Below are 288,358 nucleotides of genomic sequence, written 5' to 3'. Positions count from 1 at the left end.
CCGCCTAAACTGCGTTTACGGCATATATTAGGCCACAGGGATATTTTAAGAAACGTACAATAAAGACTATTGCGCAGGTAGTAAAGTGGTTTATTTCTTTCTCATTCCCTCCCTAGCCAGTGTTTGCTCTGATGCGTCCACCAAATGGAAGGGGAAGGCACTTGGAGACTGGCTCCGGCCATGGCACTGCTAGCAGCTGTCTGTTAGAGCTAACTGGAAGGGGCTGCGAAAGGCAGGAATTGTGCCTTCTGGCACTTTTTTAACGTGTCCCGAGGACCTAAAATATTTATTTTGCTTTATTAGGTGCTGTTCATTTTTAATGGAGGAATATAAGGAGGGCTGAGCCTCACCTCGTTTGTTGTGCTGGAGGCTTTTCTTCCACCGGGCAAGAGCCGTACCAGGGGCAAGAGCCCTTGAACAGCAGAGACTGCCTAGCAGCTGCATCTTCCAGCATTAACAAACGCAAAAAGTACTCTTAAACACACACACGCCTCAGACCTGAAGAATTTGGTCAAAATTACTTCCTGCTGAATTTAATGCCTCGTGTTTTGGCATGTGTAACACCATGAGCCTTGCAGGTCTCCACATGGCTGGGAGGCGGGGGGCTGGAGGAGGCAGTACCCTCAGGTATGAGGAGGTTACAGATTTTTTTTTGGAGCAACATTTCTTGTGTGTGTCCTCACCTAGCCTGAAGGGAATACCAGCATGAGAAACCTGGTGCCTATGAAGATCGGAACCACGCAGCACAGGGTGCAACTGGTCAGCAGCCCTCTTGATGATTCATGTCAACACAAGTGGCCCTTACATCTGCAGGGAGGAGAAGCCGTGCTGGGTTTGGGCTCAGTTCCCCAGCTAACGCTCTGGGGAAACAAAGCATCTAAGGGACTTACCGGTTTTCATGTTCCAGAGAAGCAGCACGTTGCCCGATGGTATTCTAACTCACACTGCATCAGTTTGGGGAGGCATGTGGTGAAATGAGAGTGCTGAGAAGTAGCAAGGGCAAAACCAAACCTTTCTGCTAGAAACAGTAACATGAAACCAGGAAGAAATATTACTAAAATATAGCAATGTGTCCTTATGTCCCAGGCAATCTCTGATGGAAAACTTAAACCAGAAATTAGGTCATAAAATAAGTTCCACTGCACTGTTAACGCCTCCAGTTTGGCAGAGGACATTGGTGCTAATAACCTGCTATGTTTCCACCCATTTAGTTTTATGGGTCTCTCAAAAACACAGTTGCAGATCACATCTACTATTATGCTCAGACACCAAAACAAACCCTTTCTTACCTCCTCGTTCTAAATCCCACAGCAAGGATAACCCGCTCGGCAGCCTCTGACACGAGGAAGTCAACACTTGCAAATGTAGCAGAACAGCTCTTCCAGAATAATGATGTTGTTACCAAATGCTGTGTGGGCATTTTAATTCCAGAAGAAGAGTCGCTACCCCAAGATTTCTTCCAGAATAACTATTTTGGTAAATTTCCAACTGTAGGCAAGCCCTAAGCTTTTCAGTCACGACTGGAATCAATCATATATTGCTTTAGGAGAATGCAACAATCCTGCATGTAGAGCATCTAAATCTTTTTGGCTCAAAAAGCTACACAGTCCAGAGCCAAAATGTGAGAAATTGCTGAAAATTATAGGTAAACTCTTCTTCCCTTGAGTGCTTCTCACTTTTGCAAATGGTTTCACTGAAGCTAAGGCAACTACTCAAAGTGCCTCTGAAGCCTGTGAAATGGAGACTAGCGAATTAGTAGCATCAATGAGTAAAATATCTGTGATGGAGGACACGGGCAGGAAGGTGAGTTATCTGCTCCTCAACAGAGAGGCAGATAGCAAAACTGCAGTTAGAAAACTGAACGGTTGCAGATCTGCAAAGAAGCAGGTGACAGAGATTTTGCCCACTCCCTTCTTCCCACAGCATGGCCTTGACCCGGTATGGTGCATGCTTTGGGACATGTCTGGGGTGACACCTGGCCTCTGCATGCTGCCCATCAGCACGGCACCTCCCTCTGGCCCTGGTCCTCACACAAGAGCTTTGTTTCAGCATCTGACGTTCTCACTGTGTTTCTGTCCATGGCACCCTGTGCAGTGATACAGCTCTGTCAGCTCCGGCACCACCTCCATGTCGCAGGTGGGATCCCAGGAGTGGAGACAGTGTCCTCAGTGCCTGTGGCTGCTGTGGCAGAGTACGCACTGTGTTGCCCAGCCAGAGTGGTGCGGTGTATGCTGGTTGGGTCATTTTGTTGGGGTCTTGGATGCTTTGAGGATACAGCATGCAACCACAGGCATGTGCCACGTTGCAAGAGCTGTCACATCATTTCTCAAACTGCAGCAGAACAGACCATGCTCCAGATCTGCTGCAGCACCTTTGGGGGACAAGGGTGGCTCCCATTTCTACTGTATTTGCAGGGAGAGAGTGGATCCCAACACAGATTATCCTGTCTTCCTCGCTGGGGTTTTCATTCCCATTGGGCACTGCTTTGTCAGCTCCAGTGCAAAGATGCTGTGCCAACTGACGTGGTGACTGGGAGACCAGGGGTCCAGTGCAAAGTACAAGACCCAGCCTGGTGGCATAGACATACCCAATGAGACTCAGGATCACACCTTAAAATGCAGTTTGTGGTCTACAAGCAAATCCCAGCAGGAACTGGAATGTTTCTTAGAGATTGCTGGAAGTTTATAACAGAGCAGGGAACACAACCTCCTTCTCCTAAGCCCTGTGCTGATACTGGAGCATCCCCTCACTCCATTCCTTTGTTATACAATGGGGTCCAGGACACAGACTTTTTTTTTTTTTTTTTTTTTTTTTTTACTTTTTAAGAAGCAAAAATCCCTTTGCTAATCTGGGTGCACAACTTGAAATACAGGCTGAGGAAAAGAGGCACCAAATTTGTTTAGGTGCTAGGAAGAAACACCCAGACTTGGCGCTTTACCAAACACCAGAGAACTGGGTGTTTCCACCTTATTGCACTCCTGCAACCACTCTAAACTCAGGAGGTCACAACCTGGCTTGTCCCTGCTGGCAGATCATGCTGTGGACTTATGTAGTTCATCAAAAAATGAGCTACAAAATTTACTGTCCCTGTGATAATGCTGGCAGTGGCTGGAGAGGTAATCAGCTTGCAGCATTCATTCAGCAAGAAGATTTGCTGGCTGCCACACAATGCAACGTCAGCAGCGTCACCTACAGATGAGCCACCTCAGAGGTGTTGAGAGAGCCAGGTCCCAGATCAGGGGGCTGTTTCCCAAAATATCCCCATTGAAAGAGAACTTAAAGCGCTCATAGCCTGTCTTCCCTTCAGGCTCTAAAAGCTTTGCAGTGCCTCACCCAAAGGGTTAGTGCTACGGTGCGCTTGCCCATCTGGGTTCAAACCTGCAGTGGGGCTGAGCTCTTGCAGCAAAGGCTGCCCTGGGTATGGCTCCTCCAGGAAAGGTCCAGTGCTGCACCCCGGGCTGCAGCAGGACAAATGCTGCACCCTGGGCTGAAGTGATGCAGGACTGGGGTGGATGTCGTCGCATAGGTGAGATGGCAACTCAGAACCCCTGCACAAGAGGCTTCCTCGCTAAGCTCAGCAAGTGGGCCACATGGTCCCCCTAGCAAGAAGGCGCTGGCCACTGAATTCCCAAGGTGAGCTGTGTTTTTCAGCTTGGCTTTAACTTCTTTGAGTGCTCCCTCTTCCTGTATTTAGGCTTGAGGACAGCTAAATAAGAACTCTCCTGTGTCTCCTCTCTCTTCTTTTCTCTTGTCATTATCTCCGTGCTGCGCCAAGTACTTTTGATGTTTTCAGTCTCTTTAGAAATCTGCCCATGCCCCTTCCTTTCCATCAGCCTTCTTGAACTCTCTTCTGTTTGCTACTACATTATATCCCAAGTACGATGACCACACACATAGACAGCATCTAAAGGCTGATCGTAGCACGTATTTATATCATCATATCAGCATTACCCAATAACACTTTCCACCCACAGTTTAGCATCTCTCCAGCTACCTTTTGGACTACGACTGTCCAGCCGCTTTCGTTTTGCTTCCCTCGGTGATACTGATACATTCTTTCCTCTGAGTGACTACAGTCAATTATTTCTTCTATTCTGCATTGCCTCCTGGAGTTTTTACACTCCATTTCGTGTGCCATAATGTTGCCTGGTTATCTTGCTGTGTCAAGGCTCTTCTGACGTTCCTTGCAATTCTCTCTAGTTTTGACATGCTGTGGTAACTGTACATTAAAATATGGCATTTTCCACTATTCTGTTACACTTACTTCATCTACACGATATCAGAACATGATCAGGCCTAGATGCAAGGAGGACCAAAAAAGGGGAAGAAACACCTGCCACACAGAGCTGTAAGCCCCTTTGATGTGAGCTCTCGGGCTTTTTATTTTTGGAAAAATCTAGGAAATAATATTGCGAGGTCTGTGCGGTAGTGCCTTACGTTATCAGTGTTGAGTTCCTTCTTCCTCGGTGGGTGTCCTTTCACATCACTTCTGATCTAATCATCAGAGGTTCTGTCTGAGAGCCATTTCGGCTTTTATCTTGCTGCTATAATTAAATTGCTTATCTTTTACAGGGGTTGCTGGTTTAGAGCATTCTGTTTTAGGGAAAAAAAATATACCACACTAAAGGATCCTAAACAGGAGCTTACTCAGAGTAGCTTGTGGGCATCTTTTAATCTGTACAGCTTTGGTCTGTCCCAGTAATGCAGGGCAAATACAGAGGAAACTGTGAGTAAGACTTACGCGACTCATTTTCACACTCCTCTCAGTCGTCCCCTAGAAGGAAGCAGCATGGTCTTAGAGGATTAAAAAAATATGGGAGAGGAATGAAAGAAATTTGGAGGAGAGACTGGGTACAGGAAAAAGCAAAACTACAGGCAAAATGGCAGAGAGTATGGGGAAACGGTGTTCTGCAATAAATTGCTGAAAAAATTACAATGCCAACTTAATGTTATTAGGATGTGGGATATCTTTTTACACACTTTTCACTGTAAACAGCCAAAACATGTTTAGATGGATACCTAAATAAATAAAATCTTCCCATTCCTCCTTAATCTCAAATTGTCTTATTAAGAGCTCAGATTCACAAAGAAGAAAATCCTATTAAGCTACATGTACCCCTAGCAGTAATGTTTGCTTTTAAAGATATCTCTCTCTCCTACGCACTCCCAAATCACTTAAGAGGCTTTTATTAAATTTCAAAGTTAGATAGCTTTCCTTTGCAGACAGCCCAGTAATAGGAAATGCTGGCTAGTTAAGAGCAAGGGAAGGCAGGCAGTATTGAATCAGGAAATCAAAAGAAAAGTAAAAGAACATAAGAAAAACATGGTAGAGTTCTCCCTCCTGAATCAGCTGACAATATGATTCAAAATGATACAAGGTCCCTCTTTCATACAACCCTGTTACGAGACAGCAGCGTGTGAAAGACCAGAAGACAACACCACCGAAGCAAGCAGCACTGTAGGAAATTAGCTGGCTCTAATCACCCAGCGATTTATGGTGACACAGCCAAGAGGACCGAGCCATGAGAATGGTCGTGCCGCTCCGATGATACGTATTCACCCAGCAGAGGTGGGCAGGTTTTGCTGCTCTTATACGGAGGCTATAAGGACTGATACATGATCATCAGATTTTTATTTGGTTTTTTCTCGGGACAAATAAAGATTCGCTTTGTTATATTGGGGTGAATCCCCCGTAACTCCATCGATCTTTTTAATTCATGGGTCGGCTCACTTAATTTGTTACATTATTTTCCTCATTAACGGCTTATTAAGGCAGGCTGCAAGAACAAATGGTGGCATATGGATTTCTCGTGGGCGGGCATCCCCTCCCAGACAGTGAGGTTGAAGCAGCGGCCACTGCGCTGCCCGGGCTGCACTCCAGCACACCTAGGGGCTTTGCACAGCGTCCTCCTTTCCTTACTGACTCAGATGGAGCTGGGCTGGAAAACAAGTCCCAGAGGAACTCGCTCCAATGTATCTCGTGGCGTATGAGGCATTGCGGCGAGGCAGATGATGTAATATCGATTGTTTCTTAGTGAGAGAGGAGGGGAACGTCAGCCAAAGAAATTACGCCTGTGAATAGCAGATGAGGAGGAAATAATGAGAGAACTGGTGGAGTAAATGAAGACATAAAAGCATGTAATACAAAGAAAGAAGCATTTGCTCTGACCCCCATGACCTGCTGTGGTATTAGTGTACAGTTTTAGTAGTGTAATGATCATTAAGGCTCTGATCCCCATTACTAGGAGCACGGACATTTCACTGCCTTGTACAAGACTCTGCGTTTCAGTCTGGTATTAATAAAAATTGGTTTCACCTATCATTACACTTTCCCAGCTTAATCATCTTCAAGCGTATCGTGTGTTCAAACGTTGCCATTTGTTGAGCAGTGAGCCAGTCATCTTAACAGGTTGTTTTTTCCAGCATCTCAGTACAACCCCTTTCAGCATACACAAGTGCCGTCACTTGGCCCATTTCGACAGACGAGGAGCGAGACGTATGGCTCCAACACAACCATGTGACAGTTTGCGTTGATGGGGTTTTTTTCCTCCCTTTGGATAAATAATACGATTTTTTTTAAAGTAGCAGCCATGGGAGTGACTGTGTAACATGCAAACCTATCAAGAAAGGCTAGTGACGAATTCTCCAGCAAAACAAACTTTCGCCCCAAAACCAGGAGGGATATAAAACCGACACCGGGCTGCGGAGGCAGGTCAGTTGAGGCAGGGTGGGTTCCCCGCCAGCCCGAGGTGATGCTGCTGAGAGGACAGTCTTTCTCCCGGCCCCAGCTGGGCTCAGCTCTGCTGCGGGAAGCCCAAAGCCACAGGAGCTCTAGCGCAGGCAGCGGCTCGCTGGGATTTGAGGCTGCTCGACTCGTGGATGAGGGGAACCTCAGGAGACAGAGGCAGCTGTTCTTCTGTTCTGCATTGCAGGGGGGGTGGGGGGGGGTGGGGGGGGGGGAGGGGAAGGGGAAGGTAGGTAGACTAGGAATGGTTTGATTTTCCAAAGCAGTTCTTTTTTTCTTTTCTTCTCTCCCCACAGAATTTCCTTTTCGGGGGGAAAATGACTCATTTTTCTGCCAAACCAAACTTTTGCAAATGCCAGGATTTCTTGCGGAATAGAAGTCCTGCATTTCAACCAGCTCTCAGCAGAGATATTTCAAACCAGGGCATCTGCAGCATTTAGTTTCCTTAGTTACGTGCCATATGCATCCAGGTAGAAAGGGCAAGGGTCTGACACAGCTACTACAGCTTTTTCAAAGTATCTGAGCCCTTCCTTGGCTTTTAGAGAAGTGAGGAGTGTATGTCTACAGCCAGGAAGACAGCAACAAGAGTATGTCTGACCTTGCCTCGCTTCCACTCCCCTTATCATATCAGCACGTTTCCAGTTTCTGCTTTCCATTGTTTGGAGAAAAACGGTGCTTCAAGAAAGGGGATGATTTACGGTGTACTTAGTTCACTAATTCAGGCTGTACACACAAGGCTAAAAGCATATATCCTTTTTCCCAGATACAGATAGGGGCTACCTGAGTTCGGTTTCCTCACTCTGGTCAGTCTAACCTTCTGCTTAAGCTAGAAAGTTCTCCCCCCTCCATCTTTCAGGTCAGCAAAGCTCTGGACAATAGTCCAAATGCAATGAGGACCCTTCTTCCTAGGATATTGCCTTTTCTTAAGTTGGTTCTTCTCTGCCTTGCGACGTCTAGGACTAGGTCACTGAGGACTGAGTTGCCTTCTCTGGAGAGTGGCTGCACGTTCCCCTCAAAACTAGTGGTATCAGTAATTCATAAACCCATAGGACAGCACCGTATCAGTTCTAGCTGGGCTTGGAGCAAGCCAGTGATCCCAACATCTTCTCCAAAGATGCTTTTCTGCTCCTAGAGGCTAATTTTTCTAGACGCCTGCCACATATATGAGAGTGGGTAAAGCCATGAAGCGTGGAACTAATGATACAATGATGTTTGCCTGGATCTGCAGAGTCTGAAGGTTTTCAGCAATCTCCTTTTTCTGTAGCACATGGGCAAAGTTTCGTTTTGGTGCTGTAAGCAGATAGACACTGCCTGCAGCTGGTGACGTAGCTTTTGCAATGCATTTGTCCACATTTTGCTGTGCATGTTATACTCTGTGCTGAAAGGAGCAGCTGGGTGGCAGAGCAGAAGGCTGCTTGTTTTGTTCTTCTGGTGGTTGTGGTTGAGGTCGGTAGGGGAAAAAATGGGCTTTTCTGAGACTGGCTCAGCTGGGGAAACACCGGGAGTGAAAGGTGAGGCAAGGCATACGGCAGAAAGCTGGCAGTAGGGGCTGTCAGTGACACCAGGGACCAAGTCCTGTGGAGGGTGGAGAGCACGGGTAGGCTCCAGTGCGGATGGAGGTAGGTAGGCAAAGACTTTGTCTGTAGGTGACAGATGCAGAGGCTCCTGAAAGTCACTGACTCTGAGCTTCCCTAGTTTGGGAGTTGCCATATTCTTGCTTAGATTCCCACAAGACCCCACTTTGGAGATCCATCCCCCACTGCTGGCGTGCTTGGTGTTCGCTTCAGGCAAGGGGGAAGGAGATGACCCCAAAACTCACATGCCTGTCACCCCAGTGAGATATTTCCCCCTGGTGCCAGGCGGGATGCCAGGTGTCAGTGGGCAGGACCAGGCTGGCAGCCCAGCAGCACGTCCCAGCGTTCAGCCCACCAAGCCACCCTTTCCCTGGGTCCTGGGAAAAAGATATCCTCTCTCGGAACAGAAAGCAGCCCCTTTCCCTGGAGAGGGAATCCCTGCACAGATCCCTGCTTGCAAAGGCATCCTGGCCCTTCCTTGCCTCCACAGGGTGCAGCCCCCCAGCAACCTCTCTCCTCCTGCACAGGGGAGGAAGGGGGTCCACAGACCCTCCCTCCCTTCCTCCACTGGCACAGCCTTGTACCCCAAAGCCTCAAAAGCCATCCACGAAAATGTTTCTGTTTAGGAAAGAGAAAAAGCAACAGTAGTACTGAAGCTGGGACGTGGAGGGTGTCCTTAAAGGACTAGCAGGCTTTATTTATGTCTGCAGGTACAGATGATCCATCACTGGGAAGAGGGAGACACTGGGTGAAACAAATAGTGGAGAAAAACAAAGGGAAATAATTATGTACACAGTATGCCTGTGGAGTGCATCTTAAAAAGAGTTATTTGGGACAAGTTGTCCTGATGCTGGATTATAAAAAGGACTAGATCATTTTATAAGCAATATAATGCTTCTGTAGTGTGTGACTGTATCTCAGGCTTCAGCAAATAAGGTACTTGGCTTACAAAAGTAAAATCTCCCACTTGTATCGTATGATTATAAAACTTGCTAGATCAATTATAGTCCATAATTTTTTAATTTTGCATTTCCTCAGGCCTTGGGTACTACTCAGCACTGGCGGTTGAATGTGAACTAATAATGGAGCAGTGGTGAACTTCCTAATGGAAAAGATCACATTACCAAAAAAACCCCAGCAGCATTGATTTATTGTGTGTTCATTGATTTAGCCCCTTCCCTGACAGAAGTGAGGCATGCTGTAATCCCACTGCTTGTCCTTCATCCGTCCATCAGTCCTTCTCCCAGCCTCCCAGCTGCCACACACACCTCAGGCCACAGCAGCCACAAGAGCTGCCAGGGGCCACCTCCTCCGTGAGAGTTGGTGTTTGGGCTGAGGGGAAAGGCCATTAGCTAGCCACACTAGCCTCTGCTTTTCTCCTGCCAGTGACCAAGGACCTCAGGGCTGCTGGTGGCATTCAAGGGGGCTGCCAAGGGCTGAGGGGTCCTGTGGCAGAGGCAAAGAAAAGATGGGGACTGTGACAGGTTTAAGAGACATGAGCAGAAAGGGACATTTAGTTACGGGAGGCTTGCAGGGAGCTAAAATTGAGGTATAGAAGCACAAGGGAAAAACTGCAAGAAAGGAGGCAAGGATGAACCTCTCAGGTATCCAACCATCCCAAAAAACAGATGTATTCTTTCATGAAATTGCCTCTTTTTTCTTGGCTGCAATGATTTCCAAGGTGTTCAGACAACCATATCCCATTTCTTCCCATAACCCAGTGGAAGAAGCACATTGCAGCTGCCCTGCTGAAGCTGTCAGCCCATCCTTGGCGGGGGGGGTGGGGGGGGTGGGGGGTGGGGGGGGTGGGACGGAGGGGGGGACGCAGAACTGCAACTACCTTCACTTCAAACTCAAAAAAAAGGGAAAGATGGGGGGAAATGGGGAAAAATCCTTAGCAAGGAAGAGAAATCCGGGGAGGACGTGACTAACAGCACAGAGCCAGCATGACAACTTCCTTCAAGCCCCTTGCAAATGGGACTGTGTTGGGGGCATGGCCGAGGAGAAGCAAATGTGACCAAAACATCACTGCCCCTGAGCACCACTGCCCTCCCAGTGATGAGGAGCTGCAAAGTCACCCAAGGTCATCTTCTTCCTGCGCTCAGCCAAAGCCACCGTGGAGTGCCAGGAGCATACCTGCAGTGGAGGGAAAGCTGCCTCCTGGGTTTTCAGGACTAATTTAATACGTGTTTTCGTGTTTGATGTGAAGCCATCATTGACTGAAAGTGGCAGTACTGCTGCAGCACTGGCAGCTAGGCACCTTTGTTAGCAGCTGCAATCACCGCACGAGTGTTGTCATCTGGGTGACTGCAAAGGGCTTTGGCACAAGTGGCACCTTTTGTGTATTTCTGCAAATAAACAGTGAGGACACTTGCAAAGCTGCTGCAGAGGGATGGGAAGGCAATGCGGGGTGAAAGAAAAGCAAAAGTTTTTATCTGTGAAGCGTGACTTGTCCAGCCTGTCTCCCTTACACACCTAAAACCACTTTTTGACTCGCTCTGACTGGACTTACAAATGTAGTTTCCTTGGTTGTATTAAATTTGGAGATATCCTACTGCAACATCAAAGCTGGATCCAACCCCCCATAGCTACTTATTTCCCAAGGCAGGTAGTTTTGAGGGCTCCTCATGAACAGTGGGGCTGGGTAGCACAAACAAAAAGAAACACTACTTGCACAAAAGATTTTTAATCCAGGAAAGCAAAGAGCACAGCAGATAAATGTGTTCAGATTATGGTCAGTCTTAAACACACATCAGGAGTCTGGTCTGAAGCTCTATGAAGTCAGTTTTTCTATCAGGTACAGTGGGCTTTTTTTGGATCAGGCTCCAAGTGCAATTTGTCTCCTTTTTTTTTTCTTGGCTGTTGGGCTTTTATCTGTTTTCGGTTGGTTTTTTTTTTCCAAATAATGAGTAAAGCCACATCAGCTGTAATGGATTGCTTCTCTCTGCTTTCAGGAGCCAGGAAGAGAATCATTGAGCCATATTCTCCTGCTCCTCTGCGGAAAGCAAATGGCTATCCTTGGATATCAATCACTGGGGTAAAAGCTAAGAAATGTTACCAAGGAAACGTTGTCAGGCCCATTGGCAGTCTCCTTTGTTTAGTAAGTTTACCCATGAGCAGCATTTTATTGTTTGGAAATCAAGAATGCTAAAATAAATACAACATCTTCAATGAACTCACTTGCTGGGCACCCTCCCTGATGTAACCAACACCCAAAGTATATTGCTTTACTTTGATTCATCAGGTAGTTAATTAATTCATCGGGTTTGGATTAATAATCTAAGCTGGCCTTCTGAATAAATATATAGTACATTTATTAGTAGGTAAAATCTGTTATTTCTCCAAGCAGGTAAACATTAAAAGTACTTGTAATCCAAAGCAAGAAAAATGAAGGACTGCAACATGTCACAGGTTGATCCAGCTGTGAGGCATGAATAATAGCGAAGTGGATACAAAAGACACAGAGCCGACTTTGATTGGTGGGATGCTACTTTTACATTGTGTGGGTGTATTTAGTACTCATGAAAGCAGGGGGCTAATAACACTGATTTCAGCCAGACCTTGTGAAACAGGTGCTATACCACACTTCCATCATCCAGCACTTACAATGCCCTCCAGCATGGACCAGCTCCGCCTCTGCTGCCTCAGCCTGGTTTTCCCGATGCTGTGCTACTCACCACCCAGCACCTCCCAGAAGGTGGCAAGTGCCCTCGGCTGCGAGTCACTTCAGTGCAAGCGGAGGGCACCCCGAACCTCGTAGGAGGCATTCGTGCTTTGGCAAAAATTTGCTATTTAAATAGGAAGCTGTGCTGCATGTTTCGTGATACATGCAAATAGAAACTCCGGTGTCACCGTCATCTCCTTCTACAGTCCAAGAGCTGTAGATCTCACTCCTCAAAGGTGGAGGGCTAGTGCTGTGTCGTAGTGTAGAAATATAGGTAAATGGGGACGCTGCCCAGCTCAGATGAGCCATTTAGGGTGCACACGAAGCCCCTCAGATTTCCCACCAGTTCACCTAAAATTATGCCCTTTCCTAGGCCCCAGAACCTTTGGAGAGCAACTTTTCCTGAGGCCACATTCAGCATCCCTGCATTCCCCCTAAAAAAGGAGCGGGGAGATGTTCAAACGCGTGGGAGAAGAGAGGCCATGTGCTCGTGGTGCAAGTGATGAGAGGACCATGTTTTATGTGAGCACCACAGCCAGGCCAGCCCTGCCCTCCCACCAACCCAGCCACAAGGTGCCAGGAGCCCAGGGCTGGCACTGGGTGGGAATGCATCCCCTGGGGGCACTGGGGCCCTAACCAGCATTGTGCCAAAGCGTCGCCTGAAAAGACATCAATAAAACCCATTTTCCTTACCCAGGTGCTTCCAAGCATTATAAACTTTTCCTCAGACTGAAAGGGCATAGTCGATGCCATAATTATTGCGAAATAAAAAGATTAAAATTGACTAATGCATTCAGGCACAAGCATCAAGTCACATATCTATCTAGTTTTATCGGCAATTTTTGGGGCAGTGCAGAGGGAGGCAAAGCAGGCAGTCCTGCTCACTAACTATAATATTCTCTGACTTTTATCATTATTTCTGTTTATTTTTTTCATTTTGCCTTTAAGGACAAAGTGTCTTGGGCTGCATGATCTCCTGTGAATAACAAAATTGGGGAGGGGAGGACTCTATTATTCTGGAAGGAATAAAGACAGAAAAAAAACAGTAAGAAGTAACGATCATTTCTTCTCCTGCTGACTCAAGATCATACAGTGTTATCAACCCTGCAGCCACAGGTGGGCTGTGGGGAAGGAGTCAATTGGAGGGGATGCTCAGCTGAACAGTGACACCCCAATGCTGGAGCAACCATCCGAAATCACGCTGCTCTCTCCTAGCCTAGGAGGAATCAGCAGCTCACAATCCTACTTGAGACTGGAGCGATGCTGTGCTTTCATTAGATTTCATTTGTGTGCCTCCTGCAGTCTGCTGGAGCCAGCTGGCATTTTGGGTGCCACTGAGAGGAAAGAGAGTTTAAATCCATGCTAAATGCTGAGGAAACCTTTACAGATAAGGACACGCATAAATGTCTGTCTGCTCAGTGGCCAAGCCTCCCTTTCTCCTTTTGCTGCCATTTGAGAGTCAAAATCTATTGTGATGCTTCCTGATCTCGACCCAGATTAAGTGACTTTCTCCAAAATTACAGGGGTCTTCATGAGAGCCTGCAACAAAGAGGAGATACTAAGGGCATTAATTTGAGATGTGGGCTCTGGTCTCCTTTCCACCAAGGACTTCCTCTGCAATAGATGTAAATCCATTCTGTTTTGTTCTTTGCCTCAGCTTCCCATCTAGAGGATGGGAAAGACATCACCTTTGTGCATCTGAAAGAAGACAACTACAGTGCAGATGCCCTCCTAGCCCTTTTCCCAGGGATGAGAGATCTCCCCCTCACAGCGGGAGCATTGTTCTTCCATCAGGGCTCTCACATGAGGCCATTGCTCTGGAAAGGCAGCCATCCTCCAGTAATCTGGCCCCTTCCCAGGCATCATTTTGAAAAGCAGCCACAGCATCAACCTATTGCTCCACTGAGACTCCCAAAAGTCACAGAGCATCTCTTCATAGAGCTTAAACTGGTCACAGGCAGCGAGGACTTCAGTTCCATAGAGGAATGATCTTCTTACAGAAGGACGCTGAGTCACGGAGGCAGGAGGAGAACCTCTCACAGCTGGGCAGGACACCCTAGCCATGGTTTGCTGGGGGATGGACAAGCAGCAAGAGGACTGTTCACTTCCACTTTCCTTCTTTCCTCCAGGCTGGATGAAAACCAATTACTTTAGCTGGTAAAGGAGAGCCAGTATGCTTCCAGGCTATCATCTCTCTGCTCTGCTTACCCAATTTTCTTTTTCCCTGCCCACCCACGTGCCTGCCCTTCTTGTCCCTGCAACAGCTGCGGGCAGGAGACAGCCACCACCTGCCGATGACTTGGTGGTGTGTGGTGAGTGATGAATGACAGGTAGCTGAAAGCAGATATACCTAATGATCACACCTCACACAAAGGAGGGAAGGTGGGCAACTGAGCATGGCTAATGGACAAGCAAACACAGCCCCAGCCTGGCTGCCAGCTCCATTTCCCTGCCTTTTGCCACTTGTGAAATGCTTGTGCCGATGCCTGAGCAACATGAAAGCTTGTCAGTGCCTCCCATATTATAAATACGGGGGCTCTCAGAGATGCTAAAGAGCATTCATAGCAATGCTGCTGCGTTCAGAACAAATGCTTTTCTGAATTAGTTGAGAATAGTATCATTTATCTTAGCACTGTTCCCACCTTTCCTGTCCCAACCCCTGCATTGTATAAATGAAACATCCTCAAAATAAGCTTCTTGTTAATTTGTATTGACATTCGTTAAGAGGAGATAAAATGCGTCTCCAGGTGCTCGTCACAGCTAGGTAGTCTCTGCTGTTCTCTGGTGCCTTACCCTGCCGGGAATGAGTAACTCCTCGGAGCAGCTCTCTGTTGCAATATTCACAGGCCCAGCTGCACGAGGTGGTGAGAGCTTGCTTTCCTGCAGGGGGAATTGCGGGCAGTGAGCAAAACTGAGATAGAAACATTACAAATATTTTCTTAATCACATTAAACAGAGGGAAGGGAGCCCATGAAATGCAGCAAGGGCTATAGATCAGGCAGGGACAAACCAGATGGGGGAGGAAAATGTGAGGAGTCTGGAAGGTGCTGAGATAAAGTGTTTCTGACTCCTGAAATCCCCCTCCTGGCTTTAGCCAGCTTGTGGGGCCAACTGCTGGCGAGCCAGCTGTCCTCAGCCCCCCCTGGGCAAAGGCAACAGCCTTTCCTACAGGAAAGGAAAGCGTTGAGCAGTGGAGCTGAGCAGGGCTGTGCCTGGGGACCTGCAGCCCTCCTGCCACATCAGCACCTGGGGGGACTGCGCAACTGAGTAACTGCGGCACAACCAGTGCCCAGCTGAGCGAGGCACAGCCAGGAGAAACTCCTAACTGTTGCCGGCACAGTATTTATGCACAAGGAATGATTTTGGGCAGCTGTCTGCCGAGAGGCTTTGCAGCTGCCATCACCCCTGCAGTCCCCTGTTCATGCCCTGCACGGCAAAGGCGAGGCTGCGCTGTGGTTTTTCATTAGCTGATTGCTTTTACAGCCTCTGAACTTTACTCCTTGACCCTTGGTCATCTGGACTTATATCTGTTAAAGGTGGCACGACATATAACCACTTTTCTAATGTACACTGTGTTGGTTTCACCTGCTTTTGCCCCAGTTCAAGGAGAACCCACCTAATTATCTACGTACAGTTTTGCCTTGTTTTTTTTCCACGGACCCGGTTCATTCATGTACGTCAGTGTTCATACGCCACCCAGTGGCTCCCGCGGCACTGGGTACTGGTCTCACCAGTGACAGTCCCTCCAGGTGCCCAAACCCACTTTCTCGTGGAGCATCTCCTCAGCAGCAAGGACACAGCAGCGCAAAGCTGTGCTCCCCAGGGGTCACAGGCAGCAGCGTCCTTTGCAGCTCTGCCCAGTCCTTGGTGCACGGAACCACATTGCTCACCCACCACGTTCTGCCGTCTCGGGGTGCAGCGCTGCGCTGTCAAGCTAGCATAAGCCAACAGGGCACTACGTGTACCCAGTTTCCAGTCGCTCAGGTCCATCATGCACACACAGATGCTTTCTGCCAGCTCACCTGGGCACCTGGCCACTTTCTTAATTTTCAGCCAGCCTTTAATTAAAATAAAGAAAGAAATCCCCTTGGGCCAAACTCAGGAGCATCTTTTTCCAATCATGTCTACCCATGAGTCCTTCGGTCAAGCATAACAATATTCTGCACCATGGCCCCTGGCCCCTTGCTGGGTCTCCCTGCCCACACTGCCTCACACTGCTGCTCTTGGGCTGAGCAGGCAGCTATGGAGGAAAGCCGAGGGGAAAAAAAAAGAAATGCCAGTGTACAACTGTAGCTAGCTCCATCCGCTCTTCCAGTCCACCTCCCCCTCCTTCTCCATCAGAAACCCCCACTTTCCTTGTCTCCAGCCCTTGGAGCTGAAGCCTAGGCCACAAAGAGATTTGGGTGGGACTTCAGTTTCACCTGAGCTGCCATCCCTGCCTTTCTGTTGGTTTTCCCTCTTCATTATTTTCCTGTAAAACAAAGTCTTACACTCATTACCTACCCCATCAAAAGCCAATAGCAACCGCAAAGAGCGTTCCAGCAAGATTTACATACCGTGACATCCTACGCAGCAATAAATTTTCTGGCTGACTCTCTGCTTCTTGCATTTACCAGCCCCTGCTAACTTCACACTTTAGGAGTATGCTCTTTGATTCGACATGTAGTTATTGGACATTACACATTCATCTCATTCATTTCACTGTTCCCCAAGGGCATGTTCTTCACCGTTTGTTGCCATAATGCTTGAGGGCAAGTAATTTTTCTTATTTAGCCTCTGCTTTATTATTTTGCCCTGTCGTTTGCTGTCAGATGCCAGAGATGAGATGCCCCTTTGGGCAGAGCAGGCACAATCAACCGTATTTGCTACGCAAATCACCCTGAGCAAGGCAGCAGCAGTGGCTGAATTGGGAGGGAAATCCTGGCCCTTGTAAAGTGATGCCCTAACGATAGGCCAGAGATTGATCACTACATGCATAGGTCCCCTTCTCTTGAGGGAAGGATGCTGGAGGTCTCAGAAAGCCCAAAAATGGAGTTTCAATGGAGTTGGTTGCTTAAACTGTGCACCAGCTGTACACCACCCTACATGCAGGACCAGGCAAGAGAGACCCTTATCTTTACCAGTGCAACAGGATCAGAGTTTCGTCCCAGGATGGCTTTTTGCTGGTTAGCATAGCCGAGGCGGAGCTTGAGCAAGTGCTGGGAGCTGGGCAGCAGCTCCTCCCTCCAGCCGTTGGGTGCCTTGTCTCCAGTGGGGTCCTTCAGGGGAGAGAGGGAGATAATGAGATGGAGAAGAACTTTCTGGCTGCTGGAAGAAAGCACACAAGGGCAGGCAGCTCTCTTCCAGGATGCCCTTTGTCAGAGACCGGACTAGCCAAGCATACACTTTGCTTTTATTATCCCAAACCGGGCAATGTCATTGCTCCATAACACTTGACCAACGTTGACCCCAAGCAGATTAGGCACAGATGAGCGCATCGTGCTCCAGCGGGGCTTGTGCCAGCTGTGACCGCTTCATGCTTCCTGGGGCCAGGCTCATTGTGGGACCAAAATACTGGCTCACAGGTTTTAGCCTTGCAGCGCCAGCTTCTGTAACCCTGTGCACCACACCTGAAGTGCAAGGTGGGCAAAAGGATGGTTCCCATCCAGAAAGGAGCACATGGCAGGGCTTCAAGTGAAACCCAGACCAACTGCAGTGAAAATCCACCCTTTTGCATAGGTATCGCATTCCCTTCCCAACTGTTTCTGAATCACCACATCCGTCTGCAAACACTAAACATAACAAAAGGCCATTGCAGGCTCCATCCAAGCCTGGCTATAATTAAATATATTGACTGATAAATTGAGTATAGTTATACCTCTCCATCTGGTCTCAGCAGAGGACCACTGACATTTTGTTCATATACCCTCATTTTTTCGTCTCTTTCAGAACGAGATTTGCATCATAGCTTTTTAATGAGCTAATAGTTAAAATAGCCTCCTATAATTACGCTAGAATAATCCAGCATTATTTCAGCTTAATTATAGGGGGATATCTTAACTATACATCATTTGCAGTTCTCAGTCACTCTAATGCACAGATGTCTGAAGAAATGACATAAAACACTAGCAAGTTATAAAATATCTAGAGTGGTGCTCATTGCGTCTGTGGAAAATGATCACATCTATTTTCCGTACCTCTGCTACGCAGTCTCCCCGTTCAGATTATTTCCTGCCAACCAAGAGATAATATTGAAAGCAATGGAAATAAAATACTTCACTATCTCATGTCTTGCTCTGGTATTGTTGACTCTTTCATTTTCATATCTGCTTGATCCTCTCATAAATCTTCACATCAACACACTATAGCTAATTTCTCCAAACCTTTAGCAACTCTGGAAGCAAACAAATTCGTAAAACTACTGCCTTCATAGCTGTGGCCAGACTACAGGGTTGCCTTTAACTTTGCTGTGGGTTTTGTTTATTTACATTAAATGACCTGGAAGAATTGCCCCAGGAGCACACAGCGCTGCTATTCACGGTTAATCTCCTCTCCCCCCCCTCGGAGACCGCCACATCCGACAAGGCAGCTTTGTTGGAAACATCAGCTTGCCGCTCTGGGTAGACATGTCTCTGCCACACCACGTGGCTCTTCCCTTTTGGGTACCTGCCGCTGTGGGATGCGGGATGCCTGCGAGAAGACAGGTGAGGACTTACTGGGAAGTGGGGAGGTTGGTTGGGAAGGTGTAGGTGTCACCTCTGTCCCCCCACGCTCAGCGTCCCACTGTGTATCGCCACCCTCAGGCTCACCTGATGCTGTTAGCAGTAGCTTAGCTGCATCCCCTCTGTCCAAGCCCGCATGCTTGGATCTCAGCCCCCAGGACTCCTTACAGCCATCACACCTGTCGCCTACCTCAGTCATCCCTTCTCATCTTACAAGTCAATTCAATCTGCAAAAAACTCTGGGGGGGCACAAAGAAAATACAGGCAGCTGCCTCAGTCTGCATGGTCAGTGCTACCAATAGTCATAGTAAGTATTCCCATTCATAGCTTGAGATGATGGTCAGAGAGAGTGAATGTGGCAGAGCAGCCTGAAAGCAGGCAGCGATACGGGCAGGAGCTTGTGCCAAGGTCCTTTTGCTGTTCCTGTAGCACTTGGCCAGCCAGCACTGACTGTGGGGACGGGAAAACACAGCAGTTCTTGGGTGCCCAGCAGAGGAGAAGGGCAGTTGCCTGAGAGGTCTGTGCAGCACCAGCCCCCAGGGTTCAGGGCTGTCTGGGTATGGAGGCACACCCCTGTCCCCACCAGCAGCTCACTGCAGACTGCCAGCCCCACTGGGCAAGCTCTTGTGGAGATGAACATGCTTGCCAGGGTCAGAAAAGCAGGGGGATGGTGAGGTGCCTGATGATGGTGATGCCTGAGGAACCTGCATGGCTGGGTGACAACGCCAGACACTGGTCCAGAAAGACCAATAAGGAAAAATCCTTCTGGACCCTGGAAGGTCAGGCTGGCTTTCTGCAATGAGAAGGGAAACTTCTGACCTAAGACCACTACAGACACTGGCAGCCCTTCCTCCACTCCTGAGCAACCAGCTCACTCTTTGCTTCTTCCACTGCCAGGGCCCCGGACCAGATGCTCACACAAAAGAGAACACCTTTTCCACCATTCCCTGAGTAGGGATAGAATAAAGACAAGGTGTCGAGATGCATATAGGGATTTTATGTGCTCCACAAATATCTTAAGATATTTCCAAACAACATGGCATATTCAATTGCACTTTCCATTTAAAAAACAAACAAACAAACAAACCAACCAAAAAACCAAAAACAACCACCAAACAAAAACAAATAATGGAATAAGTTACAATTTTGTAATATGAAATATTTTTCTACGAGAAGACAGCATGCTCTACAATTAGCACCCTCTGTAAGGAATGCAGGGGGAAAACAATGTGTGTCCCCAGGTATATACTTACACATTCACAGGTTTGCTTACTCCAGAGAAGGAGAGATTCACAGGAAAATTCCCCTAGGTCTAAGGACTATCGTAAAAGGAAAAGATTGGAGATTTTCTCAGTCAACACCATCCCTCATGGTGCCTTGTAGAGCAGGATTAGAAGGAAAAGCCTTGTTCCTTGGAATAGGTGAAGTTAAAAGGACGGTGGGAAAGCTGGTGGCGGTAGCCCGTGAGGACAGTAACAGCTGCATGCATGCACATGCAGGCGAAGCTCAGTGAGGAGGTGATGAAAGGAGGGCTAGCAAGGATGGGCTGGGGTCTACTTGTATGTCTCTGGCAGGGCATGGAGAGGACCATGAGGGATAGGCTGCAGCAACACGAGAACCCCTGCAAGGCTGCTCTGGAGGACGTTACTGTGGAAGGGCTCCCTGTAATGCAGTGAGGGACAGTGATTACTGAGCAGGCTGGGCAGATGGGCAGCACTGCTGCTTCCAGGGAGGCACTGAGCCCCACAGGAGAGGACTGCTAGCTCCCAGGCAGGTGTGGGCAGAGTTGCATTTCTGCACAGTCTGTGAATCAAATACTATTTTTAGCTTCACTTCTCTCTTTTAATACCTGTGGATCAGCCTAACAGGCAGAGAGAGTGTGTACAATAAATGTCATAACCTCCTTGGAAAATACCTCGTGGCTTTTAAACTAATCCCTTGATATTTTGAGAGGACTGCTGTGTGACATTGATTAAACCTCAGGGGTTGGTCATGCTGAGGTAACACTTAGTGCTTGTAGAATGCTGTTCCCTTGCCAGGCTGGTCTCTGCCTCTGCTCCTCCACACAACAGGGGCTCCACAGCCCCTCGAGACCACAATCCTGATGTTGATCCTCTGAGCTCACACCAGACACGTCCCTCCTTGAGGCATTAACTCACCTCCCCTTCAAAGATGTAACAGATGTTACAGAAGCCTTATCCCTATCCCACTGGTCTTACAACCCCACCAGCATCCCTCTTCCTCTACAGAGGTCCTGGTCTTGGGGAGGTGCCACTCTCTTAACTTGTTCTCCCTGTTCATTTGCCGGTATACCTGCTCACTGTTGTGAGTTCTTTTCAAATGCACTTGGTCATTTTTGTCTGCTTAACGCCAAATCTGACAAAGTCAAAGACCTTCAGCTGGGACCATACAGGAATAGGAGACAAGTTTGCTTTACATTTGATTTGGGACTTTCTGATGATCTGTTTGGAATTTTTACTTTTGATAAAAAAAGGTTTTAAAAATCTACTTTTTAATCTCACCAAGTAGAGAACTGCACTTGAGTACAGGCAGATGCTTACCAGGAAGATGACACCTGGCCAAGATGAGCCCAGAGCAATGGAGGTTGTACAGGCAAATGAAAAGGTTGACCTATCTAACAAGCAAAATACCATGAGGCACCACAAAGAGGACCAGCCATGAATGAGTAGTTTTAGGATAGGAAGTGTATGCACTGCAGTCATCCCACATCTTAGCAGATCCTTTTCCAGTGTATGACAATAGCCTGAAATTGGTAAAACACCAGAGGATCCACAGCTGGAACGTATGTGTGTGGAGGCATGCCTGCAAAAAATCTCAGCTCCCTCTCTGTGGTTTGCAGGTATGAGCAAGCCCTGGGTCTTTCTGGCCCTGACTGCATTATGAGATGGATAGCAGCCTTAAGGGTGGCTTGAGCACACAGCACCACAACCTGTACCCTCTCCCTCTCATCACAGTGCACCTGACTAAAGAGGAAGGAAGAATTATCCTTTGAGCATCTCACACTTACCCAAAGGGTCCACACTGGCCTTGGGAGAGTCACAAGCAGGACACTGATAGCACAGGGGGCTGCAGTAGTTGGTCTAGTCCATACCCTCTACTCACAGAAGCCCTTAACAGGCAGGTGATCTAGTGCTGATACACTGCGCCTGGAGAGAGCTGGTGTCCCTCTCACCTGTCAGCCCTGCAGCCTGGGCTAGGAAAGGCTCTTTGCATGACTGTGCGCAATATAAGAGTGGGGCTCGCTTAGCCTGAGCTGTCAGCAGAGATGTCCCACCAGTAGACAGAGTCTCCTTTAGATGTATGTACTGAGGAAATCTGTACTCTGGAAGCTTTGATATTGTGTAGCTATAATGCTATATACCCCTACTTTTGTATACTAAGGAAAAGAAGGAGAGGGAATTTGAGTGCTCGTTCATCATCTTGTAAAAATGATAGAGAGCAGTCTCATTAAAGTCCCGAGATTAGTAATCACTTCAGTATGCATTTTTTACTTACCCAGGGTTTTGGAAATACTGCCAGGCAGCACAGGATGAAGACCTAAAGGAAATCACCTTTTATGACCTAACAAACCCATTAGAATCAATTATATTGAGTTACATCGAGCTGAAAGCTGACCCCATCAGCAACTTTCTATAAGTCGCTTGTGAAAATGGTACAAATGAAATCCTGAAGAGTTACACAAGCCTCTAGTACCTGGAGGTTTGCTCTGCTCATCTATTTATATAAGCATGACTTCCTGCTACAGATCCTTGTTAATCTCCTTCATTTTGTAATTGAATCAGAAGTATCTTTCTCACCTCCCTTGCTGATGCTGAAAAGGCCTTCCTACAGGTGAACTGGAAATGTTTGTCTTACACTCAGAAAGCTCTCATCTCCTGGAGATGTCTGTAAAACCAGTCAATGCATCTTATCAGGGCAACTGATTCCTGTTCCCAGGGCCTGTCACTTGCCCAGAGATCAGTCCCCTCCAGACTCCTCAGAGTCACAGCATGGCCGGGGTTGGAAGGCACCTCTGGAGGTCATCTACTCCAGCCCCCTGCTAAAGCAGCTTCACACAGAGCAGGTTGCACAGTCACATCCAGGCAGGTTTTGAATGTCTCCAAAGGAGACCCCACAGCCTCTCTGGGCAGCCTGTCCCAGTGCTCTGTCACCATCAGGGTAAAGAAGTTCTTCCTCATATTCAGGTGGAACCTCTTGTGTTGCCGTTTGTGCCCGTTGCCCCTTGTCCTGTCCTGGGCACCACTGCAAGGAGCCTGGCCCCGTCCTCTGGACACTCACCCTTAAGGTATCTGTAGACATTGACCAGATCCCCTCCCAGTCTTCTCCAGGATACACAGCCCCAGCTCTCTCAGCCTTCCCTCGTACAGGAGATGCTCCAGTCCCCTCATCACCTTCATATCCCTCTGCTGGGCCCTCTCCAGCAGTTCCCTGTCTCTCTTGAACTGGGGGGCCCAGGACTGGACACAGCACTCCAGGTGTGGCCTCACCAGGGCAGAGCAGAGGGGGGAGGATCAGCTCCCCTGACCTGCTGGCCACACTGCTCCCAACGCCCCCCAGGGTCCCATGGGCCTTCTTGGCCACCAGGACACACAGCTGGCTCGTGGGCAGCTTGCTGTCCCCCAGAACCCCCAGGCCCTTCTCTGCAGAGCTGCCTTCCAGCAGGTCACCCCCAGCCTGTACTGGTGCATGGGGTTATTCCTCCCCAGGTGCAGGACCTTGCACTTGCCTTTGTTGAACTTCATCAGGTTCCTCTCCACCCAGCTCTCCAGCCTGTGCAGGTTTCTCTGGCAGCCCAACCTCCTGGTGTATCAGCCACTTCTCCCAGCTTTGTACCATCAGCAAACTTGCTGAGGGCACACTCTGTCCCTCCATCCAGGTCATTGATGACTAAGTTGAACAGGACTGGAGTCAGTACTGACCCCTGAGGAACACCACTAGCTACAGGCCTCCAGCTAGACTCTATACCACTGACCACAATCCTCTGAGCTCTGCCCTTCAGCCAGTTCTCTGTCCACCTCACTGCCCACTCATCCAGTCCACGCTTCCTGAGTTTACGTGTGAGGATGTTACCGTAGACAGTGTCAAAAGCCTTGCTGAGGTCAAGGGAGACAACATCCACTGCTCTCCCCTCGTCTACCCAGACAGTCATTCTATCGCAGAAGGCTATCAGGTTGGTCAGGCATGATTTCCCCTTGATGAATCCATGTTGACTACTCCTGATAACCTTGTTTTCCAGCATATGCTTAGACATGACCTCCATGATGAGCTGTTCCATCACCTATCCAGGGATGAAGGGGAGGCTGAACAGCCTGTAGTTTTCTGTGTCCTCCTTTTTGCCCTTTTTGGAGACTGGAGTGACATTGGCTTTCCTCCAGTCCTCCAGCACCTCTCCTTTCCTCCATAACCTTTCAAAGATGATGGAGAATGGCTTAGCAATAACATGTGCCAGCTCCCTCAGCACTTAGGGGTGCACCTCATCAGGGCCCATGGATTTGTGAGTGTCAGGTTTGCTTAAATGATGTCTAACATGGTCCTCCTTGACCAGGGCAGAGTCTTCCTTTCTCCAGACTTCCTCTCTTGCCTTCAGGGTCTGGGAAACTGGAGAGCTGGCCTTGGCAGGGAAGACTGAAGCAAAGAAGGAATTCAGTAGCTCCACCTTCTATGTGTCCTTCATCGCTAGGGCACCCACCTCATTCAGCAGCTGGGCCACATTTTCTGTAGTTACCCTTTTCCTACTGATCTACTTGAAAGAATCCCTTCTTGTTGTCCTTGACTTCCCTTGCCAGATTTAATTCCAAACAGACTTTCATCCTCCAAGGACTGTCCTGCACCATGTCTATAGAGACTCCTATATCATCCATTCATAGAAGTCATCCCATGTTACGGGTGGCCGGGCTATTCATTCCTTCACCCTACCTTTAAAGTGCACTTCAAATAGTGACAATGCAGCTGATAACGCTTGTTTTGGCCCTGAAACTTCTCAGCTAATTGCAGGCACAGGATGGGCTCTCCTAAGTGAGGAGACTGGGTATCAGGGTCCTCTCTATCAATTCAGGAGAGAAGGAAAGAGGGCATCTCTAGCAGCAGGGAAAGCTAGCTGTGTTCTCTGCCTCAGAGGGCAGCCACACCATGCTCCCAGCTGAAGTCCTTTAGCTGGGTCCCTTAAACTGCATGTGATGAGTCCTTAGGTGTGTGTTACATTGCCAAAGCTCATCTAACTGTTAAATAGTGATAAAACAAATCATTGGGACCCCTCTAACACCCCGTCTAATGGTTGTGCTGGAAGGATTAATGAGTCTGAGGGCTAGATGAGCTCTGCCAGAATGTTCCCAGGCACAGTCACTCACATATTTTAATGAATTTGGCCAGCAGCCTCTCTTGGTGCTTGCTTTCTTGCATATTTATATGAGAGGCTTTTATCAGCACAAAGCCTTGTAAAGGCAGCCTTTCCAGGCTGCACGCATGAGCATTCCCGAGAAGCAGAGTTTGAAACTGGGCCATGCAGGTGCTGGAGCTCGAAGTCTCTGTGTACCCATTCGTGTGGTGAGCGCCTGCAGTCTGGTCCCCCCACGCTGGGCAATGATGCTGGGGTGAGGAGCAGCAAGTTCTTCTCCAGAGGTCTTTGTGAGGAAGCCAGCAGCTTGGGAAACAAAACAAAACAGACCTGGAAATGGGCACGCTGAACTATTCTGGGTACCTGGGAGCTGCTGTTGATAGCACTGGCTGAGGATGCAGGAGTTTCCTCCTATATCGCTTACCACGTCTCAATGTGTGAAGTCAGATTGTTTCAGGGTCACCTCTGGCACATAGGCTCATGATGGTGAGCACAAGGCTGTGAAAGTTTGTTATTTAATCCTTTAGGCATCTGTGAGGAAAGAGCTAAAGGTCAGGTTGTGGAACGTGGTATGTCACACCAAGCAAAGAAAGGGAGATTCTAATTGTCTAATGAAGGTTCTCTGATGGACTTCCACTGGCTCTTATGTTTGTTCATTAGTGCCACTTTACTTCACATCACTGGTCCAAATATTAACCCAACAAAGCAAATTACCTCAGCCCTGTGACTTGCCTGATAATGCATAACTGTGCTAATTAGATCTTCTTTTAATTTAAATCCTTAAGTAAATCCTTAACTTAATGTGAGTCTTTGGAGGTGCACTGAACAAATAAAAGCACCAAGTCTGTTGAAGAAGAGTCAGGCTTACCACGCCCAGTCAAGTGACCTTAGAAGCTCATAATGGCCAACGGCCACGAGTGAGCTCCAGGGCTCCTGCAGGGTTTATGAAGCACCATGTGCTCCCTGTAGAGACCAATTGCTGCAACCCGCAGGCCCAGGTGGGACACACAAAATAGGGTCTTCTAGGGAAAAAGGACCAGCCGGCCTTGTGTGGGAAGGAAGGAAAGGACATTGGGTCTATTAGTTTTCTCAGTGCTGACTGAGAAGTCAGGCGTCATTAAAATGTGTGTTCAGTTTAAAAGTCCAGCAAAGCCAGATGCTCACTAAGTGGATACACTTCAGCAAGTGCCTGCGCATTAAAATACAAACTAAAAGGGAAAAAGCTAGTGCAACTGGGGCATTGAACAAACGCTGACAGGACATGCGTGAGCACACACAAGTCGTCGCGTTTACAGTGCAGGACGCGCAGAGTTCCCATTTGCATCTGGAGACATCTAATTGTTCAGATGCTGCAAACACACGGTCCCTTTCGCCTGCCTAGCCATGGTCTGTGGTAAATAGCTACATAAATAGGGGCAAATAGCTACAGAAATGGCCAGTTCACCTGGAGGCACATGCCCACATCTGGGAGTGTGGCAGCTCCTGATCTGCCACAGCCGTGAGACATCACCTCCCGGGAGCATCCAGCTGGTTGTGTGAGCCGTCTTTCCATGTCACGTTCTGGTTGCAGGTCCTGGATGTCCCCAAGAACTATAGCATCCCCAAATGCTGCCTATGAAATGCCAGCACTACGCCGGTGCCTGTGCACTGGCTGACACCTCCTGTCCTGCAAGCACAGAGGATAAACCACAAGCAGTTCTTTTAAAGCCAATAATTCAGCATTCGCACTGCAGCTGTCAAACCACAAAACTGCAGCAGATGTTACAGCAGGGCTCCAACTCCGCTGGTCCAAAATACAATGCAGTATCTGGTCAGCTCTCGCTCTGACCATGCACAAAAGCAGACGCTAACATCTATGTCTCCCACTAGTTTATGAGGCAGAAACTCCATCATCATTCTGAGCAAGTCAGCAAGATGGTCCATGAGGTCTCATAATGGTTAACGCTCCCTTACTGTGGAGAGGTTTTTAGCAGACTTAGTCTGTAGTATCCGTTGTTACCCCCTCAGTTTTGATCATCGATCTGAAGAGCGTATCGCCTTGGAGATTAACAAAGAAATTCTGGCTGCAAAGCTGCTGAAAAGGCCACTTCGGTTGATTTTTTTTCATATTGCTTTGTGTTTCTGCTTCACAGAACAGAAGGGCAATAAAAATTAATTTCATGATGTAATAAAATGTTTGCCTCTAAGGTTTCTGGAAGCTGAAGCACTGGTATTTTATTTGCATGCAGAACTTCATTATGGATATAAAAGTGTGAAGACGTGGTGTGGTTGTTAAACCTTAGGATATCACAGGCTGAGAATAATGTAACCGACCAAATGAAATAGCATTTTAAACCAAACAAGGTTACAAACATTATCATTAAAAATGGTAGTAAATAAATGAACTATTTTCAATCCGTAATTGTTTTAATCTTCATGTAGTGGGAGTACAAAAGTATCATTAACTGGCCCCAAATGTCTGAGGATTTGGTTCCTAATTTGGAAGGTCTGCCTTTCCTGAGGTTACCAGATGTTCAGAAACAGTTTTATGTCACTATATGTTATCTTTGTTTCCCAAGGTTGTGTTTCCTCTTCTCCCAAATTACATGTGCTCAATCAAAGAACCCATCTTGTTCCCTCCCTTGCTGCCTGTCTTTGTAACAGGATGGAACAGTAGCTCCAGAAATAAGCACAGTACCACAGCCGGATGACCCTCCTCTGAGGGTCAGAGCACTTAACTGGAGGATGGAAAGGGAAAATAGAGAGTGTGATTATTTAGTGTTACTTGTTTTTTTCTTTATTTGCCCAGATGCCACGTTCCTCTGTTCAGGTCGAGTTTGAGGTGTGCAAGGTGAGGCCGTGACACAAGTCACTTTGTGTTCTTAGTGAGTTAGAAAGATGCTAATAAAGTGATTTTTCTGAAAGGTTTCTTTCACTGGCAATAGGGGATGTTAGACTACAAAGCATTAAATTGCTGGCTGACGTTATGCAGTGTTTACTGAAGAAACTGCAGAAGATAAGCAACCCACTGCAAACGCTCTGAAGTGTGGGGAGCCATGGCCTCAGAGCCTCCCTTGGAGTTTTATCAAATACACACAACCAAGGTTTACATTTGCTATCAGCAGGGCAGTACTAATGAAAAGCAAAGCTATTGTTTTGCCAGAGGCTGGGTACAGCCCTGTTAAGCTGGTGGAGCAAGAGCCATGCTTTATTTGGGTGTTTTGTAGAGGCTGAAATATTCCAGTGTGAGCTAAAACAGCTGAAACTGTGGGAGCTGCTGCTCAAAACACCCAGCAAAGCAAACCTGGGCCTCAGCAGTGCAGGCAGGAGGTTCTCCATATGACCAAATGCAAACACCCAGCCAAGATCTTTGTTAGAGCAAAGGGGGAAGGTCCAGGAGCCTGTTCCTGCACCAAGGCAGGGAAAGCAGATGGAGGAGGCAAGAGAAAGCTGAGTAGATGCAGAGGACGGTTTGCAGCATGGTCCCTGGGCACCTTAAGTAGGTAGAGGTCATTCTGTCCATCACCTCCAAGCAAACCCCATCCCACTGGCACAGAAGAGGACAGAGATACATGAGAAGGGTGGGAAACATCATGGAAGCTGTCAGACAAAGGCAAGAACCCACCAGAGAAGGGTTTACAGAGTCACCATGACCAAGAAGGTTTTGGGATGAGGCAGGAATAGAGGTCATGAACTGTCAGCAAAGAAACCCTCTTCTCACCTTTACCCCTCCCAGCAGCGTTCAGAGTAACGGGGCTTTGTGCACATTTTGTAAAAAATCAGCCCAGGTCCAAAGCAGTGGCAACATTTTGTGTTTGACCTTCCCATCAGCCAAGTTAAAAGTTTGGATGAGCTCTCAGCCCAAAGTCCTGTATTAACCTGTATTAACCTGTATTAACCTTGTTCCTGCATCCTAGACCCTTCTGCACAGGGAAGGCTCATCAAACCTGATATGCATTAGTATTTTGTAATAATGTTTTTTATACCATGCTAGTCAAAAGCATTTTTTAAGCATGACTGTAAGTAGTTATTTTATAGCAATACTACTTATTTTCCCAGTGCTAGATTTCCTTATTTGCTGAAGACAGCAGCAAGGCCACAGCATGAGTACCAGAAAAGCTTTTTGCAAGCTGCAGTGAGCCTGGAGTATGTTGATATCACAGCACCCCGCATCCCGGAGAACCTCCAGTGACCCAGTGGCATTGCTGCTTATTTTGTGAAGGATCAACCAAGCTGTTTTTTCCTTCCTTTTCTAAATGTCTCCCTCCCAGCCAGGATGGATGCACAGGCTGGCATGACCAGCAAACACCAAAAAACATCCCTCCTCTCCTGTTTCACCCCATGAACATTTTAGGCTTAGCATTTTGGAGGGCAGCATAGTTGTCCAGCACTGTTCTTGCCATGGTGTCCAACACTGCCTTTTTATAGCCAGGCCTTGGTCACACTAACAGTTGCGGGTCTTTGAGGTTAAACATTCCTTTTCCATGTAGCTGGAGGACGTTCAGGAGACATGTGGGGAAAGGCACAAGCTCCTGTTCTGTGACCATTCAGCACTATACATCTATGGCACAATTGCCTGAAACTGCCAAGGATTGCACTCAGTGACCCACGTGGTCCTTTCCAGTCCACATTCCTGACTAATCAAGAGGAACAGAGTCACAGGCAGAATGCAATTATGCAGGGAGGATCAGTTGTGCATAATAAAAACATCCCAGCAGACGGAGCAGTCCATGAAGTGGCAGCAATACCAAGAGACCAAGCAGTGACAATGCTCACGGGATATTAATCTACAATGAAGTTTGGAGACAAATAGAGATTAATACCACTTTGGGCTTCTTCAGCAGAGACATTACACTGGAAGACAGGTTATTTTCTCTCTTTCATGGTAATAGGCTCACTCTCTCTCATACAACCTCTCCACACAGAAAATTACCATGTGTAATTGCTCTGGCAGAATGATGCTTTTAATGCAACCACTCTTTAGCTAAGATCACTCCTTCTCCGAAAAAAAAAAAAAAAAAAAAAAAAAGATTTTGATAAATAATCAGTAGTTTGAAGAGCTATGAAACCACTGAGAAATCCAATAAAAGCAGGCTAATTTTGTTACTTCCCAAGTTTAGTGAAGTTATATAGACAGTTGCCAGATGACAAAGACTAAAGAGGAATAAAGTATGCAATAGATATGACCTAGGAAGAAGACATCATAACTGTCAACTACTCTATGCAGAGAAAGAGTAGATCACCACAGCCTATGGAGTAATTCTACCCTCAGAGGAATGTGTTGGGAACATTATCATGAAAAACTATTGAATTGACCCTGGAGAAAATACTAACAAATAGATAGTACTATAGCAGCAGAAAGACGGACAAAATAATATAAAAAGGTCCTTCTTTTTTATAAACCTGGGATGCAAGAGTGATGCTACCTATTTTTGCTTTCATTTGAAAGGCTTGCCTAAGCAAGATTTTTCAAAGGAATTTCTCCTGACAGCGTGCTGAAAATGAAGACTTTTCTTTGATAGCAGCAAAGTGCATAAATGATTCACTGGAGAGAGAAATAAAATCAGAGCCAGGGTGACAAAGACACTAAGCGAATGTCAATGCGAAGAGGCATTTCAGAGAGCTGGTAAACAAGCTTCCACCCCTGGTACATGCCAGCTTGCGGATTAGGACCTCAGGGCCTGACTTTCAAGTGAGGTTTAATCAGGTCTCCATTTCTGCAAGTGCTGATGAGAAACCATGCCTGCGTTATTGCACCGCAAGTAAGTTTTGAGTGGAAATGTCAGTAGCAAGATACCTGAACTTCAAGTCTGTGGGGAAAATTGGAAAGATGATTAAGTAAAGGTACAACATGATCACTGAGTAGCTAGAGACTTTCTCTTCTAATTAAATTGGTTCTGGATGCTGGAACAGATGGCAAAGAAACCTGTCTGATTTCAGGGTGGAGTCTGACATCACTTACGGGATGTAGTTGCTTGTGATTGCAGATGACTGGATTTGGTAGTCTATGAAGTCACTTTCTGTCCTGTGATTGCATGTCACTATTTCTACTCCTTCTGAAGACAGTTATAAATGGTTCATTGACTTCCACGGGGGTATGATGGCATAAGTATGTGACGTTTCTAGGGAAGATGTGGCACCTACCTCCATGGTCCTCTTAGAGCACAATGACAGCACATGGGAAACACCAGTATTCACAGGATGGATAAAACTCAGTATGTTCACTGCTGAGCCGCAGTAAGAGCTGGCTGTACAATGGTGGCTCAGCTCAGTGCAGCTACACCATCACCACTCACTGGAGCAGGCGCTCCTGCCTTTCCCTGGAGCGACAGCAGCAAGAGGATTCCCACTGCACAGCGGGGAGATACATCAAGTCCCTCAGTGTGACTCCTGTTTTCTGGGCTCGGCAAGGTAGTCCACCAAAGTTTTGTCTGGGCTCTTTTCAAGATATAGGGATGTTTCAGGGATGCAGCTGAAAAAGATCCCAGAGGCATGCACAACATGAACGGCTGGCCTGGACCCAATAGATAGGAGGTATCAGTCATGTCTGCACTTGGGCTTGAAAACACTTTAATGTTTCGTTCTTGTCTTCAGACTTGTGCCCATTGCTATCTGGTCCTGCTCATGTTCTGGCCATGGCCTGATTCTAATTTGGTTGCAACCCCTGAAGCAAACAAGCTCTAACTGTGCACTGTGGTTGGCAGCGAAGGCCTGGCCCCGTTATTGTACACTGCCCCTCACCCCCTACCGCTGTGCAAAATGAGTTAAAGATGCTGACAGGTCAGGGTGTCTGGATATCAGCTGCAAATAGTTCTGTACAGCCAGTGAATTAAGGAATCATGCCTTCAGGCATGGCTGCAACAACCTGTAAGCATTTCAAGTTCAATCTGACCACTCCATCCCAGCTCTGCTGCACTCCCACATTTCTTCTTGAGCAGGTATTTGCAGGCCTACAGAGAAGGAGAATAGTCCTCTGCTCTTTTGTTTTGGCTTTTTTAGCCAGATCCATCTCTGTGTTTATTCCACACACAGTCAAATATTGCACACAGGCAAATGAAGGACTGCCTCAGGAGGCAATGAGCTCTCCTGAACCCCTGGCTAGAAGTAAAGTAAGCAGGAGCTGGTAACACCATTCCAGCCATTGGAAAATATATACCAGTTTGTAGCTGTCCCATTTCCTGTTACATTGATCCCAAAAGACATTTCCTTTATCTTTTGGACTTTCTGAGAGGGGAAGAGGAGCTAAGCTCACAGAAATTCTCCTTTCATGGGCAGGAGACAACTGGCTGGTTTTGGAGGCAGTGAATGAAGATGATTAATTATCACTCACTTTTTCACTCCATCAGATTAACAAGGGACATGCCTGTCATGCTGACAGTCTCCCTGCTCAACTCTCTGTATCCACAGCTTGAGTGGTGTGATTCAGTCTCACACGCCACCTTCTGAAGGGAAGAGACAGAGCTGTGAGTCAGTAGGACATGGCTCCAAGTGTCCTTAATGCAGTAGTGTCAGCCTTATCGAGCAGCGCTGAAATATTTATTAAACACAAACACAGAAGTAATTGTGCCTTCCTAATTTGGCAATGCTGTCTGAAGAGTTAGAAGGCACAGCGCAGATCAGCTTAATTAAAATGTTTCATTTCAGAAGCTAATGATCCTCATCTGGCTACAAGGAACTAGATGAAGAAAACAGAAAAAAATGAACAAACTATGACATTATAATGAACGGTGGGGCATAATAATAAGTGTGAATTTCCTTTTGTGATGCCCATTTCCCCTTTGTGTATGTACCACCCAGGAACCATGTACTAGATAAAACAGATGATAGCTACACCAGGGAAATCTGGGACCCTTTACCTGGGCTAATGGCTCAGCAAACGTTAATGCCCCATTAGTAACTACAATGGAAATGAATAATGACTGTAATAAAGAATGAACACTTGGCCCTTAGATAAGATGTATTATATTTCCCATTGTATGTGCCAGCAGTTAAGAATATTTATAAGCTGCAGTCACAAATGACTGGTTTGTGCTAAATGTAGCTCGGAGTAGGCAGACAAAATTTTCTTGGAAGTCTCTGGGCCAAATTCAGCAGCAACGTCAGTGATACCTTCAGCAGTACCATTTATCCCCCATCTGCGGGAGCAATATGCAATTCAGGGCTTAGAGTATTTGAAGGACATGGCTACAAATACGGTCGTAAAGTTTGGCCCTGTCCCTGAAGGTGCCTTGGCGCCGTCTATGAGAAACAAGTAGGGGAACCACAAGGGGTCTTGAGGAGGAAGTCTTTCCCAAAATCTGAATGGTCACAGCTCGCTTGGGTAGGGAAGGGTCAGGCACCTGGGGAAGGAATCAGAGGGCTGATGCTCTTTTCCCTTGGAGATCCTAAATGGGAAGGTGCCTTCCCACCCCCCATGCAGTGCTCCTCCTGCCTGCCCTACCCAGGGAATGTGTGACCAGCACGGGCGTGGGAAGAAGCCACCCTATGGAGGACTGCTATGGGCAGTGTTGGGCAGGAGTCACCGCCATTTACTCCGCCAAGGTGCTCAAGAGTTTGAGCAGACCAGCTCTGGAGTCACACAGAAATCACTGGTTGTTCAGTGGCACTTCAGGACTTGTAAATTCAGAATAAACCAGAGCAAGTGGATCCTTAAATCAGGCAGTCAGTGACCTCCCATCCTGCAAAGGGAGCAAGCTGGGCAGCACTGCCAGCCCCTGGAAAGTGTCTAGGTCTTCTGTTTCCACTTGAGAGAGTCCAAAATGACTTGGTGGATTTCGTTTTGCCTGCTCCCAGGGTTCACTTTTCACCCATGCACAAGGGAGGAAACATGTTGCTAATATACCGCAAAGTTGGAAACATTAAGTATTTTTAAAACCGGGGTGTGGGAATGTGGAGGGTGGGAAGCATTCTGCCTGCAAGCTTGCAGGGGCGAGGATTTCAGCCTGTGGTTTTATTCATTGCAGACCCCTATATGATTTCCAGGAAGGTGCATAAGCCCAGAAGATAGATGTAAGCCAACTTCTAATGGTAAGTCTCTTGTTTAGTTTTAACTTGAAGCACTCCACAGCCCCCCTGCCCCGGGATCTGTGACCATGAGCTGAAAAATACTGCTCTGGCACCGCAGCTATAGGAAGGGAGAGGACCTCACTTGAGAAGGCACCTTCACAGCTGCTGGAGCCATGGGGAGCTGCTCCAGGGGCACGCAGCAATGATCTGAATTTCATTGCCTAGGGAGAGCGAGACTGTCCGGTACCCTTGTGCTATGCTGCTGAAGAGACAGATGCTCGACTAGTACAAATTAGTGCCTATTGCCAAGAGAATTTGGACCTCACAGTCCATTTATTTAGCTGTTAAAGGCACTGCTGACGCTTTTAGCAAGCAGAAAGTTTTCACACAAAATTGGAGGCTTTCAGAAGACAGCTCTGCAGTTCCTGCGAGGACTACACCTATGAAGAAACCTCTTGGTAAACAGGAAAAGGGAGAAGGTCTGTTTGATTAGTGGCTGCAACAACATCCATTTCTAGTAAAGCCTAGAAGAGGGGCTACTCCATCTCAGGCAGCATTTGCTCTATTGGTGCTACCTGTTGTAAACCTGGTACAATGAACAAAATGTGAACAGAGACCTATAAAAATGTCAAGCTGCAAAACTCACAAGCAGCAGGGGGTGTAATTACCTGGAGAAGAAGTGCAAGGCTTTCCTGAAAGCCGATTTCTTTTCTTTGTACCCCTGTTCTCCTTGCATTTATGTGCGTGCTCTCTACCAAAAATATGTGGCTCAAAAGTATCATGCTCAGCCAGGGAGACTGGGATGTGGATGAGTGATAAGCAAAGCTGGGCAAAACATGGAGATAAACAGGAGCAAGAGCTTCTTAAACCTCAATGAAATTTTTAAATGCCAACAAAGAATATGAAGGAAAGCAGGTATATTCCTTATGAGAAACTGTTACAGGGAGATGAGGCAGCTGAGATGGGATATGAAAGAGTCCAAAGATGACAATGCCTAAAGGAAGCAGTGTCATGACATTTTGTCAGGCTGCCAAAGTCATTCAAAAGGTTAAACTGAATTTCTTTCATCAGATAGTATTCAAAATGGAATCTCTACAAGTAAAATCACACCACTGTATGACTGACCTTTCTTCTTATAAGGATTTAACATATGCATTTTCGGTCAGTCAGAAGGCATTAATTTTATGAAAGAAAAATCATCTTTTGAGACAAAACCATTTACGCAAGCAATATGGTTTATGGCAGGCCAGAGCTACCAGAAAGTGTACTTTCCATGACTTAAATTTAGCAAAATACACAAGCACAGCTTTTGTTTTCCAGAACAATTCTGTTTTCTAAAGGAAAAGCAATTAAAATATAATCTCTTTGTCTTTGTATTCTCATTAATGTATTTGGTTCTTTCCCCAATAAAAGAAGATACACATCAATGATCAATTTCTTCAAAAGAACTGATTTTTCAAGACAAGAGTTGTGAGTGTATAAAAGCATCCCCCAAGAAATCCAAACCTGCCAAGCTCTGTTTTATTTTGTATTTCTCTAAGTCAAAAATGTCTGCAGCAACTATTATCGTATTCAGTCTCTGCGAGAGATCTTCTGAGCCAGGTTTCAGCTCAGAAGAAATTGTTTTTCCTGTGAGGAGAGTGAGGAAGTCATTCTGAAAACAGAGCATGATAATGGCCCGGTCTCCTAAAGTTTAGGTATAATATTTCCAGTAGGCACCACCATAATGCACTTTATTGAGGGATTCAGTGGACACAATGGTAACCATGAGAACAAAGCTCAGGGGGTTTGTGTGGAAACTTGAGGTGTGGCAACCCTAACATGAAATATACATTAGCCATTAAAGTGGGTCATTATACATCATATCTCTGAAGGCTCTTCATGAAAATTCATGGCCGTTTTGGAGCAAGCCTGGTTTCAGAACAACAGAGCTGCCATATGTGAGCAACCCCAGCTGGAAATTCAGTGACGGAGAGGCAAAGCGCTGGGTGCCACATTTCCCCAGGGACTGGCGCAGCCTCAGGCAGGACAGGGATGGAGAGTGGTCCTTCCCATTGGGGCTGCAGGTGTTGTGGAGAAGCCCTGGGCAGGGTGGACAAGTGGGCAAAGATTCTCCAGCCTCCAGCCACTGCTCGCCTGTCCCTGTCCCACGGGCCCATGGAATGGGTGTAGGACAGGAGATGGCAGCAGAGAAATGTGGCTGCAATGAACCTGGTTGCAAGCAGCAGCCTGGGGGCTGACCAGGCCCCCCAGCATGCCAATAAGCATTTTATAACTGTATGAGATGCTCAGGGCCTTACCGACAAAAATTAAAACTGAAAGAGAGGTCACGCACCCTCTTGTTCTCCATCCCTTGACTGCAGGATTTCTCCCACCCGCTAATTTTGCTCAGAGTATAGCATGGGTGCTTTTTGCTCAGTTTCAGGCAAACAGGAGCTTTTCCTGTGACTGTTCTGTACAAATTACTCTGTAAAAAGAAAATGATCCAACTCAAGATTGAAACACTCAATATCTGGTAATGCCAAAATTGTGGCCAACGCACCAGCACCCGCTGAAGATGATGCAACTTTTAAGAGGGTGAAAAAAGCTAAGTTATTGCCCCTAATAATGCATTTGCATTTCTTGGACCCTTTTCATCTGTCTACAAAAATGCACTCCTTCCCAGGGTAATACAATCAGCCTTTGGATCTAAGAAGTCATTGAGGGGCCACAGGGAGAATAAAACACAGGCTTAAAATTCAGACCAGTTTGGGTCTGACTTATCTCACCTGGCATCACTCATCTACAAGTCAGTCTCTTGATCTTGGCAATGAAGAGAGGCACTTTCAGTTGTCCCCCCCTGAAAGAGATGAGTGAACCAGCTCTCTGAGAGGTGCCCATCTCTGCTTGGCTGGAGAGGAGTCTTAGACATTTATCTCAGATGAAATGCCTGGTGTTTTTTATATGAGAGGAAACGGTGGCCTTGGAAGCTGTCAAGGCTGTGATTTTTAAACATCTAATTCAAAACACTCCAGTGAAGAGTACGGAACTTGGATAAAATAGACTATAAACAGTCTCAGCTGGCCTCAGCTCCATGTCATAAAGTAGCCAAGGTGGCCAAAAGCTGCAAAGACATGCAAGAAGTCTCTGCCCTCCAAAAGCACACAGCTAAATCAGGGACCAGAGAGATGTGAGCAACCAGTAAATATTCTCTCTGTCTCATTTAATCAAGACAGCAAGATTTGCTCTGGGGTGAAATTAAATCAATTTTCTGATGAAAAACTGTTAGTCTTAAATTTCCATTAAATATTTCACCAGTGTCTGATTTCCACAGAGATTTTAATTTAGTGTTGCAAAAACCTATGAACAAGTACAGTATTCTTTCAGACGACGACTAAGGTGTTTTGATGCAGAAATGCTGTTATGGTGTTGTACATGGCCCAGTTTCCTCATGTTCCTGTGCTTCAGTATGAGCAAAGCCATCAGCCAGAAAACCTCATTTGTGAGGTGCCACAGCCAGGTGAGCCCCATGGAAACACAATGATCCATCCCAAAACACATGATCACACCACAGAGCCAAAGTGGGAACGCGACACATCTAAACTACCTCGCTCACTGGCTAGCTCTTCAGATCTGAAGTATTTCAAGGTTTTTTTTCTCAAAAACACAAGTGTTTTCTTCTGAACAGGTTTGCCCACCTCCCCTTCACTTTCTTTGGAAAACGTCATAGGGAAATACCCATTTGCTAGCAAGGTCTAATTTGTACCCAGGGCAGGTCTCAGTCTCATGACAAATGTGAGGATGGGAACCTGGACCAGTCTTTCACTGGACCCAACATCCAGAGCACTTTGCGCCTCCAGTTTCAATTAATGTCAGAGGGAACCGGGAATGTGCCACACTAACAGGGCTCAGGTCCCTCTAGGCACAGTTAGTTGCACAGTTAACTAAGGATGGAGTACTGGTAGAGATGAGGAGAGCTGGAAGTTCATCCATTGCACTGTCGGTGCTCTAGGAGAGCTGAATTACAAGCAAACCTATCTGCAACCACCCAAGAGCAAAGGTCCATGCTGGGCATTTGTAGGCCTATCAGTTTCATCCTCACTTTGCTATAGTTAAAATGCAGTTTCCATTATGCAGTTTTTAGGGGATTATAGGGAAATGACACGCCCAGGTTCTATGTAAAGTGCTAAAAATACCATCCTGCAACCTCTTCATAGTAGCTTTAACACTGTAGCTAGCAAAAGTCTATAAATAAGCTCCTGTGAGGAACTAACAGAGAAATTTTCCTTTGGACCACAGCTGGGAGAGTAAACCGTTCATTAATTTTACGCCTTTTTTAATTTTCTTTCTTCTGAGAGCTTAAGCTTTTTTACCCAGATAGTGAGAGCCGTTCAGCAACAAAACCAGAAATAATTTTTTGAAGAAAAACAGTTTCTTTAAAAAAATCTGGACTAAAGGTATTGTAGAGGTCTAAGAATGTTTCAAAGACAGAAGTAAAGGTGCAAATATAAATATATATATAAATATATATAAATAATAATAATAATTATATATATTATAATTATTATATATATATGTAAACTGTTCTGCAAAATTCATCTGTTTCTGGCTCTGGAGTGGTATCATAGAATCATAGAATACCAGGTTGGAAGGGATCTCAAGGATCGTCTGCTCCAACCTTTCTTGGCAAAAGCACAGTCTAGACAAGATGGCCCAGCGCCCTGTCCAGCCAAATCTCCAAAGTGCCCAATGTTTGGGAATCCACCACTTCCCTGGGGAGATTATGCATCATTCACTTGCAAGCTAAATAAAAGTGGGCATGAAGATTTGAAAAGTGAAAGGAAGAAAAAAGAACAAAGAGTGTTTCTGCAGCATGAATATTATCTGCAACCTGAAGGTAAAACCTGGGAAAATCTCCATGTCTCCATTTTAAGATCTGTTACAAGAGCGGTCATTTTCCAGCCTGCATGCACCAATTTCTTTGGCATGGTGACAAGCCCCGAGAACAATATGCAGTAGATCAGGGCAGATGGGATGGACCTTTTCTGGTCAATGGGTGGCCTTGCAGGTCACTCAGGCTCCTAGTCCCACAGGTTTCCTGTGCAAGAGGATGGCCCACGTCTTTTCATCACAGCACTGAAAAAGCAATCCAGTTCCTAAAGCCTCCCAACAGCTACAGCTCACGTAACTGTTCTGGACCCAGAACATCTCCCAAAGCCCAAACAAACTCAGATGCCTTGGAATATACCAAGATACCTATCTCAAGGAGCCGGTGATTTTCAAAGGCTTGATTTTCAAATGGTTGTTAACTGCGATTGACAATTAAATGGACTTCAGCACGTAGCTGCCATTTGCAATGGTTTGCCCAACAGGTGAAAACTTCGGGCCTGATCCGAGCTGAACTTCCTCAGCAGCGAAAGGAGCTAGCTGTGCATCCATCCCGGGGGTGCTGGTAAATCTACCCATATTCAAAGAGTATATGGGGGGGGTTGAAGAGCAGTTGCCCTCCAGGGGAAGGCACAGCTCAAATCTAAGATGGGGTAAACAAACCATGCCTCACTTGCCAGTTCTCGGGGCTGCCTCTGGACGATGCAGGTCTCAGGATTGCTGTCTGGACATAGGAGATGCTCGATCCAGACAGCAGCGGGAACTGAAACAGCACGAGGACTGGTGCAAGCCCAGCGCTGTGCACAGGCAGGTAGGCAAGTGAGGCATGTCGTGCCAAGACCATGGCCAAGCAAGCAGGAGCAGTGGGCTTGGAGGTAAGCCACAGAGAGCCAGAGAGGTGGTGGCAGGTATTTGGGGTTTTGTTTGGAGGTCTGTTATATCTGCATGGAGAAGAGAGAGGTTGGGGTGAAAAGATCAGCTTTGCCGGGGCTGCTGTGGTGGAAGTATGGTGGCGAGCTTAGCCAGGGCTGCGAGGTGAGGCTGGTCAGCATCAAGATGCTGGGCTGTGCACAGCAGGCTCGCAAACACCAGGATGAGTGCATGCATGAGTCTGCATGTATATCCCATGTGCACAGACATAGTGCTGTTGTCACTCAGCCCACGGCATGACTAGCAGAGCCTTTAAAAAGAAACCACACACGCACAAATATTTTATGTGCATGCCTTATACATAAGGCATGGGCCAAACGACTTGCCCACACAGTTCTGAAATGTACCCTTTTAATCTCTTTGGTGCCAAGGAAATGTTGTTGACTACAAATGGTGACAGGGAGAATTGCACAATCCAGTCCATACGTATAAAAACCAGCAGGCTGAGCATAAATGTCTATTTGAAGGAATACAGATGAATCAGTAATGATATTAGAGTGATTAGCCAACTGCCTTAATTGATATGTACAAAACCATATGTGCTTATAAGCTTACAAATGCTAACTCACGCTTGTCACCATCTGCACAGAAAAGCCACAGTAAATTTCCTTTTCCTAAATGCAGGTTCGTAGTTTTAAAAGAGGTGGGCTGGGGAGGGTGGTGGAAGGCTGTGCTATGACATGTCCATCACCGCTGACATGTGAGTCTCTCTCAGACCAGATCTGAGGTTGGTTGTCTAGGTCAGCCCAAAGACATGAGAGAAATTTAATAACCAGATTTTTAAGCCAAAAAATAAAAGCAAGTTGTTATGACAAATTATGAGGAAAGCCTATCGTACATTGGCTCCCCTTCCTCTCCAGCTTTCTCCTTGCTCTTTCCTTGATTTCTGTATGAACCCACAGGAGAAGGCTAAAGAGCAATCCAGAAGTACCTAAGCGACATACAAGTCCACAGGCAGGTCACTGGTCACCAAAACTTCTGGTGGAAAAGCAATGATGACAGGAAATAGTCATGTATTTTTTTTTCCCCAAAGTTACTCTGAAGGCCTTCGGCTGTACATACAAGTCCTTACCACCACAGCCAGGTAGAGCATGGGATCTTGCTGCATTGTTGCAGAACAGTTCATGACCATGGTCCCTCATCAACTCTGGGCAAAATCAACCCATTCTGTTTAAAATCAGGTGTGACGGTAGCTAAGCAAACTGCAAGAAATAGCCTAGAATAATGGTCCCATTCCCAGGGCAATGGTTTGGCCTGACCGGAGTGCTCTTGTGTCCATAAGCCAGCTCTGCCGGCTCTGCTGTGGGACCGCCATGCCAGGAGAAGAGCAGCCAATGAGTTTAAGAAACTACCTCTTCAATCAATCATCAGCACTATTTGCTAGATGAGACCAGGGCTAAGGAGAAGCAAAGGTGCATCTCACCTGACTTCAACAGCAGCAGTGTAGATGTAACCACGTGAGTCTGGTTCCTTCCAAGCTGCTGGGGAGCAGGCTCTTCTAAACTTTAAATCCTGTGCTCTGTTTTGACCTTAGGGTGATGCGAGTCACAGTGCAGACTCCATCAGCTACATCAAACAGATCTCATCTAACTACAGAGGAACCCCAAAGGAACCCCACCAGCTCTGGAGCATTTAGTGTCCCCCACATGGGATGTTTTCACTACTGGAAGTTATTATGCCCTCTGAAGCTGTTTAAATAACACTAGCCAAAGAAAATCGTTTTGCTGGGTTATCTTCACTGGCCATAGGAGGAATTTGCACATATGTTTATATCTGTAAAGTGTTTTATGTGTTAGCAAGGTCTATGTCCTATTTAAAAAGCGGTGGGAGCTTAAAGTTGAGGTGCTATACTCATTCATGCCAAATGTGTGTGTTTTCCCATCCCTTGGCAGTACAAATATGTTCCAGATCACTCACAGTCAAGGGCAATCAGTCATATTTCTGCTAACATAGCCAGAGCACACAATTGCAGTGTTGATGCCAGCTCCATGACTGACCCTGGGGAGACAGCTGACATCCCACCTGGCACAAAGCTCTCAGCATCGTTTGGTCCCTCTGATTCAGCAGACTGAGTATTGGTTTTGTCAAGTATCAGGTGCCCTGTAAGGTTATGGGACAAATACATGAAGATATTTGGGAGCTCAGATTCTGCTTAAAATCTGGAGATAAAGGAAAGAAAGTGCTTATACATCCCCGTGGCCTGAAGGCTAAGTCACTTGCTTAAGCAGCACAGCTGAAATTCTTATCCTGGCTGTCTCCACAAAAAGATCCATCAGGATTTCCTCTGCAGGAGCCTGCCATTTTTGACTTGGGCTTCATGGCAGGAGACTATTAAGAGAGAAAAATTGACAAGGATTCTCCTGACACTTCTGAAACACGGAGGACATGCATGTGTGACAGAGATAGGTGAATTACTCTCGCTTTAAAAATCCTGACAGCGCTGTACATTCATAGTGCCATAAATATTGTATCTGTGCTGCAAAGGAAACTGAGAAGTTGTTATAATTCAGTTGTCACCACTGTGCTGGCACTGTATTGTGTCTGGGTGACCTGCAGGCTCAGAATAATAACGAGGGCGATTCATCAGACCCCACCAGTGACAAAGTGGAGCGGGAGTATGTGATGAGTAAAGGCTTTGATCACATTAGACAATACCAGCTGAAGGAAGGACTGGATGGGAAGGTGCATGTGAAAAGTACAATTTTTAGACAGGTCCTGGTAGTTCTCAAATGACAGGGAATCCCTGGGTGCCAGCAATAAGTGTCAGTCACTGCCAATTTAACAGGCACACCTGAAACAACTCACTCCTGAGGAGCTGGCAAACATAGCAGGGGAGCAAATAAGTAAGAAACTGATCCAGCGCCCCCCCCAAAACACTCCCATCCTACCTGATGCTTCATGTTATTGCACCTGAGGAACAACAATGGCTGGTCAAGCACAGCTGGTATGGGAGCAGACTCCAGGCCACGGTCCAGCTTGGCTGTGGGCAAACTATGTCATAGGAACAGAGATGCCAAGGTCACGTTTTGTGGGCATCAGCACCTTGTGCACAGGGCCAAAGCAATACAGCTTCAGTGCTCCCTAAGCCAGGCGTTTGTAGAGCAAATGAGTCCCATTGGAACCAGCTGCTCTAGAAAGCCCAGGAAGCCACCTCAGATCTGAAATTCTCCAGGTGTTTTCTTCAACTGGGGTATCCCACTTTCCCCATCTCCCTGTGCCCGGCTGCCTCCAGTTATGGAAATTTGTACTCAGGCTTTCATAAGCCCCAGAATAATGTAGCAGGAGCAAGTCAGATGCAATTGCTACTTTGAGAAAGAAGCACACTCACAGGTGCCAAAGAAATCCATGTATCAGGGAGTTTGCCCTGAAAATACATCAAATTAAGAAAAAAAAAAAAAAAGAGCTAATAAAGTAGCTGAGGAAGTACTCAGGGTGTTTAGAGGTACAGGCATACATTAGCACCTTGCTCAATAGAAGCCTAGGGTCAATGCTAGAGCATGAGAAAAATGAAATGTATAAATCTAAAGTGCGCTGGCAGTGCTCCAAGGAAGTAGTATCAAAACCAAAGGAACTTTCTGTATTTCCACCCAACCATGGCATTTGGTGTAAAGTCAATATATATGTAAGTCAGCGTAGCACACATTAAACATACTGATGGATTTGAAAATCAATAGTAAATATAAAGCCAGAATCCAATGGCAATTTCTAAAAGCATTTAGCAAAGCTTGCCTGGGATTCCAAAGCTCAGTTTTATAGCAAATATGGCAAAATAGATCAACAATAGAGCTGTATGGCAATAGGTACACTATAGCAAAAGAGGACCAGAAGGAACTTGAGAGGTCATCCAAATCACCCTCATCTCAAGGAATAATCAATGATACATTTACTAGCCCCAAAAGTGCTTGTTTAACCTATATTTTAAAACCTCCAGTAGCCGCAATTTAAGCTGTGTACTTCTTGTCCTATGGACATGGCAAAGAGGTTGTTCCCAGTCCTTCATTCCTTACACTCTTCCGACCCAGTTAGTTTAGTCCTTTTGTGGAACCCATGTTTTTGAGATCTGTCGGTGCTGGTGTTCTCCTCTGCATTCCCTCCAGCTGATTCACATCTTCTTTGAAGTGCAGCATCTGAAACCAAGCTTAAGGCTGCAGCAGAGGTCCTTCTAGGGCTGACCAGAGCAGGAGGAATATTTCATTTATGTTGCAGGCTAAACAGCTGTCTATATCCCCCACTTTAACATTTACCTCTTTTTTTTTTTCATACAGATAGTTGACTCATGTTGAACCTGCAATCCATTGAAAACTCTCCTGCAGATTTGCTGAAAACCAAGTATTCACCATTAGATATTTCTGTAGGGGTGTTCCCAAGTGTGCTGCCTTGCATTTTTCCTTCTTAAAACTGATCCTCTTTATTTTCAGACAATACCTGCCTTTTGGGAAGACTGTTTCGAATTTCCAGTCCTTTCTTTCAGCATGTTTGCAGTCCCTCACAGGTTCGTATCAGCTACACAAGCACACATATTCTAGTCCATCATCCAAGTCATCAGCAGGAACACAGAACAGAATTATGGCATCATTAGAGCATCTCTTTATAGCATATAATAGTAGTTCATATTTTAATCTAGAAGAAAACCTAAAGCCATGACCAGTAACACTTACAGGTGATACAAATAGTGACGTACTAAATAATGACAAGTCAACTATACAAAGAGATCTAGATAATTTTGTAAACTGGATTCATCTGAAAAGCATGAATTTTATTATGCCAAAATGCAAATCACAAGCATCTTTGGAAATGAAGAATGCAGGTCACACCTGTAGGATGAGGAACTATGCTTTGGAAATTGTGACACTCAGACTTAACCCACTGAAAAGGGATCTTGAAGCAAAGCAGCAGCAGGGCATAACAACAACCCTTGTATAAGAAAGCAGTGAATCATGAAGCAGAAAAACATCCAAGGAAGGGATGTTTAAAGAGTCAGAATGTTTCCTACATAAATATTTCCCGAGTCAGAATTAAATTGATAATTCCTTTTTAAGAGGCTGGCAATGCACTTTTCAGATACTTTTCCACCTGTAAGATATCCTATGATAACATATGCGTATCAGCACCTAAGATCAGCAGTGTCAGCATGACTGCTTGCTCAGGGAAAGGAGTGGAGACATTTGTGCTGCCATCGAACACGAGGGCAGAACTCAGATTTGTGTATTTGAGGCACCAGTCAGATGCGTGGGACAAGGAACCAAATGCTGTGGTCCCCAGAGGAGTGTGCAATAATCCATTTCAAACTTTCAGAGTCTTAGCCTGTGGTGCAGAAACTGCACAGACCAGTGGTTTCCATTTCTGAAAGTTTTAAGTGGGAGTCTTCTGATGTAGTCCAGTTTGCCAGTATATCTGATCACAAAAAAGGCATGAATTAAGGACTAGTACGGCTTTACAGCTGTAGAGCCGAGGCTGCGCTCATTAATCATTAATATTGCAGAGCTGAGCAGAGACCACTGAGATAGAGTCACTTGCTCAGAAACAGGTAAAAACGGAAGAACTTATCGAAGTTCTTCAGCGCCTGAACCAAGAAGGTTCAGGACGACCCTACGGCTGAAGCTTTAACCCAGGCTTTATTTGTTCCGCTGCTGGAGCACCAGGAAAAAAACACTAACAGAACATGTCTTCTAAGGATTCGTCAAAGACCAGAACTCTTTTTTTAATTCCTTGCTAACAACTTTCCACAAACAGGAAAAAAGACTGCAGGGAAGAGGTGCAGTGTCAGACCCCATACGGCAGCATTCTCAACCAAAAGATGAAAGCACAGCAGGAGTCTGGTTTCTGCAGTAGCCTTACAGATAGGCAATGTCAGACCCTCAGTGGATACGAAGTGCCACCCATCTCACCCAGCCCATTAACCCAAGGATGGCCGCCTCAGATACTTCAGAGGCTGGTGTGAGGCCCTTCCTGTACCAATGGCCACAATTATGCAAGGTTATGCAAGGCTGCACTTGAAAAAAATCTGTTTGAAGATACCATCACAGAGAAGGCCATCTATCTAAAGCCTGCAAGCAGTTTCATCCAAGCGGACTTCAGGATTCAGTGCCCTGGAGCACCTAGGAGAAAGAATTTCAAAAAGCTGGGAGAAGAGTTCTTTTTGCTCCTCCGTGATACTGAGAAAGAAAAGAGCCAGTTTTCCCTAGCTGAGGTGCAGCTCTGAAATCTCCTTTATTTCTACATTTTTAATGTATAACTGCCTGAACTGGTCCCATACAGTACAGTACAGCTCTAACTACTTTCTAATGTATTTAAATGTATGCAATGTAAGTGAGGCTACAGTGCAATTAAAGTGCCATTTCTGTTCATTTTAAATGTCAGTGTAATTAAAGTTCATGGATAATAATATTCATAAATCTGTAGAATTTCCTATGGATTTTTTCAGTCTCCCCATTTAATATTTCTGGATATTTCCATATGTGAAAACTTCAGCTTCTGTTGTCACTGGCGCTTGGTTAGTTGCAGTGCTTCTCCGCTCGCTGTGTTTGACCTAAGGCTTGCCTACACTGAATATCTGTTGCAGGCTGATATGCAGTCTGTCATGTAAGACTTGTACCTGTTCATTTTTTATCAAAAATCACCTGCCATTTTACAGTTCTTTAATCTACAAACAACTTTATTGAGATACAGGGATAGTGCATCCCCATGCACGCTGGAAATGGATGAATATCCTTGAGAAACAGCTGCTGCACCTGCAACATTCTCCTTTTGCTTTCACACAGGGCTATGCCAGTGACAGACAACATACAGCCTGATTTTCAGTGTGCCATGCTGTTCTGGGGGTTTTTCTGGCTGCCTTGTACGCTCCCTCTGCCACAGCTAGAGCACAGCCAGCCCCTCACCATGGCTCCCGTCTGAGAAGCCGTGGGAACTCTTGCCTTCTTGCTTGCTTCCCTGATGAAAATCATGAGACTCTTCCCCTCTAGAGACAGCAAATTTTTTTACATGTACGAATTTTCAGGATTCCTCTGAATCCTGACCAGGGTACAAGTGGGTCTCTTGGAAAAGGAATGCCAAAGTTTACATTTGCAGGGCTAAGCCACTGAAGCAGTAAGATGTTCTGGTTGGGTTGTAAGCAGGTTATCACAGCTTTCTCATGACCATCCTACGACCTACAAGTGAGCCTTCCTGCCTTTGGTACTGCTGCAGCACTGGACATATTCTTCATAAAGAAAATCAAAAGTAAAGGTTCTTACAGACTGTGCATACCACAAGTAAAGGTTCTTACAGACTGTGCATACCACTGCAGAATAACCCCTTCAAAAAAACCAAGAAGCCACATTAACTCAGCCAACAGCATACATCAGGCAAGTGTAAAGCCAATCCTATCCCCAGCTTTGAGAGAGATCTTGAAAAGACAAGCACAGCAGGCTTTCTGTGCAAGCACAAACTTCCCTACACCACCTCAAATAGGTTTTTTGGCTCTGCCCAGCTCTGGGTTTGTCCAGTATTTTTAATTCTCACATATTCTAACTTTGCATATCTAGTTCTACATACCAAAAAATAACTGACATTGTCCACATAGTTCTGCTCATCGAACAATTAAGGATGCTTAAGTAAACCTACCACAATCTCCCACAAAGTATGAAGTGAGATTCACGTTATCGCAGTTATAGAGCTAGTTTATGGGAAGTTGTGATGATTCATGTCTAACATAACACCAGCCAAGCACCTAGCTGACATATGGCTTCTGACCAGGGACATGGTGCTCTTGGACCTGGAACTGTTTCCTAGAGACATTTTTTCTGCTATATGCCTTCTCCATGCTTTGGCAAAGGACCCTCACTCCTTCCTTTTAGACTGTAAAACACGCAGGAAGCTGCTGTGTTAGGCTGACAACCCTCATCAGCCTCCATCCACATTTCCTCCTTCTGGTCATTCTCTAGCTACTTACAGTAAGGTGAAAGAGATCCATCTTATCTCTCCAAATGGCCACTAAAAAGCTTCAATTAACCAGAAGAGTAACCAGGTTCCTCACAATGAACAAAGGAATGGGAAAGCACTGAAGTCCATGAGTACAGAAGTTGCATCACCCATTTCAGAAAGTAGCTGATAATACTACTGTGATTTTTCAATAATATTCAGTAATATTCACATTAGTTAATTCACCCCAACAAATATGCAGATCACCTTGCAGCACCGTTGTGAAACACTTTTCTTTTGAGAAAGTCCAGATCCTCCCAGGGGGACACAAAGAAGGGCCACCCTGGTCCCCCCCTTAAAAGAGTACAACCCAACTGCACAAACCGAAGCTTTTCATAACGGTGCCTTGTGCATCTCTTTTTTTAGCTCGTCCCAGGACACCATCGACACACATGGCAGCAAAGCAGCAGTACTGAGTCTCACACATCAGAACCCAAAACCAGTCCCTAGATGGGCTGCTGCAGTAACAAGTCTGGGAGAAGTGTCTGCTTGTCTTAGTCTCACTGTCTTCAGGAGTGTGGCTCTGAAGTCACTGCGTGAATATCAATGTGCTTGCAGCAGGCTGATGAGATTCAGCATCAGTGTGCTTCCTCACTGAAAGCACTTGGGAAATGGTTGTCATTGACTTGCAAAACAAAAAAAACCAGAGGGAAATGGGATAAAACAAAGAGAATTATGCGGATTATTTAACTGGACCACAATCCCCTTAATCCTGTTCCTTCATAGTGCATCAAAGTCCCAGAAATCTGAAGGTTTTATTCCAGAATAGCAGCGTGGTTGACACGATAGTAGTTTCATCACTGTGGGATGATTCATTTCCCCTAAATGTGGCTGTCTAAAATTCGGGTGTCTCACTGTCTCTGGCCCCTCTGCAAACAGCACACAGCTAGGTACTTCAACACAGCTGTGACAGGAATGAGGGGCTTGAGCCTGGAGGTTTGGATCCTCCTCTATAGATAACTGCCTCCCTCCACTGGCAACCGGATAGCCCATTTTTGGGTGGCAAAAGTGAGTTATGTGGGGTAAACCCCACCCAGCTTAATTGCACTGCCAAAGGTTTTCTGTGTTGCCCTGGCACCACTTCTCTCAGGCAGGAACATGCCAGAGCCAAAAAACCTTGAGTGGGATCTTCTCCTGTTCACGCGCCAACACTCCCACCGCAACGCCAGGGGGTTGTTGCCATGTGGGGGTTAAGCTGGGCAGGGAGATGGCTCCACTGCTCACTCTGGGACGATGCCCTGCTCCACCACCTGCCATCCCTCTGGCACCCTGGTACCTGCTGCAGACCAAGCACGCTGCAGTAGCATCTCTCTGAGCTGCAATGTCTGGAAAACACAGCAGAGAACAGAAAACTAATTTAGGAAGCTGGGCCAACACCACAAGGAAGGAAATGCTAGGGTTTATGCACTAAAGAGAAATCCTTCAGGGAGACAGCCCTTTGCATTGCAAATAATGAATATGCATCCTGCTACCAAAGCAGACACCTATGGAACAGCTCATATAGCCTTACAAAACAAAATATTTCTGTCAGCCTGCTTTGCCTTATAGTAATACCAAAAGGAAAGAAAACTGGTAGACAGACAAAATGACTTGAACATATTTCCGCTGAAGACTGCTGGATCCCAAGAGAATTTTTCTTTCTAATTTAATAAAGTCTGAATTCATAAACAGCTCCTTGAACTGGAATCTCTACCTTGCTGAACTTGCATTCAGCCTCGCTACCTATGTCTCTGATCTTGGCTTAGAATAACAGTTAATTCAGTTCTGTTCAAAAAGAGATAGCTCTGTAATTGCTTATGCAAAGAAAGCCTTATCTGTTTCAAGCATAAAGTCTGATGGAAGAGAAAACTTACAATTACAGAGGGTGAATTATACTTTGTCCTTATTTGGGCTGGTTTAAGCTCTGGGGAGTAAAACACAAGGGGGCTGTTTGTTTGTTTGTTTGTTTGTTTTGCTCTGGGAATGCAGCTCTTAAAACAATTAGTCATCTCAGAGAAATTAAACAGAAGAAGCAAATATGACTGTGAAAAAGGTATTATTCATGCCCACATTAATCAAAACATATTTTTTCTTAAAAAAAAAAAAAAAAAGAGCTGTTATTTGATTTGAAAGCTTATTGGGGCTGTGAAGTGCAAACAACTCAGGGATTTTCAGTGCTCATGTGTCCTTCATGGGCAGGGAAGGACAGCGCACATACCCAGTCAGGAAATCTGCCCACTCCATGTGGAAGCAATGCAGCCAGAAAATGGAATATTTGCAGTAGAAAATGGCACAGAAATGGCACTGCCTTTCAGTGTATTCATCATGAATTACAAGCAGCACACTTGCATAGCTGATAATATTAATATTCTAACCTTAACACTCACATTAATATTCTAAAGCGACCCAGCCAAAGTGAGTTTATAGCTTACGTTAACCTTCCCTCTTAAGCACCCAGCCCTTGTACAACACAAAATCAGAGGGCTGCCAACAGAGACACAGCGGGGATTCCCCAGCAGCAACAATCAGGGTGGGAGGAGAGCACACAGGGATCTCCCCTGGGAAGGGCTCTTCCCCTTTTAGGCACACTTCTTGCCTTCTTTGGGATGGAGCCACAGGGGCACAGGCTGGCTCTGCAGCAGGACCAGGAGAAGCATGAGCATGCAACATGGAGAGCTTTGCTGGCTCAGAGCTCCAAGTGCACCCCAAAATGTATCTGAGCCTCGCACACAGCATTTGGTGGTGTTGGATTCAGAGTTGGATTAGTACCAACTTGGGCTACCAGAAGGATGGTTGGGCTACCAGGGTCACTGAGGTTGCAAAATCCATCTCTGACATCATGCTCACCCAAGCATGAGCCTGGGGTCCCTCCCCCATACATCTCACGGGTCTGTTCCTTGGATGACAAAGCAGAAAAACACATCTAGAGATAAGAGAGGGAGATGCCTTTGCTGTTTCCATCACATCAGGAGCATGAAGAAGACGCAAGAGCTGGGGGTGGCCAAGAGCTTTCTCCCTGCCCTGTGCACATATGGGACCAATGGCAGAGCCAGGTGGGCCTGGTGGAGTCTGCCAAGGAGGACAGGTCCTCCTGTTCATCAGACGGGGACCCCCCAGTTGCCATCCAGCATGGAAAGGATGGACTCTGAGGCTGACCGAACAGCCTCCCTTTGCCTCTTACGAAGCTACCAGGAGAATTCCCATCAAACTCTGCCCAAGGGGGATGCCAGGCACTGCTGCAAGTCTCCATGCACAGGTGGAAACCACAAGAAAGGTCACTTTTTCCTTAGATGTTTATATTTTCCAGAGTTATTTAGGGTTAATATTGAAAAAGTTACCAGCTGGGAAGAAGGAAAAGTGTGGCGGAGAGGAACAAGACCACATTGTGTTTGCTAAGAGCAGAGATTATAAAACATTAATGGCCAGCTTTGGATTCCTCATCAGCAATCTTCTGGTCTGCGGTGGCCCACGAATCCTCATTAAACACTGTGTGTGTCACGCTGAGGTCATATTCCAGACAACGCTACTAAATCACACCCAGGTGCCATCCACTGCTGGCGAAACACCAGTGGTTCCCCCTCTATACCAGCTGATGCTCCAGGAATGCTTGGGGAAGCCCTGGCCTACCTGGGACACAGCAGCTTCTCTCCTTTTATTCAATATTCAATATTGAGTATTCAAAAGTTCAATATTACAGAACTTTTGCCTGAAAAGAAATGCCTGGCTACTTTTGGTCATTTTTAACTTCAGCAATTCAGTTGTGTTTTTCTTAAATTCAGGATAAAACATTTACAGTGCTTGCTTTGGATGGCAAAGAGAAAAATGCCTGTCTTTGAGAAAGGCAACAAGGTCACCCTTTTCCTGCTGTGTCTGAAGCTTCCAGGTGAAGAAAGGAAAACTCCTCTTGTGACAAGGGACTCTTCAGGAGATGGCAACTTGCCTCATCTGATCCTGGCAATCCTTTGGCAATACTGTTTGTGTCTGACATGCAACAATACAGAAATATCCAAGATCCTGTTAAAGAAAGCAGCTGGGGAAAGACAATGCAAAGCAACTCATTTTTGTAACAGCCATCTTCACATGCAGCTGTCCCTGGTGTCCAACAGCAGAGCATCACACACTAGTCTGAGGCTATTGGAGCACCCACCTTGAAGATGTGGGGTTACATTGTCCTGCAAGCACACTACCGGGAACGCTGCCTCCTTCTCCATCCATGTGGCTGATGGGGGTAAGCAGCAAGCAGGTGCTCATGCCTTGGATCACAAGGGAAAATTAACACCACGTTGTGGCCTGCCATTCCTCAGACATGTTGAACAATGGCAGTGGACAATCTGAATGAGTAATGGTCAGCAAAAAATAACAGCTTAAAAACGTGTCCTCTGATAACGAACAGAAACAAATGTTGTAAGGTGTGAATCAGAGAGCTTAACCGGTACTGTGGCTTCAGAAAATGGGTGTTGGGGTCAAAAGAGTTAAAAATTGAGATGCTTTACGGGACCAGGCACATCTGGAGACCAGAGCCAAGCAGAGACTGGGCCAATGTCTGGAGTTCCAAAGGAACACCGAGAGGATGGCAGGGCTATTGATGAAAAATAGCTAATTTCTCCAGAACCTAATTACATGGCATGTCCTGTACTACCTACCTGCTGCTGTTTATGATCAAGTGCCAAGTTGAAAAGAAGAGGGCTAGGAGCCCAGAAAGCATGAGGTGGGTCTGGGGTGCTGCCAACCCTCAGGGCCCACAAGGGGAGTCCAGCCCAGGGGCAAGCTTGGGTGCTCTGTCCCGCAACAGAAGCAAACCTACCCGAAAGTCTGCTGCATGCAAAGCTCAACCTAGCAACTTCCATGCATCAGGTCTGTCCCTGCTAGCAGCCCATGTTTCATGTACAGAGAAATGCAACGGTGGCTGGTCCTGGAGGGAAGGGTTTTTCTTGGCACCCTGTGGTGACAATTTTAGAAGCAAACCCCAAGATTTGAATGCCTTCTTTTAGCAAGTGAGACTGAAAGTATGTGATGACCCATTCCAGCAGTCCCTTTTCCAGTCCAGCCTGGTCTGGTGTCATTTCACTGGCTTGATGTCAGTCAGTGCCCCCACTGCCTTGAGGAGAGCTGTGACTTGCATCAGTGAGAGATTAGAGTCAGTTCTTCAGTAGTCCCTGGCAGACGTTGGGACTGGAGGGATATTTTTCATCCTTAATCAAGGCTACGGGATAGCAGGCAAGCAGTTACGAGACAGTCTCCTCCAGGGTCTAAAGGCACTTGAACTGCAAATGGTGTTTGTTCTGTTCTCCTTCAGCAGCCCTTCCATGTGTATGCACGTCTGCACCTGGGAGCAGAAGGCGGCGCCACATGCTTTATCAAAGATGAGTGAATTCAGACTTCATTTTAAAACATTAAAACTTCAGATGGCTTCCCAGAGGTGGCGTTTACGTGAAACAAGTACACTGCTACTGGATCTTCTTTTCTTATTCTTGCGTGACTTTCACTGGGGAAAAGCATATGGAAAGCAACAGCTGTTTTACAAATATTATAGTCCGGGCTCTGATTGTTTACCAAGGCTTTCCATTAAGTGCAGACTGTGTTGAGTAAAAATACTGTGTCAAGGCCAATACATACCAGGTAGAGCTTCATTAAATGCCTTGGCTTTTATTGCCCTGTTTAGCCAAAACCAAATGACACTACCTGTCCTTATCAGAAGATTTAACTTGCATGCAAGCCTGCTTCGATTTTTATTGTTGGTCCTTTTAGGAATCTCAGAGTAAATTTTCAAGCTATTTGTAGGCATAAACACCAGCAGAAGGACGAGTGAGGTGTGCAGGCTGCCTCACGCGCTGCCAGCCTGACAGAAGCAGCAGAGAGAAAGCAGCTCAGCTGCAGCTGAACCCAGGACATCCACATGCAATGGATGGAAAGGTGTTAAAGCTTTGGGACAGTTAGAGCAATCTTTTTGTTGTTGTTGTTTTTTGTTTCCCCTAATACCTTTCCTCCTAGTTCTCTTTCTTTTGATTCTAACCCTTGTTTTTTGGTGAAACCCTTCAACGATGATCTCACCTTGTGCATATCATGTCCTACAGGGACAGAAGCATCACCCCTATATGCCTTATTGTTAATACATGTTGTCCAGGTCAGACAGTAAGGAAAGAGTGTCTTGCCAGGGCTACCAAGGCATTTTTAATTGCTGCATTTAGATGTGAGAGCCCTGGGGCACTCTGCCAAACCATTTTTCCCATACTCATGTGGCTGAAAAATAGGCACAAGGCAACTGTGAGTGTGAGGGAGGAGGAGAGAAGGAAGGTTTGGCTTGAGATGTCCTGGTGCCTGGTCTCCTGCTACCACAGCAACAGCATCCTCCTGTCCATTTCAGAAATGTCACCATCTCCTGACTGGTGCTCCACCTTACCTTATGCAGCTGCACCTAGGGGATCAGCACTGGGGTTTTAGGTTATAGAAAAATTATGTCAACTTGAATGGGCAGGTACCACTTCTGCAAATGTCACCCAGTGAGTGTTGTAGCCTTTTTGGGGCTACAGTGTTGTAGCCTCATTTGGGCAGCCACAAGAGGGCAATAGGACCAAACCTTGTTTCTCCTGGCTGCGATGTCCCTTCCAGCAGGAAAGTACTGGCGGGCAGAGCTCACCCCAGCAAGATGCTGGACACTCAGCAAAGGACGTGTGTGCAGAGCTGCCTGGAGCCAAGAGGGTGCAGCCCTGGACCAGGAGCATCAATTTGGTCCTGTAGCCCCCAGCTAGGTCAGCCCCAATCAGGAGCCATGAGCCCGTCACAGGCAGAGAGCCTGTGCTGATCCACTCCCCTGGCCCTGTCTGGGGCCCGGCAAGGAGGGAACACCACCAGTTCTGGTGCAGGAAGCTTGGTGGGAACTGCTCGCCCACCTTGCTCGATGGGAAGCAATCCGAGTTTCACCACTGCTTTCAGGAGACAACATCTTCCATCTCTGCAACCTACAGCCAGCAAGCACATGGAGCGATAAATGTCAACATACGAAAAAAATCATGTCCTTTGCCCGTATTAAAAGCTGAAGTGGTGTATTCTCACAATAACAAACCCCAGTGGGAACTGGATGAATGTTCTCATCGTGAAAGTACACGCTGTAGCAGGGTTCATCAATTAGCTGCACCAGAATAACGAAGAAACCTGCTATTTGCATAGAACATCACTGCATTTTACTTCTGTGCCTTCCATTTAGCAACCTTCAAACAATTTTTAAAGAGACAAGTAGAGGCAAGGATAAGAGGGAAAGCTGTGTGTTTATATGCTATACACAGTGAGCCTTGAAAATAGCAAAAAAATCATATGACTGTTGAATCCAGGTCAGCTCTGTGTGAACAATCTTGCTAATAGGCCTCATTACCAAAGGGAAAATTAGTTCTTGCTGTTGGAATTGTTACAAACGAGGGCTGTTAAAAGCTGGGATTATTACTGTGAAGCTGGACTGTATTTAAAAATGTTATTGAAGATTTTCCAGTTGCCTAATAATTTTATTAGGAACCACTTAAAAGATCAGCTGAAAATGTGGTAATTTCTGCATAATACAAACAAGATTTATTCTTCAGCATGCAAAGCTACTGTGTTTTTATATTTGGGGTTTATGTAAAGCAGCCATGGAGGTTAGAGATGCTGGTGACCTCCACGTGAGAACTGACTGACAGAACTCAGCCCCACCACTGTACTTAACAAGTTTTGACAAGTTCCCCTCCAAAAAGCCTGTGGGGTGGACATCAACATCCAACAGGTTAAAAGGGACACTGGAGACTGGCAATTCAGGTCCAGACAACTGGCTCAAATCCAGACCTAATCATCACTAGATAAAATTAGTTCCAAGTAGCCTGTCTGCCCAGGCGTGATGGTCTATGGACATAAGCCCTCACCAGCAGTCTCAGCCAAAGCTGGAGGTTAAAGGGTGCACCTCAGCTGGCCAGGGTTGTAGAGCAGACACCTGCTAATGGTTCCAGATGTTACACCAACAGAGGACAGCACCCAGCTTCCTAGCTCACAAGTCGATGCCTGCTGGGCATATTTAATTCGGGTTTTAAAGTCAAATCACAAGGCGAAAGGCATGTCATCACTGCAGGATTAACGCTGCAAGCCATTGCCCCAGCTCAAAGACACACCTCCTTGCAAAACCCTTTCCTCTGAGGTGGTCCGTGAAGAAGCACAGACTGGAGCTCATACTAGCACAGTATTTTGGCTGTGGGGACTTGGCCAAGGGAATGGAGATGATTGTCACATCATGGCTGCTCATTCCCACAGAAACCCCTCCAGACCCAAGAGGGAGGGGTACAACACAAGTTTTCCCACTCTTCATGACATGGGAATTCAGGACAACCTTTTCATTGCAAAAACTGGGAAGCACACGATGGGCCTCGCACCATCGAGAGCCACGTTCGCATGGGCGCAACAGCACCGGGGTTCCTGTGCTGGGTGGACACCAGTTCAGCAGCTGGGGAGGCACTCGGCACCAGCAGCTTGGGTAACTCCACAGCAGCAACACAGCCTGCTGTAAGGGATACGGCAGGGACACCTGAGGAGGATTTTCTTTCTTCAGCTGGATGAAGGCAGGTCAAAGCAGGCCACCAGCCTCGTCAGCTGATCTCACAGGGAGAGCCCCCACGGTGCAGCCCGGCAGACACTGCACCCCCTCCCAACTGCCTCCACGGTTTCCTTGAGCCCAGAGTTATGCAAAAGGTTTTGCTCCATTTCCCTCCACGGCTATCATGTCAGTCCCTGGGTGAATTGCCATGACAATTAGGGAGATTAATGGGAAGATGTGACATATGTTTCTTTCCCTTCAGTGTTGCCTGCTGAAAACTGGAACTAAAAGGTACCAGGCAGCTACTTCCCTGCATCTGGAATTTCACAGAGGGTGACTGCGAAGTGTTAAACAGAAATAGTTCCACTTGCACAGACTAAATTAAAAACAATGAAAGTGTGTTATTTTCTTTATAGCAACCCTTGCTTGCAGCAGTTCTGTATGTTTCAGATAAATAGAATAGACGCTGTGAAACCTTTTGGAGGCTAAACAAAACCTCTAACACAACAATAAAATCTTCTCACAGCTGGAGCCAGAGAGCAGCGTTAATATTTACTAGCCGATGAGTATATTTACGTGAAAGAGAGGATTCTAAGAGTATCTTTGATATGCAATTAAGGAATACACATGGGCTGGCAGGAAAATAAAATAAATCTTTTTATTACACCTATGCTAACATCTCCAGTAAAGGACTAATAATTGCAAATTTACATGCAAGGTTCTTGCAGTAAGGAAGGTTTTGCTGCAAACCTTATTCTCATTTACGCACGTCTTGAAGTCAGTTGTGGCTTCTATATTCTGTAGGACACAGAGGAACAAAACCCAAAGGTCTAATTCGCCATCAAACTACTTCACCACACAGCTAGACAACTAGGATTTAGTGTGAGAACTATGGATATATTTCACAAATGCCCAGGTAACAATAAGCATTCAGTTGGTCTTCAAGGCCAGAGAATAATAGATTTGGAGAGCAAAATACATCCCTTTTAACTAGAAAACATGATGCTATATTCCTTTAGGTCTACCCTTGCCTTTGGTGTCAGAGCCCAGGTTGAGATCTGCAGCGATGATGGCCGAGAGCTGTGAGCGTGTACATCTCACAGCCCGTAGGAACAACAGAGCTTGTGAGGTCACCTGGGTTTGCAGCACAGGGCACTGAGATCCGCCAGTCACACCTCTGCCCTTCACAGGCAGCGTGTTTCCACTGCACTGTCTTTTACTGGCACATAACGACAACTCTGTATCAAACTGGAAGAATTAAATGTCCTTAATACATTAAACAATGGACAAAAGCATTTATGGAAAAGGAAGGAGGCCCTGTATATCTCTCCATCACAGCTCTCTCCACATCATCTGCACCTTTGTAAGGGTTTTCCCAATGCATGCTACAGGTCAACACAGTCGCCTTAGGGAGCCAGTTACATTTGTATTGCATTTTTATCATGTGGTCTAACACGCGTTAATGGGCTTGCTTGTACACACAGACCCTACTGATTTACCTGAAGGTCCAAGGTTGCACTAAACTAGGGATATTTTGCACAAGGACACTTCTCCATAAATATGAAAAACCTAGCTTACAGATCTTGTCATTCTACCAATGACAGATCAATCCATAAACATGTTTCCATACCAAATGGTTTAATTATAACAGTGCCGTACTGCATGAGGCTTGGGTACAGTATCTTACGGTGAAATGCTCTGTACATTCATTCCCATTTGTGCCAAGAAGCACCTAACTCCAGGGCTGTTCTGCTGAGAGTTGAATAAGGCTTTGCTGCATTAGGAACTCAGTTTAATCCTGACATTCTAGGCATGTTGTTTTTCATTATTATGTATTTGTTATTCATTTCAATTTCTGCTACAGGAATATCAATAAAATACCCTGTATATCCCAGACCATAACAGCTGAAAGATGGGAAAAGGAAATATTGTCGGTGTTCAAAGAATGAATGATTGCCTACATCATTTTGCCTTGAAATGTTTGAACTTGAAAAACTGAGCATCAGTCTTAACAAAAATTATTGGTTTGGGTCTATCTGTCATTAGTGGTTCCTTCTGCATCTTTCAAGGCTCTGTTATCAAAATGTTATCAAAAACGTATTGCTAATGAAGGTCTTGGGCTTTATCCCTCAGAAAGAGGTTATTAAAAGGGAAAAGGGAAACACATTTAAACATCCAATTTATTTACCTTTTTTTGATTGTTTCTCCCAGCTTAGCTAATGGAAAGTCACTAGCATCAGTTTCATGTTACTGGAATGAATCTCACTTTCAGGTTGTCAGAGCTGCCATATTACCGCTGCCAGCGCAGCAGGAGGATATTTATTGCTTGAAAAACAACATTTCCCACTGGATTTAGAAAACAATATAATTGCAGTATGTTATAGGGCATAAGTTTCATAAATGTGGAGGTGATTGGCCTCTCTCCCCCACACTCAGTGTCCGTTCCCTTCTCCCCCCTCCGTTACCCTCAGGCCAGGTCTGGGACCACTCCAAGCCAGAAATGTTCTCTGCATGACAAGCATGCTGACAAACTGAAAGGAGAACAGCATTAATTGCCAGCTTAAGCCTAAAACCACGCAAGGGAATTGCTAAGCAAGTCTTGGGGTGGGGTACAACCAGCCTTACCCCTCTGAAGACATCAAATGTCACCAGGCTACCCACACACAGAGCACCCTGCTGCAGACCCCAGAGGGACCTGAGCACATCAGAAGGCGGTGTCATGTTGGTTTTCATCTCCCCAAACCAGAGATGCTGATTTTCATTTCGGGGTGAGAAACAAAGGTGAGGCCTTGGAAAAGATTCACAGGTTTGGCTGAAGGACAAATAACTGAGCATTCCCATAATGTGAAGAGTAAAGAAAGCAAGACTGAGGTGAGTTTTTATTTTGTCCGATCTTTCTTTCCAGCATTAGTAAACATTCACTGCAAGCCACATTTTCCAGAAAGTAATCACAGGGGGTGGGCAGGGGGAAGGTAAGAAATGGAAAAGGATAGCACCGTAGAGCTGGCTAGAGATAAGGGAAGTGACTGTCTAATTTTAGGCAGAAAGACAGACAGAAAAGTTAAGAAAATCATCACATTTCTTGCCTGAAAGAAGGAAGGTAAAAAGAGTTCTTTAGAGTGAACAGATGCCAAGAATGAAATCCTGGTCCCTGAGCACAACCCAGCAATTGGTAGAATATTTTCCGTAAGATTTAGAAAGAAATGTCCTTAATTTTTCCATATGAAATGTTTCATACAAAGAATTTCCAAGCCAAAAAAGTCAAAGGACATAGACAGAAGTGCTTTAGTTCTGGGTCTTGAGTAGGGAAGACATAGTTTAAAGTCAACCAGAGAGTCCGCAGGAAGATGCACTCCCCAACACAGCGTAGCAGCATGGTCCTTTCCCCATGGTTCCAGACAACCATCTCCTCCCCATCCCTGCACACAAGTTCTTGCGCACGGAAGGCACAAAATGCAGGTGCCAGGGTGGTTCAGCACCAATGCAGGCTGCAGACGGGGACCTCAGCAACTGCAGTATGGTAATAGCAATGAAGTCTGTCCTAAATGGGATACAGAAAATACAAGCAGATACTCAAAAGCAAAGAGCATTTTTGAAAACGACCACTTATGAGGGGCATTTTCCAAAGCTGCCAAGCGAAATTGTGGAAGCGTCCCGTTCAGAGTTCATGAGATCTAATTTCAGAGATGTGAATGTTTGCAGAAAATAGGGTTTCAGACACAAACTATTTTTTAAAAAGAGAGTCAGAGAGAGATCCTTGGCCCTACAGGGAAGCTGCACAAGCACTCTTAAACGTACCCTACTGAACCTATAATGTACTTACTAATGAAGTAGGTGCTGATTGCCTAAACAGTCCCTATCCAGAAACCCCTTCTACAGAAAGTTCAAGGTGCTGGTTTTGCTCCTGCTTGTGGCCAATGTTTACAGCCAAAGAGGAGAGACAGCACTACTTAAGCTGATAATCAGCTTTTGCTTTTGACACAGGTTTAAAAGGTAGCTGGGCAGGTAAGAGTGTATGACAGGTTTGAATGTGCCCAGGGCTGAATTTATGCTGACACTGGACTGGGCTGTCATGCACAGAGCAAAGACATAAGCCAGGGGTCCTCAAACTAGAGCCTGCGGGCTGGATACGGCCCCCCAGGGTCCTCAGTCCGGCCCCCCAGGGTCCTCAATCTGGCCCCTGGTATTTACAGACCCCCCCGCCCACCCCCGCCGGGGCTTGCGGGGGGAAACCAAGCAGCCGCAGAAGGCTGCCTGCCACTGCATCCGCGCGCCGGCCCCCTGGTTAAAAAGTTTGAGGACCCCTGACATAAGCTATGCAGCTGCTGCAAATGAGCCCTAGGAGCTGGGGTTTTTTGTCCAGTGACTTTTTTTTATCTGACCATGCACCAAGTAGGAGCTTCTCCAGTAAAATGAGCTTGCCCAAAGCCACACTTCACAAAGGGTTATTAGTTATTTTCAGAGGAGACCAAAGCAGGCATTAGTAGAGGGTCAGAGGAGATGTCATATCTGCTCTGACAGCTGCTCAGCCAGGTCAATACTCAACTCTTTGTGGTGGTCTGGATGCCCAGCAGCATGAGATGCTCCAATCCTGTTTATGTCCTCACTTCTCAGCATTTGTACCTCTGTGATCTCTGTGAACTTACAATGAAGTTGTTCATATCCAAGGCCCTAAAGGCATGGCTCTTTGAGGTCATATCTCTAGCAAAGTTGCACCAAAAAGGGAGATGACGGGACCTCATTCTCCAAACTGACTCACTGATTCCCCAACACCTTGATGTTCCCAAGATAAAAGAGAAAGGATTTGATTACCTGCTGCCTGCATTTGTATAGCACTTACCCAAGCTGTGTTTGGTCTCAAGATCAGTGGCCTCACAGCAAAATATAAAAATCTACATTGCAACAGATTGACCTCGTGAGATTTGCCAACTGTGACTTTCATAGCTGCTCTGAGTGAGTCCAAAATCCTAAGGTCCTTCTTTGCTGGCAAAACATCTGGCTTGCAGTCTGTCACCACAGGCTTAGGAGTGCAACTAATTCATTTCATAGCCACTTCATCATGCCTAATGCAACACAAAGGTAATAAAGCAGTTTCACTCTAAAGCACCGGCTCCCAGGTTGGTACAATGGACTAAACTGATTAAATCTGGGCCACATCACCTTCACGGGGCAATTTATAAAGTCAATGGGACATTAACTGTAGGACCTGCCCTTTTGCAGTCAAACCCCATACCACCCACTGCCCGTTGGAGTGCCCTTCTGTAAAGCTCCAGGTCAGGCCATGGGCCCTAGTATCACGCCTGTGAGTCACCACAAAGGACCACCTCACAGAACATTAGGCAACATGCGTGTATCTACAGCTGGTCCCTTGGCCAGTTCACAAAGAAAGGCAAGGAGATAACGCACTGCGTACACAATGCTGACAACATGAACTATTTCACAAAATCCCCTTTCATCTTCCCAGGATGCTTTTGATCAGGTGCTAATGGGGTTTTCCAGATCTGGACTGAACCAGCATTTGCTTCACTTTTGCTCTGGGCCATTTGGAGGTGGTTTCCAGGAAGGTCAGTTCTGCTGCTGCTGCTACCTGGCTGGCAAGCCTGGAACATGCAGCACAGTCCCAGCCCATACCTGGGACTTGTCTCCTGTTAAACCACGTATCTCCCTGCCTGTCCCCACCGTCTCTGAGCTGCCTCTGCCACCACTATCGTGTTAGGAAGCTTCTCTGTGCACCTCAGCACCTCTGCAGGGTTTATTGCACCTAGATTTTGCTTAAAGGAAGCTTGCAGGCAGCCTTCACGTGTCCTTGTCAAGGACATATGGTGGTGGCATAGCAATTACTGGACTCTGCAGAGGCTGGGCTCACAGTCCTTGTAGCCCAGAAGTACCTTTTATGGACCTTTTCCTGAAGCAATGAAGTAAGTTAGTAAAATGCTATCGCCCTTTTATTACTGCTTTCAGATTCTTCACAATTATTCCCATCCACACATACAACCTTCGCTCTCCAAAAGAACAGGTGAGAAGAGCTCTTCTTCCCAACCCACCACACTGAAAGGGTCTCCTTCTCCTCCCACCCTTGGCCCTGCTCCGCCAGCACAGCTGCACCACAGGGCACCTCTGAGCTCTGAAAGACCAAGGGGCGAAGGAAAGCCCATGGCTGAAGGCTCATCCCTGAAAAGATCTGACTTCTCTAACCTGTTTGCATTACAATCTCAAGGGCGTTTAAACTATGTGGTATAAGGAGCCCAGCTGCTGCAGTGCTACTCCAGAAAGAAGCAGTCTCCAATATTAATGGGTATAATCCTGCTGGTTTGTAGATCTCCTCCTCTCTAACTCTCACACAGTCACAAACACAGCACTTATCCCAAGGCCTCCTTTTGAGATGCTCCTCACACAGCCTGCCAAATGTCAGGATGGACAATTACCTCTGGTGATTGACACAAATGAAAAGAGCTTCTGCAGTCATTAGCAGAGGCCTTCACTACAACAAAACGTGCTCATCTCTTCTTCTGCCTTCCTAAAACACAGCTTGTAAAGAGAAGGAAAAAGAAAGGGGGAAAGAAAGAGAGAAAGAGAGAGAGAGAAAGAAAGAAAGAAAGAAGGAAAGAAAGAAAGAAAGAAGGAAAGAAAGAAAGAAAGGAAGAAAGAAAGAAAGAAAGGAAGGAAGAAAAAAAGAAAAAAAGGAAAAGGAAAAGAGAGCAAGCAAGTAGGCTTCTTTTCCCTTCTGTAAACTGAAAGTTCTGTTTCCAGTTTTTATGGTTTTTAGCCTGAGGAACTGTGCAATTCTTTTTTAAAGAAATACATAAACAGCCATTTGATAAAAAGAAGAAGTTTGCTCTCTAGTGGCTGAATTTAAATAGCTCAAAAAAAACACAGGCTGCTGAAGAAAGGGAGAGTTTCATCCAAAATGTGTTCAGTTCCTAATATTTGTGCTACTAAATATTTGCTCTTTGCTAATATTTACTATTGGACAACTCCCCATGACCTGTGTGACTGCATTAAGGAAAACCAAAGTGCATGGTATTAAGAATTAGTCCCATGGAGATTCTAGTCAGAAAAGGAAATTACTTCTGTCCCTACACGCTTCCTGATGTGGGAAGGGGCTAGGGTGGGGTCTGAAGGGTCACTTAGCATGGGAAAGCATGCTGCAAAACCCAGATGTCACTGGCCACAGAACCCTTATGACCAGACCGCTGTGGCAGTGGGTGACTCCTGCTGGTGGCATGTGGCCCTTGACCACATCAGGCCAGCCCTGCACTACGGCACTTCCATCCGTTATCTTGTGCCACCAGCTGGGATGTCGTGGGATGGGAGAGCACAGGGCTGGGGGTAGACAAGGTCAGGAGGGAGCAGGGCTTTCCCCAAGCCAGGAGGAGGACCACAGACAGTGCCCAGGCTCCCACACCCATCCCTGACCCCAGGGCACCTTGCACCTGCACACTCTAGTCAGGGTACGGAAAATACTTCCACGTCTCTGCACATCAGTATTTCTGTCCCTGGTCTTTAGCCTCAGGGATTTCAGAGCAAGAAAACCCAGCCTGCTCCCCGCAGCCAGTCCCTACCCCCCTGTTCCCCATTGCAGAGACCCCCATCGCAACCCCTCCGACCAAATGTAGACCCCAGCGCTTGGGATCAGGAACGTGCTTCCGAGAAGTGCTTTTCCCAGGGTAGTCCCACTGCCCTTGGGAGAAGAAGGTCAGCGGCAGGTTGCCTGTGTGCCACCGCTATCTCATTTCTCTGCTTACAGCACGTCTGGCAGGCGGAGCCTGGTGCCACAGTGCGATGGGATTAGCCCAGCAATAGCAATGAATCAGGCATTTCTATTAACAACTAAGAGGGAGAGGGAAAGAGAAAAGAACTAAGAAACAAACTGAAGCTACAGCCTCACTGAAGGCCAACCCCATGCACTCCTTAAATTTTTTAGTACTACTATTTCACGGAAAAGCCTGCGAGGCCTTATGCTTCAGCAGCCAGATGGAGAAGGGGACGAGGCAGATGAAACCGACAGCCAGGTCTCGACAGCCCACCCACCTGCAAGGCCCATTCCCAGGCACAGTAATTGCCAATCAGAAGCAAACTACTTTATAATTAAAGCATTGTATGAGCAAGGGGATGTCTGGGGCTTTTGCTTAATTGCCAGATGTGGCAGGGAAGCACAGAAGCGCGGAGAGAGGGGCTCAGGCAACACTTGCTGAAATCAGGGAGGGTTTTGCCGTGGAGCTAATCCAGGGCAGGAGCAGAGTGAGGGCAGGCGTGGAGGCACTAGCAGTCCTCCAGCCAAACCCTGCTCTATCTTAGCCCAGGTGAGCACCTACACCACCTCCTCCTTCCATACACCTGGGACAGGCACGGCACGGCCAAGCCCTTAGGGATCTCATTCCCAAAAGAGGCGGCCCATGCATGTTGTCACCATGAGGCATGCAAGTTTGGGCCATGCCCCATCGCTTCTGCGCTCTTTCTTCTGAAAAAGAAGAGCATGGGCCCTGCAAGGTCCTCTGTTGGGGAGTCCTTCTCTTTTCCTCCCATCATTCCTTCCCAGAGGATGGGTCTAGGTTTTTGGCCATGATGCTGGACTACCTCTCCTAGCTGCCCTGCTCCTCATGCTCGGGAAATCCTCTTTTGCAGCTTAAAACCAGAGAGTGCTGTGGTTATCCGATCTGGTCTCCAGAACCTGGCTCACTGGGCCTCTCAGGACCAAGCCCTTCTTGAACCAAGGTGTATCTTTGAGAAATGGCTTTTGTGTAAGAATAAGAGCACGGTGATATGGAAAGCTCATCCCTGAGACAGAGCGCTGTGCATGGGAGAATCTCACCCCACAGAGCATAAATTCTATTACTGGATATGACTGTTGAATTTTGGTCTTGAAACAAATTATGCATACTCACAGAACAAAACCAATCACATCTCAGTCACATTTCATCATTACAGCATTGCACATTTTGGATATTTTTTTTTTAAGTTTGATGTTAGTAATATTGTAGATGGAAAATGCAGAACCACCTTGTGGAACCATTTCTGAGTTTAATCAGACCCCCGGAGATAAGGAAGTGACTACATTAGTTTCTAGGGCTGTATTTGGCTACAGCATCATTTCCTATTATGAGCTACTCCAGAATGGCACAACATCACAGCAGGAACCAGACTTAGGGTTTGGGGCTCTTTGCAAATCCCTAACGTCCCTGACCACTACCCTCTTCCAAGTTCCTCCAGCAGCAGCTTCCATGGTGTGCTTTCTGCACACCATCAGCTGGACCATACAGAGCTGCTTCAGGGAAAGATGCTATTAATCTGACCCAGAAGGGACCATAAACCCATTCTTCCAATACAAGGCAGCAATAATATTACTAAGCATGGAGTTAAGTAGATGTCAAAACCAAAAAAAACAGAGCTATGCCAATGAGACTGGTAAAACAAGACATTCTCCTTCTTGGGGGTCTTCATTTCAAACAAGCCTGAGGAAAATGTGTATCAGCACTCTCCTGCAAATATCAGAGCCCTTCCAGGATGTGAAAGCACCTTGTATTCCCCTTTCTTCCCATCAATCCTTCCAAAAGGTTACACCTACTAGCTTGGCCATAATATTGGACCACCTTCTCCAGCTGCTCTGGTCCTCATGTGATAGAGTCTAACACCAGAAAGGTACCACTCTGAGCATCTTTTCTGATCTCCTACATAACCTGGCTCAGTGGACGTCCTGGAAGGGATCAAAGGTCCACACCTTTAATAAAAACACCATGAATTTTAAGTTTCATGTGAGGAAGAAACCACTCCAATCTTGGTTTTCTGTCACTGAAGTCCAATGACTATTACAATACAATTACAGAAATAAAATACATCTTGGTTTTGTCTGTCTTTCAGCTTCCACCCACTTTTTTTCTGTTCGTCTGCTAGAACGAAGAGCATTCTGCTGTCAAATATCTGTCCTCATCCAGGTGATGGTAAGCAGTGACCAGCCCTCTTCTCAGCTTTCTTTCCAATGAGCCAGACAGAGGGAGGTCCTGGAGACTTTCTAATGTGCTGCCATTTCTGTTCCCAGATCTGTGGCTTCACATTAGACACGTGTCAAAGCCCACGTTGTTCATTTGCACCCAGCTGAACAACTGATCCGACCTGACCTGAAACATTCTGTTATCTGCAGATGTCATCAGCAATGGTTCCTCCTTCTGCAGCATCAATAACACGTTCAGTAGAAACACAGCTTTTGGGTAATGTTCTGTTGTTGCAGCCTACTAGTTTGTGCTTATGGCTTGGTCCCCAGCAGCCACCTGAAGACAAATCTAGTGCTGTTTAGGCAGATCAGAACCAAGACAGTAGGTCTTACATACAGGACAGAGGATCTTGTCTGGGAAGCAGTGATCCCAGAAAGGACATGAGAGAAGGCAGCAGGTTGAACACCAGGTCCTTGGGATGCTGTGACTTTTGCTGGCCAATCTGATACTTCTTTAATGAGGAGAGAGGGCAGATCTTGCCTGCCCTGGAGGTAGAAATCTGGCAGGGCTAAGCCTGAAACTGTGCTTCCCAAACAGCTTCCCCTCAGGAACAACCCCTTCTGCCTGCAGACTGTAGACCATCCTGGGTGAGGAGGACGTGCACATTGAGGTCTCCCCTGGCTTCTGAGACCAGACACACTGTTCCAGATGGAAGGTGCCATCATCCAAGTTGCTGAAATGTCTCTCCTGCACCTTACAGCGTGTGGGGAGGCTGGCAGGAATGGCAAGCAGATCGGGAAGGAGGGGGATGTGTTAGCACAACGTGACAGGAGTAGAAATTACATCGCACCAGGCTTTGATGTCTCCCCTAATAACCTCTCAGAAACAGTTTTTCTGATTTCCTTTCCAGCGCTGTCACACAACCAGATCAGATTTTGCTTACAGACGATCCGACCCAGGCTTCACCAAAACCTAAGGTTCTCTGAACAGGACATGCTGGAAGTTTGTTAGCGTAAGTTACACTTCAGCAAAGCTGAATGTTGCATAAAGCAGCTTTATTTTCACCAGCATTGAATCTGAATGAACTCCTCTTTTGACTCAGCTTTCATTCCCTGGAATCTAAGACCTTACGTCCCTGTTTTTTAAAGGGACTTAGTTCCCGTCTAACTGAAAGTGAAATCAGGGCTGATTAATTCTGTTGACTTGGGTGCTGTGCTGTGAACAGAAGCTGTCTTTTAATGTAGTTCAAACTTCTTTTAAAAGTGTATCTAAGGAATAAAAGTGAATGATGAGGTTGTTCTTATGTATTCTTAGTGTTGCCAGGGAAACCATTTCCTGCCTGTATTTATCCCAATTCATTTCTGTTTTTTCAGGGAGGGGAGGTAAACCTTCCAAAATAAACAGACAATACTCTGAAATGAAGGTACTTATTAATGAGACGGGGTACCCCCAAGATACACAGCATGGGATCTGGTACTTTTCCAGTCGAGGGCACTAGTTGAAATACATCCCAAATTAATAGCTTCTAAAAAAACCCCCACCATATAACAAATGGACAGTCTGTATTGCTGGTGGTCTGCGTCCAGTCCATCTTGGACGGGACTGTATCTTGGGGGGGAAAAAGGCAGTAATCAGTACTGTTGTGTGCACCTGGCTCTCAAAGCCTATTCCCACCTCGAGCTGGTTCTTCCAGACCAGACTTGACACACATCTGGAAAGCATTGCAGGGACTTGGCAATCCTGTGAGTAAGGAGAGGCACTTGAGATGGTCCCACAGAAGCCCTCATGGTGTTCACAGAGCACCTTGCAGAGGATCTGGACCCTATACAGGATCCACAGCACAACTGCCGGCCATGGATTGACATAAAGTGGCCAGGATCCTTGTTCCTCAGGGGTGAACATAATATATCCTTAGAAAAAAAAAAGACAAAGGTGGAATGAAATGTGTGCGGCTGCCGTTGGCTTGGTGGCATTGACTGCACTTAAAGGGTGCCCATCTCTTTCCCTCGTCCCAAGAAGGAGTCCAATACTGAAGAGGGATGGATAGACTCGTGTTTATGCCATTAACCTAGAGCTCAGTTTCTCACTTTTAATGTGCTCTATAACCTCACCTCATGAGAAGTGAGTAACAGCACTTCTCTGTCTCACATAGTGGTAAATACATAAAAGACTGAGACATGGAAATATCATCTTCTTGAGGACTAAAAACACACTTTCAGTGGCATATTGCCCTGTGCTACCAAAGATGACAGCACTGTAATTATCCTCCTGCCTTCTGTCCCCGACAGACAACACATCGCTCCCTTCGCACTTGGTAAAGTCCCTGGCAGCAAGCAGCTCTCTGGAATGGGATCCCCCTTTCTGGACATCTGGAGATCCACCTTGTTCTAGCGGGAAAAAATAGCCCTGGGGCCCTCAGCTGGTGATTTGCACACAAGCTGTGTGCAGACCTGATGAGCCGGTGTCCGACACGCAGCACATCACAAAGTACAACACGAAAGCACAAGTATGAGGACCAGGATGCTGCCACATGATTGCCACAGGTGTTCCCTTTAGGGTCACTGTGGAGTAACTCTGGAAGCCAAAACCCATGACGATGGGGCCAGCAGGAGGGAAAGCAGGGTGGAGAAAAAGGTAACCATGCTTGCTCTCCTCAACTCTGTTCAGGTGTTCGTGTCTCCCTGTGTGTTTTCCATTTTGGTGTCTTAAATATTCCTCGTCGTGTCAGAGCAAGAGTTTAGTGGGAAACCCTCATCAAGAAGATTATATGCAAATACATTAAAATCGGAGCATATTGCTGGAGACGTGCATGTTGTGGATCCTGTGGGTGTGTTTGGTCTGTAGCTTTTCAACTAGAGAGCTTTGGCTAGGCTGAAACCCTAACCCTGTGAAAGCCCAGGGCGTTCTTCCAGTGACTCCAGTGGGTCAGGGATGCAGCTCCTCACATTCAGTGGCCAAGCACTCCTGCTGATGCGTGAAGGAGGTGGCTGGCCTGGCAGGCATCGTGCCTGGCTGTTGGGCTTTGCAGGACCCCGGGATGGGCAACAACGAGGAGGGTGATGAAAGTCTGGGGAGGAAGTAGGCCCTCACATGAGCACCCAGAACATCCTGCTGTTTCTTCTCCTTTCCTAAAAGCATGACCCAGTGTGCAATCAGATCCCTCCTGGAAAGACAACTAAAGCGGTGTTTTGAAAGACAGGCTCTAAAAACGGTGCAAACTTCTGCAGGGACTTTTTCTGTTTCTGGGAGGGTTTACCTCATTTGTCCCGGTTGCCAGCAAACTTAAGACTACATCCCATTAAGCCAAAAGAAGAGTGGCAACAAAGGATTTAAAAGATCAGCTTTCAAATCAGCCTAAATGAAAAAGATAAAACAGCTTTATGGAGACAGGCCATCCACCTGCAGATGTCACAGGCTGGGTTCAATTAGGCAGTCCCACCACACCCCTGCATTTGAGATAGCTCTGAGAGATAGCTGAATGCATATTTAAACCCAAAACAAAAGCAAACACACGAAGCAGGCTCTAAATTCTGAGCAGAAAAGATGGGCCAAGGGTGGAGGCATTTTCTGGGAGGGTGAGACCCCCTTCCCGTGCCCTCTGCTGATGGTTGCCCCTGGGGTATCAGCCCGGGGCTCAGCTGGGGGAATGAGCTGCCAGGGGCAGGGGTGGTGGGGGAATTTCTGGTCCTGGCTGCCTATGAAAGGGAACATGCAGGGCGCTGCACCCTGCACATCGCCTTGAGCACAGGGTGTGTGTAAGGGGAAGGAGCAAGGAGGCAACACATGGAAGCAGACCTGCTGGATTCAGATCAGAAAATGTAACTGCTTGTATAGCTGTGCTGGCTCAGGATGAGAAAAAAATCGTGCTTCCCAGCCCATGGAGCCGTCTGGGGCAAATCAGGGTGAGCACACAGCAACTTCATCAGCAGAGACCTTTTGGCAGCTTATTTTCAGGGAGATTGTAGTGGATAGCTGTACCACAGACACCGACTGCTTTTGGAGCCCTTGGCTGCACCGCCACCATGCCAGCCTTGCTTAATGCGCGGTACTCAGGGCAGACCAGGAGTACTCAGCTCCTGGGATGTGGTTTACATCTTGGTCTTACATCCTGAGATGTAAGGGGGGAGTGAGGACAGAGCTCTGCCAGATCTGTGCTGCCCCTGTGCACAGCCAGCCCGGGCTGCCTCAGCACCACCTTACTGGAGCCCAGGAGAGCACCTCCACGGACGCCCAAGGGCTTAGGGACAGGCCGGGATCCTGAGCCTGGCCCAGCATCAAGCCACCATCAGATCAGCAGGGAGAAAGCAGCAGGGCTCCTGGGACTGAGTGAAGGGCAGCAAAAAGGGGGCAGGAGGAGGGATGGGGAACGGGGCAAGGAGCTGAACCTCCGCATGTACTGAGCATTGCCAGACAGAAAAAAAGCTGAGAATCATCGTGTGGGCAGTCCCTGGAGGGCACACATCCTGACACATCCTGAACCCTCACTGTATCTTAGGAAAAGCCAAGTATGTTCTTGTAAGTAAACACAAACCTAACTTTATCATACTTGCACCTCCTACCTACAACAACCTGCACGACAGTCAAGGCTCGTATTATCTGGATCCAAAAAATTGCTCAATAAGCTACATTTGACCCAGCTATAGCACTGATTTTGGTTCCAACTGTTTATACTAAAGAATTCGTACACATACAGCGTAAGTATTTTATGTTTATAATATTGAACTATTAAAACAGCTTTTGTTTTGTGGTATTCAGAGTAGTTCTTAATCAAGACCTAGTCTGTCTCTTGACAGTATTATCCTTGCAACTTTCTGCTGTTCCATCGATGGAAGGACAAAGTATCATTACGGCTTCTTGCCAACATGCAGTATGATGCAGTTAATTAAAGAAACATAAAGTTCACATGTGATGCTAAAGATCACATCTGTGCCTCTGAATGCACCGTGGCATTAAATCAGCTAGGTAATGATGGGATAATTTTGCTCGCCATTTTAAGCTGAGGTTTATACAGTCCATTTATAGGAAGGAAATGTCATCTTATGATTTAGCTGAAGGTGATGTCAGACTGTGTGCTCTATAATTTAGGCCAGATTTCCAATATTTTGATTTGATGACTCTGAACGGTCAGACTTCTGAGCAGCCTTAAGAATAGGGTGCTTCAATAGCCGGAGATGCCAGAGGAGAGGCTCACAGCCCCACTGCCCCTTTGCTGCCCTGTGTACCTTTGCCTAGCTGACAAAAGCTCTCCAGGGTGGTATTTGCTGTATTTGCACGGGCAACAGTTGGGTGCACACAACAGCCTCACCCAGACAAGAACTGAGCAGCAGATGATAGGAAGCCTGAGGGTAGGTTTGTCTCCTGCTCGCACCCATGTCGCTGACAGAAAACCGTCAGGGAAGCTGTGGCTTTTAAATCAGCAAAGGCCCGCTGTTAGGGTTACCTTTGGTAAACACACATCTGCAGAGAGACAGGTGACTATATCCAGGGCATCAAGTGGTTTAATACAAAGTGTTGTAAGAAAAACAAACAAAAAAATATTGCATTGCTTCAGTACCAAAAATTTGAAGTTCTCTTTGAATGAAAAAAAGACAACAAAACTCCTTTAGATTTCACATTTCCCAGACTGTGCATAATATTAGCACAAAGCAGAGGCTGTAATTATTTTTTAAAGAATAAAGATACATAAACGATGTGCCAGCCACAAAATCTCAGGGGATGGTATGTCACTTGCCCTCAGCCTCTGCAGCCTGTGCTTGAGAGAATATTGTGCCAGCATCCAGAACGCAACCGGCCCATCCCATGCTGCGAGGCAGGAAGAGCATTTCTAGGTCCTTCCACCGCCAGCTCCGTCATCCTCAGGGCAACACATGCCACATGCCTTGGGACTTTTCTGGGTTGAAAGCCCAGCTCCCAGCAGGGTTAACCTTTTCAGGCTTCAGTGCCCATTTACCTGCCCTGCCAGCCTTGCACATCCCAGCTCTCCAGTCTCTCAGGCTGTGAAGCCTGGAGTGTGAGCAAAACTCTGCATCGACAAGATGCTTGCACAAGGTCAGGGCAACAGGAAAGACAAAAACCTGGGCAAGCCAGGCCATGACTGGCTGCCATACACTGAAAGAATCACTGAAAATGGGAGTGTTTCCAGAAAGGGCACCAGCCACATAATTAATTCCTGACAGAGTTAGGCAGCTGTTACTTAAGCCAGTCCTTGTCATGCCACAGTTCCCTGATAGTACCAGGAACTACACGGACATTTGTCAAAACAGGATGACATCTAAAGATAGCATTGAACCTAAGGGAAAGGAATTTAAAAGAAAACAAATCACCATGGTTACAGTGTAGGTTGAGAAAAGTGTTCCCTCTGTGTGGAAACATGACTTGGGCGACCTTTGCTGAGACAGACTCCTGAGATGGCAATGAGCCGCACAGAGCCAGTGAAAGGAAAACAAGGGAGTCTGAGCAACAAGCAAAGATATTTTAATGTTCAAGGTTGCACAGCGCAGCTGCTGCAAGTCAGACACCCCTGCAGAGCCCAAGGGCTCAGCCCAGGAGACTTGGTGATTTGTAGCCACAGCAGCTGGAGCCACACTCTGCTGCAGCGCTGGCAGTGAAGGCGAACACACTGAAACCTCCACCCCATGGCCAAGCACCTCTGCCAACCCACCCAAACACCTTGGCCAAGCCACAGCTTAGAGCTGAGATCCAGCGATGCACTGAAGCCAGTTACAGAGCCTAGCGCCAAGCCAAATGCCACACGGTGCAAAGTTTGATAAGTTAGCTCTGGCTACTCACACTTGTTTAAAATTGTCGGTGGGTTAACCTTGCACGAGCGTGCTGGTTGCCAGACGAGGCACTGCTCACTCATGCCACTCTGCTTCTCTCTGCATGGCATCCTCCTACAAACAATGTAAGGGCAGCATAAAGTCAGAGGCTGGTCTGACAGTGGTCATGTGCCTGCTTTTGCCCAGGCCCTGCAGAATTACAGCGTGGGTTTATAAAAGCACTCAGGGCTTCCCAAGCCTTGGTATGAGAAACCGGCAAAGGCCAGAGCCTGCTTATCTGTATCAAGAAACAGGGGTAAATTGCCACCCCTCCGTGCCCCTTGAAACAGCAGCTGGGGTACCATCTCAACTCCTGTCACGCCCCATACGTTGACCAGTCTTTATTTTAAGAATGTCGAGCCTTTTGCTACAGCTCTGCAGCAGCTTCTCGCTCAGCCCCTGCCCTGGCTGGGAGAGGGGGGAATGGCAGGGGTGGATCACGCCTTTCCCAGTCACTGGGTTTCCTCCTGCTGCAGCCAGCGCCACAGCCCTGCTCTGGTTTGCAGGGTCCCTGGCCCTTTGGTGATCCCAGGTCTGACCCGGAGGAGGGTTCCCACTGTATGGCTCAGCCTGAGACAAGACATTACATCTCACTACAACCCTTTGACCATCACAGCTACCACCAAGCAAACAGCCCACACGTAAGGCTTCTGGCACAGATGTGAGCTGGTTGTGCTATCAGGGTAGCAAAAACAACAGAAACACTTGTCTACCCAGGCAAATCCAAAGGAAGTTCTTGCTCTTCTCTTCCCTGCCTCCTGCATGCCTCTGTTTTAAACATGACAAGCAGTCACGTACCTTGGTATCCATCTTTCACCACCATGCGAAATGACGAAACCCAAAACAGAAGGATGTTGGTGTGGGAACTACTGGTACTATACGTTCCTGAAACCCTTCTGAGCAACGTGGCCAAGAAAGTCCCGCTTTGGTGACTTCAAAGAGAAAATCTGCACAAATCTTCCACCTCCTGACTTTTTCCTTTGATAGTTTTATGTGGTGTGCCTTTTATTCCCAAGGCACCCTGTGGCAAGCTATGGCTGGATGGAGTTTCTGAAACTGTATGCAGTACTCTGGAGGGGACGGGACAAATTTTTCATAAAAGCATCACTTCCATGCTGAACTCAAAATAGTGTCACATAACCAAACTGTGATGAACTGACGAAAGTTTGTTCTGATGATGTAACCCCAGCTGTGTTAGGTAACACTGAAGGGTGGCATTGCCATGGACACAGAGATGTTGCAACCCTCCCTTTTCTAGCTTACTTGCGCGCTTTATATTTTCAGCAAAGTTTATATTTTGTGTTTCTGACTGGTCTCTATCCTCTTACTACTAAGCAACAGTATGTCCTTAAAGTTTTATTTTTACTGTACACCGGTAGCAGACACAAGCAACTGGATCAGCATACAGCAGCAGTTACTAATTACTATACAGTTACTAAAATTACTATAGAGAATAGCAAGTTTGCAATTACGACTTGCACTCCAGCCAGTGGTGTGCTTCTCTGTGGTGTGAAGGAAGATAGCAAAGGTGCTTTAGCCCTCTGAAAAGTACCTCTCCTAACACCAGCCAGTGCTGCGTCTGCTCTGGTGTCCCACATCCTTCCTCCCAAATGCCAACTCAGCATTTCACCTATGCATCAACCTTTTTTTTTCTAAATCAACAGTCTAAAGCATTTGACTAAAATTCCCTTCAGATTTCACTTCCTACTCTTCTGACATCAGCCTTTCAGTATCTCTCCGGCCATCACAGAGTCCACCCAGAGAGGAAGACTGAACAAATGCAGAAGCAGACAATGAACTTTCCCAGAATTTCTTCATCTGTTGCAAATAAGCCAGCCAGCAAAATGCAATGGGAAAGGACAAACTCTTTGCTGTGTTTTTAATTTGCTACACACCTCCAAGACGTGAGTTAAACCTACAAATGGTTATACTGTATACCTGAACCAAATGCATGACTGAGGTTACAAACACATTTTATTGTTTACATGTGGCCAGTGTATAACCTAAAGCACCTGACCATTTATTTCCCCAAGCCAGTTATATCAATACATCAGAAGGCGCTGGGTATTTTGCAGTTGGGTTTCTGCTGGGGTTTTTTGTTGGGTTTATTTTTGGGTTTGGTTGTTGTGTTTTTTCAGAACTATGTTGCAATATAGTTTTTAGCACGGAAATTTATCAAAAGTATTTACAGATGGTTGAAAGTTCAAAGGGGCAAGATAGGAATTCAGATTAACTGGAAATCTAAACAAATGTAAAGGAAAATGAGGATCGGATTCCAAAACCCTTCTAGTCTACATTGCAAGCCTAACAAATGCTCTTGATTTGTGTTGGTTGTTAAAGAAGTGTAAATTCCATGATAAATTGATGTAGCTCCTGGGATGAATAAAATCAATAATGTAATAACATTGAGTTAATGCCAAGCTGACATTGATTGAGAATGAGTACATAGAATTTGAGGTCTCCTTCCATGCACAAGGAGATATTAGTAAATGAGAGCCAGATTGCCAATTAAAACTTGTTATTTTAGTGTAGTTGGATAAAATAATGTGTGATGAAGAGAGCAGGCTGAGAGTAAAGCTATTCAGGTGGAAACTGAGTGTTCAGGGAGTCTATGATTCCTGACTGGGAGCATGTGAAGAAGTCAATGATGCCCTCAGAAGGCTTGCAGAACCTGATTGTTTGTGATGCCTTTTCCCATAGTTATTTCCATACAGGCAAAGCTAGTGGGGATCATTTCAAAGCAGAAGACCTTCACTCCAAGGAATGGGGTCCCAGTTCACAAATTAGTCTTTGCAGTTTGTCTCAGATTTAGATATATATTATTCCATTTCCTTAGCATATGGTGAAACTGGTTGATGAATGGACCTGTTCCATTCCATTGAAGACCCATTCCCTGGGCATGTTTAGCGTCCTTGCTGCTTATAGTCTACCCTTGCTAGGGGCAGAGGGTTAACACTGAGTGAGCTCTAGTCTTGTCTGGATACCTTGCTGAGAGCAACCAAGGGCCAACAGGAGGATTTTTTTTTTTGTTGCTAGTATACTGGCTTGCACTTCAAATCCTGAGCAAGATTTGGATAACTAGGAGTTACAAGAAAACAAACCAAAAACACAAAAGAAAATGAGTGTGTGCAACAGAATGAGCAAATGAGACCTTGTTTCTTATGTATTTTTATCTGTCCCTCTTTCCCCTTCCCCAATGGGATCCTCTGATATCTGGCAATACTCTCTCAGCAGAAGTGATATTTGAATTGTTCAGTCTCCCAGTTTTATGGAAATGTAACATAATTTTGACATTGCTGGGGCCTCTACACTTAGCTGGAGTTTGGCATCAGCGCAGAAGTCACTGGGAGGGATGAAGAGGCAGATGCACATATAGAGAGCATGAACTGTTTAAAAAAAATGTTTCCTTTATTATGATAAATGAAGTGGATTTGTTTTGAAGCAGGGAAGGGGAAATATCTGCAGAAACTCAGGGTGCTGCCAGGTCTCAGCAATTACCTTTCAGAGCAGACATGGGGAGAGTGCCGGAGTAGCGCAGCTTGCCCACAGGTATGCAGAAGGCCATCAAAGAGCCAGACCTTGGGTTTCTCACTTCCAGCCCTCAGCCTTGAGAAAATGCAAACAAAAGTCTCTCTTTTCCGATAGCTGTGGGACAGATGACTCCTCTGATGAAATATTTAGACACTTGTTCAGACAGATCACAACCTCACCCACCATCTAAAGAAAATCTCTCTGGGGCAAAGACCCCATCGCTACTGTGATGATTCCTTTGTGCCCAGGGTTTGTGGCAGCCTCGGACTCTCCACGAGGGCTGTGCTGGGATATGCGCTGTACTCACCACTGGTGATGAATAATTACTTGACCAGTTACCAAACTCTTCAGACTGATTCCTACGCATGTGCACCCCCCCGCCCCCGGATGTATTGGACTGGAGGATTTCACAGTATGACCACCTGCTCTTGCTTCCATTTGATCCCATGCAAGTTTGGTTACCAGCTTCAGTGGAAAGGGGAGATGAACCCCACTACATGCTCCCCCAGGTACTGTTGTCTTCTAATGGCAATTCACTGTTGTGTGTAACTATAGAGCCTGATAAGTAATGAGGGAGGGAAGATGTCAGACATGAATATCCTTGAAATAAGCTTTTCTAATGATACCACGTTGGGATCAAGAGAAGCACATTATCCTCAAGTCTGTGTGAATGAACTGGGACTATCTGGCAGCTCTGTAACTCATTCAGCATTTTTTCCTCCAAGTAAAATACCAAACTCATTCATTATAGTTGGTTTCAGGACTCCTGGGAGCCACCCTGAAAGCTCTCCATCTTCAGCACAGGCAGCTAATCTGTACAAATAATTTCAAACGGTTTAAGAAACATATTGACCCCCTAGGTAAAACAACCAAAGGTTAAAGGGACATCTTGGTGTGTATCTGTAGAGAATATAAATTGAGCTTTTTATTCCTTCTCTGGAGCCTGTGCAAGGTTCAAATTCAGTTTATAAGCTTATCACCAAAATTCATTTTATAGGGTACCTTAAACATAGACGCCCACTCAGTCTGATCAAAGCTTTTCCAGCATGAAGCAGCTGAGCTACAATTGGTTCCCTTGTTCAGTCAGCCAAGTCAATGTTCTTAATCAGTGTAAAAATATTAGAAGTCAATGGTGGTTTTTAATAAAACAGGTTTGATCAGCTTCCAAAGAAGTGGCAGAGGTCTATGGAAAGAACCATTCCTGCCTGCTCCTACAAAATGCATGTGAGCCCTGTAAAGTGCTGGGCTCGAGAGGACCCTGTGGCTTGCTAATGACTGACCTTGTTATCCTGGGAGGAGGGCACACCCCCTCACCCCTCACTCTATTCCACCTCCAGCCTGAACTCTTTGAGATCCCTACTCCTGAAAACTCATTTGTCGCAGCTCCTTCCACCGGATAATAATCAAGCCCTTGGGCTTTGCCAGAGATCAAAGTATGATTGCCCCAGTTGTCTCAAAATCTATTGCTTCTTCAGATCCTGTTGTTGCTTATTCAGATGAAGTGGCCTTATGCTGATAGGAAAATCCACAGCAGCTGTGGATTAGAGACAGGGCAATGTTTAGGAAGTGATTTATGCAGTGCAGCACCCGTCTGTCTTTCTGGGTGCTTGCTCAGTTGCTTAAGAGAGTGGATGTATGCCCAAGAGCATGGACACGGCTGTCCCCAAAAGCCACTTGTAGGTAGCAGTCCTACAAGTCTTTTGCAAACACAGGCCCATAGATGACAGCCTCTTCTCATGCCACATACGCCCAGACATGCCCCACAGATCAGCACATCTGGCTGGAAGTTAAGGTCCTCTTTTGAACTTACTGAATATAAAGTTGATTCTTCCAGTGGTAGAGAAGGAGGCTGCCTGAAGCCCACAGACCTGTAAAAGTTCAAACACAGAGAAAAGCCATGTCCTGGGCTGTCTGGTCCAGGACACTGATCACCCCGAGTCCACCAGGAAATCAGTTATACTGCTCGAGGCTTCAGTGTGATTTGTGGTTGTCAAACAGCTGGACCCCTCCACATTACAAAATGGAAGAATCAGGACAACATGTCTTGCAATCAGGTCCCTGATGGGCTCCCAACCTTCCTGATGTTTCTGTGCTAGAAATGATGTTGTTCCAAAAGTCTTCAAGCCCCAACTGACAGAAACCATCTTGCTACCCAAGGAATACCTCAGTTATGTGCCTCTACATGGCTGAAATAGAGATGATCAAGAAACATTAATGGCAGTAAGAGTAAGGCTGTTATGACATAAAGTTATTCTCTTGAATAGTTCTAGACTTTCAGCATTTAGGGCCAGAAAACTAATGTGAATCGAATTCTGATCCATGCAATTAAGTTACAGCAAGAAGACAGCAGGGCCATCTTAGATCCATGTGCTGGGAAAAATAAAAATATCCAACTAATGGGGATGCACTTCTGCATTCATGACATCCTCTCCTCCCTCCAAAAGGCTGTCAACGGAAGTGGGCAATAAGACCAATGTAACTGAGATTGTTTGAGGAAGATAGCTTATGGCAAGACCTATTCACACATGCAAGTCGTCAACAAACATTTAAACTGGGAAAACTAACCAAATTTGGCAGGAGGAGCCTTTTTTGCCCTTGGAACTATGCTTGAAACTAAGCATCACTTGCAGTCATCAGCCTTTTTGGGTACATCACTACCCTAAGGAGTTTAATCAGTGAAGCCACAATCACTCTTTAGGATAATTTGGGCAGGTTCTTCTCTCCCCAGGGAGCCACTGGGAGGCAGGAGTGATGTGTCCACGTGCTGGTTGGTGCAGGGAGCAGAAGTGATAGGAAGGAACCTCCAACCAGGAGGCTGGAGTAGAGAGGAAGAAGGTATTTAACAGAAAAAATTCTTTTCCATTTATTTATGTTTTGATGGCTTATGCCTCTGCAGAGATTTTATAATTTTAAAGAACTTCAAATAAAAGACAGGAAAAGTAGCCGACCCATCCTACCAGTTTGTTACACATGATACCAATTCAGGCAACTAGAACAACTCCCACAAAGTCTGAAAGACTGAGCCCTACTCCATTCACAAAATAAAAGCAGGAGGAAGAGAGCAGCTGAAGTTGTCAATGATTCCACACTTTTGAAAATAGGAGCAGTTCCTTGGGTTCCTAAAGACAGGCTTATGATGAAATTTTTACACCCACTTGTTAAAATTTTTATCTGATGCCCTAGCAATATCCTGTGAGTAACCCCTAGCTTCAGGAACTACGTGGATCATGTAGTTTTGTCCTGATGTCATTATCGCTTTCATAAATAGAGCACAGTCTGGTTTTTTTCCAAATCTACAGCACACTGGTGGACTTGAGGAGATGCCCATGGAAACACACAAATCTCAAGAACCCCTCCCCAGGCTGCTGGCTACCTGCTGATAATCCATCTTCTCTCCAACCATGTCACACAATGTCTGTAAATCTACAGAAGTCTGCACACTAAGTGCTGCAGCCACTGCTTTCTTAGGCAAAGTATTCAATCTAAAGGTAAAGGTAAGCAAATTACTAGTTAAACAAATAGAAAGGAAGCACTATTACCCCTCATTTTCCTCTTCCTAAGTGCTCATCAAGCTTATCATTCTCCTTGTGCATCCTCCTTTCTTACCACCACACAGTGACAGGCAACTCAGATTTTCCTCCTGCAAGCCTGATCGCCTTACACGTATCACCGATCTTACAACCCTGACCAGGTGCGATGACCCACCTTGGCACCCGCACAGACCATTTCCATCTGCCCAGCTTCTTCCTCTTTGCTAACAGAAGCATGTTTGTGCTCAGCTGCCATGCTATTGAATCACTGGCAGATACAGGACAGGAGTTGAGTCACAAGATTTCTAGGAATAGTACATCTTTCTTGGGCTGCTGAACTGTCTCTCTGAAATGCTTGTGAATTAGGGATTTGAAGAACCCATTCGTTATTGTATTCATCAAGCAAGATGTATCCTGATTCTGGGTAATGAGATCTCCTCATTCAAATTCCTAAAAGTGAAAAATAAGTGTCTTGTTCTTGCAGTTCTTCATAATATAATCAGTTATGTATCTGTGCATGTAAAATACTGTTCACTTGCATTTTTCACCTGTAGTATGCAATGACAGAAAATGATAATACAGAGGAGCTGCTGCATTGTCATTACAGAACGCAGCTGACAGCCTGGGTTTGGTTCACGTAAAGCCTGCCAACAAGACTTAGAGATGATCATTTTTGATGCACTGTTAACTCCTAGTCACGATATTTATTGTGCTGTATGTGAGATAATGACAGGTTTGATCCTGTACCTTTGATAACAATACAAGGTTTGTCATATATTTCAGAAGGAACGGGATAAGGAGGGTATCATTTATTCTTCATTTTCATTTCAGCTAAGTGAAAGGAATCATGCAGGACATCAACCAGAATAGTTCAGCGTAAAGCCTTCATCCTTCCCACCTCATGCTGGTCACTAACTGTTGACATGGTTAACTAGTGACCTAGATATCAGTGGGATGATGAGAAATGTTCATGTTGAGTGATTCTATCTTTGTTTTACTACACCATCTCTTGCATGTCCTCTAGCAGCCAGCTTTCATCATTGTCTGAAGCAGGATACCAGACTTAATCACTTGGCCTAGCACAGCAACTTCCATCTTCCTATAAATAAGTAGGGTGCATTTCTTCTTCTGCCTCCCAGACTGAATGCAGCATCTGTCTGAACACTCACCAGACTGCTCCTTCCTTGCAGCCTCCACAAATCTAAGTCCACGCTTCCCATACTTGCAGCATAGTGCCACAGTCTGCCTCTTGCTCGGTGACCCCAGGCAGCCAGCAGACCTACCTGGCTGGCCTTCAGCTGCAAAGTGAGTGGATTTGGGAAGGCAGAGTGGCAGAAAGGCAAAAAGGAGTCAAGGAGGTGTAGGAGTTGTCTCACCCACCACAGGCACAGCTGCAGGATTGCTGCCCATCCGTGCTCTGTCATCCAAGGGGCTGAGTGCGGTGTCCCTCCCATTCTGCATGAAGAAGGAGTTCTCTAATGCATCACAGCCAAAGAAACTTTGGGTGCCTGCATTTAACATGAACAAAGAGTGACAGTGTCACTTCTGATTGCAGGCTGAGAAATTTGAACACAGCAGCTTTCACGCAAGCCCAAATAATTATGCAAGGAGTGAGGGTCACAAGGCCTCTGGTGAAAAAAGGAAAAGGAGGCATAGTCTGATAAGATAAGGCTCAGATCCCAAGAAGATGATCAGGTTATGTTTACGTAGCTAGGAAGTTAGTGTGAAATGTGATTCAGATGTTTTTATGAGCCAGATCTGTATAACTACACACTGGAAAAAGCTGCCAGATTTCTATGCAGTTCCATTGTGCTTTAGGGAATTGTCACACCCCTGATGTTGTGCAGAAGAGGAAGAAGGTGACTTCTCCCCCCGGGGAAGCCTAGCTTGTCATGCAACAGCACCCATATTTTCCCAACCAAAGGCTGCACCAGCCACTTTGCCAGGAATGGGAGAGCCACACCCCATCTGCAGAAAATGGAGGAGATTGCAACAAACAGCCCTTGAAAAAATGTGCAGCTCATAATGGCTGCAGGCCACAGCAGGCCATTTTCTATCCTTCAATTACTGATCTTCTAAATGACTCACCAGTGAGCATTGCATCAAGAGACCTGCAGTCTGCAAGGGCCATATCTAAGTATTCATTGACAGGACTGGTAGCACCACTTTTCTGAAGATTGCCCAACTTCTCTTTATAAGGTCCCATTTTCAGTTTGCTTTACAGCTCTTCCAACCCTTTATCAGTTCCAGCTCACGTTTCAAGCTTAATGCCTGCCTACAGCTCACTGCCTGTTTGTTAGGTTTGTGGGTTTTCTTTGATTGAATTCGGGGCAGATATCTTGCTTTCTGATTAACCAGTTCAGCTGTGTCCAAGAGAGGTTTGTCAAAACAGCCACAAAGTTGTGGCTTTCTCCCTATAATTGCTCCCTGTGGCAGAGAACTGAAATTTGTCAGGCTGATGATCCTCAGGTCATGAATCTGCCGTGAAAGCCCATGCCAAAAGGACTCCTGGTGGCAATCAGATTGCAAACGAGCAGCTCGTCGTGTTTCAGCCCACACAGTAGGTGAATCTGGTCCTTCCTTACAGCAGTTACTCCCAGCTGCACCAACAGCATGGAAGCACTGTCATCTGCCTACAACTCAGAAAGCCCAGCAGCTAGGCTGGCCAAAAAAAGCCTTATGAGAGAAAGCCTGAGGAATCTCAGCCAAGCACTGGCGCAGAAGAGAAGTGCTTGGTCGCTTGGGGTTTCATGCAGGGACGGAGCAGGCTGGCCAGTCCCAGCCCCTCTAAACTGATCCCTGTTACTGCATGGCACCTACTGCCTATGTGTGCAGCACTACAACACCATCATGAGCAGCATGTGACCATCTCAGGAAGGGAGTGCTAAACTGAAGAGGGCACAGGCACTACGTGTGGTGAGCAGGCTTGCAGGCAAGAACCTACCCCGTCACTGTGCAGTTTGTAGTCACCAAGTGATCCACACATTCCCTGTGAGGGTGAAATCTGCCTAGACCAAAACCAAGTAAATGACCTATGAGTCTGTTGTTGCTATCACCCTCTGTCATCAGTTTTCTTTTAGTCCAAAGAAATTAATAAAAACTAATTCAGAAGACGCTCTAACTAATTTCTGGAGGTTAATATGTTCCGTATGCTCTGGGTAAATATGTGAGAATGATAGGCATGTGGCTGCTTCTTGGACCTGGGAGATTGTTATATTGATAAGCCACCATCAATCAATCAATTAGCATTGATTAATTAGAGGGGAGGTGAAGGACAGCAAAGATACTGTAATCCTGTTTTCTGAACAATGGATCTGAGCATGTAAACTCCAAGCATTCCTAAGCCATGGGCCCTGGAATATAAGGTGTCTGGAGCAGGATCAGAGACTGTGTGGTGGGAGTAGCGTCCTAGGTGAAGAGGAGTTGTATCCTGGAGGAAGAAGAAAGGCTTTCTGCGGAGAGACCAGGCAACTCTGTGAAGGCAGCAGTAATAAAAGGGTATGGATGGCAGAAGTTTGAAAGCTAAAGCTGGAGAAGGGCAGGGAATAAAGCAAGGGAGATTTATTTGGAGGGAGGACCACTGAAAGCCTGTCCACTTCCCACTCTTCCCCTTTAAGGACTGAAATAGGACTAGAGAAGCTAGGACTAGGTCTTCTTACCTACCTCCCAGGCCAGTCCCATCGGCTCCAAGGCGTATCAGAGGTCCCTTGCCACAGCCAGGCTGAAATAGGGAAAAAGCAGATACCAGTTTCATGAGTCCCCTGTTGGGGTACAGGCTGGTTCCCACAACTGCCTGAGGTTGTGATGGGATGTAGCTCAGTCCGGTACTTGCAGCACCAGAGGGCACCAGACAGCAAGGAGCAGGTGTCAACCAGGTCCTTGGAGCTACAGAGCTAAGGGGGTAGGAACAGGGGGCTGAACTGCAAAAGTAGGTAGGAAGAGCTATATAACATGAAAGTCAGGGTGGCAATGTCAACAGACATACCTATTTTCTTAATTTGCTCTTTGTAACCAACTTGGAATAAAACTCAAGATACATGGCTTCTGGGGTTTCTCTCTTTGCCCTGTCAAATCAAGAAAATGAGGCTACAATGTAAATTTAACCTACCTTCTCTACTACTTCTACCTTCCCTGACCTGGACCTGCCCATACCCAAACGTTTGCATATCCCAAACATGGCTTTGCAAAATGTCAAAGAAAAGGGAACTACCAGAGCTACTTTGCAAGTGTGGTGAAACTTGTGCTGTTAGTCTGTATGGCCAGCACTCATTTACAGCCCTAGAAGCAAGAAGACACAGGGTAAACCTTTCAGCCCTCACACTGCCCCTTGCAGCCCACCCAGCCTAATGCCAGAGATACCATCTGTACTCCCCTGGTGTCTGTCACCGAAGCCATTGGTCTCAGTTGTTTTTCTGCCTTCTGTTAACAATCCTGGTGGCAAGAAGGCCCAGAGGCACTCCCCGTGACACAAATCTCTGCATTGATGCGATCGTTTGAACACTGGAAAAATCAGGCTTCCTTTTCCCCTCTGCGTCCTTGTGCTCTTGAAATTAGATTTCGTTTAATGTAGGGTAATTAATGAGTCCTCTCTTCAAAAACAGCACACCAGCTAGGCTACAGACCTAACTCTTCAGCTGCATGACAGAGAGAAGTATTACCTCCTTCCTACACAGCCTGCTCAAAACCAGGTCTCGGGGCTCTAATGGGCTGTGGAAGAGAAGCAGCTGTGGCCAAAGCAGACACCCAGCCTGGGAAACACTTGGGGGAAGAGAAAATACCCTACCTGGCATGATGATTTATGGATGTGTTCAGGGCAAGAGTTTCAACTGTTCCCCAGCTACACAGCCCTCTTCCTCTTTCTACCCTACAAATTAGATCCTCTAAATCCCCTGTTTAGCTTCTTTTTCAGGTCGCTTCATTTTTTGTCACAGTAGCTGCTCGGAGCAGCAGAGGCCACCTTTTTGCTGAGGTCATCACAGGGCTTTTCAGCTAAATTAGCTGCTTTTGCTCTGGCAGCCCCTCATTTAAACTCACTCTCTTACTGCTCCTCTCGAGTTTCAAGCAGGCTGGGCCACCAAGAGTGAGAGGATGTGGTCTGCCAATCGCATTGGAGATTAGAAACACCTCAGCTTGGAATGGAAACTAAGAAAAATATGAGAGTGCAGCTGAATAGGAGTAAGTATTCAGAAAACCTTGATGTGTCATCTTAATCATCTTCCTATTCATGAACACACTTGAAACCTCTTACAAGGTTATGATAAGGAGTCGCTCACCAGAGCTACAAGAAGACAAAGCATTCTGTTTTTTTCCAAGCAGCAAGTTGCAACATGCAAGTGAACGCTGGGTGCAGAACACTTCTCACCCCCATGTTCCCATCCAGAACTGTATTTACCCTTACTAAATGATGAACTACATCCTACAGCTGTGCTACATATTTCAGACTAACAAGGGCAGGAGTAAGGTCATACCAATTCTAGAGTGCTGCCTATCGAGACAAAGGCACTCATGCTGTGTCATGCACTCTGTATTTCATGCAGCCTAGCCTTAGACTATTTCCCGAATCCCTTGTTTTCCTGGGGACATGGCAACAGTTCGTGTACACTGCTCTGAAGTTAAAGACCTGGCCAGCTTATGTGTTTTTCCCTTCCCCTACTAAACATTATCTTGTTCCTTTAAACCCTGTTTAACCTTAACTTTGGTTCCTGTTTCTCTGCAGGGCCCATACACCAACATGAGAAGTGAAAGCAGCTATTTCTGTTTCTTTCCACTGCTCTGAGCAGTGCCTGAATGCTTGAAAATGAGTAAGAGCCAGAGACATGTCCAAGAGGCAGAGTGAATCTCCAGTTCCAGCTCTAAACAAAAGAGATCCTTGAACAAACCCTCTGGTGCAGAATCTCTAGCCCTCATCTAGTAATGGGAGTTTGCTCTGCTGCCAACAACGCAGTCAGACTGCACAGGAGCGGAACACTACAGTTGGGATCCATCTTGCTGAACATGAGCTGTCCCAAAAATTCAGATGGTCACCTAGGCCTCTTCAGCACACAACAAAGATGGATAGAAAAAGAAAATTAAAATTAAAAAGAAAAAAAAAAGAGAGAAAGAGAAAGGAAAATAGGAAGAAAAAGAAGAAAAAATGAAAAGAAAAAAGATAAAAAGAAAAAAGGAAAAGAAAAAAAGAAAAAGAAAAAGAAAAAGAAAAAGGAAAAGGAAAAGAAATAGAAAAAGGAAAAGGAAAAGGAAAAGGAAAAGGAAAAGGAAAAGAAAAAGAAAAAGAAAAAGAAAAAGAAAAAGGAAAAGAAAAAGGAAAAGAAAAAGAAAAAGAAAAAGAAAAAGAAAAAGAAAAAGAAAAAGAAAAAGAAGAAGAAAAAGAAAGAAAAAGAAAAAGGAAAAGGAAAAGAAGAAAAGAAGGGTTCATCACAGCCATGTCACACCTATTTTGGGATGGAACAAATTGTTCCTGGAAGGTGCCTCTTTGTCTCCATAGGGAGTAAAAACTGGTGTGGGCTAGACATTATCAGATGGCTGGGCTCAGGTGAGAGATACCGAAACCATCTTGAACAAGTATGTTTATCCGGGTCTTTTGCCAGTCTGTGCATTTGTCTCTAGGATCTCCTGACACTGTTACTTCCCAGGCATCCAGAGGGCAGTTAGGTGGTGCCTCCAGTGACCCCATGTTTCTGTTGCTTTCTGGCTGGTTTTGTTCCCAGGAAGTTACTTCCCTTCAACCAGGAACACGATTCTAGAATTCCAAAGATGATAGGCTATATGGAGGAAAAGAAAATGAGATTACATCTCCCCCGCTCTTAATGGTTCTGAAAAATGCCCAAAAGCTGCCCTTAAATGAGTAGTTCTGTGAGCGGTGTAACCAGTGCCTCCTGATTTCCTATGGATTTCTGTTTATGGTTAAGTTCTCTGATGCTTAATAACATACAAATGCCAATTACAGCTTCTCCTGCACTCGGGGAGGTCATAATGATCCACTCCCACGTACCGTGTCTGGTGTCAGCCGTGCGTTCTGCCTGGGCCTTCCCTCCAGAGCACATCCAGGGTATGTCTTCTCCTAGAGAGCCAGCCGCTTTCCTGGTTGGAATTGGCCTACGACTTCAAAGGTCTGGGTGGGGTGGCAGAAACACATGGCTAGTCTTCCAGCAAATACAGCAAGCCTCTTAACAACACAAAAAGATTCCATTTTGTACTGTAAAGAGCTAAGAATGAAAATACTGTTTCCTCTGCATAACTTTCAATGAAAAGTTTTCTTCACCTCTGCCTTTTCTTCCCGTTACATCACACCTTTGAAGGCACAGGCCTGGCAGATGGTAAGAAGAGAGCAGTTGTTTTTGTTACTGTTTAGATACAGAGCACCTTAATGTATGTCAGTAACTGCTGAGTTGGGTGGAAAAAGGATTTCTGATGGAAAATTGTGCCTCTCTTCCCCCTCCCCCCCCCCCCAAAAAAAACCCCAAACAACAGAGGTACTTGAAAAGACAAAGGGTAATTCAGTCTTTTGAATTCTCGTATCGTAAAACTGAATATGAAATAATTACCGTAACTAGTTCCTACACCCTCTGCAACCTGGATGACATCCTTCTGTGTCATCAAAATAAATTTACTTGCAGAAAACACATTGCTTACTACCTTATCTCAGTAACCCAAGCTCACACATACAAAAGAAGACCAAAGCCTTCTAAATCACCTGTCTCTGCAAAGAAATGAACTACAAAGATTCTAACTCTATTTCTTTCTTTAAAACTACTGGCAGTAGGACAGGCATGTGATTTTATCCCTAAACAGGGTGTTCCTTAGGCTGTTTGCCAATTTAATTGACTTATTCATATCCTTCCCTTCCAGATTACCTCAGGGTGATTTACATGTTAGAGGCCTACAAACACTGATGATTCAGTGTGTGAAAACCAAAAACATTGTTCAGTGTCTGACGGGGTCCTCACTGGCTTTTGCCCCCAAATTAATTGTTCTTATTGGAACAGTCTAACTTATAATCAACCTCTGACATCATCCTAATATTATACAAACAAAAGAGCTTCTAAAATACAATGGGACTAATGTAATTTGTTTTTTACTGGTGTTTCCAGGTACTCCATAGGAGCAAGCAACAGGCGAGGTTTTCAAATGGGAAAATACGGATGCTCCCAGCCCAGCTTCTTCAGTTTGCTGGCCATTTTGAAGACTGTCTCCTTCTGATTTTCCATGAATACATCACTCGGACTGAGTGCTAAAGAAATGCAAATACAGAGACAATTTCATTTCCTCTCTCTGCAAAACACAACTTTTCTTACAGCAGTTCAACACCTACTTAATATGGTGTTATTTAGAACAAGCAGGAGGACTTGCAGTGAATTCAGAACAAATTTCTTCACATGTTGAAGCTGAACTCTCTACCTAGGAAATACTTTGCAGGCCAGTTAAGGACAACTCTACCAAATACAGAAACAAGCAAAGATTTATATTCATCAATAAAGAAAAGGCTGAAAGAGGTTCATTTTGCCTCTTTGTTGATTAAATTCTTGGGCTTGCATCTAACTGTTTCTTTCTGTGACATGAACAGTTTTGATAAAATGCACCAGAAAACTTTGCAGAGCATACTTCTTCTCTACATCTTTGTTACAACTTAGTATACTATTGTTTTAGTACTCTCACAAAAAGCAGTCACTCAGTCTCCCTTCAGGGGAAGATTACTAAACCCCGTATTCAAACAGATTCCATTTTCTCCTTACATTATGTGCCCCTACAGTGCCTTTACTAAGCAAGCTCCCTGCTTCTAGAGCAAACCTATTACTGGCCAAACAGCCACTCATGCAAATCCAGTACCCTCCCCGTAAGTTACCATTTGGCTTTCCAAAAGAAATCTCCATGCTTAACACCCATCTCCCTAAGACCATCAACCAGCACTTTTTAATCCATTTCACAGTAAGATTTCCGTAATGTCTTTAAAAGCCACAGGTTGCTTCGTAAGTCAGTCCTCACCATCCTGGTACTTGTTTTCACATGGACTTTGGCATATCAGCTGCTAATAAAGTTTGCGTTCTTTAATAACAGAGTTTATGCACTTAAATACATGCCGGAGGATGAACACATCTTCACCATTACGGCTGAAGTATGTTTCAAAGTCCACACTTTTAAACCAGCACAAACACCTTAAAACTAGTTTCCCTGTTTGCACTGACAGTTGTGGTTACAGGTGTTACGCACTTATAAGCTCTGCTTAGATATTAAAACTTGCACACAAAATCACTCGTATTTGCATTCACTGACTGTGCTTATCTACTAAAAATCTGCAATACAGTTGTCATGCCCACATTGACAACATGTTCATACAGAAGTTCTAAGCAACATCACAGAATTACTGCAGTCCACATATGTAAATGCAAGTGAGCCACTGCCTGAAGTTTTTAATATATAATACAGGGGAGCGAACATGTAATGAAATGGTGGGAAGAATGAGAGGTGAACTCCACACAATTAAAGCATATATGTACATAACTTTTATAAACAGCAAGAATGTTTCACTCCTACTGAATACCTTAAGAACACTTACACCACACACAAACCAGTAAATAAGATTCAGATCTCACAAGAAGTCCATTGTAGGACCTGATCATTTAGTGTATAAGAGAGGCATCGCCTAACCAAGAGAAACAAACCCAGCCTGCACTCCAGGCTCACTGCAGGAAAGTGGCTAGCTGGCAGCCCAGAGAATTCTTCCTTGTTTACCCACAATAAAAAAGGATAATAAGGGTGTATGCGCTCACCCTTGTCTAGTTTTCACTTTCTTCAAGGAAAAGAGTTACGCTGATTCAGGGCTCTGGTTGTGGCCCAGGAGAATTTTGTTCTTATACTCCCCACACTAAAAAGTTCTCAAGATTTTCTCTCCCTCTCCTTAATTCAATCAATTCTAGTAACAGACACTTCTTTGTGGCTTGTCACCGAAGTATTTTAAGCACTCTGAATCCTGTCTCATTTTAGACTTGTTTCTAAAGGAGTCAGTTCTGGCCTTCAGCTCTTTGTTTTCTTTCAAAACCTTATTGAACAAGTTGTGCTCCTTTGCATTCATTTGAAGGACACAATGTTTTCTTTTGTCATGATAACGCTCCCTCTGCAACGTCCCAAACTTACAATCAAATGCAAAAATAAAACTATCTTTTCCATTTATTCTTCTTAAGAGCATCCTGATGGCTGTGCATTTCAGATAACCACTGGAAAGGCCATGCTGGGGGTAACAAGGGAGATAACGGTGCTGAATCCTTGCTCAGTGTAGCTCAGGCAAGAAAAGCCCTTAGTGCATTTTATTCAGAAACATCCAGGTTACAGCTCTATATTTACAGCTGCAGTAGGTCTAGGGCCTCCCACCTGCACTGGGCCCACATTAGCAGCGCCTTTTCTAAAACATTAAAGGTAAGCATGTGTTGTGTGAGCGTGGGTATTGTGCAGAAAACCTGCTTCCACCCAAGTCAACAGGAAAACAAAACAGTCTAGGAGTCAGAGCTTTCCTTTCTTTTATTTAAATGCCAACCAGTGTTTTATGTGGTTGTTTATTAAATAATAATACTACAATAATGCCCAGGGGCTCCAATTAGGACTGGGAAGTCACTCCAGTGGGATTGTGCAAAGGCGGAGGAAGGGACGGCGGGCTGGGAATTGGACGGCTCCCCAGCAGCGAGGAGCACAGGCTCCCCTTGGCAGGCGGGGAGGGCTGCTCCCACTGCTCCCCGCCACCGGCAGCAGCTAAGCCTTTTGTTTGCGTGGGAGTTTGATGTTACTTTGGTTTTCAGTTTTATTCGTTTGGGGTTTTTTAATGTCAAGATATAGAATAACCAGGAAGACGTACAAAGAGGTTTTCTTCAAAGTAGCTGAGCCCGCAGAGGGAAAAAGAGAGTGTATGTAGATGTATATGCTAATTCTTATTAATTAAAACCAGAGTGCTGTGCTAGAGCTGTGCACAGGCTTTATTAGCTAATATTAAAACAAAGGGCTGATTCGCCTTCCACAGAAATTTCACCTTGGCAAAGCCCTGTTTGCTGCAGCAGAGTTACTCCTCGCTTCACACCAACGTGAGCGCACGATAAGGCTGGGAGCCCTCAGGAAGGACTCAAAAGCTGATAATAAAACAAAAGGACAAACAGGAGGCACATGGGGAGGACAATACTAAGGAGTGGGATAAGAAGCATGTTGCTCTTGGCAGAAAGCAACTGGCAAAAATTGTGTAGTCAGTCTCTTGCCCAGTTCTTTTTGTTTTGTTATGAAACAGGATTTGTTTTTATTATAGAGGAATGGGATATATTTCAGCAGAGGAATCTGAGCTGGATAGGCTTTATGGCAGAAGTACGTTTTATGGGGAGATTTGAATGAAGACAGCGTGGATATGATTCACAAGATGGGTGCAGTTGTTCCAGGCTTAAACAAAAAGGGCAGCATGAACGAAAGGCCTTGGAGGAAAGCAGGAAGAGGGAAGGAAGGAAGGAAGCAATCAGAGGAAAGCCGGGCTGGACCAGAACATGTGAGAGCAACAACACAAATCCCAAATTAATGCAGCAGCAGAACAATGACGAGCCCAAAAGGTGAGGTCTGAAACTGAAGAGAGGAACAACCCAAGAAGGGGCACAACAGTGACAAGATGCTGTCACTTGGTGAGGAACAAGGGGAAGGAGGGTAGTGAAAACTTTGTCTCCTGGAATGGGGAACAGAGAGACCCTGAACTGAGTGGAAAGAGGAAGCTAAAGCTTCCCTGGGAGAAACTTCTAGAAAGCTCGTAATTTATGAGCATCTGCAGGCTAAAGATGACCTAAGTCTGGGGAAGAATTTTGGAAACAGGGTCTGAGGTGGGGAATCAGGTCGTTGGAAATACTTCACAGAACAAAAAGCATGGCCTAAGACCAGCATTCGTATGGGAGAGAAAAGAGAAGAAATGAGCTCGGGAGATGACAGAATTACTGGTGCGGGTGGAGAAAGGATGAGGAAGGGATTTGCCTGCAGAAAATGGTCATCATCTCCTGTTTTATGAATGGAAAAAGCACGCTAAACTGAGAGATACCGCATGGGATTGGCAGAGGGGGGCAGAGATGGGGAAGCGGAGGAGTGGATCAGAGGTGGAGAAGCAAGTTAAGCAGTAGGTGTGTACAGATGGTACAATGCACACACATACCACCCGCATGCGAAACTGGGGAGCATCCCAGAGGTCAGCTGCAGAGGCAGGGAGGAGTTTTTGAGAACAAAATGTAGCCAGATACTATCTGAAAAAACCAGAAGGATGGAAAAGACAAGTAAGATAGTGACAGAGAAGTTGAACCCTTCATACATGATCTGGGAGAGTAAGAGTTTTAATTCAGGTCCTCAGTTCTTCATTGTAGAAGAACTGAGTTTAATAAAAATTTTCAGCTGGCTTCCACTGATTTTCCATGCAAAATTTCCAAAGAAGCAACAGGTTTGCATTGAAAAGTACATGCCCATTTCTTCAATGTGCACACCAGACTACAGAGCTACGTCTTGCGAGTGAACAGAATGGATGGTGTCACGAACCTCCTCCTAGACCTGAGGAAATTCATAGGAACTGGTTAATGTCTCAGTTGTCATTGTGTCCTATGCTGGTTTGTTCACTAACATACTGGCACAGAAGAAAAGCCTGACCTTCACTACATCTCAGCCTGACACAGTTGCATAAGCTCGTGGATGATCCAGGCTACGGTCCACCACAACAGTGCAGACAAGTTCACAACTCTAAATGTATCTGACTTCAATGTGATTAATTCACATGTTCAGTATGACTCACATGATTAACATTTGGCCTGTAATTTTTTTTCACCATTCCAGTTCAATGTATATTTAGTTACTTGATTCTACTCTCCAGTTAATATGTAATACTACGCTGCTCCTTTACCCGTATGAACACTTACGAAAAATTAATGGTCCTACAAAGATACAAAAGAAGATTTTGGAAAAAATCTTTGTATGAGAAATAAAGTTTTCCTTCCTGCTGAAGCACTGTGCCAGTTTTTTGAGATCAAGAGCAAACCAGAATTTAGTGTGGTGCAGTGTTTCTACAAAACTCAGGCAAGGAACGTTATATGTGAGTTTTAAAAATATGCATTCCTTACAATAGAAAAAGGAAGGAAGATAAGAGATAGGCATAATGTAAATGTTTGTGTATTAAAATGTTTGACAGTGGAGGGTAATGGTGTGCAGGATGTGGGGATGTAAGGCATTCTTTCTTTAGGCTGCAGTAACATTTCCAGTACCTCATGACACTGCCCTTCCTACACTCCATTACCATCTTGGTGAACCTACACAAGGTTGTGATTGACAATGGATGGAAAAGCGTGCTGATCCACGCTTTGCTATTGTTGACACTTCTCTGAAATTGTCAAGGTAATTGCAGTAGTCAGAGCTGCAAAATTTTTCTCACTGCTCCCTAATTATTCTATATCCAGGTCCATTAGCACAATTCATATGTATACACGAGTGAGTTCCCTTTATAGCCTCAATGAATTACTCTGAATATAGGTAAATTGACTCAAATGGGTTATTACTGCTTCACCTCCTTGCCAGTTGTCACAGTTTAACCCCCGCCAGCAACCGAGCCCCACGCAGCCGCTCGCTCCCTGCCCCCAGCGGGATGGGGGAGAGAACTGGAAGAGTGAAAGTGAGAAAACTCGTGGGTTGAGATAAAGACAGTTTAACAGGTAAAGCAGAAGCCACGCACGCAAGCAAAGCAGAACAAGGAATTCATTCACCACTTCCCCTGGCACCAGGTGTTCAGCCATCCCCAGGAAAGCCGGGCTCCGTCGTGTGTGACAGGTACTTGGGAAGACAAACGCCATCCCTCCGCACGTTCCCCCTTCCTCCTTCTCCCCCAGCTTTATATGCTGAGCGTGGCGCCATGTGGTATGGGACATCCCTTTGGTCAGCTGGGGTCAGCTGCCCCGGCGGTGCCCCCTCCCAGCTCCTTGTGCCCCCCCAGCCCGGTCGCGGCTGGGGCGCAGTGAGGAGCAGAAAAGGCCTCGGCTCTGTGCAAGCACCGCTCAGCCACAGCTAAAACATCCCGGAGTTATCAGCGCTGTTTCCGGCACGAATCCAAAACATAGCCCCGAATCCAAAACATAGCCCCGTACTAGCTACTGTGAAGAAATTTAACTCTACCCCAGCCAAAACCAGCACACAAGTAAAAAGTTTAGGTCCACTGTGACTTTGTTGTCACCCCCTTGTATTACAAAACAACTGCAAGGACTTCCTGGGTCATTCACGATGGTCTCATGCCACTGAGAGCAATCATACCATACAATCCCTTTTCTTAAAATATTAAGCCTTATCTAAAGACCACCTAAGCTTCATCTAAAGATTTGAGGTTGATTTTGTTTATTTTCACCCCTGCTACTGACAGAGTGCTTGGAAACTCATTCCTCTGGCAGTTACAAATCTTCCTCTTATTTCCAGTTTGGGTGAGATAACTGGCAGTTCCTGTATCGACTCCGCATCACTAAAATAGATCTTAAAAGATCTCCTGAATTCACCTCCTTGCACTTTTAGAGAAGAATCATTGACTTCAACAGTTACTTGGTTGGGCCGATAACCTTTAACTAACAATCCTTTTATTTCTTGCTATAAGTAAGTTTTCTATTTCTGTTTTCCTAATCAGCTCAGTCACCTTTTTCTGGACAAGTTCTGGTTTTAGTTAATCTTTCCTGCATACGTATGAGTGGAGTATATGCAGGATTTTAGAGGAAATAGATGGTTTGAATGTCTTTTATCAGCAAATATACTTCCGTACTTCTGCTGGAAATACCTTAGTACCTTAGGCCTAAGAAACGTATTTGTCCTGTTGAAGGTCACTGCACATTGCAGGTTCAGATCATAATTTCTGGTACAGTTTACCAGTGCAAGACAGCACCTAAAGAAGCAGAGCTGACCTTCACTGACCTCTGGCTTTCATTCATGGTCCTGTCTATCCTTTCCCTTTGCCAGCGCTGTGCCACTGTACAGCAAAGCATATGGAGAAATTAATTCTATTTTTCTTTTGGATGTTTTTCTCACCTTACAATTCCTACACTAATACCCATTTTTTCAACTTAACCAATGCTTTTTCACTCAGCACCACACAAACACTTCACCAAAGTCCTGACAAATAACCTCCACTGCATTTTGTCCTCAAAATCTGCAACCACAGCGTGTACCTGATACATCGGTAAGAAATCTTCAGTATGCATGGCCAAATTCAAGTGGAATGACACTGTTTAAAGTGACTTTTGCTCACTCAGCATGAGATGAAAGAAGCCCTAGAAAACAGCTCAGCTAACTGGTGGTCCCACATCAGCAAGCACAACCAGCTAATGAGAAATGAGCTACTGTGTGAAGTGGGAGGAATATGATGGTTAGACAGCATGAAAGGAAAGGCGAGGATTGTGATATGGACCCTGCATGAAATGAATAGGATGACTCAAGGAAAAGGAAGAGGAAGCAGAGTTAAGATGGTATATAAAGAGAATGAAAGGAAAACGAGGGGAAAAAAAAACAACCACCAAACAAAAAACAATGGGGGAATGGAGAAATGGCAGAAGGGAAAAGAAGACTGCATAAAGGCTAACACTGGTCAACTATGACATTTCCAGCTGAGTCCCAAAGCAATATATTGAAAGGGTTACCTTCCCACCCCATTCAGAGCTGTACAAAGGTCAAAATGTTGCCCTGCATCTGGACCCATCCTTTTAACAGGTGTCATGCTTGAAGTGCAGATCCAATAAAACCAGTACAACAGCAGTTATAAACAAGCTCCCCCATTCCCAGTATTAATAAAATGTGTGGGTACTATTTATTTTAAAAATATGCTTATAATATATAATTTTAAAGGCACACCATGTAGCACATAATGGGACACTGCAAATCGGTTATATAATAAGTAAGCAGAAGAACGAACAATATAAACAGTGGTTTGCAGCCTTGACCCTATGGTGTTTCCTGCCACAATGAAAGTAAAAACACATGTTCCCTGACAACCATCGAGCACTTTGTCACTGCTGTTGGACATTTTGCTGCCTTAGGGCTCATCTACATGCGAAGCTACATTGGTTTAGCTGGGTTTAATTTGCTGCAAAGGGCTCTGTGAATTCTTATTTTGACTTAAATCAGACTTACTTCAGTTTAGCTCAACAAATTAAAGGCCAGATAAAGCCTGAGTAACTGTTGATTAGAACAATCATGGTTCTAATCAATTGCTTAAAATTATAGCGCTCCCTGCGTTGGCAAAAGCTTGCTTTCTAGTAGCTTATCTTGATGAAGTTTTGCCTGATTCCTCAGACTGTTTTAATTGACTGAATGGCCTTTAGGATCTGGTGTCACTCGAGTTAATATAACCAGATCTTTTCTGCTGCTGAATGCAGAATATATATCTATATACAAAATATTAAGTTCAGTGGGACAAATACTAAATTCAGGGGGAAACTGCTGGTTACTCTAGAAATACTTTTTTTTCAATAGCACACCCAAACACAGGCACTTCTCAGCATACAGATGAAGGCAGAAGTGGCTGTCTTGGTCCTGTGTGCGTACAGGGCATTCCAAACTAAGCAAGTGAATCATACACATACTGAGAGACACTCAGGGTTTCCTTAATTCAGAGCCTGCAAGAACGATTTCCATCTTCCTGGGTGAAGTCTTGGTAAGAATACTTAAGACTGTTCACGAACACAGGGAAACTTATCTACTTAAGGAAATGAGGAATTAACTGAATGGAAAATCAGCCATCGTTATTCCAGCCATAAAGAAGAGTGTCCACAGAAGGAGTTATACCAGTATAGTAACAGTAGGGCAATTATAACACTGTAATAACATCAGTACATTTCCTGAGCCTTGTTATGGAGAACCAGAACTTACGTTAGTTCTAGAAAGGCTTGTCAACAACCTCCTTACCAAGGAAATACTCTTAAGTACTTCCTCTACAGAGGAAGAGGTAACAGCAGAGGAATCATTTTGATATTTTCTGTAATTAATATTTGGCCAAGGCAAACCTAGGGTGAATTTCACATAATTGTTCCAACATTGTCACAACCTGTCACAGAAAGCAAATCACGATTTCCATTTTTGCTGGGCAGAAAGGCTCTGCCAGGTCACCCCACCACCTGAAGCCTCAGTTACACCAAGATCTGCAAAACCATATTGCTGGCAGAGACATCAGGTTTGTGTTTAGACTGACTGGGTACTGTTATGGCATAATTAACAATATATGCCACACATCAAACATGTAAAGCAAAAACTGGCTTCCAAACGATAGCAAGGTTTGTTTGATTTTTTTTTAATAATGTCACACACGAAAAGCTAGTTTATATTTCACAAGATAATCAAACCCCACCAAAATGTTAAAACTTTATGAGGGCACATCCTCATTTTGTCTTCCAAAGACAATCTGCCTTTATGTTAATCATTAAATTAACAGGATTACATACAGAAAATCTGAAGATTACATATATTTTGGGTCCTAACAACCTCTGTTAGCTTTTCTACTGGGGTGAACTGCAACAGTTTATTTTCATTAGGAAGCTGAGCAGGAAAGAGCTTCGCTCTTCCCACAAGCAGCTATAGTTCTTGGAACCTCTTCCCTCACAGTCCTCCTTAAGCAAGAAAGCCCTTTACACAGCTGCAAGGAAACCAGTCAGTTACACAAAGACACAACTCCCGACACCATCAGGCCCTTACTAGCATGCCCTTAGCAGTCACCTCCACCTGCTTCGTGCCTGCCTCCTGCACGCTCCCTGCTCAGCCCTCATCATGGAGGCCACTGCACGCACTTTGCCCTTATCTGACGTACAGACAAACGCCCTGCAGAGATACGGCCGCTGTCGGGCCCGCTCAGCACCTGCGGGAACAGGAAGCCCCCAGCCGCAGCCGGCCAGGCCGCAGGGCCTAGCGCAGGCAGCGGGGCTCTTGCCCCCTTTGTGTCTCCGGCACCTGAGGGGAGCCCCCCTACCCCTCCTTTCCGCAGGGCCACGCTGTCTTTCCCCGCGGCGCCGAGGGCGCCTGGCAGCCAACTCCGGAGCTGAGCTCCGAGCCCGCCGCCGCCCCGAGCGCCACAACCCCGTCCCTTAACCCGCACCCTCACCACCGCCTCTGAGGGGGGATTTAAACCAGAACACGGAAGCCGGGGCCGCCGGCGCGGTGCGCGACGGGATTTGGAGTCCCGCCGCCCCAGAGCGCGACCTGCCGTTGAGCCGCGAGGCCGGGGCGGGAAAACCACGAGTCCCATGAGACTCCGCGGCCACCACCGCCCCGGGGCGCAGGCGCAGTGCGGGGGGTTGGTTTTTGAATCCGCGGCGTTGTTATTGACGCCATATTGTTGGTTTGGGAGTCGAAGGGGAGAGCTGCCGCCGCCGCCGCCGCCCGGGCCCTACCGCCATCGCTCGTCATCGGTCGCCGCGGCCTGGGTAGCCGGGCCCGGCCCCGCGCTCCTCGACCCAGCTCACGCCCGGCCACCGGACGCGGGCGGAATTGGCCCGGGCAGGGCAGGGCGGGCGGCGAGAGCAGGGATCTAGCCGGCCGAGCCGGAGCCGCTGGCGGGGCCGGGGCCGCTCCCCTGAGAGCGGCCGACAGGGAGGCGGCGGAGGCCCTGACGCAGCTGCCCCCTCCTTTCCCTGCCGCCCTCCCTTCCCTCCCCTCCAGCCCGCCCCAGACAGCGGGGAAAGCGCCTCTGGGCTGGGCCGGCTGCCGCCGCCGCCGTCGTTTCCCCTGCCCCTCGCTCTGAGCCCCCTTCCTCCGTCCCGCCGCCGCCCCGCGCCATGGCTTGCGGCGCCACTTTGAAAAGGACTCTGGATTTCGACCCGCTGCTGAGCCCGGCGTCCCCGAAGCGGAGGCGATGTGCGCCATTGTCAGCCCCGGCCTCAGCCGCCGCCGCCTCGTCCTCCTTCGCCGCCGCCTCCCCGCAGAAATACCTGCGCATGGAGCCCTCGCCCTTCGGAGAGGTTTCGTCCCGGCTCACCACAGGTGAGGGAGGCGGCCTCGCCGTGCCCGGCAGCCCCCCGGGACGGCGGCTGTGCCGGGTAGGGGGGTGGCGGTGGGTGTGGGGCTGCGGGGCGGCGGCGGGGGGACCTCGGCGGGGAGAGGGGCGGCGGGTGCGCGGGGCAGGGGCCGGGGAGGCGACCGGGAGGGGAGGAAGAAGAGGGGAGGGTTGGGTGGGTCTCGCGTTCCCCTCCAGCCATTTTCTGTTGGGCTGTGTGGCAGGCAGCGGCGGGGGCCGGGGCGATCCCTGCTCGGCTTGGCACCGCCGCGGCGGAGACACAATAGAAATGGCCGTTTGCAGCAGGAGAGGGGGAGGAGGGACGAGGAGGAAGGGGGGGGCGGGTTGAGCTGATGCGGGCGGGTGGCCATAGGAAAGGGGTCGGGGGGGGTGGGGGAGGAATGGAGAAAGGGACCAGAGCGGAGGAAGGGGGGCTGTTGGTGGGGGAGGCTTGATCCGGTAGCGAGGGAAGGGGGAGGCCGGCTTTCCTCGAGTCGGGGCCGGGCACGGAGGGTTTTTTCCCCCCTTCTTCCACGGGTGCCTGGCTATGGCAAGGAGAGCCGCAGGGGCGAGTCAAGCTGCGGAAACGCCGGGGGCGGCGGCGGGGGGGTGGGGGTGGCGGCCGTGGTGTCTCCGGGGGCGGGGATGGGGCTGGGGCCGGGGCCGGGGCTGCCTCCCAGCCTGCGCCCGCAGCCCCTCTCGGCGGGGCCCCCATCGATCCCTCGCAGCCATGATCGGTGGGTCGAGCGTTGCCCGAGCCGAGGCGGCGGCACCTCCTCCCGTTGCTCAGACATCGGGGGGGCGGGTGGGAGGGAGGGCGGGGAGCGCGGCCTGTCATCAATCACCGGCAAAACGCCAGTGGGAAAAGGCAAAAGCAGATAAAACAAAGGGGTAATTCCGCTTCCAGTCGCTTAATGCGGGCCACCGTCCCGGATGACCCATTCTTGGCATCCTTAAAGTTTCGCAGGAAAACCGAGCGATGAAAGCGATTGTGTGCAAGGGTGAGAGTTGCCTTTAGGGCAGATAAAATGGAATCGGGCACTTTCCTCGTCTCGGAAACACTGGGCGAGAACGAACCCCCCTTTCCATTCTTAACGTGTGAGAGATGAGTCAACCGGTGGCCCTAAAAGCTTCAGGTCTGCTTGTGTAATTGTCAAGTAAAAATAAACAGAGTTCGTTTTACCGGCGAGTAGGGAGAGAAGAAAGGAATGAATCTTGGCAGGGCACGTAGGATTGATTGGCCCTTGCTGCGGTTAGTCTAGTGGGTAGCTTCCAGTAATGCACTTAAGAACGGTTAAGCTCGCAGCCATGAGTGGCTGTAGCGCAGAGGTATGGATGTGTGTCCTTTGTGTGCAGGAAAAAAGCCCTCTGCAGTTGTTGCAGCTGAATTCCTTCTGCTGTTGCGTTCCGTACTCCCTTTTGTATGAAAGTTGCCCCCGGATTACTGCTAGTATTGCCAAGCAGTAAGTTTGCATGTGTTTTCAGATTCCCATCTCCTTCGTGTAGGACAGTGCTGCGTTTCGATATTCTTAGTTCTGAAGACTGTACAGTAGAATAAATTTTGTACTGATTTTAATCAACTAATAAAAAAATGCTGTGGTGGAAATATATAGAGGGCATACAGAGTACCTGATATTTTTTTGAACCTCTAGGAAAAGATCTTGAATGAGTCAGCGGTCTGGGATGGGAGTTGTGATGGATGGCACTCCCTGGTACAGTGAGGCTGAGGCATTACGTATACTTTGAGACAGATGTTTAAAATCAGAATTAATTTGATTCTTTGTAGAGGTTAAGTGTTGCTTCATTGCAAGGATTTCTTTTGGGTTGCTTCTTTGGGATTTGATTAAAGAATATTTAATACAGATATTGTCTGGCCAGTAAATGTGTGTTGCTGAAAGGAGACAAATCAATAAAGTTTTCAGCAGAGATAACCTACACCAGTAGTTGAGATAGTACCTGAACTCTTATCTTAATGATTTGGAAGGTCTTAAATAAAATGTTACTGAAACTGGTCACATACAGTTCTCATCTTCTTTTGAGAAAACCAGAGGTGCAGGTGGTAATCCGTGTCAAAAGGTGGTTCTGTACTGATGACAAGGGTGTATTTATGTAAGCCATTTCTATAGTATAATGAAAAGTGAAGGACAGTAAATCGGAATGTCTTGTACAGCATTTGAATGCTCCTGAGAAAACTTGGAGCATTTATAAATTGTTCAGTTTTACATGGGTTTTGCTTAAAAGCTCCCTCTATGGTTTCTGTTAAAAGAAAAAAACCCTTTATACAGTGCTAGTGCAACTGCGACTGTTAAGCAGCTTCCTTAGTTTTTAATTTCAATTGAATTTAGGGGTATTACGACATTGTGTATATTTTTCGACCATCAGCGAACAAATTAGAGCTTATCATTTTAAAGGGGCAACTTGAAAGGTGGCGTGAGATTCATCTCTAATTTTATAAATGTACATCTGACCTGATAATTTGTGGTTTTCTTGATAGTCAGTTGGAAGAAACAGATGGTACGTTCTAGAGCTCTGACTTAGGATGGGGCAAAGTGAGCTGTAGAAATGTGTATTGCTTTGCATTGACTGTACAATGAATTTGCATGACCATTTCTGATGTCTACATTTGGGTCAGATAAATCTTGCTCTCTGTGTGAAAAGAATTCCATTTGGATTTAAAAAATGTTTAGTAACAATAGCCAGAATTCAGTTGACTTCACTTAAGGTTTTCTCAGCATGTTACTGTAATGCTTAGGTTTCCAGCATGTAAAAAGTGTCTGTCTGAATTTTGTTTAATGAAGATCAATGTTCATATGAAATTAGAGCTCTGGATATAAAACCTGATGCTGATACTTCATTTTAAGTTCATACTTAAGCGTTTTTCTTCCACCTGATACTTTGTCCTGGTGTTTAACTTCACCAAATGGAGACTATATCAGCACCAGAACTTCTTACCACATGGTTAATAATGTAAAAAATGAATTAATCTGGAAGCAGAATATGGATTGATTGAGGGGAGTGCTTTGAAATAAGAATACATTGTGGTAGTCGGATGAGAAAACAGCTGTCTTTATAGAGTGATCATAGACAAATAAACGATATGTCTGTTTGAGAAGGGGTAGTCTTATTCAAGATGAAATTTATCTCTCGCAAGAGTGTTCTGATATTTTGTGGTTATTTGAACAGCTGTTAGGTCACTTCCAGTTTCTCAATGAATTTGGCAGCCAAACTGTACTTGTGGCTTTTACTGTCTATACTTTCTGCAGAACTGTGCTTACTGGCTTGAGCGTGCTCTTGAGTATATTTGCCTATTTTTGGGTACCATTGTTTGCATCTAGAAGTAAGCTTTTAAAATGGTGTTCATGGTAAGTGGTGCAAAATGTATCTGCCTGGCAATAAGACTTCGTTGAATTTTGACAGAGTGGCTCCTCTAAGGAGTTTTTCATCTAAGTTCTAGCTATAAATGAGGCTGTTCTGTATGATCAGAATAACTGTGCTTGGGTCTGGATGCCTGTGCGTAATGCATTGTACATGTTCGGTTTCCTCTGAAGTCCTGAGGGTGCTGTCCTGTTTTGAAGCTCTTTAATGAATTCTAGAGGGTGAAAGGAGGAAGCAGTGGCAGTGTTATTTTTCTCTTTGCTGAATGTTTTAGAACCATTATTTGCAGCTTTACCCTGCTGAAAGATCATGTTCAGGGTGCAGGGGAATCAAACTACACTTAAGTTGTTTTTTAAATTCAAAGGTAGGAGGACAGTATTAGCCTGCATGCCTGGATATTTCTGAGACTGAAGCTGTATGAGAAACAAGTCCAAAGAAACAGAGGCGGGGGAGAAGGGAAAGAGAATGTTGACTTTAAGGATTTAAATCCCCTAATTCATGGTAAGTGGTAACTAAGACAAACTGGGATCAGTAGCTTTCTTCCAAACTCCTCATCCAAAATCAGGTTAACTTGCAGCTAGAACTTTGTAAAATTGAAAAGAATGTTGTTTTTAAAAAGAGTTTGTGAAATCACTTTAAAATCTGCAGACTTACATCTGCACATGCAATTTTTTCCTCCATCTGAAACACTGATCTTCCTCAGCACTTCCCAGCAACTAATGTTGCAAACCAAAAATTGTAGTGGGTGGAGTTACTGAGAGCAGTCCTTCAACTCGGGTCACTGGTTGAAATCCAAGCAGAGAGAATGTCAAATGCTTGACAGAATATGGAAAGTATTGAATTTGTGCAGTATTTAGTAATGAGTATGCATAATTTGTATTTGCTGTTCTAATGGCAGTTGTATGGCAAATGGAGTTGGTTTAAGAGTGCCTCTTTCATGAGGGAGTCTTTACAAGCAGAAGGTAGTTGAATTTGTCTTTAGTGTATACCTTTTTCTTTTACAGAATAATCTGGAAAAAAATTGATCTAATAAACACAAATTTTCAAAGAGTGCAGGAAAATGACTTTGACCTTTTTGATTAGGAAGAACTGTTAAGTCTTCTCTGTAGGCTTGTCCTCCTGTGACCTTTCATTTGCCCTCTTGAGCAAACTGAACTACTTCTGTCTGAAACTTGGTCAGACAGGGGCCAAGCACAGGTTTGGCTTTTAAATGAACACATCTAGTGGCTTCGGAATGTGATGTATTGGTAGTGCTGCATCTCCTTCAGCTTCATTTCTGTTTTGTTAACATTTATCTGCATGTGTATTTATTGCTAAATTATCTTGGCATGATGCCAGATCTCTCATTGTGCTCCAGTACTGCAGAAATCATTAGGATTTTAAAAACCAAAACATTCCCACCCCTCAGGAAAAGAAAAAGGGGGGGGGGGGCGGAGAAAGAAAAAGCATGTAATGGCTGCATCTGGACTTGATAATTTAATTTATATGAGAAATTTCTATGTAGATGCCTGTGGTGACTGTAAATGTTAAATGTCCTTGGTTGTAGATGTCATAAATGTTGAAGCAATTTTTTGTTTCAGTGGGAAGTCTGATAAATGCAATGTGACGTTTTTTTATGTGAAGAGAAAGATCTAATTGCTATGCCTAATACATTTTGCATTGCTTGATTTATTTTTCATTCCTTAACCCCTTGATCAGGAGAACTGGGATTTCCTGAAATAATACATTTGCAGAATGGGCTAATACATATGTGAGCGTCGGGCTTTTTGTGGGAGATCCAGAACCTTTGTCAGCCTGAGACCTTGAGTACGTGGATCTCGTGAGGTGGCCAGCTCTGTGCTACAGAGTCCATTATGAGCTGCTTCTGTCCGTTTTGTAGCTATAGGCTCTGGCTGTGAAGTGTCAGCATGTACCCCGTTATCAGTGTTCTCTCTGGCTTAGAGTATGCTCCTCTGAGGTGAGCATGATTTCCAAAAGTATACATCCTATTACTGAAATCTTACAGACCATGACTAATAAAGAAACGTAATTGAAGGGAGTGATGTCTGTGACCAAAGCAAGAGAGTGAGAGGAATACCTGGATTATTTTAATTTTGTCTCTACCTGTGGATTCCCTGGTTAAGTAGATAGAAAAGGTGAAGAATAGTTACCCATTGCTCTTCTGCAGTGCTGCCCTTGGGGGTAGCTAGCTTCTTAAAATTAACATTGTATGTCAGTAGTCTGGTGGGGAGAGCAAAGCTAGGAATGTGGTAGCATCGACTGGATGTTGGATCAGGGTGACGGCCTGGTGGAAATGTTATAAATTCAAACTAGGACAGTGAAGCAGTTTTGCCTTAACAGGAGCTGAAATCCCTGAAGACATATATAGTTAACATCAGGATAGCATTTGATTGATTCACTTAGAAGAAATCTCAGGCATGGTTCAGGTTTGAATGCATATGTTGAATGGTGACACTGCAAACTGAAACTTGAGCTTCAGGTTCCATTTCAGGTCAGGAAAACTGCTACTCTGATTTCAGCCTATTGAGTCACCTTCCTATGTGTTTTGCCAAAGTTTCCTTCAGCTAAATGAGAGAAGCAAGGAACTGAGATGAGAGATTGCTAGTTTAAAAATGAAACAAAAGAAAAAAATCCTGCAGGGGAAACAATCAGCACCTTCATAAGCACCTTCATAGTTGATAAGCGGTTATTAAAATGGAGAAAATAATTGTTTGCCTTGTTACCTTTTCAAGTTGAACTGCTGTTTCCCTTGTACATAATTTCTAGGTAATTACAGGTCAGGATGAAGTAATTAGATGACAGAACTTTGAAAAAGAATAACTTGCCTTTTTATCATGAATTAAAGGAAGTAAGAAGACATCACTCCTTGGAAATGAGTACTTGACTTTGTAATCCATTAATGTGACAGATCATATTTCAGATGTCAAACTTGAATTCTGATTTGCCCCTTCACATTTCATCCTCTCTTCAAAGCAGCTGAAATGTGAAGTCTTGATTCCCTGCATCACATCTCAGATCCTGAAAGAACACTGGTGTGAATGCTGTCCTTTATCTTAATGCAGTATTTAATGAATCTATGTACTCAACTTTATGCTCTTTGTACACAGAGCTCGAGATTAAAAAAAAAAAAAAAAAAAAAAAAGAGTATCTATGCATTTCATTACATTCGGGTGTATTTGACTGAATCCCCTATGCCTTTAGTGGTCATGGTGAGACAGTAGCTGTCTTCATTTGGGCATAATACAGTCTTGTGTAACAGGCTAGGATTTGTAGTCATCTTCAATTTGAAATGTCATTTATGAAGTACTAACTCATTTCAGCATGTTAGCAGGGTGGCTTTTTCTTGCTACTACCCTAGATTCAGCAAGTCTGGTTTTCTCTTACAGTAGCTCTGCCTGGTGCTTCCTGTTAGCTAGCTGTGTGCCTTCAGAGGTACCGCTAACCAGCAGGGAACACTTGAGTGCAGAGGAGAAAGTGAAACAAAAAAGAAACTGAGGGTAGGCCACAGTGATGTATGTTTGATCTTACTAAATACATTCCTTTTGTCATCTCGTAAATTAAATTGTTGCTTGATGTACGATGTCTGATTTGAACTTAAGTACCTATAGGATGGATGCCAGTCTTTATTTAAAATATCTAATGGGTTCTAATATATGTTTCAAGTTCTCACTTCAGTTCTATAGTTTTAGAGAAGCTCACTTAGCTTAGATTTTCTTTAATGAATGTACTTTTCAGATTCTAGATCTGTATGTATAAAATAACTGTTAATTAAAATGTGTGTAATTGTGGAATAAGACAGTTTGGCCTTCCACATTGAGGAACACATTAAAAAAGGAAAACCTGTCCTGTGTTCGACGCCAGTCAACTGTAGAGAAAACAGAGCTAATTGGAAGTAAGAGAGGTTAAGAAAATGAACTTGAAAAGGGAGGAAGGCTTTCTGGAAGCAAAACTAGGTTGGAGAATGAGATCCTCTAACTAAGCTTTGTTTAACTGGGGCAGAATTTTAAAGAGCTTTACAGTTAGATGTCTGCCATGTAGGTGTTGTTCAAAAGTTGTCTGGTTTGCACTGCCCTAATATTGCATGGGGTCTTTCAAGTGCTGAGATCCTGTAAAAAAGAATAGAATCTGTTTGTTCATCAAACATATTTCCGTGGAGTTACTAAGCAAAACTGTAAATGCCAGAAGTAACTTGGTGCATTTAATCAATTCTTACTCTCCAAACTGTTAAAAAACCCCCCAAAACTAAATCCATTTGGCATTCAGATTTTCATTTTAAATCAGTCATAAATATTTGCAAGCTTACATTTCACTTCACAGTGAAATAGCTTTGTTTAAAGTCAAAGATTTCATGCCACTGCAGGTTAATAAAAATGTCAACTTGGTCTTTGCTGCTGCAAAAATGCCTGCTTGATTTGAAGCATTACCAGTCTGATCATTCATATGAGAAGTCATTGAACAGTTTGGTGCGGTGTTAAACTTGCGTTTCTTGACTGTTAATCTCCATTTTAGAAATGGTGGAAATCAGGAGGAATAAGATGAGTCGCTTTCAGAGTCATCTTCTTGCCTGCTAGCGGCATGGTACTGAGTAGAGCTTGTAGTCCAGTTCTCTGTGCTGGGTAATAGTGCCTTAAATCTTCTAAGTTAGACTCAATAGAGGGATAGCATTTACCGAACCAGGTTATGCACATGCTTAATGAGTCAGTCAGGGCTACAGATTTCAGGCATTTTCTCCTGGTGCCTGTTAGCAATGTAGAGTGTACCGTCATGTTGAAATAGCCCCCTCCTCCATCCTACTTCGCTGGTTTTTTACCTTTACCATAAGTGGATCTCCCAATGTATCTGTCAGTGGCATTTCTTGAGATTTTTTGCTTTTCAGAGCAGGATTTGAAGATGGCCAGTTAAAGTGTTGCCAGATCAGAAGTAGATTAAGTTACTGTAATATCACTCATACTTCTGTGTCCACAATTTAATATAATTTGGAATGGAATCATCTGTCCTTGGTGCGTACATCTTAATTTTCTGTTCGTGTTGTTACTGTTTCCCCAAAGTCAGTACGTGATTTCTCTGCTTCCCCTCCATGTCTCTCCCTGTCCCCGTGTTGCTTTTGCTCCATCTGTTCTGGCTGGTATTTTAACATTTTCACTGAATTATTCCCTGTTTAATTTGCAGGGGGTTTTAGGGCTGGAGGTAACCTGGATGATGATTGGTGGTTTTAACTCTTGCGGGTTTATCCGTTGACCAGAATCTAGTTAGTTTTGTTTTTTTTTTCTTAATGATGAGAACATTTCTGCAGAAAGATAATGGAGAGCTGCAGAGACAATTTTTATCAAAGTTGTTATACCTGAAATTTGGCTGATGTTTTTGCAGGTGGTACAGATTTTGGAAAGTATGCCCAGGACCATGTGCATGGTCTGTTACATTCTTCAGTTAATGTAAATACAGTGTGAATGTTTACAGTCACATTTCTCATAGTGTAGACATGCCTTAGGACAGATGTTATCTTACGAGCTAATTTGGTTACCATTCAAAATTATGCAGTATTGCTTTAGCTAGAACAGCACTCGAGTCTGAGGAAAAGTATTATTTTACCACCATAATGCTGTTGAGTAAAATGCAGGGCCATTCTCCAACTGATTCACTGTGTGTGCAAATGACAAATTCCACATGGGATTCTATTTAATTTTGGAAGCCTGACTGCATCTTGGTTTAACCTGATTTTGGGTGTTTCCGTACCATGCTGGAATATAGTATGTACCTTGTCCTACAAAAAGCATGAATCCTCCAGCCACCCTTGAGCACTTTTTTCCCCACTTTCTCGTAGTTTCCTTCTCTCATTTCCCTACTGTGTGTGTTTATTATGTCTTCTGCATTTGCTGCTTCTTCACAGAGTTGAAAATTGTACAAGCACTGTAGGCATGGTACTGAAAAGGTATAAACTACAAGGCCTCAATCAATGGACAGAATCCAAACAGGAAGCTCCTTTGCTGAAAATGTTGGTATTCCTGTTGACTGGAAACAAGTGTGCTGTCTTTTTATAAATTGGAAGCCCCCAGACTGACTTAGGAAATTGGAAGAACTACGACAGTAGTTAAACCTCTGAACTATGAATTGCCAAATGTTTGCTTGGTCTAGCATAGCCTTCAGCCACTGACTGAGTAAGCTGCTAGCTCAGATTACTTGCTTCACATGGTTGCTTAATAGAAAAATGTTCAAGTATGAATGCTGAATAGCATACTGTTTACAAGCCTGAAAATTAGTTGAGTTCTTACAGTATTGTATTGGCAAAATGCTGAACAGAAGTAGGAAGGTACTGAGTGGAGATCCTTTGCAGCTCTGGCATGATCACATGGATTTGTATGTGTTTTGAGTTTTGGAAAGCAGTCTTTGCCAGAAGTCTGGAAGTCTCAGTGAAGCTGATCCTGTAGGGAAGTACTTTTAAATGCATTTGAATATTTGAAAGTAAGAATTCTTCCAAAGAGAGTGTCTTCAGAAGTCTCTGTCTGTGAAGGTCTCCTGTAAAAACTAGAAAATGTTTTGGTTTTTTTTTTTTTAAAATACTTTACATTGCTAGAGGATATGTAGTTAGGGCACTGATGTACCCGAGAGCCTTTTGGTATGTGGAATTTCAGAGAAGGCACACAGGATTGATAGTTTTATTGCAAGGATTACTTTTCCCCTTGTTATTCTACAATGGCGATGAGATTATTAAAAGCAGCTGCTGTGTATTTTATTCAGTGCAATCAAATGCTGAACTACATATTGCTATACTCCTTTAAAAGAGACTATTGATCCCTCCATTGCATTTTTTTTTTGATAGATCTGAGGCTGTCAAAGATGTGTAAGGCTGTTGTATTTTGCCTGTTCATTTCCAACTCTTTGAGATTTTAAGCAGTAGTTGCATTATGCATACTCTTAAGTTGTGTTTTCCTCTCCACTTTGCTGCCTACATGCCAGTAACACTACAGAGAGGAATGGTATTTCATGTATGTGTTTTATTCTGGAGTCTTTTGTTACCCTTAACTGTATGAATGGTAAACGCTGTCTGCGGGAGAAAGGTGATTGCAAATTACGAAGGGATTTTGATGAATACTGGTAGAAGTTCAATAGCCTAGTTTTTATCCATGTGTGTTGTCTAGTTATAGTTCCAAAATTATAACCTTACGCTGTTTATTTTTGTTAGCAGCACCCTGGCACCAATACCTGACCTTATTTTGCTATTGTTGTCCTGGTGAAAACAGTCTGGAGTTACCTTTCTTTTAGTTAGTTAAATTGTTTGTGTCTTAGGTAAAACACAGTGGTTTTTGCAGGCCATGTTTTAAGAGGCTAAGCTTTCATCATCTGTTAATTTTGCTGTTTGGCAATAAAGTTAGGTGAAATGCTGAAATTTAATTATTTTAGGCTTAATTTTTTATTGTTTTTCTTTTAGAACAAATTCTGTACAACATAAAACAGGAGTACAAACGCATGCAGAAGAGGAGACACTTAGAAAATAGCTTCCAGCAGACAGATCCTTGTTGTTCTACTGATGCACAGCAACATGCATTTCTCCTTACTGGACCAGCTTTGCCAGGTATATAGAAAATTCTGTGTAATTCTGCTACATGTTTTTAGACTCCAGTTGCATAAGTGATTTTTCCCAGTTATCTGGTGGTTTATGGCATGTTCTCACCAGTTACTGTTGCTTTTTTTGGCAATACTAGCATTGATCTGGAAGATCGTAGCCTCTCATTTTAAGGATCAGTAGGACACAAAGCTTGCACTGTTTTCAAGAGACCATCCTGCATACCCTGCCACTAATATAGTAATAGGCTTTTGAAAAGCAGCTGTCTTTGCACAAATATACTGTACTGTAATCTTTACATAAAATAGAAGCTTAAATTTGTAAATAGCAGCTGCCGTGTAAGTGGCTTTCACAGTGTTTGTGTGACACTGTTGGTGTTTTGATACCTGTGCATGTTGTCCGTTGTCTTCCTTTTGAGTATCTAATTTTACTTTAATTAAAGTATTCAAATGGCAGAGAAAGACTTCCCCAAATCTTCTGTAAAGTCCCTTTAATGTAAAAGATGTGAAGAAAACTGACTAAAAATGGTTCTAAACGACTTGGAAGTGTAAATTGGTATGCCCAAATATTTAATCTTAGGTACTTCATCTGCAGCATCATCACCATTGAAAAAAGAACAGCCTCTGTTTACTCTCAGACAAGTTGGAATGATCTGTGAACGTTTGCTGAAAGAACGTGAAGAGAAAATCCGTGAAGAGTATGAAGAAATTTTGACCACAAAACTTGCAGGTATACTATAGTACATAGTAATGTGTTAGGATGAGTTTGAAAGCTTAAAACTTTTTCTCATTTTTGTGTTACGCTGTGGTTTTTTCCCCTGACCTAATCTGATTAAGGAATGAGATTGCATACAGGACAGAAAAAATTACGTGTAGTCTCTTTGATGGTTTTTTTTCTTCTGTGCTGCCCTGGATAGAAACTGTGACTCCTGGGTATTGCTAATCAGTGGAAACAGTGGTTTTATTTCAGATAGAACTTTCTCTTGCTATGTCTGAATTGATCCTTTCCTCCTTATTTTGTTTTTAGCCAGAAAGACTTTCTATTCTACTGGCTTAAGAGCTCTTTGTGAAAGACTTTTTTCCCCTGCTTGGGAACTGAGTTCCTTTTTCTGGAATTTGGCAAGATGGCAGTACCTAAAATTTCCCTTTTTCTTCCCAGTATTTACCATTACACTGCTGCCAGTGGTGTTTGGTATCTGCGTAAGCATCAGTAGTTCAGCTGCATTTTTGCTCTGTGTTGAACTGTTGTATTTCACACCATTCAGCTGATAGTTTTGGCACCTGATGCCAACATACCTTTCTTTAAGGATCACGTTAATGTCAGCATTGTAAACGTGACCTTTCTTTAGTTGTTGGAGTCCTCTACTTATAAGCATCTTGCTAGCATTTGAGCACCTGTATTCCGGTGCATTAGGGGTAGGTGCCTTCACATACGATTCTGTGTCTAATTCGGTATTTAGTGAGATGATAGTGAACATCTGAGTGCACTTTCGGCAGCAAGCCTGCTTTTGAACGGCCGTGGCTGCTGTGCTTCCCATCTGAAAAGACATCAGAATTAAAGTTTGCAGATCTCTTCAGGTGCGGGAATAAAACTTTACAGGCAGGCCCATGCAGAAAGTCACCAGACTTGTGTCAGGCTCGCGGGTTGCCTGTAACAGTATTGTCCCCGTACCTGTTCATGTTTTGTGCTTGCTCCTCTGCCATTGCTATGTAAGAAACTGCTGTGGTTGTAAGTCCCTCTTCAACCTGTGCCTGTTTACAACTATAACCCTAAATACTTCTGTTGCTTTGGGCCTGATGTTCCATTTCTGTGTTTTTCTTTTTAACTTGCTTCAGACTGATGAATTAGGACTCTGTAGAGCTCTTTTCTTCTCATTTTTTATGTATGTTAGGAATTGGGTCATTTCTTGTGTTCTCTTAAATGCATTTCAGTTAGCGGTGATCTTAATAACCATTTGAAGACCAGATGTATTTACATTTGTTCCATACACTTGATGAGTACAAACTTGTATTTCTTTACAAGCAGGAACCCCTCTAGCAAGTTCCTTACATGTGCTCCATCTGTCAGTCCCAGAAGGAACATTTTCTTTCTTGTTTTTGGGAAGGGCAGGGGATGGTTTCTGTTTGTGTGGTTGTGGTTTACAGTGAGGTGAGTTAGACTTGCTTGTTCTTACGATGGTGGTCACCAAAAGAAAGATAGTTACTGCATCCCATATATCAAGACAGGAATACATTTTCAGCATTATATGGGAATTCAGAAAGAGAGAATTAAGAGATCCCTTACATAGAAGGCCAGTTATGTTTTCTGCTGACAGAGTGATTATGTTCTTTTCTAAACTGTACAGTAAGGTGATGCTCTTTCTTACAAACTAGTGAAGTCAGTGGAAATGTTAACTGGAGATTCTGTAATAAATGTCAATTGAATAGCTTCTTTCAAGTGACTTAGCTGAATGTTTGGACCTCAGATATTTTCCTCATTCCTTTCTGAATCACTGTTCTCTTGTAGGTAGTTAGCCAAATACTGCCTTTTTCTTTCCTTCCTCTGTATTCTTTGTGAGCAGAATTGCCTTTCATGCAGAGTGAGTGTTTGATAAATGGAAAACTCAGATTACTGTAATGCCCTGATTTCTCCTCTTACCTCTGCTACCTGAAACTGCTGTGTTAGCATAAACTTGGGTTTGCAAGATCCTTTGCAGATTTTAAAAGCAGAGGAGGAGTATAGGGGCTAAGTGAAACTTCGGCTTGAAAGGTTTTCTAGAATCTGTTTGTGAAAAACAGCTTTTCTACACGAAAGGTCAAGTCGTAATCATATTTGTATTCATGTGATTTAGCCACCTTTTGACTTAACATAGATTTGACTTAAAAAACATACGGGATGTTAGTGATGTAAGTATCTTTACAAGCATTCACTTAGATTTTCAAATAGTTCATTGTAGGTTGCCCTTACTTTGGATAGGTTAGCTTTCTGAATGTGAATGCCACAAGATGGGACTTTTAGAAACGGTGGATTCTTTAAATTTCGAAAACCGTAGTTTTAACAAAGACGATGTTGTAAAGCAACTGTGTTATGTTGACTTAAACTTTTAAAGAAGAAAGCTTGCAAGTTGGTTTCTGGCCTTTAATACATACTTTTAGGAAAAGTTCTAGCTGCTGTTATTTTTGGAAATGGTTTCTGGGCAACAGATCCTTCAGTCTGCTCTTCGTGTTATTTTGTTGTTTGGCTAAGATCCTCAGATGGCTGCTGAAACGCCATCAGTCAGAACTGCAGTGAAACGGTGGTCCTGCCTGTGGGCAGAGGGGAACCTGCCATGAGCCTGGGCCCCGTCAGTCAGGGGTGAATGTCCGTAGATCTTTGGGTCAGGTCCGTACGTTGGGCTGGTGCTGCACTGCTTGCTGATTACTGATACCCTGTTTACTTCGAAGGTGAAGCTCATCCCTGCAAGAGGATGGGGACTTTAATGGGGCAAACCTGTGGGACTAGGAACCACTACAAATGTAACTGCATTTTTGGTTGAAGATTGCCTTCTTTGACCTTGCCCTTTTCTCAGAACACCCCACATTGCTGCACATGTATTTTTCCACAAGGGAGGAAGGGGAATGGAGAGGAGCGGCATCTGGTAGATATTACTCTCCTTGTTCAATTTGCTAATTCTGAAAGGTGATATCCTGCTGATGAGTGCAATATTAAAACTGAACAAAATATTGCGAATGTATTTGTATGTATGTGTGTATAGAAAGAATAATCTTTCTGGGAAATAATGCTTAGTTCAAAGCCAAGTCACTACGTTTGATACCTGAATTTCATTTCAGATTACATAGTAGCCGTTTTCATGAAATCCACAGTCAACTATTTGTCTCCTATTGTTGCTGCTTTTTGTCACTGGAATTAATAGTCGGGTATTAAGTCCCTTAGCATTTCATCCTTTTAGTTTGTTGTTTGCTTTTGATTTTTCTGGTGGTCACTGAAAAGAATTTCTAATTCCACAGCAAGTCCCTTTCCTGTCCTTCCGTGTTCCCATTTCATTAAATCCATTTTCTTACATCTGGTCGTGATAGCAGCAGAGAGAAGTTACATTTCCAACCCTAGCACTGACTTTATTGCCACGTTTGCTTAACTACTGTGCCCCCGTTACAGGTCTGTGAAATGGGCACGCTTGATTCCTTCACAGTACCGTGGCACTTAGCAGGTGTTGGGTATATTGAGCTCTTGGTGTATGTGCAGCATAATTCTCTTGGTGCATATTACTTTCTTTCCTGTTACAGAAGTTTGTAAAGGAAAGTCTTTTAATTAAGGACATGTGCTGCATTGTTGTTCTTGAGGGTGAAAAGGAAATGGCAGCTATGAGCTGTGTAAAACTACTGCTAGTGGATGCGTGATAAACTTACATGATTTGTATGTATAAAAAAGTAGCCTTGAATATTTTTCAGCTTAAGCTAAATTCAGTATACTCACACTTCTAATGCTTCATGCTTGCAGAACAATATGATGCATTTGTGAAGTTCACGCATGATCAGATCATGCGACGATATGGAGAACAGCCTGCCAGTTGTGAGTATCTATTTCTTCTGGTTCCTGTAGCAGCATTAAATTACTGAATGTTTAATAATTTAAACGGCCATTGTTTGTTGTTAAGCTTCAGTGAGGCCCCAAGTTAAAATACTTAAAATTGGTAATATGGAAGACTTGAGGTTGAAAGGAAGATGGCCGATAAAATGCAGTTTTTGTTTTAAAACATTTAGAACTGTCTCCCATAATGTGGTATTTTTTATTTTTGAAGCAGGTTTGTGATAGAGCTATTAACTCCTGGTTTTTTCTTCTCTTTCCAGATGTTTCATGAATCACACTTTCTGCATATGTGGGCTGCCCTATACACCCTGTTCTATTGTTGCAAGCTGTCCCAGTAAAGACTTGCAGCAATGCCATATTTTTTTCCCCCTGTGAACACAGGTTATTTCAAGCTTTTGTCAGTGGCAACCACTCTTATGCAGCAACTGGTTTTGGAGTGCTCCCTGATGTCAGTACCACCTGGATGTGGACCTTTGCTACCTGTAATAATACCAGTGGCCTCATTTGCTGTATCATTACAATTTGGCTTCTTATGTTAATAAGTTTGAAAAAGTTTAAGGATTAAAGCTGGTGTTCTAGAAGTTGCCCTTCACTGGTTGTGTAAATAAAAATGTAGAATGACACTTCTGACTGAAGTTAGTGTGGTTTTCATAACTGTGCACTACAACAAAACTGTAATCACAGTTAAGTTAGAATGTAATCCCAGGACAATTTTAAGCAAATAGCCCACAGTACTGCCTGTGAAATAGTGAAGGAGGGCATTTCTGTATTCCATGACTTTTTTGGGGGTTAAGAATGGGTTTATATGATTTCTCATTTTTGTAGTTTTTATTTATTCTATCAGTCTTTAACAAATGTTTATTGCTGCAATTTTTCAGTGTATCATTGTTTTACTGCCCTTGTAGTACTGGAATTTAGTTGGAAGAATAAAACATTTACTTCTAATCTGTTTGTTTTTAATATGCAGGTGGAACTTTTGCTGTGTATGAATAAACTTAAATCTGAGTGTTTAAATGAAAACTTCATTTACTAGCAGTAGTGGGTGGATCAGAATTTTAGATCAGGAGAAGAGGCTGGATGAAAACCTCATGTAATTCTTCAGAGGCAAAGAAATCTTCCTTAGACTGGCTGTATTGCTTCCTGTTGTGGAAGCACGTTCGGTACTGAACTGACAAGAAACAGTTGATTTAACTTGCCACAGGTGACTCAACAGCTGCACTTGTCTTGCTTCAGATTTAAATGACACATCAAAGGAAATCTGCTCGTAAGATAGAGCAGGCGCTTGCACCACAGGCTGGAACTAGATGGGTGTTGGAAGAGCTAAAGGTGTGTTCAGGGTTAGGAGTTTGTTGGGTGATGCATTCAGCTGTTCCCGACTGCTGTATCGGTGCTGGCTGCCGCCGCCTGGGCCATCCTGAGGCTTGCTGTGGGTTACGTGGCAAGTCGAGATCTGTGCGCTGTGGGGTAGAAGTGTTGCTGACCAAATGACCTGGGCCGCCTGCTTTGGGGACTTTAAAGCAGTTCCAAAGTAATTCTTTGATTATAAACTGTTGTCTTCTCTAACTTACTGTCAGCTTCTGGTCAAGTGGAAGTCTGTTGTGTATTAGATCTTTGTACCACGTCAGATTAATGGAAGAGTTTCAGTTGAAACGCAACCGAAACTTCAGTTGGTAGATAGATGCATTAACTGGCTCAGGCTGATGCTTACGATACCAGAGAAGCCACGCTGATCAGCTGTAGCTCTGGGTGAATTTTTACTGACTTCGTAGTGAGATTACAGGTTCAGAATTAGGCACATCACCACCAACCATGTAATTCCAGGGGTCCTCAAACTACAGCCTGTGGGCCAGATATGGCCCCCCAGGGTCCTCAATCTGACCCCCCAGGGTCCTCAGTCTGTCCCCCAGCATTTACAGACCCCCCCCTGCCGCCCCCCCCCCCCTCCCCCCGCAGCCGCAGATGACTGCCTGCCACTTCATCCGCACACCACCCCCCTGTTTTAAAAAGTTGGAGGACCCCTGTAATTCTTTCTTCTCCTTCCTGAAACCTGTCTTAGCTAAATATTTGGGTTCTTTTAACTGTATTTTCAGAACCTCCGAAATGGGAAAGCTCTGCTAGACTCCCCTCTTGGGTCTCATGTTACGGAAGATAAAACCAAAGCTACCGGGACTGCGATTTCTGTTGTCTGCCTCAGGGTTCTCAGTCCCTCTCCTTCCTGCTGCTCATTTTTTGATCTCTTTATTGTTAATTTGCCTTGGGTAGGAAAACCACTACTTACAGGTGGACCACTACCCAAATTCCAGCATCCCAAAATACATCATCACTGTTCTTACTATTTCCTTTGGGATGTTAGGAGTTACTATAAATAAGTGACATCATGTTAGCTCCCAGCCACTCCTGTGCTGCTCCAAATTAATGCATAATGCGCAGTCTCCTGGCAGATTAAATGTAATGCCACCGTGGGTGCTATGCATCACAGGTGTGGTATTCTGCACACTTAATTTGTGCCTGTTTTGAAAACAAAGATTCATTCTTTAAAATTTTTAATTTTTTAACCTGCTGCTTGTTCTGTCTTTAGACTTGACTTTAAACTGGCTCCTTTTCCTCATCTCTGTGCCAATACCTTATGTCATGAATTTCACATGAATGGCTTGTTCCAACAGGTGACTTAATCTTCAGTGGGAAAATGGTTGGCTGCTTGGCTGCTGTTGAAAAAAATGGGGTGCTGTGAGGAGCAGGCCAGTACTTAAAAACAAACCTGCTTTGGAGGGCCTTTTCAAAGGCTTTCAGGTAGAAATGGGTAAGAATGAGTAACTGCTCGATTCTTGCTGCTACATTTTGTGGTGGACACATAAGAGAATATTTTTGCCATCTGTATGTAACTGCAGTCTATCCAAAAGCCAAGCAAGCTGAGGGCAGTTAATTGCAAATTCAGAGTGATACCAAAGATCTCGGTTAACCTGTTTCTAAGGCAGTGATGTGTAAATTCTTTTCAAGCAGATCTCAGTTACTGTGTACTTACAAAGCAGCATGTACGTCCCGATTGCGTGTTTGGTTTTTTGTCTAGATGTGAAAGCATATAACCATTAAGATTATTCAGCACTTTTCAAGGGGGAAAAGGAAGGAGGTTGAAGCAATCTTGTGAGCTGATGCTTGAGAACTGCCTGCGTACTCCTGAACAGCAAGACCATTAGCAGATTCTGGTTAGAAACTTGTGAAAGCTCTCTCCGTTCCCGAGTTGGGAATTGGGAAGGAGTTTGCTCTGTGATTCCACAGTGGGGACGAAAAAAACGAGGCTGGTAAAGTATTACAGAGTTTATGCTCTTGTTGTTAACCAGTCTTGTGACCTTTGCCTTGGAAGCCATTCTCTGAGATGAAAAATGTGAGGATGAGCGTTTGGCTTTTAGAGGCACCTGGATTATTCTCGTATTTTACTGCTGTTGTAGTACCAAGATAAATGAAAAGTTGGTGTTTGAAACCAGTAGTGCGGCAGTGTAAAGAGGTGTTGTTGGAGAACATTATCTGCAAAACGGTAAACTATTCAAACAAGTTACCTTACTTCAGGTCTGATTTTGGCAGTAGTTTGTTGAAAGATGGTAGCTGTTGAAGAATACAAACCAGTAACCAGTTCAGAGATGGGAGACTCTGTTCAAGGTTTCAGAGCTAGTACCGTGATGCAAACACGGGCTTTTTTCCCTCCCAGTTGCTTTCAGTGAACACTGCAGACAGAGGTTTCCTGGAGTATCTGCAGAACATGTTATTACTGTGCAGACAGTTCTCGAAACCAACATTGTAAAATTACGTAATATTTGCAGTTGAAATCTCCCGTGCGTATTTCAGCTAAGGTATGTGAGGGTGAGCTTGGAATATTTACAACAAAAAGTATTAAAATAAATTGTATGAGAGGTGCCAAATGTAAAATTCCTACTATATAGCCAGATTATCTGCTAAGAGAAAGCCTGGTGTTACTAGACCCCTAGCAACAGAATTTCATTGGAGGAGGAAAAAGCACAAGGTCCTTTCTGATAGCTGTAGGATCTCTGCTGTTGCCGATGTTGGTTCAGAATTTAGTGATGTTAAGCTCCTTCCAAGCACCTAGGACTCCCAACTGCAAAGTCCAGCCTCTGAAAAAAACTGCAAACTAAATTAAATTTCTGACCAATTCAGTTTGTTTTTAACTGTCCAACCTTCCTGCCCTCCTTGCTGAAGAAAATGAAATTACACAGTACTTTCTATATAATTTCAGTCAAGGATTTTTCCTCCATACATCTTAGTCTGAAGTGCCAAATACTGAATTAAAAATTTGATCCTGAGAAACTGTGTATAGCGTAACAAACATGATTTTAAGCTTCAAAATTTATGTTACTAAGGGAAGAAACAGCCATTATGAATTTTTCTGGTTTTTAATGTCATGTTGCCTGCACTTCAGGGGATTAAAAACCACGCACTGTTGAGGCTTGCTTCTCTTTATTCCCAAGTATTTTTCCCCTCCAAAGATGTGGAAGGTGGATGGTGTGGGCCTGCCGTGCCTTGGGTGAGGGGAGGGGAGGCGAGGTGGGCAGAGGACAGCTGTGCGGAGTGCCTGGCTCTGTGTCCTCTTGCACATCAGCCAGACAGGTGGCTGTGCGGTTGCTCCCTTTCATCAAGGTTTTGTGAGATAAATGGGTGAGTCTCGGGGCAGGACAGAGGAGGCCTGTTCGGCATCCCCCCTCGCCCCCCAGATTCCTCAATTTCCTCTCGCTACTTGAAAGCCTTACTTATAAAGGGCACTGTGATACCGGGCCCCTAGCTTGGTCTCAGGAGTGAAGAACAGTGGATCCCGTTTACCACTGCGTCTTGGTGGAAAAGAGGAACTTGGGCAGTTGCTCTGCTGAGATCCTAAAAATTCTTGCACCGAATTTTCATTTGTTACGTTTCCCAAGTTGCATGTTTGGTATAAAGGCCGATAAACTACTCATTTGCCTGGCAGCATTGGCAGCCGGGCCCACCTTCAGGTGCAGCAGGAAGCGTTCTGTGTCTCTGCAACAGAGCAAGTGGAGAACGCGTGACTCCTGCCCTCTCTGAGGGCATCTAAACCAAGCCTGACCTCCCTGGTGTACATTCCTCAGCAAACAGCCCGGTAACTTGTAGTAGGACTTCCCCACTGCTGGTACAGACCCGGCTTATGCAAGTGATTCAGTCGTCAGCGCTCCCGGCTATTGTTTTCAGTTGGTTTGAGTAGGCTGAAGTGCCAGTGCAGCTGAGTGGGAGCATTTGGATTCCAGTGACAGCTGAACTCATGCACCAAGAGCAGCACTCAACTGCCTCAAAAGCGAAGTGTGTAATCCTCTTGGTCCACCGAGGAAGTCTGGGAGTTTTTTTGGCAGTAAATACAGTCTTTAAGTAATCACCATTCAACTCCTAAGCAGGCTGGGAGGGATGAAGTCTATATCCTTTTCTCTGAACTCCAGCCCTTTCCTAGGTGCTAAGACTGACCTGAAGTCTCCGCTTATACTGCTGAAATGCATGTCATGGTCCTCGGGCCAGGGCAGCCGTGCGTGCTGTTCTGGAGGGAAACGGTTTTTCCCCCATTGATTTCTAAGGCTTTTTCCATGGTTGGAAAACATGGGACGCTGACGTCAGCATAAAGCCTTTTGCTCCCTAAACCAGGTCTGAGGGAAGTTGAAGCTTAGTGCAGCAAGATCTGCAGCGTGGCCTTCTGAGTGCTAAAGACGACAGACCGGGCCGGTTAGGACATGCCGATGTTACTCTGATACCTGGAGTCAGGCGTAGGTTTTTTCTCGCTTCCCTGGGGCCCAGAACCCCAGCAGTGACCATGGTTTTCCAGTGCTTCTGCACAGCTCGTTAGCGTCAGGCACTGATGTACGACTGACTCTAGGTGGGGAACAGCAGCCTTCGGGTCTAGCCTCACCAAATCAGCAGCAGCTGTGAGCTGTTCCAGTCCAGTGCCCACAAAGAGGACAGCACTGGTGACCTGCAGGCAGGTGTCAACACTGCTCTGTGCTGGCAGAAGAGCGAGAGTGCACGCTGGGCTTGCTTACTGCACAGGGCCAAAGGGCTGAGAAGGTTCTTGGACTAAAGATCTGTCAGATGAGCAGTGGTTTAATGCTCGCCAGTAGCTGTTATTTTTCACACAGCTGTTTCCTTTGCTGGTGTACAGTACAAATCCTCAGCAAAAAGAAAAAAGCTACTGTGTGTACTTTAGGTGTGGGTTTTACTACCTTTCTCCAGCATGAGTGAGTGCCATGTTCGCATTTAGTCTGTGCTGACACAAATCTCCCTGACAGCAAGAGTCAGCAAGTACTAATCAACTTCACTAGAAAAATACAAGGATTTAAACAGTTTGCTTTTGCTGTTCTCAAAGAGCAAAGATTCTAACTTGAAAATTATCCCGTTCCTTTCTCCTCCTCAAGGAGTTCTCAGAGTTACAACCAGTTTGGGTTTGAAACATACGCAGCAGAGGCTGAACATGGAAGCTTGTTGTCTTTTTTAGCATACTGGTTTTATTTATTTTTAAATCTGTAGCTCAAGGATGTGGAAGGCATTTTATAATGATGACTCAAACCCTATCAGCTTATAAGCAAGTTAATAATACTGCTTCATCACTCCTGTAGCTTACACAGCCTCTGTTGTCCTTTTGGCTTGCTAGCCTGAATTCTATCAGTACAGTGTTAAATATCACACATAAAAGATGACTAAAACTGGCACAACATTACAGTATTTGGAACATGAGCATTAACAGAGCAGTACATTACACAGGGAGGATGCGTATTAAAAACCAACACTGCTATTCAAGCCTATCCAGGCACTCGGAATGTATTTCACAACATTCAGTCATCGTTGACTTTGACTCGGTGTGCAAAGTTAGCCACAACTAGTTTAGTGGGAACACAGCCACTGCACAATGTTAGAAAGAACAGGTTTATTAAGGCCCAAGTGGCACATTAACAGCCTCCCCATGTCAACCTTGCCACGTGGTCAGTTTTCTGCTTGCTAGGCTTGATGAAACCTAAGAATATCAGTTCAGAAACAGCTTGAATAAAACGAGCACTGAACATTTCAGTAAAGGAAATTGAGTACACTTTTTATTGCGCATACTGATGGAGACACCGATCTCTCCAGGAGGGGAAGACTTCTAAGTTATGATAAGCACAGATTACACAAAATGTCCTATTGCACACTGAAATCGTTGGAAATAAGGGCAGAGCATGATTTGCCTACAGAAGCAGAAACCTTCAGTCAAACCCGTATTTCTTTTGCTACACACAAACAATGTGCCAATGAAGGATGCGCTCCTTTTTCCACTGCCAAGAGAAGCTGAAAACCTACAAAGATGCTTATACTAAAGGAAAGATATTAAAGCATATACTCTTCCTGTAGTTAAAGCCTCCTTTTGTACCACCATTCATCTTTTCTCTATGGCAGCACTGCTGTTTGTAGCCATGAGTTTTGGTTTCAGTGCTCATCCTTTAAATATCTACTGTCCCTACTTCTCCATCTGCTCTCTAGGTCACAGCTATCCTCTCGTCTGTTCCCCAGTAATGCTCTCCCCCAATACAGCAGCTGTACCAACTCTCAAATGATTTAACCAAGCAGAATAATTTCAGCTTGTTATACAGCCTGTTGGTTCCATTTCAGACCCAAACAGCTCCTATGGAGAAAAGCTGCTGTCACCTCACCAGCCCCAGCCCCACTGCTTTAGCTGATCTATTTCTGTGATATTGTCAGTACATTAAAGCTGTCTATAGACTAGTCATCTTGTTTTTCTGGAATTAGGTATCAGCGCATGAAGCTGTACTTTAAAAGTCCTGGTTCATTAATCCTGTAAGCATTTGAATGTCAAACTTTAAGAGGAATGAGAAAGGATACTAGATAATATGGTCCACCTGGTCTGAGGAAGCTGTATCTGCCTTTGGTCCCTCAACTGCCATCACCACAGTTGAGAAAGCCTAGAAAGGGAAAAGCAGCCCAGATTTAACAAATTTCATAGACACCCAGCTGCATATAAAATAATGAGCTGTGAGCTGATGACTATCACTTGGGAGGAATGAGATCTTGTAATGATCTGGACATCCATGAGAATGTCAGTTCATCGGCAATCAAAAGAGCGAGCAAGGTCACATACTACCACGGCAGTAATCCAGGATGAAAGACATCACTATGAACTTGTGGGCCTGCATTTTAAATCCCAATACAGTTCTGATCCCTGACCCATTCTCAGAAAAAACACAGAACTGAAAAACATTCTCAAAGTGAGACTGCTTAAACGTTCCAGAAAAAAAGGAGGAGGTAAGCTGGCTTTCAAGAAATCCATAAAATTGAGGGACAGCAAGAGGCAGGGTAGGAATCTTCTGTCCACGCTCATTTCCAATACAGAAACAAGCCAAGAGCAAACAGAACAAGTCAATGGAGCAGCCTCTGCGCTGCATGTAGTGAAGCTACAGAATTTCTTGCCAGAGGATGCTGTGGTTGCTAGGAGTTATACTGGTAATGTAATCCAGGTAGGTTTACAAAATACAGAGGAGCCATTCCAGTTTAAAAAACTTCAGGACTAGAACGTGATTGTTCGGTAGGGAGTATTTGGAGACTGTATCATTATTAATACAAGTTCTGCTTTTGGTCACAGTATGAAACAGGGTACCAAGCTAAAGGACCTCTGCTCTTCCCTAGCACAAGCATTCTCTCCCGAAGCCCCACACTTGCCAAGCAGCAGCACTTGCTTGTTTCCTTAAAAGTGTCACAGAATACCTAAAGACAAAGCTGGGGGGGGGGGGGGCGGGGGAGTGGAGGTAACTTTGTGAAGCATAGAATCTGATCTGTGCCAAGCATAAAACAAAAGCAGATGCGAAAGATTTTCATCACAGAGGAATAATGCTGGAAAGAAATGATTCACAGTAGTCAGAGGAAGACTCTGGGATGGTAATTGGAGTTACCTTGCGTTCTCACACAGGAAGGACTGAGGTATGCAGCGATTTAAGCTGTCAAAAGGGGCACTAAAGAAAAGCAGACACACAGCAAAAAGATAAAATCAGAATACTGAAAGCAGGTAAAGGCACTGTTTGCATTGTCACATACCTCTAACCAATCAACGAGATTAATCAATCTGCCACACTCCAAATGAAGCTTATATGCTACGCATATGTCAGGGGCTTTATTAGAAATGCTTCCTCCATCACTTTTCAAAGCTTGATTCTGATGAAAAAAAAACCAAACACCAAAGGTTTTTAATCTTCAACAGTTTTAAGGGCTAGATAAAACATTCTCTCAGGAAGTTCACATGGTAGGTATTGTAACCAAATGTTTACTGTTTGTGTGTAATGCAAGTTGACAGTACAAAGAAAAAAAACCCCAGAAAAGTAAGAAAACATACCATTAAAAAACCCCAACAAAAAAACCACCCAGCTACTTCACACCTGATGTTCCTTCTAAAACTTTGTGTACTTACGCAGTCTCTAATGAGTGATTATCTGATTAGGCTTCCCCCCAGTTCTTTTGCTAGTTCTATTTACATATCAGAGAGAAATTATCTGGATTCAAGAAAAGAAACTGGTCCCGATTTGCCTCAGACTGCACTAGGTAGAAAAGTGTCCAGTCCCCTGCCACCTCCATGAAAGGAAAGAGGAAGTCTCAGTATCTATTCAGATGTACTAAGAAGCAAAATTGCTTCTCTCATCTCAGTTTTATCTTTGAAATAATCATTTCTCTCTGGCTTGACACTCAGCACCTATGAAGGCAAAAGTCTGATTTCTCAAACTATTCTGTCAGGAAATTCAGTTCATCAGCACTGAACCATTTACTTGAGAAGTAAAAAAGCCACTTGAGCCAGAAGCAAAAGTCTCTGTAGAGCTGCAGAAATTTACAACATTTTGTATCAGTTCATGATTTTTTTTTCTGTTTTCAGTTTTCTGCACTCCAAGAACCAGGTCTTTTAACATGAAAACAGCCACTGATTGATCATTTCAGGTCACGGGAACTTTTGCTAAAAATGCTTTTATATGCTAGTAAAATACACAAGTTACTTTTGGAAAGCCTATAAAGTCCTAGCAAGGTTACCTTCATAAATAAATGCTTTTAAAGATAGGAAAGAAGGTTGGGCAAATAATTTTGCTCAAGAATCTCCAGCTTACCTTTCATGGACCTCCATCCCTGTAATTTGTGAGACTCAGATTCAGTCTGGACAGCAGCACTTACGAGACATTTCACAATTTCCAGAAAGCCTAACAATTTTCAAGTGTGTTTATTCTGTACATGGAACACACAAGCTGCAGACATTAGGTTCAGTCCAGATGGTGTCCAGAAACGGCTAAATGTTACAATCCAGACGTTAATTTACCAGACTATAACTCAGGAGCATACCACAATGGTTTCAAACACTACAGTGTTACTAACCAGCATAGGTGAAGTTACACCTTCTGGCTGATCGACTGGCTCACCACTGCCCAGAGGGATAACCCTACAGCTTTCTCTTTTCCCTTCTGCTACTTCATCTAACTATGGCTTCCTACCTCTCACCCATGTGCCAACTCTGGCATTGCTGGATACTCTGCATTGATTTCCTAACTGTAAGGCCAGAAGAATAACCACAGCCAAGAGGGGATGCAACTTCTAGAGCAACTGCACTCTCCTGCAACAGGTTCACCTCTAGAAATGAAGAGCTGGACCACACACAAGCGCCGAGAATGGGTCAAGAAAGATATTACTGACTGGCACTGCAGGGTCTCTGCCAGCATCTGAAGGAATTCAGTCTCACTTGTGATAACTAGGCCACCAAGTCTTTACAGCAGAGTGGGAGGGAGCTGCAGCTGCGTGCAGAGAAACCTCAGTTTCCTGAGGCGGCAGCACACGTGCTGTCCGCAAGAGGAAATAACTAGGCTGACTAGCAGGAAGCTGCCCTAGAACGAGCAGCCAGTTGTGAAACCACCTGTACAGCACTGAGGTGCTGTTTCAGAAAGGGAGGAGTATGGGAGCGGGAACCACCCAGAACACTGTGGATGGGGTTTCTCTGGCTTGACCCTGCCCCAGAGGCCAGACTCATACCTTGCTCTAGAATCAATGTTGCTATCTTTCCCAAGGACCAAACGCTACTATCCCCTTTCCCTGATACAGGAGCTCAATTGCAGCTCAAGGGGTTTTGTTTCTGAGCAATCAAAGTATCTTCATGGGTAACAGGGCTCATTCCTTAGGATCTACATGAAAAACCACCCTTCTTACCTAAGGTCAAGAACAAAACTTGCATGACTCTCTAAACCCCAGGAAGATCCATGTTCAGATTTCCTTGTGCTGACACAATAGTAAGCAGTGCCTTGCTGGTATTCAAAGTTACAACTTGTTGAATTTTCAAGGGATCAGTGAAAATAGAACTACACTTTTTTTTTGTGGACTTTTTTCCCCCCAGGACATATAATCCTTGGTTCACATTTTGCTAAATAAATAACAGGACTGGATTCTGTAAGAAATGCATCACGTATCATTTGCTGGAACTCCACAGAAGCAGATCCTGTTCTAGCCTTCTGGAAGGAACAGCTCTAGAGAACTTTGCTCTGGTCATGGCCCAGGAAAGTACAAGCCATGCAGAAGTCATGGACACAATCAAGAAAGAAATATCTCTTAGACTCACACGGATTAGAATGCTAAGCAAGGTACCCAGCCAGCACTGAGTTAAGAAACTACTGTTGTTAGAAACTATGCCAAACCTTCACAATCTACTTAGAAAACATCGGCAATATGTTAAAAGTATCTCAAAGACCAAAGTACAGGATGACAGAGGGCTCTAAATCCTGTCAACTCATCAAAAGAATACTTATTAAACAAATCAGTAGGTAGATTTTGCTAGCTCTGCATTTTTACAGGTTTTCTAAAAACATAAATTACTGACGTTCATATTAGGTCTCTTTAATGGTAACCCACTTGCTAACTACTGTTTTTACAAATAAGCTCTTAAAGTGGTTTTAGAAGTAACTCCTGCACACAGCAAAACTGACAACCCTCATTCAAATACAAGCACAGTGCCAACAAGCCCAATACAACTGCGATGTGGATTTCAAAGACTGATCATTATCAGGCATGATTTCTGATAAGTGCTGGTTTTGACTCAAGTAACATATAATCACTCCGACACAGCTACACCCAATGTTTTCTTAAAAACTGTATTCACATTTTTAAGGGAAATGTTAGTCCATGAGTGTAACTCCAAGTAGCATCTATAATCAAGACAAAATAAAGAAATGTATGTTCACGTGTTCTTTCTTCTGATCATGCTGTCCATTTGATTTATGAAAGAAGTGGAAAAGGGGCTGGGTTAACCAACAGAATCAATGACAATCCTTTTTTTCGACTTGGAAAAGACAGGATGTCAATACACAATACCGATAATAAAATAAATGTAAAAAGAAAAACAAAGGACTTCTTTAAATATGCTGTATTTAAGCTATTGTTAATGTCATCACTCTACCTGAACAGAGCCTTCACTTTATACAGCAAATACAGTGAGGATTAGGCACCAGCCCTGTAAAGAAAGTGTCTGGAAAGAGCCACAGAAACTGTGTTTTTCCCCATGGACAGTCATCCCATTTGTAACGGAGGACACAATGATTTTTCTGCTACATCTACAGGAGAAAGTAAAGATCGTGACTAAAACAGGCTCTCGAAAAGGGATTCCCTATCTAGAATTCTTTCCGTAATTAGCCTCTTCCTTTCAGCCAGACAGCTTCCCTAGCTCTTTGCAAAGTCCCCAGGTTGCTTATCAACACTTAACTTGTTGGTCCTCTGCAAAACAACTGTATGCGTGCCAAGCTTCATGAAACAGCAAAACTAAGCTTTACACATCATCCTTATGTGTAGCCTCCAGAAACTACTCCAGCACCACAAACAACTTGCTTGTTTCTTACCTTCAGGTAGCAGTACGGGTTATTTAAGGCTGTATGAAGTGCAGTCCTTGGGGCAGCATTCAAGTGCCCACGGAGAACACTGGCTGTGTTGAAATACACTACCTCATACAGAGTCTTGTGGTCTGCAGGAACAAGGTAATTTCTGAAAAAAAAACACAACATGAGGTATGGGGGAAGGAGGGGAGATACAAGCTTTATCTTAAGGGAAAAAACAGAAATCTACTGCAGTCAAAGACTACAAGGAGGTATATTTCCCAACCAGTCCTGACAAATCTCTGAAAAAATCAGCAGTGCTGAAACCAACTTTTTAAACAGGGAAGTCAGTTATTATCACCTTGACGCCTAATGGATTTAATGTAGATTTAGCTGGGCCAAGACAACTTCAAAAATAAGGGCAGCAGCTGAAATGCTAACACCAGTCACGTACTCCACAGATCTTGCTTATCCACCTCAAGGTCTCGTGACGGGTCTCTGCTCATATTTGTCTTCATATTTGAAGCTTTTCTCTTGGCACAGTCATATTTTTGTTAACTTCTCTGCCTCCCCCTACCTCCAAGGCTCTATAATTAACAAGTACCTTCATCTCTTCCCCACTTCAAGCCTTTCACGTTTTCTGCTAGAGCTGCCTACAAAATCCTATCTGCTATGCCTTGGCTCACCAAAACAGTTAACAAAATGCACAGGATATCACACTTGACATCTATACAGTTTCATAAGTAGAACAGATCAGCAAAGATTAGGGTAAAAACTCTTTATTTTGCCACATATACCCAGTCTTCCCTCAGCTTTTCCTGTAGCCAAAATAAGTTAGTCAATTCATATGCCAATTACTTCTACTAATCTATGGAAAAGAGATTTTATTTTTTAAATTATTTTTAGAGCCCTCATCAAAGAAGGAATAGGAAGGAAAAAAAAGTGTACTTCATACCACAGGGACCAAGACACAACTTCAACAAGATTAACACGTTAGCAAAATTTCTGTTGCAACTTACGGTGTAAACTAATGCAGGAATATAAAACAGGAAAGCTCACCTTACAAGACTGTCTATATAGTCAACAACTTCAAAACGAAGCATTTCAAACTTTGTCAGTTTCTTAGACCGCCTTGATTCCTTCAACTCCAACAAAGTCTTTAAAAAAAAGTGGTGCATAAAACTACATGGGAGGTAGTTACTCTCTGGAGAACACAATCTATATGTTTAACATGTATAATTAATTTTTGCTGGCATGTATTCACTGATGATGTTTGAAAGTTTGACCGTGCAGTTATTTTTATTTAGGCCAGTGTATTCAGCTCTCAAACTGGTAGGAGTTTGGGAAATTCCCAAGAAATATGTTTTAGGCAGAATGTGTAATTTACAAGTTAAATAAGAAGAAAACCTCTAATTTGCATTTAAAAATTTTAGTTTATGGTAGATATTTTCTATGTGTCAGGTGGGCCTGACATACATAGTTGGTACTTATTTCATTCACATTTAAGAAAAGTTACTTATACACAACCTTTACTCAGAGCTCCAGCAAGCTGGGAAGAACCAACCATGGACAATTACATCTTAAAAGATTCAGTTCAGGAACTAGTCAGTAAAGCCTACACAGGCCTAACCTTCTGAAGATGGTAAAGGTCCGTCTTCTTCTGAAGCTCCTTTTCTGATGATACAGACACATCTTCTTCGAAAGCTTCTGCTACTAGAACAAAACTAGTGTTTGGTATGTGGAGTAAACTCTTCCTGACTACCTATATAAACCCCCTAACCCAAGCAAACTTGTTCAACACAAAGTGTTCAGTTACTTATTCACATACATGCAAACACCGACAGCTTTTGACACGCTTGCACCTTGCAAAAGATTGTTAACAAAGGTGTCTGCAGTGCAGCTTAACCAACGGTAATTAAGTAAACAAAACAATTCAGCCCTGAGCAAAGATTCAGCACAAGCCTTGCAAATCACCTGAATTCTGCTTATGTCATCCTAGGTCATCTTCTCAACATTTGTAAATTGGACAGATCAGTACTAGATAATACTCATGCTACAGGAGTGTTCAGAAAGTTACACGTTGCCTATTTTTTTTTCTCATATAAAAAAAAATACTAAGAAAGAAACGAATACTCCCTACTTAATCCAGAAACTGCAATCACAGCAGCAAACCAAAAGCATGGTAAAGTATTTCGTTATCCAGTTTTATTCTCATCTTAATTTTCCACAATTTTTTTTCATAGCCATTTAGTTTGTTGATCAATTGCACCAGTAATTAGTAATTTTTAAGTTAAAGCAAAGCAGCAAAGCCTCCCAAAGCACTATCAGTGCCAGGATAAGTGATAATCAAAATCAAAACAGAAGGTAACTAGACTTCTTGCCTTACTTATGAAGATGGTAATAAGAGGAGATTCCACCTACAGATCACAGGTAAAGCACCTATCAGCAGTAACAATCATGATACACAAAAGTTTTTTGGTGACCTACATAGAATGAGTTGGTCTTTTCCAGTGCCATGGAGACATCTGTATTTTTGTTGAAAGCTTCAAAACAGAGAGAACTTCCTCTCTCCACTATTAGCTGATGTATTTTGAGCTATTTTTTATTAAACCCTTCAGCTCAAAATAGACAGAACCATAAGGGTATTTTATTCCTCAAGTTTAATGGTTTTATTTTTTCCAGTTCATTAGACATTCGGGAAGATGAACTTTTTTGTTGTTAAGAGGAAAAAAAAAAACCAAACCAGGGTAAAAAATGTGGGGCTATCCTTTCACTCTAAGGGCTCTGTGGGAGATGCAGGTACATAACATTTTTGGCAGACTTCTGAAAACTCCTGCTAAAGATGAACACAATCACAGAAACTTATGGGAAGGAATCACCTAAATTTGCAACCTATTAATGTAAAATTTATCTTAACTTTCCCTTCTCACTTTTTCATTGTAGCTTAAATCCAATTTGAAAACAAACCAAGATCATTCATGGGTTCATTAGACTTTCTCTGCTTTAAAAACATCTTCACATCATAAGTGAAAATAAATAATGCCTTTTTTGTTTTGCAGTTCTGCATGTTCCTGAATGCACAGAGTTGTTGTTTTTTATTTATTTCTTCTCTCTGCGTAAAAATCCAACTGCTTAAAAGCCTTTTGCTTCAGTTTTTTTTTTCCAAACTAGATGAACCTTCAGGTTTTCCATCGTAGTTCAGATTCTTCAGCGCTGCTACCTTCAGTGACATTTACAGCTTTTTCTAAGTGATCACCTACTCCTATTCCAGAATAAGGAATACCAAGAGTTTCTGTTAACCTGAAAGATGGAAGGCTGCTACTCACTTGCCTTACTAAACTTTCAAGTAAGTCTTCTACCATGAACAATCAATATATGGGCCTGAGAAGTTACAGCATGTCAGCAGAGCCCTGACAACTGGTGCCTGGTGTCCTAGCTCTTACACAAATTTAACTGAATGTGCAGGTGAAATAACTTTATATACATTTGGATTAAATACCATGTTATAAGGAAGTCTGCTCCTATTTTTATTTCAATATCTGCTTTTATTTGTTACATGTTTTTAATGATTGCAACATCTGGTAAACTGCTCAAAATATATGTATGACAGATCTAGTAAGCAATGTTTGCTGCTCTGTCCAATTTCTTATCTTACATCACTCTTCCGTACTATAAAAAGCATGAACCACATACCAATAAAGAATATAAACATTTCCTAATTCTGTGCATGTATTTAAAAAAAGAATCCTGAAAAGTCTGATTGTTTGATACAATGACAGGATATCACCGGGGAAAATTATACCCATTGGTCAGATTATAGAACAGCTTTCACATAATCTGCAACGGAATGTATGATGGTACACACCCACCTTCTAGTTCCTGAAACTGGGTCAAGAACTCCTTCAACTTCTCTACTGTCTTATCAAACTCCTTTCCAGAAGATGACACAAAAATTTCCACACATTGTTGAAGCATGGTTACCAAATCAGACTTATTCAACATCCTAAAAGACAATTGTTGGCTGAAGTTGAAATGCAGAATGAAGAAACAGCTTTCAACATTCTTAGTTGAAAAAAGTTGAATACTAATTTTAAAAACTTCTTTTAAAAGAGAAAACCTCCAAGATTTCAAGCATTCAATCCTGCAGTAAAGTCAAATCTTTTCCTTGCTGTCATTTACAGAAAGAAATAAATTAATTTGGATAGATGTCCTTCACATTTACCTGCAGAAGTGATAATGAAAGTTTTTCTGATATTCTACTCAAACACACCTGCTGGATAGAGTTACAATTTTTTAACCTGTGAGTCATTAAAAATAGCAAAAACCCCCTATAGTAGTGTTCATAACTCATTCCCAAGAATGGTAAATGAAATGGTAAAAAAAATATCATATTAGTATGTATTCACACACCCACAAAATCTATTACTCTCTATGATTCAGAATGATTCTCAAAACAAGATCTGAATTGCTGGTTTTTGTATTTAATTGCTATAAACCTAACCACCACTAGAATCCCAGAATAATTTAGGCTGGAAGGGACCTCTTGAGATCATCTAGCCCAACATCCAGTCTAGCATTTACTTACTTTTAATTATATATTAGGGCATTTTATAAATGTCACCAAGCACCGCTCAAAATCTTTATTATAAAGATATCAAAGCAAGTTCTTGCAAATATCCATACATGAAATCCAGAATTACAGTCAATGCATCAAGCCAATATCATTACACATGCATGTAACTTTTTTCATGCAGTGCGAGAGGTTCCCATTGCTAAACACTCTGGTTCTGAACAATCACAGATTTGTAATAACCATGTTACTAGAATCCCCACCCCGCCTATTCTTGGCGTTTTGCTTTGTCTTCTACAAAAAAAAAAAAAAAAAAAAAGAAAAGAAAAAAAAAAGGTGCAAATACAAAAATACAAAGCAAAAGTGCTAATGGTTTAAGGATTTTAGAAGACACAAAAAACACAGCCAAAAAGAAAAGGGAACATGACAAAAGAATCAAATGATAACGATCAGTGTGTCAGGCACAGTGTCTCCATATCAGTACCTAAACACTGATTAATAAGAGATTCAAGGAGGAATTTAAAAGAGGCTGGGAAAGCTTTATGGATGTCTGGAGGGGCAATTGCAATTCGAGCTCTGGTTTCCAACTGGCAGTTGACATTAAATCACAGAATTACAGAATCATTTAGGTTGGAAAAGACCTTTAAGATCATCAAGTCCAATGCTTGTAAAGGCTAGAATTTGAAACTTTGGTTTATCTGACTCAGGGTTATAGATTTTTTCCAAGTCAGGTGTTGCCTCGAGATACACTTATTTTGTACAGAAAAGCATCAGGAGTTAACAGAAATGGTGACCTAGACCACACAGAAGGGTAGAAAACATTTTGAAACTGTCTTACAGAATATAATGCGTAAACAAGATAGCCTTTTTGCAGGCCAGACAAAACACTGCAATAATGAAACACCTAAGATGGAGAGAGGATAACCAGGTCTGGAGATCTGTGAATGTGAAAGAACAGTTTATTTAATAATATTATTCAAAAAGAAACTGCAAGTTCTAGAAAAATTTATTTAGGAAAACAATAAGATTACAGGGTCCAAAGAACAGCCCAGAGGATGGTTATCACATGTCAGGAAACAGTAAAGGATCCTTTTCAACCTTTTGGTCTTGAGATTACTACAAGGTATGCCTGGTATCAAAGAGTGGGGTTAAGATTTTAATTTGGTTAAAAGAAAGGTTTACAGCAGAAAGCAAGCTCTCAGATCATCCAAAAAACAGTAAATAAATCTGTCTGTCTCTGATTATTCAGAGACAAGTTATGAAAGAGAAGGAAGGACGCCAGGATGAAGTCCATAAAAAAACTTCTGAATGCTCTTCAGAATCCTTCTGAAAGTGGGGAACATCTGAAGAAGTGATAACAGTCATTGGTCAACAACAAAATGACAAGTCAGGGAAGAGCCGGACTGACAAGCAGTATGTGACAAATGGCATCAGTGATTAGCAGACAAAACCATAGTACAGTATTTAGACAGAAGACAATAGGCCAGACAGCTCTCAGAGATTTGCCCAGTAAAAGCTTGACCAGATATCCCAGCCAGTTAGCTCCCCATAACCAACCAAGTGATACACTCTCCAACATCTCTTAATCTTATCTGTCTTCTGATTGAATTAGTCCAATATGAACTAAAGCTCACATACTCTCCCTGTCTCCCCAAGATATTTTTTTGGACTTTAGACAACTAGATTAACGTAGAATAACTATTGTCTAGATTACTAAAGTTAAATCATCTGAAACACCACCTTTGGCAAGCGCACTTTTAGCAGAAAGGATAAAAGCCAGTCCAAGCAAAGGCTGAACCAGAGAAACAACCAAGCAACCACAAAAGGAACTTAATGCAACAGCTGACACCCCCCCCCATCCAAACATAATTCATGAAAGGCAAAAGAGAGACTTTGTTAGAAATTGAGAAAAACTGATCAAAAGCTTTTCTACTTTTCACTTTCTAAATACAATGAAAAAAAAGATGGACTCCAGAAAAACACTGAAAAGAAGGATAAGGGATGGGAAAGCATGAACTTAAGGATATACAATGGTGATGTGGCCCCTGGGAAGGCAGAGATATTAAGGAATGGTGAGTAACTTCCACATCTCAGCAAAGGGGGAAAAAAACAGAAGATTGTGAGTAGAAGGGGAAAGATCACATTTTATCATTTTCTTCTAAAAGACAGCAGCAAGATTCTATGCAGAAAAAGCAGAGACAAGAGGAAGTATGTGTAAAATGGAAAAGAGAGTTAAAGCTAAAAACTGAAAAAATAATCATCACAGCTAGAATCCCAAGTATCTGAAGGAATAGTGTTGAAGGACTTTTGTTAGAAAAAAATGACAGAATTCTTGGATGGAAAAAAAAAAATTAGCTATGAAAGTAACGACTATGATCACTGTATTTCTATCAGAAGGTCCTAGAGTGGGAACCAGGACCAGAGGAAAAAGAGGAGGGAGATAAACAGATAAAAATAACAGGGGAGCAAGCAATAATCTGATGGCAGCATCAATTTTGAGATAGAAGAAGAGGCAGATGAATACAGAGTGGAAGAAAGACAATTAAACATTGGAGGAGAAAAAGTAGAGAAAAAAATGGTCAAAGTTATTAGAAATTAAAGAATAGACAGTATAGGAAAGCAAAACGACGCATTTGTGGGCAAGGGTTGGTATGTGATTGAGTGCTGTCAAGATTCAGAAGTCAGAGAAGGATTAAGGAAAGACTAGAAATGACAAATCAAGCATGTAATCCTTTCAAAGGGACGAGGGTAAAGAACATAGCGCAGTGGCGATGCATAAGAGCCACTCAGTGTGGCAAAGATACAGCTTGAAGAGTATGTCTCCTTGTGTATATGAGCCTAGGTTATCCTCCACCTACCACTATCATGTTTTTTCTACACAATTTTACTGTCACACGTATCAAACCTCACAACCTCATAGACTCCTGAAGAGGCGGTTACAGTAACAGGGTTGCATCAGCTCCTTGTGTGGCAGAACCAAGGTATTATCTGAATGAATGCAGCTATCAGGAAACAGCCACCTGCCATGACAAAGTGCGTTTAAAAATCTGTAGCTGCAACACTGCAATTAAAACCGTTGTCTGTTAAGAAAATTGCTTTAGATGACTTTTCCATTTAAAACACTGACAGACAACGCCAAGTGTAGGCTCTCCTAAAGTCCTAAGCTCACAGTAACACAAAAAATAAACTCAGTCCCTGTACAAACTGTTAAGACAAAGGAGACAGGGGGAAAGTGGTAAAATAAAAAAACCAAGAAAGGCCTCAGCTACTCATTTGGAACAGATTCTAATTTCCACAACAGATTAAAATTTAGGCCAACTAAAACTAATAATTTGGTTGATAATATCTAACACAATCATAGTTTAAAAGACAAAATCCAACTGATGTTCTCATTCACACACAGTAATCTCAGTGCTTTCAGCACAATTACTCAGGGCATAAGAGATATTAGAACCTGGTTGAGTTTCATGGAAAACAGAAGAAAGACAAAATGAAAAGAGCAGTCATTTACACTTGCAAATAACCCCACAACTAGCTGTCAACAGGTAATATCCTCAGCTTTAAGTTCCAGAATAACTGATGACTGATATTCTCCATGTATACAGTGGTATTAAAACAAAATGGAAAAAAGTTACCTTGCTAGCTGAAGAGATGACTCATACTCCTCTGTCTCCCACACTTGGTTTTCCAAACATGCACAATGCAGCTCCCTGATCTGTTACACAGAAGGCGAAGAAAGGATAAAGTGTTTTACAAAGTCATGCAGAACTCTTACAACAAGCTTTTCAAAGTTACATGTGAAACAGAACAAGGTCTTAAAAAAAATATAAAAAATTAGTCAGTATGAGTTTGGTACAATGCTCTCGGTGGTGCTCTGTTTGTGAACTCTGAATAATTAGAAAAGATAAGGTGGGCACCTGAAGGAGATAAGGAGACCATCAAGTCAGGAAATCGTTGAACAAAGAAAATTGAAAGGTCTATTCCACCTAGATCCCACCTATTGTGAATGGAATGATTGGGTGTCAAAATCAAATGAATATGTATGTTAAGATGTTGTGTAACCTCTCACAAAAACTGTATAAAATACCCAACTTTTCACTGAAAACTTTGGAGCTAGTTTGCCTAGTGCGAATCAGCTAGCTCCCCAGCGTTGCATGAAATAAATACCTTTGCTGCTTAAAGACAAAATTCGTCTCTGAGCAGTTACTCTGTGCCGTTTTGGCATCACATGTAATTCCTTTGGAGCTTGTTTTCCACAGATGCAGAATGATTGCAAAAGAAACAGCATTAGAACTAAACTAGTGTTGCTGGAGTCTGCATGTTGCTCTGCACCCGCTTTCAAACAACTAACACGCAGATGAAGGTAACTGCAGAGAACAGAGAGTAACTCCAGTCAAATGCCCCAGCTAAAACATCTTTTCATTCTCAAATACTGGGGCAGTTCATGCTGGTTCTGTAGTTGGTGATAAATTATTTAACATTGTGGAATACATTGAGAACTGACAGACAAGAGGACATGCACAGAATAGATTGCTCTTCTAGTGAAAGGAGAAATTGCTTAGCATGAGAAAGTGGATTTAATGACTTTAGAGCAACATGGCTACTACAAACAACTATCACTGTTCCCTTACTATCATTTTATTCTGCACAGACGGCTGTTAAAACTCAGCCTCTTCACCTGAATTTGCCTAGCACGCTAACAGGTGGCAAAAGAGTATACACTGCCTGCAATACATATAGATAATCCCAGACATGGGAAAGTCAACGTGTGGATTCTTTTGCTATTCTGTGCATCTGCCCCTTCCTGGAAACTCCTTCCTGTTGACTGACAAAGTATCATCCACGACACTAAAGAAACCACATACTGTTGCCCTCTGCCCATAGCAAGAAAGCATCTTTTTCCATTTTAAGAAGCAGGGGGCAAAGCAGCAGAATAATAAACAAAACCCCCTCATGTTTCACTGAAATGGAATAACTGTACATCACCTGCTTGCCCAAAGGATACTTTGGAAGTGAAGACGTGAAAACATGAAGACATCTCAGAACTGAAACATAATTTTCATGGTAAAGTTGCAAGTCCTCCAGCAACTTCTGCGTTACTTCCTGCAGTGACAGAATAATTGTTTTGTAAGTTGTTCTGACTTCCATTTATTTAAAGCTCTCATAAAGTACTTACAATTACTCTGAAGTTTTGACATTGTGTTGTGTGCTATGTTAAATCACCAGTATTAAATTAAAATTAAGACCACTGTGCGAAAAACCTTTATTTCAACAGTTCACTGCAATCACATTGCATATCATTAACTTCTGTTTTCTTACTTCATCTCACTGGAGATTTGTTATTAACATTATTATTTTACCATTTTCAACTATACTTTGACATGTCATCTCACAAAACCAAGACTATACACTGTACCTTTAATAGGCAATGAGAAATTATATAGCTACTTTTACTCAAATCCTCATTATTTGCATTTTTGTTTTACAAATGCATTTAAGAATTTATTTCTTATATTGTGGGTGGCTACTGTTTCTATTCTTTAGGTACGCATAAAAAGACTAGTTCACAGAAAAGAAATACGCAGTTACTGCTCCTATGTGCTTTGACTTGTTTATTCATAGATTGAGAGCTGCAGAAAAAAAAAATATTATGTATTAGGAAAAAACTAACTGCTGCTACTGAATTTACTGGATGGCATCTCATTATCACCAGCCTCCCATGGAAGCATATGTAACAATTCTGGAAAATGGCACTCAAAATTTCTGGTAGCTGTATTAAAGCACTTTGGGCTGACTACTTTTAAGTTTGTGAATCACATTTTCACTCAACTGTTTTTAGTCAGACAAAGAGGAAAGAAACCCACAGGATCTTCTATGTATTTTACTGCCACTCTGCTCAACTCTGAGCAAACTATTCCAAATGGAAAGAGAAAAATAAAACAAGCCACTGAAGTTCTCTAAAGTTAAACTGAAACAAAGGACATCAAAGATTTTTTAAAAAGGAAAACCTTAACTGCAGGAAATATAAGGAAGTACTGAACATGGAAATTTAAGTATCACAATGCAAAGACTGAAAGTAACAAAGACACTTAGTGCTGCAGAGAGCTATCTGATGTTAAAGTTCAACATAATTAAAAACATTAAAGACATCTGTCCCTGTAGCGTTTTTTATCTATTAAAATGGAAGGGTCACTAATGTAACAATTGTTTAAATTACTTCCAAGACCTTAGGGTGGACACTCGTAAGTTTGTATCTTAATTCTAACCAGGATCATTAAAAAAAACCAACTGTCCCCACCACAAAAAAAGCTGAGAGAAGAAAACAAGATCTCTTTAATGCTGCTACTACATCGATCTTGTTCCTCTAAACCCAAAGCATTATATCATCTCTATTTCCCTCATGTCATTTCCAAGCTGAAGACTGATGTAGTTAATATACATAAACAGCAATACAGTAGGACTATGTATTTTACCAAATAACAGAGTTAAAGGGCATATTGTTTTAGAAGAGTTTGAAAACATTATTAGAAAGATTATGCAACATTATTTCCATAAATATAGATTGCCACATTTACATAATTTCAAATCAAATTTGCCATGAAAGCTTTCAGACAAAGCTGTAAGTAATTAGGATGTAAAATTGGTTTTAAAACTGATTATTCTAAATAGGTGGAACTCTTCCCATGGTTATTAAAACCCATGGTAACAACACGGAATATAAATTGCAGCTCACAAAGGGTATCGCAGGTTTACGTACTAAGCTTGAACAGCGAATTTACCTGGTCCAGAACATGAACAGTAAATTTATATGAACTGGTATGAATAGTGACTTTGAAAGTGTTTCCAAACTTAATAATGATACTGTAGATTAGTACCACATATGGAACAAACAGCACCTCATTAATGCAGCAGTAGGTCCTTTTCTCCCCGAGTAAGCTACACTGCCAGCTTGGTAAAGCAATAATAGTCCTACTCCTACTGCAGAGGTGAGAACAAACATCTTCAATTAAAATTTGTCAGAAGCATCACATGCACCTAAGCACAAGAATTCCAGCTTCTTTCCCAAAGTTACAGGATGAGGCTTGTGAAATAAGGGGCACACTATTAAACATATAAAGTTTAAGATGATGAGTATTCAACTCTCAAAACAGCAGCCCATTACATGGTCTTTCAACAAAACAAAACAAAACAAAACAACAACAAAAAAAGTCTCAGCTGCTCATTCCCACTCCTTCCCTCCTCTTGTTGTTTCAATAGAAGCATTTATGTACCTCCAGAGTGAAGTGCATTGGGGAAATCATTCTGTAGAAACAACCCAGCAAAAAAACCTCCCATGTCTTGTCTTTTTTTGTCCAGGTTACTTTAATTTGATTGATACGTTCATTGTACAGCCACACAAGCAGTTGTGCTGGCACATCTGCTGAGCTGTGAATAAACAGCCAGGGAACAGCACCAGCTTAAGCTATGTTTGCCACTGAACACTATGGATCATAAAATCACATATAAATCATGTCTCACCTTGACTACTGTAACTGCACTGCACTTGCAAACTTGCCTGCTACCAACCTCTCTTCCAGCCATTACCATTGTTCTTCACACTTGAAAAGTTCTTACAGACCAGGAAGATCTACTAGGATAAATTAATTGCTTTATCTGTAGTAGTACCCTTTGTCTGACAAGTTAGCTGTACTTGAGATGATGAGTTAGGAGAAAACCTCTACCCTGAGCAAGGCTTCTACTGGGAGTGGTTCAGCTGGTGAAAATAACCAACAGATCTTTGTTGGTCAGTTCCTGAAGAGCTCACAATAGTAGTAGCCTCACTTTTATCACTTGACAAACCTTCAGATAAATATGTAACATAAATACTGCCCTACTGAGTCCAATCAGAAATTACACAGAGGGTATGGAGGTTTTCCAAGATTACTTACAGATTCTTCAAACACTTCACTAACTTTCCAAGAAAGTCAGTCTGAGTAAGCATTAAAAGACCAGGTCATATATAAAGCTTGCAACCTTCTTTTTAAGCAGTTATATTTCTAGACATAGCTAAAAGCTGATGCAAGATAAATTGCGCAGCTTTGCATAAAGGTGTATCAGGCAACCCTAGAGATTTGGAATTTTGACCTGCTGATCCTAATTCTCCGTTACTGGACATGAAGCACAGTATGTACTGCATGAAAGATGTTATACAGAACAATACATCTTAGTCTTGTATTTTGCAATGCTCCACAAATGAATATATTGGGAAAGTTATTTTTGCTTTCCAAAGACATTTTTAAAATTTTACCTTTAAGAAGCTGTCTGATGTTAGCAGTGCAATCTGTTTCTCTGAAACTTGACTTTCCACGTATCTGGTGGCAAGAAAAAAGAACATAAAACTTTTATAATATAAAGTATGATTAAAGATTATAGGGTTAAAAACCCTAAAGTTTAAGCACTATAAGGATTTCTTTGGAAAGATTTGAACAGAGACAGCCAAATTCAGCAAGTTGAAAAGCCACTCCAAAACCCCAGAGATTGTGCTCCAAGTCAGCTTAACAAGTTTCAAAGTGCTTTATGGTTATCTTTCATAATTGTTTCTTTCTGTATTAAGAACAAGAGAAAAAAGTACAAGTCATTACACACCATGGAAGCTGTACTCTCTCTCCTTTTGATTGATTTGAAGTACACAGCAGTGATCTATAGTTTTCACAGAGCTACATATACAGATTCCTTTTATCTTTTTTAAAGCTGACTAAATACAAGACTGTCCAAAAATTTATTTCCCCTTTTACCTTCTAAAAGAGGGCAGTCTTCGAATGTTTTCACACTGGTCATGCGATAAAGTATTTACTCTCTTCTTAGCATCTACCAGCTGGCAACACAGTATACTAAGAGGCTGGGAATAGAAGTGCTCCACAACACAGAGCTGAAAAACAAAGCAAGAACCAGTGATGTTAATAAAATCCATCCTCTCTGCTCTATCTGCCTTTTAATGCTTTCTTATTACTACAGTGCAAGTACCACAATGGCAATAATGGTATTCCTTTAAAAAAATATCATTACAGCTCATAAATATTCCATAAGTCTCTACAGGACACTGAGTATTCAGTTTGAAACACAGTCACATAATTACCTTTTTTTCTGCATGCGCTATTCATCTTCAGTACTTCCTCTTTCCCACCTTTTACATAAGGATAACTACAGCTTGTCAAATATTTTTTATTCACTTACATTGATTACCAGATTCTTTAGATTACATATTCAGCTCCAATGCTCACAAATAACAAAGAATGTGTTTAAAGATATGAAAAACAACTACTGTACACAAGCACGCTTAGTCCTAATTTCAATTTCTGTTTCATGCACACAAAAATACACTGCTAAGTTTTTACCATATAGATGTGCAAACAAGCTTTATCACTGATTTCAGCTGCACTAAATGTTTGTAGCATCAGAGCCTTGCAGAATAGCATCATATACTTATGTCTATTCTTAAAAACAAAACAAAAACCTGATCAAACTACCTCACTAAAAACTTTTAAAACATAAAAACTGTCAAAGAGGAAAGACACTCTGTGTCAGAAGAGTTAATATCACTCCTAGGCATAATGAGATGATGGTGTTCCCTTGTATCTATCACTTAGGAAAGCTGATCTGAAATTGCTTTATCCTTGAATACTTTTAATGCACAAGGACACAGCCATATATGCTCTCAGGGACAGGACTTGTATCTCTTTATCAGGCTAATGGGGAATCATTAAATCCTGATGACTCTTTCAGATAAGGAGCTGAAACTTTCATGTGTAAGTCTATGTAGGTCCATCTGCAGGCAGAGGTACTACTGCCAGGACATTTCTCCTGGACGCATGTAATCATGAGTCTTAGATATCAAAGAATCTGAGATGCTCTAAATGTATATGAGACTAAAAGGGCATATTTTACTAACAGGTTCAAGCATGGAACCAGGCAAGAAATAACTTCACAATCCTGCATTAAACCAGATTTCAGGGACTACAAATTCTTTGGACAACTCTTGTCCACAATCCACAAAAGCTACAAGGAGACTCAGACACAGAAATACGTCTAGATATGAAGATCTATATAAGCCAACAAAAATATAATTAGCATGCTCCATATAGAATATTTTTGGAAATCCTGAAGTCTTCCACTTTGTCTCCTGCATTGCCACACAGCTTGCTTGGAACAAGCACTTCCCTCTTCTCTAGGGAAGAGACACTGCTGCAGCCTACTCACAGCATGACAAATCAGAATACAAGGACCTGGTACAGCAGGTCAGAGCTGGAGAGTTCTGCCAGGGGTGTTAGAAGCTACATATTAATCTATAACAAAACAGAGGTCTTCCAACCCACTAAGGCAGGTCACCCTTTTAAATGTAACCTTTAAATATAGTTTTTTTATGGCAGAGTAAGCTTTTACATGCTTCTTCATATCTGTCCCACAAGTTTTCCCCTTAAAACCTTAGCAGTTCAGGTTTTAAAACACCCACCTGTTCAAGATCCAAACTATTCCCAAAGGACATTTTTCCATCCAATTCAGTGACAACATTAGGACCCAAGAAATCTTTCAGTGCCCAGTAACTACCCTTCTTTTTCACAACCATAATTTGTTACCATTGCCTACCTGAAATCCTTTGATAAAATTCTGGACAGAAAAATCATGGTACAAGAATATGTTGATGAGAACCTTCAGAACTTTCTCACCCAGTTTAAATGGACACCGGGCTGTCAGAAGCAGCTAAAGGAGACAAAAAGGAAAAGTACCCATAGCAGAAATTTTTTCCTAAATTCATCTCAGCAAAATTTCTATATACAATTTGATACAACTCTCAGCATGCGTTAGCATTCAACTGAGATACTAAATACCTGCCAACTTCTAAAACCAGTATTTCTACTAAAATATACATGCAAAGATTGAATTGATTTTCAGTTTAATATTTCACTACATTTTTTTAAGTACCTTTTACTTATATGGAACATTTGAAGTTAGCTTTGCTGAACATGATTTTTGTGTTTATTCTTAAAGTTACAAACAGAACAGAGACTGATGTAACAGCCAGGGATACCACTACTTCCAGCATGTGTAACTGATTTTGGAAATCCTGCACGAAGTGGTGTACCAAGAATTGCACAGGCACAGCGTCTATATGGCCTGAACATTTGGATAACTACTAATTTTTGACAGGTGGCAAAATTCAGGCTGAACTGTATTTTTCTATGTTTAAAGCTATCTTTTCTGGAACAAAGTAAAACTCAAATTAAAGTACTACCTTAATGAAGAGGTAGGAATGTCAAAGTGCAAGTGCCCAAGGATGTTTGCACAGATGCCAATGTAAACGAAAGATGAAAGCAGGTATGTGAGCGTGTCTCAGTGTGAGAAGGAAGCTCCTAGTATTAAGCTACTCTGTAGCTGTGAGTAGCAATATCCAAACTCCACAGCTCTCAGGAACAGATTCCATTTCAAAAGTTTCAGACAAACCTAGTTTTAAGTCCCTACATGTACACTGTGCTTGAATACACACACACTCCTATACAGAAAGGGAATTACCTTGTCAATTATAGTAGACAGGTGCTCCTTACAGGAAAGGGACTGGAAAAGCTCTATGCACAGCAGAGAGGAAACAGAGTGAGGAAGTAAGCTGTGGATAATCATTGGAGATGTAGCAATTCCAAAAATCAGCGCTAGAGGTAATTCACGGATATGATGACTAGATCATGGGGGAAGGGAGAAAAAAACATGATAGTTACTTATAGAAAATCATGAAACAAATGCATTATGTTCCTACTACAGTACTGAGCTCAGAAGCAGAAAGGGGTAAATTAAAAGATTTGTTGCCAGTAAACCAGAAGAGTTTTGATGTGGAGTAAAAAGAAAAAGAAAGGAAGCTACTTAAAGCTATGAAGTAGAAAAGCAAATTAAAGTTTATTTTAGGATTCAATTTGCAGGAAGTGGCACCAAAAGCACCTTTTCAGTTACAGTATTATACTGGTTCTATCTTCCCAAAAATGTTGAATTCAGAGAACTGAATCTTGTAATAGGAATTATTTTTTTCAATGAAATACAGAAAAAATAAGAAGGGACATTAAACAGCTAACAGTCTCAAGAAAATTTACAAATCTTACACCATTTAATAAAACTAAAATAAATATGAAAACCCTCTAATGTTGGAATTTATTTTTTTTTAAGTATAATGGAAACACAGAACTTCTCCAGGGTCAATCTTTCTTTTCAGATAATTTTTTAGTTTATGCTTTGAGAACTCATAACGAGGACAGAATGCTGTATTCCTTGTGAACAGCCTACAAGTTACCCAAAATACAGTGCTTTCAATATTTTTTCATCATTATTTTCCAGTTTTTATTAATTTCAAGGAGATACAAATTCTTCTATATTAAATATCTTCTAGGTTAAAATTGACAATTTATTCCTCTCCTCTTGTTTTCACCACAGCAACTTTTTGACCTTGGTGTTTTAGGTGTTAACCCGCAATGATTTAATTTCTCTAATTCCTCAAGTCCTTTGCTAGAGACTTAAACATAAAGCCTACAAACTTCATATATTATTGTCAACTGTTCGTAACCTAAAAGAGTATCAAAGAGAAATTGAAACTTGTGATTAACAAAATCAGAAGAATCTCTCACATATACCTACTTCAACACTATTACTAAACATGTTTAAGAATAAAACGGAGAGAATAAACCCCATCTCTATAATAATCACAAAGATATTTTACAAAGTATTACGCAACTCTGTCGAGCTTCCATTTCACCCATCTTCTACTTGACATTAATCAAGACAATCTTTAGTTATAAGGTCATTTGAATCCTCTAAACCTTTTTTCTGAAGCATATTAAAAAAGCGTATTTGCAAATAGCAGACTGACAGACTTGAACTGCACTTCACCTACATTCCATATAATCATAAATAGGTACTTATGCTTCCTAAAAAAAGCAAAATAAACCACAACACTTAAACAACCAAAACCTCATACTCCCCTGCCTTACATCCTAATTATTTCCAGATAACATTTCTGATTTTACTTCTTGAAATGTTTCCTAGAGAACCCACGTGCCAGATCTGAAGCAGAAAAATATTTGTGGGTGTCTCAGCAAGTGAAATTGCTTAGCATTGTTTAGAGGGAACATCAGGTGCACACGCTGCAACTAAATTAATTGTACAACTGGGGCCCCAATTTTGCTGCTGCTGTAGTTTCAACCTGGGGGCTAAGTGTGAGATGCTCTTTTTTGGAGAACAGCATGTGGTTTTGATTAGAATGCATGAGATGATATCAAGGAAGACAGGTTAAGGAAGGACAGAAGCACAGGAGAACCTGAAGTAGTCAGCTGCTAATTACAGATCCGGCCAAGACTGAGAAATTTTCTGGCTAAGTTTTATATACTCCTACTAGCAAGCTAATGACCTTTAAGCAGCATTACATCAGTAATCACACAAAAAATATACTCTGAAAACAATTTTAAGAGTCTACAGAAGAAATCTAGGCATCTTAAAAAATCAGTTTCACAATCACGAATTCTCTAACAACTAGTCACCAGTAAATCCTCTTATGTAAAGAATTAAATCAGTCACCCAGCAGCTCAACCCAGCCCTTAGGCACTTTGATTCAGAGTCCCAAGCTAGCTTTAGGATAATTTATCCCCAAAACCTAGCAAATAGTTTTTTGTTCAATCACTGCTGCAAAGAAGCAGCATCAGGATTTCATTCCAACTCTCCGCTGGTCTCATTGTTACACTTCAAAACAGCGGCAAACAGAAAACGGGTAAAGGAGTGGAAGACTTAAACTTCAGGTCACATTACCTGCTGATGACTATGAAGTCTTGAAGTACTTTTGTGGTGAAACTTTCCATGTCTTTGAATATAACTACAACTGGAGGAGATTGCCAGTGTCTAGAAGAGGAATTTCTTTTTTTTCTCGTAGTTTCAGAATCTGTTTTCTTTAAAGCCATTCATTAACAAACAGAAGACAGTAAAACAAAAAGACTGAATCACATCTATGATATTATAATGCTCTAAAGCTACATGACTGACTTTTTGCTACAGTTGTATTTATTATTAACACCTATAATTCCAATTTCTTTTCCTTCTGTTTGGCATAGCATGAAGTATAAAGAATAAACACATTTAAAAAACCCACATTCCAAGAAAGACATGAATAGCTCTGTGGGACAGAACTAGTGAAATCGTTGGGATTGAGGGAGAAGACTGGAGTTGTGTACATGGAAATTGCCCATTTCTTGTATTTTTACCCAGTAATAAAAAGAGCATGTACTCATTTAACTTTGGTTTAACACACTGCTCTGACAAAGTCATCAGAAAATGAGTTCTTCATGAGATAAAACTTAAAGTTTCATTAGCTTTAGTAAATACAAATGATACAAAAACATTTTGAAAAGTTATTTTCTCACTGCTTGTCCATTTAGTGTGGGCTGCAGATGACATAATGATGCATTAGCACTAATACAGTGCCTTTCCCCTGGATCACTGTTCTGTCTTACTCAGTACTCCTGGGAGGAAAGCTTCTGGCACAGAGTTGATGCTGCATTTTAAGCTTCTAGTTCCAAATAAAATATAGGATAAAATAGTACTTTTTGCTTGTTTTTCAGAATTCCAATATTCATACCGCATCAGAAACTAACTCCACTTTTGTTATCTATGTTCGAGATTTATATTCAAATCACCTCAATCTCAGTTATTTCTTAGTGTTAAACTAAAAGCTAACCTTTGGCACTTTTTCACTATGGCACAGAAATGTATTTAATTCTTTTTAAAAAAGCATCTAAACACCAGGCATTTCTATAAACTGGTGATAAAAACAAAATATTAAAAAAATCATACCTTCGTTACACTCTTATACCAGTTGATAAGAGAAGTCATTGAACAACGTATTTTATTCTGGGGAACCTGCACATGGCTGTCATCTTCGAATGAGTCCTCATCTATATCTATACAGCAGTTCATAAGCTGCCCCATCAGCTTCTGCATCAGATTTTTTATACCTTCACAAAACATTTGTAGACACACAGGAAAGACATTTGGTTATTTGGTTACACTTTCTCCAACTCACACTCTAAAAAATTACCCCAAATTACCCCTTATTATTTGTCACTTTTCTAACTATCCTCCTCTCTCCAGAATGCACACCTCATGCTCCAGAAAGCTTTAAAGTATTCATGATATGCATGTTGTTAATGCATTAAAAATTATCCTATCATTTTGCCTAGATAGCAACCATTCAGGTTAAGGAATTGGCCCTGTGCCTTTCCTGAATTCTGCCACATGCACTTAGAGCAACCTAAAAATAAGTAAGGCACCCAATCCATAGATCTGGGGATGCTGCCCTATTTTACTTAAAAAATACAAAGGAGCAAGGAGAGTGGGACAAAATTTTATTTGACCCATTCCCACACTGTAATAATGTGACTGTAAGCATACATACATACCAATTCAAACAAAAGGAAAGCCAACCTACAGTATCAACATGCAATACACGAAGCAGCATGCTCTTGACATTTAAGCTACAACTAAGTAGTATTTCAATCTTCATTGTTTTCAAGAGAACTGAATACCTCTTAAAATACAGTAGGCATGATTGCTATGTTAACATGGAATTGAGCAAATCTTTAGAGAGTCTTCAAGATCCCTCCATCCCATTATTCTTACATTTGGGGGCAAAAGCTAAAACTTCTAGTTAATTGATAGCTTATTCAGAAGCAGTAGCAAAGCTATTGCAGTACTCACCTGGGCAATCTTTGGCTTCCAGCAAGGCTACATAAGGAGTAATGTCATCCTGAAGGACTTCCGAAAGACTTTTAAAAGTCATGTCATGATCTGTAACATTTACACCTAGAAAAAACCCAAACATTTCAAGGGCATTTTTCCCGTGATTCGTAACCACAATGACTGAATAATAAACTGAACAGCAGACAAAAGCCAGAAGACCAGAAGATCTCTCAAATAGTCTAGGAAGGAATGAAAAGCATCACACCACCTATGAGGAAAGATGAAAAACTAGCATCAAGATTAGACATACATGTTAATACTAGCTGATTAAAAGGAGGAGGGAATCATTGCAAAGACCCTTCATATAGTTTGTTTTTTTTTTAAAAAACAAAGATTTCTCAAGGGTGCAAACCTGCAAGGAATAGCATTGGTTTTCTAACCTCCCTGCTATTCATACCCTCAGAAGTCATCCACAGTCATCTAAGGCCTGCAGACAAGATTATGAAATTCAACTCCTCTACAAGAGGAGCAGTGCATACACCTGAGACCTGGATCCTCACATAGCTTATGTAAGGAGGAAAATTACTATGAGTTAGTATGAACTATAGTCTGAATTTACCATGAACTGCTCACTATTTGCTGCCTTTGATAACATCCTTAATCAAAAACCAAAAAGAACCAGGCCCTCCAGAAGGCAGTTCACAGCTTCTTCCACAGAAATATTCAGAGTAGGAACTTCTCATTTCCTACTACCTACAAAACAGACCACCTTCCAGGCTTCGTTAGTGCTCACATGGTAAATGTGAATGCAGGCCTGATTTTAAGTTCCCCAAAATGATCCAATGAAAATGCAATCAGGTTGCCTTGAAGCAGGTTTAGGATTACAGTTACAACCCTTTGAAAGAAAGGAGGGGGGGGAAAACCCCCCCACAAACCAACCAAAAAAAAGAGACTTCAGAACTTCACTAACTTCAGTAATATGATCTTCAACTATCTTCTTCACTCTACTTCTTTTCCAAGACAAAGACACTGCTTTCCTACATGTAAAGATGCACTGCAAGAACACGTATCAGAAATACAGAAGCTGTGTAACCGTGTAATTATGTCCACAGTTAGTCATAGAAACCACCAAGCACGTTGGTGGCAGAAGCAGGGACAATCAAAGCATCTCCAGTGCCTAAGGGGCCAAAAAAATAAATAAAAATAAAATATCCCTACTGGCTGCTTAAGACAGACCTTTAAGGAAGGCGTTAACTCACTGGACTATTATGCATACCAAGGGAGAGAAGGCCTTGCCCTGCTTCCTTCTCCCAGCCCAATCCCTCTTGTTAACATTTCTGAAACTGATACTGATCGCAGTAATGGCTGGAAGTCAGCAATGTATTTTTCTTTGATCTCTGTGTCAGTTTTAAGCAGATGTAAGTAACAAAATATATCTTTAAAAAGTTACCTAAGACAAGAGCTGCGGTAGGGATTTCTCTGAACTTCATCTGACAACTCCATTCTGTTGTCTTCTCTTGGAACTCAGAATGAGACCGTCTCAAAAAACTTACTAGATTATCAAGTAACTGCTTATTCAAGTCTTCCTGTATTTGCTGCAAACAGAGAGATTTTATTTATAAAAATGTGGAAACACCAGAGTCTTTTCCTTTTCCTACCTCTTTCCTGCATAGTTTTTAATCCTTCAAACTCCAGAGTAAAATTTTAAGTAACACCAAGTTTTCCTGTGAACTATAAACATGCTAATTTATTCACTGTGGCAAACACAGACATTTCCTATCTTGGAACTTCTGGTCAAAAGCCTCAACAATTACTTGGAAAGCAAATGAGCTTAACTATGTTGTCACACCACAGGCTTTAACAGAGAAAAAACCCCATACTGAAAAAGTATAAACGACATAGGAGGAATAAAACAATACAATTAGTTTCTGGAAGAATGTTCATGAAAATTCCTATTATTCTCCCTTGGATTACGAAACACCTGTAAACATTTTTCCCAGTGATTTAAATGAGAGTAAACCTTCAGCTCCTCCAAATCCAATTCAGGATGAAAGAAAAAACCAAACAAACAAAAAAAAAAAACCAAAACAAAAAAACAACCAAAAAAAGGAAAGCATTAAGTATGTTTTACAGGAAAAAATGCTAAAACACACGACTACCACATTTGCTATACTGTCTTTTGCCCTTCAGAATGATTTACATACAAGACTATGTACACTCAGGAATATATAGGAAGGCGAGAGAAAACGGGGAGATAAAACTTTTAAAGGCAAATATATAGTGGCAGCATTTTGTATTTTGTTATGCATATGCCTTTGAAAAAACTGCCTCTAATTTAAGATATGCCTTCTGCTAGAACAGATTAAAAAAAAATGTACTCTCAAGTTCAGGATATCAATATATACTCTAGAACATAGATGTTAGAAACAAGATTATATCCCTGCCCTCAATAAAATCATCACCAAGATTTATTAGCAACAAGAAGTGACACACACAGCAGTGGCCTTGATTTTAAACAAAGTGGCAAAGGCCAACTACAGCAGCATTGATGAGGCTGCTGCCAAGAGTTAAGATCGCATCTCCAGGAGACTGCACATGATGCCTGCTCAAAAACCTGAGCTCCATTTCCATTAGAACGAAGAGTTCCTGTTGCTCTCCTGAACAACTGATAAAACTGTACACAAAGTAACTTTACTTTTTTAACCCTCTACGTATTAAAAAATATTATTCTGACCTTTCTGATGTCGATTGTGCACCTCTGAGCTTCCACCTGATAAATTCTATGGCAACTCAGAAGAAACTGTAACATGGCATTTTAAAAAGAAGAATTTACGCCATCAGATTCATAATAGCATCATAACAGCTCCTGTATTCCCTATGTCCTGTAACAGTCTAGGCTTCTGCTTCAGAATCCATCAAACCTTCAGCTTCTTCTGATTGTTACTGTACATTTTCACTAAGCTAACAAGAACCTGAATCCTTAACTTTGCACAGTTACAGTATGTATTATTTCTTCCAAAGCGCACTTGTGAAGACAGAATTCAGTCTGCCACAGCACTACACATTTATTTAACTTCTTTAAAATCTATCAGCATCTTCTTGTCAAAACAACTTTGTTACTGGCACTGTTCTGGTAGTGTTCGGGAAAACACACTAGGCTGCTCTGCATTTCAAGTGACCAGCTTTCTCACTTACATGAAACTGCTTACTCTGGAAAAGTTATATGAACTGGAAGTTCAGTCCCTGCAGTGACACTAGGTTTGGCCATGATTATCTATTGAGTGGTCTGAAAACCATTATCTGCACATTAGAGCTAAAATTACCATATTATAGCCCTGCATTTAGGCTTTTTGTTTCTAACCTGGACCCTGGTAGTGCAACTGGAACTCCTCACCTTACAGGAAGGGAATGTGTCTGAAAGCTCTTGATGAGATGGTAAGAACATTTGCAAGGCCACTGCTGACAGCAGGGATCAAAACTGCTTGCAATACTGAAAGAAAAAAGGTCCAGAAATGAAGGACAGTTCCTGGAGTACTTTTGCCAGCTTTTAAGGATGTTATCGTCAGGTGACAGATGATGCTGCCACAATGGCAGCACATTTTTTGATGGACATACAAAGGCCAAGAGTACTCAGCAACAAAGTACTTGGAAGTCAAATCCTCTTCACTCTTCAACACCTAAAGCAGATACCAGAGAACTGGAAAAACACCAGCACAAGCACATGGCCTGCCAACAAACTGTCAGGTAGCAGTATCCTGGCAAAAACTTTGTGGAGAACATCCTGCTAGGCTCCCTTGGCACACTACCGGAACCCCTAGAATGAAAGTCCAAACCAGCAAGCTACACACTCCCCAGGTATTGTGCCATGGATCAGGTTTACTACAACAGGATCTGAAACTATGTAAGAAATAAAATCCTGACTGGATAAATCCCTCACCTACCTGAACTGACCTCACGGATGCTGCTGCTTCAAGCAGGAGTTCAGACTAGAGACTTTCTAAGGTCCCTTCCAACATTAATTATCACACAATTTTATATGTAAGAACAATCATCACCTTCAAGTTTGCCAATGGTGTGACAAAAGGATGGTAATTCAAAGCTCAGTGGAAAAAAATATCAGAGATACTCCACAAGCTGGATAAAAGAATTTCTATGTATAGTAGCAAAAGTAACTGCAGGTAATCTGCCCTTCAGCAAATCAAACTCTAAGGCAAGGTCTACATCAATTTGTCAATGTAGATTGAACTGACTTCCATCAGGAGAAGAACAGAAGAAAGTACTTGACAAACTCCTAGCAACCTCAAAGAAAACAAGGCTAGGAGATTTAGAACAGGAAAGAATGATGATTTTCCAGATGGCAATGGCTCTATGCTTCTGAGTGGTTAAGAAAGGCGTTGGCTATTATGGGCTCTGCCCGCTGCTCTGGGAGAAATCCTTGCAAAGCACTAGGAAAAAAAATCAACACCACTTCTTCAGCCTGAAAATCCTGCAGCCACTGTTGGCAACACAGAAGCACTGTCTCAAAAGCCTTAGCAACACTGTGCCAATGAAAGAAGATCCAAGAAAAGGTCTTCCAGAAGTAGCTACAGAATGTCATCTTCCCTATAGTCCACTGTGTAGCTGACAAGGCAGTTTCTGGTGCAGCTGCTAACATTACTGCCGACGCTGGCAGCTAACCCATCAAGCTGCAGCAGTTGGCAGGATGATACCAAACGTACCTTCACAAACTTCTGTGTTCTCTATAATCAGCACCATGGTATAGTGCACTGCTTTGCACTGGCGAGTTATGGTTTGAAAAGAGTGTTGACTAGTAAAAGTGAGCTGGATCATGGAATAGTAGGGAACTATAATTGGAGGAATTTGTAAGTTTGGCCCAAGGGTCCAGGTTGTAAGCTACAACCAACTGGCTTCTACTGTACATTCCAAAACAAACTTTGGAAAAAAAAATTCTCATAATGTCTAGAACTCAACAGCAGGCAGAGGAATATAGAATACTTGCCCAGAATTCTTGACACTGAATAGAGGAGGAAATCCCTGCTGTATGGAAGCAATTATTCATGCTATAATGCAAGCCAGTTGGCTATAGGGACACGACAACAGCATGCCACCTAACACATAACAATTAAGAGGCCATAGTTCAGTATAAAATTAACTCCAGTCCCCAACAGACAACCCCACTGATACTGCCCATACTAATTCCATAGACCATGCTTGCAGCTGTGTCATTCGGTATCTGACATCCATGCAGTTGTATTCACATAAATCTACAGTGAATCCTGGGCTGCAATGAACTCTTTAACACTGAGGTTAAGGCCAGCCTAAAATCTTCAAGACAGCTGGCAAGCACATAACTGAATTGAAGGTAGAAAACAGCAGTATGCCAGGAATTAATAAAAAGGACAATTAGTACGAAGAGAAGCTTAGAAGCAGCAGCCTGAATCATGAAAAACATGTTAAAAAGTTCTGTCATTAAAAGTAATGTGTAATTGATGGATTTATTATTACCATTTTATATTCTGGACAGGGATTTCAGTCTCTGACAGTATTTCTGGCCCTTTTACTGCTTTAACTAATTGCTTTTTAAGTGTGTAAAAAAGATCTCCAGAAACAAAGAAGCAAACAGCATTGTTATAAATGCAAAAAACTGCTTTAATACAAGGTACAAGACTCACCTCTGTTTCCAATTTGATCTGATCCCATAAAGACTGACAAGAAGCAAACCGCAACTCAGTATCCTCTGAATCATTTTTTCTTTCTGTGGAATTGCTAGCTAGAAAGACGGAAAGGCAAAGGCAAGCACAAATAAGATTATTACAACAAAGCATTTTTTGTCGAGATGAAAAAGTACTACTGAAACAAGAACATCTTAATATACATATATATCTGAAGAAGGTGACTTTTAACCAATTAATTGACTGCTGGTTTCTGGTACAGTAAGTGAGGGAACAACAGAATCTATTACCCAAGTATGCAGGCAAAAGGTAAAGAACTGGCTTCCATCTCCAGTCCCAGATAAGCTAAAGGCTAAATCAGAGGAAACAGCCTTTATTATTAAAATTAAATTCAATTAAAAAAAAATAAATCTTTCCCTTCACAAAGTTTTGTGGGTCTCTCTCACCCATTAAATATTCAATCCTCCTTAACTATTATAGTCAGATATGAACCATCGAGCCTTGTAAAAGACACATGAAAAACCTTTCTGTTCCCCAACGGATTTCTGGAAAATAATAAAGTATACTGGGACGGGACTGTCAGGTTACATGAAATACAGATTTATTTATGTTTTAAAAATACATTTAACTGACACAACTATGTCGGCAAAATTTTTAAGTACAAACCAGACCTACATTTCTGGCTCATCTCTAAATTGCCTCTCACTTCTATACATGTTCTTTATGAATAAGAAAAGGAGAATCAGATCCTTTTTGGTAAAACAATGTATTGGTATATTTTCTGAATACATCTGGATTCCAGATGCTTATCTGCCTCACAGATTCACAGTACAGAAACTTTCCACCGTCTTCCAACTAAGAAGGAAAGACAGAGGTGGGAGTAAAATGGGAGACTGAATAGAAATTAGTATAACTGAGTGAGATCTTTCTCATTGCTTTTCCTCCCACACTCATAGTGTCTGTATTTCCCTTAGAAAAAAAATAAGGTGTGTGTGGGTGGCAGAAAAAGCACAGCCTTGGAACCATCCTTCTACTCCCAGTATAGGCTTAGCAGGCCTGCTATAGCTTTAAGGCTTTACTAACACCACCTGGAAGAACACAAAGACAAACAAAACAAAGTAAACAGCCTGTTAACTGTTGCTACTAGACAACATTAAACATAACAATTGATTTTTTTCTACATGTATGTATATAAAAAGAAGTAATTTGCTAGCCATTAATGTCTATTTGGTGGCCATTCAATGTAGCAGCAGCAGTGGTCTGACTTCTAGAAAAGAATTAGTTGATGAGCACATTCAATCTTCCAAAGCATCAAAACAACTCAAAACAGCTCTGTAAATGAGGAACCAGAGGCATCCCTCATTGTCTCCCCTAAACACCTATTTGCATCCTTAAGAAAAATCAATTAAAACACTTAACATATTCTGATTACACAGGGTCTTAGGCTTTCAGTTGAAGAAAATCCAGCCATCACATGGTAATATACCAAGTAATATACCAATAATACTCTTTTTATACCATCAAAAATCAAACTATAGATGCAAATGCACACAGAAGGCCTTTTGTGAGGTGCAACAGTATTATCAACTATCCATCCTGTGAAGTTTCACAACTTCACACTTGACAAGCTTGGGATTCCAGACTGGATGGATGCACATCAAGGTACTGATTATTTAGAACATTCTAACCAACTAACTGATTGTGAGCAGAAAACTAGCTCACCTCCACCTCTCTTTTAGGGGTAGTTCAGTCAAATTTATTTTTCTGTCTTAAAGCACCTGCTAACTAGAACAACGTGTTTAGCAAGATTTGTCCAAGCATTACTAATCTTGCAGAAATGAAAACATAATATACAGTAAAGGGTAAAATTTCAATGTGGTTTAAATGCATAGGTCTTGATTGTTGATTTATTTAGAAATAGAATGACAGACTGGATTCTATTTCCCTGTCTCTCATTCCCTAAGCTACAGATTTGCCAAGTCTCATAGAAAAAGTAAGTTGGGATTAATTTTAAAGCAGGTTTTACAGGAAGTAATGAATGAGCCTGTGGTGATTTTCACAAAAAGCTGGCCTCATTACTTTCCCCTCCACTTTTGTAATACCAACTGGCCTACCTTTTGACAGTTCTGGTGATGCCAAAAAAGTTTAACCTGGGAATAAGAACAGTAAGTTTCCTAACTGAGTCTCAAACATCAATTATTCAAGCAGCATTATCTGTGGCTCCAATGATTCAGTCCTGTTCAGTCTTCTTCAAATGACAAGAGACATGTATACACAGCATATACGACTGGGGAAAATATATACAACAAATACTAGTGGACAGAAGCCATGGCATCTTCACAAATGGCTTTTTTTTTTTTTCCTTCTTTTCCTCAAGAAACTTAGGCAAACTATCCAGAATATGAGACTTACGAATGGGATTTAATTTCTGGTACTCAATGTCTCATTCAGAGTCTTCAAGTAAATAGTTTTGTCAGTCAGTACACAATTTACAGTAGCATGGAAAGGAGTACTCTCATAGAAAAATTGTTCAAAGACAAATCTTTTTTGCTGGAGATGAAAAAAATAAAACATTTACACTAGCCAACCATTTTCTAGGGTCCCTCTGAAGAAATGAGTTTTCAGCAATATCAGCGCCAAGGAAGAACAGAAATCCTCACGCAGCTATGACAGAACTCAACCAGATATGGTAAACCTTCCAGGATTAACCCTTCTCAAGCATAGAAACATGTATCAAAATGCACTAACCTGTTTCCTGACGCACCCTTCTCTTCTTGGAAGGTGGTTTAAAAACAAAGCAGCCCTAGACAATAGTAAAAAAACAAAAACAACCAAACACTTCAATATGAGAACCAATCTGACTGGCTCCTGAGGCCACTTTATTCTGCTTTTATTTCAGTGAATTACCAGCACCTTAAGGATATCAATTTGCATGTTGTCCCTTTATATTCCTGTTTCAAGCTGGAAAACAGTGGAAGCGTTATCCCAGCATATTTGGGATGAACTTTTTCGTATTTCCCTTATGTTCAAGTCAACCATCAACTAGAACAGCTGCAGATTCTTTAAACTTCTCATAACCTCCAACATGTTTAGAATTAAGAGGAAATGATTCCCTGAGGATGTATCAATAGAGTTTTCTTCAGTAGAGTTTTAGTTAAAAAACAATACAAGAAAAGCACAAGAGGCTAGGATGCATGGAAAAGGTAATCCAGAATAATGCAATGCATATTAAGTCACTTACAAAAGCCAATCAGATGCCCTAGCTACAGAGGACAAGTTCATCCCAACTCGAAAAAGCAAAAATGGATAGAAGTGTAATGACAAATAGCTTGGAAAAGGTTCAGATAAAGAAAAACCCTGCCTCCAGTAAGTCCTGCACATAGAAGTCATCTCCCAGTTAGATCCATTTCATCACACAAAGGAGGAGGAAATAAAGCACAAGCATTAAGCTTTGAATTCTGGAAGATTTTTCCCATTTTCCTCCAGAAAATCTGAAATTTCTTCCCACATTCACTCAAATAAAACCTCATCTCTTTAAAAGAGTTATTATAATGATTTCCTATATATCAGAAATCATATGCATTCCCCAACTCTAACTGTGAGGCTTTTGTGCTACAGCAAAGGGAAAGGAAACAGGCAAGTGTTGAAGACACACTGATTCAATCCTTTATTTCTCAATGGAGATGCTCTTCCAAGCAAATATTACTGATCTCAACCTAGGGCAGTTCAGCCACTAGCATAAGAATGATACACTGAAAATAAAACTCCAGAGGTATGTTCAGTTTTGATCCCAGCCACTAGTCTGCTGGGTGACTGCGGACATGTTACTTCCTTTCTTATACAAGTAAGAGATGCCAGTAAAATACTGATAACAATACTGGCCTCCTCTAAAAAACAGCCTTATGAATTGGAGATGCCCTCAGATACCTTCCATTTTACCATGTAAATTAACAACCACCTAAAGCTGGCTCAACAAAAGTTGTGGTTATTCTACAGATCCTAAACACTCTGGAATAATTCCACTACCAAAAGCTATGTTACAGTTGTATTTATGCTACAGTACCCACAATGCGTCAGAACAGTAATTCATGACAGCATAACTGGAATTGGCCAAAGTAACTACAAACCATATATATAAAAGAAGAAACAATGTATGCTTAATCAAAGGAAACACAAATACTATTTAATGCTTTACAAGCACTGGACTTCCCTACCTCACTGCAATATAGCAGAGACCTGAATATAAAAATGGCAAAGTACTAGCAGTACATGGAAGACACAGGAGGCAGGGTGGGGGGACGTTTCACCATCTACTTAAAGGCCACAGCCATTTTTGAAAGGGAAATCCACCTGTTTCGGGTTGAGTTTTAACTTTGTTTGGAACTATTTACTTTTACTCCTGAAAGTAATAACCTGTGCAGCGACTTCCATACCAAAGGATCCACCTGCACGTCACAATTCAGTGAAAAACAATATAAGAGACAGGAGTCTTCCAAAGATAAAACGCACCCCTTCTTGCTGTGAACCGCTGGTGTTGTTCACTACATGATAAAGCAAGAGAGGAAGTTAAACGCTTGACACCACAATTTCAGTCTTGCTACATACAACTCATAGCCTGTTGAATGCACAGCCCGCACTGCCAACCCTGACTACAGGCCAGATAAAAGCTTTCAGCTCAAAAATATCACAGCCACAATAGATATTTAAGATTACGCGTGAGTGACAGCACTTTTTTTTTATTTCTCTATTCAATTACTTTGGGGGGGAAAGACACAGTAAGTGTTTCAAAGTGGCAGCCAGCGATGCCACCAGACTTCAGCTGGAATTGACAAAACCTGCAGCTGCAACACCACTGCCCAATTCTAGCAGAGTTTACCTCAAGTACAAGCGCTTTTCGTGTGCTAACAGGCCAAAAGAGCAAGGCACGAGGGCTGTTTGCCAGGAAAAAAAAGAGAAAGCGCCTTGGGCAAAACGGGACCCCTGAGGGTCTGGGCACGGACAAAGAGCCGCCAAGACTGGACACAGCAAGGGAAGGGGCTGACAGCAGGGCAGGAGGGAGCTGGGCACAGGGGACGAGGGAAACGGCAGCGGGTGAGGACAGGATGAGGAGCAGGCGCAGGGGGAGCCCCGACAACTCTGCGGGCCGGCTCCCTCAGCGCCCGCACAACCGCGCTGCTCTCCTCACGGCGCCCGGCAGGCTCCGCTCCGGCGGAGCCGCTCGGGCGGGCGAAGCCCCCATCCCGCCTCGGCGAGGGCGCAGCCAGCGCTCCGGGCACGCCGGCCCCGCCCGCCCGGCCGCCGCCGCGGCATCAGACCCGGAGCCGCCTCGCCGAGGCGGGTGGGGAAACCCGGTGGCCGTCCGGCGCGCCCAGAGCAGCGGTCGGAGGGCGTCGTTACCCGCTCCCCCCCCCCTTCACCTTGGAGATGGAGTGCGTGCTCATGTCGCCCCTACCGCCCCGCCGCCGACAGAGACGGAGGGGCAGAGGCCGCGCAGGCCGGCTCCCGCTTCTCCGCGAAACGCTCCGGCCTGCCGCGCTCGCTCCGCCGCTCTACCCCCGCCCCTGCGCAGTGGAACAGCCCTCTCTGCCTCTGCGCACCTCCTCCGCGCAACTGGGGCCAACAGACTCTTCCTTCCCTTCCCACCCCCATCTCCAGAATGGTACGACCCAGCCCGCCCCTGGGCGGGCGGAAAGGAGACGTGGGGGGCCAGGGACGGCTGCGACCTTCCGCCTGGCGGTGCAGGCATGGCAGCCTGTTCCTTTCGGAGGAGCATCGCTTCCCAGGTACGCCGCTCCCTCCCGCAGCTTGCGTGGGGGCAGGGTGCGCCACAACCGAGACGTCCCCTTCTTGCCCTCGTTCAGATCTCCCCCTCTCTGGGCGTCTGACAGTGGGCCCGACGTTCGCCCAGGGGCTCGGCGCGGGCTTCCTTGCCCCGCCCCTCCTTGGGGGGGAGCACTCGAGCGTCTCCCGCGGCCCCCCCGCTCCTACGCGCGGGCGCGGTGGCTGAGGGGTGCCGTCCCCTCGGCCGGTCCTTGGCGGGCGGCCTGAGGGGACCCCCGTCGCTGCTGTCCCCGCGGTTCGCTCACGTCGCCCTCACGCCACCAGCTCCGCAGCAGGCGTGCAGGTTCCCCCTCCCCGCGGGCTTAGGCCCGTGAGCGGTTAGCCGGGGCGCCCCCCGGGCGGGCCGGTAGCGCGTCGGCGGAGCCCTGGGGGGAGGGGCCGCCCCGGCCCCCGCTCGGTGCGGGGGAGCCACGAGACAAGCCGCTGAAAGCGGGCGAGGGTTCCGTGGTGTGCTTCGGGGCGCGGGGTGTGTGTGTGTCTTGCTTTTTCTGAGGCTCCTTCAACGTTTCTTGGGTTTATGTTACATATTTTTTGGTAACAGTATGACGTGCGGAATTAGACTCTATAACTCGAAAGTTACAAAGTAGGTATGTTTATTGCGCGCAGATGCACGGGGGATCGCTCCTCCACAAGCGTGCATACCCGAAGTGACGAACCATCTCACATTTATACAATGAACAAATGAATATTCAATTAACGCCTATACATATTCGTTACCTAAACCCCGCTTCGTATGTTAATTAGCTTATCAGTCCGTTTCCTGGAACGTGGTCGTCTTGCAGGTTTGTAGGTGATTCATGTTCTTGTGATCATCCAATCTTCTTCAGGTGATTGTGACCACCCAATCTTTCCAGCTAGGAGACTTAGCACTCCCTCCCTCTAGATAGCATTTGAATGTCTCTCATCTTTTCTTATTCTCTTTTAAATAGCCCCTTTGTTAGAGGAAGAGGGGCAGGCGTCTCCTCAAAACTGTAGTTGTCGCCGCACCCATGACTAGTCACCATACCCACATTCCTTAAGCAGACACATACAATCACAATCCATGTCCATTATCCCCATTTCACATTATTTCTCCATATCAAGTAAGTATTTGCTCTTTTTACTTGGGTTGAAATTTGAGTTCAAACATAAATGATTTATCCCCCACGAGTATTGAAACAGGGAGCGCTGATTTTCCTGGACCTTTTTTTGCTTAAGCCACTTGGGTTTTTTGTTTCAAATTTAGCTTTCAAAAGTTCTGGATCTGCCACCAGAAAGTTTAATAAAGTCCATATCTGCAGTTCCTGTCTCCAAAAAAAGGTACTGTTTGCATTTTATCTTACAGTGTTACATTTTGTTATTTTCTGTTGTGCCTATTATTGCATGAGCTTAACAGCAATTCAGGGAAGTAGTACAGAAAAAACATACCTAAACTGATAACCAATACAGTTATAAGAAGATACCTAAATCTAATTAAGTCACTATTTTTTTTCAAGCAAGCTTGAAACAAACATAACTGCTTAAAAAGCTGTACAAATTATAGGCAGTGCTTGAATGGCAAGTGTTTCAGCATTAATGATCTGAATGTGAAACGGCTTAGAACCTAAGTGAAGTTATATTTTTTTCAGTGTCCGCCTTAAGAGTTGTAATGGTGTTAGCAGGTAGATTACACTTAATGCATAAGCTTAATTTTTGTTTTCTGAAATAGTATTCTCACCATGTCTACTTTCTGATTGTATCAGAAAAAAGGTAATATCTGGCCTCCTGTTGCAGCTTTCTGAACATAGTGAACTTTCAGGTACCAAGTTTATGCTTGGCAGTTAGACTTACTATATGCAGAGTCAACTTGGATCTGCCAAATCTCCCCATTGTTTCAACAGATTTTTTTCCTGATTTTCCTGTGTTCTTTTTTTCAGGCATGTTGCTGATTTCCAGCTTTCCATTGCTTCTGTAACAGATAACAGTTCTAGTGGTTGCTTAGCCCGAGACCTTCATCTTCAAGCTGAGAAGCTAGCTGAAAGGGTATGCTAAGACATTAATCATGTATTTATGCAATAATAAACTCACAGACCAGAGCTGTAACAGGCATCATAAGATAAATAGTATTATTTCTCCAAACATCTGCTTGGATCAGTCTAGTTTAATGACTGCACCTATTGTAACCATACACAGAATCTTCACAGGGAATTGGAGAAGCAGTTTTAGTTAAGATTCTTGTAAAATTTTCAAATAGTTTGAGAATTGAATGGTGAATGCTATACCACTTGTCTAAAGGATGACGCGCCTATGTTTAGTTAGGGTCGGGAGATGTCCAGGGATCCTTACTGCAGCATGACGATGCACAGACTGCTAAGTCCTTGGGTTGGTTATCTTTAAAAAGGGACATTTTGTCTTAGATTCCTGTTGTACATGCAACGTGGCGAAGATGGAGACTTTAAACATGACCGCTAAGGAATAGAGTCTGCATAGAGACAATTCCTCAAGGACACTGTCCAGGCACAAGATACGTTAATGTTAACTTGAAGATGTGCTGGGTCCTTGAATGGAATGTGCTGGTTGTCCAGATGTGGGATATGTTAATGAGTTCCTGCAAACTTGATGAATAGGCATGAGTGACTGGTATAAGGAGGGGGCTGAGGGGTTCCCTCGGTGTGCATGACTTCGGTGGAGCGATCCCTCATGCACCCAGCGCTGCCAATAAAGGATACTTAGTCACTAAGAAATTTTGACTAAGTTCTTTAAATCAATCTGGCCACCCAGATGGGACACCTCTCTGCTGGGCTGTAGGACCCGCTGGGGATAGGACTCCCTAGGGTACCCCCGGGATTTCCCGGAGGGACTCCTTGACTCAACAGATCACTGCGGCGGCAGACAAGGACCCCATCACTGTAAGTGACGGTATTCTTTATTTTGGTTTGTTTGTTTGGTAGACCGGTCACTTGGAACAGCCCGTAAGTCAGAAGGCAAAAGTTAACTTCTGCAGGGTGGTGTATACTTTTGTGGCTAGCACCTTAAGTATACATTTGGTTTTGTTGGCATTCAGTTGCCGTTTGGAGCCTGGCAGGTTTGCCTATAGGGCTCGTTCCACATCTGACTTACTGGATGTGGAAATTTGACTCTGATTATCATTATTGTGATTTTGGCTATATTCTTGGTAATAATAGTGGGTTCTTGGTGTTGCTGTAGAAAGGTACCTGCATGTTGCATTTTGTAAGTGTTAAGTGTATTCTGTTAGTGTGAAGTGGGAAAATGGGAGGAAAACAAAGTGGTGGGAGTTTAAAGAAAAGCCCTTTAGGATGTGTTTTGAGTCATTGGAAGGATATTCGAGGATCTGCTGGTGGAAATGCGAATAGGAAAACATTGATAAAATATTGTAATCAATGGTGGCCGCTTTATAAGCTGTAATGTGGAGAAAAGTGGCCTTTTAATTAATAATTACATGGTTATTAATAATTGTTATACTCATGCTGGAAATGTGAGAACATTTTTGTATTAAGTATATTATAAATGTTGGTATGTGGTTATTGTCTTGAACATCCGCGGGGTGAATGTGAACCTCTATATTTTTTAAAGTGTATATGGTGTAAAGAATTATTATATGTATGGGGGGGACAAGAAATTGGAACGCCCTAACTGTAAGGTTTGGACGCCTTGGGACAAGAGAGAGAGCTGTAAGTGAAATTAGAGTCGTCTGTGGCTGGGATAGCGATTGAGATAAAGTGGTGGAATAGTAAGAAAGAGTCTGTTGGGATGTGTTTTAAGTCACTGGAAGGAAATGGGGGGGGGGCAGCCTGGGGGAAGCATGAATAAGAGAACTTTGGTTAATTACTGTAATCAGTGGTGGCCCCTGTATAAGTTAGGGGACAGAGAGACATGGCCCTTAAATGGAACACTGAATTACAATGTTTTATTACAGTTAACGTAAATGGGATGAAGTAATGTGTGCAGATATGTTTGTGTGACGGAGTGTGGGATTAACACCACTGGATCTTTGATTATGGCTCTAGAAAAGGATAGGAGAAAAAACCCACAAAAAAAACCAAACAAAAAAGAAAACCTGAGACCTAAACTAGAAAGATGTTCTTGTTGAAATATTTGTGTAAAAAAAAAAATATAGCTCAGGTTGTGGTTCCTTCTGTGGAGCAACCAGAATGAAACGCGTTGTAAGATAAAAACTTGTACTAATGTATGTAAGATCTGAAGCGGGGGGGTGGGGTGGAGAATCAAAGACCCTGTGAAAGTGTTAAAGTATTGGGGTGAGTTTGTACAAACCCCTGTAGCCCCTCGAATGTGCGACTGAGTCATGCTGTGGACGCATGGCAGGGTGTTTTCTGCTTGCCTGCGCAGGCATGATATGTAAGAACACAGATTTAAAGCAACAAGTAGCAGTTTTGCATTCAGGGTAAGAAAGAGTTAAAACAGAAGTGCTGTTGCAGAGGCAGGCTTGTGTAACCTGCAGAGCAGGAAGAGCATCTCCTGCTCCAATCCTTCCGATGGTGAGGAGGAGGGGGTTGCCGTTGCTGACGATTGAGCAGAAGGACCTGACAATGTCACCCCAATTGCTGCAGCATTTGCAGTACAGCAGGACCGGTTACCTGCCCCTTTAGGGCAGGCAGTGGGTCTGAGGAGTATAAAGGTGAATCTTTGATGGGGAAATGTAGATGTTTGAAAGTTGGTTGTGATGAATAGGACTGGACTCGAACGAGTTGATTTTTACTAGGTAATCCTGATGTAGAAAAGTTGATAGAAGGAATAGGGGACGTGTACAGAAGGTAAGGGAAGAAGAGCTGGGTCGTGCTAAACTGGTACAGGAGACGAAGCAGAGACAGAGGAAGAATATCAGGCAGAAGTGAATGAGCATATTGTAGGGAAAGTGGACACTGGAAGCGAGATTGCCCTAAGCTAAAGAACCAACAAGGGGCTCTGGTGAACTAGGGACTAGGAAAAATGAGGTGGAATTTTTAGTGAATACAAAACCAACTTATTTGGTGTTAAACTTCAGTGAAAAGAATTTGTTACAGTTGTGGGAGCTACTGGCCACCAGGAAAACATCCTGAAACCTTTAAAGTACAAACTAAGAAAACAATTGCCAAATTCACCAAAATCTTTACGTGGAAAAGAGGACCTCCCTGAAGTGAAAGAAATCTTTAACCAGGTATGTCTGGAAATAAATTCCAGGTAAGGCAAAAAAAAAAAAAAAAGCTTTACCTGTTACAGTAAAAATGATAAGGGGAGGGCCTGCCTAGTTCAGGTAAAACAATATCCCTTGGTCAGCAGGGCTGTGAGGGATATTGGCACAAAACCTGAGATAAAATACACTCTGTAGTAGTTCTACTAATATAAATCTGTGTTTTACCATGACAGTGACTTGTTATGGGATGCGCAGGTGAAACTCTGCATTGGCAACGAAGTACAAGGAATAAGGTTGGTCAGGTGCTTCCTACCACAATCAAGGGCAAGACTGGGTTGGCCTCTGTGTTTGCCACCAAGAAGAATCTTGAGCTCTGCTGCTGGCTGCAACCCAGTAGGCGCTGAGCGGTGGGAACATAGGCCATGCCAGACCTTGATGTGAGGAATGGCCCCCTCCATTATAAGAGAGTCATCCAGGAAGGAAGAACATAAGATGGCCCATTGAGGCACTGATTTGGAAATTGGAAACTGCCTGGCTGACCATGAGGCCAGATGAGTAGCAGAGGAGGTAGGAAAGGAGGAATTATCCTTAATACCAGACAGTAAAATCCAAACTATAAGTACAGGTCAGGAGCCAAACTATTCTAAAGAAAACTTAAAGCTAATTCAGGACATGAATGATAAAATAAGTAAGTGGGCTTATTTGAGGGATGGTCGTATAGTGGTACCATCCAATTTAATATGACCACAGCCCTAACAGAACATAATAAGACGCATTGGGAGCTGGTAATTTATATAAAAGTCTAAATCAGAAATTGATAGGGTGGAACTTGTATACTGTAACAAAACAGGTGACTCAGTAATGTGAAATGTGTTTGAAAATTAGCCAGGGCAACAGTGGCAAGTTGTTTTTTCCAAACTCCCAAGAAAAGGGGGGTACCGATATTTATTAAATGAATGGACACCCCAACGTGTCATACAGTATTATGGACCTGCAACTTGGAATCCTAATGAACTCCTTAGCGGTGCTTGAGAACCTATCTACAATCTGAATCGTATCATTCGTCTACAGGCTGTTTTGGAAATTATTACTAATCAAACAGCTAAAGCTCTTGACTTATTGGCAGACCAAGCAACTCAAATGTGAAATGCAATTTATCAACACAGGATGGTTCTCAATTACCGGCTAGCCGAAGAAGGAGGTGTTTGTGGTAAATTAAATGTTTCCAATTGTTGTTTGAAAATTGATGACAATGGTGAGGTAGTTAAACAAATCACATCAGAGATAGGGAAGTTAGCCCATGTTCCCATCCGAACTTGGAAAGACTGGAATATTGAGTTGTTTTCCTGGCTTCTCAGGAGCCCCTGGGTAAAACAAATCCTATTTTATTTGTTATGTGGATTAGCCATCTTACTGGTTTTGCCATGTGCTGTTCCATGTTTTATAAGATTAATTCAACACGTTATAACTAACATGCAATTTGCTACTATAGTTTCACCCGATTAAACAAATTAAACAAATTTGATTAAACAAGTTAAACAAATTCGAGTAGTATGCCGAAATGTACACACAATAACAATTTAATAGCCAACAAGAATTTGGGAACAATTGACTCTTAACAATTCAGATAACAATGTAGGCCGAGTAAGAATAAAAATAGAATAGCAGCAAAAACAACCTTCAGGAATGCATAGACGAGGATATGGTAACGCCTTTTATACTTTTCCACCTCCGTCATAAGTTCTTGACGTGTGACAACAGAAAAACGCACCCTCTGCCTAAACAACAACAGGAAGAAGAAAAAAAAAAGTTTTGATCCCCTTTCTAATGAACCATATAGGTTAAACGTTTTGAGAACACTCATGTTACAGAATGTTCAGAGGGGGAAATGTGCACTCTAGACCCTTCTTCCCTGGCAGGTGACGTGGCGGTCTGGTGGTGAGAAAGCATTACGTTGAAAACAGGGACCTATCGTTTGACCATAGTGCCATAAATGTTACCATTAACAGACTTACCGGAGTGGTAAGCTCGGGAAATGGGTCTGGGACTTCATCTGGACACTCAGCAGCCATCTTTTATCACATGAATGATCCGTGTATGCCTTTGAACATGCGCATGTGCAATTTTAAAGCCCCATGGAATGTGTTGGAAAAATCTGGAAAGACCACGCATGTGAAATCTCTATAGTCTAGCCATGATAGTGACGCATGTAAAAAAAAAAAAAAGGGAATGTGTTAAGAAACTATAGTGTTTATAGTTCATTTAAATAATATTGATTTTTATTATTACTTAAGTGAAACATACAGCTATAAGTGTTGGTTTTAGGTTTTGTTTTTGTAGGTTATTATTATATGCATTACTGAACCCTTTGGATTTATTTTGAAAACCGTGTGTTTGACGCAAAGTAACTTCAATGAACCACTTGACAACCAGTAAACAACAAATAACAATTTATTAACAAACATGAACTAGAAATTGAATAACAGAATAACAGTCCAGCAAAGTCTCATGTAACGTGAAAACAGACTTCTTCACTCGTGAATCCAGCACAGTCCTGAATAATGTTGGGGTGGTAACTCCATCTGTTCCCTCCATGATAGTCTGTGCCTGGTCCTTGGTATTTCTCTTCACGAAGTGACGAAGATGAACAGAAATAAATAACAAGTCACATGGTAACTTTGCTGGAGATCAACATTTTCGTTTTGTTTATAGAACAGTCTCTTGCACTCTCCTTTGATATCCCACAAGTTCCACTATTTGGGACGAATTGCGAGGAGGAGATCACACTCTTCTATACCGGCGTGACCAAAAGCACTCACAGAAACACATACTGATGGTTACTGTAGTCACGATAATGCAAAGGCTGAACAGCAAAACCGTGCAGAGTGTCATCTCCTGCTCCCATCTTTTCAAATGGTAAAGATTGTTTGTGGTGAGACAAATTGGTCGATGACCTTCCTGGTCGAGGTTCAGGCTAACACCCTGACCAAAACTGCACAATGAAAAACGCATGCACAGCCACAAATTGGGCCCAACCTTAAAGGGGCATAAAAATTTAAATGCCCACCTCCTGGCTCTTGATTCTTAGCGACAATTAAACAAGTATTGGAAACAAGGGCCAGAGGGTTAGATCAACCAGTCCACTCCTTTAAACCTGGTAGCAGGACAACCCCTAGAGGGAAAATGGAATGGACCGTATCAAGTGTTGCTGACAACTCATACTGCTATCAAGATTAAAGAACAACCAGCCTGGATTCACTTATTTGCGGATAAAGAAAGCTCCTGAGAAATCATGGGCCATCACCTCAGCAGGACCCATGAACCTGCTATTAGATCTTAATTGTAGTAGTAATAATTTCTGTAGTTGTAATAACTTCTAGAAACATAATGGACTGTCAAAAGGATCAGGGATATTTGTGTAGGGTTATTCTGATCTTAATTGTAATAACTGTAGAGATTTTAGAAACTGAAGCATGGATAAACAATACCGGTCTTCAAACACTCCAAAGAATTGTTAATGCCACGAAAGCTAAGGAATGTTGGATATGTACCTCTCTTCCTAAGGGAGGCCTGATAACACCCCTGTATGGCGTGGCCTCCCAAAACTGGAATTATCTAGATGGCAAATGGCCTACATGGCCAGACTTTTGGAAAAAGCCAGGCAATGGTAAAGGATACTGTCTATATGATAACAAAACTTATAAGTTGGGTCCTAGATTTGATTTACAAATATTAAATCTAACCACCACGGTATTTATGAAAAGTGATAATAACTGCCATTGGAAAGCTTGAAGTAAAACAGGAGGACCATGACCTGGTAATCCAGGACAAAACACTTGTTTCCAATCAGATGGATGGAATGATTATTGGATAAATTCTTATTTACCATTTATTTATTATTGGATAAATTCTTACCTACCGTCTATGTAGGAAATTGGAATGTGGATCAAATTGGAAACATAACAGTAATAGATTTTTGTAATAATACCCAATTACAAGGTTACAATCCATCAGGACAAGATGCTAATTGGGCCTGTGGTTGGTATAAAGCAGGGAGATTCTTAGGAGCAAATTTAACTGCAAGACATGGACCTTGCAAACTTCCCCAAGGATATTGGTGGTTATGTGGGGATGGATTTAGCAGAGAACAACTTCCCCCAGGATGGTCAGGTATGTGTACCAGAGGATACTTAACCACCCAAGATCGAATTTATAACCAAACATCTCCACCTCCACAAACCTTATCATAATGTCTGGAGACGTGTAAAGAGAAGTGAAAACCCCATTGTTGTGAGACATACTGCATACCACAGTTTTGTTAGGTGGTTTATTCCGTGGTGGAGCTAGTGAATTAGAAAAGACTGTGGTAAATATGTCGGCAGAAATTGAACCGATGTTTAATTTAACAACAGATGCAATCAGCCGATTAAACCAGGAAGTAAAATCTTTGAGTAAGGTAGTACTTCAAGACAGAATGGCCCTAGACTTAATTACCTTAAAGGAAGGGGGAGTATGTATGATAATAAACCAAAGTTGTTGTGTATACATAGACCAAAGTAATCAAATTGAAACAGACATCCTTAAGATACAGAACAAGGTTCAGGTTTTGCATGAAATTACTAGAGACAATTTCTCATGGAGTTTTGAAGCTATATGGATCAAACTGACTTCATGGTTACCTAATTTAGAATGGTTAAAGCATGCTTTTGTTATAATACTTATCGTAGTAGTTTTAGGAATATTAATATGTATATTACTTCAGTGTTCTATTTGGTGTTGTCGAAGAATGATCATAAAATACGATGATTTTCTGTATTTGTAAAAGAATTTACAATAGCTGTTAGAAAAAGGGGGAATGAATGGTGAATGCTGTACCACTTGTCTAAAGGATTGACGCGCCTATGTTTAGTTAGGGTCGGGAGATGTCCAGGGATCCTTACTGCAACATGATGATGCACAGACTGCTAAGTCCTTGGGTTGGTTATCTTTAAAAAGGGACATTTTGTCTTAGATTCCTGTTGTACATGCAACGTGGCGAAGATGGAGACTTTAAACATGACCGCTAAGGAATAGAGTCTGCGCAGAGACAATTCCTCAAGGACATTGTCCAGGCACAAGATATGTTAATGTTAACTTGAAGATGTGCTGGGTCCTTGAACGGAATGTGCTGATTGTCCAGGTGTGAGATATGTTAATGAGTTCCTGCAAACTTGATGAATAGGCATGAGTGACTGGTATAAGGAGGGGGCTGAGGGGTTCCCTCGGTGTGCATGACTTCGGTGGAGCGATCCCTCATGCACCCAGCGCTGCCAATAAAGGATACTTAGTTTCTAAGAAATTTTAACTTCGTTCTTTAAATTAGAATAAACAACATTTGTGAAGTTAGGAAGGTATCTGAAGGGTATGCTGTGGTCTGTACTGTTGCCTAGCACTTTAGGAAGAAATTGAGTATGCAGTGGATTGGAAAACCAAAGACTGCAAAATCCAGCACTAGAATGGCAATGGGTGAATTTAGCCTGTGGGACAAACAGGCCAGACTTCCAAATCCCTAACTGCTTAAGACTGAGGTTTCTTAGAACAGCAATTTTTTCATATATTTTAGGCTGAGAAATGACAGTAGCTGAGGTGTTAAGACTAGCTATAGCATAAAAAAGGAGCATGCAAAACAAGGTCTACAGAAGTGACACAAACCGTGAAGAAATGGAAGGAAATAAAAATTTGGAGAAGTTGGCATGTGTGGTGGACAAAAGTGGGATCAGAAAGGTGATGTTGGGGTTTGAGGGATCATTTGTGCTAAAAAATCCAACTACCTTACAATCTAAAAATGTGTTGCTGATGCCAATGCAGAGGAATATAAACTAGAAAATTGTGGCAAAGTTAGTTGGAAAGCGGAGCTAGATTGAATAATGAAAGTGCAAGTGATTCTTCATCAGCCTCAGAAAGAGCAAGCTTGAGAATGAATCAGTTGGGTTGCTATAGCATGATCAGGATTTAAAAAGAAGAAATAAAAACAGTTGCCATATGCTTAGAAGCTAATCTATTTCTCCACGTCATTCTTTAGTGCTGAGATGTTGAAGAGGTTCATATCTTGGACCCGTTCTTGAAGCAGATTAATATTCTGATTCAGGTGAAAGAACAACAGATGATGCACAGGTGTACAACAAAAAGTTCTGAAACAACTTAAAGATGATCTAGAACCATAAAATAATTAAAGTTGGAAAGGACCTCAAGATGTTATCTGTTCCCATCTCTGCAGCGCAGGTTGTTGAGGGTTTTTCGATGAGGTTGCTGAGGTCTGTTGAAATCTTAACGGGTGCTGAAAGCCTTCAGGGATTTGACAGTCTCCCTGAGCAATCTGTTCCAATGATTGTAACATCACAGTAAAAAGGTTTTTTTCCTTGTATCTACCCTGTCACTTTAAAAATAGCTGCAGTTCCCAGTGTTCAGAAAGCTGGACATTGTCCCTCTCCTTTGTTGTTTGTGACTCATTAAATAAACCTGGGACGCTTAGCCCTACATCTTTACATGGAAGAGCAATTTTAACAGTAAAGAAGATGAGACCATCAATATAAGCCCCAAAACTGAACAGAGCGTGCTGATCAGACAAAAGAAAAAATATTCCATTAATCTCTTGGGAATGTTTTTTCTTGGGTAGTGAATAAAGGAGATGCAATTAGTATTTGTTTAGACTGGTTATTGCATCCACAAAGAAGGTAGGCAATGTAGAAATTAACAAAATATGACCGCATATCAAAAACAAGACAGAAAAACATAGGCAGTTACGAGTTTTTGTCATGATAGAGAGTTGGTGGAGTGCCTCAAGGTTCGACAGTATGTTCTTAGTCACCTCTGAGTAAATAGGTCACTATTTGAAATACAGATATTTAGGTTAGGCAGAAGAGAGAGAAATTTTTCTTGTTGGCTAAAATAGACTAAATAATAAGGCAACATGACACTGAATGAAATGTAACATGCTCTGGTGTGCTGAGAATTGTCTGTCAGAAAGGTCAGAACTGTCTTGTCTCCATGAGCTTTTGATTTCATCTGGCTGGTGCTTCTTGTTTCATCTTTGGACTGTTAGTTCTTTGTGGAGGGGACATTGTTTTGTGGGGGTTTTATGTCTCTCTACAGTGTAGGGGCACTCTGGTCCAAGCCTTAGGCACCGGGAGATATGGTTACTAAAGAACCACAAGGCACTTAGAGGAGAGGTTGTTAAAGCTATGAAGAGGCCAGATAAGCACTCATTAAAGAGAGATAAAAACCACTGAGATGACAAATGACAGATTACGTAGAAAACGTTTAGCAGAACAAATGGTATGGAGAAAGTCCAATGGGAATTTCTGTTTTCTCTCTGCTCCATACACAAAAAGGACCTTTCATAAAAGGATAAGGTGGGAAATCCAGAGTCAGTACGAGAAATATTTTTTTATGTAGCTTGTGAATAAACATTGGAGTTTGTTGTTATTGGAGCTTGTGAATGTTAAATAACTTCAAGGCTAACTGTGATTTTAACTCCTGGTTAAGTTAGTGTCTAAGCTGGAGATGTAGCACAGGGGTAGAACTTCTTCATCCTGATGAGCTTCAGTAGGAACGTAGAGCTTGCCTCTCTCAAAGATGTTAATCAATTGATAAAGTGAGTGTGTCATCTTTTATACGCTTTTCACCCCCTTCCCTTTTTTTTCTACAAGACAATTTCTTGGCTATTAAAACCAGCTAGTTCCTTATTAAACTTTCGTACCTGACAGGTTGAGATCCAAAACTCCCAGCCTGTGAAGAGATGAAAACTTGTGTAAAGAGGAGGTTGAAATTAGGGGTTGGGTGCCCAAATATTCATTATGGGTTCAGAATTTTCAAAACATGTCTCTTACGGAAACTGTAAATGAAATTTTTAATAAATTGGCCTTTAACATCTTTATTTTATATCACTGGATACTGCAGAACGTTGCGTTAAAGTCAGAAACTTCAAGAAACAGCAGTCCAAAACTTCTGTCTCAGGTTTTCTTTCAAGACATTGATCTTGATTTTTTTCTTTTTGTTTTTCAAGTGCTGTCAGGTACTGTGTAAGTTGTCAAATGTGCCTCAGGTTTTGTGTATACAAAGAGATCAACCACTACACAGGCTGTACACATGCAGGGGCTGAGCTAAAATAGACGTGTGACATTTCAGGCTGAGCTATGTTCAGAGCTGTTAAGTATGAATTTGAAATAATAAAATCATCCCTTTTGCAACAGGATTGATTAAATGATCTATTTGTGGTTGCTTCAAACTGATAAATAACATTTAGCATTTGTAGTGGATTAAATTAATACTTATAGTGCATTGAATTACAGTTTTCCAGTTCATATATTTTCATGTAGAGTTTCTGTTTCTTTTTGGTTTTTTAGCTAAAATGTGATGCTGTAGTCAGTGAAATCAGCGCTGGTCCAGGAACAGTGAACTTCATGATAAACAGGGAATTGTTAGCAAAGGTGAGTACTATATTTCAGGTGCGTTAAGGTAAAAGTAAATTCCTCAGTGTAAAACTATAGAACATTTACTGTTTTAAACAGTTGTTTTCTGTGTGAAACTCTTTTGCTAAGTTCTCTTCAAGGATCCCTGTTACTGATTTGTTATGTAGGCCTAATACTTGGAATAAGGCTCACAAAAGTTTATCCTTATGAGGCAACAGTGTACCTACTGTTTGCTGTTGATCATAACTCCTCTCTAAGCTTGGCATCTGCTTTTAGTTTCTACAATATACAACTCAAAAGTTTTGGTCTTACATGTAAAGATTTTTGTTTAAATTAGAAAAAGATATGCAAAATAAAAGTATTTGATAGCAAAGCTATCATTACATACGTTGCTAAAACAAAATAAATAAATACATAAATAAAAAGGGAAGATGTATTCCTCAAAGTCAAATGCCTGACTGAAATTGAACGCTGTGTTTGTTAAAGCAGTAATTTAATGAAAGGAAGATACCACTCAGTCTGTAAGAGTAGTGTCTCAGTTGTACTTTGGATTATTTGCAGGAGCTTCATAAAGGGGAGTGGATGGTTGGTGCTGTTAGTCTGGGGACTGACTGAAAACTTTGCTAAGCCAGTTCAACTAACTTGTGGAGCAAGCTACATTGTGATGTTTTTCATGGCCTTAATCCATAGGCTTAGCAACTCTTGTGGAAAATGATACTGTAGTCTTAGAAAATTAACCACATGTGAATTAGGGGTAAGCTATTATCTAATAGACTCTTTTGTCTCTGTCATTTAAACCACTGGTTGATGTTTAAATATGCTGTTAGTTATGTATGACCAAACCTTCCATGAGCTGTTGTTGCAGTCTACCTGCAGTGAACTGATGGAGAGGATTCTTTAGTAGTTGTTTTGTCTCATAAATTGCCTTTAGTGAAAATCATGAAGACTAGAACTCCCGTACATTTTTGTGAGATTTCCTGAAGCGAAAGAGATGTGTTTGTGTGCTATTCAGGTGACCTGCATATGTGTGGTAATGCTCATTGGATTTCTTGTAGGCCCTCAGTCACGAGGAATATGTGGGAGGTCTGATGCGTCCCAAAGGGTTGGAGCTGCATGATCTGTTGTGCTGTGCACATCTGGTATCCCCTATGTATTACACTTTGACAAAATGCTTGGATATTCCTAGGAATTTCAAAGAAATGGCCAAACACCTCGAAGTGTGCCTAGATAAGATGTATTCATGGGAAGATGTTGCTTTTGAGGAAGCTTAGAAATCTGCTGTGTAGGGTTGTTTTTTTTTTAATTAATTAATAATAATAACAACAAAAACTCGCTGAGAACATTTGGCTGCACAATGAGGTAGATTCTCTAGTGAAGTCTACTGCTCATAAGCTCTCCTACTTTTTCACCCAAACCTATGGTCTAGTTCTACAAGGTACTTTTTATTTTAAAATGTGTTACCTGAGTTTAGGATAGATGAGGGTCCTGGTTAGCATAAGGTAACACTCATATTTACGTGAGAACTCCTTTTTATGTGAGGTCACTGTTCTACCCATGTGCTTAGACTTGCATTTTCTTTTCTGTCCACCAGTTACCCTGAGGTTACTCTCTTGCCCTTTCATTTTATGTAACTAAACAATGATTTTAGTGAAAACTAGGCTTTCCAATTCCTTTTAAGTTTTTACCAGATTCAGCCTTGATTTTCACCAAAACTCTGCCTATAAGTTCTCTAACTTTTTAAATTGATCAGATACAGCTTTCAAAAGTTAATGGCATTTTCATCTGGGTATGAGATCTTGGTTGCTTGGCAGACCAGCCATCTAACTGCTAATGTGAATAAAGGCTGTGGGATCAGTCTCTTGTGTGATTGGTTTTGTTTTGCTGATCGCACTTTCTGCTGTTGAAACACATTTTCTTTTTTAATCTTCCTTATGGTTTAGACTGTGTTGCATCAGGTGTTGAAAGATGGCTTAGAGTATGGACTGAAGAGTGAACTTTTCTCTGCAGTGCCTAGACAAAAGGCAGTGATTGAGTTCAGGTAAGCACGTGATGAGTCCTTTGAGAAAATTGCCTTGTCTGCTTGTTGATATTTTGCTGATTGATATTCATTGCTGTAATGTATGATGCCTGTGAAGTTAAATCATATTTACGGTATTATATTCAGCTGTATTTGATACTCCAATATATTTGCCAAGTAGCGTATAAGTTATATTTAGGGAATTGAGGCTTTTTAGCAGAATGTATTTCTGATATTTAAACAGTTCATGCCTCACACTACCCTCCATTGAGAATATTCTCATTTAGTGCATAATAGCATTCAGATTTTAAGTAGGCTCCTTTTATTTTGTTATCAAGAAACATGATCTGAATTTTCAGCCACTAACCTGTTTCTTTTTTCACCTTAAAACCTTCCTCCCTGACTTGCTGAAGCAGACAGGCATTTGTCTTGCTAAATCTTCTTGGTTGCTGGCCCCAAAATTTCTATCCAGTGCAATTTTGTTCATCGTCACCTACTCATGAAATGAAAAGTGGCTGACTTGGATCTCTTTATGTATAAATATTTTTATTCACTTATACTCCCTCAGCAGGCTTCCATAGTCACAGAAAGTAAGCACTTGGCATGAATTTGGAGGGTGAATTTTCATAGTTGAACTTCCGTTTTATTATCAGGAGACAAACAATTATGGGTATGGGGGGTTTTTTGGAGGGGCATTGTTGGCAGAAGATGATGTGATTTTAGTTACTTTTTAGATTGTACACAAGGTCACCTGTCCTGGTATCAGATTTATTTCTAATAAAGGTATGAGGAGAGTGATCCACATGTCCAAGATATGTCAAAACTGAGAAGGCAGTGTAAGTCCTTTGTTGCTAGTATGGTTGGGTTCTGGGGGCTTCTTTGTTGTGAGTGAGGTTGTTTGTGGTTTCTTTTTCCCTAAAACACTGGCTGTTAGCTGATACTGGAGGTAAAGCTGGTTGAATAGGAAAATTTGCTGTCTAGAACAGAAGCTAATCAGGGAATTTTAAGGGAGAATTGAAAATGGTGGGTTTATTTCAGTTCTTTTGCAATGTTCGTGAGCTGAATTCTTTTGACTTGGTGATCTGGCAGTCTTGTACATTAAACAAACATTATTTGTGAAAATTTGTTACAGCTCCCCTAATATTGCCAAAAGGTTTCACATAGGACATTTGCGTTCCACAATAGTAGGTAAGTACACATTTAACTGCCTCTTAAAAGGGCTTCTTTGTCTTCCTCTTTAACTTGACAGGGGAACACTGGTAACCTTTCACTCTTCTAGTGGTGTGGCTGTGTCAGGCTCAACTTGCTAATTAAAACCCTTTTGCTCATTATCCGGTGAAGAAAGGAGTGCGGCGTGGTGCTGGCAGATTTATTAAGTTGCACGTAATACAGTTTTATGACTGTGAACATTAAATGAAGTAGTTTAAAATTGTTCTACAAAGACACCCAGGGCAGTTTTCATTGAGGTGTCATGAGAGTCCTTTGAATTTTAAATTTCCAATTTGCACTGGACTGCAGAGCAGTCAGGTAGTTATGTTTTGGTGACTGTCTTGCAAAAAGCTTGCTTTTATATGTTAATTACTTTATACCAGTATTACTAACACAGCATCTGTACAGCTAATAATGTATTAGGTTTTAATTATACTTAATGTATTTATGTATAATTATTCATTACATAAAGTTAATAATTATGCCTCTTCATGGACTGATAGATGAGTGAAGTCAGGTATTTTGGGCTCTTTATGTTCTGTTTCTGGACCCTTTGCTGTAGAAAAAAATCACTTTTAAAATTTTTTCTGTAGATCAATGTTTGTCCAATAATAAGAGAACGAATTGACTATAGAGAATGGAATCAAAAGTCATTGCAAACTGTAATACAGTTTTACATAAGAGAAGAAAAGAAAGCTTTCTGCATCCTTTTACATCAGTATTTTAATTCAAAGGTATCCTTGAAGCACAAGAAAATAAAGGAAAGGATGTGGGTATTTCTTCTTTGTAATTCTGTGATTGTAGCTAAGCTCAGGTGAAAAATGAAGGTTTTTTGTTGTAATAACAGTTAGAACCAAGATGTGCTTATCTGGTATGGTAAGTTTGGAGCATATCAGAGACATAGTGTGTTAAGTGCAGAGCTCAGTACTGCTCCAGCAGTATATAGAGATTCAGGACTTGATGTTCTCTATTTAATGTCACAGTTAACAGTAGTTTGTGTATTTTGAGTACTTGCTTAACCTCCTAGTATGAGGTTGCCTGACTGTGACAGGAGTTACGTATTCTGCCGCATATCTGTGAGCATACAAGAAGACTTTAAAAAGTGTGTTTCATATTAATGTACTTTGTAGTGTGTGCATGCACATACATGTGTATGTTTTTACTGTTGTGTGAGAAACTTCATGGCACCTTTCAAATGCATGGCCTGTTGCTTTTAGTTGTGAAGTATTTTAGAAAATTTTGTGGAGTAGTTCATCTGACTGCAAAACCAGAAAAACTTTTGTTGACATGAGAGACTATCTACAACTGAATAATAATGCCAATTTTGTTTCCTTACCAGGGAATTTTATAGCAAATCTCAAAGTTGCACTGGGACATGAAGTAATAAGAATAAATTACCTTGGTGACTGGGGCATGCAGTTTGGTATGTTTTAATATTTGTTTCTCCTGTTCCCTTTTCTACTGTATAATATGGTCTAGGTTTCCAATTCAGTTTTTGCAGGCCCATTGGATTCACTCTGGGCTCATGAAGAGTAGTAATATTATGTTTCCATGTATGTAGTGTGTAGTTAATCTCCTTAAAACATGAACAAAACAATCCAGACTGATTCATCAGCAGTATGACCTATATTACTGTACAAGAAATAACAGGAGGAAGTTTACCCAACAGTCCCTCTGTCCCTCAGTAGCTCCTTTCTCAGATTACGTATGTGTAATTTGGGGTTTATTTTTAAAGGGCAGTAAAAATATTTCCTGAGTGTGCTGGTTATACCTTTGGAGCTATCACAGCTGAACAGATTTCTGTTGCTGCCTCCAGATTAAATGTGTACATATTACTATAGCTGTTGCATGTCTACTGTGATGCTGTCCTGCTTGTGCAGATTTTGTATGTGTAACAGTCTGGAAGAGTAAGCTTGCTAATTTACCTATAGAATCCTTTAGGTTGGAAAATACTTCTGAGATCATAAAGTCCAACCATTAACCCAGGACTGCCAAGTCCACCACTAAACCATGACCCTAAGCACCATATCTACATATTTTTTAAATACTTCCAGGGATGGTGAATCCACCACTTCCCTGGGCAGCCTGTTCCAATGCTTGATAAACCATTAGGGAAACAAATTTTTCCTAATATCCAGTTTAAACCTCCCTTGGTATAGCTTGAGGAAATTTCTTCTTGTCCTGTCACTTGTTATCTGGGAAGAGAGACCGACCCCCACCTGCCTACAGCCTCCTTTCAGGTAGTTGTAGAGAGCGATAAGGTCTCCCCTCAGCCTCCTTCCCTCCAGGCTAAACAGCCCCAGTTCCCTCAGCTGCTGCTCATCAGACTTGTGCTCCAGCCCCTTCCCCAGCTCCGCTGCCCTGCTCTGGGCACGCTCCAGCACCTCAGTGTCTGTCTGGCAGTGAGGGGCCCAAACCTGCACCCAGGGTTCGAGGGGCGGCCTCACCAGTGCCCAGTACAGGGGGACAGTCACTGCCCTGGTCCCGCTGGCCACACTGTGTCTGACACAAGCCAGGATGCTGTCGGCCCCCTCGGCCACCTGGGCACACTGCTGGCTCATGTTCAGCCGGCTGTTGACCAGCACCCCCAGGTCCTTTCCCCCAGGCAGTTCCCAGCCACCCTTCCCCAGGCCTGTAGCGCTGCCTGGGGCTGGTGTGACCCAAGGGCAGCACCTGGCACTTCGCTTCATTGAATTTCATACAGCTGGCCTCGGCCTGTCTGTCCAGCCTGTCCAGAGCCCCCTGCAGAGCCCCCCTGCCCGCAAGCAGATCAACACTGCCCCCCAGCCAGGTGTCATCTGCAAACTTACTGAGGGTGCACTCGATCCCCTTATTCAGATCATCGATAAAGACATGAAACAGGACTGGCCCCAGTGCTGAGCCCTGGGGAACACCACTTGTGACCAGTCACCAACCGGAGTTAACTCCATTCACCACCACTCTTTGGCCTCGGCCATCAGCCAGTTTTTTACCGGGTGTAGAGTGCACCATCCAAGCCATGAGCAGCCAGTTTCCCCAGGAGAATGCTGTGGGAAACGGTGTCAAAGGCTTTGCTAAGGCCCAGGTAGAGAAAACATCCACAGCCTTTCCCTCCTCCGCTAGGCAGGTCACCTTGTCATAGGAGATCAGGTCAGTCAGGCAGGACCTGCCTTTCATAACCCCTGCTGGCGCGGCCCGATCCCCAGTTGTCCTGCACATGCTGTGTGATGGCCTCAGGGTGACCTGCTCCACAACCTTCCCCGGCGCTGAGGTCAGGCTGACAGCCTGCAGGTTCCCGGATCCTCCTTCCAGCCCGTTCTGGGGCATCATATCGGCTAACGTCCAGCCTTCTGGGACCTCTCCAGTTAGCCAGTACTGTTGATAAATGGTGGCTCCCCCACCAGCTCCCTGAATACCCTTGGGTGGATCCCATCCAGCCCCACAGACTTGTATGAATCCAAGTGGAGCAGCACGTCATTAACTTTTTCCTTCTGGGCTGTGGGGACTTCATTCTGCTTCTTGTCCCTGTCTTCCAGCTCAGGAGTCTGAGGGTAACTGGTCTTGCTATTAAAGACTGAGGCAAAGAAGGCATTAAGTACCTCAGCCTTTTCCTCATCTTTTGGTGCTATATTCCCTGCCCCATCTGCCACAGCTGTACACATATCAATAGAACAATTGTAACAAAATGTGTATTTTATATTTGGTTGTCTTTGTGTGTGTTTGTGTGTTTTCTTTATCTGTTTGTTGTTCCCTGTCAAAACTAGTTTATTTTTCATGGAGAATAATTACCTTCCACAGCAACTGCATTTTGGCAAGTTGAGGCCTGGAGAGTTTGTAACTAAAGATATCACAGTGCTTCCCCCAAAATACTCAGTTTCCCTTAAAAACGTAGCGAAAGAGAGATGTGTAGGTGGAGAATGTGCAGTAGGCCCTGAAGGCCATCACTCTTGCATGCATGTGAGTTTGCCTGCACGCACATACACACTCCTGCCTCTTCTGGAGTGTCCATCCGTCTTCACCCAGCCCTGTAAAAACTGGATCCCCTGGCCTCCTCCCAGTGTAGACTGCACTTTGTCCCAGTACAAACTGGATCCCTTGGCCCCTTACCAGTACAGACCAGGTCCAGTCCCAGTACAAACTAGAACACCTGGCCTTGTCTCAGTACAGACTGGGACCTGTTGCAATACAAACTGGAATTCCTAGCTCTGTTTATGGTACAGTCTTTGCTTAGTCCCCGTAAAAACTGGATCTCCCTGGCCTTCTCCCAGTACAAACAGGGCTTCATCCCAGTAAAAATGGGATCCCCTGGCCTTATCTCAGTAGGAACTGGGCCCCTTCCCATTACAAACTGTATCCTCTGACTCCCTCTCAGTACAGTCTGGGCCCAGTCCAATACAAGCTGGACCTCCTGGCCTCTTCCCAATACAGACTCAAACCCCTTTAACCCTGTCCCAGTACAAACTGCGGCTGTAGCCTAAAGCAGCTGAGCTTGAGAACAGCTGGGAGTGGGTTGATGTTTGGTTTTAGTGTTGGGGAGCCCTGCAAGGAGCAGAGGTTTGGACTCTGTGATTCTTACGGGTCCCCTTCCAACTCAAGATCTATGGTATCAGTTAAGTGAGGACTGAAAAATTCTTTCATGTGCAGCCTAGCAAGGCTTGATATTTATTACCTGACCAGAGATCATTCATGTCCAATTGCTGGATCTGTAAATATCCCTCTAACGTGCCAGTTGACCCATCCATAGGATTCAAAACTTTGTTGATTTCTGTCGTTAATCTTGCATTTTAAATTCATCCGTATTCTCCTCTGTTTTTCGAATGTCCTCCCAAAAGCTGTTTTTAAAAAAAGGTAATCATGCCCCCTTCCTCATTCCTGAAAGCTGGTACACCTGTGAAGACTGTAGAACTCCCCCACACCTTTTCCAGTAAGTTCTGGAAACAACGTCCATGTATTTATTTTTACATGGCAAACACAAAGTGCAGTGTCTGTTAAGCAGTCACTTTTGCTCATTCCAGCCCTTATGCTGCCTCCTCCTGTTTCACTGGCGCCACTGTTTATGGGAAAATCAATGTTATGAATGGAGCTGGGTAGAAAATGTACTGTAAATACCCTACTTCTGTTCCATTTATATATTCAGATTCAGCAGTGTAGGTAACATAACTATCATATATTCAGTTCTACCTGTTCTCCCTCTAGAGAAAATTCCTGCCTTTTAGACAGTTGAGTGTAACGTTCTTATGACTGTGAGAGCAGTAATAGAGTATTTTTTCCTTTGTTAAATTATTTCCTCCACAGCTGATTTTCCTGATCCTGTTTCTGATCAAACAGCAGTTTATAACAGAGTTTTGCTTCACTTAGAATTTTTTTTTTTCTTTGGAATTGAATACAGAATGAGTTCACCTAAAGTTCAGTAAATTTCATCATTGCATATTTCATTCATTTTTGCCCCTTAGCATAGTGATAAAACTGTCTATTGTATAATGAGTGTGGCAATGACAATTAAGCAATGAAATGCAATGTGGGTAAAGGGCTTCTCAGCCAGCCTCTTTCACTCCGTCTTTGAATATACTAAATTGTACTTTCTAAGTCTATCATGAATTTTCTGTATTTTAATACAAAATTTCCTGAAAGTGTAAAGATCACAATGCCTGTTACTTACTTATGTACCTGTTGTCCAGCCCACAACTGTTAGAATCATGCTTTTAACGTAGCAGTTCCAACTATTTCTTTCAAAAATGGCTGCTCTCTTTATTTGGGCTGGCTCAGCTCAAATGTATGCCAAGTTTTATAACAAATAATATAGTCATGCTTCACAAAATTATAGCATAGGAATATTATGATAATGGTCCTTTCCCAGAAGCAGTGCTATAATTAACAATCTGTCGGCATATCTATTACAGCTGCTATTGTCAGAGGTTTTAAAACGTAATAATTGAAAAAATATTTTGCTGAAACATGGCAGAGAAGTCCTCAACCTTTAGACAGTTTTGGGGCAGGTTTCTTAAGGTAACAAAGCTTATGCAGTCACACTTGTCTTTCCCTCTGTCTTCCTGTCGTTCTGCTCCTAATAAATTTTGAACCCATTGGCCAGCTTCAGCCAGATCTGACAAAGAAAAATGTCTCCAAGAGAACAAATTTCTTTTGGTATTGTGACAGTTGGCAGCTGAGTAGGGGTAGAAATACAATGTAATGCCCTCTGGGAGAGAAAGTTAACTTCTGTGTTTAGCCTCCTGGCTAACCAGTCAGCACATGTAAATCGGAATCAGTCCCAACACATGCTGCATCTTGCCAGTAATTGGCAAGTACAACAAGGGTTGGGGATAGTTCGGGGAAGACAGAAATGTGTGGAAGGATGCGTTTAGGTTGAATAAAAACTGGCAGTCTTGCTGGAGGTTGGAGTGTGAAGCCAGCATTGAGAAGTGGAATATGTAGATACACTAATATCTCAAGAGAGATCATTAGGAAATCAAGCTGATTGCTTATAGAACAAGCTGTCCTGAAAGAAACTCCCTTTGAATAGGATTAGACTGATTTTATTTCCTAGATGCTAACTTGTTTTTCTTACCTTCTGCCACAGCTTCTGCTGTATCCGGCGTTTCAAAGAGGGAATTTCTTGAGACAGTACTATTTGTTCAGATACAGAGGGCTTTTCAAAGGGATACCTGCATACCTATTCCTCAGATGCTGGCTTCACATCAGTCCTGGTCCTTGTCAGCTCAGAGAAATGAGGCAGTCTTAAAAGCAGCCTCAGATAATCTGAGAGGTTGCAGGGTTAATATTGCTAGATTACTGAAGCAGTTAATGGGCTTTTTTGATTTAAACAAAAAGATTGGGATTTGGATTTCTTGCCCTTTCAGATGGCTTTTGGAAAGTGCTAAAGCCAAACTGGATACTTGAAAAAAGCTGCATATTCTCAGCATGCAGCAAAAAGTTTCTTTGAAAATATTGCATGAGCGGTATGTGGAATACCATATTGTGGCCCATTTTCTATTGTCCTTGAAATGGTAATACTGCTGGGGGAGGAAGCAAAACAAGGAGTTTTGAGCATGTTTTGTTGCGGTACGGTTTCCACTGTGTGGCTTTTCATGTACTGCTGCTTACTGTGTAAAAGAGAATTTTCTCTACAAGTCCAGAAACAAATTCTATTTATGAGGAATTGGAAAATAATCAGTATTTCTTACTAGTTTCTAGCTATTATAGTTTTGGGGGTTTTGTAATGCAGTGGAATAACAGGTTATGCTTTTGATTCGTTTTTGTAGCATACACCATTATTTTTTAAAAATGTAAGGCATTGGTTTTATTACAATGTTAAGACTAGACTTGCTTATGAAAACAACAAAACAATACACTCTACGCTGTTGTCTAACTCTGCGTTTAATTGTTATTCAAGGCTTATTGGGTGTTGGTTTTCAATGCTTTGGCAACAAAGAAAAGCTAAAATCCAGTCCTTTACAACACCTTTTTGAGGTAAGTTCAGAGAAGACCAACTAGGAATTTCAAAGGACAGTCCATTTAACTTAGCTGTCAATTTTGCATAGAATGGTGTGTCTGCAGGGTCATGATGAGACTCATGGTGTGTTTAAATGACCTTACTTGAAGGATCAGTGCTAGCTTGGGCCATGGCAGCAGAGACATTTTTCACTAGGCTGTGGCAGCAGAGACAGGTTTCATTAGGCTGAAAAATATGCCCCATAAGGGAGGTGATTATATGGATACTTACGTTGCATTGATTGCTGCTACCACCACAGCTGGCATGACTGATAATCAACTATCTTAACTGGACATAGGTGACCACTGAGCTCCCTGTGATAACTGTAGTGGAAATGGGAGTCTTGCATCTGATGCTGTAGTATGTTGGTTACCAAAGTTGTGAAAAGAAGCGGCATGTACAGTGTAAAATTCCTCTTGTTGCTAGTATTTTTAGAATAAGTAATATTTAATTTCCATTGCTCAATACACAAACCACTGTGGTTGGGGGAAAAGGATCTTTAAAGTGTTTTGTATCTAATATGGAGCCTTAGCATAATAGGTAAGGAGGAGTGACAGTCACTTTCCAGAATACTGTTCTGACTGCAGAATGCTCTTTTTTCTTCCATGAGTATGAAAGAGCCAGCAGTGTAAGAAATACTAAAGGCTGTTTGTTGGGAGGTTGCCCTCTTGGTTGCCCACCAGGTGCACCAGCATGGTGTGAGTGCTGTCAATGGCAGTTCTGTGTGTCAGGGACAAAACTGACTCAGTGGACTCTCCAGGTTAGCAATAAAGGTAGTTTAACAAGCTTTGCTTTTCCACGTCTTAATGTTTTTGGTTGTTGGTTTGTGCCACTCAACATGCCTAATACCATCTGAGGTAGTGTTTATTTCTTCCTCTTTACCAGTTCCTGTCACTTCCTGTTTCATACAGTGCAATGAGCAAAAAAGAGTTTTGTCAGTCTTTTGATACTTATCAGTGGTCTCTGGTTGATAACTGTGCTGGGTGTAACATGTATCTAATACACGAGAGAATATGACTTACGTACTTACCTGCACAAAGCCAATAACCATGAGGATATGTGGACAAATTTTTCTGAATGGCTCATGTTCAAGCCCTCATCCTTTAAAAGATCTCACATGTTACTGGGGCTTTGTCAGGGTTTTGTGTGGCGTTGTCAAGTGCTCTCTTATTACAAAGCTGAGCTGTGCTTCACCCTCTGACCTAGATATGGGAACTATTGCTGATGCTGGTGTTCAGGTAGTATGTCATAGGATAACTGTTTCCCTATGCTGGCAAAACTGTGTTTGAATACCACGATACTCTACAGCTGAATGCATATTAGGCAGTTTGTTTATGTGGCAGAGTAACTCCTTCTGAGTTTGCCAGCTTCTTTGACATAGATACATTTTCTTTGCTTGTTCCCTCATCCCTGAGGCCTGCTCAATAAACCTTATTTCTTAACATTCTTAACATGGAGATGTTTTAGAGCTTGTAGGATTGATTTAAAGAGACAACAAGAAGTAGTCATATTCTTGTGGTTGTGTATTGCTGCATATTGTTTCATTTTATTTTATAATTTCAGTCCATTCTTAGGATTTAAATTCTGAATACATGAATTTGGCACTAAAGCTTTAAAATACCATCTATTGCAGGAGCATGTAGACTTTATGACCTTAAAAAAACCTACCTTCAAGTGCAGAGAACAGTGTTCAGTCAAGCTGCAAAATATTCTAAAACAGTAGTTGTTCGAGACCAAATTAGTTTCTCAAATATGCCAAATTTTTACCTGTTTGTCAGCAGTATTCCTAGTTTATGTCAGAAACTGACATGAAATTAACCTTTCCTATGGTTATTAAAAAAGAAAATTTCCATAGTGCTGGTTCTATATAAATAAATGTGTAGACAAATGTACTTTTCCAAACATTTTTGTACCTTTCATTTTGGAAGAGTCAGATGCAGATATGCCTTTTGCATTATTTTTGCTTTTAAACATCACAAATTGAGGGCAGGGGAGTGCTAGAATGTGTGAAGCTATTGATGTGAGAGGGGGAGCATTGTTCTTGGAAAGGGTTGAATTTTCCCTCTACTTTAAATTTCTCTGTGGCAGAACTAAGCAAACATTAATCTTTGAGGCTTGTCAGCAGTGCTGTCTGTTCAAATTTCTAAAAATCTTGGGACATAAAAGGAAGGGGAAAAGTTGAAGAGTTTTGCTGTGGAAGCTTTTTTTTCTTAATAGGCAGAACCCATTTGAGCAAGGTATTGTTGCCAAACTTACTGTCTGAACGTTGCAGGAGCGAAGTTTTTATAATTAGTTATTTTTTATCAAATTTTTATCAAAATTGCAATGATTTGGGGATTAAAACTCTTACAAAGACTTAAAAGTTAAGCAGCATTGAACTATTTGGGTCTAAATACATAGTGTAACCACTAGTTAATTTGATTATTTTTATGTAGTACTTCAACTTTTTAAAAACTCTTCCACATGCTTTCAAGATGCTGTGTGTGGAAAGCAAGGAATCATTGTCTGGGTGAATATTTGACCTTTAGATATAGAGAAATATGGTAATGAATGGGAGAACCAAATTTGCTGTACATAGGTTAAGTTGGCCAATACAAGAGTTTGTAATGCTTTTAACGAACTGACAGTGCGTATGTGTGTCTAATCAGATGCTGACATTCATATACTTGACTTCAGCCACAGAGAGGCAGCATGTATTAATACGAGTGCAGAGTACTATAAGTAGCTTCTGGGTCAGAAGTGGAATTGGTTTTTATGAGCTTGTAAAACATTGAGTCTATCTAGGATTTTGCTGCTTCAACTGCCATCTGAAGAAAAGTCTCTGGTTTAAAAGTCTGTGATGGTTTCCCTTTCATGTGTAAATCATAAATTCTTCCATATTCTGCTGCCACAGTTGTTTCAAGATTATGAGGAAGATGATAGTGACAGCAGTAAGGAATTATGGCATTAGTCTTGTTTCAAGATAGGCTGCACATTTTCCTATTGGAATTTGGACTGCTCATTCATCCTTTTTAAATGGGAAATGTATTCGTTTATCATGTCTTTAAAATTTTGATGTTCTAAATGTCATCTTTAAATGCATTTGTATTGTTCTTGTAGAACTTTGCTTATTTTTATTGGAGGAGAGGATTACACAGCTTCAACATTTTCAGTGTCATATTTTAGGTATATGTGCAGATTAACAAAGCAGCAGAAGATGAAAACACAAAAAAGCTGGCTAAGGATTTCTTTAGAAAACTGGAGGAACATGATGAGCAGACGTTGTCACTTTGGAAACAATTTAGAGACTTCAGTATTGAGGAATATGTCCGAATTTATAAGGTACAAACCATCCACTACTTTTTCTGTGTTGTTGGTAAAATAGTCTCTATTTATTGCTCCATCAATCTAATTGCACAGCACATTTTTATCTAAGAGACTGCCAAACAGTGAACGGATGTAGGAACAGAGATTGCTTGTAATGTTGTCAATTCATTGCCTTTCCAGTAAACTTTACAGTGTTGCAGGAAAGCTGTTCCTCAGTATGCCAGATTATGCCCTGTTTTGTTTGGAAAAAGCACAGTAATTTATTTAACATCCAAGCAGACCATCGCTTTAGTTGCTGACACTCTAGATAAATTTTATTTAATGTAGTCCATGTAATTGAGCCTTAGATTAATTCTCCCTTCTCAGGCCCTGAAGCTAGGAGTATGATGCTAAGCAACAAAGCAAATGAGTGTTAGATAAATATTGTTTAGTTTTGCTTTACCTTTGAAGTTGGCAACAACCTGCTAAATTTAACAGTTTCCATGTAATAAATTTTATTAGGAGATAACTCTGTTTTCACATTTCTGATCTAATGTTATAATGAAGAGCTGTATATGTTGCAAATTAAATTGAGCGTACAAATTACAGCAGCAGGAGTTTACAGTAGTAATCCGTGCATAAGTTACCTGCAGGTTGAGTTGAGCTAATACACAGCCATGTGTTGCATACTGTAATCTCAAGAATGGAGCCATTGTCCACTGTTTCATGGGAGATGTTTGTGCCGCTGGCCACAAAATGAATATTCTGAATTTGGGAAACAGGAGTCAGATACACCTTCTGTGAATGAATCCAGTCTCATGGTATTAATACTAAGTAATCTTACTCAAGAACCAGCAAAGTCCATCTGAAAAGCAGCTAATGTTTTCCTTTCCCACATCCTTGCAATGAAATTCTGGAATGAGTGCCCAGTTTTGATGGGCTTAGATATTTTTTTTCTAACTTGCAGCTCCAAAGAGTTTGTGACTCATTTTGTGCCAGTTCCTTCTTCTAGTATTATTCTTTACTTAAAATTGCACTTTTCCATCTGCTTCCTCAGAAATTGTTCCCATCTTCTTTCATCCTTGATTGCAAAGTTAGTGACCTGCCCCTTCCTCAATAATCCAGTACCCTGGCTGTGCTTTACCAGATTCATGCCAAGTACTCGAAGTTAAGAGCTCCTAAGTGAAAGACGGACTTGATGATTCTAGTGGGAAGCTGACCCCTTAGGGTGAGTGGGTATTGGGCGGCGTATACAGCTGCATCGTGATGGTCCCTCATCATCGATCCCATGATGACTGGTACAGCTAGATATTTCTCTCCCAACTCCATTCAAACTAAGAAGTATTGAGCTGATGGACTGACAGATTTGTTGCCCTCAGCTGAAACCCTTGTCTTTTCTACGGTTACATTTGACCCAGTTTTGATAGTTAAGGTCATCCTTTCTCTCCTAGGTATACCCTCAGCCTTCCTAGTAATGGTGATTTCTGTATGCTCAGCAATGTTTGTGAGCAGCTCCTTTTTTAAATTTCTTTTAGTATCCTTTTAAAACAGGATTGATTTCACACCCAAGTAACTTCTCTGCAGTCCACTGGTTTTGCCTCCATCCAGCACAGCAAGTTAGAGACCTATCTCAGAATTGTACTAATTGCTCTATCCAGTTTCCACCTGATTTCTCATGAACTTTATATCCAACGCTGTATTCAACTCAGGGAGATTAATTCTAATGCAGAAATCAATTCAATCAAAATCCAAACATTCTTTACTTTTAACAACGAAGTGACATTTCCTGGAATAAAATTAATCTTTGCACTCTGTCTGGTCTGTGACACAGACCTATCGTCTCACTTAATTTGAAGAAATAATTAGCCTCAATCTTAACAATGTTACCGTTCTTTGATATTTTTGGAACTTTTCAGCGTCTAGGAGTGCACTTTGATGAATATTCTGGAGAATCTTTTTACCAAGAGAAGTCCCAGGAAGTTCTAAAGATGTTGGAGGATAAAGGACTCCTTCAGAAAACAATGTATGAACTTGTTATTCAATCTATTGGTTAATACTTAGCATCTATTGTCAATACTTAATATTCAGTTGCATTTCAAATGAGCTATGATGACTGAGGTTTGTCATAATCTAAGGGGAAGTGTTTTCTTTAGATGGTTTTGGTAGCTGTTCTAGTAGAAGACCGACAGGATTTGTGCAGTCACAGCTAAAAATTAAGGTTGCCTTTCCTGTGGCTAGCACAGAAGCTTGGCCATGACAAATTAGGTACAATGACTGTTCAACTTCTAATGGCCTTTTAGGCTGTTAATTGGTTTGGTATCTGATGTGCCATTTAATGAGCAGAATTAGATGAGATCCTTGCCTTGATGAAGGAGCTGCCTGTCTGAGCTGGGATGGAAGCTGTAGTTGTGGAATGCCCCAGAATGTGGGCAGACAGCTCCCTGGCATCAGCAGTGGTGACAACAAACTTAGAGGAACAGTCTTCAAAAATACTTAAAGGAGACAGTCATTCAAAGGAAAAAATGAGATTGTCCGGAGTGAGGGGGGTTCCATGGCAAGGCACCTTTGTTTTGGTTCTGACCTCTGTCTTCTCTCAACTTACCTGTGTTCAGGTCTGGTTGCAGTTACTTCAGTGTTTTCTTTCAACTTACAGAAAGGGGACAGGAATTGTGGATCTTTCGGAAAAGAAAGACCTCTCATCGTTTTCCACCGTCATGCGTAGTGATGGGACATCTCTTTATATAACAAGGCAAGTAAGCTCATCTGTTTGTTGCCATTTATTTTGCCAGTGAACTTTTACACATGGGTACATTTGTAACTGATAGTACAGATTTTGAAGATTTTTATTTCTGACGTGGGACACGTTTGCTAGTAACTTATCATAACTAGAAGTAGCAATGTAACTACGATGGGATGAATATGGCTCAGGAAAAACAACTGCTTTTAAATACTTTTCCTCCCCTTAAGCAGTCTGTTTGTAAATCTCCTCTTTCCATAAATCATGCTTTCTCCAGCTACTGACTTTGAAAATAAAGCTGAGAGATCTCTTCATCTAATAACTACTTGCCATATAATGAAGGTTTTAGGAAGACCGTCGCTTAAAATACTTATTGACAGTGTGATGCAGACAAAACCCGGCTTGTTCAGCCATGTCTTCATTGACTCAGTGGACCACCAGCACTGCAACGTCAATTTTATCACTGTTTTCCTACCTTCTCATCAGTATCCTAAAATTCCCCTTGGGTATTTTCACATGGAAGCCTTAATAGTTTCTTTGTGCCTAGTAACGTAAATAAATTAGATGTCTAGCCCTCAGGGTAAACTGTGTACAGCTTTTCAGGACAAGGGTATTAGATGCTGCAGTCAATCCAATTAGGGAGCTGCTGAATCCTGTAGCCACTTAGAGGCAAGGCTGCCACAGCTCCATGCCCACAGGTCCAACCAGTAGGAAGGCTGAGCCTGTTGTTCCCAGTAGGCACACAAACACAGAGGCAAGAGATATATATATACACACCCCTACATACACACACAGCCAACCAAACAGGGCAACACAGACAAAACCAGTCAGCACTCAGGATGAACAGCCTTATTTTGTTCCCCTCTGGCTGATTATGTTGAAGATCTATTGGTGTGAAATATACGTATGTATGTGTGTGTATATATACACATGTATGTATGTGATATCATTTATCTACATAAGTAATATACATATGTATTGTATGTACACACAACATGTATCCCTCCAGTAGCTGAGCTTCAACGCTCAGGCTGCCCGTTAGCTGGCCCCTGTATTCCCAGGTCTCCCCAGCTGCTGGCACGTGGGGATGTGAGCCCCCATGGCCTGCAGCTCCAGTCCAGTTGCTGGTTACAGGCACAGTGGATCCCTCCAGTAACTGAGCTTAGGTGTGCAGTCCATCCAGCAGCTGGCCCTGGATCCTCACTCTCCCCTGTTGCCTCCTACAACAGAGACACACGGTACACAGGCAGGTTCGGTCAACACCCAGGGCCATGGTCTCTCGGCAGTTGGCCGGGACCCCCTGATGCCAGCAGTACAGACTCATCCTGGAAGGCACACACTTGGCTCCTAGAGAACTTTACCTACGTGCTGGCTACTTCAGCTTGATATTTCCCGTCAGTCATACGTGGGTGTGCATGCCCTCACTCCAGCTGTTGACAGCAGAGATGCCTCTGCCCCAGTGACCCATGGTCAGACTCCAGGTGCTGTCAGTTTCACTTACCTCCAGTCCCTTTGGTTGCTGGCACCACAGATGCATGGCCTATCTGAGCTTTAGTCACCAACTCCAGTTGCTGATACTTAGACCTCCAAACACATATGCACACAGAAGACAGACCTCCTCACCCAGGAAAAGTTTGAAATGGTGTTTAATGGGAAGACAGGGAAGACTCAATAGGTGCAGGGCACAACCAGACAAACATACTAACTAGCAACCGGTTTACAAGCCACCTGTTTCTTCTATCATCTTCTCCCTGTCTTTTCCCATCTTTGGTTCCTCCTCTGAGCATCCCATAATAAGGCTTGGGAAGCTGCAAGCATCCCATAATAAGGCTTGGGCAGCTGCAAAATGCTTTTCCTTTGCATCCCATGTATCCTATGTCCCTTAGGCAGTAACCTCCCTCAGTCAGAAGGCAGTCTGGAGAGCTGCTCCTGGGGACCCCTGAGGTGGGTTTCAGACTGGGACATGGGGCTGGTGGCTCTTCTGTGACAGCCCTGGGAGGGTCTCAAGCAACTTGTTTCTCTGTGCTACTTCATCTGTGTGAAGATGAGCTTTTTATCATACAACCTGACACTGGGGGCTGGGTTAGTTTTCCAGGAGAGGGTTGTTTCTCTCAAGTCCCAGCTGATTGATTGCCCCAGCAGGCAAACAGAGACCAGGCTTCCTCTGTGCGCAAGAACTGTTTCCTCAGTAATTTTCATAGCTAGTGGTTTAAAAAAACATTTCAAACATGTCATGAACAAAGTATACATTTCCTCTTTTTTGGTAAGACATACATGGATCCTTCTAATCAGGCAGTCCTCTCCCCTGCATGATTAGGTTATTTTGCTAAGAGGCAATTAATGAGGTATGTTTCAGGGAAAGTCCAAATAGTTTCTCGTTGTCTCTTTCAGAGATCTTGCTGCTGCTATAGACCGAATGAATAAGTATAGCTGTGATACTATGATTTATGTGGTAAGTAATTCTAGATTCACTGAACACTTTTGAGCCTGACTCTCTCAAATAATCCAGGGGGCCTCTTGCTCGCAGTATGACTTTGGCATATGGTATTTTTGGCAGTTAAATAGATGTCCTTACTGCCCAGCAGCTGTGCCTGAATGTGGCAGTGTTTCTTGGTTCCGTTTCAGTTCGTGACCCACAGAATGGCTGAAAAATCAGCTCTGGAGTTACTCTCCGTTATAAAAATTAATTGCAGTTAATTTTAAAGGAACTTTTACTCAATTAACATTGTAATTGCTTTATAAATGTTGTAATTAATATTTAAACAAATCAGGAAAAGTTGTTAGTGTTGTAAAGGGTTGTAAAATGTTAATTTAGAAATGGAGGAATTAATGGTCTAAAATGAATCCAAGAGTACTCTAAAGTCCTGATATCTTATCTGAAATGTAAATTTTTATGGCTTTGAACAATGCCTCAGTTCCATTATGTAGAAATTGCACATAAAGTCCTGCTTAATCAATCTGGATGAAGCAGTTATAGGCAGGGATCTTTTTGTATTTTTTGGTTTGATTATTTTGCTTTTTAACAATTCCAGCAGTATTAGTAACGAATGGCAGGATCATCTCCTCACTTGTGAGAAACTCTTTTTTGCTGTACTGTTACCAAGGTTATATCACATAATGCTCCTAAATCTTCTGTTTCCCAGATTTAGAAAAAAAAATGTTTGAAAACCATGCTCTTTTATGTGAAGTCAATTAATAAGCGGAAAAAAATCTGCATGTTGTTTGTGATGTGTTTGGTAATGCCCATATGTCTTTTCTGGTACAGCTTCTTCAAAAGTGAATGTAATGTTACAAATACCATGATTCAGGGGAGGGGGAGAGATCAGTAAGCATAAAATTAAATATACAGATATTGTAAAGTGGGACTTAGTTAAGTCACATGCCTCCTTTTATCTTTGGTCTTCAGGAAGTTTCCAGTAGCATGCCATTCCCACATGTGGTCATAGAACAGGGATTTTTTTAGTTGTGGTTTTTGGGGAGAATTGCTGGGAGATTTTTTTTGCCTCTACTGACTGGGACATAGTAGGTTCACTGGCATCGAAGAGCAGTGTGGTTGTGAAAGGGCAATACGCAAGGAGTTAAGGAATGCCTCTGTGTATTTCATGTGGGCGGGTAATTATTTATATTTGTTATACTATGAGATAGTAGGGACCAAGGGAGAAGGAACAAGTAGAAAGAAAGAAAATAGTTGGGTGGGTATTTGCACAAATTAGGATGTGGGCTGAATGTTAAACTCATGGAGTGAACACGTGTGGAAGCAATAGTCCTGAGTGGACTGGCTGCTGATAGCTCAACTCCAGGAACTGTTTACTTCCTTGCCTGGGCCTCTTTGATCTGCTCCTACTCCAGATACGCAGCAAAACTGGCCTGTGATGCCATCAGTGTGTCCGTTACAGTCCGTTACAGTCAGTGTCTCGTTCAAGTTGGAGATGACAGATTAGCCTGTCTAGGCCTTGCTAAGGCTGCATATTTTCTGGGTGACATGTTTAGTATTTTTATCACTTCTGACTTTCTGAGGGCTGAGAAACTGGGTCATAAAATGAGAGGGCAATAACATAAACTGTTAGGAGAGTCTGTGGGACAGACAGCCTAATGAGGGAGCTGCCAGCCTTGCTGAGCTTTGCTGCTGTTTTGTGGCAGTACTTTGTAGTGGATTAGGACTTTAGTCAGTGTTACCAGCAGTAGGAAGACTTAATGGATTTAAGTGAGAACACTGATGATTTTAGTCTTTAATTATTAAATACAAATGTGTTTCAGAATCCTGATCTTGTTACAATAAAATTATTTAGAGGCTCCTGAGTCTTACTTCGTACGATCATCTTATTTTCATCAGATCAACTTGTTTAAACGAACATTAAATTGGTTTATTAGTTGTAATGCTGTAAAGCAGTGCATTCACCAATTTATATTTTTAAAAAATCATAGTTATTTCATAAAAATGCAGTGATAAGAGCAAAATACTCCAAACATTTCAAAATGTGGAATGAGTATTAAAGAGATACTAAGATTCAGTTGGATGTTGCACTCCAAACAGGAGATGAAAATGCTTTAATACATGAAGAATTAAATATAATCCACACTGTCAGACTGCAGACTTCCCCCTTAAAGCCTTTAACCACTTAGACATGTTTAATTTGGGGGCCTGTAAGGAAAAAATTGCCATTCTTCATAGTATGTATCTTCTTTTTGAGCATTTGTGTTATTTTTGCCATCCTATGAAGCTATGACAAAAAAGTAGTTTTGTGAAATGGTAATGTCTGCAGGTTCATCTTTTTTAACCTACTTACACATCCATGTTTTGAGTATTACTTTCCAGCAAAGATGAAGTTGTGTGGTACTCCTAATATTTATTTCCATCCTTTTTAAAAAATTTGGTTTTCATGCCATTTTAGTTATGTGGATTGTTCAAGCATAATAAATGCTCATTGTTATGCTTCTTGCAGTATCACACCACATCCAAAACCACAGGAGTTGATGTTTAATTTTCAGGTGGCCAGCTGAAACCTGGAATTCAGCTTGTACTGCCTGATAGATACTCTTATCTTGGCTTTTCATGTTCTTATTTCTGTGGGAGTCTAAAGGATTATTTAAAAAAGCTATTAGATTATTATTAGATTATTTTCTGTTAATGATTTTAAATATTATTCTGTATATTTCTATATATGTTGGTCGAGACAAGTAGTTAGAAACTTAAGTTGGCATTTGGTTTAGTTTTAGCTGAAAATTCTGTTCCCTGAACAGTCATGAAGAAGCAATTAGGTTCAGAAGGATTGGGGTCTTTTGTCAGTGAGTATTGTCATGATTTGTCACAGTATCTACTCACAAAAGACTGCAGTCCTTTAAAGAGGCTTTTAAATGCTGTTTCATGGTCCAGGTGGTGAGGGACAGCGGTTGTGCACACAAAACCAAACCAAACCAGTTTCTGTCATGGAATGTATAATCTCTTGTAAAACAGATCAGAGACAAATTCCGACCTAGGGAGAAGCAGAGGAAACAGCAAGGCAGCATTGGCTGGTACAATGAGCTGGCCTTAGCCTAAACATTGTAAAGTTTATTGTGAGATATTTTAGCAAGAGAGATCTGGCTTTGTTACAGATACAGAGAGCTTCTCTTCTATGTAAGGTGGAAAAGAGCTTGCAAGGCCTTATTTGAAATGCTGACCGCCACTATCCATTTATCAGCCTTGCTTGTGAATTGGCACAGACAGAGGTGATGTAAAGGAGTGAAGCAGTTTATGAGGAATGGTGCAAGAGGAGGCTTCGTGCAATGGGGGAGCTGAGAAAACACACAGATAAGCACTTCACTCACTGCTCACTCCCTGTCTTGGAATGCCAAACAAATAAGGAAATAGTGGTTATTTGGTTATCACTGCGGTGTTTTTTAAGGAGGGATAAAGTAGTCTTGAGTGATGTAGTCAAAGCAACTAGGTAGGAAAGTGAACTTCATGCAACAGCTTTAGCTAGAAACACATCTAAAGATCATTGTTAGCTATAAACTGCTGTCAGAAACTGCTTTAAGTCATAGGAAAGGTGAAAGAGAGCACAAAATGCATCATTAATATGAAAATGTGATTGTACCTTTTTCTTTAATCATGCATGATGTAAAACTTTACAAATCACACTGGAGACAATAGAAACTAGTGGATTCTGAAGACAGAAATCTTAGAGGCGTTGTTTCTAAGCCAAAGGAACCTTAAAGTTTGGTGATGTAAAACATGGGAATATAACAAGAGCATCAAGTTTCTGAAGTGAAAATGGAGGTATTTTGTTTGATGGGCAGTTTGTAGGTTATGTGAAACTAAAGAATGTCGAGGTTTCATTTCACTTCATGGCTTTGTCTTCATGACCTAGGTAGGAATAATCATTTTTGAAAAGGTAGATTACTTTTTCTACCAAGATGCAAAATCCCACTGTCATAGATTCCAGCTCTTACCTGGACAGTCTTACCTGTCTCTATAGGTCTTAATTCTGTTTGCAACGAGTTACTGGTACAGTATCTGTGGTGGTGTGTGTTTGTGTGTTAAAAGCTAGTCTTTATCAAACTTGGAATGTTTTCTGATACACACCAATTCTATTCCTTAGACAGATAAAAGTCAAAGTAATCACTTTCAACATTTATTCCAAATACTGAAGCTCATGGGTTATGACTGGGCAGAAAGGTATGTATTTATGAGTCTTAAATACTTATTTAAAAGAATGGGTAATATGTACATTGGAATTTCAGTAGAGTGCTCTTTTGAAGAGAAACTCCTGATTGTGCCCACCTACGCATCATGTACGCATTTTAGACAAAGCTAAGCTAGAAGGTGTGGTGCTGGTGTGCAACTAGTGAATTCCAGACATTTGGCCTGTAAGATCCAACTAATGTTAGTTCAATAAGGAGGAAAAAATAAGAAAACAAACTTCCAGAATTCTGTGCAAATGTGGGCCTCAGGTCCTCGGCACCAACCTTTTCATTCTATCTGTCCGCCTCTGCTGGTCTGCTTTATTTGCAAGTAGAGACATCGCCATGTGTGTCGGATGTGAAAAACAGCCATGTCTCTCATTTAACAGGTTTTTCATAACTGCTTGATATGGAAAAGGGGAGAGACTTTATGGCATAGCTTCTGGGATATGGTGTGGTCATATGTTAAACGATTACTTCTTGAAGTATGATCTTTAAGGAGAGATCTGAATCTGAGTTTAAATCATGCCTCAGGTTTGAAATATCTGTTGCAGGGAAATGTATCCCTGCTGTTATTCATTGTAATTACCAATCTTGTTAGCAGTCTCAGCAAAGGTCAATAATGGATCTGCAGACTAAATTATATTCCTCTCTGATAGACTGCCTGTCTTTTGTGGTTAAATACAGGATTTTAGCCTTCAGGAATTTTAGTCTGCCTCCTTTCACAGTGCCGAAAGTTGCACTAAAATTAACTTGGGTTATGGATCCAGAATAATGTTTAGGATTATTGTGAGCAGAAGCAATGAATGTTTTATTATTAGCAATGATTAATTACACTTTTAGTTTAATGTGGCCACAACAGAATTATTATGACGCCCTTTCTAATCTTATTAACAGATCTGTGTTGCCACTGTAATTTGATCTGTCTACCTCTTGCCTCTCCTCAATTTATTGCAATTTACTGCATTGAGTCCTCTGAACTAAAGCTAGTAGCGAGAGAGGTTCCCAAGAGCACTCAAATGACCAGGTTATCATAATTCTGATCATAATTTTCCCATTATATAAGTATGGAGCTTTGGTTGCTGAAATGAGAGTTTCTGATTATATCACCAAGCTTCCCACGTTGGAGCACTATTTATTCAGCTGTTACTGCTGTTTCCTGGTAGAGAATCCAGCTCTGAACAAACACTGCAAACATTTCTCTTGATTAAAATGTAATCTTAGGTCCTGCTGCTTTTCAACACAGGTGCCAGCATGTGTCTTTTGGTCTAGTTCAAGGGATGAAGACTCGGAGAGGAGAAGTAATTTTCCTGGAAGACGTTTTAAATGAAGTTCGCTCAAGGATGTTACAAAACATGGCTTCCGCAAAAAGTTAGCTTTTTCAGGTCTTATTAATTTCTTTTGATGCTCTGTGTTGATCAAAATTTTGTCATCTTTTCTACCCTTCACTTTTCCCTGGATCAGTGATATCACAGTGATATGCTCTGATCTGTGCATTTTCTGTATCTCCCATAACATAAACAATGTTAAAATAATCCTTTGCAACTCTGTGAACTTCCCTGAATTACAGATTTGCAAATTTTAACATTGAGTGAAACTAATTCATCATGCTTTTGCACTGGGAAGGAAGTACCTGCCTTTGGGGGACAGCAGCTGTTTTTTCTGGAGGAAGGAACTAGTCAATAGTGGGGCTGCGGCCAGAGTTCAGGGAACAGTCAGATTTCATCCAAAGGATTTGTAACTCTTACAGTTTTGTCTGGCAAAATTGACTGTAGGTTGTGTGCAACTGCCCTGTCATTCTCCCAGCCTCGTACCTGTTTCCAGAGCCCCCGGGTCACTGCTCTGCTGCAGGTCTGCTGAGAGGGGGGGACCTTTGCCTGCACCTCGGGCTGGGGCTGGAGAGCTGGTTCCTCTCGATGCAGTGAAGATCCAAGCAGTTCCCAGTGAGATGCTGCCCCCTCTTGTGCTTTCTGGTTACTTGCTGAATCGAATCAATGAACTGAGCCGGTTAAGTAAAGTGCACCTTCCTTGCTCTGCCTCAGTTCTTTTTTTAATCCAGATAATTTTGCTTGTAGAGTGGACAAGGCAAAGGGGGTGGGGGGTGGCAGGCAGAATGATAGAAGGGTGACACTCAATTCAGACTAGTTCTACTGCAGAGAGGAACGGACCTTAGAGCTTCAGTTTAAAGTTAGTATTAGCTGACTGCAAAGGAAACTTTTATGCTGGACTGGACTGACACAGCAGAAGCACAGACCCATGTTCCATTGCACAAGCAGCAGGCAGAACAGCTAAAAGTAGTAATGTATTGCTGGCAGTGCAGCATTACCCAGAGTTCATTCATTAGATGCTAAATCCTACCTGAGCTTCTAGAAATTTCCCCCCTTATATTTGAATTCGTCCCTCACTTCCCCTTTCCTAAATTAGAACTCTTAAATCCCTGACTCATAGCAATGTCTTCAATGTTTGAAAAGTGTTTGGATACACAGTGAAAGGTATTACAAACTTTTGTGTGGCATCAAAATGCCTCACTGTCATTGAAAGTATTTTGGGAGCTGGGCATCTTAAGAACCAGTGCTAGTTTTAAAAATCGTGCCTGTGTGGAGCTTGGAGCTGGTTAGTTAAATGCCTTTGTATAAACTCTTTCATTTCTATTAGCTGTACACAGTTCTTCCACTATTTACGTTTCCGTTATTGGCATCTTTTTTCTTTCTGTTCGTCTCCATGAATCCTGCTGTCCAGGTAAATCTTCTGTATGATGCCTATTTCTTTTGCCACTTTATTTTCTTTTAGATAGCTTTGTCTGTGTCTCAACAAGCATTTAAACAAAAGCCTGAATTCTGAGGCAGTTGTTCTGTTTTGAAACAAATTTCAGATATGAAATGTAATAATATAATCTAAACATATTTGTCTTTGAATGAATAGCCAGTCAGAGACTTCTCAACTATCCCCACACTTTTCAAGCTTAGTCCTTTCTGAATTTTGTAAATAGCAAAGGTATGAGTAGGATGTACTACTCAAAGTTGTCTCAGTTGGCTTTGCTGACCCTGGCACAAAGAAATAGCAAAGCAAAAGACAGAAATTAAATGTACTAAAACTGTACTGCAGAACTGGTGCACCTTAAGTGGTGCCTTAAAAGAACAGCTGCATTCTCCGTATTCTTCTGTTAGTGGGAGATCATCTGGGACATGAAATCTTAAGCTGAATTCTGCAAATTTAATAGATTATATATTCCATGAAAAAAAATTGCACTCGGCCCTTGCTAAAGTGGAACATATTTGCCTTGTAAAAGACTATGATAACAATCCTTCTTTCTTTCCGGTAGAGACAGACAGAAAGAGGAGACCCTGATAGAGCGCACTGTGATCTGAGTTTAAAAATAGAAAGCGTTAGGTATGTCAAAAGCATCACCTTCTTACTAGGCAAGGTTCTGGGTCCAAACGTAAGTAATTGATTTCCCAGAAGATCCAGAATCTAGAGTGCTGTTATGTAGGCAGTTTACTGTACTTCTGATGCACTGGAGCACCAGCTTGGCCCTGTGAACTTCCCTGTGAGACGGGGAATGAAAGAGGCCCTTTGCTGAATTTCTGTACAGAACAGCATGCTGCTTATCTGCTGAAGAATTATTAGTTGAGTTGTGAGAAAGCTGGAAATAGCTTTGCAGACACGTCTCTGCAGCTGTTGTGAGTGCCTTCTCTCTTCGACTCCTCCAGCTTAATTAGGTTTCGTAAGGATAGACTTAAGTTCAGTATTTAGTTAGAGGAGCTTTGGAGAGGTTCTTGTCATGTCTACCCAGGGAGAAGGGCAAATCGTGCCTGACTAATCTAGTGTCCTTCTCTGATGGAGTGACTGCATCAGCGGGCAAGGGAAGAACTACAGATGTCATCTGCCTGGACTTTGTAAGGCCTTTGATACGGTCCCCTACAACATTCTTACCTCTAAATTGGAAAGAGATGGATTTAATGGATGGACTGTTAGATGGATAAAGAATTGGCTGGATGGCCACGTCCAAAGAATTGTATGTCAGTGGCTCAGTGTCCAGGGTGGAAACCAGTAACAAGTGGTGTCCTTCAAGGGTCCATACTGGGACCAATACTATTTAATATCTTCATCAGTGACATAGACAGTGGGATTGAGCACACCCTCAGCAGGTCTGCAGGCGACACCAAGCTGAGTGGTGCAGTTGATTTGCCAGAGGGACCTGGACAGGCTTGAGGAGTGGGCCCGTGCAAACCTCGTGAAGTTCAACAGGGCCAAGCGCAAGGTCCTGCACCTGGGTCAGGGCAATCACTGGTATCGGTACAAACTGGGGGATGAATGGATTCAGAGCAGCCCTCCAGACAGCGACTTGGGGTGCTGGTGGATGAAAAATTGGACGTGAGCTGGCAAAGTGCGCTTGCAGCTCTGAAAGCCAACTGTATCCTAGGCTGGATAAAAGGAAGTGTGGCCAGCAGGTCAAGGGAGGTGATTCTGCTCCTCTACTCTGCTCTCCAGGAGTACTGCATCCAACTCTGGGGTCCCCAGGACAAGAAAGACATGGACCTGTTAGAGTGGGTCCAGAGGAGGGCCACAAAAATTCTCAGAGGGCTGGAACACCTCTCCCGTGAAGAAAGGCTGAGAGAGTTGGGGTTGCTTATGCTGAGGAAGGCTCCGGGGAGGTGGTGTTGTAGCCTTTCATTCTATAAAGAGAGCTTGTAAGAAAGACAGAGAAAAACTTTCTACCAGGGCCTGTAGCGACTGGACAAGGGACAGCGGGTTTAAACTGAAAGAGAATAGGTTTAGATTGGAAGGAAGACATTTTTTACACTGGGAAGGGTGAGACAGTGGCACAGGTTGCCCAGAGAAGCTGTGGATGCCCCATCCCTGGAGGTGTTCAAGGCCAGGTTAGATGGGGTTTGAGTAACTTGATCTAGTTGAAGATGTCTCTGCCAGTGGCAGGGGAGTTGGACTGGATGATCTTTAAAGGTCCCTCTTCCAACCCAAATCGTTCTGTGATTCTCTCAGTTCAGATTCTCTTCCAAATGCCTCATTAGCCCTCAGAACAAATTTTCTTTGACTCTTTATGCCTCCATATCACTTGGAGGTTTTTTTACCAGTTTTTAAACAAAATCTGAATTGTTCTGTCATTCTCTTCCTGATCTCTAGATTGGCTGTCTGAATTGTGAAGAGCAATTTAGCGTAGTCTATCTAGCGTGTTGTAATAAACTACTCTGACCTTAAAATCTGTGTTATACAGGGTAGCAGGGGAGGTGGAAAAAAGACCATCTGAAACAGCTGTAGCTCAACTTTTAAGAAAAATTTCTATCCTGGACTTCTTGCTGCATGCGTCCTGACAGTTTCCATATTGCTAGTTCACAGTTAATGAATATCTGCTGTTTTATTGGCATGTCCAGGTCTGAGCAAGGGAGCTGTCACACTACTGTGGACTTATGATTTCATTTTTTCTGTTTCTCTTCAGCAACCAAAGAGACAGAAAACCCTACGGAAACAGCAGAGAAAGTTGGTCTTGCGGCACTAATAATTCAGGTGAGTCTGAGCTACCTCTTGAGGTGTCTGCATCTTCTGTGAAAAGTTACAAATTGAGATGGAGAGCCATATCTACGTGACATTAATTTATTGTTCCAGGACTTCCGAGGCCTTCTGTCATCTGACTATCAGTTTAGCTGGGATCGAGCTCTTCAAAGTCGTGGAGATACAGGCGTGTTCTTGCAGTACACTCATGCCAGACTCCATAGGTAAGAGGAGCATTTGAATGCAGAAGTACAGTTTGACATGTATTTTAACTTTATTAACTTAACTGCTTTGTTAAGTAGTAGTGTTAACTCCTTCCTTAAATATGACACACATTCACTTTTTTAGCAGAGGTATGAGTTCACGATAGGAATCACTGAGACTTCCCAGAGGAGCAAGACAATTAAAATGAAATTTTCACCTCATTTCCACAGGGCTGCCTAACTGTTCCTGTACTTCCTCAGGTCTAGGAACAGCCTCTCTGTGGTTGTGTCGGTGATGAAGAACAGTGGCCCTAGGATTAAGGAAACTGATGTAAAACCCAAAATGCCCATACTTGTAAAATATACCAAATCACAGAACTTAAGACTTTTTTGCTGCTGCTGTAGTTAGCGGGGCTTTTTTAACATTCTGTTATTTGCCACTGTTGGTAACCAAGGTTAAAAGCAGACCCCTTCCTGTTGACTCAGGTCAAATACCTGACATGTTTAATTATTTTTTTAAAAGAGCTTCAGAATGGTCCAGTTTGAATAGTTCTGTCAATTATAGTGATTTGTCAGAACACTTCCAATGCAGACATCGATACCTGTTTTCATAAATGCATGTAAGATACCTTCCTGGATTGGGCCAAAGTTCGGTACCAGCCTGGTGTTCTGTCTGAGGCAGCGGTGATAGGAGATGGTATTCAGGGGGAGTGTGCAAGCCTGATCCCTTTCTGTAGTCTGTTTCTCTTGTACTCCCTTGTCATCTAGGTATTGATGGTACTAGGGTACCTTTACTAGGATATTTACTACCTCACTCATCCTTTTAGCATCAGCTTCTGGACCTGTTGTCCATACATATCTCTAATCCTGTTGATACTGAATCGATAGCACAGATTTTAATTTTTTTGTCTTGGTTAAAGTCAGGTAGTCTGTCTCAGTTTCCATTCAGCTTGAGAAGAATAGACATACCCTTTTTTCTTGAAAATACAAATTACTTTTTTTTTTTTTCTCCCCTTCAGCTTTGCTAACAAGAGTTTTTCATCCGACATTTGTTTTTCATGCTTATGTTTTAGTTTAGAACAGATGCATGGGAAAGTGCAGCTAACTGACATTAATGTGGCGTGCTTGCAAGAGCCAGATGCCATCTCTGTTCTTCAGCATCTTCTCAGGTTTGTCTAGTTTTCTTTCCAAATACCAGTTCTCTTAAAATAAGCTTTGGATTTGCTTGGCAACCTGTTGAGCAGGCACAGGCTGCATGATCATAGAAGAATAATGGCTATTTCAGGCAATGGCTTGTCTGTTGGGTTGTACAGATTGCAACAGTACCCCTCACTTGAAATTTTCATGGACTTCAGAAGCCATATGAGGGGAAAAGCAGTATTTGGAACATACTCTGTGTACGTGAGCCCCTTAATTATTTCTTGTCTTCACAAAAATAGGCTAGGCTCTATATAAATATTAGCTGCAGATTTGCTTGGCCTCTCTTGTTCTATTTTTGTCATGTGGGAAAGGGGAGAGGAACTGCTCCTGGGTAAGGTGAAATGGAGGCTCAGCATCTTTCAGAGCTACTGAACGTGCACAACTAATACCTGTTAATAGCAGTAATGCTCTTCATTAGTTCAGTCATAAAGTTAAGCAGTTTCACTATTTCATAGCCGTGTAATTAAAATACAGAGACAAGGGAGTTGTCCATGTTGCACAGCCAATGATGGAGCTGGAAGTAATACAGGCTTTCAGAATTCCTAGTGAGAGGTCCTATGTACTGCATTGCGCACTGCACAGTGCCAGAGAGTTAATGCCCTGGGCCACACTAAGGTCTTCCTGAGGGCATCTGTTTAAAATTTGGACTTCCAAAAGTCATGCCAGAGTCCCAGTGGCTCCTTACAGCCCTGCAGCTGTAAGCTGCAGAGTCCTGCTGTTAACTGGAACAGCCTCAAGAGGTCTGCCTGCAGTGTATCACATGCTGCATGCTCTCTTGAGTAACACCGAGATCAGCCAGCACTCTAAATAAGACCAGTAGTGTTTTTATTTATCCAGTGCAATTGTATTTCACAAAAAACTTGGGGGTTGTTTCTTGGTTTTTATCAGATTAGTGTATAGCTGCCTGTCTTATGTGTGAAAACTGGCAGGGTTAATGTATTTCAGGTTGATCAGCAGGGATCACTCGATCCTCAGCTTGTGTCCCATTTTCAAACAGAGGTGGTTGCTCCACTGCAGGGCTCTTGCTTTTACAGAGCTTCAGGTCTGTTTGTTGCAAAGACCTTCGAATCTGGCCAGGCACCATATGGAATCCGTATGAGACATCGCTTGGGGCCTTTACTTCCATCAGAAAGCAGTATTTACATCATCCATTAGACCAAGCACTCAGTGGCTAACAAACTCATGTTTAAACATGCCATAATTTCAGGAATAACAATTACTGTTCAGTCCTCCTTGTGAGTTGCCATGAGTAGATTCTTCTTGGAAAGCTGCCGTAATAAACACTCCTGAGCTGTCATAAGCTCACTTCCCATGGCTCTGCTTCTGCTGTTTGAAAAGCTACCAAACATTTGCCCTTAAAATTAGCTGACCAGTTCCAAATACCATTAACTTTCAGCCTAATGAATAGTAAAGTAGCATGTATATCCCTGAAAAAGTGGACTTAATTAACTGATAAAATAATCTGACAAGTTGTAGGCCAACACTGAAATGGAGCTTCATGAAGCAACAAAGTTGTTATCAAAAGAAGGCAGCTTCATTTGATACCAACTTTCTTGCTTCATGAAGCTTTATCAGTGGCTGTTTAATGGTGCTTGTTAAATTATTAGTGGTTTTTCTGTACCTACCGACGCTGCTGTCTCGAGGGGCCAATATCTGCTGGTATCTGTGTTGTCCTCGAGACAAGGCAGAGGTTCCCCAGGTTTCGTCTCTCTCACAGCTGTTGCGCAGTGGTATAAAGCCAGCGACCTTCCCTCCCTGAGCAGCAGCTGCCTGGGGCGTGCCGGCTGGGATGGGCTGCTGAACGTGTGGAAGAGATGCTTTTGTAGCTTACGCACCAAGGGAATCGGGAGCACCTCCCTCCCTGGTGCTACAGCTTTACGTGACCACTGAGCCCTCATTATCAGAGCTCACTCCCCAGTTCTCCTGCAGCTTGCTTTGAAAGGAGGGAGATCCCCGGGAAGTTGGGCTTGGGCATACTGGGGAGGATGGGCCTGGTTGATGTGCCAAGACCGGGAGGTCCACTTTGAAATCTGTTCAGCTGCAGAGGTGTTGGTAGCTTGTTGCAGGCTGTGAAAAAGAGGTTGTGCACAAGTGAAGAGCAGAACACATGAATTAAAAATACGGATCTCTCTGACTCTGCCTGTATTATCCAGTTTAATACTGTCTTACTTAAGTCAGTTTTATTCCAGGATTATGTAAACCCACTTTGTTTTTGTCTTTTCGAAAGTTACAAGATTCCCTTTAGCAGCTTAACATTCTGAGCTGCATTTACTAAAGGCAACATCCTCTAAAGGACTGTTTTGACTGCCTTGGTTATTTAGTATGTGTTGTTTGCTCCTAGGAACTTACAATTAGTGTTGAAATGTAAAACCAGACCTAATGTTCTGGGAGCAAATATAGCTCTTGTGTTCTCTTTGGTAGAGCCTCTCAGAGCTCTGCCATCTACAGTGTGTGCATGATGAGGAGCAGAAGCAATCATCTCCTTCAATAAGTGAACGGGGAAGAAATAGTCAATTGTGTGCTAATCACACAGCTTAGGTCTGGTTCAGAAGACTATTTTTGTTAATTTTGCAGTTGTGGTTGTGTGTGTGTTCTGATGTAAGAAGGTCTGATGAGCCTTATATCTTAAGTATACCTTCCTACTACTTTTAACACCAGACAGTCCTTTTCTTTCTTCACAGGTATGATGAGGTGCTGTATAGATCTTCTCAGGATCTGCAACCCAAGCACATTGTCAGCTACCTCCTCACGCTTAGGTAAGATGATTGCTGATACTGGTGTCCGTCTCTGGTAAGGACAGGCCTTCCTGAGCTGGCTTTTGCAGCCCTCGCATCTGCACTGCTTTGAAGAGTAAAAATAGTGGGAAGATGTAAATTTCTGGGAGAGTTTCTCTGGAGCAGGAAAGGTATAAAGTAGGATAGTAAATAATATAATAAATAGTAGAGATTGATGTTGGAACCAGGAGCAAAGGAGCCAGAAGCCTCCTCAGAAACTAACTGCTTTTAAGAAAAAACAATCACTTGGCTGTAATGCAGTGCCTGAGCCCAAAATCACACTAGACTTACATAAGAGAAGATTTGACCTGATAATATGCCCTCAAAATTTCAACTAGGAAATTTTGTCCAGACCCCTTTTAACCACTGATCTCAGCCTCTGCATTGAGATGGACAAAGCATGTTATTACTGCAAGTCGTAGTGTGTAATGGGTCCTCCACAGGGACGTGTTGAGTTTAACCGCACAGTGACAGTGGAGTACGTCTGCTGGAGGAAGCTGTGGAGCCTGTGTAGAGGGAGGGCTTGAACAAGTTAGGGAAAATTGTATAAGGAATCATGCACCTTGGGAATGACAGGGCAGTCTGGAGGATCTTTCCAGACCAATTCCGGGTTTTATTTTTTTGGGGGGGAGTGGAGATTGTTTTGGGGCTATTTTACAAGCATGAAGTTGTTGATGGCATGCCCTGACAACATGCAGGCTACAGAAAACCGTGTCCTCCCTCAGCCGGGTGAAAGAGGCTCACGGAAATAAGTCTCTGGCATGCTGCAGTTGTGGCTCTTCCAGTTCTGCTGCTTTCTGTGGCCCAGAGCGCTGCTCTTGATAAAAGACCTGCTTATTCTCGCCATTCTCACCATGTTTTCCATTTCAGCCATCTTGCGGCCGTGGCACATAAAACCCTCCCTGTGAAAGCCAGCGCCCCTGAACTAGCGCAGGTAGGGCACAGCGCTGGGACGAGCCTGCGCGGGGCGGCCCGGGGGGGATGATCCATGAGGGCTTTGCCAGCCCAGCTGCGGAACCACTGGGGTGAATGTGCACCCGCGGGCAGGCTGTCCCACTGGTGGCACCGCCTTGAGAAGGCAGGGATGGCTGTTTGCGGCTGTGCCTTCTGGAAGGCTCTGCCTGAGCTTCCCAAAAAAGAACGCTCTATAAGGACAGCGGCTCCAAATCCAGTCAGACCCCTTTTCTTCTCATGGCCTTTCTCTCTGAAATTTTTAAAAGCAAACATTTGAGCGTTTAACTTGCTCATTAATTTCTGATGGATTCTTTTAGTGGTTACGTGGGAAAACAGAGAATTAGGAGGTAACCGAATCTGTCTCCTCACTCTTGCCACCTACATATCCCAGGTTGTCTGTTGCCTTTCTAGCTAAAGCACGGAGGCTGACAGCTGTTAATGTGCAGTTCCAAACACATGAACATTATTTTCTGCTGATCTCCCAGGCAATGTTTGACCCCTTAACTTCTCAGGAAATTATATACTAATTACACTGCCTTTCTTATTTTCTCTTTCATCTGTTTCAAAAGAAATTACATATCTGACTGTTGTGGGAAATCACATTTAAGTGTTGAGGGGGAAAAAAAATGTGGTGGAATTGATGGAGCTGCACTCAGTATTGGAGCTTAGATGCTGCAAGTATTCCTGCCTTCGAAAATGGACTAAGGCAGTCCAAGCTACAAAGAAAATTTCAGTTCTTCACCCTGTAAAAAAATATTTCTAAATATCTTATCATCTAACAGCTTTCAGGAACTAATTTTTTGGAGCAAGGCTGATGGAGCCCTTTCCAAACAGCCAGCTGTGTAGTAGCTAAGACATCTACATCTTACAGAAGAAAGAGCAGAATTTTCAAAGCAGCCTGTAGTTGCTTGACAGCCTGTAACCGAGGCACAGTGAGCAGAGGGATACTCAGGTTGTAACAGCCTGTGGTACCAGAAAGATTTTCACTTTTTAGTCATCGCTAGCTGTTTTGCAGGCATCATCTCCTCTGGTTCTGTGCCCTGAGGGTGCTTGACTGGGCTGGGCACCCCTTTCCAGGTTTCCCTTTGTTGACAGAAGTGTCCCCCTGTTGACACTGCAATGGGCTGTCAACAGCTGGTGTGAATCCTGCCAGCATCGCTGTGTTACTCACTGCTCGGGTTACGTGTGGGTCCAAATCCCAGCGCTCTGCATGGGGACAGCAGGCGCGCGGTGTTCTCCCCTCCAATGGGCTACTCCTGACTGCTGTCCTAAGAACACACGCTATTCCGTAGCAGTACCGTAAGCTGACAGCTGTTCTTGTTTTCCAGGCGAGGCTCTGTCTCTTTCGAGCTGCACGCTTGGTTCTAGCCAGCGGAATGAAACTTCTTGGCATTACACCCGTAACTCAAATGTAATGAGGCTGTATGCAACGTAAAGTCACATCTCTTAGTAAAAGGATTTTTTTCAAGAGAATATAAATACTCTCCTGTGTGTCATTGCTAATGCCATCTGGAAACTCAGCCTGCTCTTGGAGGTTTGCACACTCCCCCATACCCCCTGCAGAAGACCATGCATGATGGCACGCCCAGCTGGAGGCCAGGGCTGTCACAATCGCTTTCTCCCAGGCACTTGGTAGGAGTCATGTACTCAAGACACTAACCTACCTGGTATTTCCCATAAAAGAGAACTGCTCTGTATTTGCCATGTAAATATAACACCCTTTTGGTGGAGGAAGTGGTACAAACTGTACTGCCCTAAGCAATCAAAGTTCTCCCCTTCCGCAGTCGCTATTGTGTACTTAGACCTAATGGTACAACAGCTACAGGTGCGCCATATATTGTAACAAACTGGGTTACACCACGCCAGAGAATTTTTTCCTGTGTTTTACCGCAGTCCCCTTCAGTAACGTTAGCCAAGCCCAACTGCCACATCCCGTTCCTCACCCATTCCTCTGTCACGCTGATGTGATGACCAGGGAGAAGAGGGTTCGCTGCCCGGCTGGTGGAACAGGAACCGCCGCGCTCCCTCAGCACCACACGGGCGGTCAGACAGGGCCGGTGCCGTTTGACGCTGAACCGTCTCACTGCTGAAGAGATGTGGAGCATCACAGGGAAGGAAGGTAGCGCAGGTGGCTGCTTCAGCCTCTGGAATATCTGACCGTGCCCACCATCACCAAAGCCTGCGCTCACCAGCGTGGCACTTTGCCTTTTGCCAGCTGTTCTGTCCATCTAGAACAGCGTGCCGCCAAAGAGAAGCATCCTCTCCCGCTGGAACAGAATTTAAGCGTGTTTGTGACTGCTGTGTTGAGTACGCCCCACTTCGCTTTCAAGTAAAATGCAGCTGGTTGACTCATGTCTGAAGGAATCTAACCAGGATACAAACTTAGTCACATTTTTTACTTCACTTTGAATGCAACTAAGTTGCACCGAAGTCAGTTTTTCCCTCAGTTCTGGAAAGGTTGAACTGAGTGAGGCCTCAGAAAATGATCGAGTTGGTTGAAATTATACAGTTGTCGCTCATAAATTAAATCAAAGCCTAACATGCACAACGGGGACTCTCTTCAAGCATCACTCTGTATGCACAAAATGGTTTAGAGAGAAAATGTACAGATAAAAATTTCCTAGTCTGACACTAACTCATTCGTACTTCAGTCAGGGACACAGGAACACGTACGAACCTTTCCCTGTACAACTAGAGTTTGACAAAACACAATTGAACAGAAGATTCCTTTGCCAGCTACAGCAGGTATAAAAAAACATTTGAAAAGTGAAAGAATATCTGCAACCTAAGAGAACCACCAGTCTTTCTGACTTTGTACAACGAAGAGCAAGCACTATGTCTAAGCACTTCTAGGTAAATGGTGCCCAAAGCACAGTTATTCCTGGTAGAATTGTGTCGTGATCTGCATATCATCTAGAAGAGAAATTTTTCATTTATCAAACTGCAATTGCCAACTAGTTTAAGAGTAGTTGTAGTAGTAATTAAGGCAGTAATTGCTCTTTTTAATAGATTTTTATGAAGCGTTTGGGCTTTTCTGCCCTCAAAGGGCAAGACAGTTTATCAAATACACAAAGACCTGATTTCCCTCCCATTTATGTACATTATATACAACTGAGTGTTCAGTTCCTTCATTCTGCTCTCCTTGTCAATGGGACTCTTCAGTGTTCGATGTGAGTGACAAACACCTCCAATAAAAGACCCATCCAGCTCCTCAGCCATACCACAGCCTCTGCATCAGCCACTGGAAACTCCACGTGTAAAACAGAACTAACTTCTGCTTTTAGTCTATCCCACTTAAATCATTTCATGACTAACTAGCTTAAGGCTATTTTTTTAAAAATGCAGTTCATTTTAAAGTCCATTTTGTCTGTCTGTCCATTTTTATGCACAGTGTCACACAGTAGCAAGTCTTTCTTTTGAGCTCTTAGTCTCTGATGGCTGGATTTTTGTGGTGTCTTGTCGAGGTAATCCATAGAGGTAAATAGAAACACACACCAGGAGAGCACCCAGGGAGAAGGTAACAGCTGAAAGGAGACAAAACAGCTTAAATAAACACCTCTGTAGAAGAAGAAACCTGCAGAAGACTAAGCTATATAATACACAGCCATTCAGATACCATCATAATTTAAAATCACTCAAAACCAAACAGGACCGAGAAGCTGTTAATAATTCACGCAATCTAGACTCATCCTCTGTCACTGAGAACACTTGAGTATTTACAACCCCCACACCATTTCAGTTAGTCTCATATCACCGAGAACACGGTGATGGTCAGGAAAGCAAGTGTGAAACATCTGCAGTTCTACATGCCATCTACAGGCCTGAGTTACAATAAACTTAATGGTAAAGACTGTGTCTATGATAGAGTAGCCTGTAATAAGACATTTTGTTTGCCTTTCCATATCTAGACAGGGTTAGGAAACACTATTCATAAAGCTTTCACGGAAAGATCACCAGTCCAGGTCCGATTTGTGTCAACCATCAAGAACATATCTTGCTCAAGTGAGTTTTTAAAACTAGCTGTGTTTTTCATCACTTGCTTTAAGGTGCTTTTTTTCAGCCAGACACTGATGATTTTCTTCTTATGCAAACTCTCCTGAAGTTCCATCTCTCTAGTTTCATCAGAAAGCTAGTTTTTCCACCATTACACCATACCATCTTTGGATTATGATAAGAAAGTAAAAAAATACCCAAAACTAAACAGTGAAGGACTGAGCAGGAGCAACTGAGTACAGTATCAGACACAGACTTGATCAGGGAGAATATCCTTTGTAGTTGCAGAACAGCCCAAAGCAATCTGCTGTTTCCTCTCAAAAACTTCCACCACATCAGTTACGCATGACCCCAGCTGCTATCTGACTCACTCTCACGTGGTGGTGTCCCCCGCAACTGGGGAAGGTAAAAGTTAACACAGAAGGAGGTGTAACTTCACAGGGATGTGTAAAGCCCTTGCAGAAATAGCCGAGGAATTAATTCGGCACTGGCTATACTGAAACCAACAAGAAATGATAACTTATCAACAGCAGTCTCAGATAAACAGCTATATCACCCACTAAACCACATCAGAAAGTGATCGATGAATGAAGCTGTATAAAGTCGTAAGCTGTTTAAAATGGGAAGAACCTTTCTGTCGGAGGCTGTAGGATGCATCTGAAGACCAAACCATGCATGCCTGTGAAAGCACAGGGTCATCAGGCACCCTACATTACGCAACAGGGACAATGCATTGGTGCGTAGGCATCGTGGAGAAGACGAAGTTAAAACCAGAAGAAGGCATAAATGATCGCTCTGGTACAAACTGCACACAGCCTACTAGCCAGGAAGGAAGCGCACGTGTACAGTCAAATCAACGGCAGAAAGGCACTTACTTATCTGGAGGCCAAAGAGGATGACTGATGCCACAGTAGAAAGAACAATGGCCGCTGCTGCAGAAAAGCCTTTCATAATGTTATCTGTGTACTTAACAACCACCGAAGTGTAGAGGCCACCAACGCTAGCGAGAACTGGAAAGCAGATAACATGCTTCTGTTAGTAAAGGTGGAGTAAGTTACTCTTGAAATGATGCATTGTACTTCACTGCTGTACTCCTTGTCTGGTCATCCTAATGGGCAATTTAACACAATGCTTAGCAAAATGGGATGTCCACGTGGCATCTAGTGGATAAGACTCATTTAAAGATGATCTACTCATTGCTCTCTTATTTAGACTGTTGTTTCAGCACAATTTTAAATTGAAAAGTGAATAATTTCCAAGAAAAGTAATCTTTTAAATAAAATCCCTCAAAACACAGTAAAAAAATGGTGTCGGACTGAATTTGTAGCTTCCTGCAATCAGTTATATCATAGTTAAAAAAGCAAAACAATGTGACAAGACCCTAAAACCACAAGATACTTACAGATGACAAACCAGACGTAGTATGTATAGCCGTAGAAAAACCCTTTCTCAAGAACTTGGGCTCCATCTGACACGTACACACCAAGTAAAGTCAACACAATCCCAGATAAGTACATTTGAATATTTCTCACCCACAAGGAAGTGTCTGAACTCTTTAAGACCTTCTCAAAATAAACTCCTAAAAAAAAAAAAAAAAAAAAGGAAAAGGTTTCAGTGAGATGAAGTGTTGGAAGTGTTGTCCTTAATGATTCATGGTTCATAGTGTTTTAAAGGCAGACAACACTACTGCAACCAGCTTGTCCTACAAAGTTTCGCAGAAGTTCCCAATGCCGAGGACGCAATGACACACTCTGCTAAACGTGTCCTCCAGAACAGGATCACTCTAATGGGTACATAACATCAAAAATGAATTCTATTTATCTTCACAGTTGTAACAATGAACCTCATCAACAGCTGAAACTACTTCTCATTTCTGTTTGATTTGCCAGGCTTCTGTCCAGCAGTTTCTACTGCACAAAGAAAAAAAAAAACCAAACCCTACACCACAAAAAAAAGCGTTTCACCTTGGCACCTGGTATTTCATCCCTGGGACAGTATTTATGTATTTCAGTATGACGGGGAACTTCCTCCCCCCACCCCCCTCCACTGGGATACTTAGCAGTAAAAAATTAAAAACAGGGGCGGGACTGTATTACCTCAGTACTGAGACTGAAAATTCCTCAGAAGCCTCCTGCTTGTGAAGTACTTGGCAAAGTGGCGACATTCTGAAACCACAGCTTCAGTGGATTACAAAAGCAAATCAAAACTGATGCCTTCTGTTAATTGAAACTACAGACTGGTTTTGAGGAAATGGAATTCACTTTAATCTAAAGCTCTTGTTCCCCGTGCCAGTGCCACGCTGATGAGCATTACTTTTATGCTCTGCATTACTGAAATACCTTTTCATTATTCTGCTTGGGAGGTGTACATCAGGCTAAAAGGCCAGCATTTGACAAGGTCGTCACTACCTGCCTTTTTAACCACTGCTCCCACACCAGGGCTCTGCTAGTCTCTGGAATCTCCTCCACATTTCAAAACAGAGAGAGCAATTTGCAGGACTCAGATCTGCTCAGCCACTTCCATGACCTTCTGGTGTGAGCCCTCCTGACTTAAAAGTTCACTGCTGAGTAACGTCACCCAAGATCTTTCATATGATACGAGAAAAGTACTTGGAACTGACAAAGATGGCACAGAGAAAAGACCTGTAGGTTAGAAGCCCTAAGCACACGCTGCTCCTGAAAATCCTGAGTTAACTTCAAGGAAAGTCTTGCTACACTTTTATTCATGAAAAATGCAATTTAAAGTTTAATATAGTATATTGAATATTTATGGTGAATAAATTAGAGAACAGATTTATATTTCAGGGGTTTAAATAATAAAAATCCCCAAGGAAATACAGTATTATCTCATATGAATATACATTCTTGAAGTCTAAACAACAATATCAACAAAACCCCCTAGTATTGTTAACAACTGCAGCACTTAAAAGAACCCACAGTCAGCTACCTTGAGATTTCTGCCCACCGAGAAGCCCCACAGAACACAGCCAGATGTAATCACTGCACCAGAAATTTGGCTTGAGTATGAACCGTATTTGTAAATTTTATAAACTAAGAAAACAGTAAGCAAACCAATGAAACTGCTTTCACATTTTGGAAAATGCATAAAAATTACTCCACTAACAAGGTGAAGGAAAGAATGGGTGCCGTTTAGGAAAAATTACTCTTCAGTACTGTTTATAGTCGCAAAGGATCTGCCATTACATACTTGTCCAATGCTTTTATAAGCATTATTGAGGCCTCGGATACTTAGAAGTTATCACAGGATCTGCAGTTTGAGGAAAACTTTGTTTCCGTCTCTGAGAGACAAAAACGTTTAATTTCTTTGACTTTGCTGGAATAATATAAAACACTTAACATGGTCAGTCCAGAAGCTGAAGGTGTAATGCCAAAACAACTCCTTCATGTGGGTGTGGGAAGGAGGAAGAGGAAAGGAGTTTGAATAGGATGTATGTTTTCAACATGTAAAGCCCCAAGGGCACAAGGAGCTCCACGGATGAAACACTGTCCTCCCAGCTGCCTCAAAGCTACAGCTGTCAGTGAAGAAACACCCAAGCTGCAATCCTTTTGCAGGAGAAGAAAGCCGTATGTGTCCAAATCCCCTAAAGCTGCCTGCATCAGCCCTTTCAATGGTCTGAATTTGCAGACCTTTACAAGTACAGCTGCCTACCCACATACCAGCCAGAGAGCTTTAGGAGACCCCAAAGGCTTCACTGTGAATGTTGTGTTTTGTCTCATGGCTTGGAAGCATCTATTGAAATGAGTAAATTTATAACCTTCCAGGAAAAGCTGGTTGAGCTCTACACAGCCTTACTTAGTACTTCTGCTTCAGAGTGCCCGTTTCACTGAAAAGACACCGAGCAAGAACGCCACCCTCCTTTCCTCCCCCGCTGACCAGAATGTTTTCCATGAGTAATGAGCATGTATGCGCAGCACAAGATTATTCTTGCAGGACTGTATGGTACTAGAAGTGTGTGACAGTACCTTGTTTTCTTACAGAGGGTAAGAAGAATCCAGTTTATAGCCAGGGAAATACATCCCTGTGAGCCAAATTTCGAATTAAGTAGTAATTTGCATTTCCTTATTTCTCAGCACCAACTCACTTGTCCTCAAGTTCTGGTCTCCTTCTGCAGAAGCCAGAGAAAAACTACTCTGAGGGGAAACACTAGCTGTAGAACAGAACAAAATCAAACAAAACCAAAATTCCTTCATGCCGTTTATCTAGGCTTCCTGTTACTCATCTTCCTCTCTGCCTTATTCCTGCTCCCTCTGCATCTCAGTTAGATTTACCACTTACAGCACTATGGCAATGTGTATTTCAGGGCCGAGCAAGTGCAAGAACTGAGCGAGGAGCTCAGTTCCCCTTATTAAAAAAAAAAAAAAAAAAGGGAAAAGAAAAAAAGAGGCAAGTATCTCACGTGATCGCCATAAGGGAGCTATTCACTGTAAAGCCAACTTTATAAAACTGATGTACATTTATTAATTGTACTGAGTGAGTCACTATGGATGTTCCCTACAGTATTATTCTAAATATTTGAAAGACGCTTCGATTTGCAAACCAGCCTTCTAAGCTGCCTCATGTAAAACCAATAGTACATGCTCCTAGTTATTCGCTTGACAATGGCAGTAATCATGTCATGAAGCTGCCATAATTACCACAAGTAGAAGGTAATTATGGGCAGAGGGGATACAGTCCTTTTTTTGTCTTCTAATCAGCGATGACAGTTAACTAATGTAGAATGCTGTTTTAAACATCCTGAGCTCTCCAGTTCCTTTGATGTGACCTGCATACAGAAATAATACTATACCTGCAAATCCTGAACACAGTACAGCAACAGCAATTGCTCCAAACCCTAGCCATGGATTCTGCTCCACCTGCAACATCAACCGTTATTTTAAAAAGGAGGCAACAGTGCAGTAATTTACAATAATCAAATCCAGAGCTACTTCGTCGAGTACAGAAAAATTATTAGCATTTCGTTACAGTATAAATTGTACTTGCTTAGCTAGAGCTGCCCTTCAGATTAGCCTGGTGTAGCTGTGTGGCGTTTTGTTTTCCACGTGTACTCCCACCAATCCTTGCAGTGCTCAAAGGCACCATCTGCTTGGCCGTGCCAGTCTCCCCAGCTGCACGACCTGCCCTTCCCAACTAACGCCGCTGAGCAGCAGCTACCACCTAAGAAACAGAAGACACTTGTTTCTTCCTAGAACAGGATTAGGTCAGTGCCTCTCAAGGGTGTGTTTAAATGACATACCCACACCCACAAGGCATTGGAACTTCCTTCCTAATTCTGCCAAGTGTTTCCATTCCAAGCTCTCTGCTCCAACAATTACAATGATACCAGGGCCAACTGCTGGAAACAATGTATTACTCAGATATTCCTATGATGGTGCATTAGACTGATTGTGGTGACTCTGGTAATTTATACTAATTGTAGCAATTAGTTGCCATTCCAACAAATGAGACTGGAGCAATACCACAAGCCTGCCTGAACTGGTATACAATAAACGTGAAAGTGAATGATCAAACTAGTGACTATATTGTACCCGAAATGGCTGGAAATAGGAAACAGATGCTACTGCGTGGAATGTAGAGACCCTACCTTGACCTCAGCTGCTGGGAAGCGAAACACAAAGTATAAGGCAGTTTATCCTGCGTTGTGAAGAGGCAGACAGTAAACTCTTACCTGTACTTTTGTAGCCTGAGCAGGCTTCCACTGAACAAGGGTAACCCCACCGCACAGCATGAAGACAGAGAACCACTGCAACTTACTAAGGGTACGGTTTAGCATTAGGACTGTACACAAGGCTGTGCAAGGGATCTTCAACTGGTATGTCACCTAAAGAAGAGGGGAATGTAGCACAGAGGATGTGGTTTGATAAACTCCTCCAAAACAAGAAAATAAAACAGAGAATTCAACTACAGAACGACAAATAAAATGTTACATGTATTGATCTACAGAACCTTGGGGTTTTGTACCGCTGCCAATTACAACAAAGTGAATTTGAAGTTACTCTAGCAGTGAGCAGGTTAGCTCAAGAAAACCAGAGCTCTGCAACAACGTGTATACTGCGAATGTAACAAAGCACCACTTGGCTTTTAGCACTGAGGCTAAAGAGAGTACTCTGTGCTAGGCAGACAGGTACCTAGCATGCATGCCTCACGACACAGTAGAGGAAGGTATTTACCGATCAGTTACTGACAAAAACATTTATTACCTGGTAGACTGCCGCATCCAAGTTGCTAAGAGCCACAAATGCCATATTGTTTTGGAAAGCATACACCAAAGAGGGAACACTTAATTTTAGCAATTCTTTAGGACTGCCGAATACATTTTCTTTTAAAGATGTTATTAACCTTGCCAGACTTCCAGTTTCTCTGCAAAATAAAATACATTACTATAACTGAGGGCTCTCTTAAATGGATATTTGAAAACAGAAATAAAATCAATTAATCCTTTGGGAAGACTGTTCTCAACGATCAGTTGTAGCTTCTGCTCATTAAAGAAAAATTAACTGGGAAAAACCAGTGAGGTTATCAACAAATAGAAACCCCTGAAGGTGAAGATGATGTTCTGGAATCAGGAGGTTAGATGCATTAATGTTTGATAAGGTAAACAACTATGAACACTGTAAACGGTGGAATAAGTCACTAAGTACACAGGCAGTGGGACGACAGAAGGCTGTTGCTCCCCTCCCTCCACCCCCCCTTTTTTTTGTGTTAATATTTGTCTGTGATGGCAAATGCCTGTGATTTTCCAGATCCCCTTTAAACTGGGCCACACAGTACAGCCAAAAAAAAGTGTACCCTTGCACACTACTGAGCTGGAAACACCTCTCATTCCTCAGCCAGCCCTGCATCCCTCTTCTCACTTATGCTGCGAGAGATGCTGGACTGGCACCAGCACACAAGAGGTCTGGCAGGGCTTGTGGTGGCTCCCTTTCACCTCGCATCTCCTTCACGGACTTACAGCATGAAAGAGCAGGCAATGGGGAAGAATGTGTTGCTTCTCGCTGCTCTCCCCTTTTGCAGCTTGCTGCTCTGCATTGCTAGTTTTCCCTTACAATTTGTACGTCAACGACATTTCTTGCTTACTTGTTGCTGCTGCTCAGGTTCCACCAGTTCCCTTCCCAGCTCTCCCCAAGTCTCATGTTTCCCCCTTTCCATTCTTCTCTTGCTTGGCCACTGACAAACACCAACATCCAAAATCACTCCTGTCCCCTCCCCTGTACCTTTCAACTTGGAACCTGTATTGCTCTTGAATTCAACACTCCTTTCCCTTCCATTACACATGCATATGAACAAAAGGCTCACATCTTCCTCAGTGCTCCAGAAGCCCAGTTCCCCACATGTCAACCGTATCCCAACTTCTCTCTTTTTCACAAATGTATGTCCAGCTACCTGCCCGAAACTCTTATTAGCAATTACCAAAATCAGCAATCTCTCTGTGCCCCAAGCGTATTCATTAACAACCTTGTTCCAGCGTATTTTCCCTTCCTGATCAACCTCTGACTCTGTGCTTCAGGTTCTTACGCTTTTCCTCTCCAAAGGTTTATGGACTCTACCCACTTCCTCTCACGATCCTTCTGTCCAAGTTTCTCTCCTCCCTTGCCTTCCTCCCTGCCTAAGCACATACCTATATACCTCCTCCTCTCTCTGGTAGCGAGAGCGGTCTTTATACAGGCAGCCGCAAGGGATTTTTTTTGTCATTTTCCAGTACCAGAAAACACACACAAAAACCCCAGAGTCAGGGGCAGTACAGTGACCTAACAGAGGTGAATATGGTTTCCCACGCTCTTCTTGTACAAGTGAGGTCACAAGCAAATCTCTTTCCTAACTTAAGGGGATACTTTGCCTGGGACGGACTTGGTGACACCGAGCATGTCACATAGGTGTCTTGTAAAAGACATGTCTGGCCGCAAGGGTCAGACACTGATGTGAAAAATCTATAGGCAAGTAGCACTTAAAGCAAAGTTTGCAATACAAGGAAGGGGAAGAGTTCATGCTACAGTTCATTGTGGTTAATCGCACTAGGCACAGAACTGCATAAAATGTTAGGAGTCATTGACATTATAGGCAAAATTGTTGGTTTACTTACTCCTCAATGTATTTACTATGTTGCCCAGCATTGCGAGATAAGTTATACAAGAAAACCTAGACATCCTGGTAATACCCAAGTGTAGCTGGACTAAGGTGCTTCTATCTCAAATGTCTAACTGCAAATAAAATATCATTAGCACAGATACAGTTCTACTCTGTGAGAATAAGAAGTCAAATAATACCACATAGTAACGGCTTCTTCCATTCATCAATACTAAGGTGTGCTGTCAAACAAGAAAACAATATTTAAATTATACCTGCTTCTGTTCCAGACCATGCTCAGTGAATTAGCTGATCACACGTTTAAAGTCAAATCACGGCAGTAATAGTAGTTTGTTTACTTTGACTTCTAGCACGGAATTTCAGGAATGAAGAGTAACAGATGTCCAGTAAGCACCATTTTCACTTTAGTTTTTGAGAACAAGAACATGAACTATCTAATAGTCCATCTTTGCAATGGGTGTGCTTTCTAAACATGCACTTATCAAGAATCTCCAGCTGTAAGCTGAATTCAGTACAGAGATCATGTGAAGACAGATTTAAATCTACACAAAAAAGAATTTAAACCAAGCCCCTGAGTACAGCTGATAATGCAAAATAAGGTACCCAAAGATGTACCCTGCAAAATCAAGTAAGAAAATAAAAAATATTCCAGCTTGAATTCAGTGTTCTTGATGTCGATCTAGATTTGACTTAAAAACCATTCTGTTTACTTCATAGGTGTGAATAGGTGAGAGATACTAAAAACAATCAGTTCTGCAACAGAAACATGCATTTGTTAGAGAAGCTGAAGTTAAAACTAGAGTCTGCAAATCAGCTCTATTTTTCTCTATCCGTTGCTAAGTAATTATGCACCATCTACAAATGCAGATAACGTAATTACCAGATGGTAAACTGGACTTTAAATGAATACGGAATTTGAGAGTACAGTTGAGTAAACAATTAACACAGCTTAAACTATCATAAGCTTCCCTTTTGAAAGACAGTCTTCTGGCATTCATCCATTCAATGTGCCTTCCAGGAGAAATCTTAAAAGTAAACACAGCGGAGGCAAAGCGTAAGAATGTGTAAGAAAAATTCTGCAGCCTAGAACTATGTGAGAATCGTAGTCCAGTATCCTGTACACTGCAGTAATCAATGCTGGCTGTTTCAGGAAGAAAAAGGTACCCACCCAAATGTACAGAAAAAACAGATTGCATTCTATCTTCTAGCTGGTTGTCACACAACAAAGGTACCTTGTCTTGGGTGAGACAGATGGGTTAGGACCTTAAAACTGGAGGAAGTTATAAAGGAGACGCTGAAGGAAACTATGCTGGAATTTATGCTGTTCAGCTATTTGTAAGTAATCTAAAACTTGAGATTACTAGGAAATTGACAAATGTTGCTGATTATACTCAATTATATGTCACATCCAAAAGGAAACTTTCAATAGTTGCTGAAGGGTCTCTCACTACACCAAGCACAATTCATCAGATCTTTCGCCATCTGAGAAACAGCTCAGTTACCTGGACAGCAAAGGAAGGCAACCGGACCCACCAGTGAGCGAGACATCCCTCCAAGAAGAGGCGAGCACGGCCTGATGAGGAGCGTCTGCTGGTGCCCATCCCTCTCAACTACAGAGAAAACCACCCCACTAGCTGACCAGATCAGAATACATATCATAACCTCCAAACAGCTCAATGAATGAGATTCACCCCATTTTAACTGGCATATAAAAACTCAAGTTGTCAATAAATGAGAAAGAATCATAGGAAATGACAACCCCAAAACAGAGCCACCATCTCCAAACCAGTTACAGGCCTTTGGGAAAAAATGCGAGTAGCCCTCTGACAGCACCAGCTCAAGGCTCAGCTGTGCTCAGAAATGAGCAGAATGTTACAAATCTTTAGGAAAAGAAACAAGACCAAGACAGAAAGCACCTTCATCCCTCTGCCTAATGACACTGCATGTTCACATCCTGAATGGTGCGCACAGCTCTGCATCCAGTTTCAAAAAGGATGTAATAGTACTGGAAGTGCTGTGGAGATGGATAATAGGATGATCACAGAAGAAATAGGCTAGGAGTCCCGGCTTAGAAAATAAATGAGTGATGAAAACACAATACAGATCTGTAGACGTATGAAAATAAAAATGAAGGGTGAAAGATTATTCATGATGTCTGTCAACACAAGACGCAGAATACAGTGAAACTGCTGAAGTGTTTATGAGAAAGGACTTTTTCATAGTGTGCAATTACATTGCACAAGTAATTTCACAGATACACTAGGGACTAACATTTCAAAGAGAAACTGGACAATATCACAGAGGGCAGGATTGTTAGGGGCTACAGCTACAGCGTGCACACAGCATCCAGGCTGGGAAATCCATAAGCTTCTGTCACCAGCTAAGGGAAGTTCAGCCCATGCTTGCGCTATTGCCTGTACTTCTGTTCTAAGCATCCTCTGCTGACTGTCAAAGGGAGGATGATAGGCTATCATGGATTTTTGACTGTGCAGGGCTGTTCTAAAAACATAATAGACTCCTGAATTAAAAGTAATTGCCTTTTACTTATTTCAAGCAGAAGGACCATTCGTACATTTAATGAACGCAGTATTACTGAACCTTAACAAAAGGCAGATTGCTTACCCTGCTGAACTAGGCCTCTCTGGTATACTATAAACAGCCTGGGTTCCAGGTGCACAAGAACAGATTTGAAAAATTATACACACAGGTGGGGCTACCAAATGCCACCCACAGGTTTCTGACTGTTGAGACACGCTGGCTGCTATGGTCTCCAGAAAGCAGGCTGGATCAGGATCCACACTGGCCACAACACTGAGAACCACAGCACAACCACTCGTCAGCAGAGACACTTCTGTCAACATTCTGTGCTGGCAGAGTGAGAAGCTCAGAGTGCCTAAAAATAAAAATTTGCCACTGGTCACACATGTGTTTTCTAATGCATTACATCTAATGAAAGGTTAAACAAAAGGCAGTTTGCCACAGCTGCCTTACCAAATTCAACTATTGCCTCATTTCTAAAGCAAGTAAAATGCCATTTTGATGTTAAGTAGAAAAGATCTGATAATAATCTGAAGTACGCCATGTGACTTCATGATCCTCTAGCACAAACCAGTATCCTTCTGATGTACCAAAAGTCATGAAGACATAGGCAGAGACCCTAGAAGAACAAATTCTACCACAACGGCAAGAACGGGGCTTTGGAAAAGTCCAGAATATAAAGATTCTTCCAAGGAGGGATGTGGCACAGGGAAGCTGAGAGGAAACACAGACTGATGGCCTCCCCACTTCCGACACTTACGTGTGGACTAAAGTTCTAGTTCTTAGTGGCAGTCTAGGATTACAGAAACTCTAATATTTTCTGACCACAACATTGACTCCCCAGTTTAACAGAGACAACAACGTACCTGTCTCTAACACTGTTTGGGCAAATTTATCAGTAGGAACATTATAGTTTTCTATAACTCAGCAGGTGTTGTCTCACAGTCCAGCTTTCATCTACACCAATATTTTAAAGACCAAAACTTTGTAGATAATCCATGCTGACGTTTTGAACCGACTCCAAAGCATACAAAAATAGAAAATATGCAGAAAGGACACACCTGAATATTGTGCTGTTTACAAAGCAGTTTCAGTTGAGGAGGACTCACAGGCTCTAACCCGCTCTAAAATGACTCTTCCACAGCATGACTATCCAGCCATGTTCTCAAATGTATCTGTACTTCGGTATCTGAGAATCTGAGGTTAGAAGCAAGGACTCGTTTTCAAAACGCTGATTAGCATTCCCGTACTTACTTAGCCAAGATGCCCACACTCAAGAACAACTTGATAACTTCAGTGATGCACACAGCTGTTGTTGAAAAGTAGAGTTTTGTCTCCACGGTCCTAGTGTACCGCAATGCGACCGTGTATGATGCAGCAACCAGGGTCATCACTGTGAGACAGTACAACTTGAACAGTAAGCTGACATTTTCTGAAAGAAAACAAAGGTGATGACTCAGCATGCCCTTCAAGTTAATTTAAGAACTGAAACAGGGCATCCTCCAGCTGGAGGACTGTACCAAATACTACTGTGGCAGCATACAATAATTACAACATTGCGAAATACTTCCTGTAAAAGTTTAAGTTAAATCTTAAAGTCTCTTCTCAAAGACCTTGCATAGGAACTCCAGGCGTTTGAAAATAAGATGTCTCATAATCATCCTTCATTCTAGAAAAACTAACGTTTATCTAATAGTAACCAAAAAGTATTTCTGTGCTTTCCTGCTCTTTAGCTGACAGCAAGTGCTCACTGGAACAGCAGCTGATCCTCTCCACGTAGTATACTGCAGTCTGACAGAAAGAGCGTTGGCAGACTAGTGAAAGTAAAAAGAGAGGAAAAGTCCATTATCAGCAAAGAAGGGAATCAGTCTAGCAAATCTGAATAAATAAGGTAGCATCTCCTTCAGCCTTATTTTCCACTTAAGTTAATAAAAGAAGAGAGTTTTGCTCAGAATGGTGATGGGACTTACACAAAGGGCCTTCCTGAAAAACTATTCACTGGAGAAAACGCTAAGGTTACGGCTAATCAAGTAAATTAAACCATGCAGGACTGAGTATCCTCTGCTATTCCCTCTATCTTCCCCCACTGCTATACTCTTCCAACAGTAGCAATTCTTGTAACAGTTTTACCTGGACCAATTACTATCCTGCATAACTTGGGAGTTTGCCTATCCCAGGTCTACTGGTGAAAGGCAGTTTTTCACTCAGCCACCCTCCTCTAAGGCCTGAGAGTTTCATCGGGTGGACGTGGCCAGGCCACACCCGTTCACTTCCATCAGAGAATGGCTAAGGCTGCATCCGCACCAGTAAAGAGAAGGCACACGACTCCAAAAGGAGTTCTCTGCATGAAGGCATGACCCTCAACATGAGACATCAGCAAACCTGCAAGTGGTGTCTACAGAGCCATTTTTCAAACTGGTAAATTATTCTTTGTTACATGTGGCACCTGACAGGTAGATGTTAGTCATTCTGCAGCATCTTTCAGGCCCTTCCTTATCTGTCGTGTTCTGAATGTCCTAAAGAAACATCCTTTAATTGGTATAAGTTTATGTTCTTCTGCTGATTAGGGAATAAGCGAACAGATAAGCTCCGGGCAGCTCTGTAATAACTTCGTTCATTTAATACGGAAATGAATTGCTGAATCCAATGCAATCGGTGTTTTGGTTCATTTTTCTTTCAAGCCAGCGATGTCTTCTATTGCATAACATTTCTGCAAGGTACAGTTAATACCTCCTGCTGCTGCAATCATTTAAATTAGCTACTTCCTTACAGATAAAAATCTTACCCACGTCAGTAACCACTTTTAAAAGCTAGAGCCAATTAGTTTTTGGACTAACAAGAGACTTACAAGCTGTAATCCATTTTAAAATTAAGTTTGGACTGCAGGGAGGGGCAGTGGGATTCCAAGGACATAACAATCAGGAAATAAAATTAACCTGCTACAGTTTTACAAAATGTATTTTCTAACGGTGTTTTAGCGCTGACAGAAATGACATTAACAACGTGGGGTTTACACATTAAGATTTTAAGTCTATGCACTACTGAACTAAAAGTAAATCTAATCCATAACTATTTTAAAAAAAAAAATGCCCCATTTGGCAACAGTTTGCAAACTTTGGTAAACCAAGCAAATGCAGCAGGACATAACGAATTTAGTAACTACACTAGGTAGTTCCAGCATTATGTAAAAAGCTCTTCGTAGTTAGCTTTCAGCCTGAACATTTCTCCAGCCTGGCTCACGTCTGCATCAGTCCCAGTGCAACACCGAGGGCAGAAGGGAAGCGGAGCTGGGGTGCCCACATCTTCTGGTGGCAAGTCTGGACCAGCTTAGAGTTGTTTTTTTTTAAATGAGCTGAACGAAGCCGCTCTTTCTTTCCCACAGTTTCTCACATTAGCTTCAGTAAATCCCACGCGAATGAAACAATTTCTAGCAAAAGGGGCTAGACAGGCCGAAAGTCTCAGGATGTAAACGCGTGCCTCCCACGCATCTCCACAGCCTCCTCTAACTGCTCTGCCAGACTCTCTTAAATGGCAGCCCAAGGCCAAGCCTGGCGCACGAAGCACGCCCTGCAGCCCGCCGAAGGCAGCGGGGGCGGCGGGCACCTCCTCACACCCAGCCCGGCACAGCTGCGGGCCACCCCTGCGCCTGGCCCTGCTCCTGCCAGGGCTCCCCCTCCCACCGCCACCAGGCCCGCTGCCCGCGCCGGACCCTCTGCGGGGAGCTGGCGGCGCGCGGGCACCGCCGTCCGGGGGGGTTAAGCCCACCTGGCCGGCCCGAGGGCTCTGGCACCGTCACACGCCCCAGGGGACACCCAGGGCCCGGCGGTGCTTCGGCGAGCGCTGCGGCGCCGCAGGGGGGGTGCCGAGGGGCGGGGGCGGCCCTGCGCGCCGACCTGGGCCGCACGGCTTCGGGCTGCGCCCCCGGAGCGCTGCGCCACGCTCCAGCGCTCCCAGAGCGGGAACCGGCGACGGCGGCGCCGCCGCTCCGGAGGCGGCCGCGGGCGGCCCTAAAGGCGGAGGCGCCGCGGGTGGCCCGGCGAGCCCCGGCCCGGGAGCACCCGCCGGCCCGGGGGACGGCCAGCGCGGACGGCGCCTCCCACACGCCGGAGCGGCGGCGCTCCCGGACGAGGCCCCCGCCGGCCCGGCCCGGCCCCGGCCCGCCACAGGCGGCGGGTGGAAAGCGGGAGCGCGGGGAGAGCCTCTCTCCGGCGCGGCCCCGCGCCCCCTCGCAGCCCCCTCCCCCCGCGCCCGCCGTGGTAGCGCCCGGCGCCGCAGCCCCCGGCCTGGGGGACAGTCCCACTCCCTCCAGGGCGGGGGAGGCAGGGGCGAGCCGCGGCGCGTGGGTCGCGCTTCGTCTGGGGGAGTGTGGGGGGGCGGGACCGGCCCCTTCTCCGGCCGTGCCGCCCCCCGAGAGCCGCGGTGCCCCCCCAGCGGCCCGGCGCCGCCTCGCGCCGCGCCGCCGCCCTCACCTTTCGGAGGCGACATCGTGCCCGCGGAACGCGCCGAGACCGCCGGGCCGGAGCCGCCCGCCGTGCCCCGCCGCTCCTCCCATTACACCATAGAGTACGGCGCGCCCGCCTAGAGCGCCCCGCCTCCCTCGTTTCACCATAGAGTCGGAGGTCCGTCTGGCCGCCCCCCGGGAGGCGGAGGGCCGCGGCTGGGCCCGGGCGCAGGCTGCCGCCCGGCGGGCCCGCGCGGTGCCGCTTGTGCTGCGGGTCACGGCGGGTGACTGCCCGCGGCGCCAGCCCGACCGCCGTCCGAGGGCAGCGGTGCGCGCCGGCGGCGGCCGGGCCCCGGGGGGGAGCGGTGGGCACGGCTCGGCGCGGGGCTGAGCGGGGCCGCGCCCCGGGCGGGAGGGCAGCGGCAGGGCCGGGCGGCCCCCGCGGTGCTACCGCCACGGCTGCCGAGCCGGCGCGCCCCCGCCGCCGTTGCCCGCCCTCTTGCGCCCCCGCGGCGCGGCGCTGTGCCCGCCCGTAGCCCCGGCCCCGGCGCAGGGCCGCCGCGGGGGGCCGGGAGCGCGGCGGGGCTGCAGCCTGTGCGGCGGCAGTGACAGTCCCCAGAGCGCCCCGTGGCTGCAGCGAGGGTGCTGCTGCGTGCCAGGAGCGGAGGGAAGCTGGAGGAAAGCTTCGGGAGCTCGAGTGAGGTACGCGGCAGCCTGCGCGCCGCCTGCTGCCTGTGTATCTGCCTTGTGCTCCCCGAGCAGCAGCACCTGGAAAGAAGAAAATGCCGAACCCAGCCGTGAAGGCGAAGGGGGCCAGTGGCCGTGCCGAGCGGCCCGTTGAACGGCCCCGAAGCCGGGTAGCCGCAGCGCGCAGCGCCGCGGGAGAGCCAGGCTCGAAGGAAAACCAGCTCGAGTTCAACCGGGCGCGGCCTGAACGTTGCCTCCCCTTTCACATCAGTAAAGCCATTTTGAAAAGTAACCTCTCCTTTTTTTCTGAACTATTTGATTGGTAGTAAACACGCAGGAATCTCACACACATCTTTCACATTGCCAGGAGTAAGCTCGTAGGTACCGACATGTTTCTACCCTGCTGAAACTAAGATTTAATTACAATTGTATTGCCCAGTATTTCACAATACTGCAGCACCTTCTCTAGTGGAAAACAACAGAGTAAGTAGGATAAAATGCATTTTTTGCTCATCAGTTTCCTCTTAAATAAATGTACTTACAGATTCTTGAAATACTGGTTTATTGGTTCAAAATAAGAACTTTAACATAAAAGGTTCAAAGCAAATGATGATAAAAATACAGAGATCAATCACAGCAAACGTATTTAATAAAGCAGCAATGGGGTATTCTTCTTTGAAAAAAAAAGCTGCAGCTGGTAAAAGCATTCATATTTTTTTTAATAAATCTGAAAAATGGTGCCAGCTCATAATTTAAAAACATGAAGGAGCAGCACATCTGGCTGCTACTGATTAGTTTGTTTTTGCAAAAGAAAATCACCTAGTGGAAAACCATTTAGCTAAATTCTCTCCATGCTCCCTTCCTGCTTTTTTTTTTTTTTTTTTTTTTTTTTAAATAATGCCTTGAAAATTTGTCCCAGCTGTGTAACTTTAAAAAACGAAGCCAGATACCTTGGAGACAGTTAAAGAGAATGCTGTCCTGCACAATGCCACAGAAAAATCACCCAGCAGCTTGAATCTTCGATCTCTATTGTCACGAGCTTGTGTAACAATGACCTGGGAAACCATGCTGCACCATGCTGCACCTGACCAAAAAAGATTTAGAAACCTCAGCACACCCTATGCAATCACAGTTGCACACCTGGACATTTTGCAGATAATAACTTGTGGAGCTCTTTGCTGTTGCGAAAAGTATCCCTGTTTTAAAGTACCCCCTACTTTCATTTGAGAAGATGTTTCATCTTAAAGCTCAAATGGTGCAGGTTTTCACAAACAAATGCTAGCTGCAGTTGTGTTGGTTAGACCTAGCACATATTTCCTTGCCACAATGAAATAAAGCTGAAAACCTTTTCCTGCTGTGCTTTGGTTTTTCAAACACAAGTGAAACACAGCTTTCGAGAAGGTCCCTGAAGTTCCCATGGTTTTCAGTGTTTAGCTAATGAACACAGAAATTAGGAGAGACGTAAAAGGCTGCCAGAGCTGTCTGAGATAGATTCCCTCTTCTCCACCTCCCTGCCTCAGCCTACACTCGTAACGCCTGTTACCATGCAAGGGCACGTGTGTTAACAGCACAAATGGACAAGCCCAAGGACCTAGCGTGACTGCAGTTTGCTGGTTTTACCTTCCTGATGATTCTGCTCTAAGGGTGGAGTGGTGACATGTGGGTGACTCTTGGGATCAGTTTTATTTCACACCAATGGGAATTATGTCCCTGCAGGAGCTGCAGCATTGGCCCCATATCTTATAAAACCTATTTGTCTTACATTATACTTTTCATGTACCAAAGGCATCGCTCTTAATGGCAGTATTTCTGCAAGCAATCATTGTATTCAAACTTCAAGAAAATCCTAGAACACACACTACATATTTAAATGTTAGTTTAAGTTAACGTCTTTGGGAATATCTGGATTCTAAATTGCTGTTTAAAACCTGGGTGCTTTAGGCTTATCATTTCTACCACTTCACGCCAGCCAGCAGCCCCAACAGATAAGATAAATGAAATAAATCAACTGCTCCTGGAATCAACAGACACAATAAAATCCTTTGTATCTGAAATCAGATATATGCGGAGAGTTTTATATATACATCAATACAAATCTGTATCTTCAGGTTACTCATTTTCACTTAGGTTTCATCTGCTGCTCTTGTTAAGTCTACTTTGACCATATGAGTAGTAGGAGTGGATCCTCCTCGGAGACCTTTCAGGAAAATCTGTGGTCTGGGTACATTGCTTGAGTTGTCACGCTTAGTCTGAGTGCTAACATCTTTTGGCAAGTACACTTGGGTGGAGTTCTCTCTTCTCATATGGCTGAGATCAGTCTGCATGGCATGAGTTATTTTGCGTCGCAAATTGGCCTAAAGACACAAAAAGAATCAGATTAAGCAAAATTTTGTTTAAACATTTTAGCACTAGTGCATACTTAGGTGCATTTTTACATTCTACATCTATGTGCTTCACAGACCTGGAACATGGCCCAATTCACCCTACTGTCATTACACGGTTGCAACTGTGATTTGATAACTCCTGTACGAACAGGATGTGTGAACAGCACTGTACATAGCCCACACAATTTTATGTCAGCCTCTTACAGCTTTTATATTCTCCTTTGGTCATTGTGCTTCAAATTTTGTTAAATGCTGAAGCCTTTGTTTTGTTAGAATAAACAGTTGTTTTCATGGTAAGCTCTTCCAGTGCTTCCAATTAATTTCTATCAATCTGAAAGCACACTGAATATGATAGCAGGCTTGGATAAATCTCTTTGGGCATCTGCAACCTAAATCAAGTTTCAAGATCCTGAATATTGTGGATAACCCAGCTACAGGATCAAATCTTTGCCTGGTTTCTGCCAAATGTGATGAATTGTGGGGGCTGGTGTCACAAAGTATCAGATAAAAGGGAAAAAATGCCTGCCTTCAAGGCATTTCTCATTAACCCCTTTTTGCAAGGGGCAAAAGTTAGGGTAATTTATGACTAAAGCTCTGTTAGTCATAGAAACTGCTGTAGATAGAACAAAATCTCTTCTCACAAAGTGTTAATATCAACAAAATGTTCCTTATTCCACTGAGCCTTCTATGTCAGCAACGACGTAAACCACTTTAAATCATATGACATAATGTTGTCACCAAAATATACAAAATACAGTCCCATGTCATGGGATCCAGACCCTTACATGTAAACGAGAATGTCCCTGGAGTCCAGTCCAGTCAGTGAAGACTGGAGTCAGTGGAAGATGGAGACCCATTAAGTTGGCCAGATTTGGTGTTTGTATCAGGGTGAGTCAAAATATTCTCCAGACTCAACTAGCTAGGTCTCTTTCAACTGAAACTGAAATTAAAGCATCTACATGTAGACACATTTTGCTATCTTAATCTACAACTGAATCTTATGTACAGTGTCATCAAGGAAAATACAGAAAAGAATGAGAAGGAACTTAGAGAAGAGACAGCAAAAGAAGAAAGACAATATTTTAGTCTTTTCCTTCTGAGTGTTTTAATGGCAATCAAAACAAGAGCAGGCATGAGATACTGTTTCTCTGTTAAGTTTATCCCTCTTGAAAACTGAATGTATGCTATTGCAAGGAACTATCCTTGCACAGAGAAACAATTGTGAGCTGAAAATTTTACTTCTAACATCAACTAGGTGTCATATTTTAACACTTCATATCACTACAAGTTTTCTGGCTAAGTATGAACAACAGGAAAAACCCAAGGCATCTGAGCTCATCTAACAAAACCCGCAGATATGTCCGATGCTCCTGTAACGTATCAAATTCACAGATGCGTTTTGGTAAGCTATTTCCGTTATTTTACCACTTTGCTTCTAAATGTTATATCACCTCCATATACAAATTCAGCATAGTCACTGTAGACAAAAGATTTCTGCACGCATCTGGGATTTTTTGTTTCAACTCAGCATCACTAATGTCCCATATGGACAGTTGAGGCTAAAACACCCTCAGTACTTTCAAGTACTTTCTTTAAATATTTCAAACTAATGAGCTACAAATTTGCTTGTGAATGGTCTTCATGCTCAGCTACTGGAAAACATCCACATTTGCTTACGCTAAGGACAAACCACTGACCACATCTTACATTTATTTATGTACTTTTGTCCATTACAGAAGCAAAGGAGGCTTTTAGCTAGGCCTCTTGTAACCCTAATTAGCTTCTTTATATACCTCAGTAACAGCTATTACTTAGAATTCTTTATAAGCCAGTTAACACTGGCAAGACTTCTCTGTCCAGAATTTTGGTTTTCTTTTGTAATGTTGGAGATTTCATGGCAAAAAGAAAAACAGAAAGGAAATGGGCTGCACAGCAGATCACAGGCCTCCTTAGTGCATCTGTTCACAGAAAAAACAATCCTGCAGTATTCTGTGTCCAGTTGATATTCGTAACTGCAATATTCCCTGTACTCACAAGTTCATTTTGATTGAATTGTGAAAAATCGATGCTATACTCTCACAACTGGCATGTGCTGGCAAGCTCTAGAAAGAAGCTTTAAAATATATTCTGTTACTTGAAAAGCTTTTATGTATGTGGCCAGCCTTCTGTGCACAGACTGTGATTTCCAATCCATCAGAAAATCATCATGATAGTATAAAAAACATTTCCTCTAGCTTTGATAGTATAAAAACATTTCCTCTAGCTTATATATACTAAAGAAAACCTACTTACTCTGTTTCTTACCTCTCCAATCCTACATAAGAGGATTTATTTAATTTTTTTTCCCCAAAAAAAGCAGAATTGGTTTTAGCAAATATGAAGAATCAGAATAAAAAGAAAAGTATTTCATTACACACACACACACACACACACAAAAAAGCCTCATGCTTTGATACCTTTCAAAGATGGGTAAGTTAGCTCTAAGAAAGCTTCTGCAGGGTCAAACACCAAACCATCCAAAGGTATTCCTAACCATTCTCTCTGCCAGTTACTACAGTTTTCCTCCTCTCATTTGATGGTGATGAATATTAATATAAATTGCTCAACTGGCAATAAAGTTTTGCCTGACCCAAACCTTTCTGCAACCTTTTTTTTTTTTAACAGAGAAAGTATATAGCAATATCTTCAACCTGTTCTATTTATTTGAGCGTAAACAACTTTAAAATTCAATGCTAATCAACAACTTTATTACTTAAAGAAGGCAATGGAAAAAATTTGGAATGAATAGATTTAGCAGTGAAAGCACTGCTCAAAAAACTGGGGAAAAATATGGAAAAAGTGAGAAAATAAGAAAGTCTAGAAATATGGAGAGAAAATACCTGGGGAAAAATACTGAGACACTTGTAACATTTGAATATGGTTAGATTTATGTTGCAAGGAGCAAAAGTTTAGAATAATTTATTCTGAACCTTGTTGTCCAACAGTGAAAATCCGGTAATAACAATACAAACCAATTTTAGAGCTTTTCTTCTCAGTTCCCATTCATTCCATTCGTAGGATGTCACAATAGTTGGAGGCAAGATATGAGTATCAGTTTGAGTGCTACTGTCACATTTTGTGGTTGGTTTCATCAAATATTTGTCTGCATTTCTGGCCTGGATAAAAAACAACAAAACCCAAACATCAAACGCAAGCAAGGCATTAATGAGAAGAATACAGACATCTAAGAAAAATAGCATAGGGATATGCTGCTTTTAAAAAGCAAATAGAAATCTGCAAACTCTCAAACCATGAGTGGATAAGGATTTTTACATTCAGCAATGTTTGTTCCTCCTGACCCACTAAAAAGAAGAAACCATTAAGTTTTTGATGGATTTAATTTCTGATAGAAAACTCTTCAGGCAGAGACCACAGCTGAATTGCAGACTCCCACATTCCAAATGAGTGCTTAATCATTGGATTTCGTTAAAAAGGGGTCTCACCACAACCACCAGTATTTTATGATGCAGGCACCTTTGTGTTTATGAATGGACTGAAAATCACAAATCATAATTAGAAGTGTTTACATCTCTGCCAGAGCCAGGATATAAACTATATCTTTCTCACCAAGGGCCAGTTCAAGACTACATTCTTTCCAATGCCAGGGACCTAGAATTCACAATGGATCACAGAGAATGTCTGTGGATTCAATTCAGTTCAAGTCTTTGGATTTCACACAGTAGCACTGTCATACTCATTATTAATGAGTCCTCTTTGATTTTATAATATATTCCACAGTTTCTGTCCCCAGATATCACTATACCCTCATCCAGCACACACTGATGAACTGCTAAGCTAAAGTTCCAGTTAATACACTATCTGGCTTATCTTCTATTGCATTTATTTACTGTCCCTTTAAGCTACTTCTGCAAAAATGAGGAAAAGAAGTATCAGGCACAGAAATATCTTCCTAGGCTAAGGACAAACAGCTTTTATAGCTGCCGGAATCCTTTGGCTTTACATATTCTCCTATGAAGAGACAAGGTGAGAACAAGATTAAGGGAAAATGTTTCTTATCAGCACTCTGAAGACCTGGAAAAGATGGACATTTTATATGATAGGCAGATGATTATACTTCTTTCCTAAAGGTGTGTATCACCTATTCTTTTTATGTTCTAGAAAGGACAGAGCAACCAGTGACACACAGCTGTTCAGCAAGAGGCATGGGCAATGTGTACCTGTGCATACGGAGCAAGGTATTCAAACTGATGATGAAGCTCGAGCAGTTGAATTAGCTCTATATGTTCTTTTGCTTTTTCTATATTCAGTTGAATGAACTTCTCTGGATCTTGAGCAAAGATGTATGCAGCTTCTTTGGAACTGAACACATAACATCTCTCCTTGTGCTTCAAAATCCCAATAGCAGGATTTCCTAGAAAAAACAAAAACCCCAAAACAAACCCCACATAAATAAAATAGTGAACAGTACGATACCCTATACAAAAGACATTTGTAATCAAGATTCTGTGTTTCCCTCAAGTCAGTTTCACTTCCTTTTTTTTTCTGAAATCAGAATAAATCCATGAGAGTAAGGTTTTTTAAATACAGAAAAATCTATTTCATTAGGTCTGTACAACTGCTTTTGATCAGTTCACATCCAGCATGCCTTAGTGCATGTCTGTCCAAAAAACAACAGATAAAACACCTATAGCAAAGGCATAAGACAACAGCCCATACCCACAAATGTGTCCCCTATAATCTCCAGCAAATACATGACTGTAGATCAGCAGTGCGTTTATACCAAAGGGTATAACACTGAAATTTACTGAAGAAGCAGATGAAGCGGCTGAGAAGCTGGACAATAAATTAACAGAGAAAATGAAATGTCATTAAAGGCCAGATAACTTATATAGGAAAACACAAATCTAGCTCGAGGACAGTGGCAGGCTCTGCTTCAGCTGTCATTGCCCAGGAGAGACCTAGAATCATTACAGACAGTGCTTCAAAATACTCAATGGCACTACTCAGTGGCAATCAAAAAAAGCAAAAAGAATGTCAGGAATTATTAGGATGCAAACAGAGGGGGAGAAGAAAACCAACATTGTAACAACCTATATGCTACATTTGTAATACTACAGTTTGTTTCAAAACAACAAAATAAGAAAAAGTAAAATGAAGGGAGTTGGGAGCGACCAGAGGCTTGGAATACCTTTCACAGAAGAAGAGGTTAAAAGAAAGAGGTCTCTTCAGCATTAAAAGGAAGCAAAAGAAACAAAACGATATGATACAGGGTTATAAAACCACGAATTGCATGCTGTATAAAATTACTATTTGCTAATTTTCCTAAAAGAAAGACTATCAGGTCTTTGATGTAATTATCAAGCCAGAGCTTACAACCATCTCAAAAAGAGGTACCTTCTCATACTATATAGAATTATAATTGTGGGACTCTTGACAATAAGAATATCCCATGGCAAACTCTAAATGGATTGAAAAAGCAATTAAATAAATGAAAAAATGTCTATCAAGGATTATTCAACAGAAGGTTGCAGACTCAACATCTAAGGAAATCCCGTAACCACTAACTGCTGTAACAGGGAAGGATATAATTAAGGAAGGATCATTCCTACTTGGTTTCTCATGACTGTCCACACCCAGAAATCAGATACAGGACTAGAGAGACATTCAGTCCAGGACAGTTGTTCTAATATGCAATACTAAAGAAGCGTAAGTAATTTACACTGCCATTAAAATAACTATTTTTTAATACTGCCAAGTAATGGCAATATTTTCCTCCCAAGCTCCTGAGGTTTAAAAAGATTCTGTATGGATAGGTTCTATAAAGGATAGGGAGACATAAATCATGAACTGATGGGGAAGCTGAAATAAGGCTTGCTTTCAAGACAAATGAGCCTAAAAGAGACTAAAAATTTCCTATGATCAGCTGACAATCTAAGTGCACTTTTCCATTCTTTCCAGAGAGGATTTTTAGTACTTTATAATGACTATGTAAAAACGCATACGATGTAGGCATGAAAAATGTGTTTGCAACACACAGATACACGAAACAGAAGGAATGACCATTTTCCTACGTCTATATTAAAGCATTCAAAACAGTAAACAAACCTGCATTCAGCTGCAGTGTAAGTTATACAGATGCACACACAGCAGGAGGAAACATTTATCCGTCCCATCTTGTTTCTGCCTCTGCTTGCTTGTGCCTGCTTTTCTCTTGAAACCCTCCTGCTTTCTATTTAGAGCAGTTTATTTGTGTATTTTTAAAAGGAAAATACTTTAACAGGGGAAACAAGTTATTTGGGGTGAAAATTACAAACATGGAAACACAGTACTCCAGCTCTGACATAAGAGGATGCATTCAGAACATGTCTTTACATTTTCCCTCGAACTCGTGTACATACAAAGTATGAAAAAGACCTAACTGCAAAGCATACCTGGGAGGGTGAGGCCTTTCACACCAATTGCATGTGCACAGAAACCATGGTACTGGATTAGCAACTGATCAAAATTATCAGTAGTCTCTGGAAAAAGCCATTCTTGGTTCTTAAAATCAGAAACATTCACTCTGGTTCCTAAGAAAAGGTTTAACAAAAGAACAATTTCAGTAACAAAACATCAGATGTTTAAAATATAATAATGTTACAGGATAACCAGATGCCTCTGGTCTTCACAGGATGACCTGCAGTGCCACGATCCCACAAGCCAAACTTTAGCCCTGCCTTAAGAGAGATATTACTGGAAAATTAGTCTTGCAGGAACCTTTTTCAGTATCATTAGTTTTCTTTGGAAACAGGGGACAACAACAGGAAGGTGATATCTTATTCTTCTATTTTGTTTTCACCCACTCATGCATTACAAATCCCCTGGAGTATAACTTGGTTGCTAGGGATACAATCTTACAAACAAATAACCAAAGCCCTGTTAAATTAGCTTTTTTATTCCCCTCTTCATTTCAGAAGTTCTGAAAGGTATAAAAAGATACAAAGTAAGTTAATATATTAAAAAAAGTAGAAATAACCTCTGATCATCCTGCCATTTTTATAAGGCGTGTTTTTATCTAGTAGCTATATTTTAATTTTATACATAAAGATAAAAGCCCAAACTATGCTACATGAAAAATAAATCCACGAGACATATTTTAATTTACTGTGCAAATTTAGATTATGTAGCACCTTCTGTAAAGAAAATTCTAACCACAAAATCTTGGAAAACGAAGGATAACAAATAACTTTCAGTACCCATGGTTTCTCGTATCCTTTCCTCATCACTTTTCACAGTCACTCCTTCCAGAAGAGATGTTAGTACTTCCTCAGTAAAAAGCTGTGAGTGGATTTCCAAGAACTGTTGCAGATTGTTAGTCATATTTGTGAGGAAGCTTAGCAGTAGCATCTCATCCTGAAAGCTGGTCCAGAGGTTAGAAAGTGCAACAAAGAGAGGCTAGAAAAATAAAGAAAATGATCTGAAATCCAGATTTGTTTTATGCCTGCAGTGTAACCCAAGTGCTGTGCACAACAATCCCTGCTATGAGCAAAGCGGGGCTTCCACCCCAGCCAGGGTAACTCGTGGGCATTTTAAGAGGAGCTCCCATCACCTGTGCCCAAAGCTCGTGCATCCAGCGTGCAGGCCCACAGGCCAGAATGGTACTTGCCTACATTTTACTCCAGAGCCTTTCCCAAATACGTTACTCTGAGACCATGCCTGCACTTGAGTGCTTCACTGGCAGTACAGTTTTGTAACTGAAAATAAGGTATAGAGGAATAAGAAGGACCAGAAGAAATGCACTTGGTTAATTACCAAATGAAGTAAACCCACACCTGTATGTACAAACTATCAGGTTTTGTTATTTTGTCTGCCCTGCTTCCAGAGTGACTTGGTACCACAGCTCCCAGCCATCACGCGTGTCAAATTAACGGGGTACAAGCCTCTTCAGAGTGGTAATGGGGTTCAGGACAAAACTGGAAGCTGCCATTCCCAGCAGTGATGCTGACAAACACGTGTACACACATACAGAAGAAGCCTACAGTTTCTAAGAGCTGTCTTCAATGGCAAGTGATGTTAAAATGCACCCTGTTTACCTAAACACACACAGCATTTATGGGAAGAGATTCACCAATCTGAAATGCACACTAACAACATTATATTTTATGCATGTTAACAACATGATTATATGAACAGACAACAGAGTTAGCTCTAGAATTCATCGGCATCACTAACACTGTGGAAATGTTATGGTTACAAAAATGGAAGAGACTAAAGGAAGGGCAGCAAGACTGAAATAATTCTTACTAGAATAAACAAAGAATATTAATGAAATCTACTATGTTTCCTAAAATAAATGTTTACTACAAATATAGGCCATATCCTGCAGTTTTTTAAAGCCAGAATACCCTGCTTCTCTACATTGTAGAGGATCCAGCTTCTCAGCAGCTAGCTGAAGACAAGAAAATTTAACACATTTAAATGGCGTGTTAGTAGAGAAACTTCTACCTGCAAAAGACCTAAAATCAAAAGACATCACATATTTTGTCTTCAGCAGAAAAAAACAACTAACTAACCTGAAGAGAGAAGAAAATCTAGGAAGAAAGCAAACAGCAGGCAGCTTCTAAGGAAAATGGTAATGTGTATCAGTCACTTAAGCCCCATGAAGATACAGAAGAGAAAAAAATGCTTTGAGTAGCTGGACGAGGAGGGGAAATGTTCTCCAAATGAGAACATCTGGCTTACAAAATCACAAACACACAAAAACTGAAGCGTCAGACCACATCTGAGATGTACCTCAGTTAAAGTGCTGTTCCATGAGTTTCCAGCTCAGATGCCCTTAGTGGAAGTGTAAAAAATATGCTGAGTAGGTGGTAGGGGCATGATCGTCTTTCCTCCCTCCTCCACAGTAGACTTTATTTTGCTTTCTAGCTATTTGTTTAGAAGGATGAAATAAAACCCAACATATGTATGGACTGTATGCTAGTTCAACAGCTAACTGCCAAGAATTAAAATACAGACAAATCACCAAAATAATGACCATGAAAAGCAAATTATGTGAAGCTGCTCTCTGACATATTGCTCTCCCATTTCCTTTACACCACGCCATCATAATAATCCTAGATTTTCACAGGGTCATCCAGCACCTTCCTTCACAATACCTGCAGTTTGCATCACTCATTCCCTCTTCCTCCAACACCTCCCTCCCATGTCCTGTAGCTCCCAACCAAGGGTGAAACACTACTGAAAATCTGTTTCGTAGAGGTATGTGGCTGCTCACTGGCCAGGCACCACACAAACCAGCAGGGAATTCTGGCATTCCCATTTCAGACCCCATCTTAGGAGGGCTGTGATTGTGTCTCTCTAGTTGCTTGGTTTTTCACAAAACTCGTAGAAATTATATATTTGAGATGTCTGGACTCTGACAAATTTAACTGAAACTGGCTAGCAGGTTCAGAAGCCGTTGGGAGGGGCCAAGAGGCTGAAACCTCCATCACAGAAACCTGATTTCTTTAGAAAAATGGGGTCAGGTAGTCACACTGTAATTACAAGAATTGCTCTCTGGAGGGGCTTTAAAAGAATCACATTCTGATGTGCTATTATTTGTCACCTGTTCTAACAGTTTCTGCAAGGAACAGGAGAGAATATTTACATAAAACAGGAAAATATCATTGTAAATCTACAAATACTGACAGATTACTCAAAACACTTACCATAATATACCATTTAATTCCTTCTCTCCCTTTTTGTACCTTGCTTTTCTTTTACTTTGTGAGGGCAAGTCTTTTAACTTACTTGCCCCTTCAAAAATCACAGATTCTGTTAGAGAGGAAATAATGTAGCCTTTTTCTTAACGCAAACTATGCAAAAATACACTGGCAAAGTATTTTGTAATACTTCAGTAATTTTTTATAAGTAAGAAGAAATAGGTTTTCCATTCAAAATACTTACAAAAACTTCTTTGGTATCTGTGGAAACCTTATTCTGCACTGTGTTTTTCAACTGCTCCATTGTTGTTGCAAACTGCACCTTCATCTTTTCAACTTCTTGAGCACTTGTAATTGCATCAGACTGGAAAGAAAACCTCAGCTAAGAAGTATGACAGTAAAAAATTCAAGTATTTAGTAATAAGTATTTACTTGGATCTCTTCAGTTGACTATTTTCATATAACTCTTTTAAGGAACAAAATGCACCCTAACTTTCAACAAAATATATTTTTCCTTAAGTGTTCAGGTATAAAACCAGGTGCTTCTCTCAAACATATACTAGTAATTTTTATAGAAAGCATCTACATTTTTACAATGAAGAGAACTGGAAAAAAATTAAAAGATTTTTTTTCCCTCAGCTTTATGATGTACAGGAAAGACTAGTAAAACCCTGCCGTTTCTCAAAAGACAAATGAAAAATTCATTGTAAATGAAACAAGTTTCAAGAATTTAAATTGTATTCTTCAAAGACTTCTGATGACTCCATATGTGGTGGAGATATCTGCAGACTAAAACTGAGATATTTATGGATTGGACAAGGAATTTTTTTCTCTCACGCCTTTTGAGGCAGAGTGAGTATCAGTATTCAAACAAGGAAAAAGTCCTACTTTTTAAGTCTTTTGTTAATGAAATTAAACCAAAAAAGGAATTTTTGGTTCAGAAATTAAATGAAAGCATAGTCATACTGCAGCAAACAATCAATCCATTTTGTCTTTCACCTGACAGTAGCCAAACCCCACAAGTTGGGTCCAAGTTCAGTATGACAGAGCAGGTATCGTGGTGGGAGTCTGTTACAGACCACCCAAGCGGGATGAAGAGGCAGACGAAATATTCTACAAGCAGCTGGGAGAAGTCTCAAGATCTTTAGCCCTTGTTCTTATGGGGCACTTCAACTTACTAGATATCTGCTGGAAACACAACACATCAGAGAGGAAACAGCCTAGGAGGTTCCTGGAGTGTGTGGAAGATAATTCCTGACAGAGCTGGTGAGGGAGCCAGCTAGGGAAGGCGCCCGGCTGGATTAGTTGCTTGTAAACCGAGAAGGACTTGTGGGTGATGTGATGGTTGGAGGGTGTCTTGGGCATAGCGATCACAAAATGATAAGAGGTTTAATTCTTGGATAAGTAAGGAGCAGGGCCAGCAGAACCGCTACCTTAGGCTTGCAGAGGGCAGACTTTGACCTGTTTCAGAGCGTGGTTGACAGAGCCCCTTGGAGGCAGCCCTGAAGGACAAAGGGGTCCAGGAAGGCTGGGCATTCTTCAGAAGGAAATCTCAAAGGTGCAGGAGGAGGCTGTCCCCATGTGCTGAAAGATGAGCTGGTGGGGAAGAAGACCAGCCTGGCTGAACAGAGAGATCTGTCTGGAATTCGGTGGGAAAAAAAGTTTATAACCTGTGGAAGAAGGGGCAGGCAACTCAGGAGGACTACAAGGAGGTCATGAGGTCATGCAGCAAGAAAATGAGAAAGGCCAAAGCCCAGATAGAACTTAACCTGGCTACTGCCAAGACAGACAATTAAAAATGTTTCTAAAAATATATTAGCAACAACAGGAGGTCTAAGGAGAATCTCCACCCCTTATCAGATGTGACGGGAAACATAGTCAAAAACGATGATGAAAAGGCTGAGGTACTTAGTGCCTCCTTTGCTTCAGTCTTTAATGGTAAGACCAGTTGTTCTCAGGGTACCCAGCCCCCTGCGCTGGAAGACAGGGATGGGGAGCAGAACGAAGCCCCCGCAATCCAAGGGGACATGGTCAGTGACCTGCTGCTCCACTCGGACACACACAAGTCTATGGGGCCAGGTGGGATCCACCCAGGGGCACTGAGGGAGCTGGCAGAAGTGCTCACCGAGCCACCTTCGATCATCTATCAGCAGACTTGGCAAACCAGGGGTGGGTGGGGTGTCCCAGTTCACTGGAAGTCAGCAAATGTGACACCCATCTACAAGAAGGGCCGGAAGGAGGATCCAGGGAACGACAGGCCTGTCAGCCTGACCTCAGCGCCGGGGAAGGTTGTGGAGCAGGTCACCCTGAGGCCATCACACAGCATGTGCAGGACAACTGGGGATCGGGCCCCGCCAGCAGGGGTTATGAAAGGCAGGTCCTGCCTGACTGACCTGATCTCCTATGACAAGGTGACCTGCCTAGCGGAGGAGGGAAAGGCTGTGGATGTTTTCTCTACCTGGGCCTTAGCAAAGCCTTTGACACCGTTTCCCACAGCATTCTCCTGGGGAAACTGGCTGCTCATGGCTTGGATGGTGCACTCTACACCCGGTAAAAAACTGGCTGATGGCCGAGGCCAAAGAGTGGTGGGGAATGGAATTAACTCCGGTTGGTGACTGGTCACAAGTGGTGTTCCCCAGGGCTCAGCACTGGGGCCAGTCCTGTTTCATGTCTTTATCGATGATCTGAATAAGGGGATCGAGTGCACCCTCAGTAAGTTTGCAGATGACACCTGGCTGGGGGGGCGTGTTGATCTGCTTGCGGGCAGGGGGGCTCTGCAGGGGGCTCTGGACAGGCTGGATCGAAGAGCCAAGGCCAGCTGTATGAAATTCAATGAAGCGAAGTGCCAGGTGCTGCCCTTGGGTCACACCAGCCCCAGGCAGCGCCACAGGCCTGGGGAAGGGTGGCTGGGAACTGCCTGGGGGAAAGGACCTGGGGGTGCTGGTCAACAGCCGGCTGAACATGAGCCAGCAGTGTGCCCAGGTGGCCGAGGGGGCCGACAGCATCATGGCTTGTGTCAGACACAGTGTGGCCGGCAGGACCAGGGCAGTGACTGTCCCCCTGTACTGGGCACTGGTGAGGCCGCCCCTCGAACCCTGGGTTCAGGTTTGGGCCCCTCACTGCCAGACAGACACTGAGGTGCTGGAGCGTGCCCAGAGCAGGGCAGCGGAGCTGGGGAAGGGTCTGGAGCACAAGTCTGATGAGCAGCAGCTGAGGGAACTGGGGCTGTTTAGCCTGGAGGGAAGGAGGCTGAGGGGAGACCTTATCGCTCTCTACAGCTGCCTGAAAGGAGGTTGTAGGCAGGTGGGGTCGGTCTCTTCTCCCCAGTAACAAGTGATAGGACAAGAGGAAACAGCCTCAGATTGCACCAGGGGAGGCTTAGATTGGATATTAGGAATTGTTCCCCAAAAGGTTTGTCAAGCACTGGAACAGGCTGCCCAGGGACATGGTGGAGTCACCATCCCTGGAGGCATTTAAAAGACATGCAGATGTGGTGCTCAGGACTTGGCAGTGGGCTTGGCAGTGCTGGGTTAATGGTTGGACTCTATGATCTTAAAGGTCATTTCCAACCTCAATAATCTATGATTCTATATATAGAGATAAATTTTATTTAATTTACTTCAGATTCATTTTTCTTATATTTCTGTCCTGTACAAGTAGGTAATTTGAATACATTCCATCTGCAACGAAAGCTCACAGGATATAATATGATGGTATCTCACCAGAAGGATGCAAAGGAAAGCCTCATATTGTCTCACATGGAACAGTGCTTCTTTTAATTTAAAAGCACTAAGCTGCAGGTATCTGTGTGGGTCTTCCAGCATGGATTCCAACAGAGCTGTGTACTGGTGGGCTAGTGTATGGCAAGTATTAAGACCTTCATCGACCATCCATGTAGCTGATGGAATGGCTTCACTCAGAATGGCTGGCACTATTTGTATAGAATAAATGTGAGATACATATAAAAATAATTATTTAAATCATTAGCAAATGGTTAAAGTGCTGTACTTGAGCAAAGTAGTCTTTCAATAAAATTCTGATTTCTTAATTTTGTCCTTATATTCATGCATTTCCAAATATTTGTGTACTGGATTCAACAACTGTATCTCACTAGTCAAGTGGTTCCAGATAGTCAGAATTACAGGTGTGGAAATACCACAGTCAAGGACTGTGAGAAAACTTGCTTTATAGTAGGTGTAGTTCAGTTGTTACTACTGACATGGTCCTGCGTTTAGCCAACCTGCACAGGTTTCAATTCTGTTTCCTCATTTGTAAAATACTAATAATGATAATAGGCCTCCCGTTTCCTGGGCACTTTGAGATCTAACAATGCTCTAAGAATGAGTCAAGGATTATTATTAAAAACAGAAGGTAGATACTACATGAAAAAATATGCCTATGCAGTTATTAAAATTCAGCATTAGTACTTATAAACGCCACAAATTCCCCCAAATGGCATAGGTCAAAAAACCATATTTCAGCTGATATAAAATATACCAAAAATAATATTTTTTGCTTTAAAATTTCATTATCGACAGTGGACATCCATTACACTGAATGTTTTGATATGTTTTGTTATTTGCTTTAAGCAGACATCTATGCAAGGAAATAGGATAAGAAGGCCAGCCACTTTCTTTAAGTGCACAATACAGCCCTTTGTTACGCGTGTTGAATGTTTAATGGTAGCAACATTGTCAAGTAGCAGTGCAGTAATTAGGCTTGAGGTATGTCTACTCAAAATGCTGTGAGCACAGAAAGGCTAGATTTAACACAGCTAGAATTGGAAGTAAATTTGCACAGGTATTACAAGCGGTCTAACCACTGGTGGAGAAAGCTTAGCGCTTGGCTGATACACTTTTTTGGAAGCAGGGTAAAATGCCAAGGCGGAGCCCTATCCCAGCGAGACTACTGCTAACACTTCAAGGCTTTAGCGGTCTAACTACCGTCCTTAAGCATACAGGCATCCATTTTATCTCCTGGTCTAATAGCACTTATGCTGTGTTTTTTCCATCTGTTCAAAAGTCATATGTAAACAGCTCAGTGCAAAGAAGTCTGTAACAAATGTAACAGGATTAACAATCACAATATCTATTTTAATCAATTACAAACCCCATAGATATTAGAGCGACAAAGACGACAAGATGCAAGTCAAGCCTTTTGTATAACCACAATAGCTGAATGTTTCTTCACACTGTAACTCAGGCCCAATGAACCTAGAGTAGGACCAGCCACAACATAGAAAGGTGACATTTGTGGGAAAGGATATATTATGAAAACAGAAAACCAACAATGCCTTGCTTAGCATGTGAGGAAAAAAAAATAATCACCAGAATCTAGAAAGTTGCTTTCTTCTTTCTCTGATGTGGTAGGTATGTTATTTTTCCTACTTATAATACTTTACTTAAAACACTGTCTAGCTAAGCAAGTCCTTTGCTTTCCAATAAGGCACAATTTCCTTATCAGGAGAGGTATGTGCTGTATTCCAGCACAGATATGTCCCGTATTCCAGAAACGTTGGTGTTTTAAAACAAAATGTTTTCCCCTAAACTTGGGCTTCAGACCTTTTTGATAAAGAAGTCTCCACGCTGACCTACAGTACTATGTGCATATTCACAAACACATTTCCACTGACCAGTCATTTATTTGATTATTACTTTTAAACTTACCAGAAATAATGTGGCTTTTGGGGAAAGTAGAAAATAAGAGGAATGGCAAAGTCTTGCCCTACTCTGAATAAAGCTTTTGAAAAACTTCAGGATAGCCATTGACATTTTTTGCTTATTAAAGAAGCAGAAAGATTCGAAATGCAAAAGATTTTTGAGAACACGTTAAGAATCTGAACAGGTTACTCTAAATTACCAGGATACAGATAATGCCTCAGCGACTTCTATCCCTTCTCACCACACATACTCAACAGAAAAATGTAATTGGATTGACAGTGTCCTTTCAAGATTTTAATTAACTGCTTTTAAAGGCAAACATTATATGTTTAATTCACTTAATGGAAAGGGATCAGGGAACAAGTTATCATGAGGTCAATTAGTGCATGAAGTTAAGACATCTAATCCCTCCACATCAACCACATAAGGCTCCCTCTTAGCTAAAAAGTAGTACCCTACATAGAAACCTAGAAACGATATCAAATATGTACTTTCCCTTTCAGGTTTACAGACCCTGCGTCAAAGCTGTTTATCTAGAGAGATGGGATATTATTGGAGCCACTCCAGGGGAGGCCGGGAAGACTTCATTGGGAATATACAGCCCAAATACAGTTGTCTACTTACAGTCATCAATGCTGCTTCCTCCTTTCCCGCATTCCTTGTTGTACAACTGAATTCCTGTGACTAGCATGGCAAGATTTTTTCAGCTGTTGCTCTTTGCTCTTCTTACTGAGGGAGGTGAAAGTAATCACCTCTGTCTGAGGGAATACACTCTGCAGGGCAGCTACAAGCGTTACAAATGGTGAGAACACCCTCAGTGTGAGGGAACAGAAAAGAAAACCATTAAAGCAGCCAAAATACCCTCTCCTGAATAACTGCAAAAAGTAGGAAATCCATAGCAAATTTAGACTTCAAGGCTGAGCAGTGACAGTTTGGATAGTAAGCATTCATCACAGTTTACCAAACCTATATCTACAGATCAGCAAAGAGAAGAGGAAATTTTATTTTTCAAAAAGAATACCCCAGTTTCACAGCTGGGAGTTTACTGACCTGTTACCTCCCTGACAACCTCAATATCTGTTGGGGATCCCAGGCCAGAGCTTAGCAGCACATAGCTAACAATCTTTCGATACACATTCTCCATTTCTTCTTGCACACGAGGATGACTATCTGTGATATCTCTGACCACAGGAGCCAGCCTTCCCTCCAGAACACGGTGCTGCTCACTGAGTAATTCAGCTAGGAAAGAAGGACAGTTAGAAAGTGCTATTGAAATTCTTTGGGAATGGGGTTCTACAGAGGGTGCAAATCATTTCCACAGTCAGAGCACCAACTTAAGGTTTCTGAAGCACAGATATGTGGAAGAGATGTTCAAGGTACCATATCGTTATAATTAACAGTGGAGTTTAACATGATTAGCATGATCAACATCAGTAAGTAAAGTCCAGAGAACTACTCAGACCAAATTAAGCACCAAGTTTCTGGCTCTCTGGACTCCTCTGACTGCAGTAGGACCTAACAAACAAACACACACGCACACACTCTCACTCTCACTCACTCACTTTCATACACACCTTAAGTTACATACCCACGTCTGAACACTACCCAGGATCTCAGAATCTTACTGGACTTACTGAGCTTACCGAGTTTATTGCGTCTAGAAGACTTCGGAGCAGCTTCCTAGCATTACTGATTTTGGCTTTTAGCCCATGACAATAAGAAAAAACATTTTCATGACCTGCCCACACAGAAATGTTTATTTTTTGTCTACACTTGTTCTGTGTCTTCCATTTCCCGGCCAGCACACACTGTCCGGTCGAGATCTGACATTTTCCCCATCTCATTTTTCTTCCACATTCCCATTCTCAGACGATGTGAAATTACCACCGATGAGACCGAAACATACTTGGTTAAAACTGTGATTGCTCAAGATTCCTTATATCTCTCAATTAGGGATATTGATAAAACATCAAATTGTCTTTCAGATACAAGTGCAGTTCTGCGTACTGGTTCTCTTTCAGATACACAGGTGCAGCACAAGTTTTTCTTGCTGAAGGTAGCTAGCCACTGCACCCGAAAACACAATTGTTCTCAAGCTAATTCATTACAATCAGTAAATCTCTCAGACAGCATGAGTGTACTCTCAAATCTAATGCATATTTTTTCCCCTACTATATCCATACTGAGGCACCATATTCCTATATAGTACATTTCTCCAGGGATTTTTATTTTGCTTTGCTGCCAGCAGTCATTTAACAGGAATCATTATTAGCCCTGCAAAGAGAGCTATTAAATTCTTAACCCAGCCATCAACTTCTTCTAGGAAAACATATTTGAAATTACCTCGGTTTGCATAGTTCGTATCAAAGTAAACTTGCATCTTCATTGTGCTCAGGGATGGGTTTGTTGTGTCAAGCAGTTTGGTAACACAGAGCTAAGAAGAGAGAAGAAAAGAGAGTTCTTTCTCATTACTGGGGAAATATCTGAACTCAACAGTGACGATGCTACAGGTTTCACAACAGCTGTAGAGCCTCCTTGCTACCATTCTCTCTATATAAGGCATTTACAAGTATAAGGCATTTATTTACATAGTCCAGTCTTTAGCTACAGAATCATGAGAATAAAGTAGCATTAAAACTTTGAAAGTGTTCATATATTAAAAAAAAAAAAAAAAAAAGTGGCATTTCACTTACAGGAACAGGTAGCAAATAATGCTATAGTACGAACTCTCAACTTCATGTCAGAATTACCTGGATAAGATCTTGCACATCTTTTTTTGTAAAGGTTTGATCCACGTTAAAGTCATTTCCTGGATCTAAAACAACAGCTTTCACCTAGAGATTGCCAAAAGAAAGCTATTAATTTACATCTCAACATATACTCTTTGAAACTAACCTTTTGTTTTCTGAAAAATTTCAGATGCAGTCAAAATTTCTTTACTATTCTTTTTTCAATCTTTGATAATGAAACCAAGCTACTTCATTTCAGGTGTTGCCAGTTTTAATCTCAGTTCCAGTACAGAAGTGGGAAAAAAAATACCTATTTGTGATGCAAACTTTGCAGAGAAATACTTAAACACAGCTCCTTAAAAATTTCCTGGAAAAATATTTTTCTAAGTAAAATTTTTATAAAAATTCGTAATGGTTGTTTATAAACATATGTTGGAATTATGTGCATCAGTATAAATGTTTACCATTTGGATAAAAAATTCATAGTGTTCTGCATACAGGGAAATATGTGCATGTTTGCAACCTGTATGCATGCTGGGTATCTTGTCAGCCACTTGTACAAGTTTTTTATGCGTTGAAAGTTTCATGCTGAACTGATTAGTGCTGCTTTTAAGCCCAATGTATTTTTTAAAGCCAAGGTGACACCTTTAGGAAAAAAAAAAGCCAGATTAACAATACTGCTGTGAACAATTTACATTCATATGCAAGTTTATCAAGAGCTGATACTGTTCCTTGTCACCAATAAAGAACCTCACTCTATCTTTCTTCAGACACAGCTTTGCAGATGCATTCAGATTTTCTTCTCCAGTGGTGCTGTGTCTCCTAAGAAGAGATGCCGAAGTGTATGAAGTTTTTTAGGATACTTATAGTGGTCTACCAGGGACAACACTGAGATTGATTCCATTTAATTCTTAGTTTAAGAGGGATCCAAGCCCACTCTTTCAAATATTCAGCTCATTTATACTACCAGCCCCTGTCTAAACAAAGAAACAAACAAAAGAATCCATCACAAAAGAGGGAAGAGGTAAACCTCAAAGAATAAACATAGCTGCTGCAATAAACATTCAGCTACAAGTCATGCCTTTTTGTTCATTTAGGGGAGTAAGAAGAAGTGTTATTAAAACTTGGCAACAGTTCTCTTTTTCACTTTAGAAAGACAAGAAAAGTTTTATCTGCCTGTAGAAGAAAACTGAGGGAGAACTCTTGAGTCGGAGTTAAGAGTTCCCAGGGCTCAGGACCTGCAGCCTTTCAGGGCCCTATATTTGAGCAGGTAGCGTTTCAGAGGAATTACTTTTCCAGGTTTTTAGGACCCTATACTGAATGCCCTGCCCCTTTGAAACTTCTCAGTGTGGGCAATCAGAAACTGAGATATTTCAAAGTTCACATCAGCCTGAAAAGCCTCGGCTGCCACCACCCCAGACTGGGCCGGCTGCTGTGGAGCTGCCGTCTGAAGACCACAGGGCCGATTTCTGACCCCAGGGCCCGTTTCTGACCCCAAGGACCACTTCTGCCCTCGCTCCACGCCACTCTGCCCGAGCAGTGTCAGGCAGCGGCGCCGAGGTGAGCCAAGGCATCCTAGCCTGATAAACAAGCACATGCTTAATCAATACTGCACATATAATGCTTTTAAGTTGCTAAGAGTTGTATGTCACGGTAAGTCCGCATAAAAGTCACTTGGCGTTACTTAGGTTTTCCGTTGTAGCAAGTAAGTCGCTTGGCGTCACTTAGATATGTTTTCCATTGTAGCATGTTTGCTGACTACTTATAATCAATGTTTTGCAGTGGAGGTGTGGCCTGGAGCCTGAATATAATCAATGTATCCAAGGTTATGTGTGTTTTTATAAAGAAATGTAACATGTATAAATAGGTCTGAAAATGTTGAAAAGGCGTGCATGATTTTGGTGGGACTCCCCCACCCCGTGCTGCCCAGCGCTGAGTAAACATACCTACTTTACAATCTCATTGCTGTGAAGTCTGTTTTCCGCACGTCAGGGGAATGGGTCACCTTGTGTAAAATTAAGCCCCAACCTCATGAAAGCCTTAAAAACCATTTTGAGCTGCCAAGCGATGGCCACCCAGCCTTGAATCTTCTGATCTGTGTGCTAGCAATACATACTTACCTTAATATTTTATGGTCCGGAGCAGAATTTGGATGCGATTAGAAGAACGGCCAGACGTAGTAACACCCCCCCCACCACCACCCCGAAACATTTAATTCGCGCTTACCACGAACGCCACCAAGGTTTCGGAAGCAGTGTGTCCCCGGGTGGCGCATTCTTGCCTGATTTCCCTCACGATGTCTCCGATGCGGGTCCCGGCCCGGCGACAGGCCATCCCGCCCCGCACGGCCGGCAGCGGGGGTCCCGCCGGGTCTCGGATTGCGGGTGCGTCCCGCAACGCGTCCCCACCAGGGCGGGGGTCCCGCTCCCCCGCTACCGCCCTCGGCCCCGCCGCTTGTCGGGGCACCCCCACACACACACAGCCCGCAGCGCTCCCACAGCCCCCGGCACCCCAAAACGTCCCGATCTCACCTGCCCCCACCCCCGCCACGGCCCGGCCCGGCCGGCGGCAAACGGCGATGGCGGCCCGCAGGCGGGCGCCGGGCGTTGCCATGGGGACGCGGCGCGGCCCCGCGGCTGCGGCTGCCCGTGCGGGTGCAAAGCGGGCCCTGCCACGCACCGCACGGGGCACGCCGAGGAACACGTCTATGTCTGTGTGTGCGCATGCAAAACGTACATACGTACGGTGTCTGCCTCTACAGAGGTGCACAGGAATATATGCAATGTGGACATGCAGATCTGTATGCGCACACGCACCACATATGTGGATGTAGGTATGCATATGTATAAATACGCATACATACTGTACCTAGGTACATGTACCCGAATATGTACTCATATATACAATATATATGTATATGAATAGGCAAAACGCATATGGATGCATATGTATATGCAAAACATACATACAGGCAGATGTAGGTATGTATATGACACATAAGCATGTACGCATATATACAAGCCAAAGCAGTGTGTGCGTCAGAGGCAGCCGGTCCCTGCCTCAGCCGCCATGCCCCGGCAGGTGCCAGGAGGCGGCCTGCCCGCTGGGGCTGCCAGAGGAAGGCCTGGCGGGCGCAGGCCAGGCCCCAGCACAGCGCCGGGACCTGCTGTGTCTTCCCAGCGTGGAGGAGACCACCAGCCTCCAGGTGCTCCGCCACCTCGGCAGGCCTCCGTGCCTCTTCAGCTGTCACTTCCCACGGCGCTGAGGGCAAAACCCACCGCAGGCACCTGCCCAAGCCCTCCCGCACCCCTTCCCACCCGGGAATCAGCCTCCCCACACGCACCCCTCGGCCTCAGCCCCCACCGGGGGGTCCCACAGGCACTACCAAGGCCCCAGGACGGCTGGGTTGGGGGTCCAAAGCAGCGGTAGGTGTTGGTGGGCAGCAGGGGCCATGGGGATGCTTCCGTTACCCTCGCTGCCAGCGGCCAGCTTCCAAACCAGCTGACAGCCCACAGCAGTAGGAGCATTCCCATTGCACAGAGATGCTGGAGAAGCTGGGGGTCCATTGCAGCATGGCTGGGAAGCCCTGTCCCCTGGGTAGAAGAGGAGGAAGGTGCCATTGCCAACTGCCTCCACGAGATGGTCCCTGGAGCGGTGGGACGGCACTGCAAGGGCCGAAAACCAAGCTCAAGGCCAGCTTTCCTGTAGGTCCCCCTGGGCAAAACACAGCAACCAGCAAAGGCTGACAGCAGCCATCAGCAATCTCTACCACACAACCACACACAGCTATAAATTCAGTCTAGCATGCTCCGATCAGATCTGACATTGTCTCGAACCCCTCCTCAAGCTCCACGCTGAGTGCCATAAAGAACAGTATTGGTTGACACCAGCCACCAGCAAAGCACCCACACAGCTGCTTGCTCACTCCCAACCCCTGCGGTGGGCTGGGGAGAAGAAAGGAAGAGAAAAAGCAAGGAAACTTGTGAGCTGAGATGTAGACAGTTTAAAAAGTAAAGGAGAGAATGAAAAAAACTCAACCAATTAAAAGGCAATGACTCGCCAGCTCCCACAAGCAGATAGATGCCCAGTCTCCGAGCAATGGCTACTGTGGAAGACAAAACCCCCAAAGCCAAACCCTCGTCTTCCTCTACCTCAGTTTTTGTAGCTGAGCATGATGTTATATGGCATGGAATATCTCTTTTGCCAGTTCAGGCCAGCTTTGTGGGCTGCATCCCCTCCCAGCTTCCTGCCTGTGCCTCTTGCCTAGCTGCTGGGGCAGCAGGGTGGGAAAAAGAAAACCTTGAGGCTGTGCAAGCAGACAGCTAAAACACTGTTTTAGCCACAGATCCGAAGCACAGCACCACAGGGGCTGCTGTGAAGAAAGCTGACTCCACCCCAGCCAGACAGATAAGTATGTATACACCTAAAAGTGCATGCAATACACAGGTATACGCACATATATATGTATAAGCAAAACGTGTGAGTGCGGTACACTGTGAGTGCTGGAGGCAGAGGCAGCACAGATGAGGCAACTTCCCTCTGCAACAAGAGCAAGAGAGTCAAGCTTGCTTGCTCCTGGAGGTGGCAGTTCCCTCAAGTGTGGTGGGGTTACAGCCCACAAGCAGCAGCCCAGTGAGCCCCAAGTTCATCCCCAGCTCTTGCACACACCAGTGAGCATGCTGTTGTATGATAGCGATGCCTTGCTGTAACTAGTTCAGTTAGTCAATACTCAATTAATTCAAGCTTTTCCATGTCAGACAGAGGAAAGAGTAATAGCACCTTAATTAAATTTAAAAGCTGTGTCCCTAAAAGGCAATCAAGTAAGCTCAAAAGGCACAGGGAATGGAGGGATAAGAGCCGACAAGCTACACCGGTTTTCAACTGATTTAATTTTTTCCCTTCAGTTTAAGGTATCAGACAGAGAGTACTCTGCTGAGAATCACGATGAGATCAAGATCATTATTTTTTTTCCCCTCTGTGACCTCAGTCAAGTCACTCTTATCAGTAAAATTAAGATGATACTATGTTACCTGGCAAGTAGCAGCAGGGTTACATCCACATTCTCAGCATGTGTACAAAGGTACAGTGCAATGAGTCCCAGCATCACCTGTGGGAAATGCTTTGGGAAAGTCAGTGGAGCAGGCATCAAAATAATCTTGCAAAGGACATTGTGAAGTCTTAGAATTCATTCTAGTAGCACAGCTAATGGGGCTTCTTAATATGTCTTCTGCATTCTCATTTTAAAAAATCAATACCCTCAGGCTCAGTAATTATAGCAAGACATTTATCAAGAGAACAAAAATCTACAGGACTGCTTTTTTCCACAGGCTGCAGAATGAGAAGCTTTCAGGGCACTTCTTGGAGCAGAAGCATGTTGCTGTTAGTGAGCTTAGGGTCACTGAGATTCCCCTCTGTGCTTCCCAATAAATCACACAAGAACCAGCTCTTCTGCAGTTGCAGGTGGGGAGGAATGAAGGGAGAAGAACACCACAGTTCTGGGGATTAAAAGAAAAGAAAGAAGGTGCCAGGTTTCTCTCTACAAAAGCAAGTTTCAAAAGTCAGTGATAAAACCTGGTGCTCAAAGCAGTGATGCTAACACTTGCTCCTGAAAAGATTATCAGCTAAAACTGGATGGTTTTACGGTGTTTAACCAAACATTATCTGCAGTAGAGATAGTGGTGGAATTTGCAGTTTTGCAGCTGCAGAAAGCCAGTTCCCGTCCTGTAACAGTCCGAGGCTATGGCTAACACAAATATAAAGACAACTTAAAAGACTATTTCAATAAATTCACTTTTCTTCTGGTATCTGTGTCTGTGCCTACATCCGCAGGTAGCACAATCTCTGCAGAGCAAAGCAGTAAGTGCTGAGAACCACAGGGCCACATCACACATGCTTCAGCATTTGTTACTTCAGACTAGCTTTAGAGTGGCCCCAGCAACTGGTGGTGCATTTGTGGCTGGAGTGCATTAGTGGCTGTCTTGGTTCAATTCCAGCCACCAACCGAGCCCCACGCAGCCGCTCGCTCCCTGCCCCCAGCGGGATGGGGGAGAGAACTGGAAGAGTGAAAGTGAGGAAACTTGTGGGTTGAGATAAAGACAGTTTAACAGGTGAAGCAGAAGCCACGCACGCAAGCAAAGCAGAACAAGGAATTCATTCACCACTTCCCCTGGCACCAGGTGTTCAGCCATCCCCAGGAAAGCCGGGCTCCGTCGTGTGTGACAGGTACTTGGGAAGACAAACGCCATCCCTCCGCACGTTCCCCCTTCCTCCTTCTCCCCCAGCTTTATATGCTGAGCGTGGCGCCATGTGGTATGGGACATCCCTTTGGTCAGCTGGGGTCAGCTGCCCCGGCGGTGCCCCCTCCCAGCTCCTTGTGCCCCCCCAGCCCGGTCGCGGCTGGGGCGCAGTGAGGAGCAGAAAAGGCCTCGGCTCTGTGCAAGCACCGCTCAGCCACAGCTAAAACATCCCGGAGTTATCAGCGCTGTTTCCGGCACGAATCCAAAACATAGCCCCGAATCCAAAACATAGCCCCGTACTAGCTACTGTGAAGAACATTAACGCTAACCCAGCCAAAACCAGCACAGGGGCACTTCCAGAGCATGCCTTCAAATTTAATTTTGCCCAAAAGGTTCACATGCTCACAGCCTGCTTTGCTATACAAACCAAAGCACAGCAGGTGATGACTATCAAGAGGTTCTCTCTGTAAACACATGCCTGATACTAAATTAAAAAACCAGCACCCTAACACACCCGTTCCCCCATCTGAGTTACCAGTATTCACAGTCATGTTAGTTTGGTTGACTATTTCTTGGAGGAGTAATAAGATACAAGAACATCTTACTTCAACTGAAATAACAGACATTCCTTGATAAACCCAATTTTGCTGTTGTCAGTAGGACACCTGCAAACCAAAGAGCACTTGATTCATAAGACAAAACATTGGGAGTAAATACCAGTGGACTCTATTGCAGTGTTACTGCATTCTTTTTGCAGAAGCTTACAATATATTCTGAAAAGCCACTAGTGCTAGCCCGCAGCCATAAATCCCAGTAGGATATGTCCAACCGCCTATACACTTCTGGGCTGCAAGCTGGAAGGAAAAAATATATTTGCACATTGGCTTACTGAGTATTTTAAATATTTTATTGTTTTAAGCGTTTCAATAGTATTAACCTGTTTTTTCAGATAGTACTGGAATTGCAAAATTACAAACTGCCAGCAGCATTCTTATGAAAGAAAGAAAAGAAGCAGACAAAAGAAAGGAAGGAAGGAAGGAAGGAAGGAAAGAAAAAGGGAAGAAAGAAAGAGAAGGGCAGCCAATTATATATTTTCCAAAGAAAAACGTGGTTTCAGGGAAGGCTTCCAGTCTATAATAAACAACAAATTTAACTCAGTAAGCTACTGAAGACTTTAGGTTGCAGAACACTGTTTCATGATCAAAGCAGCTGGACTTCTCCCCTAAAATTAGCATTAACTTTAAGTTTTAAACATAGTTCCTGGAAATGGAAGGCTGGTTTATCCAGTGTTCTTGTAACTGGAATGACAGACCCTTACTGCCCTCCAAAAACTCCCAGGACGCGGCCGCCCTCCGCCGCGGCATCCCGACCTGGCGGCCAGGTAAACCCTGCCCCCTAGCGGTGCGTCCCAGCCGCTGCCTGACAGCGGTACCGAACAGATTCTGCTTGGGGTTTGAGACACAAGGATTTTTTTACATACTAGTTTGAAGGCTCATTAAAAACAACAAAGTAGTTTTAAAATTGCTATAAAGGTAAACACCCGAGTGCTTTCTTCAAGGGAAAGCACATCACCTACTTGACGAGTCTGCTATCACGTGAGACTGGCTATCACATTTAGGAAGCAACCTCTTTTTCCAGCTGTATCCAGAAGACAGGATTCACTTAAGTTGCTCAAGCCTGAGCACATCCCCTCGTTTTGCCAGTATGGGGACAAAGTTGCAGCTGGGTGCTCTTACACCACAGAGCTCAAGGGGAAACAACCTAGAACCAGCTCCGTGACTCAGCCATTGAATTTAGGGCACAGCCTGAGCACTTGGCAGCCACATTAAGCGAACGGAGAGCTTGCACCCCACAAACCACGACTGCCAGGACAGCAAAAAGCATTGCCTTATGAAGCTTCACCCATTGCCCTGTGCCCAGTGGAGAGGCAAGGCTGAGGAAGAGTCTGGCTGCGCTCCACTGACACAGTCACATTCACCAAAGGATTCTGCAAGGACTAATTTTCCAGTCATTCTCACTCATTGCTTATCTCAAAGAGACAGTAATCAAGTTGGCCTTCCAGCTCAGTTAGCGTCTGTCTGTACTCAGGCCTCCTCTGACTGGGTGGCCTGCTAGTGAGCGAGTGCCAGCCCTGTGGCCTCAAGGTCTCCTGCTGTCATAAAAAATGCAAGGCACCAGTTAAAGCTCTTTGAAGATGTTACACCACAGTTGACAATGTGGGATCCAAGCAGAAGCTGAGTCACTGTCCCTTTCCTCATCACTGAAGTTAAAACAAGCTGTGTGGTACAGGTTTTTGTTTTGCTACATTTCAGAGTCCTGTAACTACCTTGCACCTTGATGCAGAAACTAATGTATGCTTGGTTCTTCCAAAGAAGCAGTGCAAGGGAAGTCGGTATTCACGCAAGAATGAAAAGCCTGTCTCTTCCAAGAGGGAAATACACTCAGACTGTCTGGCTTTTATTATTTCCAAAGAGTCGGACAGAAGTCTCACAGTCAGAAATCTACATTGTGAAGGCAGATGTATCGTGCCACCTTCTTCAGTTTGTGTGTTCGTTCACAATAAAACTGACTTTCAAAGCTGAGAATGTTTCAGTGCAAGAATTTTTATTCTTTCTTCCTCCTCAAGCCTGCGCATCAGCAATTGGAAGCCTCTGTGCTTGTGCTGCCTTGCTGGGAGCACCACGGTGCCAGCTGACAGTGCTGACCAGCTCAGCTTTAAGGACACAATCACGCAAGAGTGTGCAGAGGGATTTTAAGTTTCCAGGACTCTCCTGGAAAGCGGCAGGTATATATCCATTTCAGGCTCATTGAGGCACAGCGTAGACTAATGATTCATATGTACAGGAGTCCCAGATGACATCTATAACAATTATTAAAGCTATCATTAAGGGTTTGATCCTCCCTTTCAGACTATGGTAAAGGCACATTAGGGCGCTCTTCTGTTTTCTTCTCCCAGCTCCCTTGTTTTGCTGCAGTAAAGGAAGATGTCTGGGTATGCTAGCACTGCGTCTCCCCCTGATTCCCACTATATCAGACTTTCACTGCAATATGAGGGTACCTAGCAGGGAGCTTAGGCTTACTCATTGTACAGGGAACTCAGATCAGGGAAGCTGATAGTTGTCCCCAGGATGAAAGTGTTGCCAAGGCAGCACAATTTTCCTGGACAAAGAAGCCCAATTTGGCTTTTAACTGAGAAATCAAAAAATTCATTCACAGATAACATGGCACAAAAGGTTTACCCTTCATTTGAACATTTCTGGAAAAAAACCCAGAAGCATAGAAACCCAGCTAATAAATGCACTATTGTTAGCCTGGTTCCCTTAGCAAGCACAATGAATGCACTGTATTTGCCAGGTTACAGACAAGGGTGCAGAGCAAAATTATTTGTCCTTCAAACCTTGAGAGCTCTGGCATTCACTGTGCAGAGGGAGCGGGCAGATTCCACGCATACCATCATCCAGTGCCTCAACTGGAAAGTCCTGCAAAAGATGCATTATTCAGCTGCATTCAGATGAATTGCTACCTAAGGCTCCTAAACAATATTAATGTTACATTAACATTTCAGTCAAAGGCATTAATGAAAATAACAAAGATCAAGAGCTTTTTCCGTTAATCATCCCTCTAAAAAAATCCGCTGAAAATTAGACCTAGGACTTATCATATACTACTTGACACAGATCAAGTAGTTGCCATATATTCCTGCTGAGTTATGTTTCAAAAGAGCTGCAGTTTGGCCAGAAGCACACACTGCTATTTCATGGGTTAGCTAGATATTAACTAGTCTTTATGTCTATACAGATAATAATAACTCAGAAATGTTAATATTCTCTTTACAGGAGACCACTTCTAGTGCAATGCAAAGATGAGTCATTGCAACAGCCCCAAATCCCACCAATATGCAAAAGCAAAAAACAAACAAAAAAAAAGTGATGCAGTAGTTTTCCCACCAGCTGAACAAGCGTAAGAAACAACTGCTGGGCAGCACCCCATGCTGATGGGATCCAGCAGAAGACCCAGGAATGAGGGTTTTCTTCTCAGTTCAGTTCAGGCTATAGGAACTTATTCCAAAGTTGTGGAAACACAACTACCCAGAAAACAGATGAAGGAGAGAATCTTAAAGGAAATGCATCTTATACGTGCCATGCTTAGAGACATGGCTTAGTGACGGACTTGCCAGTCCTGGGTTAACAGTTGGTCTTGATGATCTCAAAGGTCTTTTGCAAGCTAAATAATTCTATGATTCTGAATATGCTCCTGTGGCTCTGACTCCATTAGTGGAGAAGAAAAAATGCACTGATAATGGGAATGCAATTATTCCAGTTTGTAAATTAATTTCTCTCTCAGCTCACTTTCATCCAGCTACACATCTCTCACTGATGTACAAAGATGCTCTTCATTCTTCTGTCAGAAGGGAACAGAATGAGCAGTGAATCAGATAGGGAGGGCAAGAGGATTATTGTCCACACTATTCCAGAGCCCTCCCTGCAGTGTTTTTCCCATGTCAAAAAATGAGCTGGGAACCAAATGGATACTCTTGCAGTTATATAGAAATTTTCAAATCCTTCTCCACAATTCTGAATTTTGTTACCCAAAAGCAATTCTGTTCCCAGTGCAGCTTCTCTCCCCTAGAGCAGTTATTAAGGCTTAAGAGCCTGTCAATTTGTGCTGAATACTCGGCAGAATAACTCTTAAGAGAGCTGTGCCTGTTTGTATTATCTTCAAAAGCAGCGCTAAGGACTAGGAAAAAGTGTGTTTTTAAACATCATGGGATGCCTGGTAACTCTTAGAAAAACAGAATGATTGCTGAATTAGCACTTCTTACCTTTTAGTTTACAAATGAATTCTAAGACTTTTCTACAGATATGCAGCACTGGCCAGCTGTGATTGTTTTTTCAGTCTGGCATGTCAGCTAATCTTGATAACAGACATGAAAACAATATTTAGATAGAAAATACCCTGAGGAGATAGGAAACTAATTTGTGAAATTAGAAGTACAGAAAACATGCGATGTAGAAGTAACCATAGATATAAAATGTGACTGAAAAGGATGGTCGTTAAGCCCATCTTGCTGAAACAAGGACAGGAGTCCTGTTCCTTGGCATGCCCAAGCATTTGAGAAGGACAGTTGATTTTGCTTTGAATCAAAGGCATGATTGTAAGAAGTTTTGAAAGTCCTTTGCTAGGTCAGCTTACCGTGCTGATCTCCTCTGATCTCCCACTCAGCTCCTTCCCATGACAAGGAGAACTGGAGTGAAACTGGAGTTTTCTCCAAGTCTTTACCAAAGCGTAAGCTGGAGGCCGTGCAGATATGCAGACTGACTCCAGTGCACAACCACAGCACAGAGCTCAGGAAGGTTTTGAGAAGAAAATACCTATCCTTTACAGTTTTGGGACAGTTAAAAATGGCTATGCTGGCAGATCATTTTGAGCACAATAAGTCTTAATGGCAGATTAAAGGAGTTTTAAATATTAACAGATGCAGGAGACAAGTGCTGTTATGTATTTCAGCAAGACATCGCTTTACTGAAGAAATACAACGGGAAGCAACAGCTTCCAAAAAGCCCTAGTTCTGGGCAGCTCTTCCCAGTCAGTCATTTGCAACATCTAGGACTACTTGGAAAAAAACAAAAAGAAAATTCCTGCATTCACACTGAATTCTTGCTGCCAAAGCTGTTCCAGTTGCTTCCTCCAGTGTTTTCTCAGTAACAGCTCCATGTGGAGATATGAGGATGCAAAAAACCATGACCATCAGCCATGAGCGTGCCCTGCTCCCTTGAAGTGTCAGAGGTAATCATCATTTCAAGAGAGTCACCAGGCAATGCCACAACCCCCTTGCCCTGAAGCAGACCACACTTCTACATAACAACATTAAGTCTCATTTTAATCAGAATTTCTTCTAAAGATAGCTGTAGTGGTGCCTAGGAAGAAGATTATTAGTAAGTTACACACATCTTGACTACCTTGAGGGAGGTAGTGTGCTAATAGCTATCTTGGTCTGAAGCATCAACCAAGAGGAACAGAGAGCTGTAAAAAATACCTTTAAGCCCAGAGCTACCTAACTGACATCTCCCAGAGTTCCTGGTAGGTATTTAAGTGTCTTCTAACTAGGTAACTGGTTACAGTTGGTTGCATTAGAAACGAAGACTTGATACACTTGACTTGGGCCTCTACCGACTGTAGCCTTCCCTATATCTTTGCAGAACTCACTCACTAGTAGGGAAATCGCCTGTCGTGACTTCTGTTCCTGTTGTTGCCTTTCTGATCTAGGTCTTACCTTGTAACCCAAATCTTCAACCCAAGCCCAAGCAGCAATGAGCTCCTCTGCCCATGCAGACACGGACCAAGAGAAGGTGTGGCCAGTATTTAGCCTCTCAGCAGAAGCGCCCTTGCTGCCTTGTAACGTAGCGGGAGGTCAGGAGGGAAGCAAATCTCTCATTTTTTATTCCTGCTGGAGCCAAGCAATCCTTTCAAGGTTGAACTGCACATAATTTACTCGCTTTTCAGCATTCTTAGCTTTTGCAAGTTTTTTGACTCCTGAAACAGCTACTTACATCCCACTCTGAGGGTGACTTAAGGACTTTCACCTACCTAGATGAGTAGCCCACACCAGTGTTGCAAACTGTGGGCATTCTGCATGTGAGAGAAGAGGTATTATAATCCACTAAAATCTCTGAATATTGGGAGTTTGATTTTTAACTCTACTATAGAATATTGGCTCTGCTTTAGAAGACAACTTAGATTTGGTGTCAGGTGGTCTTTTGAGCTAAAACAAACACCCTTAAACACAGTATTTATGTACAAAAAAAGACCTCCCAATAATTTCTGTTACAACTTGATTTCCTTTGACTAGCTGAACCCCCCTATTTATTGTTCCATTTGAAAACTGACCAGGATTACCTCACTGAAACAAATTTTGAACCAGCTAACCATAAAGCATAATGCTCTCTGCTCAGCCAAGTTTCTTTATGTTATTCTTTGTGGTTAGTTCTAGCTTAATACATGTGCAAATTCATGCTGTTTCAATCTTAAGCCCCTCAATAATGGACAAAGGATACTTGTTCTTAGAAACAGTGAAACTGGATCATCTGGGTGTGGACAGCTTGTAGGACAGACAAGGAAGTTCTTGTTTCGCTTTTCTTCTGTGGCTTTAGTTAGTTTTCTGTGGGTTTTATCTCCAGTCTGGCTTTGTTAATCTTTTTGATATTCATTTCAATCTCTCCACTTGTGTGTCACCATATTGCTGATGTTTAAGCAGCGTGATCTTGAAACACTGCTCCTAGCTCTATTTCATATATTTTCTCTATTCTTAAGTGAGTACAATTCCTTTAATCTCTCAATTATCAACTTAATTTGATTGTAAGTGTTTGAAGGACTGAGTCATTTATGTTAATAAAAGACACATCACATTAGTTGTCTTTAAGCTTGCACACACCAGGCAGAGAACTTCCAGAGATTTTACCTTCAGCTTCACTGGAAACTATAACATAAAGACAATTTAGGACTTAAACACTACTGTGAAACTTCAGGTTTCACAACCTCTTTTCAAAGTTCAATTAGGGATAGAATTAATTTAAAATATAAGTGGCCTCTAGGCTGAGGTTTAAAAGGCAACACATGTTGACATGAGTGTATTTCATAAAGACAGAATTCAGGATTGAGCTTTGACCTACACTATCAAAGCAGTAATGTACAAATTTATAAAAATGGACACTTTGAGCAAAGCAAGGATTTTCATGCCAGTTCCAAGCCTGACAGCTGCACTTGATACAAATCTTTACTTCAGAAGACCTTCAACACCTCCAGAGCTCTACCACTCTGCAAAAGGACATCACCTTTTACTTCACACTGAAGAATATCCTCTTCCTCCTAGAGTAAGAGTTTTTGAAGGAAGCCCACAGTAGCATAAAGATGATTTCTAAGCTTTGTGGACAACCCTGAATGCACAAACTGCTCTCAAACGTACCTGTGAAACTCTGGCTGAAAGACCACTGGTCCTTTCTTTGACCTCTTGCTTACACTGAAAGCTTCACAGCATTTTAGGTAATAGACATTTAAATGGGGAAATAAATATAGAATATAAAAAGGAAGCATATAACTTTACAGCCTGCTAAGATCTGTATCCTCTCTATATAAGACTTCTTCTAGAAGTGCCTGAAAAAAACCCACAGTGTAAAACCTCCCCAAAAGCTTGAGTTAATAACTACAGATCAGTGGGTATATCTGGCAGTAAACTTGTTTATGTCCCAATCAAGTAGAACCTGCCCAAGCCACACCTTAAAATATGAGCAGCAGATCAAACATTTACACGGTACCAGACTGGAATGTTACTGTACTCAGGGCACGCATGAAATAGCCTCTTGCTTTGTTCCTGCGTTGCATCCCCTACTTTTAATGATTCCTAGCACCCACATCTCTGGTTATCTGTGGGGTGAGATAGTCATTGGACTGCTTTGCTAGTAAAAAATTCCCTATCCTGGTAACTCGGTGCAGTCTTGCAATGAGCAGCAGAAGGGGCTTCTGACCAGCATGTGAAGGAAAAAAGCTGTTTCCATGTCCTGTGGAAGACCTGGGGCTAACTAGAGGCCCGCGGCTAAAGGAAAGATGTTTCCTTCTTATCTGTATTGACAGGAGCAGAGTGAACATTTCCACGATTTGAAGCCAAGAGAAGAAGGAAATAAAAGAGGTAAGAAAACCAAGCTATGCATATAGCATGGGGTGTGTTTGTGAGGGTGAAATAAAGCTGAGAGATGACTATATATGCATATTGTAATTCCTCAGAGATGCTAGTTTGCCAGCTTTCACACATTTCTGTGCTGGTTCTGGTTTCCTTGACTCTTGACTCCAGTAGTTAATTAAAATAATGGAAATAATTAAAAAAAAAAAGTTATGGTGCCTCCCCTCCGCATACATACTGTATATGCATATACAGTGACACTGCACGATGGTCACTTCCAGCGGGAGGGAGAAAGAAACCACAAAAACACTTTCTTCAAGAAGTTTCTGCCTCCAGCATACATTCGGGAAGGTGGCTCTTAAACTGTTGTCAATCCTTTTGACAGTCTGAGCAGACTCACCACTTCTCTAGTCCACACATACCAGATTCATTAAGATAGCTTGCAAGGAAAGGGGAAAGGTGAAGGGTTTTGCCAGCCTGAGACAGAACTCACACTGATACAAGCTGACATCCAGCTTTTCCAGCACATTATGTTTATCATGCCTGCAAGACTTTTTACTGGAAGGATGATCCCAGCTGTTAAAAGATAATTCACTAGAAGGTGCTGTAAGAGCGTTAGTGCCAGGAGTTGTGGAGGGGGATCTGCAGCAGTGCTGGGAGCCTTGCTCATAGTGAGAAATCCACACAGCATGTTTGAACTCGGACACTCCTTAATGCCATAAACTGGAGTTACCAAAACACTTTGTGTCCAAGAGGAAAATGGCTTGACAGGAACATATTGAGAACTAAGGAAAAGCCACTATCCAACACCAGCTGCCATTCTCCCTGTGGGGTCGTAATGATTCTTGCTGTTCCCCTGGGCTTTAGACAGTAGTGTACCTCTCAGGTTTTCCAGTCTGCTTCCTGTGCCAGCATTTGGGTGAGAACAGATCAGTAAATTGCAGAAGCACAGATCTTTTTGTCCTAAGTAAGGCTGCAAGGCAATTAAAGTAAGATGCATACTGATTTTATGTTCAGGATTACGGTATCAAAAAGGCCATTTTTTTTTTTTTTTTTACTACAGGAAAAGAAAGTTTTGGTATTCTCAAAGGAAAAGCAATTTTAGTAAAGAAAAAAAAAAGCAGCAAGCAGCAGGGACTTTCGAAACTTATAGGGCTTATAGAGTTGAACCCATATTATTCCCTTCCAAATGAGCTCAGTTCTTTCAAGCAGTCTTTCAACACCATGAATGTCCTCTTCCACTGCCAGACTTTCAAGACCCACTCCAAGTCACTCGACATATTGCTGCTTAGATAGAACCAAGCACAGGAACAGATGAAACTAAGGCTTTCAGGCTTTTACAGTATTAGAAGCTTTTTTGTTCAGGAGGATCTTTGAACAATGTACATTCCAACATCTTAACCTTGGATTTAAAGCTAAAAAGATCGGGGGCACATACTGAAAGAGCTCTGCTGGTGTGGTGTGCACAGAGAATTCCAGGTTATTTTCCTTCTGAATGGAATAAAAGAAAGTTTTGCTGTCTTTTTGGCAGCTTCCCAGGAATCCTCTGGCAAGATCACAGTGGTCCCACGTCATACTATGAAAGGAATCCAACTCCTCATTGTCCTCGGTGAAAGCCCTGCAGAGGATGGTCTCTACGGAGCTCAGTTCAGAATTGGCAAGCCTGCAAGAGCATGTGTCAGCTTGCACAGCACAGAGACAGATCAAGGTCTCAGTCACACGGGTGCATCTCTAATTGACCAGTAATAACATCAGTGAATTACAGTTCATGTCCCATATGCAGCAGACTGGGTGCCTGGTGGTTTCTGTAACGTTGCAAGCTTTCCAGCAAAGTCAGCTAGGAATTCTCCATTACTACCCTGCCAATACAGCCCCTTTCGGCACCAGAATTAAAAGCATAAGAACTTTTCCTTGGCAGTAAAGTTAATAATTCCAAGCTTTCACTTATGAAGCTCAGTTTACTGAACTGAACCACGTATTACAGCCCCATCCAAGCCATGCTTTGAAACACAGTTTCTTTTACATGGTTTGTGAGGTGGCATGGGAAGTTTCTGCTCTTGCCTACAGCAATCAGTTTCATCTGACATGGTTTGATCAGTCCAGTTTGTGATGCAGATCAGGTTTCTCTCATTTACAAATAGAATATTCCAAACCATTTAGGAGTCCTTATCCGGGAGAGGTCAGTGAGTCTTGTATAGAGCACTATCTGTTTAGTAACCAAGAGATGGACATTATTGAATGTATTTATATTCTTGAGTGTTACCCAGTTTCCATTCTCATTTATCCATAGACAAATTACTATTTATATTTAATCAGTCTCTAAATAGACTGGGTAACTAATATAAGCTGGTTACAAGAATAATGGTTTAACAGCTATTTTCTGATACTGATTAAACACATCAAGAAATGGGAGTTGCAGCTATTTTGTATTTCCTTGAATTGCCTCCTCTTCCTCATCATAGCGATGGCATCTGTTGTCTTTGCTTTCTGATTCTTCTTCATTAACACAAGGATGAAATGTCTGAGAAATATATTTATAGATGAAAGTCAGAAGTCAAACACATTTACAGTTTGTTTGATTTTCTGTTGTGGAATTCAAGAGCTGCCCTGTAAAGACACACATCTCAGGTAGTTAGCTTTAAACCTAGACTCATCAGAGTTATTACTCACAAGCGATCACTAATGTGACTTCCAGTTTCTAGTGGAGAAACAAGTTTTGTAAAAAAATCCAAACCCCAAAACTAACTCAATCTCAGAGGTGAAAGAGTTTGGGAAAAGCTTAACACAAACACTAGAGCAGTGGCCAGCTCCTCCTCTGCATCCCCTGCATGACTGATGATAATGCATTAAACATGCCAGCAAGCATTTACCTTGTCCTCTGCTGAACCAAGAGCAAAGGTCCTGTTTTATAACAAAAGATCTGCATATAAGTGTGCTGCCTAGACTGTCAACTCTCCATGTTTAAAGAGGAATAAGGTTCCTGATCCAGTTCAGAGCACCACAGAGAACAGTGGGGCCAGAATAAAAGGCGGCAATAGGAAGGACAATACTTTAATCCAATTTTATTATGGGACACTTGATTCTGTGAAAACGTGGCCTTACTTGAAGGTAATGATAATGTCTTTTTAGCAAGGTGAGGGTACTTTTATTATCTGATTCAGAAAGTGAAGGACACAATCTGTTTTCAACATGTATCTCCAAGTCCAGAGTAACTTTCCAGTTTTAATGAGGAAACCCTCCTTTTGTACAAATGGGGAGAGTCTGTAAAGGTCCTCTTCACAAGTGCCATAAGCTACCCTTTCCTTTTTCTAGGACTGCCTATCTTCAGATGACTTGCATGCATGTTAAACCATGGCAGCTCCTACCATAACTTGGCAGGAGCCTCCATAAGTTTCTGATATGGATTTTTCACTTTTTCTGCTGAAGTACCAGGTGAGCTGTACAAATGATTAATTTCTAACTCATTATCTTGCACCTATATGTGTTGCTATAAAGATCGTAAAGCAACCTTTGCCATAAAGTGCCTTAAATTCTGGGAGCTGGTGCCCAAAAGAATTAAGTGCTTCTTTCTTTATCTAGCTAAACAAGATTTGAGAGAACATTGCCTTTGAGAGTGCTGTAACTCAAAAGCTTCTGTGCTGGTTCTACTCAACAACAAATCAATTAAAAGACTCAAAGAAGCATTACGATTTCCCTTTGCAGTACCTTTTCAGTGTTATACCTTCCTCTTCCTCAAACACAAAGGGCTCTTTCATTGTGCATTACATTTCATGGGAAAATTTGATTTAAACCAAAATTGGTTTCACTCACATTCTCATGACCATGCACTCATAAGCAAGAGTATCCAGGTGGTCTGGCCAAGATTCACTGAGGTGACAAAGTGGACAAAGGAACACACCTATCATGTCCTCACCATATCTCCTGGGTTAGAAGTCAGGTTAAAGGGAATGGGGCACAAGCACAGCAATAATGCATTTATATAACCATCTAAGAACACTCCTGTCTGAATTCTTGTTTTGTGAAAACCTGTTGAATACCCCTGAATCAAGCTTTGAATCTAGAAAATATGGTTAGGGAGACCTTCTAGCTAGTTTACTTTAGTTAACAAGTGTTAGCATTTCAATTCCTCCAACCTTGCAGCCAGTGAAGGTCACAAGACAGAAAGAGCAAGTATTTGGCAGTCAGAAGTAAGATGTTATACCTTAAAGGAAGCGTTTTGGGACTTTCAAGAGATGCTTTCCAAGGCTATTTAAAGCTATGACTGTAAACAACAGCTTATGTAGATCATTTATCAAGTCAGGCTGGGAATGTAAGAGAACATTTATCCACTGAACAGTATTTTGGAGCCAGACTCCTCAGTCATTTTCTCATGACAGTCAACTCTTAATGGTGCAATTAAATGTTCTAGTCCAGGTATCTTTTCTGAGAATTCATCTCCTCATTACCTTTATTTCAAAAGTCTCCAGATTTCATTTCTATATACAAAGGTGGTGTTTCTAATACAACAGAAAAAAGAAATACAATAGAGAAAACTATTTTCCTCAAAATATAGGAAAGGATACCTTCAAATAGAAACTATTATTGCTATTTGAAATGTCCTTCATAACTGAGAAATGAGATGCAACATCTGAAAAGTCACCAAATGTGAATGGTGATGTTGTTCAGCTCGAAGCAGGAGAGCAGAAAATGGGTTTTGTGGATGAGATGAAACCACCTAGTTGATCCAGAAATAAGCATTTCTTGCAGACAGACAGATTTAGTATTTTAAAGGGAATGTCACAGAAGGGCTGCAGGTGCTCACTGGAATAGTGAAGTGTCTCACCATCAGATTCCTACCAATATAATGAAATTGTGAGATTCTTCAAGGTGAAGTTCAAGGCTGAAGGTCCAGATCACTGACTTTTAGACAGAACTGGATATAAATCAGGATGATAAACCTCATACTAAAGAGGGACTATCAGAAACATCAAAGATGGTTAACACCTTAGGTATTAAGTCAAAGTGGCTCAGATGCTAGCCTCAGAGTTAAACTACTCTTTTTGAGAACCTAACACTTGCAGTACTGGCAGGTAAGGAGAAAAACCTCCACAACAATCAGGAATCATTGTGGGATGCCACAAGCAGTATAGGGAAGGGACTGCAGCTTTTGTGGCAGTAGTACCCAGAGCCCTGCAACTGATCTGGCATCAGCAATATAAGTTCCTGGGAAGCTTTGACAGAAGACAGAATGAAGTGTAGCTTAAGTTCAGCCAGCAACATTCCATTTATAGCGTGGCTTAAGTCTTCAAATAAACAAGCTGAAAGTGCCTGTGCCTTTTTTTGAAGGTTTATTAGAGGAAGGAAGAATTTAATCTAATGAGAAAAATAATGGAAAAATGTGGTGCCTAGACACTTTCATGGGTAGGATTTTTCTCTAGTCACTCAAGTTTTAGAACAAGCATAACAAAGGACTACAAGCTGTATATTGTAAAAATCCAAGTACGCAAAAGAAAGGCAAGATCCAGTAATAAGAATGAGACAGCCATATTTTTAGAAGAAGACAAAATAAAGTGCTAGAGACCGTTCTAATACGAGCAAGACAAAGTGTTAATGATCATCTAGAAGAAAAGCCAAGATGTGGGCATGCCTTGTCGCCATTGGGGTACAGTACTTGGAGTACTACTTGGAATTAGTTTACTAGAAGTTGTTAGTCAAGCTGTTTACCTGACTCTTCGTTTGCCCACTGGACCAAAGAAAGCTAAGGTGATGTGTTAACTGCTAGTCCCAGTAAACGGCAGTGGAGGAGGCACAGGTTTCCTCACTCCCTAGGATGGTTCTATCATTGTTGTTGGCCCAGTCTTCCTTCTAGGATTTGGCTTTCCCTCTGGTCACTGCCGACATCCTCAGGCAGAACCCTGCCTACACATCCCCAAAACATCCATGTACTGTGCCTATTAGCCAATAGTAATGCTAGTTGTTCCAACATCTGCATCTCCCTCCAGCCACTTGATACATTTTGTGATTAGTCACTCACATTCCATTTCTCAATCTGTATTGTAACTTGCATCAAACGTAACACTGAACTGTTGTTAATTAAGCCCAGCAAAGGAAAACACATCAGTAACTTAAATCACAATTACTCGGTTTATATCTGTATGGGTACACTATATCCACGCATAGACAGAGCATATTCATTCTGCAGTCTGTTGCCCGTGAGGCGCTGCAGTTCCTTAATTGCCTCACACGCACAAACAGCGTGCACTCACACTCCAAATGCTACCAGCATGATTAGTTCCTTTCACACTTCATTTCTCCATGCCAGGCATTCAGAGATTTCACAATCTGCATATCCTCCTTTTAAGACATCACAGATCTCTTCTGCAGACCTTTGAGGGACTAACAAGCAAGATGTCTCTAGTTTATTAATTAGCTGCTTATCAGCCGTGTTCCACAGCTCCCTACTAGTTCAGCTGCTCAGTAATTAGAAAACCCACTTTTCAGTCTTTTATAGCATTGCCTTAGACAGAAAGTTTCACTGTGCCTGAGACTATGGTACTTTCTGGCAATTTTAGACATCTCCTGAATGACTAATAGAGAAATCCTGCTTTGTGTATTATTCATCACAGCATTACAGCTCCCTGTTTGAGGTTTTGTCTCATGCACTCTGCTGTCAATATGTGCCATCACTGGCACCCTAGCATCCAGATGTTATCTGAAAGCTTCTTTACATCATTTAGACCAACAGTCAAAAAGCATGTATTCATGCTATCTCTGATTCAGACTGCAAGTTAAGTGGGTAGTATTACTTTTCGTGCTGCAGTCCTCACACAGGAACAAAATCAAGCCAACAAACATATGCTGTCTCTGCTTCATGCAATTAAAGGCTTACTTGTATGTCTGAACTTCCAATTTTTATTAGCTACCAATAGCTCATGTGCTCACAGATTTCCTTAGTTAAGTATCTGACATGCAGAAGCTTACAGAATATGAAAAATGGCCTTTTTTCTTGGCTTGCCAGTCAACCATAATTAATAGTGTGTAGTGAGTACAACTAGAAGGGGAAAAAGAAATCTCTTAAATCAGGCTTAGTTAGATACTTTACCTTCTAAAGTATTTCCTCGAAATACCAGTGTCCATGGCAAATGGCTCTCCAGTTCACACAGCAATTCCACTGCTTGCTTTTTTGTCCATTTATGCTGCAGAGCTATGCACTTAGGCCAAGCTGTGGCTCCTTTCATCTCTACACAACCAAGCACACAGATTTCAGAGGACATGCTGTTTCTAAGCAGAGCAAACACAACTTCACCTTGACATTTGAAAGCAGTAAACCAAAATGGTTTTCCTTTCCCAAAAGGCAATGAGAAGCAATTCCAGTGTCTGACAGCTGTATATGCTGTGCATACACTAGTGAGTAACTCCATCCCAGAACGTGCCTGCAGTATATGTATGTATAGACACAGCTGACCAGGTCTTGAGCCCCTTCCACCTGTCTCCAAATATGCCCCCAAGGCTGTGGGTCAGGAGGGGCATGGGATGTGCACTCACAGGGGCCCTTGGTCTTGTCCGGATGACTGAGGTACCCAGGACTAAGGTCCACCACAGAGAACACTTGCCCCTGCAGCAGCCACGGTCTGCATCAGTCACTGCCACTGTATCTCAGATAAAAGGTGGACTAACCCTTTCAGACAGGGTGACTTATTTTTTTCTGAAACAAATGCTAACAGTAACGCATTGCAGAAGTATATGATGATTGTATTATATCTTTCTCAGCAGAGAACACAAAGATCAACTTATCTATCACTGTAAGAGAACCTGAACTATTTGTTCAAGGGGAGTTGAAGCACTTAATCGTCTTGGTTTTCTGATAAGTAAGATGCAGAATTGCCCCTCGTTGTCTCACGCACAGACACACACATGCAAACAGCATGTCTGGTAGCTGGTGCAGCCATGACCAGCAGCCAGCCCTCAAACCTCACAGCCTCTCAGTCACCGGCTTTGACCATCTGGCCCCTCAAGTAGCTAAATCTCAGGTGGTTTGGTCTCTCCAGTATCTTAGGTTTATGGCCACTCCACCACTTGGCTCCCTCACCTCTTACCCTATTTGCCAGCTAGCCTGTCTTGGTATTTGCTAGTGATTACACACTGACATACATATACACATAATATGAGTTCCAGTATCCTGAGCCCACAGCCCCTGTCATCTGTGGTTCAACTCCAGCTGCTAGCAGGTAGACCTCCATGCATACACGTGCACACAGACAAAGACCTGCACCCCGGAAAAAGTTAGAAATGGAGTTTAATGAGAAGACAGGACAGACTGCACTGATCAGGCACAGGCCATGGTCAGCTACAACCAGCCTCTGTTTACATGAAACCCTCCTCTTATACCACCTTACCCCTCTCTTTTCCCACTCTTTTTCTTCCCCTTTCCCCACCTTTAGTTCTTTCCCTAAACATCCCATGGTAAGATTTTCTACAATCCCAAGATGCTCTTCCCTCATCCCACAAGGAGTCCCATACCTCCAGGCTGTATCCACTCTCTGTCTGCAAGGTGCTCTAGAAAGCCTCTCCAGTGGTGGCTCTCACTCCCAGTCCATGGGGCTGATGCCCTCCTGGGAGGGGCTGGATTGCAGGTTTATTCCTCTGACTGCGTTGTTGGGGTTCCCCCAGCTGCTGCCGTGCCTCTGGCCTCTGCAGTGTGTGCTGAGGTGAGCCTTTCATCAGCTAACCCAACAGAAAGCGTTCATTAGCTTTAGCTATTTCATGATGCAGCTGCTATTTAGTTCCAGTATTTTACTCCTGCAGTTTCAAAAGACTTTTATGCTTGATGTACTTGTAAATGTTTTCTTTAAAAAAATGGCTTGTAGTTTATGGAGTATTTCAGACTGCCGAAGAACTGTTAAGATGTAAACACGAGTTTAATCTTGGGGTCTGTGAAGTTTATGCATTTGATTAGACAACTGGTCAACACGAACTTTGGATTCTTTTCATTGGGAGCACAAGAGGGGAAATAAACAGGAAGAATCAGTTCTTCCACGACTCAGTGAGGTAGGGTCTTACAGGCATTTACGTCAGAAATAGTGCCAGAGCATGCCAAATATCCGTTCAAAGTATTTTATATGAACTAAACTGTTCCACAAGAAACCAGTGACCTCACTTGTCTTCACTTTTTGGTTTGGTACAGTGATGGGTATCTCTGAGATTATTCTGCTCTTTTGTCTTCTGGGGTTCTTTATGAGCATGAGAAAAAGAAGGCAGCACAGATTGCTTTTAAAATTCCCTTAAACAAGATGCCTATGGAGAGTTTCCTTCACCATATTATACTTTCTATCACCTACAGTAAAGACCAGCTCCTTTACATTCCCCAGCTCACGCTCAAGATGCTATACAGTGTTTTCAGAGCAACAGGTAAAAAATGAGATAGACACAAAGCTTCAGTGAATATTAAGTGAATGCTTTAAGAAGGCTTATTACACAGTGAAGACTAAGCAAACGTTTAGGCAGGCTGAATCTCAGACCCAATCGATGTATTGAAGCTGGCCTAAAGCCATGAGGCTTCAAACTTGTGTGAATAGATAAACTTGAGTTCTCCCATAAGAAAATTATTTTGTGTGCCTGCTGGCACATACTTTTTGCCCAAAAGCTGTCTCTCAAGCCAGGTGAGTTTTCTGCTCATGTAACCACTCACTTGCAAGTACTCTACATAGACATACACACTGTTACCTAGAATAACTGCCCTGTAAATCTCAGAACCCAAGCTGCAAGTGTTCAAAGCTTGCATGTCTTACTCTACACATGAGTATTCAGGGGAAGACAGTCCAAGTGCTGATGCTTAACTAAATGACAGATTTTCTGATCAGATTTTCAGATATTTTCCTTCTCAAGAAAAACTCAGTGGGAAGCTCCTCAAGTGCTACATATTCCAACCTCTGCCCTAGCATTTGCAAAACAAAAATTAATGCATAATTTCTAAGCATGTCTCATCACATCATTATTTAATATAGTGGTGGTTATTTTCCTCTGTATCATTCTAACCACACTCATATCATTCAGTGAGCAGAGATTAATTTATTTTTCAGCATCACCTATTTGTAGTTGTGTTTATCCATGGCTGTGAATCTCACACTTCTAATACTAGTTCTTTTATATTCCTTGTCACTGTCCTCTGCCTCTTCTGGGGTGTCCTTCTGCTCAAATGCTTTTCTAAATGGCAGAGTAAAATCTCATTATCCAGGGGACAGATTAGGAAATGCGGCATCAATATACTTTTGAAAAGCTTGTCTCATTGCTTGTATTTCAGTTCCCAGACTGTCCTTCCAATCTGTCATCTTTTCCAGTTCTTGCATCAGTCTTTGCCTGTTCTTCTGCTGCTTTCAGCATAACCGTCACTTTTTCCAGCTCATGAAGATGTAGGGTCTCTACTTCTTTGAGCTGTTTTTCAGTCCCAATCTGATTCTCTTTTCATGTGATACTCAGGGCAATATTAATCTCATGACATTTTTCTTTGTTTAATTGCTCTATACTCTTATGATATAGTTCCTCGGCTAACACACTTTCTTCTTTGAGTTGCTCTAAGTGCTTTCTATTTAAAAAAGAAAAAGAAGAAAATATTTGTAGGGAACACCTGTTATTAAATTTTATTTAAAAACCAATTTAACGGTATTCAGGTTGTTATAAAACCTCTCTTATTCAACTATAAATATACATGAAATCAGGACTTGATGTAGAACTTCTGAAATAAAATAGGGTAAAAGAAGGCCACACAGAGAAAGGCAGCTGCAGAAGATTCTACTTCTGCATGTGTCACATCCAGTGATAAATTAATGATGCCTGCTTCCAATGAAAAATATAAAGGATTAATGTTTCACTCTTCATTCAGGTCTCTTTTTGAGCTAGCACTTAAGTACATACTGATTTTCAAACAGACTTTGAACAATTCTCTCCTCAAGTAAAAATGCTGTCTTGAAGTGAAATCTAAGAACTGATTTCTAGACTATAGATTCATTTGTACTTTTAAGTGGTACTGAGAACACCTCTGTGCTAACACATCAGTAATAAAACATACAATTTATATTATGTAGTCAAAACGTTACGGGTGCTATTCACCAGAGTTGGCTCAAGGACATATAAAGAATAGTGTATCAGGCATCCATTGAAGTTACTGAGCAAAATACTTCAATGTAGAGAAAACTATTTCTGCCCTCTGTTATTGCTCCCTCCAGTTTGCTGGAGATATTTTCCCAGAACTCTGCAAACATGACAAGTTAGAGAACAGCTAAATTTATGTGGATTGTCATTTACCTTTGTCAGAAAGGTCATGCTTTAATAGTGAAAACGGCTTTGTGATACTTCCTTTTAGGAACAAAAATTGTTTTATTTCTACATGGAGCATCAGTGAGAATGAGCCTGTGACTCCTGCTGGTCACTTGACATTTCCAAATAAGTTTTTTTTTTCTGAAGGGTCTAACAATCTCTTCCTAGAAGACCCACATCTGCACAATGCGGATGCAATTCCAGTCATTAGCATAGTATGTTTACCAGCCAAGTCAGGGGAAACACTAAGAGCACCTGTGCTGCCTGGCTGCTTCTTTCAGGGCTGCCTCCCTCTCCTGTTTCCTGGCTTCAGCCACACTGCTTGCATCTTCTCCCGGGCACACTCCACGAGGGCACACCGAACTCTGTGAGCCATGTGCTGCTCTGCAGCTTCAGCCTTTCTCTTCTGCTCATCCTCCATGTACTGCTGCATCTCTGCCTTTGCCTTCCTCACCTCTTCCTTAAGTGAAGTTAAAAGTACATGGAAGTAGTGACAACAGCTTATTGTCTTTACACAATCCCCAGCAAAACCCAGCAGAACAGACTTAAGGCAGATATTACGGGGCAATTACAGTGTCTTATTGCAGCATCATTCCACATCATCCCTGTTTTCTACAAAAGGCACAAAAAGTTCCCAATACATTTTCTTCACAAGCTCACATGGCTGGTGGCATGGCTTTAGCGTGACATGGAGGAGCAGCCTGGCCTTGGGTATGCATGTTAGCAAGATACTGCTTGGGCCGATACATAAAGGTATGACAACACTAATCTTAGGCGGTCCAAATGGACATAAATACATCTGGAATATCAGACAACTCAATATATACCAATATACCTCCGTTGCCATTATAGTCCACACCAAACCTGGCCATGCAGTAAAGCAATCCAACCAACTTAACTCACTGCCTGGTGATCTATGCCTCTTTACCACCATTCACAGTTCTTTCCAAGACCCCTGACAAGTGCACCTTCTGTGAAAGTGGCAAGACACTACTGGGAAAGCTTTGGCTGCTTAGATCTTGGTGGGTTTTCTAATACAGGATAAGCAGAGTTACATGAGGTCTGCCATAAATCTCTTGCACACACATGTACGAGCTCTGTATTCTGTGTATTTTCGTGAATACTGGTTGTTTGTCTATTGCTGCCAAGTGAAGTGACAAATAATAAGACCTGCCTGAAAGAACCCTAGCTTAAAACCATTTGATCATTAGTGGTAGTGGAACAGCCACATCAAGACTGCTGCAAAAAGTCACTCCTGAGGCTATCAGCTGAAAGCAGTTGTCTTTGACCTATCCTACATGTAAAAACTCACTTCAGTCATTCATTCAGTGATATGTTCTGTTGCCTGCCACTGTTGGCTTAGACAGATGCTAGGCAAATTTTCTGCCACCACCTCTCCAAACTAGCTGCTAGTGAGCAGTTAGCTCACTGTTAATACACCTCTCAAAATGAACTGCAAGAAAAAAAGCCCACCCAGCCTAAAACATCTTGCAATTACTTTAGTTACATCTGCCTCTTTTTTTGTTTCAGCTGTAGAATTCTGTATCTGCTCCCTAGTCCTTAGTCACTGATGCCAATGTTATCAGGAAAAATGGTACATGTTTCAAATTCTGAGCACTCAGGTCTATGAAGATATAGAATCAGCTCATGGCAAGTAATTGAATGGTTAAACACAAATTAAGCTTCTGCCAAGTATTGTTGGCAGACGCTATGACAACAAAAGACAGCTCCCATGGAAAACAGCTCCATAAAATGGAATGAACTCTGCTGGAAACTTAAGACTGCTGTAAACCTCCCTGCTTTTCCTCTTCAGATGCCAAGCACATTGCTTTGATTGCCTGCAGTATAAACAGATAGCTATTTTGAAACTCGTATAAAATAAAATTCCAAGGCAAAACACTCCAACAATTCTCTGTGTGCCCTTCATCCACTAGTAGCAGGCTGCAAGACTAAGGATGACAGGTGTTAGACGGACTGTGTAATGCCTGACCGAGAAGTGCCTGGATGCTCTAGTGGTAAAAAGCCCTGTGAAGTGGTGCAGAAAACAGGAAGGCTCAGATCCACAAGTCAGTTGCCTTCCTTTCTCTTTGTGTATCTCTGAGCCTTTTCTCAGATATCCAAACAGCCACATAAAGCATGTGCTAAGCATACATAGAAATATAAAGCTACAGGTTGTGTGCTTCATTTAGGAATATACACATGCTGGCAGTTTTCCTTCTCCTCCACCCCACTTAGGGTGCAGGTTCAGCAGATCAGTTAAACACCTTTCTAGCTTCGATGGGCATGAAACTTCAGGACGGATTTAAAGTTAAGCCCGTATTTAACTGTCCTTAAGAAACACACCTAATCAAGTTCAGTGGCTGGCTGAATCAAGGCCTGACAAGGAATTTTCAACCAAGTCCACAATCTTCATTAGATAAATTTTTAAAAAATGTGAAACTTGCTGCAAAGTGAATTAAAAATCTAGCTAGCTCCAGCTCCATCTCATCTAGCACAAAGACAAACCTTTCAGGCCAAGTACTTCTCCTGGCACCAGAGTTCAAATCTCAGATGAGTAAAGGTCCTGGTTATGGCAAGCATTCAAAAACTCCAGTGAAAGCAAACTGGTTTATACCTTTAATTCCTTTCCAAGATTTTGTTTAAGGTCTTGTACAAATGCACTGTGGTTAGCGGCTGCCTCTTTGAGAGTTTTATCCACTGCATCTTCCCTCTGCATTTCAGCCTTTAAAACAAGTTACTACTTAAGTATAGCTGCTCACATTCTATTAACATCCTATTAAGATGAAACAGAGGTCACATAATCAATAGTTCTGTATTTTCTATTTAAGAAATCAGAGGAAGTTAAATTTAAAACCAGATGGCTAAATACATTTTGGCCCATTTGGCAGTTTTATTGCAGTGATTCCTGTTAGTTAAACCATGGCCACACAATAGCACTGAGGTGCCACAGTTGTAACCACTATATATATAAAACATAAAGGGCAGTTTCAGAACCTTACATAGCACTATGGGGAACAGCTTTAACAGCTGGTAACTTCTATGTGCTTTAGAGGCCATTTTCAGACCAGATGCAAAATTTGTTATTAATTCAAAGTATACTTTGTTGTGATCAGAAACTGGAGAAATATGTGTGCGCAGAAATCTATGAATAATGGAGGAGCTGAAAGTAATGACAGCTCTATAGCAGTGACCTCAAAGTTCTTTATTAACTGTTTTAGCACTATAACAATTACTCCAAAGAATAATTATCATTTAAATGACAGGAGCATAATTTAATTTACCTGAGACCAAAGTTCAGCTTTCCTTTTTCAATGCACTCTTGTATCTCTGCCTCCTTCTTTCCATGTTGTTTCCTTTGAATGTCTGCTCCGGCCTCTGCACAATCAACACAAGCAGATCATGCACAGCAAATAACCGGGGTGCAGGAACCTGTGCCTCTCTCCTGACCTTTTTGCTATGCTCCACAGCTGAATTAAAAATCAAAAGGCTAAAAAACATGCACCCTCACTTCACATATAGGAAAACACAATTATTATTCCTTATGCAGGTCCACAAATGTAATAGGAAGGTGCTGAACCCAACTCTCACCTTCTAGGCAAGGCTGTGCAACTGGAGAGCATCACAGGTTCCCCTCCTGACTCCTTGTTCTGGTGGCCATCTACACAGCACAAGCAATACTCACTCCTCAGCTTTCTTGGGAATGATTCACCCTTTTATGTCTGTGGCTAAACCTCATGGCAGCTCAGGGGATGGTTTTGCTCCCTTCAGGTGCTACAGGTGAGACGGTGCCCTCTTTGGCTCCCTGTGCCCTCAGAGTCCTCCAAGGTTTTCAGCAAGGTCTCTTGCTCCAAGATGCCCTTACATTCCTTCGTGCCACTCTTGGGGCACATAATAAATATTCTTGGCAGGATATGGCAGAACATTTCAGGTGTTTGGAACAGAGCATGCACACATAAAGCAACCCCTCCATCTCCAGTGCTGTTGTGTTTGTCCAGGTCCCGAGCAGCACCAGTGCTGCAGGAGCACAGCTAATCCCTTCTAGAAAGGGGGAGTGAAGCAGCACGGAGGTGAGCCACATAGCTTTCTTCACAGGGCCTAGGCCAGGGATGCTCCCCTTAGCAATATGGATGGGGTAGAAGCGAGATGTTAGCATCACCATCTATCTCTTCCTGTGGACATGCTGTAAAAGCAAACAGGTAGCCCTGTTAACTCATTTGAAAGGCTGGTCTTCAATTGCCCAGAAGAGAAGCCACTGCAGAGGGAGGTGGATAAAGATGCCTTCCTGCAACCCAAAACTTCCCCCCTGCCCCCACAACAGTAGGATTTCAGATCCTCTGCCTTGGCCCTTCCTACTCAGTGGCAAGCCTGGGCACTGCTTTGGATCCCATTCTCTGTGCTTGACAGGGCCACGGAGTCACATTTTCCTGGGTTATTATAAAGGAAAATGAAAAAGGACTAGGGACACAGGAGACCTGGCTTTCACAGAGGCACTGGAGGATTCAGTCTCCCTTTTTCATTCCAGTCCCCTCCCCGCTTCATACAGGTGGGCAGAGTCCCCTCATGGAGCTAACACTAAGTACATGGAAAACAGTAGCAGGGTGGGACAAAGGGGTCAACTCACAACAGCAAAATAGAAGTCCAACAGTGCATAAACCTTAGCAACAAGCATGTCGTGCTCTGACTGTGTAGCTTTTCCCCAGTCTATTATATTAAGCAGTAAACAGAAAATAAATTTCAGAAGATACTGTCTCTGGCCTTCTGGATGTGTTTTACACTGTGCGTGCCGATGTAGGGCTGAAGCCTTGTGTTCAGAGACACACATGGTACTCACCCTGCTGCCGGGGCTCCCAGGACACTGACAATCTCTTGATATTGTTTAAAATACAAGCCAAGCACACTCCTCTTCACAACACATGTTAATTAAAATGCATTACATAATTTCTGCAAAACTTAACACTGCTGATCAGAAACCTCTACGACAATTAGGCACAGCATATAAAGATACTTCAGAACCTTGTTAGATCCTCAAACATATGAATGCTACCATACGCTTCATCGCTGAGGTTATGATTGTGGTGTTCCAGAAAAAAATCAGACCTCAAGAGGCTCTACAGAGCCTCAATCCAAGGTCAGTAGCCAGAATCAAGTATAAGGCAGGATTCAGGATAAAACATCCCCGTTGTGTCCTGTCAAAGGATGATGGGATGATCTTTGCAAACATTAAGTCAACCATAGCTCTTCCCAAACTAGTTGAGCCTTACAAAACATTTGCTAATGGTCTTACAGGTAATTCTCTTTTGCACTTCATTATGCCCAAACCTGAATGCTGCCATGCACCACAGGACAGGTGACCCTGTCCCCACTCTGAATATACTGCATTTATTAATATTTAGAAGGTATGTGCAGTTCTTTCTTACCAAGATGTGAATGCCATCATGACAGTCAAGAACAAATGGACACAACAGCTCTTGGAGTTTTCCCAAATATCAAATTGTGAGGAAAGGATTTCCGAAACAAACTTACCCAGTATATCATGATGAGTGTAATACCGTGTTCTGAAAGGCTTATACTCCCGGATCCAATCAAAAGTAGCCTTGGAAGGTGGTAGTGGTATTATTTTGGAACACTCATCACAACGAAGAAGTCCAGATCAGGACTTCTAATCATTGTGGTATATACAGTTACTAAAATGTTGGAATTCCATTCCTGATAGATCTCTTGCTTGCAGGTAAAACACTTACGGTTGCTACAGAAAACATGCAAGCTGGTGAAGAGAGAAAAATCATTGACCATTACTTTTTACCGTTAGCCAAAACTTTTGCCTTCAAGCTCACACATGCTGACAACTCAGTAACATGCTGCAGGCAGATGATGAGGGAGGGCTGTATGAAGGGACCCCTTCCAGCCTTAATGCAGCTCCCTACGCAGCAACTGGTACTGGGCAGGGCTGGCCTTGCTCACAAAGAACTAACTTTCCCTCCTAACAGTTAAGTGGTATCACAGCAGGCTTTGCCTTTTTAATGTTTTGTTGTTGTTAAATGTCAACAATTCCTATTCAAACCATGTAGTCTAAGGAGATTTTAGGAGCAGTAAAATAGCTACTGTTCCAGATACCTGAATCCTAGCATTTTGTTCCTGTTATTGGTGAAGATGTGAAAGCCAGTACAGATAGTAAGCAATTGGCAAAAAACTCTGCCCAGGAAATAATTTTGACTCACAGCTCCTGTCAAGCCAGCTACCACCCACTGCAGATAATTATTACTATATTGAAGATAAAATTGAGAAAAGCAGAACAAAAGAAATTGTATTGCTGCCGTTTCTCCAGATGCAGAAGGGGAGCTGTGCTTTCAGAGCCGAGTGAACAAATTTTGTTACTGATATAGTTTTGTTTGGGTAGGTTTTTTCCCCTTTACCCCCCCTACACACATAGTTTTTATGACATAAATCAAATACTTAAAAACAGCAAATGCCAGTAATGATACTATAACACCCATTAATTTACTACATTCTCCTCTGTATTTGCACTGCTTTATCTCCTTTTCATACATAATTTTTGTAGCATTAAGAGAGTTACTTGTACAGCAGCTGCCACAAGTAAGTACGAAGAAGCTCCTTAATAGTAAAGACAAGTTTAAATACTCACTCTGCCTTCAGACTGGGCACTTGTTAATTAACCTGGTTAACAGGACTTCAGCCAACAGGTAAGAGGCCCTATCTCAGACAGCCTTTCTATGAAGTGCCGCTGGCATGCACATCACCTCCACCCTGCCCAGGTCAGTCCCACACCTTTACCTTCCACACGCACACACACACACACACATACCCCCTTTCCCCCAGTGACTTCCAGATACATACTCACTTCACAAAAATAATTCAAAATTTTAAGAACCCAAATCCTGTATTATTCCCAAGTATATGAAAAAGTGAGACTGGGCTCTCTCACTTCCAATCACCTGCAGGTATAAGGATCAAAGTGTGTACTTTAAAAGCCTGCAGAAAAACAGGTTAAAATGCTTCCTGATTTTGGAATAGTTTAGTCAAATTCATGCAAACATGCAAGATTTGTACACTTTAATAAACTGAAGAGAGCTAAAATCCTGTGTGACCCTGTTGTGAAATTGCTTGGAGGAGGTGGTAAATTGGACATCACCTAGAATTTAAACCTAGCTGCACCCAACCTCTCACCTCGGTGAGGAATGTTGGAAGGCAGGGAGGGGGTGGGTATTTCCTGCTAAATTACTCCATTCCCCTTTAAGGCAACAGAACATTTTTAAAAGAACAGATTAATTCTAAAGATCCATCACATCCTATCAAACAAAACATATTCTACAGGATATGCACAGTATGTGATAGTTACGAATATTTGATCAATTCACCCAGAAATTCTTTCACCAACCAAAAGGCAGGTTTTTGGATTCGCCCAAGACCTTGCTGTTGTGAGGCAGCTAGGCTCACAGAGGGGAATATGCTTTTAAAGGCTGTAAAAATGTTATTTTTTTATAGCTTTATCAAAGGTAGAGCTCATTTCCCTTCTCGGGAAGGAGGCAGCTAAGTAAGGCCCAGCTGAATTTAAGATACTACATTAGGATACAACTACAAAACACTAACAGGAGGAAAATCACAGGTTCAAAGCAAAGGATTTAGAGGGAGATACAGAGAAATCCCATAGAATAACTGCTGTTTCTCAAGGCAATCAGTCACCTTTTTTATCTTCAATAACAAAATCTTTCGATAACAAAACCCAAAGCAATTCCCAGAGTGGCAAAGCAGATGTCCCTGCATGTTCTTTCTTCCCTGGCCTGACAGAAGCCACCTTGGCCAGAAGAGGGTTAACAAACAAGTCTCTTGGGAGCCTTTGATGGGGTTGTAAATCTGAGGAACTGAGTGCAAAAATGTAACCAGAACATTAATAAGGTCCTGTGGTGGAACCACCTGGTATGCGCCTTCCCACCACATATTCTGGAGTTTCTTTTACTTGGACCATTGTTAATTATCAACTTTCAACAGATAAAGAGATCAACTTATCCTTTTCACACACAATTCATTATGCTTTCTGTTTAAAAAATAAAAGACTAACCCGTTTTCACTTAATCAAAGCAAAGAGAGAAGTGAGCTGAATTATCACATAAATTTCTAAGGCACTTAGCAGTCTTGACTGCACATCTGAGGTAATTTCCTGTCTTCTGACATATTGTGGAGATCACAGACAACAATTCTTAAAAGCACTTTTATGTTCATATGTATCTCAATTGCAATTTATTTGTATGCGCACAGCATTTTATAAAGGATCTTAAATTGGATTAAATAGCAAGAAAGACATTCTTTCAATAGACAGAGAAAAAATAGTGTTGCCTTGAAAAGTTCGGCGACTGATTTGTTGACTTCCTTCCTTTAAGTCCTCAGTCCCACTTGGAAGTTTTCCTCCTCACATGCCTGGACCCCTCACTGTCAATTGCTTCATAGAGGTCCTTTTTATTCTCTACAGTTGCATGCAAATAACCAAGGTAGGCCACGCAGAGGGTAATTGCTATGAGTCCAAATGCCATCACAGGCTTGTTCTGACAAGAAAAAAAACCCACATATTTTTAGTCAAAACATTTTTCTTTCAACACAAACTTTACATTTTCCTATCTTAGCTTAGAAAGTGAACCGTAAACTACTGTGAGATCTGCACATTGCCTTCTTCTAGACTGATCCAAATTACTTTGAAAAGCCACAAGAGGGGAGACTTGATTTCCTGATGGCAAAAGGAATTCCCTTGGAAAGAGAAGACCCTTTCTGGAGACAGAACATCACATTGCCCAGTGCTCTTGTCTTCTGCTGGTCACAAATGCTGCTTGAGCACGAATGAACAGGCCAAAACCAATTACCGACGGTAACTACTGCAAACTTCTAACAGAATTCTTCTGGATATTCTGCTAGGGCAATGCATTCTGCTTCTGCCAAGCAACCTTGATTATATTACTAAAACAGATTATGTATTACTATCACAAAATCTACTTTTATTATATGCACAAAATTTCATCCGCTCCTGCTGGGTTCTGCAAGTGTAAATAAAAGCTGAGTATCATTGACTTAATTATAAAAGCAAGAAAAAGAAAACCCCAAAATATTGAAAAGCTACCAAAAATCCCCTCCTTTCACATAAAAACCCTTGCATTTTGTTGTCTTTCAAATATTAAATTTAATTTATAATATATTTCTATATATTTATAGTAATATATTACAAATTTAATTATAAAAAATAAAAAAAAGGACTCCTATTACTTAACCTGTCAAATTACATGGGTAATATGCCTGTAAACAGTCTTTCTGAAAGCAACTTGGCTAGGCAGAAGAGAATCAGACAATATAAAAGTGAAATAAAAGCCAGATTAAACCATGTAATGTTCTGAGCTCTTAACGAACAGTGGGGAAAAAAAAAGTAAAAATATTTTTAGTTACGACTGGTTTGTATAACGAGAGATGGTTACATAATGCACACAGAATTGCAATGATTATTTTAAAGCAACTATGTCACTCCAAGCATATTTTGTTTCTCTCAGAATGAGCCTCTTACAGGTTTAATGAAAAGCTCTGGGTTCACTGCTCGGAACAGCATAGTTGTTTGAACACTCCTCAGTCCTGGTTTCCTCTCTTTGGGTGTTTCATTTTCGTTTGGAGGTTTGGTAGAAGACATTTTAATTGATGTTGAATACTTCCTAAGAACAGAATGAAAAATAGGTGTCATTTTTCCTAAAAACCTGAAAGAACTACATTCAGTGGGTACAAGTTTTCACTCAGCTTGTCTTCTTACAGCCTGAGTTTTAGTTTGTGTATATATTGATTGCCTTTTGTGTTACCTAATATTCCCAGTTTAAGCACAGCAATTTTCAATCTTGTCAGTTTTGTGCATGCTAAAACTAACTTTTGGAGATGCAACAAAGAGCTGAGATATCACTTACAAATAATCTCATGGACCGGACACAGCAAATCTAAGTCTCCTGATAACGGGCTTGGGCTTTTTCACTTGCCTTTGACTAGCACTTTAGCTACCTGTGCACCGAGCAGCAGTCTTCAGACTACTGGCGAAAAAGACAATGCCAGGGAACATTATTTCATTTTTCTAAACCTCACATGTGACAGGCCAGGCCAGCCCACACCCAGCTGTAGTGCTGCTGCTCTACCCACCTACCCCGACACCCTGGGATTCAGGTCTCACTTTTACACTCACTGCAAGACACAGAGGTGCCCAACACAGACCGGCGGTTAACCCCGGTTATGAGGGGCTGAGGAGACGCGGTGCTAAGGACCCCCTGTCCCGCCGGCTCCAGGGCTCCCAAACCCGGCCCAGCACTCGCCACGGGCCTCCCCCGGGCACGGCCCCGGGCACAGCAGGGAGGCCAGGGCAGCTGAAGGCGACCCCACGGGAACAAGGTGCTGCCAGGCACAGGGTGGCACGTCACCAGCCTATACCCGAGGCCCCAGCAGCTTCCCCGCACCGGCCACCGAGCAGCAACACACCGCCGGGGCGGCGAGGGCAAGGGCAGCAACCTCCCCCGGGGCGGCCGGCCAGCTCCCGACGCCGCTACTGGCTTTAAGCCGGGGACGAGGTGGGGAGTTTCCCAGAGGAAATGCCCAGCGGGGACGCCCGGGACATAACGAGCAAGGCCCGGCCGCCGCCACGCCTCAGGAGGCGGCGGGTACCGCGAACGGCCGCGCGCGCCCGCGCCCCCCGCCCCGCGCCGCCACTCACCCCGCGCCGGCACCGGGCCCCCCGCGGGGGGCGGGACAGGCCGGGCCTGCGCTGTGCGCCCCCTCCTGGGCGGAGGCCGGCGGCGCGGGCGGGAGGGGCTGGCGGCGCGGGGCGGGAAGGGCGGGAGAGCGCCCGGGCCCCGTCCCGTCCCCTCCGAACGGCGGGGCGAGGTGCCCCCCCCGGGCCGGGGCGGTGGGGTCCCCTCACCTCACCTCAGAGCTCCGCGTAATGAGGGGGCGGTGCGGGGGGCCGGAGCGCCTCACCTCAGAGCCGCCCCGCAGCGCCCGAGCAGGCGCGGCCGGCCCAGCGCCCCGCGGCGCAGGCGGTGGCCCTGTGGCGGGCGGTCGCTGGCGGTGGCCCGCAGGCGCCCCGCGGCTGTGCCACGAGTGGCTCGTCCGGCCAGCGCCGACCTGGGTAAAGGGGCCGGCGGCACTTGTGGCTCACGTGTGGGAATGTAGAAAGGGGAGCGGGGGGACCCCGGCCTGCTGGCCCCGGGAGCGGTGTGCCGGGCCGGGCCGGGCCGGGCTGCGGCGCGGCCACCTCAGCAGGGAAATACGCTACGATTTCAGCACCCGATTTCTGGTATTTAGATCTGAACTCAAGGTCTCAGGCGTCTGGAAACTCCTGGTTACGTAAATGCTGCTTTGCAGCAGCGTTTTGGTTTCTATTATTTGTAAACAGTAAAATTAATGTAATTGCCTGGAGCCCGGAGGAAAGGAAGCCCGTGCGATCGCGTCTGCCTGCTCGAGCCTCCCTGGCTGTCCCTGCTGACCTTGATGCCATCGGGCAGTTTCAGCCACATAGGGTAGAAATTTAACTTTTTAGAAAAGCCAATACCTGGAGGGTAGGGAGAGACCCACGGTGGTGCTCTGCTAGGTATCAGGTAGGCAGAGCTGAGACGAGAGCGGTGACGTTAGCGGGGCTTGGCTGCAGCAGGCCGGGGGTCAGCACACGGGTATTTCAGGCTCAGTAACCCCAGTGCCCTGGCACGCACTTACCTGTGTCCGCAGGGCATACGAGGGGACTTCGGTGGGGTGCCTGGTTATTGCAGCCATGGAGGCAGAGGGGGACAGAGATATACAGACTCTCAGAACCACTTGCTCCATTTTCTTTTGCAGTAATCAAACTGCATTTTTTAAAAAATGACAGATTAATAGGATATTGCAGGTTAGCTTGTCCCTTCTAAATCCAGATGGAGTATATAAAGAATTGTATTTTTTTTTTTGCCGTGTGTAAATATCACGAAGTGAGAAAAATAGTAGGGAAATAAATTTTGGTGTCAAGAGAGGATTGAGTGGTATATCTGGGTTTTGTGTCAACATTTCATTCACGACATACCATCTGCTAATCTGGTAGCTATTGTTTTGGCAGCATATGCCACACAGCTGATTTTGTTTGGAAACTATGGAGTAGAAAGTCACGTCTGAGTGAAGGTTGCTGCTCGCATTTGTTTTCATGTTTGTGTAATTGAAAGAAGCTGGTAAAAGGTTTTTGCATGAGCCTTGGTTTTTGGGAAGGTAGCTTGGTTTTCTTGAGGGAAGGGGGAGTTTTTACAGTACTGTAGGAGACCTGCATACAGCTCCCAAGTAACTGACACCTTGTATATGGGAATGTAAAAGATTTACATCATTAGACTGAGAAGTGCCCTTGCTTACCAGCCCATGCACCCCTTCCCAAGCAGTTACTGTCATTACCTGACCCCATCCATGCAAGATAAAACTTCTGACCCAAAGTCAGCCAGGGTTGTGACAGTATTTTCCAGGTCGCAATAGGATGGATTTATGCCAGAACACATTTGCCTGATAAGGACGGCAAGGACTGCTGCTAGTTCTCTAGCAGTTCCCATCTTTTTTACAAAGGACAAGTAAGTCCCAGACATCATTAGTGGGGGACGAAATCATACGCAGTTAAAAGAACACCATTGGCTGGAAAGAAAATATTCTTCATATCAAGAGTTGTGGGATAAGGCTTTATGTGTAGAAAGAGAAGCAGAGAAGGACTTAGAAATGGGGTTTGACATGAATGGTGGTACTTGGCATACATTGAGCAGGTGCTAAACAGATTAACTCTGCAGTGAAGAAAAGCCTGGACTCCTTACTGTCTCTAGTTTTGCTTTATGACTATGGGAAAGCATTTTATTTTATCTTTAATGTGAATATTATGTTGCTATCATCTGACCCAACAGGATGTTTAAATGCTCAATCCATCAAGGCTTATAAAGTTGTCTGGCATCTTTTTATAGCAGACACTCTGTAAAGGGTAGAATTGTAAACATCTGTGGTATTTCTGAGTCACCCACCCTCTTACTATATCTCTCCTGAAAAGTAACCATGCAAAAACCCCTTTCGTTTTCCAGACCTGAGGCTGTTACTGAGATTTATTTCTCTTTTAAATAAATTCCCTTGGGATTCTGCGTTTGGTATTGTGTTGTATGCCATGGCCATTCAGAACTTAATAGCAATTTCTGCTTATTCTTGAGACTCACATCCCCTCATTGTTTGAGCTGCAGGAGAGCCTCTGCAGAGAACAGAGCAAACCTGAAGCTGTGTCCCGCAGACGTCGTTAGCATGCGCTAGCCAGCCTAATGCAGTCCGGGGAGCAGCAGTGCGCCTCCACGTCTTTGCTGATTCACCTCACAGCTCCTGCTTATTTCAAGTACTGCACAAGAAGAGAGCTTCACATTGTGTTCAAAATAAAGATAGGATGCCTCAAGCTACTGATAATCTTACCCCTACTTTAGAGACACAGTTACAAAGCTGTTGTGGACAAAAAAAAAAAAAAAAAAAAAATTCTTTTTGCATCAACACTGGGACTTCAGCACTGGTATGACTTGTAGTGAGAGGCGCCACTTCCACCACGTGTTTGTTAGGGTTTTCATATGTGAATATGTAGTCTGTATTTGCATTCCTGCTTTGCCTGATTTTTACAATACACTGTGAGTTTTATGGTATTTTAATTAGAGTTGACAAATGGGACTTTTTTTTTTTTCCCCTGAACAAAACCGGGGGAGAAAGGAACACAAAACTTATGAATTACAAGTGCTCCCTCCCCCTTACAGCTAACAGTGAGGGGAACCGTTATTGCGCTAAGGCATGTGAAACAGTATTGCTGTATTAAGGACGTAAATGCAGAAGAAGAAACAAACAGATCTCCAGCTAGACAGAGGCGGCATTGAGAGCTTTCTGTGCGCCTGTTGTTCGGCTCATGTCAGTCTCAAGAGCCCTTATTCTGCTTTTCAGGTGATATTGCTCATTTGTATAATTCCAATTGAAAGAAAGCAGTTTTCACACAGCAGCATGGAGTGGTTGGGACCCTACCACTGACAAGCCAGAACAGTTTTAAGGCAATATGCATTTTAGAAACAAAAATCTGTTAGAGTGACTCCTCTGTGTTTCATAACATTATGTGTATGTCTTCTATAACACTTGTTAGCCAGATGTGTCTCTGAGAGACAAACAATCACCCGGCCATGCTTTCTGGCAAAGATTAAAGCAATTGTTATTCTTCAAGTACTGATCAAGCTTATAAATCTTTTTAACTGAATTAAATACAGAAGGGAAAAGGCACTTTGTTGTGTTCTATTTTCATTAATGAGTGGGCAAATTGTTTCCGACTGGGAACAGAATAATATCAAAACCCAAAGCATCCCCTCTGGAAATAAAAAGCTAGTTTCTACTAAAAAGGAAGAGCAGAAAAACATGTGCAGCACTGAAATTGCTCACTACAACAATGGACAGCCAGATACCTTAGAATGGGGTTTAAAGAAAAACTGGAGCTAATCTAAGACTGCACCTCCAAAAAGGAGGGTGAAAAGGGAGACCTGCTTTCAGTTGTGGTTGCTGTGGCCTTCCTTGCATAGGAAGAATGCTTAGAAAGAAGAAACTCAAACTGCTCAGCCTTGGAGTGCATGAACTTATTCCATTACTTAGTTATTAAAAATAAAGTTATGGGCTTTCTGGTGGGGAGTGTCTTAGGTCCCAAGTCCAATGCGGGAATTGATTAGCATGTACAGTAACCAAAATACATTTTAGTAACAAAAAACAGGCTTCAGTAACTTGAGGAAATCACTGTAATTTAAAAATTTTAATAGAAAGACCTGTCTGGACATATGCCTGTTAGGCATAATGTGTGCCTAAAGAATATTTTTCTTTAGCAGACAATTTACTTGCTAAAGAGCACCCAAAACGCAAATCTGACGTAAAATGTCATAGAGGAAACAGGGTGGGAGTTAAGGCACTTAGGTCAGTTACCTGATTTCAGAAGGTTATCATAATTCCATACAGTGGTTTCAAGTTTTTCACGTGGACAAAGTTATCTGAAAAAAAATGTAGAAGCCA

The 288,358-nt window shown here is 43.1% G+C and overlaps 6 protein-coding genes and 3 long non-coding RNA genes across 26 annotated transcripts; 3 read left to right on the top strand and 6 right to left on the bottom strand.

Annotated features, from left to right (window-relative positions):
- Positions 1–80,871: 80,871 nt before the first annotated feature.
- Positions 80,872–89,655, bottom strand: LOC119150199. Its single transcript, XR_005104962.1, has 3 exons — positions 88,196–89,655; positions 83,781–83,838; positions 80,872–81,625 (listed from the first exon to the last, which is right to left on the bottom strand). It is a non-coding gene; the product is annotated as an uncharacterized LOC119150199 (long non-coding RNA).
- An 8,766-nt stretch (positions 89,656–98,421) lies between these two features.
- Positions 98,422–115,552, top strand: AKIRIN2 (akirin 2). 5 transcript variants are annotated; one of them, XR_005104782.1, is made up of 6 exons: positions 98,422–99,092; positions 109,907–110,050; positions 110,636–110,770; positions 113,464–113,657; positions 114,518–114,589; positions 114,868–115,552. XR_005104782.1 is itself a non-coding variant. In XM_037391059.1 (5 exons), exons 1-5 carry the CDS (start codon positions 98,888–98,890, stop codon positions 114,876–114,878), a joined length of 567 nt encoding a protein of 188 aa, XP_037246956.1. In that variant the 5' UTR covers positions 98,429–98,887; the 3' UTR covers positions 114,879–115,552. The 5 variants fall into 5 exon arrangements, 3 of the variants coding, with proteins under 3 accessions (XP_037246956.1, XP_037246954.1, XP_037246955.1); XR_005104781.1 differs by having other exon boundaries at positions 98,428–99,092; positions 110,621–110,770; XM_037391059.1 differs by lacking the exon at positions 113,464–113,657 and having other exon boundaries at positions 98,429–99,092.
- Positions 106,732–159,040, bottom strand: ORC3 (origin recognition complex subunit 3). Of its 7 annotated transcripts, none has more exons than XM_037391040.1 (20): positions 158,865–159,037; positions 156,196–156,250; positions 153,448–153,545; positions 149,226–149,370; positions 147,794–147,898; positions 146,891–147,051; positions 145,853–145,989; positions 143,585–143,744; positions 142,661–142,774; positions 140,812–140,945; positions 140,325–140,388; positions 137,024–137,140; positions 135,673–135,752; positions 131,337–131,470; positions 129,098–129,180; positions 128,527–128,624; positions 127,495–127,636; positions 123,683–123,799; positions 122,477–122,556; positions 121,091–121,657 (listed from the first exon to the last, which is right to left on the bottom strand). In XM_037391040.1, the coding sequence occupies exons 1-20, from the start codon at positions 158,886–158,888 to the stop codon at positions 121,552–121,554; spliced, it is 2,154 nt and encodes a 717-aa protein (XP_037246937.1). In that variant the 5' UTR covers positions 158,889–159,037; the 3' UTR covers positions 121,091–121,551. The 7 variants fall into 7 exon arrangements, with proteins under 7 accessions (XP_037246943.1, XP_037246941.1, XP_037246940.1 ...); XM_037391041.1 differs by having other exon boundaries at positions 129,098–129,177; positions 158,865–159,035; XM_037391046.1 differs by lacking the exons at positions 121,091–121,657; positions 122,477–122,556 and adding an exon at positions 106,732–108,899 and having other exon boundaries at positions 158,865–159,039.
- On the top strand, positions 127,552–131,186 carry LOC119149617. The gene is made up of 2 exons (XR_005104783.1): positions 127,552–127,629; positions 130,639–131,186. It is a non-coding gene; the product is annotated as an uncharacterized LOC119149617 (long non-coding RNA).
- Positions 159,041–159,115: 75 nt separating the features above from the next.
- RARS2 (arginyl-tRNA synthetase 2, mitochondrial) lies at positions 159,116–219,620 on the top strand. Of its 7 annotated transcripts, none has more exons than XM_037391048.1 (20): positions 159,116–159,230; positions 160,514–160,587; positions 161,184–161,289; positions 172,783–172,866; positions 174,789–174,886; positions 175,998–176,053; positions 177,414–177,497; positions 183,444–183,520; positions 186,708–186,863; positions 188,744–188,850; positions 189,481–189,576; positions 191,956–192,016; positions 196,146–196,222; positions 197,474–197,598; positions 201,683–201,750; positions 201,850–201,959; positions 203,012–203,107; positions 205,820–205,894; positions 206,783–206,846; positions 208,842–210,227. In XM_037391048.1, the coding sequence occupies exons 1-20, from the start codon at positions 159,192–159,194 to the stop codon at positions 208,932–208,934; spliced, it is 1,746 nt and encodes a 581-aa protein (XP_037246945.1). In that variant the 5' UTR covers positions 159,116–159,191; the 3' UTR covers positions 208,935–210,227. The 7 variants fall into 7 exon arrangements, with proteins under 7 accessions (XP_037246945.1, XP_037246951.1, XP_037246949.1 ...); XM_037391049.1 differs by lacking the exon at positions 208,842–210,227 and adding an exon at positions 208,195–208,835 and having other exon boundaries at positions 159,192–159,230; XM_037391055.1 differs by lacking the exon at positions 159,116–159,230 and adding an exon at positions 159,388–159,828.
- Positions 197,627–208,060, bottom strand: LOC119149618. Its single transcript, XR_005104784.1, has 3 exons — positions 208,050–208,060; positions 205,340–205,342; positions 197,627–200,497 (listed from the first exon to the last, which is right to left on the bottom strand). It is a non-coding gene; the product is annotated as an uncharacterized LOC119149618 (long non-coding RNA).
- Positions 209,848–226,088, bottom strand: SLC35A1 (solute carrier family 35 member A1). The gene is made up of 8 exons (XM_037391056.1): positions 225,970–226,088; positions 222,755–222,932; positions 217,078–217,237; positions 216,546–216,698; positions 215,667–215,733; positions 212,262–212,438; positions 211,735–211,869; positions 209,848–210,390 (listed from the first exon to the last, which is right to left on the bottom strand). The coding sequence occupies exons 1-8, from the start codon at positions 225,983–225,985 to the stop codon at positions 210,260–210,262; spliced, it is 1,017 nt and encodes a 338-aa protein (XP_037246953.1). The 5' UTR covers positions 225,986–226,088; the 3' UTR covers positions 209,848–210,259.
- Positions 226,089–227,521: 1,433 nt separating this feature from the next.
- CFAP206 (cilia and flagella associated protein 206) lies at positions 227,522–249,584 on the bottom strand. Its single transcript, XM_037393183.1, is given in 13 exon segments — positions 227,522–228,982; positions 232,024–232,167; positions 233,230–233,423; positions 235,444–235,581; positions 236,248–236,446; positions 238,940–239,059; positions 242,418–242,626; positions 244,980–245,052; positions 245,054–245,139; positions 245,406–245,594; positions 246,699–246,789; positions 247,106–247,189; positions 249,311–249,584. Coding segments are annotated over 13 exon segments (1,866 nt in total). The 5' UTR covers positions 249,419–249,584; the 3' UTR covers positions 227,522–228,751.
- Positions 249,585–281,499: 31,915 nt separating this feature from the next.
- Positions 281,500–284,136, bottom strand: SMIM8 (small integral membrane protein 8). Of its 2 annotated transcripts, none has more exons than XM_037392912.1 (3): positions 284,022–284,136; positions 282,846–282,987; positions 281,500–281,844 (listed from the first exon to the last, which is right to left on the bottom strand). In XM_037392912.1, exons 2-3 carry the CDS (start codon positions 282,963–282,965, stop codon positions 281,686–281,688), a joined length of 279 nt encoding a protein of 92 aa, XP_037248809.1. In that variant the 5' UTR covers positions 282,966–282,987; positions 284,022–284,136; the 3' UTR covers positions 281,500–281,685. The 2 variants fall into 2 exon arrangements, with proteins under 2 accessions (XP_037248809.1, XP_037248810.1); XM_037392913.1 differs by lacking the exon at positions 284,022–284,136 and adding an exon at positions 283,500–283,955.
- Between the last annotated feature and the right edge of the window lie 4,222 nt (positions 284,137–288,358).

The sequence above is a fragment of the Falco rusticolus genome, chromosome 6 (genome assembly GCF_015220075.1).
Source record: "Falco rusticolus isolate bFalRus1 chromosome 6, bFalRus1.pri, whole genome shotgun sequence".
NCBI classification, from domain to species: domain Eukaryota; kingdom Metazoa; phylum Chordata; class Aves; order Falconiformes; family Falconidae; genus Falco; species Falco rusticolus.
This window is presented reverse-complemented; position numbering and strand designations above follow the sequence as displayed.

Coding starts and splice junctions, on each gene's coding strand:
- ORC3 (XM_037391040.1), bottom strand. CDS start 158,888: ATGAGCACGCACTCCATCTCCAAG. Junction 147,899..149,225: donor TACCGCAGCTCTTGTCTTAG/GTAACTTTTTAA, acceptor GGTTTTTTCTAG/GTGTAAATGTTACAGATCAT. Junction 145,990..146,890: donor GGTATAAGAGTGTAACGAAG/GTATGATTTTTT, acceptor ATGGCTTTAAAG/AAAACAGATTCTGAAACTAC.
- RARS2 (XM_037391048.1), top strand. CDS start 159,192: ATGGCAGCCTGTTCCTTTCGGAGGAGCATCGCTTCCCAG. Junction 177,498..183,443: donor TGACTGGGGCATGCAGTTTG/GTATGTTTTAAT, acceptor TTGTTATTCAAG/GCTTATTGGGTGTTGGTTTT. Junction 188,851..189,480: donor GGACTCCTTCAGAAAACAAT/GTATGAACTTGT, acceptor TTCAACTTACAG/AAAGGGGACAGGAATTGTGG.
- SLC35A1 (XM_037391056.1), bottom strand. Junction 216,699..217,077: donor TGGATGCGGCAGTCTACCAG/GTAATAAATGTT, acceptor CCTCTTCTTTAG/GTGACATACCAGTTGAAGAT. Junction 211,870..212,261: donor CTACGTCTGGTTTGTCATCT/GTAAGTATCTTG, acceptor TCTGCTTTCCAG/TTCTCGCTAGCGTTGGTGGC.
- AKIRIN2 (XM_037391057.1), top strand. CDS start 98,888: ATGGCTTGCGGCGCCACTTTGAAAAGGACTCTGGATTTCGACCCGCTG. Junction 110,051..110,620: donor TACTGGACCAGCTTTGCCAG/GTATATAGAAAA, acceptor ATTTAATCTTAG/GTACTTCATCTGCAGCATCA. Junction 110,771..114,517: donor TTTGACCACAAAACTTGCAG/GTATACTATAGT, acceptor TCATGCTTGCAG/AACAATATGATGCATTTGTG.
- SMIM8 (XM_037392912.1), bottom strand. CDS start 282,965: ATGTCTTCTACCAAACCTCCAAACGAAAATGAAACACCCAAAGAGAGG. Junction 281,845..282,845: donor CAGAGCTTTTCATTAAACCT/GTAAGAGGCTCA, acceptor TTTTCTTGTCAG/AACAAGCCTGTGATGGCATT.